Source organism: Budorcas taxicolor, chromosome 13, assembly GCF_023091745.1.
Source record: "Budorcas taxicolor isolate Tak-1 chromosome 13, Takin1.1, whole genome shotgun sequence".
Classification (NCBI taxonomy): domain Eukaryota; kingdom Metazoa; phylum Chordata; class Mammalia; order Artiodactyla; family Bovidae; genus Budorcas; species Budorcas taxicolor.
In genome coordinates, this window is record NC_068922.1 from 53753561 (window position 1) to 54025731 (window position 272171).

The 272171-nt window shown below is 57.5% G+C and overlaps 16 protein-coding genes across 29 annotated transcripts in view; 8 read left to right on the top strand and 8 right to left on the bottom strand.

The window, feature by feature from the left end:
* Window positions 1-4391: 4391 nt before the first annotated feature.
* TPD52L2 (TPD52 like 2) lies at window positions 4392-19266 on the bottom strand. Of its 6 annotated transcripts, XM_052651146.1 has the most exons (9): window positions 19103-19266; window positions 16379-16524; window positions 14506-14654; window positions 13611-13670; window positions 9816-9917; window positions 6997-7023; window positions 6197-6238; window positions 5139-5187; window positions 4392-4619 (listed from the first exon to the last, which is right to left on the bottom strand). In XM_052651146.1, the coding sequence occupies exons 1-9, from the start codon at window positions 19119-19121 to the stop codon at window positions 4524-4526; spliced, it is 690 nt and encodes a 229-aa protein (XP_052507106.1). In that variant the 5' UTR covers window positions 19122-19266; the 3' UTR covers window positions 4392-4523. The 6 variants fall into 6 exon arrangements, with proteins under 6 accessions (XP_052507106.1, XP_052507108.1, XP_052507107.1 ...); XM_052651148.1 differs by lacking the exon at window positions 13611-13670; XM_052651147.1 differs by lacking the exon at window positions 6997-7023.
* Window positions 19267-20981: 1715 nt separating this feature from the next.
* ABHD16B (abhydrolase domain containing 16B) lies at window positions 20982-22394 on the bottom strand. Its single transcript, XM_052651145.1, has one exon. The coding sequence runs from the start codon at window positions 22392-22394 to the stop codon at window positions 20982-20984; it is 1413 nt and encodes a 470-aa protein (XP_052507105.1).
* Window positions 22395-42279: 19885 nt separating this feature from the next.
* Window positions 42280-91137, top strand: ZBTB46 (zinc finger and BTB domain containing 46). Of its 3 annotated transcripts, none has more exons than XM_052650918.1 (5): window positions 42280-42388; window positions 62612-63580; window positions 75316-75600; window positions 88314-88489; window positions 90423-91137. In XM_052650918.1, the coding sequence occupies exons 2-5, from the start codon at window positions 62644-62646 to the stop codon at window positions 90792-90794; spliced, it is 1770 nt and encodes a 589-aa protein (XP_052506878.1). In that variant the 5' UTR covers window positions 42280-42388; window positions 62612-62643; the 3' UTR covers window positions 90795-91137. The 3 variants fall into 3 exon arrangements, with proteins under 3 accessions (XP_052506878.1, XP_052506880.1, XP_052506879.1); XM_052650919.1 differs by lacking the exon at window positions 42280-42388 and adding an exon at window positions 43143-43213; XM_052650920.1 differs by lacking the exon at window positions 75316-75600.
* Window positions 91138-93797: 2660 nt separating this feature from the next.
* SLC2A4RG (SLC2A4 regulator) lies at window positions 93798-97211 on the bottom strand. Its single transcript, XM_052650996.1, has 7 exons — window positions 97101-97211; window positions 96670-96794; window positions 95612-95721; window positions 95010-95173; window positions 94838-94938; window positions 94326-94742; window positions 93798-94237 (listed from the first exon to the last, which is right to left on the bottom strand). The coding sequence occupies exons 1-7, from the start codon at window positions 97209-97211 to the stop codon at window positions 94126-94128; spliced, it is 1140 nt and encodes a 379-aa protein (XP_052506956.1). The 3' UTR covers window positions 93798-94125.
* An 886-nt stretch (window positions 97212-98097) lies between these two features.
* Window positions 98098-100561, bottom strand: LIME1 (Lck interacting transmembrane adaptor 1). Its single transcript, XM_052650437.1, has 8 exons — window positions 100499-100561; window positions 100263-100345; window positions 99322-99419; window positions 99083-99165; window positions 98908-98995; window positions 98646-98824; window positions 98475-98582; window positions 98098-98376 (listed from the first exon to the last, which is right to left on the bottom strand). Exons 1-8 carry the CDS (start codon window positions 100559-100561, stop codon window positions 98098-98100), a joined length of 981 nt encoding a protein of 326 aa, XP_052506397.1.
* Window positions 100562-100874: 313 nt separating this feature from the next.
* ZGPAT (zinc finger CCCH-type and G-patch domain containing) lies at window positions 100875-110896 on the bottom strand. Its single transcript, XM_052650686.1, has 7 exons — window positions 110004-110896; window positions 109710-109910; window positions 102946-103079; window positions 102572-102727; window positions 101900-102019; window positions 101405-101810; window positions 100875-101276 (listed from the first exon to the last, which is right to left on the bottom strand). Exons 1-7 carry the CDS (start codon window positions 110378-110380, stop codon window positions 101138-101140), a joined length of 1533 nt encoding a protein of 510 aa, XP_052506646.1. The 5' UTR covers window positions 110381-110896; the 3' UTR covers window positions 100875-101137.
* Window positions 110897-111133: 237 nt separating this feature from the next.
* On the top strand, window positions 111134-117657 carry ARFRP1 (ADP ribosylation factor related protein 1). The gene is made up of 7 exons (XM_052650646.1): window positions 111134-111676; window positions 111920-112007; window positions 112208-112290; window positions 115485-115566; window positions 115781-115851; window positions 116455-116555; window positions 116624-117657. Exons 1-7 carry the CDS (start codon window positions 111584-111586, stop codon window positions 116709-116711), a joined length of 606 nt encoding a protein of 201 aa, XP_052506606.1. The 5' UTR covers window positions 111134-111583; the 3' UTR covers window positions 116712-117657.
* Window positions 117658-118387: 730 nt separating this feature from the next.
* RTEL1 (regulator of telomere elongation helicase 1) lies at window positions 118388-140470 on the bottom strand. Of its 6 annotated transcripts, none has more exons than XM_052650411.1 (38): window positions 140361-140470; window positions 139666-139926; window positions 138599-138794; window positions 138271-138364; window positions 137752-137833; window positions 137493-137553; window positions 136664-136739; window positions 136148-136232; window positions 135811-135876; window positions 135029-135171; window positions 132873-132922; window positions 132721-132799; window positions 131973-132070; window positions 131515-131570; window positions 128372-128443; window positions 128154-128235; window positions 127233-127365; window positions 126996-127109; window positions 126873-126913; window positions 126675-126760; window positions 126485-126562; window positions 126056-126133; window positions 125497-125643; window positions 125273-125388; window positions 125016-125139; window positions 124781-124928; window positions 124475-124635; window positions 124234-124329; window positions 122788-122986; window positions 122460-122600; window positions 121809-121925; window positions 121417-121650; window positions 121191-121337; window positions 120950-121066; window positions 120757-120860; window positions 119448-119694; window positions 119154-119360; window positions 118388-118751 (listed from the first exon to the last, which is right to left on the bottom strand). In XM_052650411.1, exons 2-38 carry the CDS (start codon window positions 139765-139767, stop codon window positions 118462-118464), a joined length of 4467 nt encoding a protein of 1488 aa, XP_052506371.1. In that variant the 5' UTR covers window positions 139768-139926; window positions 140361-140470; the 3' UTR covers window positions 118388-118461. The 6 variants fall into 6 exon arrangements, with proteins under 6 accessions (XP_052506371.1, XP_052506372.1, XP_052506370.1 ...); XM_052650412.1 differs by having other exon boundaries at window positions 125527-125643; window positions 132873-132911; window positions 135018-135171; XM_052650410.1 differs by having other exon boundaries at window positions 132873-132911; window positions 135018-135171.
* Window positions 140471-143427: 2957 nt separating this feature from the next.
* On the top strand, window positions 143428-151604 carry STMN3 (stathmin 3). The gene is made up of 5 exons (XM_052651019.1): window positions 143428-143446; window positions 148770-148865; window positions 149122-149297; window positions 150426-150617; window positions 151208-151604. The coding sequence occupies exons 1-5, from the start codon at window positions 143428-143430 to the stop codon at window positions 151265-151267; spliced, it is 543 nt and encodes a 180-aa protein (XP_052506979.1). The 3' UTR covers window positions 151268-151604.
* Window positions 151605-158962: 7358 nt separating this feature from the next.
* GMEB2 (glucocorticoid modulatory element binding protein 2) lies at window positions 158963-177515 on the top strand. Of its 2 annotated transcripts, XM_052650622.1 has the most exons (10): window positions 158963-159018; window positions 165414-165578; window positions 165871-165968; window positions 166520-166647; window positions 171361-171464; window positions 171765-171922; window positions 173663-173734; window positions 174001-174138; window positions 174443-174565; window positions 174986-177515. In XM_052650622.1, the coding sequence occupies exons 2-10, from the start codon at window positions 165448-165450 to the stop codon at window positions 175642-175644; spliced, it is 1611 nt and encodes a 536-aa protein (XP_052506582.1). In that variant the 5' UTR covers window positions 158963-159018; window positions 165414-165447; the 3' UTR covers window positions 175645-177515. The 2 variants fall into 2 exon arrangements, with proteins under 2 accessions (XP_052506582.1, XP_052506583.1); XM_052650623.1 differs by lacking the exon at window positions 158963-159018 and having other exon boundaries at window positions 165538-165578; window positions 166449-166647.
* Window positions 177516-180563: 3048 nt separating this feature from the next.
* FNDC11 (fibronectin type III domain containing 11) lies at window positions 180564-181565 on the bottom strand. Its single transcript, XM_052651375.1, has one exon. It carries the CDS (start codon window positions 181563-181565, stop codon window positions 180564-180566), a length of 1002 nt encoding a protein of 333 aa, XP_052507335.1.
* A 2825-nt stretch (window positions 181566-184390) lies between these two features.
* SRMS (src-related kinase lacking C-terminal regulatory tyrosine and N-terminal myristylation sites) lies at window positions 184391-190146 on the top strand. Its single transcript, XM_052651202.1, has 8 exons — window positions 184391-184752; window positions 187214-187335; window positions 187490-187656; window positions 188477-188618; window positions 188702-188860; window positions 189282-189463; window positions 189561-189717; window positions 189953-190146. Exons 1-8 carry the CDS (start codon window positions 184391-184393, stop codon window positions 190144-190146), a joined length of 1485 nt encoding a protein of 494 aa, XP_052507162.1.
* A 2700-nt stretch (window positions 190147-192846) lies between these two features.
* Window positions 192847-199154, top strand: PTK6 (protein tyrosine kinase 6). Its single transcript, XM_052651261.1, has 8 exons — window positions 192847-193076; window positions 194750-194871; window positions 195152-195312; window positions 195799-195952; window positions 196553-196714; window positions 197728-197909; window positions 198628-198781; window positions 198967-199154. The coding sequence occupies exons 1-8, from the start codon at window positions 192847-192849 to the stop codon at window positions 199152-199154; spliced, it is 1353 nt and encodes a 450-aa protein (XP_052507221.1).
* Window positions 199155-200881: 1727 nt separating this feature from the next.
* On the bottom strand, window positions 200882-202372 carry PPDPF (pancreatic progenitor cell differentiation and proliferation factor). The gene is given in 6 exon segments (XM_052650728.1): window positions 200882-201181; window positions 201183-201279; window positions 201363-201459; window positions 201541-201618; window positions 201833-201913; window positions 202062-202372. Coding segments are annotated over 5 exon segments (582 nt in total). The 5' UTR covers window positions 201888-201913; window positions 202062-202372; the 3' UTR covers window positions 200882-200926.
* Window positions 202373-216903: 14531 nt separating this feature from the next.
* EEF1A2 (eukaryotic translation elongation factor 1 alpha 2) lies at window positions 216904-224775 on the top strand. The gene is made up of 8 exons (XM_052651373.1): window positions 216904-217038; window positions 218347-218567; window positions 220138-220317; window positions 220768-221064; window positions 221436-221586; window positions 222620-222876; window positions 223475-223709; window positions 224367-224775. Exons 2-8 carry the CDS (start codon window positions 218424-218426, stop codon window positions 224492-224494), a joined length of 1392 nt encoding a protein of 463 aa, XP_052507333.1. The 5' UTR covers window positions 216904-217038; window positions 218347-218423; the 3' UTR covers window positions 224495-224775.
* An 11716-nt stretch (window positions 224776-236491) lies between these two features.
* The window catches only part of KCNQ2 (potassium voltage-gated channel subfamily Q member 2), a 42870-nt gene continuing 7190 nt past the window's right edge, over window positions 236492-272171 (top strand). Inside the window, exons 1-13 of the mRNA XM_052650699.1 lie at window positions 236492-236787; window positions 251848-251938; window positions 252927-253053; window positions 253343-253518; window positions 254352-254477; window positions 256187-256297; window positions 256830-256925; window positions 259525-259619; window positions 260644-260673; window positions 263595-263663; window positions 264577-264606; window positions 268672-268725; window positions 272007-272171. The exon at window positions 272007-272171 is cut by the window's right edge and continues 59 nt beyond it. Coding sequence (XP_052506659.1) covers window positions 236492-236787; window positions 251848-251938; window positions 252927-253053; window positions 253343-253518; window positions 254352-254477; window positions 256187-256297; window positions 256830-256925; window positions 259525-259619; window positions 260644-260673; window positions 263595-263663; window positions 264577-264606; window positions 268672-268725; window positions 272007-272171 — 1466 coding nt within the window. The remainder of the gene's footprint in view (window positions 236788-251847; window positions 251939-252926; window positions 253054-253342; window positions 253519-254351; window positions 254478-256186; window positions 256298-256829; window positions 256926-259524; window positions 259620-260643; window positions 260674-263594; window positions 263664-264576; window positions 264607-268671; window positions 268726-272006) is intronic.

The window sequence follows — 272171 nt, forward strand, 5'->3', positions numbered from 1 at the left end:
CTGGTCAGTACTCCTCTACCTCCTCACTCCCACACTTGCCCATTGGCCATTTTCCACTCAGCAGAGTCATATTCTTAACACAGAAATTTTACGATATCCAAGGCTCCCTGTGACACATTGTGTGTTAGTTGCTCAGTCTTGTCCGACTCTTGTGACCCCGTGAACTGTAGCCCACCAGGCTCCTCTGATGACACATTGAGTAAAATCCAGACTCAGAGCCAACAAGCTCCAGCCCCCTCTACCTCTGTCCTCTTACATCTCTGCCATCATGCCGGCTTTAAACTGCCCAGTCTGTCCCAGGTTTGGGCCCTGTAAGTGGCAGAGAGCTCAGGAAGTCGCCTGGCAGTTGTTAAATTGTGCAACATCAAACAGGCAGAAAGAAAAGGCCTATGAAAACCGAGAAGCAGAAGGGCCAGATTCATATCTATGTCCTTTGATTCAAGAGGATGAAAGATTCTGAGCAGAATCACAGGAGGAATGAGAATCAAATGGACCCAGTACCAATTTCAGAGTGAGGTTTCTTGGGCACTCAAAGAATGAATGAAGCAATACACCTGGTACCAATTTCAGAGTGAAGCTGAGTTGGACACTGCACAGATGAATGAAGCAGGCCTTAGTGAGTCTTTCCTTGACCTACTAGTTCCTCTTTAGGAATATTCTAAGAAAATATTCCCAAATACAGAAAAAAGTATATCACTAAGCTGTTCTTATAATAGTAAAAATGGAAACCTAAAAGACATTCAAATGAAACAATTATAAAATGTATACAAAGTTACTTAATAGCACTGAAAATTCTTTTAAGAGCTCCTGAAAGTAAAAAGAGCAAAATGCATATGTTAAAGTTCAGTTCAGTCGCTCAGTCGTGTCCGACTCTTTGCGACCCCATGAATCACAGCACGCCAGGCCTCCCTGTCCATCACCAACTCCCGGAGTTCACTGAAACTCACGTCCATCGAGTCGGTGATGCCATCCAGCCATCTCATCCTCGGTCGTCCCCTTCTCCTCCTGCCCCCGATCCCTCCCAGCATCAAAGTCTTCTCCAATGAGTCAAATCTTCGCATGAGGTGGCCAAAGTACTGGAGTTTCAGCTTTAGCATCATTCCTTCCAAAGAAATCCTAGGGCTGATCTCCTTCAGAATGGACTGGTTGGATCTCCTTGCAGGCCAAGGGACTCTCAAGAGTCTTCTCCAACACCACACTTCAAAAGCATCAATTCTTCGGCGCTCAGCTTTCTTCACAGTCCAACTCTCACATCCATACATGACAACTGGAAAAACCGTAGCCTTGACTAGACAGACCTTAGTCAGCAATGTCTCTGCTTTTGAATATGCTATCTAGGTTGCTCATAACTTTTCTTCCAAGGAGTAAGCATCTTTTAATTTCATGGCTGCAATCACCATCTGCAGTGACCCTGGAGCCCAAAAAAATAGTCTGACACTGCTTCCACTGTTTCCCCATCTATTTCCCATGAAGTGATGGGACCAGATGCCATGATCTTCATTTTCTGAATGTTGAGCTTTAAGCCAACTTTTTCACTCTCCTCTTTCACTTTCATCAAGAGGCTTTTTAGTTCCTCTTCACTTTCTGCCATAAGGGTGGTGTCATCTGCATATCTGAGGTTATTGATATTTCTCCCGGCAATCTTGATTCCACCTTGTGTTTCTTCCAGTCCAGCGTTTCTCATGATGTACTCTGCATATAAGTTAAATAAGCAGGGTGACAATATACAGCCTTGACGTACACCTTTTCCTACTTGGAACCAGTCTGTTGTTCCATGTCCAAAAGTACATTACAAATATGTTTATAAGTCAACCTGTTTGGAGATAGTAAGACAGGAATACTGTCAACTGTGGACAGTGGCTGCAGTCCAGTCCTGCCCTTCACAGGCCCTTTAGTGAGGTCAGGTGGGCACCCTTATCCTCACCTTGAGGAAACTGGCACTTTATGGAAGCAACTGCCACAGCTGCCCTCCAATGCCAGCCCCACCACTTGCTACAGCCCTTCAAGCTCTCAAAGTTCATCTCATGGGTCAGTTACTTAGGGGAGCCACCTGAGGGCTAGGTCCATGTCAGGGTCATCCTTGTTCCCCACAAGGCCTAGCAAACTCTTACCCACAAGACATTTAAATACTAAATAAATGAAGACCACTTGGAACCCATTTCATCATCAGCGAGGGTAAATGCTGACCATAGGCAATGGAGGAAGGTGTTTCCCCCACTTAGCACAGCCTCACACCTCATGCTGTGTGGTGTGGACTGCCATGCTGTCACATACAATTCACATACGATTTGAAGTCAATCACTTTCCCTGCCTTTGCATCTGGGGCAAGTCATGCTCTCTGACCCAAAGGAGGTCCAGTGCTCTCAGTATAAGGATTTCCCACTGGGCACATCCAAGACAAAAGGAGCACTGCACGGTGCACAAGGGCAGTGCAGACGGAGGCTCTCCCACAAGTTTTGGGGAGGTGCAGCCAGCACTCCAGGGCACAGCATTAAGAAGGAAAAGCAGAGCACAAGAAGTGTTAAGAATGGCAAGAGAATGAGAATACACATTCACATGTGCTTGTTTCTGCATGAAGAAAGCACTAGGAGGGTGAAGAGTTATTGGGAGATGTGTGGGGTCTGGGCAGTGAATGGGTTTGACCCAGCCTGGTATCCAACCTGTCGAGGATGCATGTGCCCTTCCTGAACCACCATGGCGGTTACAGCTGCAAGTGGACAACCTCAGGAGTTCAGGCCCAAGCCCTTCAGTGTGTGAATGCTGGCTGCCCTGCCACCCTCTTGCTGCAGTGCCCACCTGCATGGCTCTGGAAGCTTGGCCTGGACTCACTGTAGCTTGGCTGGCTCCTCCCCATCCTTCATACCCCTTCCCCAGAGACCCCCCAGCTTTGTCAACACACTCTCTCATGGCACTGAAGATATGAAATTTGCATTTGAGATCCTCTGTCTCCCGCCTGCCTCTCCCCAAAGTGCAGGCTCCTGACAACAGGGATCCGGTTGGTTACCTTGCCACTCTTTCGCCACCTTCCTGAATGAAGTAAGAAACATCACATGAGCTGAAGTCCGTTTTCCCCCAAAAAAATGCTTTATTGACAAATCACCATTGTTTACTTTAGGGAAAAGAGAAACCCAGGATGCAATCACTATCCCTGCATCCTGCCTTCCCAACACACCCCATCTGAGACTCCAACACCAGGGAAAGAGCATGGAGCAGCGTTCCTCCCAAGGCACAGCGTGGACTGCAGCTCCCCCGCCCCCCAAGTGTCTGAAGTGACCAGCACATGCAGGAACCAGGCAGCACACCACAGTCCAGCAGAGAGGACACTAAGCTGATGGCTCCTCCCCCTCGAAAGCACACACAGGTGGTCGAGGTCTCTGCCCACCAAGAGCCTGTAAGGCACAGAGCTGCCCCTCCAGATGCACCAGACATGGGGCCAGGGGTGAGGCTGCTAGGCTGTGGCAGCATCAGAGGAGAAAGAGATCTTTGTAGCTCCTGAGAAAAGGCAACAGCAGAGTCCCAGCTGACCTGAAGCCCCAGCCCTGACCTACCTGCAGGGTCTGCCTGCTGCTTGCCGGCCCCGCCATGTGGCATACCCGCAGGCTGCAGCCGCTGACCAAGGAGAAGCCAGCCAGGGCTGGTTTGCGCAAGGGCAACGCCGGCCCTCCATGGAGGGGCTGGTCTTTCTCCTCCCTCCATCCCCACTGGCCAGCAGATGCTGCTGTGGTCACCAAGAGGAGAGAAGCCAATTTCTACATAGGAATGGAGTGCACTCATGAAATAAAACAGCACTGGCACAGCCATGCTGCCCCTTGGCTGGATGCAGGGTTTTACATAATGCTCAAAACCCACTGAAGAATCCTCGTTTGTATATAAAAACATTATAAACAAAGCATAAGGTGATGTAAGGCGTGCATTTCAGCTTGAGTCCAAAGAAATACTTTCTAACTATGAGGCTAAAGCTGCTTGGCTTAGTTTTACTTTTTGAAAAATCCACTGCATTTATAGAAAATAAAGAATTTGCTTTTGTTAAAGCTAGATTGTTAGTGTAACAATTAGGCAGCTGCTGATCATCAACTTTTTTCTAGGTCTCAGAAAATGGATAGTTTTCCTGTTTAGCATTTTGAAATTAAACTGCAGATCAGGCAGGGCTTTCTGGATGACTCGTCCTTCTGTGACTTACGGAAAGACTTTGGAAAACACACCGCATTTTACGTTTACCACATTCCCCCCCTTTAAACATGCTGACCAACTAAGAGATTCCCAACAGAAGCCTGGCTTTGGCTCAGTCACCCTGGGACCCACCACCCTGCCCACTCCCTGCCCTAAGGCAGGATGGTGAAATGATCTGCTGATCTGACAGAGGGGGAGGCATCTGTGGACAAGGCGTGTTCTTTGACCCATGCGAGCGCGGCGACCACGTCTCCATGGGGATGGCGTAACTGTCCTCCACACCCACCACTCGAAGTTGCAGTTGTGGCGATGAGGGTGTGCTTATTCCGTGGCCGGGCAAAGTCGCTACAGTCTTAGAAAGGTATGTGATCGGGCAACGGTCTGTCACCACTCCCCGTTGGGGAGGGAAGGTTGTCACCACCATTCTCTCTGCCACCGACAACTTTAGACTACAGATAGGGAAAGACCAAGAGAGAAAAGCATGAGACAGGGCACATACATGACAGATCCTCCCTATGGCCCTCCTAGGAATCCAAAGAGTCAATCTCTATGTATGTAATGTGAACGCCACTCAGCAACAAAAGGCACAAACCCCTGCCAAGAGGCAATAGATTGGATATCACTCTGAGGAATCAGAGTAGAAACAGCCAGGCCCCAAAGTCTGCACACTGATGCATGCAGTCACGTACTGTAGGACTTTCTCAAGACGACAGAAATGGAGAGCAGATTAGGGGTTGCCCAGGGTAGGGCGGGGGAAGGCAGGCTGTGGTCTCCGTGGGGATGAACTGTGCTCTGTCATGACTGCAACAGCGTTCTCTCCTGGTTGTGACGCTGCTGGATGTCACCACGGGAGACTGCACAGGGTACAGGGGCTCTCAGTATTAGTTCCTGTGACTGCACGTGAACCCATGTGACTTGTGACAGGCCCTGAGCCAGCATACTGGGTAGCCCAGGTCCAGGCCAGTTACCTTGATGGTCCCAACTCGGTCCTCAAACGACTTGAAGGTAGCAGAATTCCTTTAAAGAGAGAAAAAGATGTCAGTACTGTAAGGAACATGTGGTTGTGTGCCCTCCTAAATGTGAAGGGCCTTGGGGTTAGGGTCATCCTTTGGAAAGACCCTAGAGAGATCCCCAGGTCTCACTGTAAAAACGTGACAAGCCAAAAGAAGGTGAGGGGGCACACACATTCCTGAGACTCCCCTAGGACAGAACTGAGATCAGCCACACCCACCAACTGCAGGACAGAGGATCTGCATGCCAGCAGCTGGTGAGACCCAGACTTCGTGTGGGCGAACCGCAGAACCCTCGACTGGACGGAGGGGGATGGTGGGCACGTGATTCCACTGCACCCTAAATGCACACATCCTGGGGTTACTGAAAGTCCCACGTGTTCTTCACAAAGATCTCTCACAGAAGTTGAGCAAGAGGAAAACTAAGGCCCATTCTAAGAGCAGAGAGCGATGAGGAGGCAGAGAAGAAGGCAGGACAGGCCCAGGTTCCCCACCCTAGCCCTTCCCTGTGCCCAGGCCACCAGAGGCAGCCTGTTAGTGACCCCCAGGCATGCTCAAGGAGGGGAGGTAGCAGCTGGAGCAGATTCTTCTGGGATGACGACAGCTCTGTGGGGACTCAGGCTGCACTCCAGAGCAGGAGCATGGGTGGGGGCTTTGAGGAGGAACAGGCCTTGGCTCTGGCTGTTCTCAAGATAAACAGTCTCCGTAAAAAGCTTGGAGACCCCTGGCAACCTCCTGGGTGCTGGTGTGTGCAAGCCTCCCTGCCCCTTCCAGCCCAACCTGAGGGCAGCCCTGGAGAATCCCAGGTAGAGCCCACTTTGGGCCTCACCCCCACCAGCTCTGCAGCCTAGAAGGGGTGTCTCCCAAATCTGAGCCAGAGACTGATAGGGGAAGGTGGTTCCTGGTTGGGGGTGTGGGGGATGTGCAATGAACCAGCCAGAGCCACCCCCCTCCCACCAGCCTCCCAGTGGGGTCCCGGCAGGCTCGGGCAGCTATGGGGCACAGGAGCACATTACCTCATGGCCGGCATACTTATGGAGTGGCGGATGGAGTGGCTGCTGCTTGGAAGCGTGGGAGGAGCAGAGAAGGAAGAGTTAAGGCAAGGATAGGACTGGCTCCCCGTGCAGGAAGCTGAGCCCCACCCCCTGTACCAGGGAAGAATAGAGAAGCCTCACAAGCGACCCCCTCCAACCAGGAAAACTGGCCCTGGTGCCCCTTGCATGGCCCCAGAAGTATGGCACTGTAGGGGGAAGGCACCAGGGATACTAAGATGCCCTCAGCCTAGGCATTAAAAACATTTCTGGTACAAAGAGCCACCAAGCATCCCATGTGATTTCACAGCAAGTCCCTCAAAAAACAAGCAGGACAAGTATGAATATCAAAAGTCACGACTGTTCTGGAGTTCCTGGCCTCCAAGCAGGAGGAGCGGTTTGATCAACATGAGCTAAAGGACACTCAGAAGGCTGTCTGATCGGGGCCCAGGCACCCAAGGGTGGAAAGGAGACCAGCTCCCTGTCAAAGGCAGGACCATTCCTGGGGGAAGAGGACACAGGGGCATGATGGCTCAAGGGCCAGCGTAGCCCCTCCCAGGAAGAGTCAGGGTGGGCCAATGGCTACTCTGTGACAACAAGTTAGGGCAGGCAGCGACAGTGCCCAGCCAGCCACACAACCAGAGGAGGAGCCCTGCACCCGTCTCGCCACTGGTGACCACCTTGCTGTGCTGCCCCCACCATCCATACAGCCCCTAGGGCTGGCCAGAGCCTCCCAGCCCTGAAGCAAAGACAGCCCAGCAGGGTGCATCCAGTGTCAGTCTTACCTAAAGGAGTGTGAGAAGGGCCGAGCCCTGAGGGGGAGCAGCAGGAAGAGAGAAGAGAAGCAGCATTAGGAGGGGCATCCAGTCCCACCCTGGCCCTGTGTTGGAGACCATCCCACCGGGGGAGACATGTGCCCCTGTCCAGCCTCTACCCCACTCTCCCTCACACAGTCACATATGAGGGACCTTTGCGTCTGACTCCGCCACAGGCTGGAGAGAAGGAACCTGGAGAAACAAGCAGAGCAAGGGCATGAGGTGCTCCTCTGCCCCCAGGGTCCTTACCTCACCCAGGACCCGGGACTCCATCAGCCTATACTCCAGCTGGGCCAGTGTGCCCTCCGGCACCTCGACAGGGCCTGCAACACCCCCAAGAACTTCACGCTTTGGCTCCATCACCACGGAAAACAGAAGATGACCAAAAAACCAGAACATATTCAAGGGCATCTGCTAGGGTTGGGGGCGGAGGGGCCACAGCTCACCCCTCCACCCTGGTGGCCACCCCAACATGAAGATCATTTCAGAAGTGACGGTCACATGGCCTGAGGCATCTGTTTTGCTCTGCTGGGCAGCAGGACCTACTCCGCTCGGCAGGAGAACAAGCCTCATAGTGAGAAGAGGTGCATGTCCCATCAAAGGTCACCCAGCTGGATGGAGGCCTGACCCCACTCTTAACTGGGCCTCTGACGCTAATCCATTTCCCTGCCCCTGGGGATGCAGCAAGTCCATAGACTGGGCTGCTCCTGGACGGGCCCCTCTAGACACCCGGGGGACTGCTGTCCTGAAGGACAGAGCAGCGCCTGACCCTCAACTTGCCAGGGAAACCCCCTGGGCCACAGGCAGGTTCTGTGTGTCAAGAAGTGGAGCTCTGTCAGCTTCAAGCTCGAAACCACAGAGGTTAATGGGCCTCAAGCCACCCGAGACCACATGGTGAGGCAACGGGGACACACGACGGATAGGCTCCTCAGACTCAGTTCACAGCAGCACTGGGATCACAAGAGCAAAGCCAGCAGCAGGCACATGGGGCCTCAGGATGAGACCCCAGCCAACAGGAACCGTGACCAGGGGCCAGTTTCTCCACTAGCAGGGCTCACACACGGCAGGAACAGCACCAGTCACAACGTGGCCACCCTGGGTTCTGAGCAGAATGGGGCACACTGAGCTCTGTCCTCCCAGAGTGAAGCCACGTGTGTGAGAACTGCCCAACTGGCTCACCTGCACCAGCGGTTCTATCCTCTCGCCTGACTTCCACCTAAGATGCCCTGAACACGTGCGACAGTGAGAATACTGAACACAAAGGCATGACACCGAAAGTCAAAGAGAACATTCCTAGAAGAGCACGAAGCAGACCTGTCACGTGCTTCAGATGCTCTATCATCAGCCTGGCCTCTGGAGGAAAGAACAGGCATAAGCAGGCGCGCCCCCCACCCTGTGACAGGCCCTGGGAGTGAGGCCAGGCCACGAGGGGCATGGGACCAGCTCACTGCCAGGCATTCCTCCTCCCAGCTCAGGTGGCCACAACGGGCATCCCACCCACCACCAACTGAGACTCGTCCAGGAGGACATGTTGAGCAGTGCGAAGGCTGGGGGGAATGATGGCCACAGGCCCTCCTGGCCGCTGTGCAGAGCCCCACTTGGTGGTCCCTCGTGTCCGAGTCACAGTCACCATGGGCCAGACTTGCATCTGAGGGCACTCTGCAAGGACCCCTAGTGCAGGGGAGCACCCCTGAGGCATGGACTGCCTACTGACTGTTCAGCTTCTCCAAAGATTTAAATTTTTTCAAAATAAAACGCTAAGGGTGAGGGAGCAAAAAGGTATAATGATATCAAACAGTCAAGAACAAAAGGTAATCATGGCTCTGGGCACCAGCTGTCCTCTGCACAACTGGGTGGGTCCTGGGGTGGTGAGTGCCTGTGGCCCAGTGGTCAGGGCAGGGCTCCCACCTTGAGGCCCAGGAGGCAACCTCAGGCCATGAGGTGGGGAAATGCCTACTCTAAGCAGGCAGGAAGGGTGAGAAGTGAAGAGTCAGGGCTGGGTGGACCCTCAACACCAAGTTCAGCAGGCTAGGCCCACAGCAACCCCATAGGATTATCAGCTATGAGGGGACAGGGGAGGGCTGGCAGCAGAATCTAGGGCTAAGTCCAGGGTTCTGGCGAGGGGGCTGACCCGTGCTGCCCGCTGCTGTCACTGATTTACCCCAACAACCCAGAGGAAGGCCTGAGGGGCAGCAGCAGAGCCCAGAGCAGGAAACTCAGGGTAGAGTCTGGTGTGGGAGTGTCATGGCCATCAGGCTGGGGCAGGCACTGCTGCGTGCTGGCCCCCAGTTCCCCTGGCCTGCTTCAGAGGCACTCAGGCAGCCCCCCATGGTCTTATCCACTTCCAAGACAGACTGCTTGGTTGGGGGTCCTAGTGTGCAGCCACATGCTCTCAAGAGCAAGCCAGGCAAACACACCACGCTTGCCCTTGATTTGTCCAGGCTGCCACTGCCCCCAGGCCAGAATCACCTGTCCTCCATGGAACGTCAACAAGAACCATAGCCTACACCAACCCCAAGTACAGTCACTTGTGGGCACAGGGACCCCCCACACCTCACCACGAGAAAAAGGAATACCAAAGAGGCAACCAGTAGAGGCAGGTTTGTGAACCAACCGGTCTGGGGCTGGTGTGGCCACACCTGCAGGTGCTGAGAAGCACCTGAGGTAAGTGCATCTGCCCACTCCAGCAGGCTTCCTGCCCACCAGACCTCCAATGGATCTAAACACCCTAAAACCCCACCTGCTCGGCCCAGGTCTCAGGGCAGAGGTGTCGGACCAGGGAGTCTCACCTCATATCCCCAAGCTTCCGGCTGATGGCAGAGCCCATGGTGGACAGGGCCGCCGAGGTCTTCTGTCCCGCCTGAGACAGGGTTTCCTGGGTTTTCTTGTAGCTGGAAGGAGAAAGAGTGGTTAAATGAACCACATAGAAGGTGCAGCCACAGCCTATATGCCAGGGACAAGGCGACCAGAGAAGAGGGGGTGGCTGGGCCAGTAACCCGGGCCCCCAGGGAGGGGACTTGCATACGGACAGAGCAGCACTGCCAGGTCATGACTGCCCCCACCCTGCAATAACCCTGTCTTCCGTTCTTCCTATAATGCAGGCTTTCCTCCTCCCCCTGTGGAAACTCACTTCCCTACCTCCCTGATTTGCACAGCAAACAAGCCCACAGAGCCAGGCACACAAGCCCCTAGGGGCCTCACATGGCTTCTCTTTTCTCTTCTTATCCAAGGCAGTCCTCTGAGGACATAACAGCTCGACTGCACCCACAGGGTTTGAGCCTGGCAGCTCAAACGGGCGGTGCCTGGCCGGCCTTCAGACCCCGAGCAGCCCCTCCAGCCCTTCTGTTCTGTGTCTACCATGTCCTTTGAGAACGGGGAGACCTATCTCCACCTCATGCCACTGTTCTGGCTCAAGGAGGTGGTCTTGGCACCCCATGGAGATCTCCTGCCCCACCCACCCACAAGATAGCTTGTGACCTCAATAGCAGTGGGACAGGCACCAGTGAGGTACCTGGGCCACAAGGACGGCAAGGACACCCCTGGGCCCACTCTGAGCCGCCAGCCCCCACCACAAACAGAAGACACAACAGCCTAAGAGGTTCCTGCCGAGCCAACTTGGCACTCCAAGGAAAAGAGAGCTCAACATGGCAGAGATGCCCACCAACTCTAGCCTTCCTGGCATCCCAGCTCACAGGGGTGGGCTTGGATGGCACTGGCTGGGGGCTCTTGGCCCCCTTCCACATCTGCCCCCAACTGTTGCCTGTAAGAGCCCCTGTGTGAGCACCTGCTGCTCGCATCCCTCAGGCCTGCCTTGTGCCTCAACCCCTGCACTCCTCACCCTGTGGGGACGGGCTGGTCTGAGCACCCTGGAGGGCCTCCTCCTCTGGGCAGCGGCCCCTCACAGCATAGCTGGGCCTGGGCCTCAAAGCATGAGCTGCTTCCTAGCAAGTCTGGAAATACCTTGAAGTCACTAAGGCATAGAGTTTATCTTAATTTCCAGGAAGATCAGTAATTCTTGAACATACCGTTAACAGCGGGTAGAAAACAAGTTCCAAAATCCTTGCTGAAGACTGTGCTTCTGGGTTTTTTTAATTCAATAATAATAAGATGTCTAATTCTCACTCTAGGCCTAAAAAATCTGACAACCAAAAATTCCTCCCCCAGTGACAGTCTGACACCATCTCAGAATTAAAATGAACAGGAACTCAACATCCAACCAACCTGCCCAGTGACCCAAGGATCTGGACAAGCTCCCCTCAGTGGAGGAACAGGTCTGTTCTAGGCTGCAGCTGATTCACACTAAAACCCACAGTCCACACCCTCCTCTCAGAGAGTTTCCAGATGGACTGTCCTACAGTTCCCTCCGGTGCCCTCCAACCTGATGGTGCCTTCACCCGGAGCTGCCCCCTAAACCGTGGCCTGTCTTGGCATCTTGCAAGACATGGCAACAGAAGTAGAATGTCCAGAGGGCGACTCAGAAAGGTGCTCAGGCACTAGGGCCACTCCAGGCTACTCCGCAGGGCAGCACCCTGCTGGGACGGATGTGGTGCAGAGGCCAGGATGTGTCTGCGTCCAATAACTCAGCCCAACCTGTGCTTGAGAGCACCAGGCTATGCCATGCTGCTTGACTGTCGGTGAGAGGGAGGTGCCAGCGGGATGTTCCTTCTCTGGTATCCTCCCTTGGCGGGGGGGGGGGGGGGGGTTTGTTGTCCCCACCTCCCACTAGTGGGGGAACGTGATCCCAGATTGGCCAGAGGTGAGCTCCCTGACCCCAGTGAAAGCCCAATGACTCCCATACTGGGACACCTTGTTGTTGGGCTGCAAGGATGGGAAGATACGGTCCTGCCTCACCAGGCCCCCTTGACCACAGAGGAGCTGCTTGAGAACGAATTTGCTGTGGGGAGGGTAGAAGGGTGACACAGGCTGGGAGTGCTGGTCAGAGCCTCAGGCGGGCTGCCCTGCCTAGAGTGGGGGTTTCTCACCAGATGAGGCCTACCCCTCCTAAGCTGACACTATCTTTAGCCGTACCTTCTGTCACCTGTGACCAAATAGGTTAATATGCCAATGAATGACTACAATTCATTGATGTTCACTCTAAGCACGATTTTAATTTGATCTACCTAAGAAAGGATCCCATGAGGTAATGGCTTCATGACCAATAAAGCACGGCTGCTGAATCAACAGCTGGGTTGAAACCCCGAGTGGCATCAACCTACTCACTACTGCATCGCTGCGCCAGAGCCGAGGACTCAGGCTGCAAACACCTCACTTCCTCTCTTCCGGGCCACGCTCCATTCACTGAAAGGGATCCACAACCACAAGAATTAGGGAAGACAGGGCGCTGGCTCCAGCCACACCATGCCCTCCAGAGGCTGGGGGCAAGGAACCCCGGTAATGGCCTCCTGCAGCCACAAGCCAGGCACCCCGAGACTGCAGAAGAGCTGTCTCATGCTGTCCACCTCCTGCGCTGTCACTGCAGAGACTTCTCCAGGCCTGACAACTCTCCCAGCAGATCTGGGGCTGAGACCTCATGGCCACGGCCACTGCCTGATGAAGCATGTGAAAAGAGCCAATCTTGCCGGCCACACTTACAGGCCCAGAGCCATGGAGTCCATTCAGAGGAGTCAGAACTGTGATCTGAGGAAGCAGTGCCCCAGCAGCTCCCCGGCAGCTGGCTTTCCAGAACAGCACCAAGACCTCCCAAGACGATTCTCAGCCTCGGTCAGCACTATGAGCCTGCCTCCAGCCAGGGGCCACCCTACCAAGCCATACCGACAGCATAGAAACTCCAACTGCTAGACCCACTTGGTGCCCGGCTGCCCTCACGAGCCTAGGCTGCAAAGGCTCCATGGGCAGCCAGCCAAGCTGGGCTTCTAGGCACCTCCAAGACAAGCTGGGTTGCAACAGTTTCTCTTCAGTCCAACACGGAAGGGCTTTCTGCCCATGCCTTCTGGCAACCACAGTTCTTCCTTCTAAGCAAGACATCCCAGAAAATGATTTTAAAACACTGCACCACCCAGTTAAAAGGATATAATCAGACTAGAGTACAGATGAAGTGCCATTATCTAGTTCACAGGTCTCAAGTAAAATGCCAGGAGTCCTCCTGAGCCTCAGCTCTGACAGACAGAGCCACCGTGAAGGTTCGATGCCCCACTTCTTTGTGTTTCTGTGCTCGCCTCTCAGGCCAAAGGAGCTGCTTAAAGATCTGACCCGCATAGCCCATGCTGCGCTGACTCCAGAGCCACCCCTCAGTGCAGGTGAAGCCCCAGAGCACCACAGCTGGACCCCGGTCTGCAGGAGGGGAGCACCACCAGTCCGTCACCAGACTGACCCCTGCTCTGGCCTCTTATCCGAGGGACACATGTCAGGAGGGGGTTCCCAGTGTCATCTCGGAGCTGAGTGAACTTGCTTCTGCACCTGCACTCTTCTCCAGTAGAGTTTAAAAGGATGTTTTGTGTTTGAGGAGAATAAAATTATATGAAAAAAAAAAAATAGCCAAGACACACCATAGCTAATAAGCTGAACTGAGTGTGCTCGGCCTTCCTATCCCTGAAAGCCGTGTCGGGAGGGGAGGAGGCACTCACAGGTCTGACTGGGTCACTTTCTCATTCCACTCTCCGAGTTTCTCAGAAGTTTTCATGTAGCTAAAAACACAAAGTCTGTGGTAAATTATTTAGAAAAACTACTTCAATGCAGGTTTCAAACTGCAGATGAAATTCCAAGGAAAACAGAGGGACCAGCTGGCAGGAAGACTGGCTCTACAGCCTGATTCTGCTCAGGACCTGGTCAGCGGGCCGGGTGAGGCCAGGGAGGCATGGACAGGCCTGGCTAGCTCTCCTCATGCCGAAGGCAAGCCTGCCCACTCAGCAGAAGTTGTCTCTCAGGAAACAGCTGTGAGGAGCATGAAGGGCACTGCCACGGCCCCAAACACAACTCCTGACAGCCACCTTTTGGGTTTAAAGCCTACAAGTTTCTAAGACAGAGAACTGGTTTTTCATAAGTGATATTTATGAAATTCGATTTGGTTTTTCAGTGAGACACAGCTTCTAAGACAATATGAAACATTTCCCACCCACCCCACCCCGCCTCCTTGGAGAATATGTTTCAGAGGAGCCACACATCTGCACTCCCCAAATCCAGAGCTGGGTCAGAGATTCTGGGGCCGTGACCGTGTCACGCTCACAAGAAGGACCCACTTCAGCAGACACTGACCTATGGGGACCACTGGAAAGCCAGTCTCATTAAGCACCTAATTGGTATTCTCTCCAATTTAGACCCTGAAACATACTCTTGTCAATTTCTGCTGGGACAACTAGCATGTTCACCACCTTTTAAAACCATACGTGCAGGCTCTAAACTCTGAGTAAACCAAATTCAGATTTGTTTGCTGGCAAGGATTCAGGGCCCTGAGAAGGCAGCTTCCGGGGGGCACACCTCACCCCCAGGACTCAAGGGCCCCTCAAGCAGGCGGACACTCACGCGTTGGAGACCTGCATGTCATGCCAACTCCTGGACAGGTTTTGCTTCAGGCCCTCCAAGGTGGAAAGGCCCAGCTTCCTCTTCAGTTCGCCACAGTGCCTCTCCTTGGCTGCCAGCACCTGGCGCAGAGTGACAATTTCCTCTTCCACCTGCAAAAGCATGCAGTTACCAGGCTTCAACCACCACTAGGGCAGGAAGTGACTGACATCCTTATACATGCTACAAAGAGGGTTTCTCAGAATCACATGAGAATTCTCCATTTACAGAAACATAACTTGTTTTAGGAATAGTCTACAGCAGCCATCGCTTCTGTTTGTATTTGGTACCAGCACCTCAGCTTTCTCTGGAGAACTGTCCTGCTCCCCTCAGCTGAGTGTCTACCCACAAATGGCAAGCCAGGCCTGTCGGAGTTCTGGACTGGGTGTGTGAAGACAGCAGCCCCTTTCTGTCTGGGCTCCAGGTCTGGACATGGGTAACAAAAGGTGGAAAGGTGGGCAGGCAAGCAGCATCTGCACCCAGGGGGAATTCCATCCAGAGGGAAGGAAGCAGAGCGACAGATGGATGGCCAGAGACCCACGTGACAAAGAAACAACCTTTAGGACATCTGTGTTCCCAAGGTCAGCTGCAAGCCTTGGCAAAAGCCACTTACACAAGTCCAAAGAAAATTCTTTTTTGCCTAGTGTAGTTTGAGTTGGACAACAGGAAAAATCTTGACAAAAAAGACAAGAACTTTCTCATGTCTTAAAGAGTGGACGAGAAAAAGCAGCATCCTTTAGAGCCATTCTGCTTTAGATTCTCAATAGTTTCAGCTTCTACGTGAACAGCTACTCTAAAAAACCATCCTTTCTTTAAAAAGTGACTGTTTGGATTAAGGCATTAACAGTCGCTTAGAGCCCTATCTGGCTAATCACTAGATTTTGCCTTAGAATATACTGAAGAAAGAAACAATTCAAAATCAAGGATCACCCAAGGCCAAACTATTACCAGTCACTCCAGCAGTGACACTTGGTGATATTAACTTTCCGTTTATGGTGTCATGGGCACATGGATTTAACAGCCTGTGGACACACAGGCTGACATTTTAACATGAGAGCGTTTCCACTTTACAATTCACCTCTGAAAAAGACATTGGTTTTATTCTCTAAACCAGTATGTCCTGAAATAAAGGGCAAAACACAGGCTTCCTGGGACTTCTTGCTGCTGCTCCTTTAACCTCTGCTCAACTCAGAAAGGAAGGCTTCCTCTACATTCTAAAACCTGGTCCTGGGGCCAGGTTCATTCACACAACCAGTTCTGCTCAGACCCAAGCCTGGATCCAGGATGTTATCAGGATTGGCTTGTCTCCCAAAATGAAGCAGAGAACTGTGACAAGTGTGCTCCAGCCCCTGCCTGACTGATGCTGACAAGTGCACTTCCCCAGATTCTGGAATCTCAAGTGAATCACTATCAGGCTCTGCTACCACATCATAAAAAAGAAACACTCTTGGCAGTTGGTTTGAATAAAAATTATATGCAGAGACTTTTATTCTAAATTCCTATTTCTTCTTAAATAACTCTCACTTTGAAAAGATCACATGAAAAAAGAAGGAAAATGAAGATCCAGGAGTAGATACATCTGTGGGATCTTGAAAATGTCATGTTTATTCCAAAAGGGAAACCCACAGCAGATGGAGTACTCAGAGCAGCCACCCATGTGGACACTCCCCTCACAGAGAGCCTGCAAAGTGCCAGACACAGACAAGCCAAGGCTGCAGAGGACAGATTCTGTGGGGTTCCCAGGGCAATTTCCCTGGAGCACAGCCAGCACTCCAGCTCATTTTTTAGGCATCAAGGACCGCACAGCACCCCCGAGCATACAGCCAAGACACAGCACCTTTGCAAGCTCTGCCCTGAGCTCCTCGGCCTCAGTCTCCGTCAGACCCTCGACAGCAGGAGCCTGGGCAGCCACCGCTGTGTCCACAGGGACATCCGTCATGGAGTCGGAGAGCAGACCTTTGTTAGGAGAATTCAGGTTGATATCTGCCAGAGACAAAATGTGGTTAGAGTGCATCAAGTAAGAAGTCATAGACGAATAAAGTGGGCAGAGATTCCACCTCACCCTGGGGAGGGAGACAAGACAGGATATGGAGAAAATGCCTTTTCTCTGAAAGGTTCTACAATGATGGTTGTGGCCACCAAACAAATAGCAGCCACATCTCAGACCATGTAAGTTGCTTCTTCAGGTTCCAGAAATGCTGGCACAAGGCAGCCATTCCCTAAATCTGGCTCTTCCTGTAGAATACTCTCTTCACAAGCAGGAAATCTTTGCTACAAACAAAGCAGCTGGAGCTAACAGATCTTCCTTTTTTTTTTTCCCAAGGAGAAGGAACTTTATACAGCTGTAAACACAGTCAGCATCATTTTCTAATCAGCTGTTCTGCCAAGGCACACGCTAAGATGACACACAGGAATACAGTCATCCAGGCCCCGTGGGGAGTCACCAAAACAAAACCAGTTTAATTCATCCTCAACTCGCATCCCACAGCACGGAGGCTGCAGCAAGGCACAGGGGGATCACTACCTCACATACCTCACTACATCCAGATCAGGTTCAATCCCTGTATCAAATGTTTTTTTCATATTAATGCATTTTCCTGTATGAACTAGAAGTCTACAAGAACAATAGGTCAGTTCAGTTCAGTCGCTCAGTCGTGTCCGACTCTTTGCGACCCCATGAATCGCAGCATGTCAGGCCTCCCTGTCCATCACCAACTCCCGGAGTTCACTCACATATCAATTCTTCTGAAGTCAAACACATGACCATCGTTTAGTATGTTGTACAGTCAACACTGAAAACATCTTCCTTTTTGGTCAGCATGTTCTGTGAACAAACAAGCTCTGTATGGTATTCGGCACACTTAAAAGTAAACTAAAGGGAATTCTCTGGGGGTCCAGTGGTTAGGACTCTGCGCTTTCACTGCAGAGGACCTGAGTTCAGTTCCTGGTTGGTGAACTAAGATACAAGGCAATTGGCTTGGCCACGTAAATATATAAATAAAAAGGCATAAAGGTTGCAAAGAAATAAAAATAAAATACAAGTCAATTGGCTTGGCCACATAAATATATAAATAAAAAGGCATAAAGGTTGCCAAGAAATAAAATAAATAAATTTTATTTATTTTATCTGCAGTTTATCTTAAACTGCAGATATGACTATCTACTTTAGAAATCCTAGAGTCTGCTAAAAATAAAATGCACTTAAAAGCAAACAAGCTCTATTTAGCTGGCTGTGTCATTCCCTTCACATGTCCACACAGCTGGAGTCAGGCACTGCTATGGTGCTCTAGAGATGTTCACTAAATGAAGCGTGTTTTGTTTTCTTTTAAATCAATTGACCCAAATTTTTAACTCAGATCAACCAATGTGGTTTTACTTACATCGCTTGTATCTGCTATGTTGAACCTACTTAACACTTAAATCCATTAAATACTTTAAAGTCTTTACAACTTTTCTATTTTTAAAAACCAACACTCACAGACAGGTAGTGTCTACCTATAAATCTAAAATTGGATCCCACGGAAATCACCCCCAGATGAAACTGTACACTCACCAATCATACTGGGCACTGCCCAGTCACTGGGGAAGACCCCCTGACTTACAGAAGACCAAGGCAGGTAAGTGTCTTACCAAAGGACCTACAGAGAACAAGCACTGGCTGGTGTAGTAGGCAACCCTGGGGGCTAGCCCCTCACCTGAGTGAGTCGCAGTTCAGCCTGTATAATCATCTGCAAAATGGGGGTAATACAAGGACCAATCTAAAGAGGTTATTCTGAAAATGGAAAAATATCTCACAAACAGACTTGGTATGGTGTCTGGCACATAGCAGGTGCTCAGTAAGTGTTTTCTGTCGTTCTTATGACCAGAACCCAGTGCATGTGACGAATTCTAATGTTTAATTAGTATGCTCATACAGGTCAAACAGTAGAAGAACATCCTGAAATTATCCAGTAAAGTTACATCAACGTAGTTTTAATCACCACACCCTCTAGAGCTCCAGGATGGAAGACAGACTTGTATCACGTCCTCAAAATCTCAAGCTTCTGGGCCCGCTCCACACCCGCCGCGGCCACCTCAAACTGGTCTGGGATGTCTGTTCCGGAAAGAGGCCTGGTATGCTGGGTGTGCCCCTGACTCACTGCACCCGTCCTCCTCGAAACAACTCCGAGGTAGGCTGGGGTCCGAGCAGTGTTGCCACCCAAGGGGCGCTGCGCCCAACGCGGCGTTGCCTCCCCTCCCCCTCCTCCTCCGCACCTCCCCGGCGCCGCTCGGCACCTCGGCCCGCGTCCAGGACCGGATGGAGTGTTCCCAAGAGCCCTGCGCAGGATCTGAGGGCGGCCTGCCGGGCAAGCGTTGGGCGGGGGTGTCGTGACGAAACCCAAGACTCAGGGGCGACGGAAGGGCGCCGGGTAACCAGTGCTCGGAGCAGTCCCAGCCGGGGGCGGAAAGCCTGCCTGCAGCTTCTAGGCCAGGCGCCTGGGAGCCGAAGAGCGACAGCGGGGTAGTAAGGCGCAGGCGGAGAGGCTCAGAGCCCACCACGCGACGCGAGGCCCACAGGTACCTTGGCCGGCGGAGTCCATGTTTAGATGGCTACCCGGCCGCAGCTGGCGTCGAGACCCAGTTCGCGGGCGCAGTGGGAGCCAAGTGGGCCGCACCAGGTGTAACTCGCCGCGTACACAGCAGCCAGCGGAACCTCCTCAGCAGCCGCGGCTTACGAAATCAGCAGCGCGACGACCCACTTCCGCTTTGACGTGCGCTCCGCCCTCGCCCCGCCCCCTACGAGCAGTGTCCAACGAGAGAGTGTTTTGGCCCCGTCCCGCTTCAACCTGATTGGCTGAGGCTGCGGACGCAGTCGGAAACAGAGCCCGATCCACCAGCGAGACACACAGGTAGAACGGTCTTGAGGAGCTCGAGGAAGGTGGGAAGTGGGAGGACAGTGCTTCATCGAGCTGGGCATGTTGGAGGTCCCCAGCCTGTTTGCCACTGCCAGCTCACTTACTTTGGCGGGTTAGACTGAGGCCGCTCTGAGACCTGACCCCCTGACTTTGGGATTCTTTTTGAATCCTTCCTTTCTGTAGAGATTTTTAAGCATATGTGGATTGCGCGGGAAAAGGCATGACCACCTGTTCCCTCTCCGGGTTGGAAGCGCCCACCCTCGGCACTGTGCTCTTTTACTTCCTTTTGACAGCAACCTGGTGAGCCAGGTGGGGCCTTCACCCTTACAGATGAAGAAACTGAGGCCAGTTACTTGCCATCACTCAGCTAGTTGCGTTGCTTCCAGATGACTCTGGAGAAGAGTTTCCTAGATTTGTCAAAGGAGAGGTATATAGCCATTAGGCAACCTGGTCCCACTAAAACAAGTCCCACAACTAGCCTTCTTTGGCTACCTAGTTGCCTCTGCAAGCAACCATTTAGTGGTATTCAAACCGTCAAGGATCTGACCTTTCTGGATAGCATTCCACTTAACAGCCAAGTCACTCTGCATGTACTGATCCCTAGGAAGGAAGCCCCTGCCTTTACCTGGGTAACTCTGATTGTCTCAGTTCAAAGCTCACCTCCCCACAGGTCTTCCTGGTACTGTAGGTCACCCTAGTTACCTGCCTCTGCCTGCACTGGCCCAGGTGCATACAGGCCACGTCCTGCTCTGCTGCTATCAAGTATATGCCTGCCCCACTTATCTTCTTTCAGTTTTTCCAGTTTCTAGTTGAACCCACCCTGGCCAGCTCCTATCCCCAGCGGTTGGGAACAGCCTAGTCCCTGCTTCATGCAATTTAGGGGAGGTGGTAAGGAAGCAACTGTATTACAGATGGTGGCGGGCAGAGGGCCTGTCTTTTATTCTGTATGGCATCCCTGAGCCAGGAACAAAGCAATGAGTGGTCAGTCAGGTGTGTCTGTAGTCCCACCAGGACATGCCACTTACTCTGAATCTGTGGTTCCAAGGTGAACCCCATCCTGTAGAAGCCAGGAGTGGGCTGGAGGAACCCTATAAAGCAGCAGCATTGCACTTGTACTCCTGAGGAAGAGTGCCTTCCAAAGCCAATGTCCTTTCAGCACAGTTACGAGCAACTTTCACAGACCCTTCAACATGCATCTTTCCCAATCATCCTGTAACCCAGGCCAGGTGAAGGATGCCTCCTGGCGTCCCACAGCCTGTGTTCCCACCATCCTCTCCAGGTGTCAAGGCATCCATCACACAGGGTTGCCATAAACTGGGTCAGGTTAATCTTTGCATTCCCTTTACCAGCTGGGAGCAGATTGGAACGGTTCACAAGTGTTGGAAAGAAAAAGGGACAGGAGAGAGGGGACACCCCAGTGAGCGAGAGAGTGCAAGATCCCTTTGCACTCCCCCACCCTCCACCAGACACCAGGTCGGGATCCAGGGCAGGGCCAGCTTTACTGGTTTGGGGTGGGGATGGGGAAGGGACCTGCAGAAGCACCGTCTATAGCCTCCAGGGCAACTGAAAGTCCTCGGGTTCCAGCGGACTGCAATGGGTCGCCTCCACGTTTTTGAGGTGCTTGCGCGCCAGGAATAGCGCGAGCTGCCGCCGCCGCCGCGGGCTCAGACCCTGGCCCACTAGCCAGGGGAAGGCTAGCCCATGCGACCCCCAGGTCTCCTCGTCCTCCTGCTGGTCCTCGCAGCGCGTGAGGTAGGAGCGCAGCAGGGATAGGCACCACTCGTCGTCCACGCGGTAGCGCGCATAGAAGGCGGCCTCTTGCGCCAGGCTGCCGGCGCGCAGCCAGCGGGTCACGATAGCGAGGCCCTCGCGCGCCATCACAGCGGGGTAGCGGTGCTGCAGCAGGCGCAGGAGCAGCTCGTTGCCGCGGTTGCCCTCCACGACGCCCGACGGCAGGGGGCGCAGGTGGCCCGAGGTGCTAACCACCTCGTCCTGTGTGCGCCGGAGCAGCAGCACCGGCCCAGGGTAGCGACACAGCTGCTCCGCCACGTTGAGATTGAAGTGCTCACGCACCGTGCGCACCACCAGCCCTTTCCAGCTGTGGGGCATGACCTTCAGCGCCAGCGGCACGAGATCGTCGAAGGTGGCATCAAGCACAAGTGCGCCCAGCTCCGGGTACGTCATGGTGGCCCACGTGGCCGTGAAGCCGCCAATAGACCAGCCATAGACCACCACGTGTGTGGGCGGGAAGTGCAGGCGGTGCAGCGCGTACTTGACAACCACGTCCATGGCATTGGCATCATGCTGAGGGAACGGCGCGCCCGTGCTGCCCCCGAAGCCCGGGTGGTTCCAGCCCAGCACCGAGTAGCCGGCCTCCAGCGGCGCCGATAGGCAGCCCATTTCGTAGAAGCCGGCGTTGCCCTCGCAGCAGATGACCAGGCGCAGGCCTCGGCCGTGGCTGCCCGGGTGCTGGCGGCGGTCCATGAACATGGTGTCGATCTCGTTGCCGTCACAGGCCACCAGCTTGGCGCGCCGGCCGCGGTAGCGCTCCACCAGGCGCTCCTGGCCTTGCTGCAGCAGCGGCAGCAGCGCACGCGTCATCAGGAACATGGAGCCGGGGTACACAAGCCAACGGCCCAGCGAGTGGGCCAGCGCGTAGCTGGCGAGCTGGCTGGGCAGCTCGCGGATCTGCTGCAGGAGGCACTGCGCCTGGCTGCGCGCCGCGCGCGGCGGCCGAACCAGCGAGTCCTCGCCCAGCGCTGCGCCCCTCAGTAGCCACACGCCCGCAGCGGCCGCAGCGCACGTCAGCGCGCGGTGACTGCTGCCGCTCCCGGCGGCGGCGCGCACGTCATCCCAGCGGAAGTCCACCGGCCAGCCGCGGAAGTTGTAGGTGTAGTTGGCTGTCAGATAGATCTTGAACACGTGCACCAGCGCTTTCACGAAGCAGACCACGCACATGGACACGAGGCCTTGAGTGCTGACCGAGCCCTAAGACCCAGTCGCCGGCCCGGGGTCGCGGTGGCGGTGGGAGGCCCAGGCCCGGCCCAGCGGGCGGCGGCAGGGGTGGGGGCGCCCTAGGCCGCCTCAGGACATGTCTTTTTGGGGCTTGGCCCTCGTGGCTTCTGTGACCTGGGCCTGCCGGGGCCCAGGGGAGTCGGCCTCTGCCTGCCTTGGGCCAGCTTTGTGAGTCACCGTTGCCTGGGGAGAGACCCGTGATGGGCGCACAAAGGGTTCGAAGGCGTGGTGGACCCCTGCCCCCCGCCCCCTGGGACACAGCCTCAGGACCTCGGCGTGGCCACACCCTCAACAGGCCTTCTCTGACCCGAATCCCGAATCCCGAGGTTTCATTAGCCTCTCACCTAAGGGCAAGCACACCTCCACCCAAGCCTGAACAGCGCCCCTCCCCTTCCTCCCTGACTGTAGGTGGACATGGGTCTCACTGAGAAAAATGCAGGGCCGCCCACCACCTTGAACCAGCTTGCGGTGGGAACCACCCGCTCACCTTCGAAGGTACCCAACCCTGCTGGGAGAGGGACCAGAGGCAGGAGGAAGCAGCCCTGGGGATCAGGCTGTCAGTCTGAAAAGGCTGCATGGGCCCCAGCTGCCCCATAAGCAGGGTGAGGGAGAGGGGAGTGGTTTGGGGGAGCAGTTCTCTGCCCAGCACTCCAGGGGCAGGGGCAAAGCTCAGGAAGTCCCTGGGGGAGCAGTGGAGGCTGGCTGTTGGGGCTCTTTGCTCACTGCCTGCACCCCAGCCCTCCGCACCTTCTTTCCCAGGAAGGGGTGAGTGCAGGCTGGAAACCCCCGCCTGTTCTGCATCCTCTTTCCACTGGAGCCTGCAGAGGCAATGACCTTCTCCAGGTGGGTCCTTCCTGGCCAGTGTTCCTCATTTTGAGCCCCCGGTTGAGCCTTCCTCCCCCAGAAACCACCCCACAAGCTGTCCCTTCCTCTTTTCTGGAGGGCTTTATTGGGTTCTCCTTTCTGTCCTGCACTAGTGAGAGCTGGCCCACCTGAAGGGGACGAGACAGAGTCCCTGTGGGCAGGGAGGCAGGGAAGAGCCAGGCTCCAGGGGTCCCTTCAACAGTTGCATGGACCTAAAACCCAGCCCACTCCTTGGAACCCAGGAGGCCCAGAGCCCAGACCTCTGGGGAGGGGCTCCAGGCCCAAGTTCGCTCTGCTTTAATGCTCTGTGCAGCTGAGTTGGAGGCATTGCTGGCCCAGTGAGCCCCCACCTGGCTTGGAAGCAGAGCTGAGGATCACTGCTGTCCTTTGGGGTTTGTGGGCAGGAGGGGTCAATGGGCAGTGAGTGAGCTGAGAGGGTTGAATGTCCATCCTCCACCCCCATTGCCAGGTAAAATACAGAAAACCCAGTTAAAGTTCAATTTCAAGCAAACAACCAAAGCTTTCTGAGTATAAGTATGTCCTAAACATTGCATGGAACATATTCATATGAAAATATTGCTTATCTGAAGTTCAACTCTAACTGGATATCCTGTTTTTTTGCTAAATCTGGAAACTCTACCCCCAGGACGCCTCCCCCCAGGCTCTGAGGTCCAGATCTTCCTGATCATCCAGCTCCTATCCCACTCTGGGGTATTTCACTCATCAGTTAGGTCCTGAGACCTGAGAGGGTGGCCCAGGGTCCATTGTCCCCCTGGGCAAGGGCTCCACTCCTATTCCTTCTGCCCCGTAACCACCTCGCCTCTCTCCTGCGTCTTGGGTGGCAGCAGGGGCAGTGGGGGAACCTGGGTCAGGTGATGGGCAGAGCTGTCTAGGGGGGTGGGTGATCCTGGCCGTCCTGAGCTGTCTACCCGGCCCTGAGGTCAGAGGTAGAGATGGGACCTTGAGGAGGATGTGGGCATTTCCTCTCCTAGGAACCTCTTTCATAAACTCATATCATAGCATGGTGGGTGGGGGGACAGTGCAGACTCAGAGGCTCCAGATTCATCTTGTGAGCCCTCAGGAGCGACCCCAGCAGCAGACCAGAGGCCCTGTGGCGTCCTCAGTCCGAGTCCCGGCAGACACAGAGGATGCAGTGGGGTGTACTGCAGGATGGTCCTGCAAAGACAGGTGGGGTGTGGAGGAGCAGCGCCCTTCTGGGGGCAGCCTCCCATCTTGGTTGGAAATAGAGGCTTTCCTTTGGCCAGGCCCACCTGCCTGCCCTTGGCTCCCCTGGAGGAGCAGGAAGCTCAGAGGAGAGGGAGCAGCCAGAGACTGGATTCTAGGGGGCAGAGGTGAGCAGGCTGGAGCTGCTGACCCTGCCCCCAGAGCCCTTAACCTGTGTCTGGCCTGAGCCCTGACCCCCAGCCCAGCCCCAGCCCACGGGAGCCCAAATGCCCCAGAACCACCAGCTCTGTTGAGACAGGAAGGCACATGACAAGAAAGGAGCCCTCCTCCAGCTGTCTCCTCTCCAGGAGACCCCACTGGACTGGACCAGCTGTAGCCACAGTGGCCTCTTGTGTCCCGGTTGCTCAGGGAAGGTGGAGTTGTGAACCCAGCAGTGTTCACCCAGCAGTGGCCCAGAGGCCACCCAGCAGTGTCCACCAGATGACATCTGAGCATGCACTCTCCCCCACCCCCTCAGCCTGGGTTGGCTGGGCTCTCTGACCTCTGGCCTCCGCCGTGCAGGGCTCCCGCCCTCCCCCGCTGAGCAGGGCTCCCTCCTGGCCAGTTCTGCTCAGCTTCCCCAGAGGCCCTGATATAGGCTGCCAACCTCAGGGAAGGAAGGAAGGAGAGAGAGAAAACCAGTCCCAGAGGCTGGAGCGGCGAGGGTGGAATCAGCCCTCACAGGGGCATCCAGGCTCTGAGGCAGCACTGTCCTTGGGAAAGCTGCCGCTGCCCCGCAGGAGGGGAGCTGAGTCTGCACAAACGCCTCTGCTCAGGAAATGGGGTGCAGGGAAGGTGGGGGGTGGCTGGGAGCCTGAGGCCAGGAGGGGACGCTTCCTGGCGGATGCGGGGTCAGAGGAGGGCGGAAATGGCCAAGACAGCTGCTGAACATCTGGAGTCACAGAGTTACCGGCGCCCTCACGGATGGCGGGGTTTGTGGGGAGCCATGCACGCCCACACCCTCTCCTGCCTTCCTGCAGGTCTCAGCCTCCCTTCCCACTGCCCCCCTGTCAGGGTAAAGAAGCCACCCCTGGGGGCTGCACTGTGCACAGGCCACACATAGCCTGGCTCCCGAGATGGTCCCCAGGGTCCCCTGCACAACTAGGAATGTCACCTCACATTCCAGGTACAGTATCACTGCTGGCTGGGAGCCCCTGGAGGTGGGCCCATCCTTCCCAATGCTGCAGCCTGCCCACAGGCTTTGATGTAAGGTGCCGGCTACACGATGTTATTCAGTGTCTCATGGGCTCGCTGCCATGAGTCATGCAGGGCACAGGAAAGGTAACAGTCCTTACCAGTCTCCTCTCTGGTACCCAGAGACCATAACCTTCTCTTCTTGCCCACAGACATGCCCACCCACAGGCCCGGCTAGTGGGGTATTTTATCATGTGCCCGTTCCTGGGCAGTTGGCCTTCCTCATGAGCATCACTGCATGCCTGCAAATGCCAGCAGCCACTCCTCCCCACATGAGACACTAATGCCCCAGTGCCCCCTCTGCTGGTGGGGACCCAGGTTTCCAGATCTTTCCCTTCAGACGTGGCTGCCAGCAGCACCCTTGCCCAGGACCCTGCCTCTCAGGGCTTTTTCACCACACCAGAATCCTAACAGTGTGCCTCGGGGTGGCCCATGCCTTGGGGGATGCCAGATTGCTTTTCCAAAAGCTTGTGCTGGCCTGAGTCATGTAGGGAGCTCCCCAGCATGGCCAGGAGTGTGGTGGTTCAGTATTTGCCAGTCTGTGTATCTATAAGTTTTATTAATGTTGACTGATCCTGACCAGCTGACCAGGCACCAGGAGCCATTCCATCAGTCAGGCAATCCAGCCCTGCTTTTTGCCTGCTGTCCCTGGGAGGCTCCTCACCTGTGGGACCAGCCCCCAGACTGGCCAGCCTCTCTCATGGTGGCCAGATGGAAACCATGGCCTGGATCTCAGCCAGCCGTGGCTCTGGCAAGGGGAGATTATGCAGGTTGGGGGTGATGGAAAGAATGGGGTACAAGGCAGGTTTTGGGGGTTGGGGTGGTACGTTTTCAGCATGGGCCCCTGAAAACCAGTGGTGGTGGTGGGAAAGGGGAGTGGAGGGCCTGAGATGGCGCCTCATCCACTTGCCCCAGGCGCCTCCCCAGCTGGAGCCCTGGTCCCCACACGTAGAGTCCCTCCTGAGGACTCAGACTCTGTGGTGGGGCGGGCCCAGATCCCCAGAGGGCACAGAAGTTGCCTCTCCTTCCTGGTTCCTCCACACAGAACTATCAACATTTTTCTCCTGGTGGTGAGACAGAATGGGGGCGGTGTCTCCAAAGGGGTGGCCCAGGCAGAGGTCCTTGAGAACTGGAGGGAGCTGGAGTCTCCACCCCAGCACTGGTCACCTCTTCCTGCTGCCCCAGGGGTGTGGCAGTTCCTCTTTGGAAACTGTTACTGGGAAGCCCCCATTCCACCCCCAGCAGCATCCTGGGTCTCAGCAGTCACCCCAAGAGTAAAGAAGCTGGAAGGGTGGTGGGAGGGGTGGGGTCTCAGGAGCTGAGCCCTCAGCTCTCCTCTGAAGAGCAGGAAACAGCCTGGGCATGGAGAGGGTAGGGGTAGCCATCCTTAGGCCTAAGGGTGGCCTTAGGCCATCCTTCCTGGGGTGGGGTCTCCCACCTGCCTGAATGGGTGGGCTGAAGCAGACTTCTGCTTAGGCCAGGTGTCAGGGCTGGGGGCTCACTAGTGGGGCTCCTTCATGAGCCCTCCACTACAGCCCAGATGGAGGAGGAGGGGAAGAGTCTGGAGACTGGGGGAGGGGCACAAATCCAGTCCAGAGTGGGCAGGACCCTGCAAGGCCCCCGAGGACGCTGGATGGGGTCTCCGCAAGGGTCCGCTCAGTCTGTCTGGGCACACGGCAGGGGGAGGGGGCTGTTCTTGGGCTGCACTGCTGGGAGCGGCTGGAGCGGATCTAGGTTACAGCCCTCTCGGCTCCTTCTAAGTCTCTTGTGCAGATTAAAAATGGCAACTGTCCTGGAGCTGACCCCAGGGGACCCTGGAAGTTTCCTCCCCCACTTGCGCACAGGCACTCTCTGTTCTCAAAGTCTGCTGCTCCCGGCTGTGGCTCCCCCACCCCTCTCACTTCTCGGGTCCCTGGGGAGCTGGCTCGAGGTCAAGCCCACCGCAGCCCAGCCAGCCCACCTCCGTGGAGGGTGGGGGCAGGGCTGCTCCAGGGCCCAGACAGGCAAGCCCTTCTTCCCTCTGTCCCCTCCCCTCCCAGCTGCCCCCGCTTCAGGCAGGAAAGTGGGGCGAGAAGGGAGGGGTGACTGGGGAGAAAGGAAAGGCTGTCCACCGCAACCCCTCAGCTCAGCCAGGGCCCTGAGGAGTCCAGGAGAGGTGCCCCCGACTTTGGTTCCTGAGGTTTCTCTGGGGGGGGGCTGCACTCCAGGGTGAGCCCACTTGGACCCCACACACAACATACACCACCAGGGCATCTCCACCCCAGGCATCCAGGCCCCAGGACAGGATCTGGGGCCAGGAGAGTGTCTGGGCCTTTACCCCGAGCCCACCCAGGAAGGCAGTGGGGTGGGGAGGACACAGAAGCAGAGGGGCCCCTTATTCCCCCTTCCTGTCCCCCGCCCCCCCCCCACACACTGCCTGTCCTGGGGATATAACCGCAGGGCTGCCCACCCAGCGCTTTGAAGCTGCTGGAGCAGGACTCGGCTGCTCCTGCGCCCGGCCCGCCCCTCCGGCTGGGCTGCGTGGGAGCCGGGAGTGACCACAGGGCCGCCAGTGGCCTTTGAAGTGCTGGGGCGAGGCTGCAGGAAGTGGGCGGTAGCCCACCCAGGTCCTAGGCGCCCCCCACCAGAGGACTGTAGCCCCTGCCTATGGGGCCCATGCACTAGCCACCTGGGTTGCCAAGATGTACGCTGGTGACTTGGGGAATTGGGGGCCAAGGAAGGGAGGGGCTGCCAAGCTGCCACCTCCCCAGCCTCTGGCGCCCAGCCCCCATTTTGCCCAGGCTCCCTGGGGGAAGTGATGGGGCCAGGATTGGTCCTGCTCCCTGAGCTAAAAATAGTGGGGCTTGGGCTGGGTGGAAACCCCCCTGGCGGGGGAGGAAGGAGCAGGGCCACAGGGCTGGGGCCTCAGGGAGTGAGACTGGGCAGGAAATGCCCGGGCACCCTCCATGGCAAAGCCCCCTGGAAAGTCCGAGGCAGTGCCTGGGACCCGCGCGGGCTGGAGTCTCTCAAATCCCTTGGGCTGTGATGACCGCTGTCTGGGCCTTGCCTGGTGTCCTGCCTTGGATTCCAGGAGGCCCAGAGGAAGCTAGTTCACCTCCTGTGTGCCTGATGATGAACTGAATCACTGGCCTCCAATCCCCCCTTCACTTTCTCAACAGGGACTATTCACAAAGGGTCTGCTACAAAGTGGCTGGGGACAGGGCAGTCTACCTCTGCCCCCAGCGTGCTTGCTGGGGAGAAGTAAGGGCTTAGTGTGAAGAAGGGCTTTTCAGCAGGGAACACCCAGTGGTCGCCCACCTGGAGTGGGAAGGGCAGGAGAGTGGGCAGGCGCTGAGACCAGGAAAGTGGCGAGTTCACTGTGAGTTAGACTGTGTGCGGGGGCCTGGCCTTGGGAGGGGCTTAGGGCTGAAGGGAACTTGGCATCTTGGAGGAATAAAAGTGAGACCAGTGTGGCTGGAACCCAGGAGCAAGGGCAGAAATGAGGACAGGAAAGGGGGAGGGAGATCATGTAGGGTGTGGTTGACTGTGGAGAGGGGTTTGAGAGGAAGCCACTACTCAGAAGCCAATGAGAGTGTCTAGGGGACACTCAGCAGGAATGTTCCAGACTCAGGAACATTTCTGAGTGGTCTCTGCTTTGCGGAGGAGGCCTGGAGGCAGGCTTGGGGCTCAAGCTGGAGGAAGGTTCCAGAAGGCAGGGAGGCCAGCAAGGAGGGTGGGGAGTAGGCAGGGCATAGTGGCCTGGGAGGAATGTAGGCAGACCAGGTGTGTCCAGGGTCTGCTGGTGGATTCTCTGGTAGAGAGCAGCCCCTTAGGTGAAAGCAAGGAGAGAGAGAAGCCAGGAGAGGATGGGGATGCTAACACTTGTGGTATTTTTGAGAGAAAATATGAAATCTAAATAGGATAAGACAGAAGCCAAAGAGAAGGGAGGCCGAGTGTTTGGGAGAAAAGAGGGTTGCTCCTAGGAGGTGAGATGTCACAGCTGTGGGCAGTCTGGGTGCGGCCATATTGGGAGCCAGTAGGAAGAGTCGCTTCAGGATGGGTGTGCATTTGCCTGACAGCCTGCTCCAAGGTGTGACTCTGGCATGGGGGACTGGTGGTCTTGGAGGTGAGGAGGAGGAGACATTCGAAGAGGGACATTGCATCTCCAAGGAGGGTAAAGGAAGCTATTCTAAGCATCACCACCTCCATCAGCGCCAGCAGTCTGTCACTCTCCCCAACTGGTCACCTCCATCCCCATCATCACCTCCACCACCTTCAACGCCATCATCACTTCCCATCAGCATCACCAAACCCACCATTCCAGGCACCACCATTACTGCTTCATTCACTCACATGGTGGACAAATACCCGTGGCGAATACAGTCTTGGCACAGAGTTGCACTGGGCTCTGATCATGGCAGTGAGCAACACAGGAGACATCTCTCCCCCTGGGGAGCTCACAGCCTGGTGGGGTAGAGCAAAAACAGACACATACAAAGACTTAGAAAACCAGCATCAGAAGGATCCTGCAATCCCACTCCTGGGCATTTACCCCAAAGCAATGCAACATGCTCACACTTAGGGCTGTCTTCAGATTCATAGCAGCATCGGTCACATGCCCCACACTGGAAAACCCCAAATGTCTGTCAGCTGGTGAATGGAAAGAGGAGTGGATGGCTGATGCACAGAATGAGAAAGGAGCCAGGTCCAGAAGACCCCTTCCTTCTTGGCTTTGTTTATGTGAAATCCCAGGAAAGACAAAACTACAGTGACAGCAGATCGGTGGTGGGCAGCGCTGGTGGGGGCAGAGTGAGCACCAAGAGGCTGAGCTGTTGCTGCTGATGGGAATGTTCTATACTGTAATAGTGTGGGTGGTTGGTTACATGATAAGTTTGTCAAAATTCATCAAATTGTACATTTCATATGGGGGAATATCATTGTATGTAAATTATACTCCAATAAAGCCTAATTTTTTACAAAGAGGTAAAGACTGAGTTGAATCAGAATCAAGGGAACCTAAGGCAGGTGATAGGGAAGGCGCCAAGGGCGGGGATGGTAAGAGCTGCTTTTGGTCTTGGCTCCTTGGCAGAGGGGTCGTTCCTCTTGGGTCCTGAGCAAAGTCCCATTGGTGATTTTATTTTATTTTCCCATTGGTGATTTTAATTCAGTGGAGCAGAAGCAGATCCAGACTCAAACTGTGTGTTGAGGGGACTCTTCTTCATAGACTGTTTTACCTGCTTCCCACCCAAGGAACCAGAACCAGCTGGCAGGTGCGTCAGGGAATGGCCAGCCGGCACTTATGTTGGACTCACCCTAGCCAGCCTGGATGTGGTGACTTCCTAGGACCCTCAGCTCCCAGACTAATGGACTGCCAGCCACGGGCTGATGGTGCCAGTTTGGGGGCCATACTCTGCTGCTTTGCTGTAGGAGGGGGAGGGGTGCAGGGGTCTCTGTGGCCTTCACCCCAGCTCAACTGTCTATGAGCTTCTTGTCCTGGGATGGGTCAGCGTGAAATCTGGCCTCTAGGGCAGTGGGCCCCAGATTCATCTGGAGGAGTCGGTTCCTCCATGGGGGTGGGCTCCCCACAGTGCAAGTAACAGTGCCCCCAGGCCTGCTCCTTTCTCCTGTGCTCTGTGGGGCTCCCTGAGAAGGGGCCCTGGGCCTGGAGCCACCGGGGGTGGGGGTGGGGGCAGGTCCACATCCTGCCTGGCCCAGAGGGCCCTGGGCGGGGGGCGGGGGGATCAGGGACCAGGGTGTTTCATTGGTGCTGCGTATGCTGTCTTCATTTATGAAGCAACTTGGACTGGCCATCAGGGCGCTGGCCCATCTTGGAACTGGTGAGACCCAGGCCCCAGTGACCTTTTCCCCCCGTGGCCTTGACTGGGGCTGGGAACCTCCGGCCTGGCGTCCTGTGTCCTGCCAAGAGGATGTCCTGTCCTCCAGGCTGGCTCTCCGCCCTCCTCCATCCCTCCGGGGCCTCCAGGGGTAGCAGTGGGGGTGCGGGGGTGGAGGGGACTTGGAAACCAGCCAGCTGCGCCCCCACTGGTGGGTCCCAAGCCCCATCTGTCCTCCTGGCTCCCTCCTCCCCTGGACCCGGATGCAGGGGACAGAGGCCCCCAGTTCAGCACCTGGGGTTTTCCAGGACACACTCCAGTTCCCCTGCGGGGTGGGGGGATGGCTGCTCCAGGGAACAAAGGCCCGGGGAGGAGAGGGGAAGTGGGGAGCAGGGCTAGGAAGAGGAGGCTCTGAGACCACAGCTCCGTGGGCTGCCGCCCCCTTCCCGCTCTCGGGTTTCCTGTCCTGAGCAGCACGAGGGCCAGAGTGTGGGGGAAGAGGGTGCAAGTCTGCTATGGCTTCAGTCACAGGGCTGCTCCCCATCCTGGGGGAGGATGAGGTGGAGTGAGGCCTCTTGGGTGGGAAGGTGACAAGAGGCCCCTGGAGCTCAGGCCCCGCCAGCTTCAGGAAAAGTGGCTGGTACATGGGGGCTGAGCACCCTTCCTGCAGGGCCCACCCCCCATCAGTCTAGAATGTGGCTTGCAGGTCCTCCTGCACCCCAGCATCTGTTCTGTGTCTGCCCGTGTTGTGCCTATATGTGTGTGTGTCTGCCTGTGTGTGTATCTGCACATGTGTATATCTGCATGTGTGTCTGCACGTGTGTGTCTGCCTGTGTGTGCCTGTGTGTGTGTGCACCCATGTTTGTGTGTCTGCCTGTGTGTCTGCCTGTCTGTGTGTCTGCCTGTGTGTGAGTCTGTCTGTGCGTGTCTGCCTGTGCGTGTGTAATGTGTGCCTATGTGTGTGTATGTCTGCCTGTGTCTCTGCACTTGTGTCTGCCTTTGTGTCTACACGTGTGTGTCTGCCTGTGTGTGTGTCTGCCTGTGTGTGTGTCCATCTGTGTGTATTTCCAGGTGTCTGGGGAGGCTGAGAGACCATCTATTTGTCCCTCGAGTCTCTGTGCATCTAGCATGTTTCTAAGGATGTCCCTGGGCTGCGGCATGTATTTGCACTCACATGTGTATGTGTGTGTTTGACTGTATTCCAGGCATATGTGTGAATCTTGGGGTATCTGTGTGGCCTTCCTGTATGTCTGTATTTCTGGGGCAGAGTGCCGTTTCTCCTCTAAGGTCAAGAATGACCAGTTCCCCCAGGAAGCCTGGATCCCAGAAAGGGTGGGGGCAGGAAGGTAGCTGTTGGGTCTTCTCTCCCACCCCCCAGGTTCTGTCCACCTTCAGCAGCTCAGGCAAGTTAAAAATAGCCTTGGGGCCTCTGGAAGCGGAAGGGGTAGAGGCACCCGCAGGGGGAGGGTGCAGGGTGGGAGGCACCCCCGGCCCCTGCCAGCACGCCAAGGCCAGTCAGCCTGGCTCCAGCAGGGTGGGCCCCACATCTGTCCTCCCCACCTGCGAGGCTTTGGGACCCCCAACCTGGGGCTTCTCGGGTCCCTTGAGAAAGGCTGAGGAGGCCTGGGACAGTCAGCCTGGCCAGCCTCAGTCCCCACAGGCAGGAAGGGCCCCCGGGACCTGCCCAGCACCTGCCAGGGCTGCTTTCTCTGCCCTCGTACCCTCTCCTGGCCCCCACTTCCCTGGAGGCCCAGGTGGGAGGCTGGGGCAGGGAGGAATGAAGACCAACAGCCCCAGGGAAACATCTTCCGCTCAGAGAGAGGTCAGTGAGGATTTGGGGGGTTTCATATAACTTTTTATTGATGTACCGTATACATACCAAAAAGAACACATACCTTGAGTAAATATTTAATGCATGTTGTCACCAGCACCTGTAGCAAGACAGGACTCTGCCAGCCCAGGAGGTATGCTTGGACCCACTTTGCAGAAACCATCTCTCTTTAATACTATTGGCTCCACCTGTCCCGCCCATTTCGGAAGGTGTTTTCTTTTGGAAGTGAGGCTACAGTGGCTCTGGGAGTCACAGGTGGCCGTCCAGTGTCCCCTGTGTGACACCCTACATTTTGCATATATACTCTGTCACTGGTGGGCAGTGGGTTGTCCAGTTTGGGGCTGTTGAAAGAGGACGGCTTTGAACACTCTGGTAAATCTTTTTTGTGAACCTGAGCATGTATTTCCTTGGGCCCCCAGGACTGGAGTTGTGGTTTTGATGGCTGTAGTTCTGTCTGAGGGTCTGACAGGAGCCCTGTGGACACTCCCAGAAATGCTAGAATTTGCCCCTGATTTCAGAGAGTGTGCCCCCAGGGCTCCTGAGACTTGAGCCCTGGCTTAGGACCTCTCCATCTTGGGGTCTCTTTGTCCTTGACTGGGCTGGGCCTTAGGCTGGGGTCTCCTGGGCTGAAGTTGTCCTCCCCCCAGGAGGGCAGCGCCCGCGCACCCTCCACTTGGCCAGGCACGCCCAGAGGAGGCGCCCCATCCCGGAGGCCCACACCCACCCTTCCTTCCTCAGGAAAGCCTGTGGTCTGATAAGGCCTCCAAGCTCTGGTTTTCAAACCACCCCGGCACCAGGACCCCCAGGGGAGGAGAGAGCAGAGCTCCACGCAGCCCATGATGGCTGGGGGCCGGGGAACCGGGCTGTCACATTCCAAGACAGCTCCTGAAACAGACACCTGTGTGGCCACAGGGACAGGCTCTGAGGGTCCTGGCCGGGTGTGGGGGCTGTGAGGCAGGGGTGGTCAGACCAGGGGGAACACAAGCTCCTCCTGTTTCCTCCAGCAGCTCCAACCAGCCAGGGGCAGCCCCTTTCTCCAAAGCCCCAGGCCCCCTCCAGGCCCCTCCCCGGGCTTTCCCCTACCCTTCCCCTATCCTGGGTGTGTGGGGCTGAGGGCCCAGAGGAGGAAAACCACCCCGCAGTTCTCACATCCCAACCCAGGCAAATTCAGCAGCATCCCCGGGTGATGTTAGCCCAAATCTTGTCAGGAAGAAGATGCCCACAGGACACTCAAGACTGGAAACCACGACAGAAAGCCAGGAGCCCACTCTCAGCGCCCAGCTGGCACTGGCAACAGTCAAATGCCTGTGGTAACAGTGCCAAAAAGAAAGGCCTCACCTTCTGGGCCTCTCTGTGTCCCACCATCTTGCTCAGTCCACTTAGCAATGTCAGGTGGGTTCCTGAGGTGTGGACTGACTGCCCAGAGAATTAAGAGATTTACCCCAAATCACTCTGCGGGTACAGATTCTGGCCAGGCTGGCCCCTTAGGACCGAGGACATACAAGGAAATCAGACATGGCCATACCCTCAACAAGCACAGGGAGGGGGCAAAGGACAATCAGAAAGCGCAGGTGTTAGGGCCAAAGTGGGGCCCCGTCATGGCGGATCCTCTCCCTAAGCAAGGGTGGACAGTGGGGGGCAGGGTTGGAAGTGGGTCTTCAGGACAGCCGAGGGCCATCAGGTGGGTAGGAACAGGAGGGGCATTCCAGGCTGAGGGAACAGCAGGTGCAAAGGTGCAAAGGCCTGGGGGAGAAAAGCCATCATGTCTGGGTACTGGTGAGTGCAGCTGGCATTGGGCAAGACCAGAGAATGGACCCTGGTGTCCCATCCCTCAGCTGAGATGGGGAGAGAGTCCTGGGTGGGCTCTCAGAGTCTGAGATTGAGGCTGGTAGGAGAAGGGGGTCCCAGCCAGGGTGGCTCTCCAGGCACAGCTGTGGGAAGCCCCCACCACCAGGTGTCCTGAGGGTGTGGCTCTGCCCAGGCCCCTGCCCAAGTGACCTCTGAAACTCCAGTGAGCAGGAAAGAGGAGTGCCCTGCAGTCACCCTTCTGCCACATGGCCTCCCCTAATCCCAGTGCAGATGTGTCAGGCACCCTAGCCAGCTTCTGTCCTTCAAGGCCTCCCCGCCTCCATGGGGCACCTGCAGCCCTGGCCTCGCTCCGCAAACCTGCCGTGTCCACATCTGCTCTCGTGTCTGCCGTGAGCACGACACGTCTGCCGTGTCCACATCTGCTCTCGGCCTCCTGTCCTAAACAGGGACCCAACACTCGGCTGCCAGTCGGAGAGGCAGCAACCCCGCCCCCCACACCGCTCATCTACCATGTCTGTTCTACCCAGGGCTCAGCAGCTCTCATCCTAACCTCTCTGGATTCAGCCCGTCTCCTCTTCAAAAGTCTGTGACAGCACCTGATAGCCCATGGGAAACAACAGAAGCCCTCACCTGGTGGTCACCACGTGGCCCCAGGTGGCCTTGGAGGTCATCTCCCCAAAGGAGCACCTGGGCTCAGTCCAGCGAAGATTTCCCCTGCCTGACTCAGTCCGCACTCTGTCCATCTCTGCAGCTGCCTCTCCCACCCTCCCCATCCAGAGTGTGTTTCTATTCCATTTTTCTGTATTTATTTGTTTGTTTGGCTGTGTTAGGTCTTAGTTGTGGCATGTGGGCTTAGCTGCCCTGCAGCATGTGGGATCTTAGTTTCTCGACCAGGGATTGAACCCTCATCCCCTGCACTGGAAGGTGGACTCTCAACCACTGGACTACCAGGGAAGTCCCCAAGACTTGAGCAGGATCAGCTCTTCCCCAGTGTTCAGATTTGGCCCTGGTTCCCTCTGCAGAGAGCAAAGCAGGACACACACTCCCAGACGCTTCTGTACAAGCCTGAGCAGCCACCTAGGAATGAGCAAACACACAACCCAGACACACACGGACACTTGTGCACCAACATACACACATGGAGGAGCCCACAGACGTGTGCAAGCACACAGATGTGACAAAAGTTCATGGCAGCTGTCCAGAGAATAGCACTGGGCAGGCTTCAAGGCAGCGAGCTGGATTTCATGTAACTACTGCGGAGGGGGCTCCCCTCCAGCTGAGACAAGGTGCAGAAGGCTGGGTCTTGGGAGAATGGGCAGAAGGAGGAAAGTCACACAGGGCTGAGTGGAACAGCAAAACACTTGCTGGGACACAGCACGCTCAGCAATTTGACAGCACTGGGGTTTTCTGGGGGGGTCACACTGCACTGTATGCAGGCATCTTCGTTCCATAATGAGGGATCAGACCTGGGCCCCCTGCAGTGGAAGCAGTGTCTTGACCACTGGACAGCCAGGAAGTTCCCTACATTGGGACTTTTTGAGCAAAGACAGTGTAGGGGTTGGGGTCACCTTTGGGGACGTGGGGGGTGCAGGCAGAGGCTGGGCTGAGGTGGGCTGAGACTCTCAGTGGGGCAGCAGGGCCAGTCCTTCATGAGTCCAGGGTTTAAACCCCTCGGTCCCTGTACGCTGAGGGTAGGCCAAGCTGGGAATCTGTGGAGCTTTCAGATCCAGTGAAAACGAGCCCCAGACCTGAAGGAGGAAGTTTTGTCTGATGATTGGTCGGGTCTTTATATTTTGGAACGATTTCAGGTCTATGGAAGAGCAGGGGCATTCGGAAGTCCCGGAGCTCCTGTATGGACCACCCCCCTGACTCAGCTTCCCCCAAAGTTACCACCAAAAGTCACTGGGGCTGCTTCTCTCAGCACAGCTCAGACCCTACCTGGATTTTATCCACACGTTTTTCCATCGCGCTCCTCTTCTGATCCAGGACCCCATCCAGGGCACACGTGCAGGGTCTGCATGACTCCCGGGCTCCTCTGGGCTGGGACCACTTCTCCATAGCCCTTGACGACCAGGACCATCCTGAGGTGGCTGCTCAGTGTTTTGTAGCACATCCCTCAGTTAGGGTTGATCTGATGTGTCTTCTCATGAGGACACCAAGGTTATTGAGTCGGACACGATGGAATACCAGGGAGGCTGATGAGCTGGGGGAGATGGCAGCAGAGGTGAGGTACCCTTCTCGCCACCTCGGGTCAGAAGCCTGATGTCCCTTGATGTCCCTGATCACCTGGTCGGGGGGCTGCATGCTGGGTCTCCCCGGTAAAGCCCCTCACGTTCCCTTTTGCACCTTCTTCTTCAGATGGCGACCGCAGTCAAAGTATGTGGGAGTCAACTTCCATCTCAGGGAGGGTGCCAGACCCTTCCCCCCCGGTTGTTTGTCAGCCGGGTCACGTCGCGCTTTGTGTTGTATCCAGCAGGATGTTATTTGATGCTCAGGTGGCCCTTGCTCTGGCCACCTTTCCCATCGGCTCCATGTCCCCCTGTCCTTTGCTTTCTGAGCCCTTCTGTCCTGCCAGCACTGCCACACGCTTCCATGTTTTCCCCACCATCCTCGCACCAGCCGTTTCTCCAAAGAACCCCTTTTCCAGGTCTGCTGTAGCCAGCCTCTCAGCTGACCTGCTTGCCTGGCTCTTTCCTAGAAGACAAGGCATCCTGTCTTGCTCTCCAATCTTGGGATGTCCCCGGCATGCGGCAGGATCGATGTACTCCATGAATGCTGCTGAATAAGCTCATAAATGAGTGGATGGAGGAGGCTGGCACTGCATGGGGTTGGGGCCTTTCTGAGTCTACCAACGGGACACAGAACCCCCTCCTCTGATGGGAAGGTTGGGGCAGGGCCCCTCATCATCTCCTTTTCCTCCTCACCCCCAGCCCCTAGCATGGGAGCTGGGCCAGGTGACCCATATGGGGAGATTCCTGGCTCAGAAAATGCACCCCGTCTCAGCCTCTGCCCCCCATCCTGCCCTGTCGCTATCTGCAGCCATCACCAGCTTTTGCAACTCGAGCCTCAGTGGCTGTGGCCCCCAGGGAGCAGCTGCGTTCCTCCAGCCGGCCTGAGGCCCCCAGCCCCCTCACCCTGCTCCAGTGCTGACTGGCTGCTCCCCCAGGCCTCCCAGTTTCCAGAGCCCGCCTGAGATGGAATTACAGCCCCAGGTCTGCACCTGCGGCGCAGCGGTGCCTCCCAGCTCCCAGGGCCCTGTCTGCCCCTCTCTTCCCTCCAGGGGCCGAGTGAGGTCCCAGTCGGGTAGGGTGCCTGCTGTGTGCCCAGAGGAAGCAGGGGCTGTGGAGATCCCTGTGGGGTGGGGCCGTGGAAGCAACCTCATGGAAAAATGCCACCACAGGGACCACAGGATGAACAGGGAGAGTGGGGCTCAGGGTGGGGGTGGGCAGCAAGGAGAAGGGCGATGGGGTCAGATTGTAAAGGGATCGGGGCTGGTCCAGGGAGCAGGGGGAGTGACACAGGAGGGAGCCCAGTGCCACCCTCCACACTTAAGCTGGCCTCAGGGCCCACCTGGGACTGGGGAGGGCTGGTGGGGCAGGAGGCAAAGTGGCTTCCTAACCAGGAGAGGCCAAGGTCGATGGTCAGACCCGCAGGGACAGACCCCTGCTCATCCATAGCCCACAGCTTGGACGGGAGTGGCCCTGGCTGCCTCCCACCCTGTGCCAGCCTGGCTGTGCAGCTGACACTGGGACAGTGCTCTGCCCTTGCCTCCCTGCAACTGTGCTGCCCCGTTCTCAACTCCAGCCCTGTTAGCCCCCACCTCCACCCCAGCTCTCTGCCCCTGCCCTGACACCAGCCCCTCCCGGGCACACAGCAGGTGTGGCTCAGCTTCTGTCTAGAGGGAAGGTCTGGAATGCAGGGCCCTGGTGCCCAGCCTGGGGGTGAGGGGGCGGGGGCTCAGGAAGGAAGGGGCTGGCATTTGGCAGTGGCGTTTTGGAAGGACGGTTGGGGGTGAGTGCTTGGAATGGAACGGGGCGACAGTTGGTGGTGGCAGCTGGAGCGGCAGTGGGGCTTGGCAGGGGCGCGGGCCTGGAGGACAGTTGGGGTGGGGCAGCCATGGGGTTGGCAGGTAGCCTTTGGCTCTAGAGGGAGGTCTCGGGGAGGCCCAGCAGGAGGGCAGGGCCAGCTGGCAGCAGACTTGGCCGAGCCAGGCCTGGGAGCAAGCTGCAGCCTCAGCCAGGCGGCCCCCAGACCAGGGTGGGGCTGCTGCAGTCCAGGGCCGGCCTCCGGTCCACCCTCAGGGCCCGGGATGACGCGCACAGGGCGGTTCCTGCTGCAAAGCCCAGCACCCTCAGGCCCACCAGCTGCGCATCTCCCACCCTGTTCTCGGCCTCCCCCCCTCCCCATTTGGCCATTCGTATCCAGCAGGGGCTTGGAGAGGGCAGGGACAGGTTCTGGGCAGTTTCCCTGAGAGGGGCAGGACTCCCGGGGCTGTTGCCATAGGGACGGCCGAGCAACACCACTGGCTGGAGGATAAACAGGCAGGTTTCCTGACCAGTGACTGCTGTGAAGACAGCCTAGAAGACCTGGCTGGGGTGGATGGGGAGGCGCTACCTGGGGGTTGCAGGCTTTGGCGAGGGGACTTGTCCAGGGGGGTGCTGGGAAGTCAGACGAGAACGGATATTCATTGTCCCTCTGTCTTCTTCCCAAAGCACCTCTTGGGCTCTGCTTCACAGGAGCCGACCTGGAGTGGGGCTGGATCTCCTCCCAACCATCTTGCCCCCTGAAGCCACATGGTGGGGGTGGGGGCAGGTGGAGGGAGGGCTGAGCACATGGTGCAGAGGCCCTGCCAGCCAGGCAGCTCTCGAAACTGAAGTGCCCTTCAGGGTCCCAAGATCTGCTGGTGGGAATGGGGGCAGTGTGCTCTGAGGGACGGCCATCGCCAAGTATACCTGTGGGCCTGGCCGGCTTCTGTACTTTGGACCCTGGGTCCCCAGCCCTGGCCTCAGGGCTGCTCATTCTCTCCCAGCCCCCAGATCCTCACTGCCTCAAGGTGTCTCTTGGGCGAGCTTCAAATGCACTCACACATGTGGCTGGTGGTGAACTACCAGAAGGACCAGTGTTTGGCCAGGACCAGTGCAGAGTGCTGACCACCCATTTATCCATCTTGTCCTCCAGCCAAGTGAGGGCAGGAACCATGTCTGGGTCTCATGGTGGCATCTCAGGCCCCTTATTCCCAGGGCCCTTCCACCTGCTGACCTCCCTGCCTCTGGACGCTGGGTTCCAAGGCTGAAGAGTGCCACTGAGGCCAACCCCACACCCTCAGCCGTCACCTGTTCCCAGCGCCATCCCTGGGTAGAGCTGCCTCACGGAGACCGCCCTTCTACCAACGTTGAAGGACACATTGGTGGTCAAAGCAGATCCCTCCAGGGTCAGTGCCAGCATCAGGGGAGAGGTGCAGTGCATGGCATCTGCACCAGGGCTCAGGGTACCCCAGCAAGAGTGGAGGCTTTCTGACCGAGCCGGCATCTGCCTACTGTGAGTTGGAGCCTGGGCATTGATTAACGTGGGGCCCCTGGGGGTGCTGCCACCTCTCCCCATCAGAGCAGATGCACCAAAGTGGCCCCAGGGAGTCCAGCCACACAACCCTTGTGCTCCCAGCTTGGCTGAGAGGCCACCACTGCTGCTATTGGCTCTTTCCCTCTTTGTTTTATTTTCCCTTTGTTTCTTCTTTATTTCTTTCCTTCTTTCCTTCCTATAATAGGGGTTTATTAACTCCCAGAAGCATCACTGTCTCCGGTCACAGGCATGGCTTGATCAGAGCTCTCTGGAACACTCCTTGGTGCTGCCTTTTTGGTCTACCAGCTTCATTCAGGCTGCTCAACCTTCTGTTGGTTCTTGGAACAGAAAGGATGGGCGTCTCAGTCCCCAGTCACTGGCAGGGATGCTGGGGAGGGGGCACTGATTCATCATCATGCAGGGGAGGGGAGTGTGGAGAGAGAGTTCCAGGGCCCCAAGGATGCATTCCAGGACTCAGTGAGACTTTCTACCAAGACCAGAAGACCTGGGCTAGTACGTGGGGTGCACCCTGGTGCTGATGAGAGAGGCTCAGTTCTCCTGGGCAGGCCTCCTGAGCAGCGGCTGAGCACTACTGCGTGCCCCAGCCGGGCAGCCTCCGCAGCATTCCAGCAATGCTGATCTCCTCGGAGAGTGTCTGGGGAGGGGCAGCCATCAGGCAAGTGGTCCTCCCGTCTGGCAGACGCACTTCTCCATCTCCCCCACATCATTTGCTCCATGGGCTACAACTGCACTCCAGGCAGACAGGCAGGTGAGAGGGGAGGACCCCGAGACAGTGCCCTCCATCCCCTCAAAGGGAGGACAGAATGACCAGCCAGACCCTCCTGGAGGCCTAGAAGAGACACTTCTAAGGTTGACTGTGCCCAGTCCCCACCTGAGAGGGCCCAGGAAATTGGGGCTGCTGTTCCAGGCCTGGGTCCTCCAGGAGTAAGTCTTGCGGGAAAGGGGGTTGCTCCTGCGCAGGCAGCGGGAAGGGAGTGGGGTGCGGGTGTCTGCAGCCATTTTCAGGCGCCGGCTGCAGCGAGGGAGTGTCCCAGCCTTTTCATCGCTGGCTGCCAGACCGCGGCCGGCCTTGTTCACTCAAGAATTCCCGCCTCCCCCCCCACCAACCCCAGGCTGCCCTCCCCCAGCAGCCCAGTGAATGCCTCCTTACACATCCTGAGAAAGCATCCATAATGGCCCGCCGCCTCCCACCTCCCGAGGAATTCCGCGGCGCTGGGCCCGCAGGGAGGTAGGGCGCAGACGGCCCGCGGCGCCTTCCCATTGGATGGCCAGGTCGTGCTCAACTCCCCTGCGCGACTGGCCAGCCACAGGCTCACCTCCCTTCCCACCGTCGCGGCCGGGAGAGGAAGCGAGGTGGCCTTTGCCCCCGCACAGGCCAGCCAGGAATGCGGGGCCACGCTTCCCATTCCGTCTGCCGGAGGACTCAAGGACAGCGGGGGCGAGAAGGGACGCATGGGGCTGCTCTCGGGCAGCGGGACTCGAGATCGGTTGCGGGGGAATCGCGGCAAAGCCCTGGGGATACCACGCGGCTGGAAGGACCGACGCGCGCGCGGCCGCCGATGCCTCCATTGGCCAAATCCAATCTCCTGTGGCACGCACTGTCCCGTGGCCCCCGCCCTGAGGTGCGCTTCTCCCGGGGGAAGCCGAGGTCCCCGACGGCGCGGCCCCGAGCCCCTGGGCGCTGTGGGAGCGCTGTTTCGCTCCACCGCGCGCGGCCGCACAAACCGCCGGGAAGGCGCGAAGTTTGCGAGACCTGTGCGGCGCGACTGCGCGTCGGGGGACGCGGACAGCCTGTGGCCCGGGGGATAGGCGCGTGGGCAGCGCCAGGTGCGCGGTTGGGCAAGAGTTGGGGTGCTCTCGTCCAGACCCACGTGTCCGACCGGATGGTCTGCCGGGTGCTGGGTCTCCGTGGGAAGGGGCGCGGGCACCCGGAGACCCCACGCCGCGCCACCCCCGCCCCCCGCCAGCCCTGCGGAGGGGGCTTCCCACAATGCCCAGCGAGCTCCAGCCCGCACTTCCGCTGTCCAGCCGCCCACGGGGGGGCGGAGGCGCACCGACCCTCGCCGCGGCCCCCTCCGCCCCGCTAGCGGAGCCGGCCGACCGAGGGGCGGGGCAGCGGCCGGGCCGGCGGGGCGGGGCCCGGGGCGGTGGCCGGGGCCGGGACCGGGGCGTGGGCCAATCAGCAGCGGCCGGGCGCGCGCCGGGGGGCGGGGTCAGGGTCCGCAGGCGGGGCGCGCGCGCGGGCGGCGGGGGCCGCGGGGTTGGAGCGGCGCGGGGGCGCGCGCCGGCCTGACGGACAGACGGACGGACAGACGGACACAGCGGCCAAGGCGAGCGCGCAGCTCGGACCCGCCCGGACGCAGCGCTCGCCCGGCGGCCGCGGCGATCACCGGCGCTGGTCCGGCGGCCGCGGCGCCCGCCCTCGCCCGCGCCCCATGGGGTCACAGGTAAGCGGCGCCGGCTCATTGTCCGCGGCCGGGCGGGCGCATCTTGGCGGGGCCGGGGCTCAGGCCGGCCGGACCGCTCCGGGCTGGAGCCGCTCCGAGTCGGGGCGCGCCCCCGCCGCCTGCCCCTCGCGCCCCGCCGCGCCCCGCCCCGCGGGGGCGCCCTCCCGGCGGCGATCGGCGCGCCCGGCTGCAGCTCTGGGGGCGGCGGTAGAGACCCCCGCCCGGTCCCCGCTGGTTCCTGAGCTCAGGTGGCGCGGGCGGGGCGGGGCGGGCGAGGGCGACGCGGGGTCCCCGCGGGGCTGCGCGCTGAGGCGGAGGCGGCGACGGGGTTGCCCCGCGCCCCTAGTCCTCGGCGCCTCCTGCCGCCGCCGCCGCGGTCCCTCCCCCGTTACCTCCGAAAGGGGAATTTTCCAGCTGGTAATTTCTGCTGCGTCAACGCCCGGCCCCAGGAGGCAGCCCGGGGGCGTCCTGGCGCCCCCCGCCCGCGCCGCCCCGCGCGCCCCCCGCCCGCGCCTCCGAGCCGCACCCGGACCCGCCCGCGCCGAGTTTGCCAAGAGTCGGAACTGCGGGAGGTGGGCGCGGCGGGTCCCCGCTCTCCGCCGGGCCTTGGGGGTCATTGTCTCCCCCTGAAGCCCAGCACTGGCCTCGTCTCCATTTTAATTATTGGCTGATTCAGGGCGCAGGGGCCTCGAGGCCGGGCAACTAGAGGAGCGCGGAGGGGACGGGGCGCGCGGAGCGGACGGGGCGCGCGGAGGGAGCGGGGTCCGCCGAGAGCCGCGTCTTTGTTTCTCTGTAAATAGACATGTCAGTTTCGCAGGGTAGCACGAGTCAATGTCTGACAACTCAATCTGGATGGCAAATGGGCGATTTTCTGCACCAGGAGGAGGGCTCAGACTAGTTGGGGTTCCTCTCGCCTTGCTGACAAATTCATTATTTGTAGGTTTAACGGACCACGCACAATAGGGCTGGACCGAGGAGCTTGGGTACAACCCAAAGGGGCGAAGAACTGGTATTTTCTGACACCGAGGAAATACAAACAAAAGAAAGTTTGACTGAGATTCTCAGCGAATTTTCTTACGCTTTCCTTGCTCCAATCTCAGCGAAGCATTTGTCGTGGATTTCGGAGGCAAGATTGTTATCAGCATTGTTTAAAGAAATGCTAATTAGCAACACATTGGCGAGCCGCTGGGCTCAGACACCTGTGCGGAGTCCTTGAGTGCGCTTTAATTGTATCAGTTGTAGAATCTTTCATACTGGATTTATCATCAAAGCTAACTTCCCTTTGGGTAGCAGGCTGTAGATTCGGTCTATCGCTGGCCTGCGTGTAGCCTGTGAAGGCAGTGTTTTCACTCATCGGGAGGGGGAAATAGTTTGTTCCCCAAAGGGAAACTTATGGAAGGGTTTTTCACATGAATGATGAAGTAAACAATAGAATTTTACTATAGTGCACTCCTTCTAGTTGGTGTGTTTCCTGATAAATACTCTGAACTGAAAACTTTGAGACTCCTTGCTATTTCAGAAAGGACTAAGTGAGAGGTTGTTGAGGCAGAAGTTACTAGATGTAAGTCTGACTTAGACAGTATGTTCCCCTAGAAAACTAGTAATTATTTTTATATCTTTTACTGAAGGGAAGGAGGTGTATGTGGGTGTTTATGGGAGAGTTCTGTTTAGGGGGTATGGAATGGATACCTCTAGGCTAAACCCCAAGATCAACCTTTCTGGGAGGCCAGCCTCACCTCTAGGCTAAACCCCAAGGTCAGCCTTTCTTGGAGGCCAGCCTCAGGACAGGATCTCATTAGGCCTCATTGACATTACCCTGGATGAAAGAATTTTGTTTGGATGAGATGAGTTTTGTTCAGATCTAGCTGTTTAAGATTTGAAAATGAGCTCTTTTTCCACGTCCAGTTTCTGGTGTTCAGAACTGGTGGAGTGTCAGCTGCAGGGGCTCCAGTCCTCTTGGGTGCTCTGTATCCCCACTCGATCATCCAGGGGGAGGGTGCTGCCCCCCTCCTTGGTCACACATAAGCACTTGGAAGGTGAGGTCGACACTGAAGATGGGTGAGACTCCACTGGGGGCCTGGAAGGACACTCTTTTACAGTCAGACGATGTGTTATTTGCAAACATGTTAAACCAAATATTACAAACTTTTCAACATTGTCCTTATGTGGGGTTTTTCAAATTAAGCGAAATTGGGCCACTGCGTCCCTGTGGTCTGTGTTTCTGGGGCAGCTGTGCGCTTGCTCTGCTCTATCAGAGGTCTCGGACCAGCAGTGAAGGCCCCGCAAAACATCTTCCGAGAGCCTGGAGCTGTGAACTTGAACTTGAACTCGTGCCTCGCTTTGCTGGTGCTTCCTGTGCCCTATTGACTGCTGTGTTAATATGGGCGGAGGGTTCTTGTGCCCTATTCTGGGGGTGTCGTGTCCTCATAAAAACAGAGGCTTTTCCTTCTCTGTGAAAGAACATATTCTGCTTAAAATCTGTTGAGTGATTATAGGCTATCAAGAATTCCCTTGTGAACCTGCCCGCTCCCCTGAACAAAAAAGATTCTTCTTTTTGCTACAAGTGTGCTTGAATGGCCCAACTCCTGAGAATAAACAATGCTTGAAAATCTCTGTTGAGACCACATGACTCATTTCAGTCTTTGCAACACAGTTGTCCTGTCCTACTCCGGCCCCTGTGTCCTCTGCCATTGGCTCTGACTTTGGAATGGCCAGTACAGCTGGGGTCTTCAGCCCCAGGTTCACCAGCATTTTCCCTCTTTTCTGCCTTACGAGCTTCAGTATGGTATGTGCCTGACGCATGTGTACTTGGGCTCTGGGTTCTGGTTTTCTGGTGATGACAGATGCTTGTAGATGGAGAAGTCATGGAAAAGAAAAATAACTTTTTCTAACAAGCTGAAAAGTTGTTCTAGTGAAGGATAAGGACAAACTCAACCAGTCAGGTCTGACCTTAGGGTGATTGATGCAAAGTTTTCCGTTCAGTGTCTCTCAACACTGCCGTTTAACTCTTATTTAGATTTTGAAATGACTAAACCTTTTAAAATGTCATTATTTGGATTTAAAAAATTAGCAACTTAGGCACTTTAGAAAGTTGAGGAACAGTGTTAGCGTGTTTTTCAACAGCATTTATAGAGGTTCTGTGTTTAGACAGGTGTGTTTTTTGAGTCACATTAGAGAGACATTCCCAGAGTTTCTTATTCATGATGATTTTTGGCTGTATTGAGAGCTTGCTGTGGGCCAGATTGGAGACAGAATTCCTGCAGTGGGACTGTTGACCTGTTGGGATGGCTCAGAGTGGGGGCCCTATAGGAACCACCGATGTGAATGACAGATGCTAGTGAGAGCTCAGAGAAGGATGGGTGTGGCCCACCTGGTGGGCTTTCTGAAGACTATTGGAGGAAAGAGTGTCCATGCAGACTCCTCCCCTGGCCCAGGTTGGGCCTATGGTGCTAGCCCCTGGTTCCAGTACCTATTGGCAAATTATTTTCTAACTTCCGCTTCACAGAGAGTGGGTAGCCAAGGAGAGGGCAGAAACCTTGGGGCCAGGCAGCTTTAGGGGCTGATTGGCTGTGGGGTTGGGGGCGAGAGGCGACGTAGTTTCAAATGATGCCTTCCAAAGCCCGTGTTTCAGCACATGAATCCCTTACTAAATGTCACGCTCACGGGGAAAGTCTCAGGGAAGCTGTCCTTTTCCTGGCCCCCAAGCGGCAGCCTAGCCCTGCTTGTCTGAGTGGACCTGGGGTGGGACCCCTTCTTTGTGGAGCAGAAGGAAGATGCCTCTGTCTTCGAGAGAGGGTTTGAAAACCTGAAGCAACCAGAGCTGCCGTGAAGATGGACACATGGCGGGTGGGGCCTGGGCAGATTGCCCTCTCAGTGTGTCACCTGGCATGCAGAGGGTCTGACCCAGGTTTTTTTGGCCACTCTGAACACTGTCCCTCGGCTGAACCTGGGGCCGGAGAGCCTAGCAGGGACTCAGCTTGGGGAGCAAGGACCCTCAGGCTGGCCACTCACTACTCACCCGTCTAAAGGTTGGGTTCGCTGTTCTCCAGGCTGACATCCAGGTGGTGATTTGCCCTCAGTTCAAGGTGGCCGTGCCGAGGTGCACAGGCCCTGTGTCAGGATGCACAGAAATGAGCTTCATGAGACCCACTCAGGGACTCCCGGCTGGGCTCACTGGTCAGAGGGGCAGCACCAGTACACTGGGTTGTTGATTTCAGTGAGAGGGTGGATGGGGTGATGGAAAACACCATCAGGAGGGTGGCCCAGAAGCCCAGGGTGGGGCGGGCAGGATGACGTCTGGGTGTCGGGTTCGGCTGTGTTTTAGACCCAGGGGAGGGGCCATGTCTCTGGAGGAGCTCAGGGCTGTGGGCAAATGGGCTGCCCATGTGAGCAGGTCAGGCGGGTGCCTCAAATGGGCCTTCGTGTCCAGAACAGGTGTGTTTTCTCATCCCATCCCATTCTAAGCAGTGCAGCTTCAGGGCCGGAGTTTCCTCTTCTTTAGGAAGTTTAAAGATGGCTCAGACACTACTGTTTCCTTCAGGGGCAGGAGAGGGCTGACTCTGTGGGGATCAGTCTCAGAATCGCAGAGCCAGCTGACTGCTCAGGTCCTCTACGTTCAGTTCCTGGACCAGCGACGTCCGCTGTGCTTCAGGCGAGGTTGACTCAGAGATGCCCGATGCTCAGAGTCTCGCACACAGGTGGCTATCGCCTTTTCCAGGGTATCGGTCCCCTTGGCCTAGGCCCCACTCTGACCCCTGGTCTCTGAAGAAGCTGTCCATCTGCATTTGAAGCCCAGTCCTTCCTGCCAGCCCTGTGGCAGCCAGCTCCGTGGCCCACATCCTCTCTTACACGAAAAGTGGAGCAGGCTGGCGGGCCGCACATCCCAGGTCCCCAGGGGAAAGGTCACGTGGAGAAGCGGGACACAGAGAGAAATGCTTGTTCTGGGGTGAAAGTGGAGCAGCCTCAGGTGGCAGAGCTTCGGGACTGTGACCTGGAGTCTGTGAGCCCTCCCCCAGCTGTTCCCCCACCGTCTCACACTTCTCAGCAGGGGGCCACGCCCGGCTTGTGTGCACCCTGAGGTCCCTGCCACTCTGGCTCTTCATAAACAGCAGCCCTTGACTTTCCAGTGGGTCTTTGCATCTAGACCAGGGTTGGGGGGCTGCCGGTCCAATGGGACGGGGCCCCATGTCGGTGGCTGGTCTAGGAACTCCTGTGATCAAAGCGCAGGAAGACTTCTGCATTCTCCTCTCCAAGGCCAAGAACCCTGGGACCCCAGGACACTGGGGAGGGCTCATCAGCCCTTGCGGGGGAGGGTCCCAGAGCTTCCAACATGGTCTCATTTGGGGCCTGTCAATCAGACAAGGTGAGGCCCCACTGGCAGGGCCCGGGGGTTGTTTAAGAAGAGTGGACAGAGCTATTCTTTTTGTTCCTGCCCTGTCCCATGAAAACTGCCTTAGCATGACTTCTGTGGCTAGTGGTCTGAGTGCAGCCTCCACTGCCGGTCTCAGACCCCTCTCCACTGACCAGCGTTCTCCAGCTGCCTCTAAAGTGTTAGTAGTAAGAACTGGCAATGAGGGGAAAGTTAAAAGTGGCAATTTCCCTTACAAAGCTCCTCAGGTAAGAGAAAGCTGAGGGCATGTGTCCCTGCTGTTGAGGAAGAGACCCGAGCTTCCGCCTACGGTCGCCTTCCCTTCTGAATAGTCTCAGCAATGTCCCACAGGGGCTCATTCCTCTGATGAGAGGCGATTGCTGCTGATGCTGTGTCCATGCGTATTGTTTAATTTCCAACTGGAGACTAAAGGAGGCAGGACATTCAACACCACTTGGGCACTAACTGGCCAAGAGCTGAGCATCTCATCTGGGGTGAGTAGAACCTCTCCAGTCAGCGTCCTCCTGGCACTTTCAGAGTTCTGTTCAGGATTATACTATTAAAGTGTGTGTGTTACCATGTATTTCACTTTTGCTTTCGTTTTTGGTTATACATGGATAACTCCATAAGCAGGAAGTTTCCAGGTTTTTCCATGAAGGCATGGTGTTTTTTCATTGCCTCTGGTGATATAGAGACCTTGTTATTTCATTGCTATTATTTTATATGAAGACTTAACCCCTCAACTTCAGAGTGTTGTGAAGAACTTTTCATAAGTTAGTAGCAGACACACCCTTCACGGGGACAGTGACCATGTATCATGACAGGCCTGCTGGGCACCTGAGAAAAGTGGTCTTTAATATTGGGTACGTTGACTTTTCCTATTTTTCTTTTTTTTTCTGGCTGCACCATGTGGCTTGCAGGATCTTAGTTCCCCAACCAGGATTGAACGTGTGCCCTCGACAATGAAAGCAGAGTCCTAACTACTGGACAACTGGGGAAGTCCCCCTATTCTTTCTTACATTGTTGGCAGAATGAGATCAGAACAGGGAGTGATAAGGTAACACTGTCCTTGGACTGCCTTACCATTAAAGTCACTGAGCTCCACTGGATGACGTGAAAAACACTGGGGTGTGGGTGGGGCGTCTTTTAAACCTCTTCCCTTCTGGCTTCTCTGTCGTCTGCTGCTTTTGATGCTGCTATGGGGTGGAAATCCCAACACCCGGACTTGGAAGCAGAGAGAAGACAGAGGTTTCAGTCAGCAGGTGTACCGCGTGGCTGCAGTGACCGTGGTTCCTCTATGGTGAGCAGGGCCCTCAGGAGGCCAGGGAGCTGGGAGCACTTCCAGGTGTACATGTGCCCTTGAAAGCCTGAGAAGAGGGTCAGAAGGGTCAGTGCCAGGGGACCCACCTGCACTGCATCCAGCAGACCCGCTTCACTGAGGCTCAGGTGGTCCCTCAAAGACAGAGTGTTTGAGCTCAGCAAATGCACTGAACCTTGAAGGAGCATGCAGGGCAGGCACAGCTCAGTGCTGCCCATGCTACTGCCTGAGGGTCACACCAATCTCATATCTACTTACCTTTGTTTTGCCTCATCTTAAGAAGCAAGAATATCCATGAAGTCGTGAGTCAGGCATCTCAGTTATGTTTTTCTTGATACACACTGAAGCGGACATGTGACTATTCGGGCAGACAATGATTCTCCCTTTGTCTCGAGGGCACTCCCCACATACCCCTGGCTGAGCTGCTGTGAAACCTGTCCGTGTTCCAGACTCTGGATATGAGTGGCTTTGCCATATGGCTTCCTTGAAGGAAGGGGTGGGCTGTGTTTCTGGCTTGATGGGGTGAGCTTCATCTGGATACAACTTCCAGCCCTGCCACAAGCTGCTGAGTCAGGTACGGGGGAGCTTGGTAGACTGGACTGTGTGGATCCTGGTTGGGAACCCTTCATGGCCCATCTCAGAGAGCCTTCCTACCATGTGACCAGGGAGCAATCTGTGTAAGTTAGTCTCCTGTTTGTATGAGTTCTCTGGGGCTGTCAGGCAAAGGACCACTAATCTGGGAGCTTAAAACAACAGAGATTTATTCTCTCACAGCCTGGAGGCCAGAAGTCCTAAGTCAAGGTGTGTGCAGGGCCACCCTCTCTCCAGAGGCTCCAGGGAAGGACACGCCTCCTGCCTCTTTGAGTCTCTGGTGGCCACTGGCAGTCCTGGGTGCTCACAGCCAAGACATGTCCCTCATGCCTCCCATCCTGCCCTTATGGCTGTCACCCTGGTGTCAGATTTGCCTCAACTTATTAGGATGCCAGTCACCTTGAATTAGTGTCCACCATGATGATCTAATCTTAACTCGATTACACCTGCAGAGGCCCTGTTTCTAAGTGAGGTTATATTCTCCTGTGGTTAAGACGTGAGCAGATCATTTTGGGGGAAAGGACTCAGCCCTCTCCACCGTTACAACTTGTGTTCTCCTGACACGTTGCCACATTTATTTTTCAATGCCAGGGTTTCCTGAGGCCTCCCCATTCATCTCCAGCAATCACCGCTCATACCTGCCCTTCCCTTGATGGTTGAGCGAATGAGGCCAGTGACCATGGTGTTAGGGAGTTTGCCCCACAGATCTGCACTCAGCCCCACGCTCTCAGCAAGGAGGGGCTCTCAGTCCAAGGACGCAGGTGCCAACAAGGTCCTGGCTGTGTTGGGTCGTATGTCCCCAGAGGGGATGTGACAGAGCAGATAGATGTCGATGCCTACAGATCAAAGAAGATGCAGCTGGGCCTGGAGGGAGGGTGTGGTGGGGGCAGAGGCAGAGCCCAGGGTGTCCGGTGGGGTCGTTGGGGTGGGTGTTTAGTGCCATTGCTCTATAGCAGGGCACGGCCCCTCCTTTGACCCCCCTGCAGGACTGGGTACCCATGTGCCCATCTGCCCCCCAGATGGACCCAGGCCTTTCTTGCCCCTGGGAAGCTGAAGGGGCCCCTTTTCTAGACAGCGTTTTTATTGCTTCTTATAGAAGATGAGGAAAATAAAATGTAGTCTTCAAAATTTAGAAAACCTTTCATGCAAGAGTAACATGAGGAGCCTCAGATAACATCACATAGATTCACTGAGTGACTGGTCTGAAAGTCATAATTCTTACAGTGACCAGCATGGGAGTGTCCCATGGTGGTCGTAAAGGCTGTGGGTATAGACAGGGCTGTTGTATGCCTGGCATGTCCTCCACGTTCACAAGTGAAGTTCCCCCTCTTGTTGATCCTTGGGACCCGAACCCTCTGGAGGCCAAGGTCACGGCTGTCACTTTGATTCCCCCGCCATGGTCACCTCCTGGATAAGGACCCTCCCCTGCTGGGATGGGAGGGGCCAGGTCCCTATGCACACCCTTGTGACTCTTGTAGCAGACAGGCTGTGCCACACACACCCCACCCCCACCACTGTGTTGGCATGCATAGTCCTGGACTCAGGTCTGCAGGCCAGGCACCAGCCTTGTCTCTCAGCACATACGTGTGTGTGTGTGTGTGTGTGTGTGTGTGTGTGTGTGTGTGTGTGTGCTAAGTTGCTTCAGTCATGTCTGACTCTGTGACCCCATGGACTGTAGCCTGCCAGGCTTCTCTGTCCTTGGCATTCTCCAGGCAAGAATCCTGGAGTGGGTTGCCATGCCCTCCCCCAGGAGATCTCCCCAACCCAGCAATCGAACTCCCATCTCCTGCACTGGCAGGTGGGTTCTTTACCACTAGCGCCACCTGAGAAGCATCGTCTCTTAGCACCCAACTTCCTTAATCACAAACTCCCTTGATTCTGTAAAAGTGATCTTGTTCTTTCGTAACCTCATTGTATTTTCAGTTTGGAAATTTTGGAAGTTTTCAAACACACACAGAATTAGCAAGTGTGTTTCCTTCACCAGCTTCAGTAATTCCTTTTTCTTCTCACATTTGAGTTCCTCTGTTTTTGCTCTGAACTATTTTAAAGAAAATCACAGACGTTTTGTCTCACTGTCCCATGCTTTCCTTCATGTGGGTGGTTCTGTGAGTACCTCCTGGGGCCCCCAATTGGGGCTCAGGCTTGGGGATGGCATCCTCCAAGTTTTTACTACTGGTTGATATGAGCTGCGGTCGGGACAGACCCAGGAGTTGCATTTGAAGAAGTTACACTTGGGGTGGTGGCTCTGAAATCTGCTTTATTCTGTTTTGGGGTGTTTGTTGAAAAGTCAGACCTGTTGGTCCCACACGGTGGTCTGGCTGGTGGCATCCTCTGACCGTTAGGAGCCCCACCCTGTTTTGAGGACCAGGCAACCGGGACCACGTGTCTGGTACTCAGTGTCCGAAGTGTGACGGTGACGTCTGCATCGGAATTTCTGACTTAAATGAATCGTTTTTATATTTTATGCCTGCTTTTAAAGATACTTGTACCTTTTATTAAGGATCTGTACATAAACTGTTCAAAATGATTATCACCTATGTAAGTTTTGTTTGAAAATTCTAGATTTAATAAAATGTAGTATCATCTTAGAATTTTTTAAGCATAATTTTTTGGCAATATTGTTTCTTTCAAATATTTCAGTGTTTGTTTGGAGCCATGAGCCATTTTTGCCTTAGTCCTTTACTAGGTAAATTGTTTTCATCTACAGCCAACCCTGGGTCTGGAGCGTGTGCCCCTCTGTTTGAATGGCAGCTGATGAAATAGCTGCATGGCTGAGGGACAAGGGGGCTTGATTCTCGTGAGGAGAACACTGGCTGAGCTGGTGAGGGAAGTGGGATTCACGCCTCACTGTCACCTGGTTTCTGCGTCCTGAGGTGAGAGTCTCTCTCAGGTGTGTGCCTGTCTGCTACTGCAGACACACACTCTTCATTCACTCGGCAACCGTCCACCCAGCCTTCATTTATTGAGCATCTAATGAGTGTTTACCGTCTGCAAGGCCTATGCAGAATGACAGTGGGGACTTGGAAATGTCCGATTAGCAGCTAAAATTGTGTCAGATGCCAGAACAAATGTTTGTTCTGGTCCGAGCCTGCATGCGGGCTCTCCTGCCACCAGCCGAGGAGTCGTGCATTTCATTTCTCTGCCCCAGTCCAAAGCCAGTGACCTGTACGATGTGGGGTTTCCTAGGTAGCACCTTAGACTATTGGCTGGATCCTCTTGTTTTCAAGAAATGCAACTTTAAATAGAAAAGACCAGGATTGAGGATTCCAGCATTTGCTTGATGTAAACAAATGTTGCAAAATATTAAAGAACTAGTGTATCTGGTTACGGGTTAGGAGGGAGTTCTCTCAAGAATCATTCTTGCAACTTTTCCTTCTGTTGGAAAGTGTTTCAAAGACAAAAGTTGAAAGACTACAGAGGATTTCATCCTGTTGCTTGAGAACTAGGTGCTGCCTTTTTTTTTTTTCCTTTCCTGTTTAGATTTGATGTTTTTCCTTGGCAGAGGGAGTACAAGTGTTAGAGTTAACATTTCAAGTCACAGTATAGCTCAGATTAAAAACCCTTGGATATAATTTTTCTGCCTTCTTAGGCCGATCAGTTTTCAAGAAAAACTTAAAAATTTTAAGTGGATGTGTGGTTTTTTCTGTGGCTTTTGTAACAAAGTGCCACAGACTGGTGGCAAACACAGCAGAAACACAACAGAAACATGTTCCCCCAGCAGGGGTCGTGGGGCTGTGCTCCCTCCAGGGGCTCTGGGAGAGGGTCCTGCCCTCGTCTTCAGCTCTTGTGGCCCAGGCACCTCTGGGCTGTAGCCACCCCACCTCTGCCTCCATCCCCCTCTATATGTCTGTGTTCAGATTTCCCCTTTTTGTGACACATCCGTCCCACTGGGTTATGACCTCATCTTAAGCTGGTTAAATCTACCAGGATCCTGTTTCCAAATAAGGTTGCATTCACAGGTACTGTCTTCTGGGGACACGATTCACCCCACAAAAGCAAGTAACTCTGTATCCATCCTCCACCTTTGCTGTGAGCTGTGACTGATGCAGAACATCAGAGCCCACCTCTTAGCCACACCTGTGGTGTCATTTCTGAATTGTGGTCCTGGGATGTCATGGCGCTGGTCAGATGCCCTTTGTCCATGGCCTCACTGTCATGTCCTTCAGTGAGGTGAAGGTGGGACCTTCAGGCCCACCCAGGATCAAGAAGGTGCTGTCCACTGCTACTTCTACCAGGAGCTAAGCTGGGACATTTAAACAGTATCTCTTGATTGACAGAGGCACCACGAGTGCTGTCATAGGAGGAGCCCCTGGAGGCTTCCAGGAGGAGGCGGCTTGTCAGCAGCTGGGGGGATTGCATCCATGGCAGGATATGCCTTTTGATCCACCTGTTAAAAAGAGCGTGTTTGTATTGTCCAGTGACTCATCACAGCCTAAGGGGGCTGGTCATGGAACAACAGACTGGTTCCAAATAGGAAAAGGAATATGGCAAGGCTGTATATTGTCACCCTGCTCATTTAACTTACATGCAGAGTACATCATGAGAAACGCTGGGCTGGAAGAAGCACAAGCTGGAATCAAGATTGCCGGGAGAAATATCAATAACCTCAGATACGCAGATGGCAGAAAGTGAAGAGGAACTAAAAAGCCTCTTGATGAAAGTGAAAGAGGAGAGTGAAAAAGTTGGCTTAAAGCTCAACATTCAGAAAACAAAGATCATGGCATCTGGTCCCATCACTTTGTGGGAAATAGATGGGGAAACAGTGGAAACAGTGTCAGACTTTATTTTTTTGGGCTCCAGGGTCACTGCAGATGGTGATTGCAGCCATGAAATTAAAAGACACTTACTCCTTGGAAGAAAAGTTATGAGCAACCTAGATAACATATTCAAAAGCAGAGACATTACTTTGCCGACTAAGGTCCGTCTAGTCAAGGCTATCGTTTTTCCAGTTGTCATGTATGGATGTGAGAGTTGGACTGTGAAGAAAGCTGAGCGCCGAAGAATTGATGCTTTTGAAGTGTGGTGTTGGAGAAGACTCTTGAGAGTCCCTTGGACTGCAAGGAGATCCAGCCAGTGCATCCTAAAGGAGATCAGTCCTGGGTGTTCTTTGGAAGGACTGATGCTAAAGCTGAAACTCCAATACTTTGGCCACTTCATGCGAAGAGTTGACTCATTGGAAAAGACTCTGATACTGGGAGGGATTGGGGGCAGGAGGAAAAGGGGACGACAGAGGATGAGATGGCTGGATAGCATCACCGACTTGATGGACATGAGTTTGAGCGAACTCCGGGAGTTAGTGATGGACAGGGAGGCCTGGCGTGCTGCAATTCATAGGGTTGCAAAGAGTCGGATACGACTGAGCGACTGAACTGAACTGAACTGAAGGGAGCTGGTAGCTGTCCATTACAGTCGTGCGTGGTTTAGAGAGGAAAGGGCCACAGTGAGGGTCGAGTGTAGCAGGAGGTGCCTGGGGGCATGGGTAAAGCCGTAACCTCTTCCCCTTTCTCTCCCCAACCCCGCAAAGCAAATTTGTGGATTGGCTTCCCACCAGCAGAAGCAACAGAGCTCTTGGGTGGATGCCTGGCTGGGGCCGTGATTCTGCTTCGGCTTTGTAGGAGGTCTCCCTCCCTGGTCTCTTCTTTTATCTCCCTGCCCCTGCAATTGTTTCTGGGGCCCCAGGCACCCTACCAATCAGGACATCTGGGACCCCTGGGGGGCTGCTCTCCCTTGGGAGCCTGTATCTCCCCTTGATATACTAGCCCCTGGCTTCCCCATCTTGGTGGCTGGTGCCCTAACCACCCTGAGGTCCGAGCTGGCACCACCCCGGGCTCCTTGTGGTTCTCTCAGTGGCCCCGCCCCGTCTGTGTCCTACAAGCTCTCTCGTCAGATGCTGAGGTGCTGTGTCTTCCCTGGGCTGCCTGTGTGCTGACCATAGCTTGATGCCCTCGACCGTCCTGAAACACAGGCCTCTTGTGTCCCAAGGTGCTGGGCCGACTTCTGTGGTTCTTCTGTCCACGTGATGCCAGTTGGGCTGCAGTCCTCCAGGCTGGGCTGGGATGTCAGCACGGGTGGCTCCTTGCCTTGGAACCTTGAGAGTCAGCCTCAGCCAGGTCTCTGGGGTGGCCATACCCAGGCCCCACTCACTCAGTCTTGCTGCTTGTGCCCCTACCTCAGACCCTCCCTGAGAGCCCTCATAGCACCTCTGTGCTGCTCTGGCTCTGGCCTGGGGGGGCGGGCCCGGTACTCAGCTTGAGCCCAGTGCCCAGCACACCTCCAGGCTCCTGGACACCCTCAGGGGCTGATATGGAATCGCATTGGGACTAAGTCTGGGCCACAGCTAAGACCTTGGAATTCTGTGGGTCATTCCACCCTGAGAGCCAGAGCAGGCGGGTGGGGACAGGGTGCATCTGGCCCTGTGTGGTCAGGGTGTGTGCATCCTGAGAGGAAGTGACGTCTAGACAGGTAGGAGAGTCCAGGGAGGGGCGCGGAGGAGGCTTTTGGTCCCACTGAGGTGAGGGAACTGAAAGAGGCCGTGACAGGGAAGAGGGTGGTGGTGGGGTGGGGCTGGGCAGGGGCCGGGGGCGGGGACCCACCCTGGCCCACAAGGGTTTGCATTCTGAGATCACCCTGGTCAACAGCACCCAAGGTTCAGGCTGTGAGTCACTGGAGAAACTTCAGGCAGAGCTGACCCCGCCGGGCACCTAAAGATGATTTCTGTTACTGAATGTGGCATATTTCTTCCTAGTCAGGAGCTTAGTTTTAAATTTTAAAAGGCAACAAGGAACCCTGAGAAAACAATGTGTATAAAGTGTGGGTTATAAAATGGTTTCCTGTTCTTAGTGTCTTGGATCTTGGGTTTTTCAGAACCTTGGGATGTGGGACATGGTGTCCACACAGGGAAGGGCCCGGGGCTGGCTGGGTTCTGCCCATGGGCAGAGGCCTTGGTGGGAAGAAGCCGAGCACTTCCCATATGAACTGTTATCACCCACTGGTGTTGGTGGGTTCTTTGGTAGATAAGAGACATGTGTGTCCCGGGCTCCTAGCAGAACCCTGGGCTGAGTGTCTTAAATGACAGAGATTTATCCCATCGAAGCCCTGGAGGGCAGAGGTCAGAGAACAAGGGCCACACCTCCTCTGAAGGTGCTGGGCGGGATGGAGGACCTGTCCCAGGCGTCCCTCCAGCTTCTGGTGCTTCCTTAGCCATGGCCTCATCTCTTCTGTCACACAGCTGTCTCCCCATGAAGGTCTGTGTCCCAAGGTCCCCTTCCCTAAGGACACCAGTCACGTTGGAGCAGGGCTCACCCTAGCGACCTTGTCTTAACCAGTTCCATCTACAGGGACCCCATTTCCAAATAAGGTCACATGCAACAAGTGAGTCTGGGATGTAGTTCAACCCACGGCAAATGGTGATGGGTACGCACTGGTTTGTAGTCGAGCAAGGATATTTCCATAAAAGTAGTTTTGTAGTCGACATTGTCATAATTCGCGTACAACAAGCTACTCATTGGAAGAGGGTAAATGGGTGGGTTTGCACACAATGGTGTCTCTGTCTCTCGCTGTTCCCAGGCCAGGCAGCCCCTGTCCCTGCCCGTGTAGGTCTCTTTGCAAATTCCAGTTTCATGGAAGGTATTCCTGCACCGTCTCCTTTGTCCGGTTGCTTTCACGCAGTGTGATTATCTAGAGACTCACCTGTGTCCACCTGGAAGGGCCTTTTAGATGTGCTCAGCCGGCCGGGCAAGGGCAGAGATGGGGCTTCATGGGGCCTCCAGACAGCAGCTTGGCTTCTGCAGACCAGGAGTGGGTGTTCTGGTTCTAGCACTAAAGGTACGTTGCTTCCACCTTAAAACAATATTCACCTGTTAGGTCATGTTTCCAGGAAAATTTCAAGAAAGTGTAAATGGAGCACAGTGGAAACACAGAGTGAGAAGAGCTGAAGCCGGGTTGGTGAGAAGCTTCCATGGGTGTTTGAGGTGCTCACCTCTTAGCGTTGGGCTTTTCTGTACTGGAACTCGGTGACCGACCCTGGGGAGGGACCAGTCGGCCAGGGCTCCCAATCCTTGCCCACACCTGGAGTTTCTTTGAGTGCAGCTGGATACAAAGTCCAAATGCATTCACTATTCTGTGTCCTTATTATTAGAACCAATTGTCTTCAAGGTGGAGCTCTTTAGGGACCAGAGAAAAAGCATATGAATACCCCCTTCTGCTCCCAGAATTACTAATCTGAACCTACAGTGCAGCAAATGAAATAAACTCAGAGCAGTCTGCATGTTTCATGTTTGTTGTGATTTTCGAGACTTGGCTTTTACCACCGGAGTATCCGTGGTCTCATGGGCAAGCTGGATGAATAAGAGATGGGCCTCCTGCTGGTAGTTTTTGAAGATGGTTCTTGGTTGCAGCCTCCTTACCTTCAGATGCTGTGGGGAGAAGGTTCGTGAGGTGCCCTGGGGTTGGAGTGCTGCGGGCTCTGTACCCTGGAAGTGACAGACGGGAGTGCCCCTGACATCACGTCTGCCCCTGACGCTCAGAGAGGAGGTTGGCACAGCAGGTCCGTGCTCATGTCTGAGTGCAACTTGTTTAGGGGAGACCTCAACTCCCCCGCCTTGACCCCAGGTCACTATACTGAAGAGTCGAGACTTGGGTCTCTTGGGTCATGGGAGCCGCCTCGGGACTGTGAGACTTGGGGCAGGGCAGGTCTGTGGCACCCAATATAAGCTTGGTGGCTCCAAATGGCTAGACTCAGGTTCCCTGCCAGGCAGCTTGGAGACCACCTCCACCTTTCCCAGAGGCATCAGTATTAGAAATGGCTCTGGCAGCATCAGGCAAGATTCCCACCAGGCAGGATGAGGCCTCGGCTGCCCCTTCCATCACTCGCCGTGCCATCACCTGCATGGTCCCTGTGTCCTGGGTTATGTCTGTTGAGGGTGGCTCCGAAATCTGGATGGTGCAGATCGGCACACTTTTGGAGTCTAGTCTGGAACTTGGATTCAACTTGTATTTGCACCAAGGTGCTCATAAGTGATTCTGTCTGAGGCTGAAGTGTCTTGAGATTAGCGAGCTATAAATAAAACAGGGAGTAGGGACCCCAGGAGGCATGAAACCTGTGTAGAGATGGAGTGGCTTCCAGGTGGCACATGGGTCACTTTAACAAAGTTGCAGGTGCTGGTGTGGCAACAGATAACCCGTCTGCCCCCTTGTTCTCACCAGCTTGAGCTTCTCTTGACAGAGCGGCATCTGGGACCCTTCAGGGCCACAGGCTCTTCTTTGAGGGTCCCTTCCTCACAGGACTGCCCCTGTGGACCTTGAAATGCATGACAGTGCCCTGTGGTCCATGCAGCAGCACAGGTAATTCAGAATGACAGTCAGGTTATCTGTCCACAGGTGTGTGTGCTATGGGGCTTCCTAGCGGCACTAGTGGTAAAGAACATGCCTGCCAATGCAGGGGACATAAGAGACACAGTTTCAGTCCTGGCTCAGGAAGATCCCCTGGAGGAGGGCATGGCAACCCTCTCCAGTATTCTTGACTGGAGAATCTGGACAGAGGAGCCTGGTGGGCTACAGTCCATAGCGGAGCAAAGAGTCGGACAGGGCTGAAGCAACTTAGCATGTGTGTCCTATGAACAAGTGTGAATCCACTGGTGTGTGCTTCCTGAGCAGGTGTGTGTCCCATGGCCAGGTGCGTCTCCACTAGGCAGTACCCTCCTTTGGGGCAGGGCAGATGCTCTGCTGTCCTAGCCCTCAAAGAAAAACCTCTGTGAGCATGCTTTAGTGTGAGGCCTGCGTCTTTCTGGCCAGACTGCTGTGTGATGTGCCTACTAGGATGCTTCTGGTTTTAGGGTCATGCCCATTGGGCAGCAGCTCTTCTGCTGCGGTCAGGTGGGCAGGACCCCATGAACGTCTCACTGATGTTCAGACATGAGCAACTTTGTAATGCAAATTCAGTCATTCCCCTAAAGTTTCAGTAGGCTTGGATAAGTTATGGGTATGCTTAATGTTTCCATAGCAGACTAATCTGTTGTTTGTTTTCATCTGTACCACGAGGCCCTGACCCGGGATTGAACCCATGCTCCCTGCAGTGGGAGGGTGGAGTCCTAACCACTGGCCCCTCCAGGGAAGACCCTGACTAATCTATTTTTGATTATCATTCCTTTAGATTCCTCTTCTTTTTAGCATACAGGTAGTTTTTTTCCCTAATGAAAATTGTATTTTCTTACAACAGATTCTCTGTGAAATACATATCTGATTTTTAAGCTGCTCTGATTGAATAATAATTTATTTTAGAACTTCCCATATGAGTTGAAATTATTTTAGAAATGCAAACCCTGTGAGGTAGTTGCTTCTGTAAACGGCTCTGGCGTTTCCCCCTTTTTGGTTTTCTTCCTGATTCTTAAGAGGATCTGCTTCACTGGTGAATAAAGAGGTTTATTATTCATACAGGAAGTCAGGTAATGAAACCTGCATCTTCCTAATTTGAATACAGGGTCCTTAGGTGCCTGAGTACCTTCTTCCAACCCCCCCTCCATCCCTTGTACATGCCCAGGAGCTCCTCGTGGACTCAGGCATGAAGCCGATGTTTTGCACTCGGTCGGTTGATTTCCTGACTTGACACGTGTTCCAGTTCCTCCCTCAGTGTCTGGTCAACCTGAGTGTGATGCCAGCTGTGGGGTAAAGCCAACCTGGATGGCCTGTTTGTTGTCCTCCCCTCCTTGCATGCCCTGGAAGAAGAGCAGACTGGGGGATGACTGCCCTCGGGGGCCCCCATGCACCCAGGGTCGAACACCCCAGTATCAGCTGTGAGTTTGGGGGCTCCCCCATGGCCAGTTCTGACCACTCCCCCTCCTCCTCAGGGTCCATCCTTGGGGTCAGGTCCAGCTGGTCTCACAATCGAAGTAGCCTGTTTACTTCTGGTCTTAGGGTGGGGTGGGGGCTGGCAGGGACAGTGCCCAGGGGACGGTCGAGAGATATGAGGGAGCGAAAGACTTGGACTCTCCCTGGCCTCGTTCTCCTGGCATGAGGACTGCAGCCATCTGCAGGTGAGCCCAGGTGACATTGGGAAATGTGTTGGAAGTCCAGGGAAAGCTGTTCCACCACGAGGTGTCCCGCACCCTCCCTCCCTTGCCTGCCCTCTGTCTGCTCCCCGTGGGAAAGGTGGACGATGTCCCCACCTCTGACCAGCTGCGAAAGGGTGAGTTTAAAAGGAAGATCTGTCTTCCTCGGGGGGTTTCACGTGGTGATGATGGCCCCAGAATTCGTGTATTGAGGTCCTCGCCCCCAGCACCTCAGAACCTGACCTGGTTGGGCTGGGACTTGTACTGAAGCGGGAGGGGCTTCGTCCAATATGACCATGTCCTTGTGGGGGATGTCAGGACCAACATGCGCAGTGACGCTATACAGATTGGGGCATGGCGCTGCACGGGCCAAGGATACCGAGGGCTGCTGGTCAGCAGCAAAGGCCAGGACACATCCCTGCACGGTTTTCAGAGGGAGCCCCGCCCACGTGGCCTCCTGACAGGGCAGCACTGAAGTGCCTTTATCTCGGCCACACAGTCCGGTGGCCCCAGAAACTTTGGGGGCAGCAGAGAGCTGGGAAACAGAACCAAGGGGAGCAGCACGGTGGAGCCCAACTTGAGAAACGATTCGGGTGCTCGGGATAACAAAGGGGGTTCTTGTCACCTTGGGTCCCTCCTCCACTGGACACCTTCCTGGGGAGCTGAGGTAGTCAGGGGCCTCCTCCCTCTGCAGCTGGGTTGGACTGGACTGTGGGCACCCAGCCTCGGCCCTTCCTGCCCCGCGGGCTGGACTGTGTAGGACGTTGCTGTCGTTTTGCCGTTAAAGACGCTTCTTCAAGGGTGGGGGTGAAGGCGCACCTGATGCTCTTCACCTAGACTTTCTGTTTTGGTAAAAAAAAAGTCTCTTCAACTGCGGATGGGCCTTCACTTCCTTTCTGGAATATTTGCTTGGTTGGAGGGTCAGCTGCAGCATGTACAGCGCTGTGTGCAGGAGGACGGAGCTGGCTCAGGTGCCGTCCTCAGGTGCTCTGTGCCCAGCTGCCTCCCTCTGCGCATTCTTCAGCCCTTGGTGCATGTGTGACTGTGCGGGTAACCCTTCCGTTCTCACCCCACAGAGTCCATAGAGGAGGCCACCCCAGGATCCCAGATGAACAACCGGAAGGAAGATATGGAAATCGCGTCCCACTACCGACACCTGCTGCGCGAGCTGAATGAGCAGAGGCAGCACGGAGTGCTGTGTGACGTGTGTGTGGTGGTGGAGGGCAAGGTTTTCAAGGCCCACAAGAACGTCCTGCTCGGCAGCAGCCGCTACTTCAAGACGCTCTACTGCCAGGTGCAGAAGACTTCTGAGCAGGCCACGGTCACGCACCTGGACATCGTCACCGCCCAGGGCTTCAAGGCCATCATCGACTTCATGTACTCTGCCCACCTGGCCCTCACCAGCAGGAACGTCATTGAGGTGATGTCTGCGGCTAGCTTCCTGCAGATGACGGACATCGTGCAGGCCTGCCATGACTTCATCAAGGCCGCGCTGGACATCAGCATCAAGCCAGATGCCTCGGATGAGCTCGAAGCATTTGAAGTGGGTGCCCCGCCTGGTGGTGGTGCGGACGCCCTCATCTCCGCTGTGATGGCTGGGAGGAGCATCTCCCCTTGGCTGGCCCGGCGCACGAGCCCCGCCAACTCCTCCGGGGACTCAGCCATTGCCAGCTGTCATGAGGGCGGGAGCAGCTATGGGAAGGAGGATCAGGAGCCCAAGGCCGAGGGCCCTGACGACCTTGCCTCACAGCCACTGTGGCCTGGCGACGTGGGCTGCGGGCCCCTGCACGTCAAGGAGGAGCCGCTCTCACCGGCCCACTTCGGGGGCAGCGAGCCGCCTTCTGCCATGGATGGCACCATTCAGAACTCTTTCTCAGAGCAGACCGCCGGGGATGGCTGGCAGCCCACGGGCCGGAGGAAGAATCGGAAAAACAAAGACACAGTCCGACACATCACACAGCAGGTAGAGGAGGACAGCCGGGCCGGCTCCCCACTGCCATCTTTCCTCCCAACGTCCGGGTGGCCATTCAGCAGCCGTGACTCAAGTAAGCCTTTCCTTTGTTACAGGCGGGGCTCAGGCACCCTGGGGCCATGGCAGCACAAAGACATGGCTTGTCGGTGACCCTGAGGCCACTCGTTTTGTCCACAAAGTGTCACCTTTCCAGGCTCACACAAGCGGCTTCCCTGATTATTGCAATAAATAGGTGTGAGAGCAAGAATGCAGCCGTGGTGACCTCCTGGTGTCGCCATCAGTGCTGCGCCTGGGCCACCTACACACAGAGGGAACTGGAGTGGGGCTTCTCTGAAGCAGGAGGTCTGGAGCTGGAGAAGTGGGGTGACGCCTAGGAGCCCAGTGTGGGGTATGGGGCCACTTCCCTCACACGGGGAGCCTCATAAGTAGTGGCTGGGATACCTTAATTTTTAAAGATGGAAATATTACAGCATTAAAGAGATGAAAAATTCCTTGAAGTGAAGTGGCCTAGGTGGAAGGAAAGGCCAGGCCAAGCTTGTGGGCTGTAACCCACGTGCAGGAGTTTTATGCTGGAGGATGTGACAGCTTGAGGCCACCAGCTCCCATCCCAACGAGGGGTATTTCCTCTTTGCTAACAAGTGTGGGCTTGGTGGTCCTCACTCAGAGCAGTGTGTGTGGGGGGGTCGGTACCACACTGGGGGTGGGGCTCTCCTGAACCCCAGTCCATCAGTGGTGAGGGCTCATAGCTTAGCTCCCTCACATTGTCCTCACCCTCTGGAGGGCAGTTTTATCTGTCTTCCAGGCTAGGTGTCTCCCACCTGCTTCCCAGGTGGTACTAGTGGTAAAGACCCTTCCTGCCAACGCAGGAGGCTTAAGAGACGTGGGTTCAATTCCTGGGTCATGAAGACCCACTGGAGGAGGGCATGGCAACCCACTCCAGTATTCTTGCCTGGAGAATCCCATGGACAAAGGAGCCTGGCAGGATAGAGTCCATGGGGTCACAAAGAATCAGACACGATTGAAGTGACTTAGCATGGACAGGCTAGTAAACAAATTAAATGTTTACTAGATGCCCGATGCTCTTCCTGGTGTGGAGCTCGTGATAACTATGGCTGCACCGAGCTTTCCCGAATGGTGCATTTGGCCGTGAGGGCTGTGTTCAGGGTGCGGAGAGGCCCTGGTGGGGCAGGGCAGGATGGAGGCTTCTCAACTGGGGAGGCCTCTCCAGGAAGGGGCCTCATGACTGGACAGAGGTGGACTGAAGGCAGCAAAATGTGAACATAAGCCCTGAAAGATGTCACCGATGCTAGACCTATGCTGGGTGGGGTGGGCGTCCTGGGGGAACCAGCTGCTGCCACCCCAGCAGAAGGGCAACCCTTGGAGCTCCTGATACACTGGCTTTGTTATTGTGGTAAAACACATGTATCATAGATGTTACCCGTTTAACACTTTTGAGTGAATTGGCATTAAATACTAGTATCGTCTCCAGAACTTTCTCATCGCCCCTGGACACAGTGGCCTGTTTCCCTGGTTCTCATTCTCTTACAGCCCTGAGTGCTGGGCCAGGCATCTGCAGGTTCAGTCCGTTGCCACCTTGGAGGGATGGCTCCGTGAGAGGTGGGGTCCTGGGGTCTGTCGGATGCCAGCAGTCCCCACCCCCTGGTTGTGTCCATGATGGGCAGCCCTCCAGAACCACGGGAGTTTAACTGAACTAAATCAGAAGAAGGTTAAGTTTCTGAGCTGCTGGAAAGGCCACCTATCTCCCTGCTGGTGGTTGTGTCGGCTCCTTCAGTAACGAGTAAATGTCCCTTAGCCTTGAGAAGAGTGTCCATGGGGACTGACTTAAGGAACCTTGTTGGGGTCAGAGCTGAAGAGCCTTCCCCTCCTGTCCTACACCGGTGGGCAGCAGGGATGGAGGCCTCTAGATCAAAGAGTCACTCAACAAGTTAAGAATGAGGGCACTCCATGAGCCTGTGGGTTTGATGTTTTAAAAGCAGTTGTCGAGCAGAAGGTGTTTTTGGAATCCAACAAGTGATTTCGGCTCATGTACTGTTGCTGCTGTCTGAAATCCCTCGGGTTACCAAGGCAACTGCCAGATTTCCCCCGAGTTGCTAAGACGAGGACCTGAGGTGTGGGCTGCGTGGGATGGTTCTGCCCATCACGGTGGCCATTTATTCCTCCACCCGCCCTGGGCTGGGGCTTGGAAGTATAAATCACGATCCCCGATGGAGGAGGGTTTGCTTTCATTAAAGATTTATTACATCTTAGAAGAGAATATTTTTGTTTATTCTCACCCCGTTTATAGGAGAACAGGCCTTTTCCAAGGAACATGTCAGGAGGTTCCTGCTGATCACTCAAGGCCCTTGGTGAAGATGCTCGGATGCCCAGCCCTGCAGCAGGGCCACCGCCTTGTCCTCTGTGTGTCCCCCTCAGCTTTGGGGACCCTGAGGCCTGTTAGCGTTTAAGAGTGATTTTCCTCAGCAGGCTTTGTAACCCAGCAGCTTCCAAGAAAACATCCATTGAAATGTGCCTCCGGGTCACAGCCTGTCTGTGTGATGGCTCGTGGGGAACAACATTTAAACGTGCCAGTACCATGTGTACAGGCCAGGCTCCTGCCTCATCCCTTTGTCCGCTATCCCCAGGCTGTAAGCCTTCAGCATGGTGGGTTTATAGCTGCTAGTTCAAAGGTTGTGCCAGGAGAGCCTGGCCAGGCCATCCCAACATCCCACACTGGTTCCCAAGAGGATCTACAGATGCAAAGTTCTGAGCTGAAGTAAAGTGTGTGGGTCTTGTGAGGGACTCCTTCATGTCTGGACCTCGGTAAGGGTGGACCTGGCATCCCAGGATTGTGACGGGAGCGTCAGAACTGCAGAGCAGGTTCAGGGGTACAGGTGGCCTCCTAAGGTTGTCGTGGCTGCTCTGAGCCCAGGGCTGCTGTCCAGCTCAGGGTGGGAGCAGACACTTGGGACCAGGGCCCGGCCTGCCCTGACCAGGTCAGAGGGGTCGCTTCTTAGCCCCTTAGAACTCCAAGCCAGTGGCTTCTCCCTTGGCTGGGCCCCCAGACGTTTTCCCTGCAGGAATGAGCAAAATTGCTTGGAATCCGTCTGCTCGACCTCACAGCCGTGGTTGGGGGCTGCCAGTGCCTGGACACCTCAGGAGTGGGCTTCGTCAGGTCATTCGGTTGGGAACGTGGGGGAAGATGTGCTGCTGAGAAGGGAGGAGGGGACCCAGTGCTGACCCAACAGAGCGGGGGCACTGTGAAGGGGGCCTGAGGGGGGCAGGGCTCGGCCCTGAGACCCCTGGCCTGTGCCCCACTAGCTGGCTCACCCTGGCCCGAGGCCACACTTCTGAGTTACTACCTGGACTTAAGCCTTCATCACCATGGGCATGGTTTTACTGAGAGGCCAGCAGAGCTTTGTTTCTGCCAAAACGGTAGTTCCTGGACTTTGTAGAAGATTCAGTTCATGAAGACGGAGGCCCTGAGGCTTCTCATCTTTCCAAATGTGGAAGTAGAGGCTGGTCACCCTGGGGCCACTGCCCTTGTGAAGAGCTGAGCTGCAGGGTCTGGATCTGGGTGGTCAGGACATGGCAGGGCCCCTGGGGGTGACAGGTGAGCAAGGCCAGTGGTCCCTCTCGGGACCCACAAGGTTCCACTCAGGACGGATGTGCGGGGGCTGGGCTGGGGACCACGGCCAGCGCTGGCTGGGAGCTTCCCAGGGCGTGTTTCCGCTCTCCCTTCTCTGAGGTCACCTCACCTTCGGGCAGCACCACTGCTGACCTGACCGGAAGGCCACCTGCCTTTTCTGCCACCTTGATGAGTCCTGTTTTGATTTGAACTTGAGGCGTTTTGTCCTCTTAACCACGTGTGTGTTTTCTTCTGGTATTTGGACACTATGATGGGGATGCCCCTAGGTGCCAACAAGGGTGGGGACTGAGCTCACTGCCTTCGCCCCGCCCCTGCCTGGAGACAAAGGGTTGTGTTGAAATACCCAGTGGTGTATATGTGCATTTATATATATGCACTTAAAAGCGCAGCTTGGAAGCTTACATTTAAATGAAGATTTTAAAAGGAGTTGTGTTATTTTTTTAACTGTTCATTTGAAAACTTTTCTGCTACTGCTTTTTTCAAATTTTTTTAAAAACAGAAGCAGAACATAGACATCAGAAAGGCCATATCACAGCTGTTCAGCTGGCAGAGGCCTGACTGCCCTCCAGACACCCCCACCCCCAGACACCCCCATACCCACCCCCAGAGACCCCCACACCTCTGCAGACAGTCCATACCACCCCCAGACACTCCTATACCACCCTGCAGACACCCCCCCACAGCCCTAGACAGGCTCACACCCAGCCCGCAGACACCTCCACACTCACACCGAGACACTTCCACACCCCCTTAGACACCCTTACACCACCCCCCAGCTGCCAGTTTCCAAAGGCTTCTCGACCCTTGGCTCGGGGCCCCACATCCCTCAGATCTCAGCTCTGGTGCGGTGTCCCCTTCGCTAGCTCTGGCCCTCCCGCCTCCCCCTTCCTCTGAGATGGACACTTGTGTGGACAGGGAGGTTCAGGATGATCTCCCATCTCAAGGACCTGAAAAGTCCCTTTTGCCATATGAGGTGGCACATTCATGGTCTCGGAGGTGAGGCCCTGGTCACCACCCCTTTCCTACTGTTTCAGTGATGGTGTACATTCAGTGAGCTGCGCAGCTTCTAACTGTAAGGTTTGAGTAATTTATTGTCTCTCTCATGGCCATTTCACTGGGGAGACATTCACACTCAGAGAAAAGTTGAAAAAACGGACTGTGAGCCCACCTGCCACCTGAGATTCTCTGCCTGCTAATGTTTTGCTGTGTTTACATGTTTGTCTGTCTGATCATCCAGTCTCACCTCGTTTGCGCATTTCAGAGGGAGTGCTCTCGGCCAGCTTCTCACCAGAGCCTGCATTTCTGAGGCTGGGACCCACACTTTTCATGTGCCTTTTGATGACAAAACATCACCTCAGCCTCTGGACCCTTCCACCCATCTCATGTCAGCCTGGGAGCTCCAAGTGAGCATGTCACACAGTGACATGTTCACCGACCTGGTCCTGCTCAGTCACTGCCAGAGGACCCTGGGCGGCTTCCCTCCGCAGCCTAGGGAACCTCTGGTCTGTCCAGGTGGTTGCCAAGCTGCTCTCAGAGTTTGCTCCAGCCTCCATCAGAGTCCTCAGATCATTCTTTCACTGCCAAGCGGTGTTCTGTTCTCAGCTGTAACACAATTGCCAATGGACATGTAGTTGTTTGTGTGGTTTCCGGCTATAATGGTCAAGCTGCCTCGAACGTCCTAGGACGAGTCTTGGTGTGATTTGCCTTGATGCCTCCCGGACTGGGCTGTCAGGTGGTGTGTGTGCAAGGAACCAGGTGGTGGTATGAGGCACACTTGTGCCAGTGTCACGCAGACAGTGGTTTGGGTTCGTGTTTAAATCTTAGCCATTCTGGAGGGTGTGGGGGCGACTCCTCATGGTTTCATCTTCTCAGGGTGAGAAGTCTTCTCAGGGTTTACTAGCCTCTCCATCTGCCTTTGAGTGGTATCTGCTCAGGGCTGTGCCTGGTGGCAGGTCTGAGCGCTGGGCCATCCAGCACCCTGCACTCCAGGGATCCTGCTGGCTGCAGTCCCACCCCAAAGGTGAGCATCCAAGTTGACATCAGCCCCCCTCCTGGGGAAGCATTTTGGCTGAGCGGACTGTCCTCCAGGTGTCTGTTTGCTTGTTAGGCATGTGTTCTGAAAACATTCTCTCAGTCTCCGACTCGTGTTTCCCGGTAACAGTGTCTTTTGAAAATCGTACATATTTGAAGAGGGGCTTCCGAGGTGGCGCTGGTGGTAAAGAACCTGCCTGCAAGGCAGGAGAACATAAGACTTGGGTTCGACCCCTGGGTCAGGAAGATCCCCTGGAGAAGGGAATGGCTACCCACTCTAGTATTCTTGCCTGGAGAATCCCGTGGACGGAGGAGCCTAGAAGGCCACAAGGTTTCAAGGTAGAACGTGACTTAGCAACTGAGCACACACGCACACGTTTTAAATTTTGATGAAGTCTGGTGTGTGAATTTTTTTGGTCATTTTTTTGTGGTTCATGCTATTTGGGTCTAATCCAAGGAACCTCTGCCTCAGGTTGCAAAGATTTCTCCTGTGGTTTTCCCGGAGGATTGAGTGTGACCACTGGCCTGGGGCGTGTTGGGTTAGCCTTCATGGTCACCTTCTCCATGTGGTGTCCAGCTGTTCTGATATCATCTGCCCGTGGAACTACCTTGATGACTATATAGGGTTTTTCTTTTAATTAAAGAGTTTCTTTTATGAAGTGAAAACTTTTGGATAGTGATAGAAAATGAAGTAACTTGATTTTAACATGGATAAAAAGCATGATACTTAAGAAATAATACACCTTAGACACATAAAGTAAGAATGTAAATTTTGGACAAGGTGCATAATTAGTTTTTTGAACTTGATTTTTGCATTGTTTGTGAGATCTAGTGAGTGTTAGGACTGAGGTCTGGTTTGAGCTATAAGTCGGGGGTGGAGTCTCCCAGGGCCTGGTCTCCACTCCGCGGTTTTCACTTGTCCTGAAGTTTCTGCCGCGTTGCTGTGTGCAGAGCCGCGGATGCAGGCGGCTGTTCCCTGGACAAGAGGTGGCAGGTTGGGCTGGGTGGGGCTGGGCATCTGCAGAAGGGCTGTGACAGGCAGCTGGGGAGCAGCTCTGAGAATCATGAAGCATGCTGCTGCTGCTGCTAAGTCACGTCAGTCATGTCTGACTCTGTGCGACCCCATAGATGGCAGCCCACCAGGCTCCTTCGTCCCTGGGATTCTCCAGGCAAGAACACTGGAGTGGGTTGCCATTTCCTTCTCCAGTGCACGAAAGTGAAAAGTGAAAGTGAAAGTGAAGTCGCTCAGTCGGGTCCGACTCTTCGCGACCCCATGGACTGCAGCCTACCAGGCTCTGCTGCACACCGGCTGTGCAGCCTGGCCCCAGTGGCAGGGCGGCCCTGCCCCCACCCCAGGCCCTGGACACGTGCCCTCTGGTTCGTCATTTTTTTTTTTCTGAGAGGTATCTTTATTGCTATTATGTCCATACAATTTCAGCACTGTCTTTCAAAAGATGTTTCTTATTTTTTAATTTAATGGAGTGATTCAAAAACCAAAAAGTATAAAAATGTATATCATGAGTATCTTCCTTGACATTCATCTGCCTGGATGCCAACCTATCAGATCAGAAATCACTGTTAGTTATTCTTGGGTTTTTCAAGAATTTGTGAATGAAAAAGAAATGAATATATTATTTTTTCCTGTTTATATTGGAAGTAGCATATTGTACACACATTGTACTTATTTTATTATTGCTAGATTTGTAGCATCAATGCACACAGACCTTCCTTATCTTTTTTTAAACAGGATACAGTATTCCATTATGTGGGAAGTTAAACCACACACCAATGAGAGGTAGTTGGTAGTGACAACACTTTACACATATGTACGTATATGTTTATATGTGTCTGTGTGTATAGATATATACGTAGAGGTCCTTTGCAGTTCATATTGCATCATCTAGTTGAATTGTCTAGCAATTCTGCTTCTTTTAATTATGATCTCTTTTCTGTTTCAGCTAAAAGTTGAGTGAAAATTTTCAACTCTTACAGTGTATCACTTATAGGAAGAAGGAACAACCCTGCCCCTGTCTTCTGCTCTTGAATCCATCTTTACTTTTAACACTTGGCCTTTTACAGTTAAATGTTCATATTTTCTGTCCTGGTTGCCTTGTTTATCAGAGAGAGCTTGGCTGGAGAAGAAGCCCTGAGTGGCTTGGCCTGAGGGTTGGCATGGGGACGTTTCCTGCCGTCACAGCTGTGTGAAAAGGCTGGACACATGCTGTCCCTCATCTGGGCGGCTGGTCTCCCTGTCCAGCTCCGGGCAGTGCTGCTGTGGGCTGCTGTGTCCGAGAACGGTGCTGCAGTGTCACCAGGCGGCCTGGACGGGCTCCACCGCCCACCACTAACAACCAAGCCCAGACGGCCATTACGCACCTGGCTCCTGGCTTGTCAGTTTTTTAACGTCACCATTTAAGGCTTTTTTTCTGAGTCACCAAGTCTAAGTTTGCCACAAAAGGCTCTTCAGAGGAGAAATGTGAGGTGAGGAGTTTCCAGGGTCATCACTTGGTGGATGAGCTTCAGCAGCTGAAGGAAGGACCCCCAGGGTCCTCAGGTCCTCCCTCAGTTGTCCCTGCACGGAGGGCACTTGGGGACAGTTCTGTCATGCATGGTGCCTGGTGGCTTGGGCTGGAGGCCTTCCCTGAAGCTCGGGTCCAAGCCTTGCACCCCAGCTCTCCCGGCTCCAGCTGGGATCCTCTCAGAGCAGCATGCAACGTGTTCTGAGTCTACCGGTGAATATCAAGTTACCACAGAAGCCGTGTTCCTCACAGGCCCCTGGCCTCCACCGCAGGGCACTGGGGATGATTTTAGCTTTTTGATAACAGTAAGAACCTGCTTCAAGGGTTTAAGTGACATCAGACTCTTTATCTACGAAAGGATTTGTTGCAATGTAAACAATGCTTTCAACTTCCTGTTCTGTTTGTAGAATTTCATTTTGACCTCATCTTAAATCCCTTTTTTTGAAATCCAGCTATGGTCTAGAAGGGCCTGGAAGGGGCTCTCCTCTCCCTCCTGGTGTCTGGCTCAGCCCTGCAGGCATAAGTGCGTTTCTTGGGCCTGAGCCTCCACCTCCGTCCCCCTGTCCCCTTGCCAGGCTCCTGGCCCATCTGCCCAGCAGAAGGCTCAGGACCTGGACCCAGGGTAGGCTTCACGTGCTGCCTCCTGGGCACTTGGCTCTGCTTTCTCAATTGAACAGTACATCCTAGGCCGTGGTGTCTGTGAGCCTCGACCGTCGAGGTGATTTTGGTCAGTCAGGGACACTTAGTCCTCCCTGGTCTCTTTCATGACTCCTGTCTTCAAAATAGACAGACCCATTCCTTCTATGTTTCACTGAATGGTTCTTGCATGCATGCTAAGTTGCTCAGTCTTGTCCAATTCTTTATGACCCCATGGACTATAGCCCACGAGGCTCCTCTCTCCATGGGATTCTCCAGGCAAGAATACTGGAGTGGGTTGCCATGCCCTCCACCAGGGGATCTTCCCAAACCAGGGATCAAACCCATGTCTCTTAAGTCTAACCTGCATTGACAGGAGAGTTCTTTACCGCTAGCGCCACCTGGTCCTTATATTAGGAGATGTCCCGGGTAGGTGCCCGGCAGAAAGACTGGAGGACTTGGGAGGTAGGCATTTCTGCTCAACCTGTCACACTGCTGGGGGCTGTGGGCTCTTCAGTGTTCCTGCGAGGACTCTAGGTGAGGTCATCGAGCTGCCACAGGTGAGCTGACTACGTTCCTGGGCCGGTGGTGCCTCTTCTGAGTCTTTAGCATTCATGAGAGAAATCCTCCATTGACGACTGTAATCTCCGTCGCTGTGGCCCTACACCCTGTGGACCCTCACCACTTACCATCAAGCATCCTAGGGTGGTCGCCCTGGGGGTGTGTCTGGCTAGAGCTCGCCAGCCTCGCCCACCCTCCTGCCCCCCAACCACTGCACTGCAGCTGGAAGCCAGTTCACTGTTTGATTGCAGGTCTCACTTGCCAGACATCCTTCCCTGAAATCCAGACTTTAGCTTTTCACATGTGGCAGGAGTCTCTCAGCTTATCTTGATTTCTTTTACAAGCTTTTGAACTTAAATTGTTAATATAATTTCAATAAATTTTGTTTTTGAAATCTGGTGTTTTTTTAGTTTTCAGCTTGTTGTGGGCTGAATGTTTCTGTCCCCAGAATCCATATCTTGAATCCTTATGTTTGGAGGTGGGACCAGCAAGCAAGTCCTTGGGGTAATCAGAGGCCCTCCACACACCGGCCGGGACAAGAAGAGTGGGGAGGTGGCTGTCTGCAAGCTGGAAGCGGGCTCCCACCACCCTGTCAGTCCTGGATCCTGGCCCTTCCAGCCCCAGGAACAAGAACCACCTAAGTCTCTTCCAGGAGCCAGGCTAAGAGAGGCAAAGCCTTCATTTCAATTTATTTAATCTCTACAGTTAGTGGCTACCAGTGCAAAGTCAGTGCTGATATAAAATTAAAGAACTGGCAAAAAAATATAAAAAAGATTTATAGTTTGAAAAAAACAAAATATCCTTCAGAAATCTCTGTTGGCAGTAGCTGGAAGGGTCCCTGGACGGTGGCTCCAAGCATCTGGATCCCCAGGCTAGACCCGTCCAGGTGGAGGTCCCCTGTGGTGCAACCTGGTGCCTGCTGCCCCCACTTTCCAAGTGCGTGAGGCCATGTCCATATCAGGGGCATGATGCTCAAGTTGGTCCAAGTCTCTGATTTCCACTTGGCCCCTGCTTCCCGGGTCTGAGGAGGGACCTGTCATTTCAGGGACCAGCTTGCGTGTCTGCCCCATGGCTTCACATTTGAGATGACCCAGTCTTCCTCCAGCGCCACCCCCCAGGACAGTTCACGGGTGGGAAAAGCTGGCCCATCCCTCCTCCCCTACTTACCTCTGTCTCAGGAAGGAGCTTGCTTTCCTGTTTCTGATTTCTCGAGTAGCCACTTGTTCCTGGGGAGCTCTGGCCAGGCAGCAGCTTCCCTGGGGTCCCTCTGGCACTGGCCTGTCTGTGGGCATCTCCAGTCACCCCAAGATCCCCCCATCTCTGCCATCCCCTGGCAGCTCCCAGTCTCCTTCATTCTCCGTGGGTTTGCCTCTCTGAGTATTTCACGTGAGCAGAATCAGAGGACAGTGTTTGTTTCACTTTCACTGAATGTAACCTGTTGAGATTCATCCCCCTTGTAACCTGTGCCAGGGCGTCATTCCTGTTTATGCTCAATCACGTTCCACTGCATGGATGGACCACGCCTGTTTATTCTTCACCTTTAGGCAGGCACTTGGGCTGCTCTGCCTCTGACTCTGACGGGTGCTGTCACTCTGGGCATGGACGTCCTCCTACCAATGGGAATGCTGGCCGTGAGGCCACTCCTTTTTGAGGACCTGAGCTTCTGCACTGAGGCTACATCACTTTATATTCTTACAGCAGCCTGGGACCCCGTGCCCTGTGGGTACTGGTAGGAGTGAGGGGCCTCCAGGTGCCGAGCTGTGTTTCCCTGATGACAAATGACATTGAGCTCCCCCATTGGCCATTTATGCATTTTCTCTGGACAAGTATCTGTTCAAATATCTTTGAAACTGGGATGTCTGCCTTCTTACTGAACTCTGAGGTTCCTGTGCAGAGTCTGGGTGGAATCTCATGTCAGGGCACAGTTTGCAGGGATTTGCACCTGATCTGTCCTCACGCTATGCTGGCGGTGTCCTTGGAGGCCTCCGAAGGTTTGGTTTTGACAAAGTCCAGTTTAATCTGTTTCAGTGCTCACCTTGGTGTCACCACTGAGACTGTGGCCCAGTCTGAGGCTGGAGCTTTCCTCAGGGTTGTGTCCTTTGGGCTCTTTGATCCATTTTGATGGTCGCCCCTTCTCTGAGAGATGAAATTACACAGATACTCAGAGCACACCCCTTATCCTGGGTGGGCTCCCCACTCCCCCACCGGCCCTGTTCTGGGTTGAACCCCATCCGAAGTCTTGGCTGTGACATCACTGCTGTCCTGAGACCTCATAGCAGGACGGGATCAGGCTTGATGACAAGCAGGTGGCGGCTGGGAAGCTCCTGGCTCCAGCTTCTCCTACGTTTGCCTGCTGGCTGTTCGGAAGGTCCTCGAGTAGCCTGCAAGGTCTCTAACGTGTGTTTTCCTCCCCAGACGCGGACTTGACCATCGCTGAAGCCAGCAGCTCGGACAGCCGAGGGGAGAGGCCAGAGTTCCTCCCGCATGTGGATGAGGGGCTTCTGGGAGGAGAGGGCAGCTACCTAGGCGCGCCCCTCACCCCCGAGAAGGACGACGCGTTGCATCAGGCTACCGCCGTGGCCAACCTGCGGGCGGCGCTCATGAGTAAGAACAGCCTGCTGGCCCTGAAGGCGGACGTGCTTGGGGAAGACAGCTCCCTGCTGCTGGAGTACCTGCCCAAGGGCGCCCATTCCCTGTCCCGTAAGTGCCGCGGCGCCCAGAGTCGGCGGGAGTGACAAGCCTCAGTTCATGATGCGGTGCTGAGGGTGCTGTGCGAACGTGCGTGTCGCGATGGGTCGCGGGGCCAGCGATGGGGGGCTCTCGGGGGCACTGGGAGGGAAGCAGCCGTGTGCTTATCCGAATGTTTCATACTTGAAGTCGAGGCATGCGTGCGTGCTTGCTAAGTTGCTTCAGTCGTCTCCGACTCTTTGCGACCCCGTGGACCGTAGCCTTCCAGGCTCCTCTGTCCATGGGATTCTCCAGGCAAGGATACCGGAGTGAGTTGCCATGCCAGGGATTGAACCCGCGTCTCTTATGTCTCCTGAATTGGCAAGCGGGTTTTTTACCACTTGCGCCGCCTGGGAAGCCCTGAAATCAGGCATCTAACCCTAAACCCTGATCAGCTGACAAGTGCACTGCTGTGCTGGCCTACGACTGGGCCAGGGCGGCCTCCGGACTGCCGAACTCGGGCTCCCTCTGCTGGCCACGCCCCGCTGGCGTCGCCTCGTTCTGCCTGGGGCGTGGCCCCATGCAGATCCGCCCCCGCCTCAGATGTGGAAAGGATTTGGTGTTGTGCTTATACCTTAAATGTCTCCTGCTGAATTCCAGTTGCTCGGAAGCAAATGACGGAGTGACCTAAGAAGCCCATAAGGTACAGCGGTGCTGGCTGAGCCCCCGAGGGGGAGGCCAACCTGGGCGGGAGCAGCTCTCCCTAGGCTCAGGTGCTCTGAACATCCCCTGTCCTGGGTGCACAGGGGACCGTGACTATGTCTCCAGCCACCCTGGCAGGTTGGTGTCCGTGAGAAAGAGCCAGGTGTGGCCCTGTTTCCCTTTTCGGGGCAGGACGACACACCCCAGAAAGGGCAGTGCTGAGTGCAGAAGGTGTGGGGAAGGGGCCGGTCCAGGGTCCTACAGTCCAAGTATATGTGGCTGGCGGGGCCATGCGTGGTCCCTGAGCACCGCTGAAGGAAGCAAAGGAAAAGCTACAGCTGGTTTTGGGCATCTGTGAAGAGTGTCTTTAATTTTCACTCTAATTTTAAAAACAATATCTTCACAACTTTGCTTTCACGGGCACTAAAATATCGTGAGTGTCTGTGATGGAAATTGCTTGTGGCTAATTAAGACCGACGTGGAGAGCAGCGTGCCCGTTCTCATTGCTTCTCCTGCCAGAGTCCGAGGAAGGTTGCCGCTGGGGCTGTCGAAGAACCTGGCTGTGAAGTCAGACCCAGGGCTGAATCCCCCAAGGCTGATGAACACACTTTTGAAAACATGTTTAGGTCTCACTTCTTTGCATCTGAGAAATGGGAATAGTGTTGCTTATACAGCTGTTGTGAATATAAAACATGGACACATAAACCAAGTCAGTCTGACAAACGCTCCCCAATATCAGTCCGTTTCCCCACTCAGATCAAACCCTGAATGTGTTGGCAAAAACCAGTAGCTGAGGAAGTGGTCCCAGGGCGTCTGCAGCATCTGGGGTGTAGAGTTGGCAAGTCCACAGGAGCTGAAGGGACAGCTGGCAGCTTTGTGGGTGTCGTGGCAGGAGCAGCTTGGGGTAGGGTGTGGGGAGGTGGGGGCATCCCCTGCAGGGCAGAACGGTTGTTCTGGCTTTTTGGGGGTTCTCCTAGTTGGTGCATGAACCTTGCGTGTCAGAGGCCCCAGGAGGTGGGGGCAGCCCCTCTGTGCTGAACCATGTACTCACAGGAAGGATGGGCCTATCCCCTGTCCAGATGGGAAGTCCCTCCAGGGTGCCACCCAGCACGGGCCTGAGCCCCCGGAGACCACCACCCTGGGCAGCATGGGATGGCGTGTGCACTGTGGACCTAAAAACACACTGGAAGGGAAGCATGGCTTCACATTGGGCACCACTGATAGCAATGTAGAGACACACAGAGGCCACCACGCTTCTTCCAGGGAGGCCCAGAAGGAAGGTAGGGCCCTGTGTCAAACGGTGCTGGGAGTCCCTCATTCCTGGTCTGGTATGAGGGAGCCGTAGGGTCTCTTTTCCGCCTCTAACCCGCAGGCTCCTCGAGGTACTTGTTAACGAGATTTTTCTGGGCCTAAGCCTTCTGTGATGTTGGGAGATTTATTGGGCTGACATCCCAGCAGCCATAGCTCATGGCTGGAGCAGCCGGGGGAGGGCACGTCTTCATCATGGTGTCTGATGAGGGTGGCTCCATGGTGTGCGGTGTGCTGAGTGGGACTCCTGGGCCAGTCTCCAGAGGGAAGCCCTGTGGTCAGTATGGCCTGCTGGGCACGCAGTGTTGCAGAAGGAAGGGGTGGTATCGGTACATGTTTAAATAAGAGAAACATCAGATCTGCAGGTGGTGCCTAGCAGTGACTGAAGGTCCTTTCTGGACAGTTCTGGAGCCTCCAAGAAAACCGAGTTCAGTTGTTCTCCCAGATCTGATCACATCTAGCTTGGCAGTTAAGCTCCACAGATGGTTTCGTTGGTGATTCTCCACTGGTTAACTAGTTTCTCCGCGAGAGGACTTGTGTACTTTTCGTTTTGCTTCAGTTTAAATTGATTTTTTTTCCCGTTTATTACATTTGCAGTAGGAGGCTGACATCCCATTGGTTAAAAGTCTCTGTTCACTGAATAGGAACCATGGCAAGCACCTCTGTGGTGCCAAACGTGCTGTTTCCCAAGCCGTTTGTGGGTGTGTGTTGATCCGGGAGGGACTTTGAAAAATGCCATGAGAACACAAGTAACCTTTATTTCTCTGGAATGAACTGGAGATGAAGCAGCTGCTCTGGTCACTGGAGGCCGAGGCCTGAGGGCGATGCGCCCCCAACCTCCTAGAAACCCCGACGTCCTGTGCATGTCGCCGTCGTGGCTCCTGGGAATGCACAAGGATCTATCTCCTTACAGCAGTGGCGGTGCTGTCCTGTCTCTATGGAAGGATTTGCTCCTACAGGAGAGAAAGCAGACCTGCGTTGGCAGCAGGCGGGGTCTGCCCTGGATGGGGCCACCAGCCACAGGCGCCCCGCCCACATTTCTCCGTGCACTGCCCCCAGTGTCTGTCAGGGAAGCAGCTGGGTTTTGTTCTGACTGTGGTTTAAAGACTATTTCCTTCTGGTGTTTACATGAATTAAGGATCTTCACTTGAGTCTGGCTTAATATGGGACCTTAAACACTCTCCTATGTATGAAAGGACATTTGACTTAGGTATTACCACGCTTACAGGTAAATAGCTAGGTTGACACATCTAGAAGGACTTTCTAGACAAGCCTCCCTCCAGGCACGGTTGGGCATGTGCTGTATCCTTGCTGTGGGTTCTGACTTTCTGGATAGAATACCCCGTCGTAGCCAGACCACCCCCCAGGCAAGGCACCTGCGGAGAGCCAGATGCTTGGGAGTGGTGAGCAGATAGAAACCTCGTCCAGCGAGACCCAGGCCTCATGACATGGCAGCGTGCGGCTCACTGCAAGATGGCCAAGGACAACGCTCCCCGAACTTTCCACGGCCCACCAGCTGGTGTCCGTTCACGTGGATGAGACTCGTTTCCTGTGTCCCCAGGACCTGGCACCAGCCCAAGTCACCTCCCTCCGGCCCCTTCGCCCTCCTGCACTCAGAGCCCCGGATGCCCGCTCTGGTGACCGGCCAGACGGAGCCCAGGGAGCCGGCCGCCTCCCCAGCCCAGGTAAGACGCGAGGGCTGCCGGCCAGATGCCTGTCCACTGGGCACATCCCCATGGGCCCAGTGCCCAGAACCCACATGCTCAGCATGTCCTGGGTGAGCCTGTGTGGTCGTGGCTGCTTTCCATCCACCCTCTGCCCCACAGTCCCCTCGGCCCCGTGTCGCTCAGGGTGATGCAGATGTCGTCTTTGCAGTAACAGTTGCAACATCCGTGACATTATATCAGCTTTGATATTTAAATTACAATGCTTCTAAGGGGTAATTCTCCCCAGTGTACAGACTCCTACAGCAGTGGGTTAAAAGCCCTGAGTGGTGCTGATCGGTCTCAAGCGGGTTTTGCTGCGGCGCTGGCTGCTGTGTGTTTGTTACCATGCATCTGAGACCCACTTCCTACGTCTCAGGTAGTTATTTAAAAATAGGTCTGTTAGGTTCCATTATTTCCCTGAAGAAAAAATCTTCAAGGAGGGAGAGTTTGAGCACATGTTTTGTAATTTGAAATAAATCAAATGCTATTTCCGTGTGTTTGAAACCAGGATGTTTCAGTGGGAGGAGCTGGTGTGTGCTGATGTGGATTTTTCGCATGTCCGCTCAGGCTTCCTTTCTGGAAGTGTGACGGTCATCCTGTGGTGGCTGGTTGGGGACCCAGTGAGCAGGTACCTGCCTCTGTGCCACTGTCTCCCCAAGTCGGCCACGTCCTCATGGCCCATAACTCATCTGTCTCTCCTAGGTCAACACCCCCGGACCTAGAGGCCTGGGCTGAGGGACTGGTCCCTCCGGAGGTGACTCCAGCTGGGGCCTGAGGTTTCCACGGGCTCTACCGGCCTGGCCAGGGTGACCGGGGTGTCCTTTTGGCTCGTTGTATGGCCAGGAGCACTTTCACGACCTGGGTGGACTTGCCTAGGGCTCCACCCCGAAGTCAGATAAGGAGCCCCAAGAGATGGACACCTATGGACGATGGGTTTTGAGGCTGCCAGACTGGAACGGGCATTTGGTACATGGGGGTGGACCTGGGTATGGGCCTCTCTGATGCAGGCAGCCTGGCATTGGGTCCAGGTGGCCAGCGGTGATGGCAGAGCCACACATAGACACACATTCACACACACACACACAAACACACACATCCTGGGGAGTCATCAGGGCAGGTGGGACTTGAAGGCTGCAGTCCTTGAGGGACAGAAAAATCTGTAGAAAAGAATCCAGTGAATCTGCTGGAACTGAAAATACAAAGTGTAAGGTTGAGGATGCACTGAGTAGTGTAGAGCAGTCTAGGTACCACCTGAGACAGGGCACAGGGACTGGAAGATAGTGATGGAGAGGATCCAGCTGAAACTTGGGGAAAAAGCCTGGGGAAAAGCAAAGACACACTGAGGAACAGTGAGAATGCCCACTGGGGTCCAGAGGAGAGAAACTAGAGTGGAGCAGTGTCAGGAGAGACAACAACAGAGAATGTTCTCAAACTGATGGAAGACATCCTTCCACAGATTCAGGAAGCTCAGTGAACGAAAGCAGAATGGCACCAAAATAAAACAACCACCAAACACCCAAACTGGGCACACTGCTGTCAAACTATTGAAAACCAAAGACAAAAATAGAAACCTTGGAAGCAACCCAGAGAAAAGAGACATTAAAAGGAACAACATCAAGATGGATGTCTGACTTTGCAACAGAAACAGTGCCACTAGTCTCTAGGGCGCTGCAGAAACTCCAAGGCCAGAATCCTATAGCCAGCAGATGTACCCCTCACAGACCAGGGCCACATGAAGACAACGTCTGCCAGAGAAATAGAAAGGAGGGGCTGCACTGTCACCCAACAGGAAAGACTGGAAAACAGCCTCGGTAGAAAGACTGTGAGCATCTAAAGCAAAGTTCATGGCTCTTTATGGGGTTTTTGACTCAAGTAGCAGAGTAACACGTGGCACAAACAGCTCAAAGGGTGGGAGGGTGGGCAACTGTGGGCACTGAATGAGTCTCGCCTTCTCTACGAAGTCACAACAAACAGTGACAAAAATCATCGTGTACGGCTCTAAGACTTATGGAGAGAAAAGTGGAATGGTACTTGATTAATTTCAAAAAAAGGCAAGCAGGGAAGGCTAAAGGAACAAAAAGCATAAAAGGACAAATAGAACATACGTAGCAAGATGCAGAGAGCACCCAGATATACCAATAGTCCTGTTATTACCAACATATTGAACACTATGGGAAAAAGAAAGGATTATCAGCCTGCTTTTCAAAGAAAATCTGTTGTTTGTAGAAAACATGTGTTATAGATAAGAACGCAGAAAGATTTAAAGCAAAGAATTTAAAGAAGGCTGAGCACCGAAGAATTGATGCTTTCAAATTGTGATGCTGGATGAGACTCCTGAGGGTCCCTTGGACTGCAAGGAGATCAAACCAGTCAATCCTAAAGGAAATTAGTCTGAATATTCATTGGAAGAACTGATACTGAAGCTGAAGCTCCAATACGTAGGCCATCTGATGTGAAGAGCTGATTCATTGGAAAAGACCCTGATGCTGGAAAAGACTGAGGGCAGGAGGAGAAGAGGGAGACAGGATGAGGTGGTTGAATGGCATCACCAACTCAATGGACATAAGTTTGAGCAAACTCCAGGAGATAGAGAGGACAGAGGAGCCTAGCTTGCTGCAGTCCCTGGCATCGCAGAGTGGAACACAACTGAGTGACTGAACGACAACAAAAAGATAAAAAAGAGAAACCAAGGAAACACCAGCCTAAAAAGGCTCATCGGTATCAGACAAAGTGAAATGTGGAAGGGTGTTGCTCCAGAGGCCGCTACACAGGACAAGAGAGTCAGTTCAGAGGGAAATGCGAATACTGGATGCACAGGTTGGGGTTTTAGATATATGGAGTGAAAGCTGACAGCATTGAAAGAAGGAAGAAAGAAGTCCACAGTTAGAGTTAGGGATTTTTAACAGATTTCCTCGGTTATTGATAGATCAGCAGACAGAATATCAGCAAGGATGGAGAAGATTTGAACACAATTTTCAAACATTAACCTGGAATAAACCCACTGAGTCACAAGATGCTGCTCTTTTCCTGTATGTTGGACTCAGCTTGCTATTTTGTTCAGGAGTTTTGTATTTTTGTTCAGAGAAGTATTGGCTTGTAACAACATGGTCAACCAAGTCATACATCACACCAAACAAGTGCATAAACTTTCCAAGTGCACAGGAAACATTTACAAATAGACCAAGCAGGAATGTAACGGAGATCTAAGCAAATGTTAAACAGTGAACTCATACAGAGTGTGTGCTCTAATCTCAGTGAAGTTAAATTTTAAAAATCAGCAACAGAAAGATATTAGAGTAAGTCACAATGGAAATTACAAAATATTTTGAACTGAATGATAATGAAAATATGACACATCGAAACTTGTAAGTTACATCTAAAGTCCTATTTAAGGGAAATTTATAGCTCTTGCACTTATTATAAAAGAAAGTAAGTTTAATTTGAGAAGTCAAGAAGGGAGAAAAGAATAGCAAATTAAACCCACAGAAAGCAGGGGGAGTGAAACAGAGAGCAGATGTCAATGAAATAAAAAGCAGATGGACAACAGAAAAATGAACAAAGCCAAACACCGATACATTGAAAGATTAGTAAAACAAACTCCTATCACAGTGATCAGTAAGAAGAGAGGAGAGGAAAGCTGATTGTCAATAATAGGTATAAAAAAATCATTACTAAGATACTATAGATGTTAGAATGATAATAAGGGAACATCATGAACAATTTTGTGCTAATACATTTGACAAGTTGGAGGAAATGGGCAAATTTTCTGAAAAAAAAAAAAAAAAAAAAAAAAAAACAACACAGTATATCAAACGGAGCATTTTAGGATACCCCAGGGCTGTCAGTGGGTGGAGGGAGCAGGCTTAGACTGGCTGCTCTGAACCGAGTCGGCAATGCTGGGACACAGGGCCAACCCTGGAGGGGCTGGAGGGGAACATGGAGGGGACCATGACCCAGAGGTGAGAGCTGGTAGAAGAGAACCGGGTGGCTCTGGGGTGGTCGGTATGGAAGCTGTGCTCACGGGCAGGTTATTTACCTTCTCTTGAAATCCCTCCCTCACGAGGAGGGCAGCCCCGGCCAAGTCACAGGGCCCCAGATGCTGCAGAATACAGAAACTGGGGGAGGGATTAACACAGACAGTGGAGATCAGAAGAGGAGAGAGCAGATGCCCAGCCTGGCAGCAGCCAAGAGGGCTAGGCAAGGAGGCTGTGGACGAGGGTCTGAGCAGACTGTGATGGTGAAGCTGAGGTGGGTGGAGTTCTCAATATGTGGTACTGGGCACTTCCCTGGTGGTCCAGTGGTTAAGACTCTGCACTTCCAATGCAGGGGGCATGAGTTCGATATCTGAAATGGTTCTGGAATGTTCCCTGGTCAGTGAGTTACCGCAAGTCTGATTCTCTGCAGAGCTGGGTGGAGACCTGGCTTCCTCTAACACTGCTTCACTGAGAGGTACTCTTGTAGATACATTTCTGCAAAACTGTAGCCCCGTGTTATTGAACTTCATACTTTCGATAATCTGGTGCCAAATTCTGACCTCGCTTCCCCATTTTCAAGCTTGCCATTCGTCTTGTCCACTTAATTCCAGGCAAAAGGGCTCTGTTTTCAGGGTGGATTGGTAGATAGAGTGTCTGTTTCTATTTGATGCTATCTGTGTTTTTTCATTTATTTCAATTACTTTTTCACTGTTTGCATTTTTAAGACTTTATTGATATTTATGAGAATCGAACTCCATGATGTATAAAGGTGTTCTAAGATATATAGACTGTAAACCACAAGTTATGGAAGTGTTAGTGTCTTTCCCGTACAAAGTTATTTTAATTACAGCAGTCAATGAAAATTTTTCTCAGCACTGTTCATGAAAGCAGTGGGTTGCATGGTGCCCCCAACAAAGACACATGCATGTCCTAATTCCTGGGATCTGTGAATGTGACCCTATTTGGGAAAAGGTCTTCAAGACCTAATTAAGGATCTTAAGATAAGCTCTCCGTGGAATATCCAGTTGGTCCTAAATCCAGTGACCAGTGTCCTTATAAGAGACAGATGAGACAGATACAGAGGAGCTGCTACAAGAAGATGGAGGCAGAGATGGGAGGGAGGTGCTGCAAGCCCAGGGAACTCCTGGAACCCCAGAAGCTGGAAGAGGTAGGAAGGACCCTTCCCTGAAGCCTTGGGAAGGAGTGCAGCCCAGCGACACATTGACCTCAGGCGTCTGTCCTCCAAGATAGAGACAACAGGTGTCTGATGCTTTAAGATGCCCAAATTGTTGACATTTATATTATCAGGAAACTAATAGGTTCGGAGAAGGCAATGGCAACCCACTCCGGTACTCTTGCCTGGAAAATCCCATGGATGGAGGAGCCTGGTGGGCTGCAGTCCATGGGGTCGCTAAGAGTCGGACACGACTGAAGCGTATTAGCGGCAATAGGTTAAGAAAACACAAAATGCATCATCGTGGGTAGGTTCAGTGTGCCTGGGGATGGGGGTCACACTTGCGTTTGTGCAGCTAAATTGTTTTTCTAGGGGAAAAATACAGCACTTGTGTACAGAGATTAGTATTTTTTCTAACATGTAGGTCTGGATTGTTAAATGCAAGCCAGAATAAATAACTGAAGTTTTAATTTTTATGTTTATAGAAGCAGAATAGAAAGTCTAAAATAACTCAGAAAGGTTATTTGAAATAAACCAACCTGAAAGCTGTCTCCTCAAACTCCTTTTCCATCTCAGAGCAGGTAGCACACTTGCTGTGTTCCGTGCGTTGTGAAAACTGGGTTGGTGCTGGGGGAATAGCCCGGAGGCCTGTGTGGGTGGCTGTGTTGCTACTGCCTCATCGAGGGGCAGATTAGGCTGGGCCTGGTGCTCAGATGGGAAAAGAGACATGGAGTGGGAGGTTTTCCTCCTTGGGAGCTGCCAGGTGTGGCCTGTCCAGATGTGCCAAGCTGGGTGCCCTCCCCTCTGTCCTGTCTTGGACCCTCACCTGGACCCACCTGTCCAATGGCCCTCCGTGAGGGGCTGGAGCCCTGCTCAAGAAGGGCTGCTTCCTCAAGGGTCCAAGAGCTGCCGAATGCTCTGGTTGTGCCTGCGTCTGAGACTCAGGCCTACAGCTTTGCAGGGAGCAGTACTGCTAACAGTGGTAACCACGGTCTGTGTCCCACTTACAGAGAGTAGCCTTGGCCCTGTGAGCCAGTATAGACCATGGCCTTGGCCCCTGGTGCACGCAGGGCCTGACAGCCGGCGCGGCCGCTTCTTAGGATTTCTCTCCAGGGGCAAAGGTTCTCTAGTAGGCATCTTATTGAGGCACTGTTTGCAAGGGTAAAAAAAATAGAAACAACTTCCATGTTTGTTGAATAAACAGTGATGTAGCCACACACTTAAGAACCTACAGTTAAGAATCATACCGTGAAAATGTAGTTCACAGATATTATTGTGGCCTCTTGTGTGAAGGGACAGTGAATGGTGACTGTTCACGCCCCTCACTGCCTGGTCTCACCTACTTCCCTCCCGGTGCCGTCCCACCCACCCTGGCTCCCAGCCAGACGCATGTCGGAAGTTTCTAGATGTGAGAAAATGGCTTACTTCTTAGCATGGGCTTGGATGCTGAGAGAGGCCTGGTGGCCATGCCCAGGTTTGGTGGGGACGTGGAGCCCCTCTGCGTGTACAGACATGGGCAGGCGGCAGGCCCAGGGGTGGCATGGATTCTGAGCTGTGATGACGTCCACACAGCCCATCTTGGGGCTGTGATGGCCTCCCCTGGTGAAGCTGTCGGCCTGTGTGTGGACAGGGGTCATCCTGGGCAGTGTGTCCCTGGTGTCTGACTCCATGGGGTGCGGGAGATGACAGAGGGAGAGTGCGGGTCCATGAGGTCAGCCAGGCTCCCGGCAGGCCCTGTGGACAGTCTCACCGACCATGTTCTGGGAAATAAAGGGATCTGGCCGCTTGATTATTTAGATGCCCTTTAAGATGTCTCAGGAGAAAACCTATGGCTTGATTTTTGTTATTGTTCAGTTGCTCAGTCGTGTCCGACTCTTTGCAACCCCATGGACTGCAGCACACCAGGCTTCCCTGTGCTTCACCATCTCCCAGAGCTTGTTCAAACTCACGTCCATTGAATCGGCAATGCCATCCAACCATCTCATTCTCTGTCGTCCTCTTCTCCTCCTGCCTTCAACCTTTCCCTGCTACTGCTGCTAAGTCACTTTAGTCGTGTCCGACTCTGTGCTACCCCATAGATGGCAGCCTACCAGGCTCCCCTGTCCCTGGGATTCTCCAGGCAAGAACACTGGAGTGGGTTGCCATTTCCTTCTCCAGTGCATGAAAGTGAAAAGTGAAAGTGAAGGCGCTCAGTCGTGTCAACTCTGTGCGACCCCATAGACGGCAGCCCACCAGGCTCCCCCGTGCATGGGATTTTCTAGGCAAGAGTACTGGAGTGGGGTGCCATTGCCTTCTCCAACCTTTCCCAGCATCAGGGTCTTTTCCGGTGAGTTGGCTCTTCACATCAGGTGGCCAAAGTATTGGAGCTTCAGCTTCAGCATCAGTCCTTCTAATGAGTATTCAGGATTGATTTCCTTCAGGATTGACTGGTTTGGTCTCCTTGCTGTCCAAGGAACTCTCAAGAGTCTTCTCCAACACTACAGTTTGAAAGCATCAGTTCTTCTGTGCTCGGCCTTCTTTATGGTCCATCTCTCACATCCATACATGACTACTTGAAAAACCATAGCTTTGACTATACAGACCTTTGTCAGCAAAGTAACAGTTTGTTTAAGAAGCAAAATAAAATGTCCTGCTCCCTGTTGCCTGCTGTGTTTCAGGGCCAGAGGTGCAAAGTGAATACCCACTTCCCTATGCTCATGGAGACATAGGCATGTCCAGGGCCTCTGGACTTGGTGTTGCCATACTGCACTATCCCCTGGGCGTCATTTCTGTGGTGATTCACCTGGGGCTGGGGCCTGAGAAGCAGAATGGATGGGTGGCTTGGGGCAGCCCTCATGGAGATGGCAGCAAGGGCTCTGATCCGTGTGATGTGCTAGGTGGCCTGGGGTTGGGGAAACTGGGCTGGACAGAGCCGTCTGGTCACATGTCCAGCAGCCTGGCAGGCTCTCTTGGGCGAGAGAGGCCAGCTTCAGTCACGGTAGTTTCCCCAGCTTCTCCTCGCCCTGCTAGCTGTGTCATGCTGTGGCCACTGGTTTCTTGTCTGCTTCCCTCTGGTGCCTCTAGGGGCAGCCATGACCATGACTGGGCCCTGCTGGGTGCAGGTATTTGGCAGGGTCTGACAAGGGGTCCTGCTGCTGCTGGTATTCGTTCCACCTGCCTGCCTTTGGCCTGATGGTCAGGACCCTCGGTCTGTCCCTGGGTGCTGGTGCTGGGGTGCAGTGGGCGAGTGTTGTGGGTGGCCTGAGGGCCAGGGGGCTGATTCCAGACGCCTGATACTGATGTCCATCCTGGGCTCCCCTCCTGGGAGGAAGTGCCACCAAGCACTTGGGAGGGCCTCCCAGCAAGCCTGGTGAGCTCGCATGATCAACCCAGGAGCCATGGGTCTGGGTACAGGGTGCCCCTTGGCTCAGGGAGGTGACTGTGGTGTCTGCGACTGCCCAGCACAGGGGGTGTCACTCAGGATGAGCTGCCCTAGTGCCCGGTGGGCCTCACACAGCGGGACTATCCCCCATGAGCTGCCCAGAAAGTGGCCCCAGCCTGGGGCCCACAGTGTCACTCCCTGAGGCGTGGGGAGGGGCAGTGGGGCCGGCTGGTCACTGCGTGTCGGGGGCTGGAGGCCTCTCACTAGGCTGCGTCCACCAGGCAGCACCCATATACCCTGTTTCGGCCATGTGGAGGTGTGGACCGTGTGGAAATGAGCCTGTTGATGCCGCGCGTGTGGACTCGTGTGTTTCAGGGCTGATGTAGGAGGTACTGGCTGATCTGAGAAGCGCACTTTCTCAGAGCATGGGCACAGCCCGCTCTGGCCCGGGCCCAGGCCTGGCGGGTGGGCTGGGCGGGGCTTGGGGCTGACGGCAGCCGTCTGTCTTGTCTGTCTTGCAGTGAACGAGTTCACGGTCATCAGGAAGAAGTTCCGCTGCCCCTACTGCAGCTTCTCGGCCATGCACCAGTGCATCCTCAAGCGGCACATGCGCTCACACACTGGCGAGCGGCCCTACCCCTGCGAGATCTGCGGGAAGAAGTTCACTAGGCGGGAGCACATGAAGCGGCACACGCTGGTGAGCGGCGCTGGGGGCGGGGCCACGCCAGGGAGGCATGGGGTCATCACGGGGTCAGTGTGGGGTCAGCAGGGGTCGGTCCAGGACACGCTTTGTCCAGGCAGGATGGGGATGTGGGGTGTCAGGGTGCCAAGGGAAGCCCTGAAGTGGGGTCCACTCTGCGGTGGGAAAGACCAGGACAGCAGGGACCCCCACATCCCTCCTGACCGGCTCTGCCCCCAGCCTCAGATGCAGAAGGCAGATGGGCACATCGCCCCGGCCCCACCCCTCAGGTTTCCCCTGAGACCGCCTGTGCTCTAGCCCGGCTTCTGCAGGCGCCTCCTTCCCTGCCAGGACCCTGCCCCCGCCCAGGGCTCCTGCCACGCAGCCACTTCCTCCATGCCCCTCCCACTCCCGCCCTGCAGTCGCCATGCGACTCTACGGCCCCTGGAAGGTCTAGCGGTCTGGCTGGTAGCTCAGGAGCAGGTGCTGTGTGGATGTATTTGCTTGGCCAGGAAGTGATAGAGAAGGTCATGCTTGAAACCGCGAGGCAGAGTCACCAAAAAGCAGGCGAGGAACCCTTGGGTGTGTGAGAAAACAGGGAGGTCAGGCGGCTGGGGGCAGGGGGGAGGAGAGAACGTTGGGTGGTGTGAGTGAAGGCACCTCAGGGCTGCATGGGCTGGCCAGCAGAGCAAGCCCCCAGGAGGCATAAAGGGGCCACATCTCTGCGGTGAGGGGCCCTGGTGCATCCTGGCACAGGGCTGACCATCCAGGGAGGCCAAGGTGAGATCTCAGGCATGACGAAGTAAGCCAAGTGAGGGAGTGAGTCCAAGCCCACCGCCATAGCACCCGCATCCTTCCTTGCCCATCCATGCATCCATTCAGACAAGTGCCTGGCCATCTGGTGCTGGTGGACAGGCTCCCACAACTCCCCAGGAGCTGCCCCCACTGCCCAACCCTGTTGTGACCAGACTGAAGTCTTAGCTCTCTGGTTGGGAGAGGGTTGCATAAATCCTGGATTTAAAATGTAGCAAATGATAAGAAGCAGGAAGAGCCCCTGGACCTAATGATCTGAGGCTCTGTGCTGAAATCAGATTCTGTGAGGAGGCCCAGTTCCTCCTGACATCCATCTCAGGCCGCATCCGGCCTCCCGCCTGCCCAGGCTAGCTGGCAGCAGTCCTCGGTCCTCGTGGTTGAGGTTTAGTGTAAGGGCACAGCAGGGCAGATCTTCAAGGTGGTCTGGGGGACCCCTGAGCTGAGAAGTCCAGGGCACTCGGCCAGGCACATGAACTGGTCCCTCCATAGGCCTGTCGGTCGGAGAATTCAGAAAGGCTTCACTGTTCCCCTCGGAGCCCCCAGCCCTGCCTGCCCTGTGGGTCGGCACCCAGCCCAGCTCTGGGCTATCCTGACGGCTTCCCAGAAGTCAGGTGGTCGAGTCACCCCTGGTCACTGCTGTCCCGAGACTTCCATCAACCATACCCCCATGCCCCAGCCACTGGGGGCCACCAGAGTCCCATCTGTCCCCTTGTGGGGCAAAAGCTGGGGTGTGGCGGAGGTGACTCCTTTGCCATTTTTGTTGGAAGGTGTGGGGAGCAGCACGACCTCCAGTGAGATCTGAGCCTGGGGCCAGTCCTGCTGGGGGACATGACCAGCCTGGTGCCCAGCACACCTCTGAATGAGAACAAGTTTTGGTGACACCTGCAACTCTGTATGTCCTGGCTTTGTGCCTCAACCCCTGGCCAGGGTTAGGGGTGTGAGCAGCCTAGAGGATTGAGCCTCCACCCCCCACCCAGACCTTACCCTCTGGGCCCCCCAGTCATCCTGTCTCCCCCTGCACTGACTGCCAGCCCCCCACAACTGACCACCATCCCCCCTCACTGACCTCTGTCCTCCCACACTGATTGTCATCCCCCGGCACTGACTGGCCCCCACACTGACAGCCGTGCCCCCGCAGGTGCACAGCAAGGACAAGAAGTACGTGTGCAAGCTGTGCAGCCGTGTGTTCATGTCGGCCGCCAGCGTGGGCATCAAGCATGGCTCGCGGCGCCATGGCGTGTGTGCCGACTGCGCAGGTGGCGGCAGGGCCGGCTCCCTGGATGGTGGCGGTGCAGAGGGCTCCCCCGAGCTGTTCGCGGGTGACGGGCCATACCTGGAGGACCCCGAGGACCCACGCGGTGAGGGCGAGGAGGAGCTGGGCGAGGACGAGGATGACGTGGGCCTAGCCCCCGAGGACACGCTGCTGGGGGACAAGGAGGATGACGACTCGCCACGGGGGCCCCACAGCCCCACCGGGGGCGTGGACAAGGACTTTGCCTGGATTTCCTAGGCCAGGCGAGCAATGGGCTGCGGCCGCCCTCACCTGTGTGTGCCCCAGGTCCCTTCCCCTGCTGCCCCCAACCCCTTGTGGACAGCAACCTGGGGCTCTGAGGCGGCCACCGCCCCAGCTAGCGGGCTGGGGACACACACAGGGTGGAGGCGCAGAGTGGGTTGGAGCCTTGAGAGAGCCCGCAGCATCTCCCCCAGCTGGGGCACGTGGCAGGCCTCAGGGGAGCCCAGGAGGCCGGCGGCCAGGAAGGGGCAGTGCTGGCCAGGGCCTCCTCTGTGGCCCTGAGGCCCGGGTCTGGGGGCTGTTAGAGAGTTCCATCGAGCCCGGGCATCCAGGGCTGAGTACCCACCCCCCGCCCCGCCCCTTGTCAGCAGCAGAGGGACTGCTGGCGGCTTGAGGGCTGTGCCTGCAATGGCAGCCTGTGGGATCCAGGTTGGGCGTCCACAAAGGCCTGCGGCCCTCCCACCTCTGGGCTTTGGTGCTCAACACACAGCAGCTGCCGACCTCGGCCAGGGCGCCCAGGTGCTATCTCCCCACGGAGGCAGCCGGGTGGGCAGGCCCAGGTGCTCCCACTGCAGGCGCCTCCTCTTTCTCCGTGTGCACTTCTCTGAGGGCCGGGCTGGCCTGCCCCTCAGCCCCGCCGTCCTGCTGCGCCTAGGCCACTCCTGCTGACCCTCCCGGGCGGCTTGCCTTCCTTGCTGCTAACGCCGGAGGGTGTCCCTGACGCCCATGCTGCTCACGCCGCCCGCGGGGGCCACCCCACTCCCCAGGTGCTCTGGGCCCCAGTTCCGTGAGTCGCTAAGGGAACTGAGGCCGGCACGTGAAATGGTTTTGTTCGGCATTATCTTCAGAGTTGTCTTTCCTTTGGCTTCTTCCCGAGACTCACTGTCTTGTAAATGAACTCATCCACCCTTCTCTCTCTTTTCTGAGGGCCCGGGGTCCGTGAGGACGCTGCCTGCTGCCCGTCCTCATCAGGCTGCCGGTCCAGCGCCAGCCTGTCTTCCTTAAGGCTCATGACACATGCATTCTGTCCCCTGCACCTGCCTCTCTTGGGAGCCCCCGCGGGACGCCGAGTCAGGGCCCTGAGGTGCTGAGCTGGGGCTGGGGGAGAGCTGGACTGCGTTTTCTCTCTTCCCTTAGCCTGCATCGAATGGCTTCCCTGTGTTCCTGCCGGGTTCCCGCTCCTCTTTCTAGATGGAGAAAGGCAAATTCCACCAACCCCTCCCAGGTGGCTGCTGTAGGGGTGGCGGGGGCAGTCAGGGCTGGCTGCAGGCACCTGGATGGTGCTGTCTTTGAATCCCTGCCCAGGGGAGAAGTCACAGCTTCATGTTTTGCTTTGTTTTAAACACCATCAGCCATGTTTTTCTCAGAAGAGGACTGTGCTCCCATCCTCAGCTGTCGGCATCCTTGAGGGAAGGGCTGGCCGACGGGGGCAGGTGCCCAGGGTGAGGGGGCTCCAGGGCCCGCGCCCCCTTCTGCCTTTCATAGTGGGGCCTGTCTGAGCCACTCAGCGGGGTTCCCCATTGTGTACCTTTCCCCCACTTTCTAACCCCTTTTATAAACAAGACTTACTTTCTTATCAGATGCATTTGGAAACCAGACCTTTGCTACCAAGCATCTCTGGGTTTTGTACAGGGCCACCTCTGCGCCACTCTCAGGGCCTGCCCACTCCCGCTCTGGACCACCCTGGCTGACCCCTCCAGGGCCCTCGGTGCCACAGGGGCGTCTTCTCCCTCAAAACGATACTTCACTGGGAAATTCACCTCCCGCCCCTAAGCCCCCGTGTTAATTCTCGTATGAGCTGGATTTCAGAGATGGAGGCAAACATGAAGGGAAAGACATGTAATGATTTTTTTTTTTTTAATCGTGGTCTTTTTTTCTTTTTCCAAAGCAATGTTTAAACTAATAAATATTTTTTTATGAAGTGGAAAGCGTGTAGATCACATCTCACATTTTTGTACCTTCCCATGTATGCGTCTGTGTTCGGCGTCTGCATCACCAACGTGGAAGGTGGGCCATCAGGCGGCTCGTTCTTTGGGGTAGGGGAGGGGAGGGGAACTAAGATTTTGTATCAAGCTCTGGATCCTGACGGGGTTGTATGTTTGGACCCTGGGTTTGGGAATAGTCACAACACTGCCAGGACTGGATAGGGACCTCGATTGAAAGGACACAGCTACTGCTTCCAACTTTGCACATCTTCCTTTTTAGAAAAGAGAACTCTTGAGAAAATGCAAAAACTGGAACTTTTTGCAATATTATATGAAAGATAATCTTATTTTCGCTCATTCTGTGACATGTGCAACTCTTAAGAAAGCCATACTTAATGGTGTTTTTATTTTTAGATCCTATATTGTGTTTTGTACCCAGCCCTTTTTAGAACTTGTAGTGAGGGCGCTGTGTGTGTGCTTTTCTTAAATATTTATTTTTTCAACATGCTTTCAACCTGTCAACAAAAACAAAACAGACAAAAAAGGGCAGTGTTTGAAGATTGTTGATTTTTTTTCTGGGGATAATCTATATTATATCAACTTTATATTAACGACTATAAACCTGTGTTTGTATTGGAAATGTGTTTCACATTTGTGGGGGGTCTTTTGTAATCCGTCGGTGGAACATCAGGGCTGTTGCCTGTTTCCCTGGAGCCATCGATGCCAACAACACCTCCTCCCTAGTGGTCTTGAGATTCCTTACCTGCTGGGTGTGCTCTGGGACCCCTGTGGGTCTCATCTCTGTGACGGGATTAGTTAGATATTCTTGCAAAGCGATCACTTTCAATAAATTGGGAAATTGCTGCTTGAGCCATCGCCTTGTGTGTGTTACAGACAGCATCCCCTCCTTCGGCCTTGCCCTGGGTAGAGGTAGCCAGAGGACACCCCCCCGCCCCCACAGCCCTTTGTGGCCTGGCTACTGGCCTCCTCTCTGCCCATCTGCTACCCCTGCCTGTGGCAGGGTCCCAGTGCCATGTCCCTTCCCTCCCAGGAGACAGACACAGCTTTTGGAAAAGTCCCGAGTCTTTAATTTTACTCCTCGCCTGGCTCAGCCCAGGCGTGAGACACCTGAGCAAACACGGCAGACGCGCGCCTGGGCCCTCAGTCAGGTGAAGTGCGGGCGGGGCGCCCCTCCCTGACACCCCTCAAAGTGCATCGAGGACGCCCTGTGTGGCCCTATCACACTCCTGACGAGGCCATGGCCGACTGGGGGCTGAGGGGACAGCGGTGAGGTTTGGCTTTAGTGCAAAAGGCCAAAGGCTGGTTTCTTCAGAGGCACTTCTGAGTGGTGGGGACCTCCCCTCTTAAAAAGACCCTGCAGCTCGGAGAGGCCCTGGGCAGGCTCAGTCCAGGAAACGCTGGCAGGCCTTCTTCCAGCGGCAGGCCGTGCACCACAGGTCCCGGTGGTCCATGCCATACACTTTCCGGCACTTCTTGGCATCACCCCGGGGCTTCCTGGGGGAACACACAGATACATGGGGTGCTATCGGGGCTGGGCCCCTCCCTGCCTGGCGCCCACCCTGGCCCCTCTACACACACGTACCTTGGGTTGGCACTGGGTTTGGCTGGCAGGGCTGGCACACAGGCCCTGACAGGGGTGGTCTGTGGCTCCAGGCGGACGGGTGCCAGGCAGCCCTGAGAGGAGGCACTGCTATGGCCTCGTGCTCCTTGGGAGCCGCCCGTGACCTCACCCACCTGGTGGGCATGGTCACTGGGGCACACCTGGGAGGGGGATGTGGTGCTCAGCACCGGGGGTAGGGGCAGGGCAGGCAGGCGCAGAAGGCTGGGCAAGGCTAGGGGCTCCGGTGGCTCCAAGCGGGGAAAGGCGGGTGGCACCAAGGCCGTGGGGGACCCTGGGGTCAGGCCAGACAGCCCATCGGTCAGCGAGTCCATGCCACTATCCAGCTCTGTGTAGTAGAAGTCCTCCTCGCCATCACTCTGCTCCAGTTCAGCCTGCCTCCTGCAGGGTCGGGGGAGCAACGGGGTATGGAGGTGGGGTTGAAGCAGAAGCCTGCCTGGCACCCCTGCCCCTCCCCCTTCCAGCCCCCGCCGCACCCCAGGTGCACCAGGCGGATGTGTCTCTGCATCCCCGACGCGGAGCTCAGCACCTTCCCGCAGCGCTTCCACAGGCACTGGAACAGCCCCTGCAGCGAGCTCTGGGCAACAGGGGGCGGTCAGGCTGGGTGCCCCCCACGTCTACCCCACCCCAAGGGCCACACCGGCTCACCTTCCTCTTCCTCAGCGTGGACTCCCCGAACAGGAAGTGGGCTGCCTCAGGGGGCAGTGGCGGTGACGGTGTAGACGGAGAGGACTGATCACTGGCAGGGTCCCAGCTCCTGCCACTGCCCGGTGGCTGCACCAGGGCCTCCCTCCAGGGCTCCAGGCACGGTTCTGTGGACACACATGGGCTCCCGTGTCAGGATTTTGGGGCCTGGGCTATGCTGCAGGTGCTGTTGCCTACAAGTCCCTGAATGCAGAGCCTATGCCTGTTCACCTGTCCCCAGGTGAGCTTGAGGACAAAGAACCTCTTGAGGCAGCAGTGGCAGGGAGAAGGTAGCCAATACCGCCTGGTGACAGGGCTTTCCAGCACAGAGAAGGAAACGTGGAAGAGTCTGGGGTGGGGAGATGCCTGGCCTGCCGGGTGGAGGCAGACAGGTCCCAGGGCTGCAGGGAGGGGCAATGGGTGTCTTGATGTCCATTTCAGGACTCAGGAGATGCACTTGGAAGATGGTATTCCAGCTGGAGTCTGCCTGCCCCACCAGGCTTGACAGCTCGTAGGATCCTGAGCCCCACAACCATCCCCAGCCCAAGACAGGTCTCTCAGCTCACCTGTGCTGAAGGTCACACCTGGGGCCCCCAGCAGGAGGGGGCTGGTGGACAGGCTTGTGAGGGCTGTGGCAGCCATGACCTCGTCCAGTCGGGCTTTTCCTGGGGGGGTTCTGGAGGAGATGGGGGTAGGGGGCGAGTGGGGCCCAAGAAGTACTCCAGGCCTGCCCCCTGGCCCAACACACGTGCAGGCCTGGGCACGTGTGTGCACCCGGCTCCCTCACTCCAGGAGCCGGCTGGGCAAGATGCCCAGCCCCACCCCCAGCTAGAGTTGCTAAGTTCCAAATCCCCGGGAACCACCAGGAACAGGCTTGGGCTGGGGTCTTCCTCCCAAAGCCTGACTTCTCTGCAGCCTGGCCTTTGTTCTACTGTGGCTTCTTCAGACCCTGGTGCTGGACAGGGGTCTGAGGCCCCAGACCGGTGCCGCCAGGCCCGGTGAGGCCTGGCCAGGCCCAGCCCTCCCCCCAATCACACATTAACCAGGGTTGTGCAACAGCAGCTGTGGGCCTAGAGCCAGGCCTGGGAGGGCGGGAGCAGCCAGCAGCCAGCAGAAGCCAGCAGCCAGCAGCAGCCAAGGGAGACTGGGCTGTAAGAACAAGCGGGTCCTGAGGCCCCAGGGGGCCAGGCCAGAGCAGGCCCTTGCCTCCACGGCCAGACCAGGCTATCAGGCATCGGGGAGGGCTTCTCTGCGGACAGGGATGGGGAGATGGTCATTTGGGCCCAGGATTCCTGGACAGTCAATTCCACGCTGTTCTCACTGTCTCTTCTGCACAGACAGGGACATGCACCCCTCCACAGTCTGCGTTTTGAATCCCAGGGGTTTGGGGAGGGGGTGAAGAAAGCATGCTAATACATTGGTCATTTCTAATCAACTCCTCCAGGACAGGGGAGCCAGGAGGTGGTGACAGAAACCCAGTTCAGGACGCTGACCTGCCCTCCATTGAGGCCCCCCTGCGGGGGTGAGGTCGAGAAGGCTCCTACCTGCGCCCATCCACTACCCCTGCACACAGGCGCACGTGTGCACACGGCCCTACTGGCCTGGCAATCGGGCCCTGTCTCACCTATGCGCTGGCACTGGGATGTGAGCTGACAGCGTCGGGGGCCCGGCCGCCCCCGCCCCTGGGGCTCCGAGGTCCGCGGCTCGCGGCTCCGGCTCCTGGGGCAGCGCGAACTCAACAGCAGGGCCCTGCGGACGCGGCCGGCTCAGAGCGGGGAGCGGCCAGGTCCCCACCCCCACCGCCACCGCCACCGCCACCGCCACCCAAATCCACTGGTGCCCGCCCCCAAACCGGCTGCGGCCGGTGTGGCCCCGCCCCGGCCCCGCCTCCGGCCGTCGCGGCGGGAAGCACTCCGGGCGCCAGCCCAGCCCCGCGGACCCACGGACACGCGCGGCGACGCGCCGCCCCCGCCCGCCCCACCCCGGGGCCCAAAGTTCGTGCAGCCCGACGCCATCTTCGCAGCGGGAACTTTGTCGGCGCCCCACGCCCGGTACCTGCGGCGGCGCGGGTACCGACACGGGCGCGGTCGCGGGGTCCCGGCCGGCGGTGCGGAGTGGGGGACGCCCGCAGCCCGAGCCAGACGCCGGAGGGCGCTCGGCCTCCATGGCCGGCCGGCCGGACACCGAGGCTGCAGCGGCTAGGGCGGACGCTCGGGACGCGGCCCCGGGCCGGGCCGGGCCGGGCTGGCCGGGGCGCCGACCCCCGCCCTGGATCGGCCGCCGCCCGCGCCGCGCCGCCCGGAGGCTGCCGACCGGCCCCGCCCCCTCCCCGCGGCCCAAGGTCCCGCCCCCACCCCGAGCCCATTGGCCCGCCCTGCAGTCACGCCCAGCCCCAGGCCGGCTGCTCCCGCGCTGGCTGCCTCCCGCGCCGGTCTAGGAGGGGTCCGGGCTAGCACCGCCCGCCCGCCGGGCTCCCGCCCCCGCGTCCGTGCGCCCGGGTCCCAGGGCTGGCCGGCTTCCTCGAGGGGAGCCTCTGCTCGTCTCTTTGGCGGGCCTCCCTGGAGCAGGTTATTCTTTAACGTACGACTGCCCACCTCCCCCTTCCCTTATGTAACTCCAGGGACTGTGGCGGAGCCTTCCCTGGCGATCAGCGGCCACCGTGCGGCCCAGCTCACTTCTCCGAGGAACTCTTCAGCCTGAGGACCGCCCCCCAGGGCTTGGTCCCCTTCCCACTAGCCCGACCAGAGGCAGCCCCAGCTGACCTGGCCCAAGTACCTGGCACGCCCAGCGGAACCAACCCCCACCCCCAAGGCTCTCAGGGTGAGGAAGAGCAGGCTGACGTATAGGGATCTGGGGCTTTATTGAGACCCTGCCCTGCAGAGGACATGGCAGCCAGAATCCGGGGGACCCCACATGCTGGCAGCGCTGCTGTCTGGAATTTGTGTTGTCAGTTGCGTGTGGGGGAAAGGAGGGTTCGCAGCCCACTCTGGAGGAAGGATCATCTGTAATTGGGTGTTCAGGGTAGGGAGGCGATGAAGACCCCTCCCCAGGCTTAGACAGGAAGCAAAGTGTCTCTGTGCTCTGCACACGTCCTTTCCTGATAGGAGCTGGAGCTCGGATATTCCAGAGGTGCTCCCATCTCCTGGATGCTCTCATACACGTTTTCCAGGAGGCTCTTGTCCATAGCCAGGCCCCCAAGAGGGAGGACCTCGTAGGCTGGGTCACTCCCCAGAGCCAAAATTGCTCCCCCACCTTTGGGGTCTGGCTGGTCTGTGGCAGGTCCTGGGTCCCTCCTTTTAGGTTTGTTGACCCTGGAATACAGGATGTCCACCTGGAGAAAGGAAGCCAGCCCAGGGAGGAGTCAGTGCCATCCACTCAGTGAAGGATCTGCCCAGTCCCACCCACCCTATCTGACATCCTTTGGGTTACCTGAGTGGGTGGGGTTGCCTCGACCTTCCCCTGCCCCAGGCCTTGGGGGCCCTGATCTGTTCCCCTGAACTTCTGGACACAAGCATACTCAGCTACCACAGGTCTGGCCTCAGGCCCAGGCCTGGCATAGCTGCTGGTCAGCCGTGCCCCTGCCCACACCCCAGAGCTAACTGCCAGCCTGGCCCTGGGGATTGTTGCCAGCCCCACGTTGGAATAGGTGGCCTCTGGGCCAGTGGAGGGCACAGCCAGGGGCAGCTCCTGGTGTGAGAAGGGTGCCGGGGGCCTGGTCATGCCTCTGGATGCCTCCAGCCACTGTGGACATAGGAGATCCATGCTGGCAGGCCGTGGGGCTGTGGGTGGAGAGAGGGTAGAGGTTACTAGGGGTCTGGGGATGCCTGCCCACCTCCAGGCCCCAGCCCTCCCACCAGCTCACCTCTGCTACAGGGCCGGCTGCGGTGCAGTTCATGCAGCCTGGTGTCTGACTTGCTGAGGGAGCAGTGGTGGGGTCGTCTTAGCAGTGACTGGGGGCAAGGAAGGCTGGTCAGCCTCCAGATGGCCCCACCCTGGCCCCAGGAACAGTCTGGCCCCAGGGACACTCTGGCACTCACCACTTCTGCTGGCATTGCACTGCCCTGCAGCCTGGACAGCTGCCTCCGTGCCTGCTTCCTGGGTGCCAGAGGATCATCAGCCCAGGGAGGCAGAGACATGGGTCAGAGATGTCAGCCTCCAGTCCAAGGCCCATCAGGAAGTATGTGTACAGAGCCATGCTGGGCCTGCCTGAGTCCCGCCCCCTCTGGCTGGAGAGCTGAGCCAGGCCCCACCCAGGCCAGGCAGAGATGGACATACCTGTTGCAGGCTGTGCACAACACCCACAGCCAGAGGAGCAGCGTGAGGCACCCTAGGACCCAGAGAGCAGGAGGGACTGAGGACCCCTGTAGCCTCATCCTGTGAAGATGTGGACGAGCCTGCAATCTGAAGACTGGTGCTGGAGGCTGAGGGACTGGGAACCCACCTGATAGCCCCACTTCTGTGTCTCATGCTGCCAGGAGGTCCCTTTCCCGCTGTGCGCTGACTCAGCACACAGGAAACCCCTGTCTCCGTAGCTCCTCCCTCCTACGGAGGCCGAGGGGGCATGCCTTGGCGCCCACCTTCCCATCTCTGCCTGGGGGGTGCTGGTGTGAGGTGTGCTCTGCCTGGCCCCCACAAGGACCTGAGCTGGCAAGGATGACCCAACTGATGGCTAAGCATGGGGCCTGACCAAGGCCCTGCTGTGGTCACAGGCTGAACCTGAGACCCAAGTCACACCCCAGGAAGGCAAGCCAGAGGCCACAGACTCACCTACAGCCACGTCCTGCCCAGGAATGGCTCCTATCCAGATGGTGCCTCCTGGCCGTCAACTAGACTGGCCCCCCAGGGGCTGGGAAGCTGGGGGGTCAAGCAGGCTGGAGGGGCTACTCTGAACATGGACTCCCCTTCTCCCCTGGGCTCGCCACCCCTCCCCTCCCACTGCCGCTGCCATTGGATGTCCACTTCCTGGAGTCTTGGCAGAGCTGCTCGGGGGCAGAGCGGAGCAAGTGTCCAGTCGCACAGAGCTATGGGGTGGGGAGTCTCTGGAGGTGAGGGCCAGTCCGCCCAGGCCCAGCAAGTCGGCTTTCCTCAACAGAGGGCCCAAGTCCCAATGCCCTGACCTAGTAGGGCCCAGTCCTCCCAGACTCCAGCGGTCAGCTGTCCTAGGAAGGCACTAAGGAGCTTGGGGCCCTGGCAGGCCGGAAGCGAGTGGGCACTCACCGAGGCCAGGACATGGTGTGGGTCCTCCGTCTGGAGGCCAGAGTAGCACTCACCGAGACCGGAGTGTAGTGCAGCTCCACCGTCTGGGGTGGCAGGCAGCTTGGGCACCTTGAAGCACAGTGCCTTTGTCGCCTGCAGCCCAGCTCCCCACTTCACTTCCTGTGTGCCTCATCTCATCTCCCCGCCACGGCAGCCACCCCCACCTGCTGTGGCCCCGCCTGGGGTCTAGACGGTACTTGGTGGTACGAGTTGGCACTGCCTCCACCCATGAAGTGGCAGGTGCGCGGGTGAGGAGACATGCACAACACCCCCAGCTCGCTGGGTCCTCCTGCCCCCTTAACAGTGCTATCCCAGGCCCGGCATGGCCAAGGTCTCCTCCCACCACTGCAGCACCAGCTCCACTCATTTGTGGGTGTCAGGCACTATCGGGGGGGGGGGCATCTGAGGCTGTGAGCCACATCTGGGAGAGCAGCAAGGAGGCTCCTGGCTCTGGGTTTGGGCAGGGGCAGCAGGCTCACTCAGGACCCCTCCAGCCCAGCCCTGTGACCTGGCGCAAAGACCCCGACTCCCCAAGGACCCCACAGCCAGTCAAGCCTCCAATGAAATCAGACACTATGACAAAGTCACTTTAATGTCTTTGCTCACAAGACGCCCCAGGACACTGGCAGGTGGACTCAGTGGGCAGGGAAGCATCAGGAAGGGGCCCCTGCAGCCTGTTTCTGCTCAGCAGTGTCCACGTGCCGGAGGCCAGCAAGAAGGCCCTTTGTGGAGTGTAGCCACAGAGCAGGCTGGCCCTTCTGGTGGCATCCCCGCTGTCTGCCCGAGGGCAGCAGGAGCCGAGGCTCCTCAGTTCCATCCACAACACGTGCAGGGCTCTAGAACTCAGTCATCTTCTTGTGAGTGTCGGCCTTCCTCTGTTCCCGCTGCAAGCCTGCCTCCTGGGCCCGGAGCTGCCCCAGCTGCCGCTGGGCTCCTGCCAGCTTCTCCTGCAGCTGGGCCGTTGTCACACTGTGCCTGGAGAGGGGCCCACATTCAGCACTGCCGTCCACCTCCAGCCCCTCCTCAGACCTGGCCCGCCGCCCCCAAACTCTCTCAGGGGAAGCTGGGCAGGGGTGAGGTGCCTGGGGCAGGGCCACACATACCGGCCAGCGTTGCGGGCAAGGGCCTCCTGGATGCCCCGGATGGCTCGCTGGGTCTGCTCAATCTTCTCCTCGGTCTGGAGGAGCCTCAGGCTCAGGGCCCGTTTGGTACTCCTGCTGGCATGGTATACCTCCTTGCCACTCCTCCCGGGGGGCGCCACCCCCACCTCTGGGGCCCCTGGAGCCCCGCCTTTCAGCTTCTCATTCAGGAAGTCGAACACATTGCGAGGAGGTGGGCGGCCCCCAGGTCCACTCCCTCTGCTCCGGCACTTTGGGGGCTTGCTGACACCAGCCTGGCCAGCCCGGGTTCTCTTCTGCAGGATTTCTGCACACTGGTCTAGTGACTTCCCACGTGGCAGCACCACAGCATGGACGGGCTCCACCCGGCCGTCTGCACGACGGCCCAGACCTAGGGGAACACCAGGCTGGCACTGCCACTGGACCCCTGGGCCATGATGTGGAGTCCCTCCTGTCCCCAGGCAGCACAAGTGCACTCACCCTTGCCAAACTCATAGCCCATCTTGGCGAGGAGTCTGGAGCCAATGCCCCGCGTGTGCACCTCCCAGCCGGCAAAAGCGGAGCTGCAGGTCCCGGGGTTGGCAGCACCAGGTTCCACCACTGCAGGTATCAGAGGGCAGTGGCTTAACCCAGCTAGATGCAGAGGATCCTGGGCTCCAGCCAAGGCTAACCCAAGAGCTCAGCTCTGCACAGCTCTGCACAACCAGCCCCCAGCATCCCCAGAACCCTGCCCAGGGCATGTGGCACAAGCAGAAGGCAGAGCCTAGCCGTTTCCACGACCTGGTCACAGGATGGCCCCCTTCCACGCTCCCTGTTCCCTTGTGGAGAGCAGTCCTCCCCTCCATCAGTATGGACAATGCGGCTAACAGACCCCATGTGGGCACCCCCACCCCTGGGGGGAGGCCAGACACTGACAGCTGATCCTTCATCCAGCCAACAGGTCCCCGTGCCCTGCAGGAAGCTGTCCCTTCCTATGCATCCCATCCCCTCCCCTCCCGCGGCTTGCGTGGGACTATGGTTTCTGCGTCTGTGGGTCTCTGGACGTGCCCCAGGTCCATCACACACCCTCGTCTCCCCGGGAGTGTGTCCTTGTACTGACCACAGTGTGGGCCCTGCCAGCCGGGAGCCTCTTGGGGGTGGCAGCAGCCATACCTCGAGCATAGCTGGGGTCATCTGCATCGCTGCCGTCTGAGTCAGAGGACCCTGCAGGATCTGTGCGCAGTGGGGGCAGGATGCTGTCCCCTTCTACCACAGCCTCTTTCAACAGCAGAGAGTCAAACTTGACTGTGTAGTAGCCGCTGTCTACATCTGGAGGGGCACAGAGGCAGCAGGGCAGCACACGGAAGTAGCCGCTCTGGAAGGTGGGAGCAGGGTGGGGCCAAAACCAAGGGGGCCTTGCTCTTCTCATGTGTGGGGTGGGACTGCAACACCCACCCAGAGGAGGAGTCACGTAGGACTAACACATGTGACACATGAAGAGGGCTTCCTGGGAAGGGCCTGTCAGGGAGGCCCCGGGGCAGCCTCACCAGTGATCCGTGCTGGGTACCACAGACCATCCTGCCGCTTGGCCAGACACGCAGAGCCAGCCTGCAGGGAGCTCAGGTCCGGGTCCTGGAAGGGGCGCAGCTCGTCCACTGAGACTACCTGCCCGTGCGAGAACCTGCAGAGAGGGCCGCATAACTCAGGTATGGCCACCAGGGTCCCACAAGCCCAGATAATCCAGTCTACCTGCCTGGACACCGTCCAATGGAGAGATGAGTGGAGAGGGACACACAGGTCCACACAGACATCCACAGACACGCATATAATACACAATTATGCACATCTACACTGAACACATGTATACACATGCAACATCCACACACACACACCCACACATATACACTCAACATGTATACACACACACCACACCCACACACACATGTACACACACCTACACACATATACACTGAACACATGTATTCACATGCAATATACTCATGCACATATGTAAACACACCCAGATGTATACACTGAACATGTGTATAAATATGTATGCACACCCATACCTATACATGCATACATATATACACAGGCACACATATAAGTGCACTCATGCACACATGTATGTACACACATGCATGGACACAGAGGCACATACATTCACACATGCACCACACACAGGCATACACACACTGACTACACACAAGCACACAAATACGTGTATGCACATGTGTGTACACATGCACATGTATGGACACACACACTGTGCTTGTGCTCTCTCAGATGGACCTGGGTGCCCCAAGGACTAGAGGCTTCTGGTTACTCTCCAGCCTCCTGGGCTAGAGTCATGCACACACAGGCACACATGTGGCTGGGAGACACACTTCTGATAACAGTTCCCTGGCACCTCTCCGCTGGACACAACAGGTCATCAAGACAGGGGGTCTGCTTGCGTCACTCACAGGACTGAGGCCTCCCCAGCCAACTAGGAGGACCTGGTTGTAATGGTGCTGCCTTGTCTTTGTCACTGAAACAGTGACACCAAAACGAAAACCAGGAGAGAGGAGGTGGGACAGGAAGTGTGGGAACAGAGGGCTGCAACTTTGAACTTGGCCAAATAAAGACATGAAGCCACCAGGCACACATCTCTTGCAGTGCCCCCATTTCAGGGAGGAAGCGTTCTAACCCACAAAAGCAAGCAAAGATAGGCCCTGGCTCCGACACACAACCAGCCTCGCGTGAAGAGACTGTGGAGAGAAAGGAGAGGCGAGAAGGCATTTCAGTCACCTTCCTGGGTGGAGTTCTGGGAGGTTCCTTCTCACCCCTGCCCGTCCTCGGGCACCCAGGGTACTGCCACTGACCAGTGGCACCAGCAGATGCAAGACCAGTCCATGTGTCTTTTGGCGGGCATGGTGGTTGAAAAGTCCTGTTCAACCGAGGAAAGAGACCCAGACCCAAGGGGAATTTGGCCAAACTCCTCAACACACCCAGACACCACCAATAAACCTCCCTGCAAGAATCTTCAGTACTCTTAGAAGCCTTAAATTTGGTTGTCCTCCTTAAGCCAGCAAGTGCGTCTATGAAATGACCCTAGAAAAGTATGGTGGACTTTGCATATGGTGGACATATGCAAAGATTGAGCCAGAAGGGTATGAACCAAACATGTAAGACTCAGAAATAACGGAAGTTCCCAATTGTGGGAGTAGTTAACCGCATGTGCATGAAATCAACGTCAACTAAGAGCACAGGCAGCCTGACCAATGGAATGAAGGGGACCCAGGAAAAGCCTCTCACAGGACAAAATCCATGCAGGACAGAGGTGTTACTAAAGAGGCAGGAAAAGACAGACTACAATTTTCATAAGGAAAAAATTTTAAATGTTTCCCAAACTCAAACCCCCCGCAACACCCCTACTTAATCATCTACCTCACAACATTTATGAATAGTGCTTATGATTTATGAGTAATTATAATTATTTGTGAATAATTATAATTATTTATGAATAACACCATCTAGAATAATAAGTAAACACATGAACGAGAAAACAAGCATTTAGAATAAGTACACATCATAACTGTGGTTTATCCCAGGAATGCAAGGGTGGTTCAACAGGTGAAAGCCATTCAATGAAACGGCACATCAACAGAACACAAGCATATCAACTGATACAGAAAAGACACCTGGAAAAAACCCAACGACCTCGCTTGTTAAAAACACTCAACCTGATAAACAGCATCTACGGAAAATCCACAGTTCAGATCACACTCAAGGAGGGGAGGAGGGGTACTTTCCCCTAAGATCAGGAACCAGACAGGAAGTGCTCCTGCCACTTGCATTCAGTACTGTGCTGGAAGTTCTAGGCGGGGCAGTTAAACAAGAGAAAGAAATAAAAGCCAGCCGAATTGGAAGAGAATAGGCAAAAGTATCTGTTTGTCAATGACGTAACTGTATATACGTGCTGTGCTCAGTCGTGTCTGATTCTTTGTGCCCCCAAGCACTGCAGACTGCCATGCTCCTCTGTCTATGGCATTTCCCAGGCAAGAATACTGGAGTGGGTTACCATTTCCTCCTCAAGGGGATCTTCCCAATGCAGAGATCGAACTCGCATCTCCTGTGGCTCCTGCATTGGCAAGTAGATTCTATACCACTGAGCCGCCTGGGAAGCCCCAGGAAATTGGATACCCACATGCAAACGAATGAAGTTGGATACTTACATCATACCATTAGAGCAGGTAATTTACAAGGGAAAAAAGAACTTTTTAACAATATTTTATGTCAAAATTGAGTAAGTTATATCAAATATTCAAGGAAAGCAACATGAACCAAGAATCATATACATGTTCATCAAAACTGCTGAATTGTGTCTTCATGAAAGACACAACCAGAGCCTAACAGACATGCTGCTGCTAAGTCGCTTCAGTTGTGTCCGACTCTGTGTGACCCCACAGACGGCAGCCCACCAGGCTCCCCCATCCCTGGGATTCTCCAGGCAAGAACACTAGAGTGGATTGCCATTTCCTTCTCCAATGCATGAAAGTGAAAAGTGAAAGTGAAGTCACTCAGTCGTGTCCAACTCTTAGCGACTCCATGGACTGCAGCCCACCAGGCTCCTCCATCCATGGGATTTTACAGGGAAGAGCACTGGAGTGGGGTGCCATTGCCTTCTCTGAACAGACATGCTAGGTCTCTACATATGTTATTCCTGTGAGCCCTTCCTAAAGAACCTACCAGAAAATGAGTCTCAGACAACCAACACGACTAAGAAGACCCTGACAGACGGGCAGATGGGAGCAGGAGACGCTAAGTTCCTTCCAGAACTAGCGCTGAGAGTGAAGGGAGACAATGGGCTGCGACAGCCATGAGAGCCAGCTGTGCAGGTCTAGTGCAGTCAGATGGCAGGGAGAGTGGGAGGTGCGCGTCAGAACACTAAACAGTCTTCAGTCGTCATGACTAAAGAATGAATGCTGTTCTGAGAGCGTCCTGTGTATGCAGAATGGGATAAAACAAGTTAATTACGGGATGTTGGTCCTTGAAGACCAGAATCCTGAGGGAGAGAAGGATATACAGATGCAATCCAGAAAAGATTAAGAAATCAGTATGAACTCACTAGGCACTCGTCCTTGAACATACAGATGCACTAACACAGACATCAGCGTGTGTCCACCTGCACTTCTAGCTCTGTCTGCTGAAGAGACCTAGCATTGAGCCCCCCTGCAGCAAAGTGCATCCCAGGGCCTCCCTGTGAGCCTTGAAAATAGCTTTTGCCACTAAAAGAAACCAGGGTCTCTCAGAGACTTGGCTGCTTTCAGGTCTGTGGCAGGAAGAGCACAGGTGAGGGTGGGGAATCCTGATTTCCGGGACCGTGTCAAGAGGGCGAGGAGCCAACATGAAAAGGCTCCACCTGGCAAGGGTGGGACAGCTTGAGTTTCAGTAAAAATCAGCATTTCAGTGGACTGAAATTCATCAAATGCATTTAAGTCCATCACTCCACAAGGATATTAAATATTTTTAAAAATGAATTTATCACCTCAGGATCAAAGAGAACCAATTTGTTATCTTGGAAACCAAGCAAACGAAAGAGAAACATCAGGCATTATCCTGCCTTTTCTATACAATCTGTCCTACTACCTAGCCGGCTTCTACAGGAGGAGAGGTGACTCTGAAACACCCTAGCTGGTAGATGAGCTGGTGGAGCTGAAAGCTCCTTGTTGCAGCACGCACCACACCAGCAGATCCAGGCACTGAGCACCACGTGCTGCGAGAGGCAGCAGAGCACTGAGCTGTGCCCAGGCGGGGCCCTGAGAGTGAGCAGGTCCCAGGATCCAGCTGCCAGCCTTCTGGTCACTGCAAGAACGTACTGGGCTGCACCAGGGCGGTGGGTGATGGTCAGCGTTAGAGGGTCTGCCCCTTCAACAGTGAAACTGGGAGGCCAGGAAAGGCAGGGGTGGGGGTACACAGTCAGATTCAGACAGCAGCCTTTAGACGTGAGCAAGATTAAACTGCAACATTTATACCTTAGCCATATCTGAGTGATATGCCACAAGGAACACAAGGAGGCGATTATCATAAAGGTCGGGGTGGTGATTCTTTTTGGAAGAGGGAGAAGGCTGTGTTTGGGCTGAGGCACAGAGGACCCCAGAGTAACCGGCAGCTTTGTAGTTTTCAGCTGAGTACTCCAGTGTTACAGTGATCCCTTGTGCTGTCTTTACTTTCTGGATTTGACCTTTTCACAAGATAAAAATTTTAAGTCCACTGTGTCCTTATTCCATGTTAGGTACTGTTTTTTTATGCATATTAATGCATTCCAGCCTCTCAACAACTGCAAAAGACATGCTCCTCTCCTTTTTATGGATAAGGATACTGAAACACAGAGCGATAAAGTTAGAACAACATATGAAAAAATGTGCAATCTTCCTAATAATCGAGGAAATACAAGTTCAATCAAGACCACCTCTTCACTTCAGTGGGTACGAATCCCCAAGTTAGAGAACGTGACCAAGAGTGACTAGGGTGACCACGACAGAGCAGACCAGGGGCTTAGAAGCAGACAGCGCGCAAGGAAAGAAAATGCTCACGCCATCCACACTGGGGACATTCCCAACAGAGACAAAAGATGTGTACTAGGATTTTCAGTGTGTTCTTTTTAGTAAATAAAAACTGGGAAACACCAGGAGACAAAATAAAATATGGCATATGAATGAGGAAAAATAATAGCAGTTAAAATGCACAAAACAGTCCTATAAATATCAATGTAAACTTCTCTCCCAGACACGCTCAGTGAGAAGAGCAAGCTGCAAAACAAAGCAGGCTGTACAACATAGTTTAATTAGAAAATAAAGCCCAAGAATATTCTGTTCACAGACACACGTGCCTGTAAAGGATTCACACGCTAGAGAGATGCTCATCATAGTTGTGGCAAGCCTCCCAGGAGGGGAGGATAGAAAGGCAGGTCCCAGGGTGCTTCAACACTACTTTATCTTTACAATAAAATTTTAAATAAGTAAATTTTAAACTAAAAATCCAAAGTAAAAGCAACAAAATAACTGTTACACCTGGGTGGTGGTGGGGTGGGTGGGCTGCATGGGTCAGGCCTGAAGCCCACAGCAGGCAGCAGCATTTCAGAGCCGGACTGCCCCTCGGGGGTCCAGCAACCACAGCAGCTGTAGGGCCTACCTGGCAGGCTTGAGTGAATACACGTGAAACCCCTGGAACAGTGCTGCCCAGAGGAAGCAGCACATGAATACGTCAGTTCTCATCCCCACATGGGACGTCGCACAGGGACGGGGAGGAACCCTCCAGAGGGACCATGGCAGGAAGGATGGAGGGCTCCCTGCTCTGCTCCTTAACTCTCTGCTGGGGGACAAGGCAGCACACACCCTGTGGAAGCTCAAGGAGGCTTATGATTGATTCATGCACTTTCCTGTATGTACACTACACTTTTCACAAAACTCATGAGGAAAAACGAAAAAAAGGGGAACTGCACCAAATAAGACTCTGGGCCCAGCAAAAATCTGTAAAGAAATAAGATAACCAAACAACTGAAGATATTGAATAGTTACCCTGGACTACTGATTAAAGAAGAAAATCATCTACTAGAAATCTCAGGAAATATTCCTTGGAAAGGAAAAAGAAGCAAAATTAAACATAATGTACACAAGGAAAACACAACATCATTACATTTGTGATTAAATACGAACAAGGTCTTGCTGTTAAGTTGGTGAGGTGTGAGAGCGACACGGAGGTAATTTTTAACTTAACATCCTTGTCACTTAGGTTAAGCCGGCATCCTGAAGTACTTACAGGCAAAATGCCCAGTAAGTCCTACAACCTGCTTTAAAATACTCCAGGGGCGGGAACAGAGAATACAAGAGCAGCAAAACACTGCCCTACCATGACAGTGTGAGCAGTCTCTACGCTACTCTCCCTAGTTACCTGGGTGTTTGACCACTTCTCTAATAAAATATCTAAAATATAAGTAAATTTTAGAAGTTTCACTTTGAAGCATAGGACAGGTCACGGTGAGGCGGCGGCGGTGGGGGGGGGGCTCCATTCTTTTCAACATAAACCCTTCTGTACTCCTGACATACCTGGGGAAAAGTCAAGAAGACCCCTAATGAAGGATACTGCTAGAAGAACCCCCTGCCCCTATAAAGTTCTCTTCTTCTCAGCATTTCGCTCGGCCAAGAAAAACAAAACTGCAAAGGTTCTGTCCGCAAGTCCCCGCGCCCCCACCCCCACCCCACCCCCACCCCCCACCCCCCCCCCCCCCCCCCCCCCCGGCTAGGGGCCTAGAGAACTCAAGCCTTACCTGCAGTTTTCCTGGAAGCGGCACTTCCCCTCCAGGAAGAACGGGCAGGGCTTCAGGGACTTGTGAGTGGGGTAGAGATAGAGCACGCGCACGCCCGGGGAGCCGTCGTCCGCCTCCTCGGTGCCCACTACCATGGCATTGTGATACTCCAGGGTGCCCCAGGCACTGTAGTAGGGGGCGTTCACCTTTCTCCCACTCAGTGCTGCCCCGCCCTCCTCGTCCTCCCCGTCGCCCTCCTCGTCCTCCCCGTCGCCCTCCTCGTCCTCCCCGTCGCCCTCCTCGTCCTCCCTGTCGTCCTCCTCGTCCTCCCCGTCGTCCTCCTCCTGCCCAGGCTCCGTGGGTCCTGGCCCAGTCTCTCTAGAAGGAACAGTCTCCAGTTCTGCCCCGGGGGCTACTGGCACCTCCGCCGTCTCCACGATGGCATTTTGGAAAGCCAAAGGCTCAGCATCCTCCTGGACTGGGCGCTCTCCATCCAGCGCCGCCAGCAGCTTGCTCTTCCTGACCGATACCAGGCTGGCCTCAGTGAGCTCGATCAGCTCCTTCAGGTCCCCCTGCAGCTGGCGCAGGTCGGCCAGCTCCGAGGGATCCAGGCCAGCGCCCAGGGCCAGCTCCACCTGCTGCAGCTGCGCGTCGTAGGTCCGGAGGGCGGTCTGCAGGCTCTCCTCGTCCATCCTGGCGGGAGGGGCCGATTTCCCGCGCCTGCGGGGCTGGGTCCCTGGGTCCTCAGAGGGGAGGCGTGGGAGCCAGAGCTGCGGAGAAGAGAAGCCAGATGAGTCTGGGACAGACGGCCCCCGCAACGCCGGCACTAAGCGTTGGCCGACTGCAACCTTCGGTGGTCAGCCTGCGGAACCGTGAACAGCAGTCTCTTCGTTTGGACGTGGAGATATTTCAAGCTCCGAGAGGAGGAGCCAAAGCTGGCCCTTGGCCACTAGCCCCAACGGCCTCGATTCCCTTCCCGGGAGCTGCCTTCAAGCTCTTCCGGGGTCTATGCGTCCAAGTCTTGTGTCCCCCGCCGGGCCCACCTCTGCGGCCTCGCGCCGCCCGTCTCCGCTCGGCCAGCAACCTCGGGCCAAGGCCCCGTTGCCCAGACCCCCTCGCCCCGGCCAGGCCCTCCTCCGCGCGGTTTCCCGGCCGCCGCCACAGACGGCCAGCCGGCCTCACCGGCCAAAGCCGTCCGGCGCCCGACTTCCGCCCTTGCAGCCCACAGGCGCTTCCGCCCGAGCGCCTGCGGCGGCGGAAGTGTCTGGCGCGGGGGCTGCCGGGAAGGCCCCGCCCCCTTCTCGGCCGACCAGCGCCCGTCCCGTCAGGCGCCGCGCGGGTTTAGCGCCGGGTCGGTGGGTCAGGCGCGAGGCGGTTCCCCTCCTCTGCGGCTCGGCGGTCCGGCCGGACGGTCGCAGGTACATCGAGGCGGGTGGGCGGAGCTGGGCCCAGGCTCGGCGACCGGTCCGCAGTCTGTCCGCGCCGCCCGCCCGCCTCACGACTGCTCTGGGCAGTCACCAGCCCTCAGACGCCCCGCCTCTGAGAGGCGTTCGCGGCGGGCCGCGAGCGAAGCGGGCGTTGGTTAAGGAGACCCGAGGGGAGCAAAGCCTGAAGGGAGCCCGGGCGGGGGAGCAGCGAGAAGCGGGGCGGGGCAGGCTGCCCTCAGCCTGCGAACAGAGCGCCCTGGCCGGGCCGGAGAGGGCGTGTGGGCACCTGGAGCGCCGGGGCGATTCTGTAGCAGTTGCGGAGGCGAAGGCGGGCGGAGGGGAAGGGAGGGGAGGCAGAGCCAGGAGGGCCCTGGGCTCCAGCTGTGAGCGGCCGTGCGGCCAGCGGGACCCTCTGTTCACGGTGTGGGCCGTTCTCGTCCGTGACCGATCTCGGGTGCCCAGGGCAGGATGTACACGCTGCTGTCGGGCCTATACAAGTACATGTTCCAGAAGGACGAGTACTGCGTCCTGATCCTGGGTCTGGACAACGCCGGGAAGACGGTGAGTGTGGCTCCGTGTCGGCGCCATCCCCCACCACCACGGTCCTTTCGGTGTTTTTTTTAGCTGCGTGTTCTCCACCCCGGCAGGCTCTGAACCCTGCTTAAGGTCATAAGATAGTTACCACCAGCCGCTTTAAAAGGCAAACGTTGTTCTCTTTTGCCTTGTTGTAAAGGAATAAGCCCCAGGAGGGGTGTTTGAAAACTATTGCAATTCTATCTCACGCCTCTTTCTCTCTGCCCTTAGACCTTCTTGGAGCAGTCAAAGACCCGATTCAACAAGAACTACAAGGGGATGAGTCTGTCCAAAATCACTACCACCGTGGGCCTAAACAGTAAGGGTCCTTTGGGCGTGTGGGTTGGGGGCAGAACGCTGAGGATGCTGCAGTGTGCAAAGGCCACAGGTGAGGCCTCTGTTCCGGCTACCGTTGGTTCCAGCATCGTGCAGCGCAGGTTCAGCCTGCTTCTCCCAGGAGAGCTGGGAGCTGGTGGGTCAGGGGTCAAAACTGCAGCCACACCTGTCTCTTCTCTGCAGTCGGCACTGTGGACGTGGGAAAGGCCCGCCTGATGTTCTGGGACTTGGGGGGGCAGGAGGAGCTGCAGTCTCTGTGGGACAAGGTAAGATGGGTGGGTGCCACGTTGGCTCCCTGGCACCACCTCTATCTGGGTGGTACCTTAGTCTCATCCTTCCTTTTCTCAGAGGTGAAGTCGCTCAGTCGTGTCCGACTCTTTGCGACCCCATGGACTGTAGCCTACCAGGCTCCTCCCTCCATGAGATTCTCCAGGCAAGAGTACTGGAGTGGGTTGCCATTGCCTTCTCCAGGGGATCTTCCCAACCCAGGGATCGAACCCGGGTCTCCCGCATTCCAGGTGGATGCTTTAACCCCTAAGCCACCAGGGAAGCCTAGGATTCTTCTTTCCTTACTCTTGGCAGCTTCTGTGACCCGTTTGGTTCCTGAGGCTCACTCCCATCCCAGTTCCTCAGTCACACCCCCAAGAGCAGGGACACACTGGTTCCTTTAGGTTTAGAGATTTTGTTGCTAATCAGCACAAGATGAGACAAAGGATGCCTGAGGAGCAGGGAAGACACAGTGCTTCTTTGGCTCTCAGTTTCAGCCCCGGGGCCTGAGTCTCCCCCATGGGGTCCCTCCTACTGAGGGGAGGATGTCCTCTAAGGCTCACAGTAGCTGTCTCTTCTTTTGACCTTTTGAAGCATTTCTGAGACCTCAGAATCATAGTCTTTCACTCAGCCTCTGCCAGGCACAGGGTCCAGCAGAGAGCAGGGTGGAATGAGCCTCTTCCCCTCCCCCACCCAGTGGATGCCGGAGGCACAGACAGGCTCACCCAGCTCTAGGGGCACAGATCACCCCAGTACTTGCTGATGTCTAATGCCCTAGTTTTGGTTTCTGGCTTGACCCCAGCAGGAGGTCTTTGGTCATTTTCCCCTCCTCCCCAAAGTGTCCTCCCTGTCCTGATCTCCAGCCAAGAAGACCCTGTCCATTCCATGGCCAGAAGGTCATTGACAGGCTCTCTGTGACCATTTAAGTTGGACCAAGCCAGGGGCTGTTTGTTCAAACCTCAGATCCACACGGGGATCTGACATTCTTTACAGGCCAGAGTCTCAGAGTAGCAGGGGCAGTGTGTGTCAGAGTTTAGCAGCTGGCAAGTGTTGTGGGGGATGAAGATCTGGTCAGGGGCAGGGTCATCTTGGGCGCTGCCCCATGTCAGGCCGAGCTGGCTGGGATCCCATCCCCTTGGCAGGTCACCATGGCGGGCAGCTATGACATGCTCGGGTAGCTCTGGTGGGTCAGAGTGGGTCCTGCAGGAGCTGACAAGGGGCCCTGTGCTGGACGCACTGCCCACCATGGCAGCCAGGACATAGCCAGTGAAGGTGCTCTGCTGCCCTTGCGCCTCTGGCTGGGGTCTGGCTCCTCCTGAGGGCAAGCCAGCTTGGTGGTTGGTGGTCGCCCCCAGCTTCCACTTCTGGTCATGCCATGGCCTTGCCACTGCCTCCTCACGAGGACTGAGCCTGCCGTCTCGGCAGGATGGGCCCTGGGTTTCTCACATGCTCCCCGACTCTTGAGACGGAGTGGGTGCCCTACCTCCTGCTGATGGCATCAGATGCCCCTGCCAGGCCAGGGCTTTGCTGGCCTCTGGTGACTGGGTTGCACAGGGGTGCCATGTCCCCAGCCGTGTGAGTCACCAGGAGGGGTGTAAAGTGGGCCTCCTGCTCTCCCCTTGTTCTGAGACTATGTCCCGGGGCCTGTCCTTGCCCCCTTGTAGTCCGACAGCATCTGGTGGACCTTCACTCCCACCTTTACGGCCTTACCTCCACCCAGCACCTCTGCTCGTTCCGTGAGCTGGTACCAGCTGGTGCACGTGCCAGCTGCAGACCATGGCTGTGGGCCCAGTGGACCCTCTGGCACCCTGCCACAGGGAGGGCTTGTGGCCTCTGTCTCTCCAGGCCACACCTGAGAGCCTCCAGAGTGTGGGCATTGGTGGCAGCTGTGCTCAGGATCTGGGTCTAGTGGGCACCATAGGTTCACAGCTACCGCTGCTTCCTGGTCATCCCCCGCTGGTGGACCCAGCCCTCATCTGCCAGGGCCCAGTCACACACCAGTTGAAGTTCTCTGCCACCACAGGGGTCCGGAGCCCAAGTAGTGATTCCCTTACTGACTTGCTGCAAACCCCACAGTGGCCCTGTCTGCCTAGGAGGCCTGCACTGTTGGGCTGCAGCTCCTGGGTCCCGTATCACCCAAGCACACCAGCCAGAGAGGCCTCAGGTTTGGGGTTCATGGTTGGTCTGTGGACCAGGAGGCCACCCATGTTGAGGGATGTGCGGGTGTTCCCAGTTCCTGAGTTCTTGCTGGGCAGGAGCTGGGGTGGAGACAAGGGGTAAGGATGTAGTCACCTGCTCCTGCGACATGGGTGTTTCTGTCCTTCTAACATCAGGACAGAAGGTGGATTCACCAGGCCTTGCTTCATGTGTCTGTTTCCCCAGGGATGCTGCTCTTCACTCCCCATAGCTTTCCCTGTACCCTGTGCTCTGGTGCTTGTGTGTGTGTAGGGAGGCTCTCTTGTGTGGCTGCTGCTGCAGGAACCCAGGGCTGGCTGGCCTGCTGGTGCCAGCCTGCTGTGAAGTCACTTCAGTCGTGTCCTACTCTGTGCGACCCCAGAGACAGGGCTCCCCCGTTCCTGGGATTCTCCAGGCAAGAACACTGGAGTGGGTTGCCATTTCCTTCTCCAATGCATGAAAGTGAAAAGTGAAAGTGAAGTTGCTCAGTCGTGTCTGACTCCTAGCGACCCCATGGACTGCAGCCTACCAGGCTCCTCCGCCCATGGGATTTTCCAGGCAAGAGTATTGGAGTGGGTTGCCATTGCCTTCCTACAGAGCTCCAAACTCCCTGGGATGGCTCTGTCATTGGCCGTGTTGTCCCATGTGGGGGTCAGAGCTGCCTTGAACGTGTAGGAGGCCTTCCCTGGCTCCCTATTGGTATACCTACTGCCTTGCTGTCTGCACTGGGTCCCCCTACCCAGGTGTACAGAGACCCGGAGCCCCATCCTTTGTCCTCTGGCCACTCTCCTCAGGCCAGGGGGTGTGGGTGGGTCTCAGCAGTGGATCCTGAAGTGGGGTTCAGAGCACAGCACCTGGGAAGTGGCTGAGGAAGGTGGCCACCCTGTCCCAGCAGGTCTGGGGTGTATCTGCACTCTGCCCCACCTCCAGGAAGCACCCTAGCAGGGTCTCCCAGCTAGGGGCTGCCCTGAGGTGGCTGAGTGCCCGAGGCTCAGCACCTGGTTTTCCTCCTGCCCAGTACTACGCAGAGTGTCATGGCGTCATCTATGTCATCGACTCCACAGACGAGGAGCGGCTGTCTGAGTCCAAACAGGCGTTTGGTGGGTACAGCCAGCTAGGCTGGGGATGCAGGGAGTAGAGTGGGAGGGTTCTGTCTGCAGAGTCCCCATTCCAGAGCTGGGCTGGGGGTTGGTTGGGCCACGCCGGGACAGGAGGGTGCCAGCCAAGTGCATCCATGTGGGGTCGGCAGGGATGTTGGGGACCTGTGTGGAGGCGGATGAAGGGCGCTCACTGCCGCCTCTCTGCCCGCCCCAGAGAAGATGGTCACAAGCGAGGCGCTGGACGGTGTCCCCATCCTGGTGCTGGCCAATAAGCAGGATGTTGAGGTGAGCCCCTAGGCCAAGTGGGCTCCTGCTCCCGCCAGATGGGGACCTCTCCCAGGGGAGGGCCACTGCCTTCCTCAGTTACCCTGAGTGTGGCTGCCCCAGGCGAACAGAGCACCCCCAGCCCCTAGTTACTTCCTGCTGTGCTGGCACCTCTGCACCAGAGGTAGCAGTCCCCCATTCCTCTGCAGCCAGGGGCCTCCTGCTGGGCAGACCCAGGTGAAGGTCTGGAAAGAGGGCAGAAGCACCTCAGGGTGGGAGTCATTGCTGACATCAACCTGTCTGCTGCCCTTGAGCACAGTAGCTGTGCTGGCCCCACTCCATGAACCACTGGTGAGAGGTGGCATCATGGCAGCCATTCGCATGGAGGGGGCCCTGAACAGACGGGTGGCATGTTCCTGTAGCATCTGGGTCGTGCTGCCAGGGTGTGTCTTCGTGAGGCTGCTAACCAGGCAGGTACCCTCCTGGACAGTAGCCAGGAGGCACCTCCTGGAAGGTGCCATGAAGCTTCCCACCTGCCCTCTACCCCCACAGCTCTGGAACTGCTCTGGGGGTAGAGGGTGGGCAGGGTGGCAGGCCTACCCCTTATGGCCTCACCTCCCCCAGACTTGCCTCTCCATCCCTGACATCAAGACTGCGTTCAGCGACTGTGCCTCCAAGATCGGCAGGCGGGACTGCCTGACCCAGGCCTGCTCGGCCCTCACAGGGTGAGTGGGGTTCACCCTGGGCATCGGGGGTCACAGCCAGCCCTGCCTCATGCCCATTGTCTCCACAGCAAGGGGGTGCGTGAGGGCATCGAGTGGATGGTGAAGTGCGTCGTGCGGAATGTGCACCGGCCGCCACGGCAACGGGACATCACGTAGGCACACCTGCCTTTGTGCCCACCTCTTGTCCTGAAGAGTTCCTGCCCGCTCCACACCACCAATCCTGGGGGCTGGGTCGGCTTTGCCTTTTGGTTGTCCCATTTGCTTTGTTTCTTCTCTAAGACAAATTTTTCTGTGTCCAGAAAAGCGGAGGCTTCTGCTAGGGGTGCTGGGGCCTTAGGGATGCCAGCTGACCGCCAGCAGAACTTATGGCCATAGCAGGCCTAGACCTGCCCGAGTCCCAGTCTGGGGCCCCCGCGGGCCACCTCTCCTTTCGGAGCTGCTGCCCCAGCAGGCCTGCCGGTTTGGCCCTGCATGGGGCCTTGATGGGGAGCTGCTTGGAAATAGGTGTTTCAGAGCTGTGGGGCCCTCCATAGTGCTCAAGGCTGCTCTGTGCGTTATGCCCATGGAGGCAGCTATGACTGTCCTTGGCCTCTGTCCCCTCTGATCTTGGACTCAGGTGGGGGGGTTGGTGTCACCTGAAGGAGACCTGGGCTTGTTGCTGTCCCTGTCGTGAGCAGCTTCAGGAGGAGGCAGGGAGACCTGCCTGGGAGGCTGTGAGCCCTACCCACTGATCCAGCCACCTTGTTTTGATCTCCAGGGAAAATGGGAAAGCTAGGTGGTTGTGCTGGGAGTGGGCATCTGTTCCCCCCCACCCCCAGCCTGCCTGCCACCCACCCAGAATAACCTAGAGATGAGCTTGGGGTGTGAGGAAGGCCAGCAGGGTCCCAAGGAGCCCAGGCTAGTAGTGTGCTGGGCCTGTGCTAGCTGGGGGTGAAGGCCGGGGTTGCTGTCAGGTCTGGGCCCTTTCCAGTCCTGTGTCCAGGAGCAGAGGCCCTCCAGGCAACGCTGGTCCTCAGGACCCTCCCACATGGCCCTTGTGGAAGCCGGTGACACCCCATGAGCCTAGCCATGGGCAAAATAAAGAGTCGGAGTGGCTCCCATCCATCATTCTCCAGAGGCCTGGTGGCTTTGTCTGAGGGTCAGGTTCCCCAGGCAGCTGGGGAGGAGATGCTGGGAAAACGATGAGTCAGGGCTGGGGGTGGGCGCCAGCTGCAGGTGAGGTGACTCATTGAGGGGGTGCTTTGATCCTGCCTCTCCCTGGGGCCCTTCCTGGAGGTCAGGCAGGAGCCTCCAGGGCTGGTGAGGGCTGCCGGGACTGGGAGTCCTAGGTTGATGAGTCAAGGCCTCATCTGAACCTGCCCCAGAACGGAAAAGCATCGTTTCCCGGAAAACGAGTGGGACACACTATCCTACCCAGAGGTCTTGGCTAGTCCCTTGCTGGGAAATCCCCTGCCACTTTGAGGAGGGTGGAGCCTCAAAGAGGGGCAGCTTGAAGGTGGCACTTCAGGGCACAGACTGGCACTGACCACTCTGACTTGCCTATTCCACAATGGAGCCCTTGAATTCAGTGACTCTCCCTCCCTCCCTCCCTCCCTCCCTCCACACTTCCCTAACCGCTCAGCGAAACTTTGAGAGAGGGGTGTAACCCGCTGTCCTCTCCCATGACCTACCACCTGAGAGGGTCAGTCCCAGTAGGAGGGAAGGCAGCGGACAGGGCACTGATGCTAGGCAGCACGCCCAAGTGTGTCCCTCCCTGGGGTGCAGAGCACGCACTGGCAGACTGGACAGTCGTTTACCAATCTGCTTTATGAAAAATAACCTTAGCGCCGAAGGGGCCGGTTCCGAGGCCTCCTTTGGTGCAGCACGAGGAGCTCGGACTGGAGTGAATAAATAGCAGGAAGGGTGCTCACTTCGCCGGAAGGAAGTGTTCGCGGATGCTGCGCTCCAGCCCAGGCAGTCTGGCCGCGCGCAGTGCCTGCAGCAGCCGTACCCCCAGCGCCCCAGGCCGCGCTTCGCGGAGCTCCATGAGCTGCTGCCACAGCCTCCGCTGCAGCGCCGCGCGGCCCTCCCTCAGCGGCGGCGGCGGTCTCTGCGTCCCGGGATCCACAAGCGCCTGCTGCAGCCGCTGCAGTCTCTTGAGGGAGATGTCCTGGAAAGCCACGAAGTCGACCACGGCGTGCTCACACTCCTCGGTCCCTGCGGGAAGGCGGTGTGAGGGGGTGCCCAGTCAGGTGCCAGCGCCCCGGGAGGACAGGACAGTGGAGGGGGTCTCTGCACGCTCATGAAGGCCAAGGCGAGAGCCGTGCCGGAGGGTCTGGGGCGACCGCGGGAAACGGCGAGCAAGGAGTGCGGCTCGTGGGCTGACGCTGAGAATGGGATGCGACGCGAAGGAGGCTCGCCACTCTCGCTGCTGTGCCCTCCCGCAAACCGTTAAGCCCTCGAAGCCTGTTTCCCAATGCCGGCGGGAAATGGCATCACCCACCAGTGCTGAAACCCTCAGCCAAATAGTCTCCTGGTCCGCCCCCACCGCGCTTCCGGAAGCCTTTCCCAGGAACCAGCTAATAAGCCCTGAGCACCCCCACCCCACCCCCTGCTCACCCGGCGCCCCTGGCTGCGCCAGCAGGCCGAGCTGGAAGCTCGTGCAGTTGGTGCACAGGGCGTCGTGGAACGGGGAGCCAGGCACATTGACGGCCAGGCCCAGGGCCGTGCAGTTGCGGTGTGGCTGGCACCGCTCCGAGCTCGAGCTGCTGGCGGAGAAGGTGCCCGGGGGGCACGGCTGGCACTGCGTGTTCTGGCTGGGGGTACCTAGGGATGAGACGGGGAGGCCGCGGTCAGGAGAGTCGAGTGGTCCCTGTTCGGCGGAGGGTCCTCCCCGCCCCTCGCCTCACCCACCGGGAGCGGCCACGCCGGCGCCGGGCGGGCAGGACGCGTGCTCCAGGCAGAAGCCGGCGTGCTCGAAGAAACCGGACCGACAGCGGCAGGCGCGGTTGTGGGTGGCCCCGCACGGCCGCGCCTCCTCCTCGCGCTCCCCGCAGATGACGTTGCAGTAGCGGCAGCGCTCCAGGTAGTTCCAAAATTGTGTGTAGTGGCGCGGCGGGCAGGCACCGCACGTCGTGGGGCTGTCCTGGCCGCAAGGCCGCTGCACAAAGGTGCCCGGGGGGCACTGGTCACACACCAGCCACTCCCCCGTCTCTGCGTCCCTCCACGGGTAGGTGGGCACGCTTGCTGCCGCCCCGCGCGCCGCGAGCGCCAGCAGCAGGGCAGTCACCGGCCACGGCGGAGCTCTCATGGTCTCTATGGAGCTGCAGCGGCCTCTGGCCGCGTCCTATAAGGGTCGGTCTGGCCCCGCCCCGTGGAGCCCCGCCCGCCGAGGAGGAGGGGTCGGCGACCTAGGGACCTAGGCTTTGACTCCTCCCTCCAGATCCAGTGCCAGGGTGGTCCTGTGACGGCCCCCAGCACAAACGGCAAAGGGCAGGGCCTGACGCCGTTACCAGGCCTGGCAACTGCGGGGTGGAAGGGGCAACGGCTTCCCCTTTGGACAAAACATGTGAAAGGGAGACTGTCTAGATACCCCCATCCTCCCTGGCACCCTCACCCCTCCAATCAGCCCAGGACATGCAGACACGTCCAGCAGTACCAGCAGCTTTATTACATTTCTGTCCCTTAGTGAACAGCGGGTCCGCCGAGGGCAGCCCCCAGGAGGGCAGGGCTCCCTTCCTTCCTATGGGGGCTCTGACCAGAGGCTGGCAGCCATTCAAGTTCTGGGCAAGCACCTTCCAGTGGACCCACCCCAGACCCCAAGGTGACCTCAAGGCCTCTCACAGGGACCAGGATCCCACTGCCATCTCAGGGGCATCACACAGACACTGGACTGGCCTCCCTGTCAGGCAGGCTCTTTGGCCCACCCCCAGCCAACAGGCAAGTGTCCAGGCAGTGCCCCAGGAGGGGCAGCCTCAGTGTCCGCAGAGTGCCCAGAGGGGCTCCATGTTCACTGGGGCTCTGGCCAGAAGACCTGTGCAAGGGTCTGCTTTCTGGTGGCAGCACGGCAGCCAGGGCACTTCCTAGAGACCTGTGGAGATGAAGGGCTGGACACACTGCCAGGAAACCCCTACCACCCACCCTTCAGCCCCACAATGGGGGGCAACCCCTGCTGGCCGTGTCCACAGGGTCACCACCGTGCCTATGGGGACTGGCTACCAACCTGGAGGTGCTGTCGCCAGCAGGCCTGGCAGCGGAGGAAGTCACAGGAGGGGCACTTGAAGAAGACCACATCCTCCACCCTGCAGCCTGCACACGCCACTCCTGCTGCAAGGGGTCTGATGTGAATGCCATGGGCCTGCTGCATCCCGGCCCCCACTCCCAACAGTCCCTGTAGCTCCTCCCAGGAGACCTACCCCACTCCAACTGCGCCTGCCCGCGGGGAAAACTGAGGGGCGAACCAGGAGCCCCTGTGTCCTCAGCCGTCCTCTGCATAAGGAAGGACGAAATCTTGCTCTGGGTCTTCCTGGGGCCTAGAGACAGGATGAGGCAGGTCTGAGGGTGCCTGGCGCTTCCCTGCTGCCCACCTGCCCACCCTGCAAGGGTTGAGGGGGACTGGATGACAGGGCAGCAGGAGCACCAGACAGGTGGCCCTACCTGGACTGGGAGCCTCGCGGACAGGGTCAGAAGGCATGGCAGGGCCCCCCTCCTGGGGTCCTGGAGCCTCGGTGCCTGGGCCACTTAGGTCCACACACATCTGTCGGAAGCGCTGTTTGTGGTGTGGCCGCACGAACATGCCAAACCCTGCAGAGACCATGGCTCAGGCTGGTTCCGCTGCCAGCCCTGCTGCCTGCCCCTTCCCACCCCTACTCTAGGCACTTGCTCTGTAGCAGGGGCAGGTCCTCAGGCTTCTCGGTGGTGAGTGCAGCCACCACAGCCACCACCTTCTCAAAGTCATCATCCTGCTTATACGTGGTCAGTGCTGTCAGAAGCTGGCTGTAACCAGCAGCCCCCAGGGTGCGGCGGGCATCAGCAAGGTAGGCACTCACAGCAGACGGGTGCTGCTTCTTAGCTCCAGGGGCTCTAGATCCCTTGTGCAGTGGGCAGCTGGGGTCTCCTGATGGGACAGTGACGTGTTTCAGTCCAGCAGTTTCCTAGGAACTCACACCAACCTGCCCTGCTCTGGAGATCAGAGCCATAGTGGCCCCTGGCAACTCCTCCCCAGGGTCTTCCTGCTGCTCCTGACTCTAACCTGAGACCTCTTCAGATCAGTACCTGCGGGTAGTGGCCCAGAGGCCAGGTGGGGCCGGCCCTGGTTCAGCTGCTCGCTAGAGTCCAGTTGCCTGGTTGCACCCTGGGACACAGTCAGCTTGGGGTCAGACTCCTTCCTTCCTGAAGAAACGAGAGGGACAAGCAGCCATCCCATTGGTCCCTGAGGGTTCAGGGGTGCCCCAGGATGGACAAGGTCTTTTCAAGGGGAGACCTGGTCTCAAACTCTTCTCAGGTCACTAGAACAGCCGGGAAGGGTGGGGCTTCTTTCTTGGGGGGCAGGCACAGGGCGGGGTGTGCAGAAGGTGACTCAGGCTGGAATCTTCGATCCCAGGGCCCCGTGATGACTATCCTGGGGGAAATCTTTCCAGAGGTGGGCACTTCCTTACATGGGGAGAGCAGCTCCCAGGCTCTGGATGTGCAGGGCCCCTCCAGGTAGAGACAGGGAAGGCAGGTCTCCAGGACTCCCCAGACCCAGGCTCCATGAGGCCTGTGCCATGTGTGCTCCAAGGGCCCATGGCCCCTGAAGTGGAGTCACTTGTCTGGACTTCAGGAACAGGGAGGCTGGGCCACGTGAGGACCCAGCTCAAGAGCCAGGCACCAACTCTCCTCTAGGACCTGAGTCTGAGGGTCCCACCCAGGCAGAGGACAGCTCACCACTGGAGTCCAGGGCCGGTTGTGCCCCCTGCCTCTGAGAATGGCCGTGCTTGTGCGGGGAGCTGCAGCCTTGACCCGTCAATTGGAGGCAGACCTCCTCAAACTGCTGCTTGTGGTGGGGCCGCACGAACTGATAGAAGCCTGTGGGGAGGGGAGGGGTGGGGCTCTGGGCCTGCGGGTCCCCGGAGCTGCAGCCACCACTGGGGGGGCCACCTGCATCTCTTCCAGGGAGCAGGTCAACCGCAGACCCTGGTGGCCCCCACCCCATAGCTTCAGCACAACCTCCAGGGCAGGACCCTCAGTGGGCAGCCTGTGCAGGCCAAGGCACCTTGGAGCAGGCTGTGCTTCTTGGGGTCCTCAGCAAAGAGGGGGCTGAGGCGAGCAACCAGGGCCTCAAGGTCATCGGAGCTCTTGTAGTCCCGCAGAGCCTGGGTGAAGGTGTCGAAGCTGGCCTGGCTCAGTGCCTGCTTCACAGCCACCATGAACAGCTTGGCCCTGCCCGTGTCCGTGCTGGCTGCCGGGACCTCCTGCGCACAAATGCCCAGCACCTGTCAGGTGGTGCGGACCCTTCCCATCCACAGGGACAGCGAGCTGCTGTTGGGGCTGCCAGGGAGGATGCCTGGCTGGCCTGGCCCAGCTGGGATCACCAAAGGTAGCCAGGAGGGGCCAGCAAGTAAGGTTGGCTTCAGCCGAGGTGGTCAGGCCTGCCGAGCACAGTGGAGGGACAGCACAGGCTCGCCCTCTTGGCTGGCAGTCCCTGCTCCTCTGCCGAGCTCCCAGCACCCACAGCAGGGGCTGCTGCAGTGGGCACTCCTGGCTTGGACCATCCGCTCACAGCAAGGGACACTTCTCGATGTGCCAGACGTCCAACATTCCTGTGCCCCACTTCCGCCACACACCCCAGTGCTGACCCCAGACCCTCGACCAGGACCATCTAGGCTCCCAGGCTGTCCCCTAGCTCTGCCTGCAGAGTCCCAGGCTCCTGGCACCCAGGCCACCCCCTCAGTGTCAGTCCCCTGGGCACCGCCCGGCTCTTCCCAGAATCAAGGAAAATGGACAGAGGCAGTGGCATCTGGGGCTTTCCGGAGCTTCTGGGACTTAACTCAGCTGCTCTTAACCGCTTTTATCCGAGGCTGGGAACACCACACTCCTCACGCAGGCACGTCAGCCTGCACGCTCGTGCCCAGCCCAGCCCAGCCCAGGGGAGACAGCCCAATTATAGGTGCCACCTGAAACCTGCCAAAGGGCCAGGCCTGGCTCCTGCCCAGCGGGTAAGACGGAACCTTCTAGGAAGAAAGGAGCCCATGGGCCTGTGTGGACTTCACCACACTACCCAAAACAAATGCAAAATGAAAAGCCTGAATCTGACAAGTCTGCAGGACTCCAAAGTGTGGTGGGAGTGCCCTGAGTGGAGGGGGGGGGGTTGCCCAGGGACCCTGGGAGGAGACATGAAACTGGCAGTGAAGGGCACACAGGCCTCTGAGCTGCTTCAGAGAGCTGAGTGGAGATCGAGATGTTCTCACAGGAGAATTGGGATGGGGTCAGAGCAGGTGGGATAGGAGGTGAGTGCAGTGCACGCCACGGGTCTGTCGCCCCCATGCACCCCTGCACCCAACCTCAGGCCTGCCCAGCTTCCTTCCCTGGGCCCCAGCCATTCCAGAGCCCACCCCCCAGCAAGGACAGACAAGTCAGGCCAGTGCACCATTTGCACCATTCAGAGCCACACAGCCAGAGGCTCCCTCCAGAACCCCACGTCTGCCAAAGGGTCACATACCGGACTGCCGACAAGCCTGACTTTCCTCCTCCTGCCACGCTGCTCCTCCGCTGGCCTCTTCTCACGAGGGCCCAACAGGGTGGAGCAGCCACAGGCCTGAGGGCGACACAGCTGTGTCCGACCCAGGTCTCAGGGCCCCAGAGCACTGACATTGCTCTGAGCAGCAGGGCACCCTCAGCTCCCCTGCACAGAACCAGGGGCCAAGCCATCCACGTCCTCTCCAGAGCGCCCAGCCCCTCACCTCCTCCTTTGCAGGGAGGGCCTCGTTGCTAGGCCCCTCAGCCAGCTGCTCATTGTGTTCCAGGGCAGCCAGCAGCCCCGCAGGCCTCCGCTGGGCACGGACGGGCTCCTGCTCGTACTCCACACACAGGCTGCCCTCAGTATCCTTGGTGACTGGCGAGCCTGCAGGATCGCACGTGGGCAGCCAAGTCCACCAATGCCCACCAGGCACTCGGGTCATCAGTCCCAGCATGTCACCCGCCTGCTGAAGGCGGCCCGCCCTCCACCCTGTGGGCCCCACCCTGCTGTGCCACCCCGTTACACACACCCATGTGTCGCTGCCTCAGACTGGGGACATGCACGTCCAGACTTGTGGCCTTCCTGGTGGGGAGGGGGCCTGGTGACACGGACACTGAGACAATGCCTTCTCCTTCGCCCAGACCTGGGGCAGCAGCCCGAGAGGCCGGCTCAGGCATCTAGACAGTCACAGGTGGTCAGGGGTCACACCCGGCCCATCCCCCAGGTGGGCATGAGGGCACATCCAACTGGTGCTGGGGACTCACAGTCTTCTGGGCCACACGGAAGAACTGGGCCACGTCTCGGATGACATGGCCAAAGCTATCATACACCTTGACGTGGGGGCGCACCCAGGAGGGCAGCTGGGCTCTGGTGTCTGCATGGGCAAACCTGCAGGGTGGTGGGGCCTCAGTCTAGGAACCCCACATCCCCACCACCCACCCCTCTGGCAGACTCGCCAGAGGGAAGAGCCGGTGTCGGGGGTGGGGGCTCTGGCCCCAAAGCTTGGTGGGAGGGGCTGCACCTGTGGTCACAGAGAAAGACGGCCCCATAGTCGTGGCGATGCCGGATCACCCGCCCAATGGCCTGGTTCACAGCCCTGGATGCCTGCTGCCGGTACCAGTCGTGCCCAGAGAGGAACTGAGGAGGGGCGGGGAGGGGCTCCGTCATGTCAGCTGGAGCACTACCAGCCCACTCCCAGCCCCGCCCCTCACATGGTCCCCAGCCCCACCCAGCTCCACCTCTCACCTGGCCCCCAGCCCCGCTCTGGGCCTTCACCTCATCCAGGAACTGCATCTTAAGGAGAACCCTGGGGTCCATGCGGGGTGGGTACGGGAGGCCTGTGACGATCACTCCACGGCCATTCATGTCTGCGAAGTCCAGTCCCTCACTAGCCTGGAGGGTAGCAGGTACTTTTTGCCCCTGTCTGTCTCCATCAAGCCCAGGACCTTCCCTAAGAGTCCCCCTGTGCCTGAACCCTCATGGCCACAGGCCTCCGGCATGAGCAGGGTGAAGAACCCTCCAACCTTGAACCAGGCTGGATCTGGAGTCCCAGGACCCCATGACCATGTCCTCATTCCCAGAACCTCCTATGTCCTTCCTGCCCACTCTAGGACCCCAGGGCCCACCCCCTAGGACCAAAAGGACCACAGCTTCCCATATCTGCTGGACCTGGGGCTTGAGGGAAGTGACCAGCCTTTCCTGCCCATGGTGCAGCCCCAGGTCACGAGCTCTCAGTCCCCTTGGGCACAGGGTTAAGGTGGGGAGGAAGGGCAGGAGTGTGGGACCCAGTCCTCTGAGGCCTCACCTTCCCCCGGCACACAGCCAGGAAGATGGCCCCACTGGACTCGGGGGCAGCAACTCTGGCATAGAAAGCCTCCATCACCTGGAAGGGGAGACTGGTCAGCCCAGCCCGGCCCCTGACCCCTCCACCTCCTTGAGCAAGCCCCAGGAATCACCCTCTGAGACAAAGCACCCAAGCCTGGAGGCAGGCCAGCAGGCCCAAGCAGCTCCTTCACGGCACAGCTTCCAGGCCAACCTGGACTGGAACCCAGCACCTGCTCACCGTTCCTAGAAAATACACGGTCTGGGGCTAGAGCAAGAGGGGTGGGGTGGGGTCTGCTGCTGTCATCCCTGAGCCCAAACTTCCTAAAAGGCCAGCAGGACCTCAGCCACACAGGGCCTGAGGGTGGCCTGAGCCCAGGGCAGCCGGGGGTGGGAGGCCTGGGACCCGGACCTCCGAGAAGCCTCCTTTGCTCCTTGGTTCCACGAACAGGGGCTTCCGGACCTCCAGCTTCCTGGTGAAGTCATGGGCCTACGGGAGGAGACTTCTCAGATAAGGTGTGCACCTGGCCCTCCTACAGACTCTTGGCCGTTTGGGCTTTCCCTCCACACCCGTCCCAGAGAACACTGGAGGGGGGACGCACCCGCCAGAACTCCAGGCTTTTCTCCATGACCGGGTAGGAAGGGAAGAAGACCAGGAGCCCGTGCGGGACCACGCGGGAGATGTTGCCTGCAAGTGCCATGGCCTGGGTCAGCGGGACAGGTGTCGAGAGAGCCCCTCCACCCACCACCCCCAGAAGACCAGGCAGGACAAGGAGTTGGGGAGGCACCCATGCACTCACTCAGCACCTTCCCCAGGGACGACAGGCACTCATCAGAAAACCTGCAGAGAACCAGGGGGCTGCTGCCATGAGGGGCCGGTACTCACTGCCCCCCTTGCCCAGCTGGTCCACCAGGTCCCCTACCGTCTGTCGAAGGCAGAGCTCAGCTGGGCTCCATCAGGGCCTTTGGGGATGACCCCCACCCAGATCTGGTGCTGGTTGATGACGTGGGGGTTCTCCAGGCAGACTGGGAAAGGGCTGGAGGGAGGCAGGGGGTGGCCCCTGTGAAATCCTGAACCCCAGCACCCTGCAGCCCAGGGCAGGGGACTGGCTTCAGGATGGCCACCCCCACCCCTGGGGGACACAAGGACCTGCCCTTACATCTGCATCTCCAGGCTGAAGGAGGCCATGGGGGCCAGCGTGCCACTGGTGAGGATGAGGGTGCGGACACCCTGGCGGACCAGCTCACGCATGCTGTGCCCGGGGCTGAAGCACCAGTAGCTCAGCACCTTCCCTGCAGGGGACGCACATGAGGCCCGGCTGCCAGCCACACAGTGACCAGCCTCCCCAACACGTGGCGCTGGGCCCTGAGACCCGGGTGTGCAAGTCTGCCCAGGGGCCTGCCTGAGTCAGGAGCTGGGCCTGGGGCTGAGTGCTTCCTCGGGAGCCCAGGAACAGCAAGCACACTGGAGAAGCTCCTCAGCACCCCGGGGTCAGAGGAGGGCGCTGAGGTCACTTCCAAAGAGATCAGCCCACTCCAACCCCAGAGGTCCCTGTGGCTCGGGGCATGAAGAGCCAGTCCCCTCCTTACACCAGGTGGGACTGCAGAAGAAGGAGGGGCTTGGGCCCACAGCCCCCAGAGGCAGGAAGACAGTACAGACGCCTGTGGGACAGACATGCCTGCCTGCCCTCCGTGCTCCACAGACCGAGATGGGAACAGCAAACGCGGATGCTGGCACTGCGACTCTGGGATCACAGCCACATCACAGGCCAGCAGTGACACTTCCAGAAGTGAACCAGAGAAGGCTCTTCCAACCTTTAGGATGGGACCTGCCCTCAGTGGAGAGGGTGGAAGCGGACCAGGGCCCATACTGTCCCAGGCCAGCCCGCCCCAGCTATGACAGGAGTGACCACGGAGGATGCTGGGGACCAGGAGCCCAGCCTTGGGGCACCCTGGCTTCTCTATTCAGACTCTCAGAAGACAGGTGGGTGGCTGGACTGACAGGCGGCCGGGAGCCCACAGCTGGACAAGGCGCCACCCCAGTTCAGGGGGAGCATGTCCCTGCCCACGAGGAGCCGTACCTGGCTTTCTGGCTGCTGTGGTGTTCCAGACATCTGACCGCTGAGCTGTCCTCCGGTGACCCGCATCCAGGTGGATGTGCACCTGGAGGGGTGGAGTGGACAGGTGTCCCAGGAGTGCATGTGTGTCCCCGGTCCCGCTCAGGAGCCCATCCTGGAGGCAGCCCCACCTGGTAGGACTGAGACCCCACCCAGGAGCCCCACCCTGGAGGCAGCCCCACCTTGTAGGACTGAGACGCCAGCCCCACCATGGGAACAGGGTCACCTTCGGCAGAGTCCACGTTGAACACAATCTGGAAGGCAGAGATGAGGGATGAGGTGAGCAGGACACACCTGAGACTGCCTCTCCTGACATGCTGCTCCCACGCAGGACAGACAGGCACTCAGGGCATGGTCGTCACCTGCCACTGCCTCCAAGCCAAGAGGCTGAGGGGAAAGAGCTGCCCCGTGCGATACAGCAGTCCTGCTGGCCTCTCCTCGGCTGCCAGTCCACAGCTCTCATGGGCACCAGGCCCAGGTCAGCAGCTCGCCTCCCCCTCCCCACCAGGGCTGGCTCAGGGCCAGGGCAAAGGACCTCAGTTTACTCAAGAACTAAAAGGATGAAATTAATCCCTAAGTAAAACAAGCGGAATTATACTCTTGGTGAACGCAACAAGCCAAGAAAAAACAACAGCAGGGATAAATACTGGGGCAAAAAGTACAGAACACTAAACATTACAAACAACATGACTGTCCACTTAGAAAACCCAGGAAACAGAATAACAAACATTTTGAATGAAAAGAAAACTTAGTGAGACAGCTTCACACAAGACCAACAGATACAAGTCAATAGGTTTCCACACACAAGCACCGGTGCATTAAAACGATCCCTTTCTCAACAGCAACAAAAGTATTTAACATTGGAAATATGTAAGACACAGATGTCACTTTCTCCAGAACAGACGGTACAGCCGCCCTGGAGAGCAGAGACTGAGCCTCAGGCAGCCCTCTGGACATCACAGAGCCCCGGCTTGCCCCCAGACAGCCCAAAGGTCCAAGAGTCATGGCCAAGGCTCAAGAGGCTCTTACAGAAAAGGAAGAAGCCGACAGACACTTGGCCAGTAGAGACAAGGCCAAGACACATGTAGAAGGGATAGTGTGTTCCACAGCCTCGCACCCCCAGGGGCCTCATGCTGGGCTGGACACTGACCACAGAACCTCGACTTCTACCCGGTACCTATGAGAACAGGAGGCCAGCACCACCAGCGGCTGGAGGCAGAAGCTTTATCCACCACATCTTCCTACAAATGGGTCAGCACCCTGTTTGTGGCAAACTCCTGCAGGGCCCAGGAGACGTGGGCACAGGGCCAGGAGGAGCAGCAGGCACCCTGGGGCCCTGTGTGAGACCCCAGGAGCACGGCTCGTGGGCACAGTGCAGCCTATGAGGAGTAAGCACCAAGGGCAAGAGGAGCTTTAAGAAGCTTTTCCATCGTCCAGATGGCAAAACACCTGGCCTAGTAATTTACCCAAGTATCTCCCTGCAAGGACAGGTCCACACACATGACTCCATCCCAGAGCGGAGGCCACGGTGGCAGGTAAGGCCATTTTGGGGCCATGGCTTCCTTTGCAAACCCATACCGTGGCCCCAGAGCAGCTCCCACACTTCAAGGGATGGGAGAAGTTTCAGACCCCATTGCGGTCGCCCTGTGCTGAGTGACGTAGACACGGGTCGGGGGGAGGGCCAAGTGTGGCTCCCCCATGGCTGGGCTCCAGCACCAGCCTGCTGGCAGCTCGGCACTCCACCCTGGGGGCTCTGTCCTGTCTGTGAGGCAAGAATGGGGCTGGAAAGGCAGCCAGGCTCACAGAGAAGGACACTCTAGAGTGTGGTCCTTCAGGCCTGGGCTCTGCCTGCTTCCTCGTGGCACTTCCGTGCCAGGGTAGCGGGCGTCCAAGGCCTCCACCATCTGTGTGGTGACCCATCACGCCTGCTGGGTCTCCAGGAGTCCCAAGTCCTGACTGCAGGGCCGTGGCCCTGCCCTTCCAAGCAGATCCTCCTTCGTGGCACGCTCTGCCCATCCCTCCTGCCCCTCCTCACAGGGCCCTGGGTTCCAGGCCTGTGCAGCCCCACCCCTCCCCGGATACCCTTTTATGGAGTGGGTTCCTCCCTGCCCCAGACTCTCTGGAGCCCAAACACCACTAAGCCCATGGCTTTGGAATCTCCTTTGGCAGCTGCTCTAAGTGGCCCCCGCGCGTGACTCAGCGTCCTCCGCTGCCTGAACTGCCTGTAGGCCATTCTCTTTCGCTGGCATGTCCTGTCCCCTCCAGCTGGAGGAAGTGTGACCCAGCAGTTACTCATCTCACATCCCAATATGACGAGCACCTGTGGGTGCGGCCAGGAGCCCCACGGATGCCACCCATGCAGTAGAGTGGAAGAGGGCATGTGGCCTTGGAAACACAGCAAGGGCTGGGGAGAGGGACAAGGTGGGGTGACAGTGACAGGTGCTGCCGGGCAGGTGACCCAGGGCCTCAAGCCCACTGAGCCCATTCGCAGCTAGGGACGCCCCCACCGTGAGCCCTTGCGGCATGGGCAGCCACACACAGGCCACACAGGGCCTCTGGTGCCCATGTCCCAAGGAGCAGTGGCCATGGAGGGGCCTCTGCTGAAAGGCCCAGAGAGGAGGAACAAAGGCCCTGAGCCACCTAGCTAACAGAAGACAGGCCCTAGCTTGCCCACTTGAGTGGAGGAAGTGCCTCAGCTGAGCCTGAGGAGGATGGCACGTCAGGGGCAGGAGGTGGGGACACCAGCGGCCCTGAAGCATGTGATAGCCTAGGGAAGGTGGGGTCTCCACGGGGCCAAGAGGGCCTCGGCTGCCCCACCTCCAAGAAGATCCCAAAGCCCAGCCCAGGGATGGCCCAGGGATGTGCAACCCACCACTGATCCCAACACCAGCCCTAAGCCCCACCAATGTTCACAGGCGTCACCTGGACACACTCACCCCATCCATGACTGGACATCCTCTGGGTGAGGCTGGCCCAGCAATAACAGGGCACAGGGCACAGAGTGCCCCTCATCCCCCCCTACTCTGGGATCCACTTATCATTAACTTTCCCCTGAAGAGCTGTGTCAGCAAGAAACGAGAAGAGCCGACAGCTGGCCAGGCCTGTCCGAAAATCCGGGGGACCCACTGCCCGCCTGGTCCCATCCTCAAGGCCTGAAGCAGGTGCCCAGAGTGAGAGGAACCCCACATTGTGGGGCTGACCTGAAGCATGTGCTGGGGCAGCTGGCCCTGCCGCCAGTCTAGCACCACCAGCAGCCCACAGATGGAAGCCCCCACCTTCCATCAGGGAGAAGAGGCGCCACCTGCTGGCGGGAGTCAGTCCCTACCTGGATGATGTCCGCCAGCTTCTGCAGGCCCGCCGTGTTGGTGAACAGCCCGGCACCTGTGGGGGCAGCGGAGTCGGTGAGGGGCGTACCCTCAGAAGACAGTTCTCCCCTCTTCCCAGGGGGTCTCCTTTGGGTCAGCAGGACAAGCACAGAGGCTGCTGGGGTTGCCCAGGGCCCAAGAGCATGGCAAGGCTGGGTGCCCCCAGGGAGACCAATGGGGAGTGGTCCTGGGGAACCCTCTGGGTGGAAACAGCACAGAGGTTTGGAGAAGAGAGTGGTGGGGCCCACAGTTCATTGGCCACCCAGCCCCTCAATGCTCCTTCCTAAAAGGGGCTGACCAGGAAGACTGATCTTTATGGGACACATGCCATCAGACACGCTACGGACTCAGCCTCCCAATCAGAAAGCAGTCAGTGGGCCAGAGGAAGGGGTGGCCCCAGTGTGTGGCCGGGACTCACGTCCTGCCAGGTGTTGGATGAGCTGGTCCAGGGAGTCAAGGATGCAGCCCTTGGTCTGAAACGTGATCTGGGCCTCAGCAAACAGCTCAAAGATGTAGCTACAAGAAAGAGACGGCTTGGCTGCACTTTGGGAACCTGACAGCCATTAAGGCATTTTAAGTTTCCTTCACCTGCAAACAAGCTCTGAGCCTCCAGGGAGGCCCAAAGCTGGAGGGGAGTGGCCTCTCCCCTCAAAAGCCCCCAAGGGGAGGAAAGCAGTCTGCTTGAGACCTGCATACCCAGAGAAAGACCTGGGCTTGGGGCTCATGTCTCAGATGGAGGCCTCTCTGGAGTGGAGGCTCTGGGCAGGGGATCCAGGGAACAGTTCTGGAAAAAGAGTCGGGAGGAGGTGGATAGTGGAAACTGCTGAGGAAACCTGTGAATGTGCGAGCCTAGGAGACACCTGGGCCATGTGGGGAGCAACTGGGCCCTTAGAGGGTCTGAGCAGGTGGGGCTCAGGGCCCGCATCCTGAGCTGGCACAGCTGGCAGCATGCCAGGAGTTACACCTGCTCTTCCTCACAACAGAAGGCGGCGCTTCATTCTAAAAGGCAACTGCAGACAGAGGGCTGGACCAGAGGAGCGAGTGGTCCCAACTTTCTCAAGGACCAAACGAGATGCTGGCAGCCACTCCAGGGCTTCCAGGATGGTGAGACTCCCTGCATTGTGACCCAAGACATTCCCCGCACACCTGCCTACTCCGGCCCTCACCTCCCAGGCTTGGTGACACCGCTGTTGCCTCCAGGCAGCTCCACAGCATCGATGGCCCCCTCCAGGCGAAGCAGAATCACTGTGGCAGGAAGGGGCTATCAGGTTGGGGCTGTGGGGGTCCAGGGCACAGGCAGGAGAAGAGGGGCACTTACTCTTCAGCTTGGCGAGGTCTTCCAGCTCCAAGTTCAGCCCTGGGGAGGGAAAAGTGCACATCCACAAATCTACCTACCTCCAGTTCCACCGGCTGCCCTCAGGAGCCAGGATGCTGGCGTGGAGGGCAGAATGCCACAGAAGAGAGCTGGCCCTGAAGCCCGCGCTCTCCCAGTTGGACAAGAAGCAGCAGCCTGAGCTGCGTGGGGGCAGGGGGCCACCTTCGGAGGGACCCAGAGACACACAACAATCATGGTTCTGATCTGCATTTCCCTGACGACCAATGGGCTCCATTTTTCGTGAGCATATGGACCATCTGTGTCTGTTTATATCTTCTGCCCATTTTAAAACTGGGTTGGGTGGTCTTTTTGTTAAGAGTTTCTTCTATACTTTAGATACAAACACCTCATCAGATATATTATTTGCAAAAAATTCCTCCTGTTCATGAAATATCTTTGGTTGCTTTTTTATTTATTTTTGTGCTGTGCTGTGTCTCTGTTGCTTGTGGGTTTTTTCTAGTTGTCGCGAGCAGGGGCTACTCTTCATTGACTAAGTCAGCTCTGTGGCAAAGGGACTTGGAGGCGCCATGATGCTGAGACCTGGAGATGGGGAGATCACCCTGGATTGTCTGGGGACCCTAAGCAGGATGGAAGGTCGTCAAAGGGTCAGAGAAGATGGGGCACTGCCCTGAGAAGCTGGGAAAGGCCAGGAGACAGAGCTTCCTCCACAGCCTCCAGTGGAGCCGGTGCTGAAGACCTTCCCCGGCTTCTGGGGGCCATGAAAGAACACATGTGCTGCTTCAAGCCACATCTGGGTATTTCCTTTAGCAGCACTGGGAAATGAACACAGCTGTGACGTGTGCTATCACGTTACAAGATTCAATTACCTTATATTAAAAAAGGCTATTTAAGTTAACATGTTCTGGATTGAACTGTGCCCTCCAGAAAGTTATGTTCAAATCCTAAACCCTGATCCCTGTGAACGTGACCTTATCTGCTGACACAGTCAGTTAAGATGAGGTCCTAGTGGACTGGGCTGGGCCTTCACCTGGTGACTGATGTCCCAAGGAGGGAGGACACGGTGTGAAGATGGAGCCAGACTGTAGTGATGCGTCTACAAGCCCAGGTCTGCCAGCAGCTACCAGAGCCGGGGCGCATGCTCCAGGAATCGCAGAAGGAGCCGCCCAGCTGACACCTGACCCCAGCACTGCCTGGGTATAGCACTTAGTTAGGGCAGGCCTGGGAAACTGACACAAAACATGGAGTAACACAGAATAGTTTGTTATTTAGTTTCTTAGTTTCCACCTCTAACACAATTAACTATCTGTAGATGTAACTTATGAAAACAAAGCTTAGTAAATTTCCAGAACTGAAAGTTTAAGAACCTAAAGGGTCCTGAAGCTGACATGTCTGAGAACTTCTGTGTTAAACACACAAAGCCGTTTACAAACCCACTATCCCCCCAACACAACCTGTGAGCACAACAAGAGAGAATCCGAGACCCTCACGGGCAGAAGCAGGCAGCCTGGTGGGAGAAGGGGCCTCTGCTCCCTCTGGAGTCTGTCCACATGTCCCAGTCCCTGCAAGGGACTGGGAAGCGAGGGCTATTAATACCCTGCTGCAGCTTGTGTGAGGACACAGTGGGATGTGGAAGATGCCCACAGGGCAGGTGTGAATGCCACAAACCCACCACAACTCAACAGTGAAACCCTTGCTACCAAGTGGTCCGGGTGAGCAAAACGTGGATTACTACCAAAGGTTGTGCAGAATCCATGCACACACTAACCACACACACGCTAACCGCGTCCACCAAGACCTCTACGCACACCCTGATCAGACAGAAAAAGGGGATGAGGACTCCAAGAAGAGAACATTTCACGCACACAATGCTCGCAGGTTGTTACTGAACATCCCTACAGCTAACACCCCTGGTTTTCATGTCTACCCAGAAGTAGACCCACGCCCCAGGAAGATGGTAGAAAGGACTTGAGAAAGTGCTGACTCGTTGGGCTACCCAGCCCCCTAGTCTGTGAGGCTGAGAAACTACTTACACAGACTGACAAACTGATGTTTCCAGAAGCCGAATGGAAAGAAGGGTGCTGGGCAGACTGGCCCCCATCCCGCCTGTGGTCCCCACTGTGAGCTCACCTGACCCGGCGGAGTCTGCACTGAACTCCGGGTGGAGCTCGGCCTGCTGCGCCACCTTGGTCTGCTCCTTCAACACCTGGTCAATCACGTCCAGCCCCGAGGCCACGTCGTGGGGCGTCAAGTCGAAGGACGCGGCCTCCTCACACATCTTCTCCTGTGAGCCCAAGTCCACCTGTCATGGGGCTCCAGGAGGCAGACGTGGGACGGGGGGCAAAAGGAAGAGGAAGTGAGAGCCCCCCAAGCCCCACCCTGTGATCTCAAGGCCAGCTCTCAAACTGGCCCAGAGGTGACGTCTGGTCCAGACAGTGTTGAAAACCTATTTTGTTTGAGTTGCCATTATTAATAAATTTCCCATTAAACTCTGGCTTCTAGCTACTCTAGAGTCAAAACCAGCCCACTGGGCCCATTGTCCCCATGGCAACAACTGCCTGGAATCAAGTGGGACTGAGGGTGACCACCTCTGTCCCAGGATGCCAGGCTCCCCAAGTGGTCTTCCTCCAGCACCCCGGTCAGGGCCCGCCACTCCTGGAGACACGGTCCCTGGGCCCTGGCAGAGGCCGCAGAACAGGTGGGGTGGAGCAAGTAGGTGACGGAGGCAGCCAACAGGGACAAAGGGAAGAGAAGGATAAGATGGCAGGAGGAGTCTGGGGTCTTGTGTGGAAATAGCGGGCACAGGCTGGAAGCCCGCCTTGCTCGTTTGCTTGGTCCTGATAGTGGGGCACAGGGGTCTGGACAGGACGGCCCAGCTGTTCTGTGTGAGGAAGGGGATGTTGGGAGGCCTGCAGACACTTACCACATTGTGAGCTTCATCGAAGATCACGACCGTCCCCTTCAGGTCGATGCTGTGTGCACGACGACTCTATAGCAAGAGTGGGACGGTGGGCTGGGGCTGATATGCCCGGGCTGCCCTGTGGTGTCCAGCGGGAGGACACCAATCCCGGGCAGCCCCTCACTCCCGCCACCCCCCAAGCTGTGCTGATGAGGGAGGCTGGTCCCCTGGTGCCAGCCTACAGCTCCCAGCAAGGGTCTAATACTGGAACCAAGACCAGTAAGGACTCCTTCGCCGGCACCTCTGAGCCTGGGACCTTCTTGCCATCAGGCACTGTCAGCTGCACAGGCTGAGGCCTCACCTTGGCATCCAACAGGTAGTTGTAGGGCATGAAGATTATGTCTGCCTGCTGCTTCAGGTTCCGAGACAGGTAGTAGGGGCACAGCCTGGAGGGAAGGAGGTGCTGGGGCACTGCACGGGCAGCGAGGCTTGCCACCCCTCATACATCCGTCCTCAACCGTGTGAGTGGACCACTCACTTGTGTAAAATCTACAAAAGCCCCAGGCCCACTCCTGGGCAGGTGGATGAGGCGGGAGGAAAGGGGACAGCCAGGCCTGTGCCCCTACAACCAGAGCCCTGAATCCATGAAGTTGCAGCAGATGTTGGGGCTGGGGGCACACCAAGTGGAAGATAAGCTCAATGCCTGGGGAGTAGAGAGGGGCTGGGGGCCAGGAAGAAGGGTCTCACTTCTTACTTCACAGTCTCACAACTGCCACATAACTAACAACGTTAGTTTCATGATTTCAAAAGGAAAGAAATGGGTGTGCCTCTGCACGTGGAGGGAGCCCAGCCTGGGGCGGCCGAGAGGGGAGCTTACTTGTGCTTGGTCCCGCTCCTAACCAAGTCCTCGATGTCCAGGATGGGGGTGGCCAGCTCCTGCTCCAGGCTCTTCTCTGGGGACACGGTGGGAGTGAACACAGGCTCTCAGGTCCACTGAGTCCCCCTGGACCACAGGGGTCACCCGAGATGGAATGACTCCAGGCAGCCCCCGGGGAGGGCACCAAGCTTCAAGCAAGTCCTGAGGGAGCCCTGCTCTGTGCTTTAGAAGGCAGCCACAGGCTGAGGCTGAGCACCAATGGGAGACCCAGGGGAGGAGGCTGAGGGCAGTGGAGGGTCTGCAGCCCAGGGACCAGCAGGCACCAGCTCCGAGGGTACCTCCTCTGTAGGCCAAAAGCTCCCCCCAGCTCCCCACCCCACCCTGGCCTCCTGGCCCCTCCCTCCTCAAGGTCCCTCCAGATGAGGTGAGGGACGCTGCAAGTGAGGGCTGGTCCAGCAGAGGGAGCAAGCTGACCCACAAGCTGCTGTGGAAGGTGGCTGAGACCCCAAGAGAAATGCTCTCGAGACCCAGTACCTAAACTGTCCTGGGGGCTGCTCACACTGGCATGCCTACCTGACAGGCACCTCAATTCCAGACTCCTAGAAGGGACAGTTCAGGCCCAGGGAACCTCCCCTACTGGGCATGGCAGGGACCCTCCCGAAAACCCCAGTCCCTCAGCCTGTGTGAGCGCCTTCGCCAATGTCATGAAACAGAGCCCAGGCGCCCCCGCATATTGGAGGCCGCTGAGCTCGACCCTCGGAGGCACCCATATTCCATGCCCCGCAGCATGCTCACTGAGGGGCGGAGGGGCCGCCATGAGCCCCCTCACCTTCCACGTTGTTGTAGAAGTGACAGGAACGACTTGCTACCTTCCTGCGGCACAAGTGGACCTGGGGGGACACGAGGTCTGGGCTCGTGTGACAACTGCACCCTGCCCTCCCCTTGCCACCAGTCAGGCACCCCACCAGTTCTTCACCCTGCTCCCCCACCCCATCTCCCAGGGGCACAGCTGAGGCCCTAAAGCCTAGGCAGCTCTCACAAAGCAGCAGCAACAGAACCCCAGCAGACAGGCAGGGACGGGAACGCACCTGCATGTGGTTACTCTCCTGCCTCTTCACCTCAGGGTGGATACACAGCTGCTCCCGGGAGCCCAGCACACACACGCGGGGCCTGGCAGAAGAGGGGGTGGGGGCCCCGGTGCCATCCAGCGACAAGAGCCATGAGTTATACTGGGAAGCTGGGCTCACTCACCCAGACAACCAGAGAGGGCAGGCAGGGCGGAAATCTGGCCCGGGACTGAGAGGGGCTTTCCCTGCAGCTTAGCCCAGCCTGAGTCAGGGTCCAGGGCGAGTGAGGAGGCGAGGCTGAGAAATGACGGCAGGCCTCTGGAAGGCCCCTCCACCTCCACGCTCCTCTCATGGGAGACTGGAAGAAGGGGACACAGCCCTCTTGCAGAAGCACTGGGAGCTCCGACATAGGGCAGAGCCCCACCTCTGCTGCCCCACCCACACCTACAGCTGACATCCTGATGGCCACAAGGAGCTCAGGGTTCTAGCCCAGTAAGGGTGTCCCAGGGTGGAGTCCTGGCAGACTACCCCCCGACCCACCGGTAGGAAGTGTTTCGGAGCTCGCTGATGACCTGCGTGAGCTGTGAGTGAGTTCTGGAAGCATAGATGATCTTCGGGATGTCCGTGTAGCAGGCTGCCCAGCACAAGGAAGGACAAGTCACGGCTACAGGCACTCAGCTAAGTCTACCCACAGACAGCTAAGCATCAGGTGCCTGAACTCGTGACCAGGAAGCAGAGCAGTGGGTCTCTGCAGAGTCCTCATTTGTTTGTAAGGCTATGACCCTAGGTTTACAGCTAGGACAATGAGAAACGGCGTGGCAGCTACACACCCCCCAGGAGGCCAGAAGTGGGGCAGAGGGAGCATCACCTGGGACATCTCCTTCCGGGATGGCGTTCCCCCAGGACGACAAGGTGCGGTCGGGGAAGAGCTCCCCTGACGCCCTCTCAGCGATCCTGCGGGCAGAGACCGCGTCTCGGAGGTGCTCTCGCCAGGCCAGTGTGCTGCAGAGAAGGCACAGTGTCTTCCCTGTGCCTGTGGGGCTCTCCAGAATGCCGTTCACTTTCTGAATGGGGTGGGGAACAAGGGTCAGGGAGGAGCAGGAGGCAGGCACCGCAGGCCACACAGCCCACCTGAGACCAGCCCAGCAGCCAGCAGAGGGCATAAAATTCCACAGGACCTTTCCACTCCCAAACCAAAAGCTGGAGGTTAGGTCAGTACACGTTAGCAAACAATTTGCAGAGCATTACCCAAAACACCACAGTATCTTCTAACATGCTATAAATAGGAAGATGACTAATTAGGTATCAAGCCTCAAAACAGGAGTTCCATTCTACAATTGTGGATCCAAGCATTTACACAATCTTGATGAGATCTGATGGCCTACATAGCTCTCAGCTGGGAGCCTGAGTGGGGAGCCTGGGCAGACACAACGTGCCCAGCTGCAGATGCAGCCCTTGGGGGCTGGGGGCTTGGGCAGAGACAAGAGGGCATGCCCAGAAACCCAGCAAGACACTAGCTGCACCCCACGAGGTTTAATGATCTCCCCAGATGAGGGCTGGGTACCAGCTGCCCCTCTGTGTGGAAATACGTCCTTCAGATCCTCAGATGGCTGGCTGCTTCTCATCGCTGGGCCTCAGCTCACACACCACCTTCTCAGTGAGGTTCCCCCAGGTGCTCTTAAGCCTACCACCTTATGCCTTTCTTTATAGCACTCATCACCATCTAGAATTACCTTTTTTTGACTTATTTGTTCAGCATCTCTCCTACCCCACCTAAAACATGAGCCCTATTTATGGCTAAGGCCCACATCCATAAGGGCAGCATTACCAGTAGGACCTGGCCGGAGTTAACAGGAAGGTGTAGGTACTGATACGTTAGGTCTTTGCAGAGGCTGACCCATCCCCAGGTACAAGCCCCTCAGTCTGCAGCCTCACCTTCTGCAGACACTCCAAAACTTTGCTCATGTACTCCTCTTGGCATTTGTACGGCTGGAAAGGGAAGTCCACTGTCACACCTTTCAGGGTTATCTTGGGCATACTGGTCTACTCTTGGGGTCACACAGAGGTTGGCTGAAGTGCAGGCTGTGTGAGTCTGCGAGACAAAACCTCCTCTGAACATCTCAGAGTCTCAGCGGCTTCAGGCAAGTGATGCCAGCCTGCACTGCGGGGACATGAAGCCTCTCTCCACGCGAGATCCTACAGCAGAGACGGAAATGACAAGCCTGTGTCTAGTGAGCTTTTCCCGAGTGCCAGGCCACTTCATCAGTTCCCGCAGGCAGTGCCTCCCGCGGACAGGAAGGGGAGCCTGTGACATCCCATCACAAGGGGCTCACAGAGGTGTCCTCCCTGCCCTGCTCTCCCGCCCCACACAGCTCCACCGAGCTCCTGGAGAAGCAACAGAAGAGATGGAGGTGCAGTTCCACGTGCTCCACCCGCAGCAACACTGCACTGACCTCCGCCACAGCAGAAGAGCCAGTTCCCAGCAGCGCCACCTCCGCACCAACCCCCCTCCTCCACCCCCAGCCCGCGCGGCTCGGAACCTCCCACCCCTGAGGCTCCCACCCTCGGCTCTCTGGGCCATCTCCATCCCGCCCAGGCGGGCAGCGAAAGAACACGTGTGCTGCTCTGACCTGGGACGCGAATCCGTGCGGCGCCCCGCAAACCAACCCGCCTCCCGAGGCCTGGTTTCGCCTAGACACTGGAACTAACTGCCCGCGCTCCAAAACCCCGCCCGTCCGCCCTTCCCGCTGGCCCGGCCCACTCCGCGAGCCGAGAGCTGGGCACTACGCGCCCCACAATGCAGCGCGGCAGAATCGCCTGCGCGCGACCTGAGGGTGGCGCGGGGCCTGCCGGGAGTTGCAGTGACGGAAGGCGCTGCTGGAGTACAGGTTCCAGTGCCCGGGTCTCTGAGGGGAGCCGTACACGAGCGGGGTCCCCAGGACTTCGCCTCAGTCCGGCCCACACACCACCATCGTGTCCGCAGCCGGCAGCCAGTCTGAGTATGCGGGCTTAGGCGCGCCGTCTTTCCGGAACTCTCTGCACTTCCGCCGCCATTCCCAGTCCCTTGCTCAATGCTCCGGCCGGAAACTGCTCCCCTGAGGGTGCACGCGCTAGTCGCGCGCTGCGGTCCAGGTCCCACCAGGCCCTTCCGTTGACCCTGAGCCCAGGGCCCGCCCCTTCTCGCCCCGGGGCACGAACCTAGGATCCCGACCGGCTCCCTCCTCAAAGTCATCCCCACCGGGGTCTCCGTTCCACTTCCCGCCTGGCCTGGGCCAAGTCCTCTCAGACAACTGCCCAGACAACTGTACAAACGTTCTGACAGGTTTCCTGTGGTTTCCACCTTTTCTTGAAACGCCCAGAGGTCTTTTAAAGACTTGACTGAGCTGATCACTCTCAGATTTCGCAGACGGCTGCCCCTTGCCCGTGACTTGGCTCCTGAGAACCTCATCTGTTCCTCTGCTTACTGTCCTCTGGGTCCAGCCGCTTTTTCGGTCAATGTCTCCAACTAGTCAGGGCAGGCCCTCTGAATCCCCAGCTCCCAGCACCAGCTGGCAGTCAACAAGGAAGTTTCAGGGGTCTACACAGCTTTCCGTGGTTAGAAATGTTTTTCTAGGTGACCCCAGTATGCCCCAGAAAGCGCCAGGAAGAAACTGACGGTGCGGTGGCAGCCGCAGTCCTCTGGCCAGGCTGATTTTAGAGGGTCCCGTAGGCCGATTAATGTCCAGAGGTTTTCCTGCTGGTAGCACGTTAATGCCACATATGTGTTTAGGCTCTTGGTCTGAAGTCATGCTTGGGAAGCCCTTGGCACACGCTGGTATCCACCCATGCCCACCTGTTCCAGTAAGGGAATGGCAGAGTGTCTATCTCCGCAGGGAGTTTGGAGAAGAGGAGAAGTTTGGAGATGTGTTGGCACACACTTGCTGGATGTTTACCTGGCACACTTTGCAGTGCCATCTATGCAGGCATTAACATGTTTGTCCATCCAGCAAACCATCCCTGAGATAAGTGCATCTATGACCCACTCCTTACAGGTGAGGAAAAGAAGCACATTGTTGGCAGCAGTTAGTAGATTTCCCAAAGTGAAAGTGTTAGTCACTCAGTCGTGTCCAACTCTTTGTGACCCCATGGACTGTAGCCTGCCAGGTTCCTCTGTCCAGGCAAGAATACTGGAGTGGGTAGCCATTCTCTTCTCCAGGAGATCTTCCCAACTCAGGAATCAAACCCAGGTCTCCTGCATTGCTGGCAGATTCTTTACTGTCTAAGCCACCAGGTGAAAAGATGGCAGCAAGTCCCAGAGCCGGGAGTCCTACCCTTACCCTCCACACCCCACACTTTCTAAGAGTAGTGGCATTTTCTCCCACAGAAGTCCAAGGAAGGGAAGCCCAGGACCCAGAGATTCAGCAAACCCTGGGCCAGAACTGGAGCTGAGGACCCTGGTCACACATTGTGCATCAGGACCTCCTGCCCAAGCCTCCTAAAATTATAACATGTAAGTGCTGTGGTCCTACACCCTGAGAGATGAGCAGAAAGGGACATGGCCACATAGCAAGCCCCAGAAGGCCGGCACAGAGATCTCAATCAAGTCAGTGAACTTGAACTTGCACTGAGTGTCTGCTCTGGTAGGCTTTGTGGGACTCCCATGGTAGACCAGCCCCAGTGTGGACCCATTATGCTCATTGAGTGTGCACATTGAGGTTCTTGGCTCTCCTCGTCTCTGCATGTTCCAGGTTTCCCCACTGTTCTAATTCTGGCTCCAGGACTCCGTTTCTTGTGGAGTCAGCCCTTCTCCTGGCCTAGTGGCTCTGTCCCTAAAATGGGAACATCACTCCATCTGCCTGACTTCCCATCCCCAAAGAGGTGATGCTTACTCTGGGAAAGGCCCTCCCTTTGAGGGTATCAACCAGAACTCTGAGTCTGGGGAGGAAGCAGGCAGGACACTCACCAAGTGTGCACACTTCTCCTACACCACTGGGGATTAACATCATTATCTCATCTCACAACTGAGAAATGGAGGCCCAGAGAGGTCAGAAACTTGCCCTCAATCACACAGCAAGTAGATGTCAGAGCGGGGATTGGATCCTGTCTCTGTCTTCGTCCAAAGCTTTGTTCTGGGCCTTTGCACATTGATTTACCCTCTTCTCTGCCTCGAGTTGCTCATCCTCTGGGAGGCCCCTGGAGGCCTTCCAGACCAGCCCCCACCCACACCATCTATGATTTGCTTTCCCTCAGCACAAGCCTGGGCACAAAAAAGGCACCTCCCAGCCTTCACGGGCCTCAGAGAAGCTCTGCAACCCCACCCTGACGTTGAGGCCTGCCCCCTGCTCGTGCACAGCCCCTGGGGAATTGGGTGCTGTCTCCACCAGCCCCCTGAGACTGTACAAAGCCAAGCTGGGGCAGCGGGTCCTAACAGTGAGCGGTGGGAGGATGGGCCTCTGGCTGCAGCGCAGGGCTCTGCATCCCAGGCAGATCTCAGCCCCTCCCATTGTCCGCTCCCCTCACCCCCTCCCTCCGTCGGCTGCAGCCCAAGCCACAGCCAGGCGCTTTCTCTCTCTCTCTCTCTCCCTCTCCCCTGCGCTCCCGCCTCCCGCCCTCCCTAGCTCCCTCCCCTCCCCGACACTGCAGCATTCGCCGACTGCAGCTCCAGCCGCCGCCCGCGCCTCTCCCGCCTCCCGCAACCCCGCCGCCGCCGCCAGCACCATGGCCAGCACCATCTCCGGTAGGCACCCGGGCCTCCGGTGTCCTGGGGCAGCGGGTCTGAGCACAGACTATTGTCTGGCCTCGCCTACTGCTGGGCGGGATGTGGAGTGTTTTCCCATCTCGGATCCTGCGCCCTGAAAGGCGGGCAAGCTCCGGGTGGAACCCCCAGGAGACATGGTTGAGGGCTAGGGGATTGGGAGACCCGATGCCCATAGAGCAGGGATTGCGGTGCCAGCCTAGCAGGCTTGGGCCGCGGGGTAGGGACCATGCTCGGGGTGGGGGCGTCGGCCTGGGGGTGCCCGTTGCCCCTTCGTGCGCCGCTGTGCCAGGCCGGGCGTGACTGCCGTGCCACAGGGTGGCTCCGAGAATCTGGGTGGGCGCGCTCGAGGGGTGCAGGCATGGTCCTGGGAGGCGTCCGGCCACCGCAGACCCTGGTGGAACTACGCCTTCACGGGGGTCGGAGGGAGGAGCACAGGACCCTTTGCGGGAGTCCCAGCCCGGGGCCGGCGTGGCCTGGACCCTCCCTGCGCCAATGGAGCGGCCGAGGGACTGGAGAGGGCGCTGGGAGAAGACGGGGGAAGGAAACCTGAGCAAAGCTGCGCCCGCATTTCGCCTCGCCGTCCCCTCCCCTCGCCGCTGCGGGTTCGGGACCACCCTCTGTGACAAGGTGCCACCCACCCCGGTCGAAAAAGCCACCGCCCTTTACACTGCGGGTTCCGGTGAGGATGGACGTCTGCCCCTCCTTCCCTCCCCTGCCGCCCCGCCTCCCCAGCTGCAGACCCACCGCCCTCAAGGGCAACGACCCCCCTCCTCCCCCGCCTGCAGCAGGCCCGAGGATCTCGCGGAGGAGCGGGCACCGGACAAGGCTGGAAAGGCGTAGCAAATACTGGACGCGAGGGTGCTGCCCGGCAACCCCCGGCGCAAGGACGCGAGGGTCGCTTTCCCTAGAAACGTTCTGCCCAGTCTAGTCTCCCCAAAACCAGTTTAATCTTTGCACGCGGTGCCGGAGATGGCTGGGTGGGCGGCCTCCCACTTCCACCCGGTCACCCTGCCCATTCTTCCCTCTCCCCTGGGGACCAGTCTCTGCAATCTCCCCCTCCCCAGCTAACTAGACTCTCGGGAGCACCCACTTAGGCCGGAAGCGCCAGACCTCCGCCCACCCACGTGTGCACCGCGCTGACCCCGCCCCTCAGGGCAGGTGGTTCTGGCCCCTGGTGACTTCGGCAGGGGCGTGGGAGGGGACCACGGGCGTCATTGACTACACCCCTCCCCAACCTCCTTGGTCTTGTCCATCTGGACTTCATCCACCTCCTGCCCTCTCCCTGTCATCCCCAGAGACACTGGGCAAATGAAGGTGGCCAGTGTTGCCCCAGTCCCACCCTAGGGTGGAGCTGAGTGGCCTCACTCACCACCTGTGCTGAGCTGGGGGACATGGGCAACCATTCCTGGGGAGCATTTATCAGCTTTTCACCCTGTTGGTAAAAACACTGCTCAACAGGCCTCCTTCTCATCCTTTGGACTTGAGCAGAGTTAGGTTAGGTGGGGGAGGGACGAAGAGGAAGCCTAACCCTCGATGGCCATCAGGGCTGGGTCCAGACCCTCCAACCTCAGACCCTATGGCACCACATCCTCTTCTTGGCCAGTCTTTGGGGCACTGCTCACCCACACTCGTTCCCAGGATTTTTCTGGGTGTCCAAGTTATCACTGGTGTCCAGGAGACCATGGGTACAATTGGTCAGTTTTGTCCAGCTTGGCCATCGCTTCAAAGATGTGGTGCAGTGCCCACTTGAGAAGTGCCCCTGGCTAACATCACACAGGGCCGGGCCTTTCCTGTCATCAGCTCTGCCCTCTGTAGAGTGTGGGCCACGTGTACAGGTGCCTGTGCTCACCACAGCTTCTCCCAGCAAAGTTTGGTAGGAGGGAGGTCTGGCCCAGAAGTGGCTATATGACACTACCAATAACTGTGGCCAGAGTAAACCAGGTATGGAGTCTTTCTGAAAACATATCTCTGACTAGAGCAGGCTTCGATGCCTCAGTGGCCTTGCAGGGTCACCTTCACCCTGGCCTGTGCTTCCTGGGGGCTGCACTCTGAGGACGCCACCTCTTGGTATCCTTCCCTAGTGCTCAGCTCTTCAGGCATATTTGCAGAGTCGTTCATATTCATCCCCTTATGCAACTCTGGCAAGCTATGAGGCTTTGCACCTGCTACCTAGCCTTTCAGAGGCTCAATTTCCCCATCTGGCTGGCAGTAATAGTGCCAGCACCTCCCCTAGGCTTGTTCTGAGGGTTGAATGAGCTATTTTGGGAAACAGTGCTTGGGCTTGGGCCTGCCAGGAGGTGAGTGCCCAGTCCATGCCAGGCAATGTGACTGTTGTAGCCACATTTCCCAGAAAAAGGTGAATGCTGCTGGCAATTCCTGCCATATTGGACTCCCAACTCTGACTAGTAAGAGAGGGACAGACTGGGTACAACCTGCCATGTTGGGCTCCCAATTCTGACTAGCAAGAGAGGGACAGTCGGAGTGGCAACAAGCTCCATCTGTCAAGAGTTAGCAAGCAGCAGCCTCCAAGGCCCTTCTAGGGGTGAGTGAGAATATATGATGGGCTCACTTCCCTCCTAGTTCTGGAAGACCTTCCTACCCACCATGAGGCTCCCAACAAGAAAGTTCAGAGGCTTGGGCTCCTGACAGGCTTCCATCTTGGAGTGCTGTGTGACTCTGGGAGGGCCACTTGCCCCCTCTGAGCCTTCTTCACCTCTGTAGAAATGAGGTTGATGAGGGTGTCTGCCTGTGGTGGCTGGTCTTGAGAGTCAGTTGGGAGGAAGGGTGTGGCATGCCCACCCCTGGCCCCTTGGACGACTATTACTGTTATCACGCTGCTGCTATATGCTGACCCAGTGCCTTCTAACTCTTGCTTGTCTGGGATATCGTTATCCAAAAGGCCAATATGCATTTTTGCATGTTTAACATTTAATATGGGTGGTGGGGGGGGGGGGGCGGCTGAAAGCAATCCAGTTCATAGTAGAGACTTTTTTAATGACCTTCTGAAGTCAATGATAGGGAAGGAAGAGAGGGTCTTGTGAAGAGAGAAAAGGAAGAGTGTTCCTGCTGCAGGGGTTTCCTGGTTGGAGCTACATCTGTGGAGAGGCCTGGCCCTCCATCCACTCTCCCCTCCGTAGTGAGAGGAACTTGAAACCTCTCTCCCATCTTGCACATGACTAGGCTCAGTCCTGATCTCCAGCTTGGGCGCAGGCTTCCCCCTGCTGGTATTCTCTCCAAATTTACCCGTTCCCCAACTGCCATGCAGTCCCCACCACCACCAGCAGCCAAACACACAAGTCCTCTCCTGGGGAGCATCCCTCCCACTGGGATGTTACTTTTCAACTTTTAATTTGTTTATTTATGGCTTTCTGGGTCTCTGTTGCTGTGTGCAGGCTTTCTCTAGTTGCAGCGGGTGGGGGCTACTCTCTAGCTGCAGTGCACAGACTTCTCACTGTGGTGGCCTCTCTTGTTGCAGAGCACATGCTCAAGGCGCACAGGCTTACTTGCTCTGAGGCATGTGGACTCATCCCAGACCAGGGATCAAACCAGCGTTCCCCGCACTGGCAGGCAGATTCATATTCACTGTACCACCAGGGAAGTCTTAAAGTTAACTTTTAATGACATAAGTAATACACAACTAGATTCTGTTTCTGAAAAAGTAAAATTGATAAGTCAGGCCAAAATCCCCTTTGAGGTCTGCCTCTACCTGGCCCTCCTTCTCAGCCTCCTGAGCCAATGACCAACTCACGTGTCTCTGCCATTTCCCTTCTGAGACCCCAAAGGCCCTCCTTGCTGCTTGCCCAGGATTCCTTTGTGCTCCTTTCAAGGCTCCCTGGGCTCTCTCCAGAAGGGTCTGGGTCATCAGGATGTTTCGATCCAATTACCATCATTCTGTGCACTGGCTGGTGGAAAACCCTGGTCACAGCATACTGTTCCCTGAGACAGGGGTGGGTCACTTCTGTCCTGAGTCCTATTTCTATGCCAACGCTTTCCTAAATTTTGTTAATTCAATTTTAAAATACTATCTTGTATGAAATTTGATCAGAAAGTTTTCTGTCCAAACTGTTTGCTGCATGGAAGGATGCTGTGGGTAAAAATGCATGCTCTTTCTCTCTTGTGAGCCAGAGTACTTCTCCTTGGAATGTCTCTTTAGAGACCCCTAATGGCTTCTCCAGCCAGGGAGGAAAGCCTGGGGGGTCTGAGGCCCCTAGTCTTTGGGACCTAGTGTGGAGGTGGAAAGAACACAGACTATCTGGGTTGACATGGAGGAGCTCTGAACAAATCACCCCAGCTACCTGGGCCCACTTTTGACTGAGTGGAGGCGGGGTGACAGTATGGCTTACAGGATTGTTGAGAACCAGTGGGTGAGGCATCAAACCCATGTGTCTACTTTGGGGCCTGGTTTGTGTGAAGAGACCACGAACAGCAGAGTTATTTTCACTCTGAGAGTGGGCATCTCCCCTTCCCTGACAGGGCCCAGGGCCTGAGCAGGCTTACCTCCTTTTCTGGTTGGGTACTGTGGACATTGGCTGGGGGCATTCACCCTGCAAGGGTAGAGGGAGGGGTGTGGTGCTGAACGGACAGCTCCCTTCACTCTGGCTTTTGAGAGGTACTGGTGCATGTCTAGTGAGAACCAGGTTTCATCCCATGGTGGCGGCACTACAGGGCAGGTGCGGGGACAGCAGGGTCTGAGGGCCTCACCTAAATGCATAGCCCAAGAAAATGCTGCCTGCAGAAGCTCTACATCTGTGCTGGCCCAGTCATGAGTGTGGTGGTCAACCTCTCTACCGACTGGGCAAGTATTCATGAGAGGGAAAGGGGAGGAAGGAGGAAGTCCAGGGAGGGGCAGAAGGAGGTGAGAGTCAGGAAGATACACAATGACAAAGAATCAACGAGATGCAAAGATACAGCGAGAGGTGGGGACAGATGGACAGCCAAAAAGACAGAAGGAAGCAGAGATACAGATAGACAGAGGCAGGGGAGACAGACAGAAATGCCAAGAAAGAGAAAAGGAGGGAGAGGGAGACAAAGACATGGGGGTCGAGGTGCAGAGGCTCAGAGAGAGAACAATGCAGGGCACCCATAAGGAGGCGTGCAGAGGGGAAGACAACTAACATCCAGGAGGGAGGAAGGGATTCACAGTCAGAGATGTGGGACACAAAAGAGCACTATCCATCGGTTCCCAGAGAGGAACCTTAAGGGAGTGATGGGGGCAGAGCCGGGGGGAGGCCTGGGCTGCCAGGGAGGTGGGGCCAGAGGAGCGATGGGCTGGCACCTGCTCAGCCTGGCCTCATGTCCACAGCATACAAGGAGAAGATGAAGGAGCTGTCGGTGCTGTCGCTCATCTGTTCCTGCTTCTACTCACAGCCACACCCCAAAACCGTCTACCAGTATGGGGGTGAGTGCCTGGCCCTTGACCTCACACTGCCTGCTGCCAGCTGACCTCACTGACCCCATCCCATGACGTCTGTGAACCCTTCTGGTTGATTGGCTTCTGAAGAAGGGTCCCTGGGGGAGGGGCCAGTCCTGGGGGCCCAGTCCTGGAGTCCTCTTCACCTCTTGACTTGGATGTCTCACCTCTTAGCTTGGATGTGCTCAGCCTCCCCCCTCCTCGCCCAGCCCTCCTGAAGCCCCCACCTGCTCTTGCCCTGCAGACATGGAAGTGAAACAGCTGGACAAGAGGGCCTCCGGCCAGAGCTTTGAGGTCATCCTCAAGTCCCCTTCCGACCTGTCCCCGGAGAGTCCCGTGCTCTCCTCCCCGCCCAAGAGGAAGGACACCTCCCTGGAAGAGCTGCAGAAGCGGCTGGAGGCAGCTGAGGAGCGGAGGAAGGTCAGGAGCCACCCCTCTGGGTCCTGATGAAGATGGTCAGTAGGACTTGTAGCCACAGACAGAGTCCCCAAGGTGCAGGGTTCTCCAAGCATCTGCTGGGCTTTGGGCCTGTAGCAGAGAGAGTCTCACATCCCTGGACTACCCTCTGAGCCATCAGAATGAGACAGGGGAGGGAGGAAGGATTCCTGGGTGGCAGCCACCGGAGGAGGGGTGCCATTGTTGGGAGGGGTGCCCTTGGCCATACTGGCCAGATGGGAAGATCAGGAGGTAGCCCCAGGCGGGGTGCTGTGAGAGGAGGCTGGGTAGGCAGACTCCTGAGCGGGGGAGCTCAGGGTGCCCCTGGTAGAAGCAGGCCCCTCCTCTCCTTCTCACACCAGACTCTCTCAGACTGAAACACACAGAAAACCCTATGCTCTCAGGAGTACTGTCCTGATGCTCAAGCCCGCTGGGCAGGGGCAGCAGCTCTATCCACCCCCTTACAGCAGGGCCGGTGAGACCTGGGGGCCCAGGCTTCTCAGGGTTACCCAGTAGTGACCAGCTCCTGGGTGGCGCCCGGCAGCCTTCTGAAAGAGGCTGAGGGAGGCTGTTACCTCTGGGGCTCTTGGGTCTCCCCCTGGGACCGCCAGCAGCATCACTCTTCTCATTCTGACTCTTCCCTTCCCCAGCAGCCCTGAGGGCCCCTCCACCGCCCTCAGCCCCTCAGGGAGCTCAGAACCTGGTGTGTATTAAGCACCTACTTTGTGCTCAGCGGGCAGACCTTTGAAGAAGAGACAGGGAAAAGCTCAGTAACAGCCCACAAACTTAGCGCTTCTTCCGCTCCTCCAATATTCCTTAGGGCAGCCCGGACTCTGGAGTGGGATGGAGAGGGGGCGCCCGGAGTCCAGCGGGGAAGGGGCAGCTCTGCAGCCGAGGGTGGACAGGAAGGGCTTGTCTGGGGATGAGATGGCCACCCTAGCCGACGGCAGGACAGTGTAGGCCTGAGCTCTCATTGAGGACGAGTCCGGTGGGCTCGGGCTGGGCGGCGGGTCCCTGACAGCAGCGCGGAGGGCTGGGGGGTGTGCCTGGAGGGGTGGGCCCGGCCGCCCAGCACGCTCGCCCGCCCGGCACCACCCCCTCCTTGCCGCGCAGACGCAGGAGGCGCAGGTGCTGAAGCAGCTGGCGGAGCGGCGCGAGCACGAACGTGAGGTGTTGCACAAGGCGCTGGAGGAGAACAACAACTTCAGTCGTCTGGCCGAGGAGAAGCTCAACTACAAGATGGAGCTCAGCAAGGAGATCCGCGAAGCGCACTTGGCGGCGCTGCGTGAGCGGCTGCGCGAGAAGGTGCGCGCCCGGGCCAGGCCCGAGCAGGGGGCGGGGCGAAAGGCGGGTGGATCCGAGTAGGGGGCGGGGCCCGAAGCAGGGGTCCCCAGATGCTCCTTCTTTTGGCGGTGCGTACCCACTGCACCACCAGCACTCCCACAGTCCGGCCTCTCCATGACTCCAGGTCCTGCTGGAGCCGGCTAGGGTCGGGGAACCCCTGCCCAGGCCGGAGCCCCCTCCCTGAGAGTGGGACTGGGTTAGTGCCAGGGAGCTCCGCAGCCTGCACACCCGGGAAATCCCTTGAGCCACAACCCCCTGGTCTGGACACAAGCCCAGACTCACTGAGGGCCAGCCCCCACCCTCAAGCCACACTTTCAGTCGGTTTTTCAGGCCTCTCCCTGCCCTCTGTTGCTCCTGGTCGCTAAAGCGTGTCCTCATCGGTCGCATCGGCAGCACCTCGAACCGAACCAATCTAGGGAGGAAAGGACCCTAGGGTCCCCAAGCCGGGAGCGGGGTGGAGGGCAGGACACGCAGAGCCCAGGAGGACTGGGAGGGGCAAGACCCAGTCCCTCCCGGCTGCAGAGCCCCGCCCACCCCGCCTGTCCTGGCAGGAGCTGCACGCGGCCGAGGTGCGCAGGAACAAGGAGCAGCGCGAGGAGATGTCCGGCTAAGGGGCCTTCTGGACTCCGCGACGCCTGGATCCCGAGATGAGGCAGAAACACATCTGGGTTTCGGTTTTGTTTTGTTCGACTTTGTCTAGATGCAACTTTTGCTCCCGCTCCTCCCTCCTCTCCTGCCCTCCCAGCTTCAGCTTCTCTTTCCGCGCTCCGAGCTGTCTGGTCCTTGTGGCAAGGCTTTGACCACAGGCTCTCTCTGGAGGAGCCCCCAGGGAGTGGCACACGATCCCTCAGTTCAGGCCCAAGCTGGGCGGTGGCTGGGTCCCCTCTTGGCAACCCTCTTAGCAGACGTGGTGTCGACCTCAATAAAGCCAGCGATGGTGGCAGGAACACTCGGGTCCTTATGAGCACCTTATCACTTAGGGCACGTCCTCTGAGCCAGCTCCGCCGGCAGGTAGAGGCACCACAACCTGCACGTCCTCCTCCCCTGGAAGAGGGGCTGGGCACGCGGGAGGGGGCAAAGGAAGAAAGACTTGAACAGAGAAGGACTCTGGGCAGTGAGGGCCAGGTATCCAGTCACTGGCCAGCCTTGGGAGCTGCATGTGCGGCGGTGCTTTCTGGAACTGGTGGGTAGGAGCTGCAGCGTGCCATAATGTGGTGGCACAGGGGTCCCCAGAGACCCCTTGGCCTGAGGTTGGCACCCTCGGCTGTCCTGGGAGCCTTCAGTCATTGCGCTTGGCTGGAGAGGTCATGGGGTGTGATTTGGCCAGTGTCTTTAGGAGAGTGGGCCATCTCCACCGGGACGGTGAACAAACTGCTGTGGTCTAGAGGGCTGTGGGCAGCATGGCCATCCCCGCCAGCCCCTCCTCCCAGAAGGGCCTTCTCTCTGGCACAGCACCTCTGTGGGGACAGCCGGCTTCCCGCTGTCCCTCCTCTCCTTCTCCAAGCTTTGTAGGCAGCCTTGGAGGACCTGTCTGTAGAGCCCTTTGGAGTCCTGGCTCCCTCCTGTGTGCCCTCTTCGTTTAAAAGATGCCCCTATCTGTTTCTAGCCATGGGGCTTTCAGGTGGCCAGGTGTGGGAGGGTGGCAGCCCCAAGTGCCCCTCTGGGAGCCCTAAGTAGATATTAGGGGATAGAGGACCAGTGCCTGAATGTTCAGATGTTGGACGGCAAGGGTCAGGGTTCCTCAAGCTGCCTCCCCACCTGCCCCATCCTTCCATTTCTGGCTGGTGGCCCCCTCTGGCTAGCCTGCAGATTGGAGGCCTGACTCTAGGCCTCTCCTGCCAAGACCCGCCTTGGCTGGGTTCCTCCCCCTCCCTCAGCCTGGGGGGAACTCCAGACCCCCCGGTGCTGGCCTTTGACGACATGGCAGCAGCCTCCCCTTCTCCATGCAGCCCCAGCCCCACGGTTGGATGCTTGAGGGCCAAGTCCCTGCTGGCCAACCACTTGGTGGAAAGTATGAGGGGTTTCTCACAGGAAGGGCCCAGAGCTGGTGCCACAGAGACCAGATGGCAGCCCTCAGTGCCCCTGGCTTTCATTCCACAGAAACCTACAGTGTCACTGCTGGTGGCCTCCCAGAGCCAAGCCAGAGAGCACAGGCAGGTAGTGACCCCTGCAGTGGGCTTTAGGGAAGTTGGGACCTGTGCTCACCTCTCCGTCCACACCAAGACAGCCCTGGAGGGAGTGACAAGCAGGGTTGGAATCCGCCAGGTTGGGACCCACTGCTGCCCACAGGCGGCTTTTGTGGACTCAGAAAGGGGAGCGGAAAGAGGACCGAGGGTGGGATTTCTCTGAGCCACAGCAGCTCTCTGGTAGCAGAAGCCCTAGTGTCATACCCATTTCATCCACATAGTGAAAGTAAACTTAAAAATGAACAATTAAAAAAAAACCTGTATGTTTAAGAAATGGATGCGCTGTCCCAGTGTGTCCTGCAGCTGTGGAGTTGCTCGCTGCCTGTGCATCAGTGAGAAAGCCAGCTCTCCTCCTGGAAACCCCAGCCTTGAGTATTATCACAACTGTGAGTCGTTCTTCTGACAATGGCAATTTTAAGAAAGAAGCACAGAAACAGCACACAAGCCCACTTTCATCTCTGGAGACCCAGGAGTTGGTGGAGGCAGAGGGAGGAGGCTGCCCTGGCTCCCCCAGGGCTGAGTCTTCCTGCGGGCCAGGCTCTCAAGTTGCCGGTGTGGGGTCTGAGTTGTCTTCTCACCATGGCTGTGGGTCTTGCTCGGGTGGGGAGGGTGCTCCTGGAATCCCAGGGTGTGCCCCGTGGCTCTGTGGGCCCTGCTGGGCAACTTATGGTTCAGACACGTATCCGGCCCTCACGTGGGGACTTGGAGTGGCACAAAGGGACCAAGTAGACATCCTCACACTGGTTGATATGACTGTCTTCCGGAACCTGAACTGCCACACGGGGTGCCTGGCAGGGACCCTTCAGAATTCTGAGGCGATGGCATGTTTGGTAGATGTCCACACTGGACCAAAGACACAGACTCTGGAGAGAGGGCTGCTCCCTGGAACCCAGAGAAACCATTCACCTCCCCCCACACCCACGGCCCTCTCCTGGGGCAGTCCTGGCTACTTCCCCAGGCTCCAAGGAACTTGCACCATTTCCCCTCCATCCCCTGCCCAGGGAGAGGTGGGGAAGTCGGAATCCAGGACACACAGCCTCCAGCAAAGTGGAGACATCAGGAATCTTCAGGAGCGGAAAGAAATATGTTGAAAATACCTTTAGAAGGCATGAGTTGTGCGTGCCTGTCATCTGGGTTCACAGGCACATGCTTGCCACACAGAAGCACACAGCCCTGGAATTCTCAGAGAAGTAGCTGATCACAGGTCAGGGCTTCTTACCCCTTTGGGGGCTCTGGTAAGGCATTGAGGGGCAGTCACCACATGGAACCTCTGACATGAGGATATGATGGGAAAGCCTTCCCAGAAGAGCGATCACACTTTTTAAATTTTTAATTGGAGGGTAGTCACTTCACAGTATTATGTTGGTTTCTGCCACACATCAACAGCAATCAGCTATAGGTATGCATATATCCCCTCCCTCTTGAACCTCCCTCCCACTTCCCACCACACCCCACCCTTCTAGATTGTCACAGAGCTCAAGTTTGAGTTCCCTGAGCGATAACACTTCTTAACAGAGAAGCATAGGTGGGACTCATTCTGGGGAGGAGTTAGAGCTGTACTCAGTACCTACTGCTGTGAAACAAATGAGTCCGAGCAGTGGCAGAGGACAAGAAACCTCGCCTCAGTTTCTGTTGAGTCAGGAATTCAGGAGCTGGGTCATTCTGATGTGGTGCCTCTCAGGAGGCTGTAGTCAGGACAATGGTGGAGGCCCTGGCTGTCTGGAGGCTGCCTGCAGCAGGAAGCCACCCACTTCCGTGTTGGCTGGCTCACATGGGTGTTGGCGGGAGGCTGCCTCACCTCACCAAGACTGTCCACCGGCTTGCCTGAGCATCCTCACGACTTGGCAGCGGGTCCCTGGGGCAGCTGCATGAACTAGCTGTGGAAGCTGAAGTGAGTCACTAAGAACAGCCCACCCTGAGGTGGGGGTTGGGGTTAGGCTCCCCTTTGGGAAGTGGGACAGGTTCTAAACCACCTGACACTCTGCCTCCAGGACCCTGTGCGTTCTGGACACAGCGGGGGCTGTCTGGTGCCTGGGGGCGGTAATGGAACAGGGTGTGCAGCAGGCCACGTGGGCTGGAAGTACAGAGGCCGTCCCCAGTGGGCCTCCCTCCAGCCCCCGACACATCCTACCAGCCCAGCAAGCTGCGTGGGACAGAGTGCGGGGTCGGCACCTACCCGCTGCTTCTCTTCCTGCTGAGGAGAAGTGACTGTGCTCTTTGGCAGCTGCATTAGTTTTCTAGGATGCTGTTCAGTGTGCCACAACCAGAGCCTTGAAGCCTCAGAAGTGTCTTTCAGTAGGTAGTCAGGTGTTGCCCAGCAGGGAGGGGAGGGAAAGCGAGGACAGGGCCAGCCTCCAGCTCCCAGACTTGGCTGTTGGGAAAGGCAGTCTCTCCAACCCGCGCAGGGCTACTGAAGAACAGGCGTGGGCCTGGACCACTTGTCATCAGATGGGGGCCCACAGAGCCTGTGTGGGGGCCCCTCCTGCTGTGAGATGGTTGTGTCCCCAGCACTCAGCATGTTGGGAAGGGGACAGGTCCATGAGGGGTGCATGCAGGCCAGTGGGTGGGCAGGACCCAGCTTGCGGATGACCCCCCCGGCACAGCTGGTCTGGTCTCTTCTTTGCTAAGTGAAGCCCAGCTGCCTTGAGCTCTCCTTGGTGACTTGGACTCTGGGAAGGAAGTGTTTGGATTTCCACTCCCAGGGAGCGGCTGGCGCTCTGATGAGCCCGGGATTCCCTAGGGATAGGGAGCCTGAGCTAGGGCTCTGCTGGACCCCACGTCCTCGGCTTGTGGATACTTCACTCGGGTCTTTGCCTCTCCCTGGTGTCTGTCTGTCAGGACATCACTGTCTGAATTAGGGGCCCCCACTCCAAGACGGGGGCTTGCCTGGTGGCTCAGATGGTAAAGAATCTGCCTGCTAATGCAGGAGACCCGGGCTTGATCCCTGGGTCATGAAGATCCCCTGGATAAGGGCATGGCAACCCACTCCAGTATTCTTGCCTAGAGAATCCCATGGATGGAGGAGCCTGGCAGGCTACAGTCCATGGAGTCACAGAGTCAAACACAACTAAGATACGAACACACACACAAACTTCAACATGACCTCATTATTTAACTAATTACACTTGCAACAACCCTAGTTTCAAATGAGGTCACATTCTGAGGGCCTGAGACCTGGGATGTCAACACATCTGTAGAGGACACAATTCAACTGGACAGCAGTTGTAATTATGTAACTGGTAACTTTAAAACATCCATGCACTTATTTGTATATTCAACAGGAGTTAAGTGCATGTTTATTACATGTATCTGACTCCAGAACAGTGATGGATTTGAAGACCCAGCCCCTGCCCTGTGACAACCTACATGTTATTCAATAAAACCTTACATACAGGTGGTAATTTATGATTTTGCAAAGCATGTTTTTAGTCTTCACAAAGTCCACTTTGGGGAAAATAAGAGTAGACATTATCTTATGACAATGTTTTTTTCTGGTTACAAACATAATGTTCCCTGTATCACTGCAAAGTATAAAGACAAAAATCTTGATCCCCTAAACTCCTTACCCTGGAGAGGACTCCCCCCAGCGGTGCTGAAGGGAGTCCCAGCTCAGACCTCTGAGACATGCCCACAGTGACGTTTGCACTTTTCCTGTCCTCATAAGCATCACTTCAAGTGCCAGACAATCATCTATTTCATGGATGTACTAGGAATTTTGAGAAAACTTCCTCAACTTTTTTGCTTCAGGGAACTCTTATAACCTTACAAATTTAGAGGACCCCTCCACCACAAAGAGCTGTTTACGTGGGCTTTATGAGTCAATGGGGACCACACTGAGAATTAAAACCGAGAAATTTAAAAAACAGTAATTAATTTAGAAACTATACAGATGAGGTGGTTGGATGGCATCACCAACTCAATGGACATGGGTTTGGGTAGACTCTGGCAGTTAGTGATAGATAGGGAGGCCTGGCGTGCTGTGGTTCATGGGGTTGCAAAGAGTCGGACGTGACTGAGCAACTGAACTGAACTAATACACCTGTCACACATTAACATCTTAAAATGAAAAACAAAAAAATAAAATGAAAAACAATGACAGTTTCCTAAAACAAAGAAGAATCAGTGAGAATGGTTGAAGCACATGATAAAATCTAGCCTCACAGACACACGGTTGGAAAAAGAAAGTACATTTTAATATCTTGGTCTTTAATACTAAGTGAGGGATAGTTTCTTAAAAGTTGGCTGCAGAGTGAATCTGAAACCATATCAATAAACTTCATACTCTTGCATTGGATAGAGGAGTGTGTAATGAGCTTGAATACAACTTCCACCCACGCACAGTTCTGTAACACCCAGTGCATGTGCTCCCTACCCTAGGCAGGAGGTGTTGGACCCTGGGGCTGGCAGAGTGGAGGAGGGAGGGGACAGGCCTTGGTGGGTTAGCTGGCCCGTCATGTCCTGCTTTCCATGGTCAAGGGCTGTGTGTGGTGGAGCTGAAGTAAAGCACAGGGCTTGGCAACCCCACAGCATTCTTGGGCCTACTGATCACTCTTTCATAGGTTTATTCTCCTCTGCAGGCAACCAAGAGTGGAAGCTCCCATCCCCATGGGAGCCCAGGGGAGAAAGCACCACCTCAGCCCCTAGCCAGGAGGAACTAATCCACCCCTCCAGCCAAGCGGAGCCCAGCACTTCCGTTCAAATGTCAGACGTCAGGTTCGGTAGCAGACATACACCAAGGCCCTGCAAACTCAGACTGGAGAGTTTAGGGCGCCCACAGACTCCAGGGCTCACCTGGCCATGCAGCAGCAGGACCTGGCCTGGTCCCTGCCCTCTGCATCTTCTGAACCCCTCCCTCTGATTTAACTAGCAGCCACTTCAGAAACGTGAGGACAGGGAAACTCAAATTATGAACACAGGTTCAGAGCTCAGTCCTAAAGAAGGCGTTTGTTTTCAGACTTCTAGGCCTTCTGAGAGGGAGCACCCAGGGACCCAGCAGGCTTCCATCTAGGGTTTGAGTCACGGGCAGCTGTCAGCGAGCAGAGCAGGGACACAAGACGAGAGGAGAGTTGGGACCTGCCTGCACTTGTCTGAGAACAGCCAGCCTCGGCCACCCTCTGGGTCCCACAACTGCCGGGCACACAGGCAGGTGTGGGAACAGCCAATCCCACCGCTGCCCTGCTTCCTCCAGGAGTCCTGTGGCAGGAGCTGACCGGGATGCCTCACACGTGCCTCGGCCCTGTGGCACGGCAGGGCAGGTGAACCCCACTTGCCATCCCCTGGGCCCCCACTGCACCTTTCAAGCAAACATTAAGACCTGGTTGTGCTGGCTCCCAAGTCAAAGGAACCCATGAAAGCTGAGTGTTGAGTGCTGCTAACCGTCTCATGTTCTGGAAAATCTAGGGTCTTTATACTCCGGCCAGTTACTGTAATTTTAAGTTTTCACAGCGATCCTAACCCTACTTCAGGGTGTCCTTCGTGGCTCTGTGATAGCGGAGGAACTGGATTTTAACTTCAGTTAACGCAAATTAAGATGAGCAAACACGGTCAGTGATTACAGCATAGGACAGACAGCGCGGTTGGGGGTCGACACAGGAACACTGGGGGCTGTCTTTATGGCTTACTATAATACAAAAATAAAACATGATAATCGCAGGATTCGGACTGCACGACCGCCACGGCAGCCCTCTCACCTGCCTGCCTCTGGGGAGACCCTTTCACACACGGGCAGGTCACTCACATTTCTCGCCAACCCTAAACGAGTCTTCCTACGCATCCTTTCCCGGGTCTTGTTTCCTCCGTGCCAGGCAGGTGAGCCAGCGGGCGGAGGGGGCGGGGGGACAGCGTGACCCGCAGCCCTGGGAAAGGGCAGGACATCCACCTCCGGCCCAACCCACACCCACGCGCACGCGCGCCCGGCCTCGCCGGGCCTTATTTCTCTGCACCGCCCGCTTCCACGCCGAGCGCCAAATAAATCCCCGGGCTCGCCCTTGCCCGTGCGTGCGCGGCCCCGCCGTCTGCGTCACTAGGAAGCGCGCGCCCGGGCCGCCGCCGCCGCCGCCGCCGCCGAATCCCCAACAAGGAGCGGAGCCCGAGGCCGCCGCCGCCGCCCGCCTGCCGCCGCCGCCCGCTACCCCCGCCCGCCCATCGGCACCCGCGCAGGCCCGGCCGCGGCTCAGGTAAGCGCCCGCCGCCCCCCCGCGGCGAGGCCTCTCGCTCCGCCGCGCGCCGCCGTCCAGTCAGGGGTCCCTGCGGAGCGTCAGGACGTTACGGCGGGGGGAGGGGAGCGGGGGAGGGGCGGCGGCGCGCGGCGGGCGTCACGGGCGTCACGGGTCCGCGTCAGGCGCGTCGGCGGCGGCGCGGCCTCCATCTTGCCGGAAGGCGGCGGGCGGCGGGCGCTAGGGAGGGCTTTGGGTGGGGGCCGTGTGGATCGCCCCGTTTCCGTGGGAGCCTCGTGGATACTCCCCTTGCTGTGGGGCTCGCGGGGATGCCCTCTCATCCCGTGGGGGGCCGCGGGGATATCCCTCTCTCTCCTGGGGGCCGCGGGGATAATCCCCGCTTCCCATGAGGGCCTCATGGTAACCCTCTACCCTTAGGGCCACGTTGGTACGCCCCTTTCTGTGGGGGCCTTATGCCTGCAGAACCCTTGGTGAGAACCAGAGCCACGTGAACCTCTTCGTAGGGGTCCATTGCCAGTAATGACCTGTTACATACTTGCCTAACTTTGTGATTTACTTAGTTTTCTTCCAGACAGCCAAGGTTATCTTTCTTTGCTAACACTTCAAATACAAATTTCAGTTACATCAGCCTTTTTTTCATTAAAAAAAAAAACTGCATAACAACTATACAACTTTATGAGTTTCATGTACGCCTGTGAAACTACGATCTGTGCCATTAAATTGTCAATCAGCAAAAATTTCCTGCTTTCATTATTACTTTGTGGTAGGAATGCTTACCTAGCAAAAATTTAAGTATACAGTGTTGTTAACTAGGCACTATGCAGTATCTCAGGACTTCCCTCACCGCTCAGACGATAAAGCGTCTGCCTACAATGTGGGAGACCCGGGTTCAATCCCTGGGTGGGGAAGATCTCCTGGAGAAGGAAACGGCAACCCACTCCAGCATTCTTGCCTGGAAAATCCCATGGACGGAGGAGTCTGGTAGGTTACAGTCCATTGGGTCGCAAAGAGTTGGACACGACTGAGCGACTTCACTTCATGCAGTATCTCAGACCTCCAGGATTTACTCATTCTGCATATCTGAAGCTTTGTACTCTGTCCTGGTCCCTCTTCGCCAAATGCTTGCAACCATCATTCCACACTCTGCTTCTCTAAGTTTGACTGTTTAGACTCCTCATGTAAGTGGTGATTGTTTAGTTACTAAGTTGTGTTGGATTCTTTTGTGACCCCATGGACTGTAGCACTCCAGGCTCCTCTGTCTATGGGATTTTCCAGGAAGTGGTATCATGCAGTATTTTGTCCTGTGTCTGGCTTATTTCACATAGAATAATGTCCTCCACATTCATCCATGTCACAAATGGCAGAATTTCTTTTTTTTTTAAAGGCTAAGTTATATTCCATTGTGTGTGTATATCAAACTTTTATCCATTCATCTGTCAATGGACATTGAGGTTACTCCTGTATCTTGACTGCTGTAAATAATGCTTTAGTGAACAAGGGGTGCAGGTGTCTCTTGGAGATCCTGATTTCTGTTCTTTCATATATACACCCAGAAGTGGGGTTGCTGATCATATGACAGTTCTATTTTTAGTCTTTTGAGGAACCTGGTACTGTTTTCATAATGGCTGCACAATTTACATTCCTACCAACCATGCACAACCGAGTACAACAGTGTGCACCAGTCTGTTTAGGATAAAACCAAGTGGATTAAATAAATCCCCAGTGTAACAAACATTAAGCAGACTGGTCAGAAGTTACTTCTTTGTAGGAAGTATCTTAAGACTTTGGGAAGACATACTGGACAGGGGAGAAACACATACAGGTTGCTCACTTAAGAGCCTGATGCGGTCTGGCCAGGGTAACGAAGGGTGTGGTCAAGACTGGACAGCTAGTGCTTGTGCCCCCCTCACCCCCTAGGAAGGCAGGGCGAGGAAGCCCAGATTCTCAAGGAAAAGCAGGGCTAGAGGGCCACCTCCAGGAATGGCTACTTCTGACATTCTTCAAGAGACACTGGAAATCTGGATTTCTAAAATGTGAAGCCTGTAATCTTTGAAAAAGTTGCAACTAATTAAATACTTTGAAACAAGGTGAGGATCAAAGAAACTGTGTCTGTGGGCCATTGCTGTGTGACCTAGGCCCTCTGCTGTTTCTGGTCATATTTTTATCAAAGGAAAATATTTGATTTTTTTGAAGACATGGAAAGCTAGATCTGAATTTGATGTACTAACTGTGCACTCACATTTTTAATCTGTTTTTATATATTTATGCCCCCAAATGCTGTTTTAGAAATATTTTGTCGTGTTTTCTTTACTTCAAAATTAATTGGGAAAGAGGAATTTTGAGAACTTAATATAGTTGCCATTGGAGAGGCAGAAGTTCCACTTTGTGGGTTTTCACTGTTTAGTGCTCCATACAGTTTTGAGGTGTGGGTGTGGACAGCTGCTCGTTGAGGGTGGGCTCTTGCCTTTCTGCAGCTTTGGGGTCAAGTGTGGCTTTTTGGGCTTCTCAGAGCCTACCTGGTGAAAGCAGAGGTGCCTCCATGAAAGCCAAGTACCACAGAACATTACTTTCAGGGCAATTTTTTAAAAAACTTTATTGGGCTATAGCCGATTAACAAACAAGGTTGTGTTAGTTTCAGGTGATAAGGGCGATTTTACAGTGATTTTTTTTTTTTTTTCTTTTAAACCTCATGACATGAGGATCTTAATTCTCTGACCAGGGATTAAGACCAGGGATCAAATTCATGTTGCCTGCAGTGGAAGTGTAGAGTCCTAACCAGTGGACCGCCAAGGAAGTCCCTGTACGTGTGACTTCCTGAGGAACTACCAGGCTGCTTTCCACAAGGGCGTCACCATTTTGTTGGTCTGCCACCAGTGCAGGATGGTTCCAGTCTCTCCATATCCTGACCACACTTACTTTCCGTTTGTTTTAATAACCATCCTGATGGGTATGAAGTGGTATCTCCTTGTGGTTTTCGTGTGCATTTCCCCAATGATTAAGGGTGTTGAGCATCTGTTCCATGGCTGACAGGCTGTTTGCAGATTTCCTTTAGAGAAATGTCTCCTTCAAATGATACTTGGCCCATGGTTCCGGTTGTTTTGTTGTCGTTGAGTTGCATCCTGGGTGTGAATCCCTTGGTGGACATGTGCTGCGCAGACACTGCCTTCCAGTGTGTGGGTCGCCTTTTCAGTCTCCCAGGAGTGTCCTTTGGTGCACAATAGTTTTTAATTTCAGTGGAGGCTAATTAACCTGTTTTTTGTTCCTTGTGCTTTTGGTGTCATATTGCTAGGGAATCCCCTGGCAGTCCAGTGGGCAGGACTCTGCTGTCACTGCCGAGTGCCTGGGTTCAGTCTCTGGGAAGTAAAATCCCACAAACTGTACCACTGTAACCAGAAAGTAAAAACAAAGAAAAAGATGTCATTACAAAGTTTTGTCAGGAGGACTTTCCCCTCTGCTTTCTTCTGAGGGTTTTACAGTATAAGCTCTTATGTTTGGATCTTTGATCCGTCTTGTGTTAATTTTTGTCTGTGGTGTAAGTGAAGGTCCAGCCTCATTTTGTTGCCTGCAGAGGTCTGGTTTTCCCAGCTCCGTGCTTCAAAGAGACCATCCCTGTTCCCCATGGAACGTCTTCCTATGTCCATGTATTGAAGGTCATTTGAGTTCTTTCCAGTTTCTGACAGTCATGAATAAAGCTGTCGTAACATTGTGTGTACAAGTTTTCGTTTCTCTGGAGCAGATACTTAGGAGTGGGTTTGCTGGGTCATGTAGGAAGAATGTATTTAACTTTATGGAAATGTCCAGACCCTTCTTAGTGTGGCTGCACCACACAGCTGTGTGTGAGAATTCCGGTTGCTTCACATCCTCCCAGTCTTTGTATCATCAGCTTTTCGTTGGTGCTTTTTAAGCTGTTCTAATAGGTGTGCAATAGTATTCTTGTGGTTTTAGTTTGCATTTTCCTATGGGTTAATGATGTCGAGCAGCTTTCTGTGTGCTCATTTGGACTTCTCTTTTGCTGAAGTGTCTGTTCACATATTCTGCCTACTTTTAAATTGTGATGTTGTTGAGTTCTTTCGGTATTCTGCAGGCAAGTTCTTTGTCGGATGTGATTTTCAAGTATTTTCTTCCACCTATAGCTTGTTATTTTCATTTTCTACTGTCCTCTCTATTCATTCTGTTGTAATGTACATACCTCATTTTGGGGCAGGTTTATGTTCACAGCACAATTGAACAGGAACCTCCGGAGTTCCCATATACCCACTCCCCAGCCTCCGTCCCTGCCAGCATCCTCACCAGAGCGGTATGTTTGTTGCAGTCCACAAAGCCCAGGTGACTCATCATCAAGCAGAGTCTGTAGTTTACATTGGGGTCACTTTTGGTGTTGTGTTTTATATTTTTAAACTAAGACTTAATTTTGGGGACTCCCCTGGTGGTCTAGTAGTTAAGAATCCATCTTGCAATGCAAGCAACAGATTCAGTCCCTGGTTGGGGAACTAAGATCCCACCTGCCTCCGGGCAACTAAACCTGCATGCTGCAACTAGAGAGTCTGTGCGTGGCAATGAAAGATCGTGCATGCCACAGCTGAGACCTGACACAGCTAAATACATAAGTAAAAAGAACTGAAGGGGAAAACTGTTTATTGAGTTTTACCAGATATTTACCACACGGGTTGCCTTCCTCCATTCCTGAAGCTTCAGGCCTCCCTCTGCTGTGATCTCCATCTGTCTGAAGGACCCTGTTAACACTGCTTTTAGAGCAGATCTGCTTGTGGCCAGTTGTCTTAAGTTTCCTTAATCTGAAAGTGTCTCTATTGTGCCTTCGTTTCTGAAGGATCGTCTCCCTGCCACAGAATGCGGGCCTGAGGCTCTTTCCTTTCAGCATGTTAAGGAAGTCCCTGCCTCTGGTTCTGTGGTTCTGGGGAGAGTCCCGAAGGCCTTCAGGTTGCTGTTCTCATGTGGGAAATACGTACCTTTTTATCTGCTGTTTTTGTAACATTCTTACTTTGTCATCCATTTTCAGCAATTTGATTATGCTCTCGGCATAGATTTCTTTGAGTTTATTCTGCTTGAAGTTTGTTGGACTTCTTGAGCGTGTAAGTTTATATTTTTCACTACCCTTGGGAAGTGTTCAGCTGTTATTTCTTCCGAGTTGTTTTTCAGCTCGGCACGGTCTTCTTTCCTCTGGGACTCTGGTGATACAGATGGCCACCTTCTTTTGTTCTGCATTCCCAGAAGCTCCGTTCATTTTGTTTTCCATCTTCTTTCTGTTGTTCACAGTAGATCTTTTGTATTGCTCTATATTTTCATTGCTGTGTCTCTTTCCTCTCTCACTTCCATTCTGATATTGAGCCCACAAGGTGGGTTTTCTATTTGTTACTATATTTTTTTATTTTCAAATTTCCACTTGGCTGTGACCTTGGTTCCTGTGCTGACCCGGTCAGGACAGCAGGCTCCACTCATGGAGTAGGAGTGCTCGCAGCTCAGGCCACTGGGGGTTCCGGTGGTCACCTCGGACTGGGCGTCTTCGTATTATTTTTGCCCTAATTTTGGTCAGACTTTCCTGCTTCTTTGTGTGGTAGATAATTCTGGGTCGTCGTCTGGATCCTTTGAGTATTGTGAGATCCTGTGGAGAATGGAGCATTTTGTTCTAGCAAGAAGCAGACCTACGCTGCAGGTCTGAGCCCCTCCTGTGGGCAGACGCTGTCTTGGGTCAGCTAAGCCTTCAGCCTGTGCCAGGGCCTCTGTCGCTCAGGTGCCATCCGAGGCTGGCCTGAGACCTGGGCAGTGGGTGACCCTGGAGGTCAGTCCTCGAAAGCTTTGGCTGACCATTTCGGGCCAGGTCTGCACACAGACAGGTGAGGAGTGACCGGAGCCTTCACACATGGCTGGGGTCAGGCCCTCTCCCCCTCTCCACTCTCCGCAGTCTCTTGCACACTCCAACCCCCAGAGCTGCCTTTCTTCCCCTATTCTGTGACACCTCAGGACCTGGCCTGCCCTGAGCCAAGCATCAGAGGGTAGAGAGCAGTGGAGCGGTGAGTTGCCTCCAGGCCCCCGGAGTTTTCAGTGCCTGCCTGACCGCGACCATCACAGAGATTAGAGGGCTGAGGCTCACTGGAGGGCAAAGAGGCAAAGACAAAGTAACACCAGGGAGGGTCTCCCAGACCAGAGACGGGGGTTCCCAAGGGCCTTCTGTGCGAAGCCCTGGATTCCGACAGGACCCGCCTCCAGAGACATCCACATGCATCCTGGCTCCTCCCCAGCGCCCAAGTGTAACCGTGGGGCTTTTGGGCCTGGTGCAGCTCCACAGTTCTGCCAGGGCTTCCGCCCTGTGCTCACTCCACCGTCAGAAGGTGGCAAGGTCCCCATGCAGACCCTGTGCCTGCTCTGTTGGCCTGCAGGCCCGGGGCCCTGGCGTCTCCTGTCCGCTGAGCCATGGCCACCCCCGATGTGAGTGTCCACATGGAGGAGGTGGTGGTGGTGACGACGCCTGACACAGCGGCGGATGGCAGTGGTGTGGAAGAGGTGAAGACTGTGCTGGTCACCACCAACCTTGCCCCGCACGGGTGAGGATAGGCTTGGGGGGGCGGTGGCGGAGGGGCTCAGGTGAGCTGAGGGCTGTGTCTCTTCTCCCGCTGCCAAGGCTTCGTGTCCCCAAATGCATGGTAACTTCTTCTCTTAAGGGTCAGGCCAGTTGGGAACCAGGTTTTCTGGGTGAAGTAAGGAGAGACGTGTGGGGTCAGCGGTGCCATGACCTCTGGCTAGACTGGAAAGCGAGGCAGAAATGGTAGTGGAGCAAGGGGCTGGCTGTTGCAGAGGTGCTGATGTCCCCTCTATCTCCTTCCCTTTTGTCCCCAGCGGTGACCTGACGGAGGACAACATGGAGACGGAAAATGCCGCGGCGGCTGCTGCAGCCGCGTTCACGGCATCCTCGCAACTCAAGGAGGCCGTGTTAGGTAGGGAGCCTGCCTTCTGGCAGTGGCGCCCGCAGGCTGCTCCAGAAGTGGTTTTGCCTGAGGGGACTGTCCTCCCTTGAGTAAGGGAGCAAAGGTTCCCGAGGCCCTCCTGGGGCATCTCTCCAGAGGTGGGCCTGAGGCGTCATGGAGGCCCTGGCTCCAGGGTCCCCTGGTGTGGTGCTGGCCTGTGGCTAGCAGGGAGAGCTCGGTTTGCAGTCCTGGTTAGTGTAGCTGTCTGTGATCAGCAATGCAGACTCTTACCGCCTTTGGCCTTTTTCTGTAGCCTAACGTTAAAGGCCTCACAGCTCTTCCAAATATTACAAATAGGTTTCTCTGTAAGTGTTTGGGTGAAGTTTTATTTCCATCAGTTGGTCTTTACTTTGGGCTGAGGAGAAATGCCCTCTGCCCACCTTTGTCTTGTCTCAGTCTCTCCTGGATTCTGATTTCTCTTTCAAGGTAGTTAACCTTGTACTTTTGCAGGAAATGCTTTGGAGAAGTTGTAACTGATTTTCTGTGTTGCCCCTTTCCCTGTCAACACACCTGGTGAGAAGTGAAGATGGCTGAAGAGGAGGAGAGCCTGGAGGCAGAGATCGTTTACCCCATCACCTGCGGGGACAGCAGGGCCAACCTGATCTGGAGGAAGTTTGTGTGCCCCGGCATCAATGTGAAGTGTGTGCAGGTGAGAGTTCCCATGCAGCCAGGTTTCAGGGAGGGGCTCCCAGGGCTGCAGCTACGAAGCAGACAAAAGGAGACCCCAATGGCAGGGGTGTGGCCTTGGTGGGGAGTTCAGGAGGCAGAAATCCCATGTTTGGGAGAACAGAGGACAAGGAGGCTTCAGGGACAAACAGGCTATCACCAGGGTATGAGAAAGCCTCAGGGCAGTGAGTTCCGTTCCTGGAGTGACTCTGTTGGGCAGTTAAACAAGGGAGCTGCTTTGCAGAGACTCATTAGCACTCGTAGGTAAGGTGGACAGGAGAGAGGTCTGCTTTCCCTGCAGCATGGTACCTTAGGTACCCACTCACCTTGTGCTGAAAAGAGCTAAAAATGCCACTTAAGGCATCTAGAAGATGCCTCCTTAAGCTGGCAAAAGAGGAGGAAGTAGGCCCGGGGCCTGAGTAAAGGTGGATTGTAGAGGGCAGCTAACTTTTGCCTGACACTGGTTTCTCAGCCTTGTGGTCAGGAGATGAGGAGCCAAAGCTCAGGGCTCCCAGTTGGGGTGTGTTGTTGGGGTAGGGATTGTCCCTGTGATGCTGCTACTTCCAGAGGTCTCCACCTTCAATTTTGAGGGCTAGAAAACATGCTGATCACATCCTCCCAGCCCCCCTACCTCTAGGACAAGGAAAACGCCCCTCCCACATCAGCACTAGGTGGAGTAGGGACCCTCCTGAGGAGTCACATGTGGCCTGTACAGTGTGAATACCTTTAGCTAAGAGTTTAGTTGTCGAATGGTTCCTGGCTCAGAGCTCCCCCAGGAATCTGACAAAAACAAATGAGAAATCCTTTTTCAAAGAACTCACCTTTATCTCAGGTTTCAAGTAACTTGGGTAGACAAAGTTCCAAAAAAAGGAGCAGCTCACAGTAATGCAGAACCTAACCCTGAGCACACAAGGAAACAAAGCACCTGAGTGAGTGCACACAGAAATCACAGACAGCAAAGTAAGGCCCACAAATGCTACAGGTTGGAATTCTGAGACACAAAATAGAAAATAATTATGTTTAGTTACTTCAAGAAATAAAAAAGAGACTCAAACGTGAATAAAGCATAAGCAGATATGAAAAAAACTAGAAAAACGATTAAAATCGAACACTAAGTGGGTGGATTTACAGCTGATTAGACACAGTTGAAAAGGACATCTTTTTTGGGTGTTAGTTTAAAAGGTCTTGTAGGTCTTCATAGAACCGTTCAGCTTCTTCAACATTACTGGTTGGGGCATAAACTTGGATTACTGTGATATTGAATGGTTTGCCTTGGAAACAAACAGAGATCATTCTTTTGTTTTGAGATTGCATCCAAGTACTGCATTTCGGACTCTTTTGTTGACCATGATGGCTACTCCATTTCTTCTGAGGGATTCCTGCCCGCAGTAGTAGATATAATGGTCATCTGAGTTAAATTCACCCATTCCAGTCCATTTTAGTTCGCTGATTCCTAGAATGTTGGCGTTCACTCTTGCCATCTCTTGTTTGACCACTGCCAATTTGCCTTGATTCATGGACCTGACATTCCAGGTTCCTATGCAATATTGCTCTTTATAGCATCGGACCTTGCTTCTATCACCAGTCACATCCACAACTGGGTATTGTTTTTGCTTTGGCTCCATCCCTTCATTCTTTCTGGAGTTATTTCTCCACTGATCTCCAGTAGCGTGTATGCAGGTCAGGAAGCAACAGTTAGAACTGGACATAGAACAACAGACTTGTTTCAGATAGGAAAAGAAGTACGTCAAGGCTGTATATTGTCACCCTGCTTATTTAACTTATATGCAGAGTACATCATGAGAAACGCTGGGCTGGAAGAAACACAAGCTGGAATCAAGATTGCCGGGAGAAATATCAATCACCTCAGATATGCAGATGACACCACCCTTATGGCAGAAAGTGAAGAGGAACTAAAAAGCCTCTTGATGAAAGTGAAAGTGGAGAGTGAAAAAGTTGGCTTAAAGCTCAACATTCAGAAAATGAAGATCATGGCATCCGGTCCCATCACTTCATGGGAAATAGATGGGGAAACAGTGGAAACAGTGTCAGACTTTATTTTTTTGGGCTCCAAAATCACTGCAGATGGTGACTGCAGCCATGAAATTAAAAGACGCTTACTCCTTGGAAGAAAAGTTATGACCAACCTAGATAGCATATTCAAAAGCAGAGACATTACTTTGCCAACTAAGGTCCGTCTAGTCAAGGCTATGATTTTTCCTATGGTCATGTATGGATGTGAGAGTTGGACTGTGAAGAAGGCTGAGCGCCGAAGAATGGATGCTTTTCAACTGTGGTGTTGGAGAAGACTCTTGAGAGTCCCTTGGACTGCAAGGAGATCCAACCAATCCATTCTGAAGGAGATCAGCCCTGGGATTTCTTTGGAAGGAATGATGCTAAAGCTGAAACTCCAGTACTTTGGCCTCCTCATGCGAAGAGTTGACTCATTGGAAAAGACTCTGATGTTGGGAGGGATTGGGGGCAAGAGGAGAAGGGGACGACAGAGGATGAGATGGCTGGATGGCATCACTGACTCGATGGACGTGAGTCTTGAGTGAACTCCGGGAGCTGGTGATGGACAGGGAGGCCTGGCGTGCTGCGATTCATGGGGTCGCAAAGAGTCGGACACGACTGAGCGACTGAGCTGAACTGAACTGAGATACAGTTGAAGAGATAATTAGTGAACTAGAAGACAGAAGAAGTTATCGAGACAACTACCTAGCGAAATGTCTCAAGGGAAAATGGAAGCACAGGAAAGTCTAACCTATCTATGTGACTTCTGAGAGGAGAGAGGGTCTGAGAACTTTCATAACCCAGGAAAGAAAGCCACCCGCAGTTTAAGAAACTTAATACATCCCAAACTGAACAAATACATTCAAAATTTCACATTTTAAAATCACTAGGTGCCGGGGCAAAGGACCTTCCACTGGCTCTGGGACCTTTTAGCATCAAAATAATGAATGATGGTCATGGATTATAATTCAAGTAAAAATAAGAATCTATCTGCCCATATTTGTTGCAGTATATTTCATGTCATTTATTTACATCAAACAAGAAAGAGCTAAAACTCTTACGCCAACTAGCAAACATAGATGGGGTGCCGGAGCCAGAGCGCCGTGAGGAGGTGTTGCATCTAGTCAGGGGAAGCTGGTCTCCAAGTACCCCCATCACTAAGGTGCTGCTTACAGAGGGTGAAGCCTGCCGATCACCTGCTAAATGAGTGGTGATGTTTGGGTGTCAGTGTTGGGCCAGTCTCTGCCACAGCCTCCTGATGGAATGGGCAGGGGTTCTGTGGCATTTCCTGACACAAACGCACAACCTGGTTCCGCTCAGGAAGATATCAGACAGACACAAACTGAGGGACGCTTTCTTTGTCTGCAGAAACACAGACCTGCATGCTTCACGAATGTTGAGGTCAGGAAGGCATGGTCAATCTGAGATGCTCCTCTAGGTTAGGGAGAGGAGAGACAGGACAGTCAGTACAGTCAGACGGGTGGGAGTGGGACCAGTTAGCCCACCGTGAGTGTGGAGCACACCTGCCCCACCAGTAGAGGAGAACCTGGTTCCTCAGAGGGAGGCGGGACAGAAAGGGGTGGCAGGATGTAAGGGAGAGGCAGGCCATCAGGTGGTGCTACAATGTCAGGTGGGGGCAGGGTCAGAGAAGGCATCACATAGTTGGGGGGCACTTTGGGTCCACCATGGACTTCTGTGCCTGGGGACTGGCCAGAGAGGGTGCTGACTATCCCTGCCTTCCTGGGCCCAGAGGCAGCTCCCAACCAACCAAGGCAAGGGATAGAATGGCTTCCTGGCTTGGAGGGACAGTGTTTAGGCTCAGGGAATCAGGACAGTTGCTTCCATCAAGAGGGCTTCCCAGGCTGGTCGCAGGCAGCCTTGGAGAAGGCCACCTTGCAATAGAGAGTCACACACATTTTTTGTTTTCCCTGCACATATAAAAAGTATATTTACACTGAATCATGCTCTGTTAGTGGTGTCATAACATTATGTCTAAAACCAATGTACATGCCTTTAGCTTTATTGCTAAAAATGGTAACCATCATCTGAGCTCTCAGAGTCGTGGTAGTAGCACTGAAGATCACTGACCACAGATCACTGTAACTAATGAAAAAGTTTGGAATATTAGGATAATTACCAGAATGTGACACAGAGACCTGAATTGAGCAACTGCTATTGAAAAACAGCACCAGTAGCCTTGCTTGAAACGGTGTTTGCGAGCCTTCAATTTGTAGAGTATGTACACTTTGTGGAGCGTGACAGAGAAGGTGTGGCTTGTACGTGAGCTGAGGCAGTTTTGCTCCAGTGGCAGGGTAACCTGGACCCGACCCGACACAGACTGCAGGGCCCCTCAGGGCAGCTGCCCTGGGAGGGGAGGCCCTGGGGAGGGGAGGCCCCGGGGCATCCAGCACCCTGGTCAGGTCCAGCCATGTGTCCAGGCCACGTTGGAGCTTTTGTTTCTGCCTCTGCTGCTGCTGTGACATGTCCATCCCCCCTGCTTGTGCACTAAGTAAATGCAGTTGTGTGTTGGTTCTTTGGTTTCAGGGCATGCTTGAATGTGCCTCCACAGTGGCTGCCCTGCCATCCATCCTCTTTCCTAGGCTGGCCCTGGACAGAGGGTCAGGCAAGAGAGAGGGCATCGGGGAGGCTCCATCTTGACCCTGCTCTGCTCTTCTGTCCACAGTACGATGAACATGTCATCAGCCCCAAGGAGTTTGTGCACCTGGCTGGCAAGTCCACCCTGAAGGACTGGAAGCGAGCCATCCGAATGAACGGCATCATGCTTAGGTGGACGGGGCAGGGTTAGGGTGGGGCGGAGGGAGTGGGGCCTACACAGGACTGGCCAGGGACCCTCCATCAGGGAGTACTGTGGCCACTCTCTCAAAGAGGGCCAGCCCTCAGTGCTGACTGAAGTCTCCGGGATAGCTGCCTCCCTCTGGGTACCAGCCGCTGTGGTCGCACTCCTCATGGACAGAGCTACACACAGGCATCCCCATGCTGCTGAGAGAATGGTGCTGGGGTGGAGCACAGGCAAGCCCTGAGCCTCCGCAGCCTTGTCACCCTGTGTGACATCCGTCCTCCGTGCAGGAAGATCATGGACTCCGGGGAGCTGGACTTCTACCAGCATGACAGGGTCTGCTCCAACACCTGCCGCAGCACCAAGATTGACCTCTCTGGGGCGCGCGCATCCCTGGGCAGCCCCACGCCTACTGAGTACATCCCGCTCACGCCAGCCACCGCTGACGGTAGGTACCACGTGTTGGGCTCCCTCCGCTGCTGGTTGCTTGCATGGGGCCTCCAGTCAACTTGGCTGTCCCTTCTGGGCCCCAGTGGTTTGCGCCCACCTCCTCCTTCCTCACCGAGGAAATCTAGCTGCATTGCTGTTCTACCCACAGGGAAGACTGAAGGACTTTATTTTCTTAAGCCATTCTTATTATAAAATACAATGATTCATAGGTGGAGAAGAGCATGAAGATTAACGGGGCCAGTGTCCAGTGCCCACCTGCAGCTTTGCCCGTTTGGGGAGCATCCTCTGCCCTTGCCCTGGAGCCTCTCCCCTCAGCACTGGTCTGGGCTTGTGTGTGCTCCCTGCCACTTGAGTTGCTGATGTGTTTATAGTAGATAAGCTGATGTGTTTAACTGGTAGAAGGCCTTCGTGTTCCCTGGGATTATTTCCAGATGTTTGAGCACAGAGATTCTATTTAAAACAAGTTGGAATGAAATCAGGTCCCAGTTTCCCTGTTCATGTTGCCCACTGATGACTTGGTGGTGCCACCTTTCCCAAGATGGGAATTGGATTGCCCCTCAGCTGTTCCTCCACTGGTCACTCTGGGCCTGCTGCCATGTGGCCAGGGACTGTCCTCACGGCTGACCAGACAGTGGTTGGTCGAGGGGCCTTGTCCTGTACTTGGGAAGCTGGAGGGGAGGCTCGGGGGCAAAGAGAGCTCCTGGAGTTCACCCTGAATAAGTCGCTGCACCCTACCTGCCCAGACTGGCAGCCAGCTCAGTTGGGGAGTCCTCTGGGAGATCCAGGAACGTGCAGGCTGGCAGCAGTTGGGGCTGGCCCTTGTCGACTCTTTCCTCATCCCGTGGTCACTGTTTGCAGTTACTGGGTGGTGGCCTGGCCCTGGGACAGCACTTCTCTGCCTTGTAAAAGGCAGCCGCAGTGGCTGGTCTCCAAGAAGCCTCTGAACACTTGAGTCTCCAGTCAGTGCCATGCCCGGTAAAGGCCACGTGGGGTTTGGGGTTCAGCTCTGAGAATTCTGTTGTCTCTAGATGGTTTGGACAGTCTGTCGCTTTACTTAAACTTACCTCCGTGGTGGTTTCTTCAGTCAGAGTCCTCAGACCACCAGAGTCACCTATTGTGTAGTTAAAGGTTCTGTGTCAGTCCAGACTATGAAAAAGCTATTTCAAACATCTGACATTCCCCAGCTGATGTCTTTGTTGGATGTGGAAAAGGCCGGCATGAAGTCAGAAAACTCACCCAGAAGTTAGGATGCTGGTCTTGTTCCTAAGCCCCAAATGGCCAGATCCATACCGTGTCCAGGACTCTGAAGATACTGGAGACAGAGGTGAACCAGCCTGGGTGGCTTACACCTCTCAAAGTTCCACCTCTTCTGATTTACAAGAAGGAAACGTGGTAGCTGTTGAGACAGACGATAGTGTCAATGAGACAGAGACTTGAGGGGCTGCTGAGAACAGGCCAGGCGGGAAGGCTGGCCTGTGGCCCCTGGCCGGCAGGCATGAAGGCTCATCATAACTGACAGAGACAGCAGAGTATTGAGGACTTGGGGACAGCTCTGAGGAGACGTTTTCTAGCTCCTTCTTTGTCCATATTTAGCAGTGGGTGTGTAATGTGTGGATCCTCTGTTGTGCTTATACACGTTAATTAATTTTTTGAAAACGGGGGGTATGAGGGGGGTACTGTGGTGGGTGGAATGCTGGCCTATTGCCAGCAAGGCTCACCAGGCTCATCTTGGTTGCAGTGAATGGGGCTCCTGCGACCATCACCATCGAGACCTGTGAGGACCCAGGGGACTGGACCACAGCCGTTGGAGGTGCGGGCCTCCCTGGGCTTCTTGCTGGGGGGTGGGGCTCCCACCTGCTGCTGGCTTTGCCCGGGGGACTTGTGGGCTGCTGGGCATTATCTTGGTGGATGCACAGGGCTGACCCACTGGACTCCCACTTGTGGTTGGGCGGGGGACACTCAGACGGCTCCCCCAGAGCTGTGTCCTCCTGGCAGTTCTTTACTCCTCCCTGTGATAGAACCAGAGGGGCTGTCTGTGCAGGACTCCCCATCTCTGAGCCCCTCCTTCCGTCTCAGATGATACGTTCGCCTTCTGGCGGGGGCTGAAGGACGCAGGCCTGCTGGACGAGGTCATACAGGAGTTCCACCAGGAGCTGGTGGAGACCATGAAGGGCCTACAGCAGCGGGTGCAGGACCCGCCCCTGCAGCTCCGAGGTGAGCCGTCCGTTTGCCCTGGTCCATGGGCCCCAAGGCCTCTTCTGGTTCGGCGTGGTGGGGGTGGCCTCAGGATGCCGGTGAGTGTAGCCTGCTTCTTTCAGCTCCGAGCTGGCCCAGCAGCATCGGCAGGGGTGGGCAGTTAGCTTGCTCCCTCTGGATCCCTCCTTGGTGCTGGGAGGAAGCCAAGCCCTAGGATCAGGACCTGCTGCGCCTGGTCCCATACCTCAGCAGGTGGCATGGAGTGCCCCAGACCTGCTATGGGCCGGCCCATTCTTATTGTTTGCCTGCCCTGCCCGTGTAGATGCCGTCCTCCTCAATAACATCGTCCAAAACTTCGGCATGCTGGACCTGGTGAAGAAGGTGCTGGCCAGCCACAAGTGTCAGATGGACCGTTCTCGGGAGCAGTATGCCCGCGACCTGGCAGGTACACTGGCCTCGGCTGTGCCCACAGGTGCTTGGGTGTGCAGAGGCAGGCATGGGGTGCGTGACACTGGGACAGCCCCAGCTAGACCTCCCCGCAATTCACCAATTCACCCTCCCCACCCACCTGTGAGGTGGCGCCTTCCTGGGAGGTGCCTGTGGGTGTATGTGAGGCAGGCTGGTTCTGTAACCAGGCAGTTTGCCTGCAAACGTTAGCGTGAGCAGAGCATGTGACAGAACAGGGAAGGCTGACCCAGTCAGGCAGCTCGAGCCAGCTGCTCTCTGCTGCTTCCTCAGAGCAGCGAGTGCCCTGCAGAGAAGGCCCTGCAGACAGCGTCTCCACGCGCGTGCAAGGTCAGGCCCCAGGCCAGTGCAGGTCCTTGTCTGGTGGCGGGTGGTCTGATGCCCTGTGCCTGCCCCACAGCCCTGGAGCAGCAGTGTGACGAGCACCGCCGGCGGGCCAAGGAGCTCAAGCACAAGTCACAACACCTCAGCAACGTGCTCATGACTCTCACTCCGGTCTCCCTGCCGCCCCCTGTGAAGCGACCGCGGCTCGCAAGGGCCACATCTGGGCCAGCCGCCATCGCCTCACAGGTGCTCGCCCAATCTGCCCAGATCGCCCTGACCCCCGGCGTGCCCGTCTCCCAGCTTACCAGTGTGCCGCTGGGCAAAGTGGTGTCCACCCTGCCCTCCCCCGTGCTGGGCAAGGCTGCGCCCCAGGTCGCTCCGGCCAGCTCCCCCGCCTCGCCACTGCTTGGCGGCTACACGGTGCTGGCTTCCTCTGGCACCACCTTCCCCAACACGGTGGAAATCCACCCGGACGCGTCCAGCCTCACGGTCCTGAGCACAGCCGCCATGCAGGACGGCAGCACTGTGGTCAAGGTGGTGAGCCCACTGCAGCTGCTCACCCTGCCCGGCCTGGGCCCCACCCTGCAGAACGTGGCCCAGGTATCGCCCGGGGGCAGCACCATCGTGACGGTGCCCACGGGGACTGTCGAGAGTGCCGTGGCTGCCCCGGGACCTGAGGAGCACACGGCCACCATCGAGGTGGCCGCCATGGCGGAAGGCCATGAGCACAAGTAGCAGCCAATGGAAGGTGAGGCCCCACGTGGGCACTGGGCTGGCCACTTCTCCTCAGGCTGTGGGGGCACAGCGCCGGTGCCCGTGGGCCACGTGGGGCTGCTGAACCAAAGAGAGGAAACGCCAAAACAGACGGAGAAGAGAGGAGAGGTGAGGGATGTGGCAGCAGCCTGGGATGTGGGGCTCTGAGCTCTGAGCCTCCTCCCCTGTTTTCTTGGGAAATATATTTTTCCATCTGTTGCTTATTAATACTGTTTACACGTGGGGCCTTGGTGAGGAGCCAGGTTGGGGGCCAGGGGCCCAGTGCAGCTGGCGGCAGAGGCAGGGCAGGGGCAGGGCCTCGGCCCGTAGCTGGGGAGCCCGTTACTAACACGTGTCTTGGGAACTGTCCCCAAGTGTGGAAACCCATGGATCCTATGGATTTGGTTTCTTCCCACAGTTTTCTGTAGGTTTAGTGTGGCCAGCACTCTGCTCTTCCATCTCTGGCATAAGCATCAGTGGTGCTTCAGGCCTGCACGTGGCTCAGGGGCCTCCAGGGCACCCGGGGGTCAGGGTTCAGGCCCTGGGACACCTGCCTGGCCAGAAGGACCCAGGGGCCCAAGCAGCACAGGCCAGAACGCCTCCCACCCGTGCCCGCAGATGTTCAGGGGCCGTTGCACATGCTCTGTGGGTGTTCCTAAGTGAACCCCTTAGTAGGCTCCAACAAAGAGTCAGGTTTATCGTGTTTTCAACCTAAACGAGGCAGAGTGCCTGGGGTCCCTGATCTGCTCTGGGTTCAAGAGTGTCTTGTACACAGGGACAGTTGGGACAGCCCTGGGGGCAAGAGGCGGGCGTGACCTGTGGCTTTTCCTGGGGAGGACACAGAGAGAGAACGACCAGGGCCTGTAGAGGGGTCACTCCATGTCCAGTGGGGACACGCCTTGGGTTGGGGCTCATGGTCTGGTGTTCAACTCCGGACTCAGCTCCATGCTAGTGGGGCCCCCCTAGAGGTGGGCTGCGCTCCACTGGCTGACACTGGTGCCGCAAGGCGTCTGGGACCAGCATGGGTGAGGTGGCACCCAGGTGCTCGTGGGGAGGGTGCCTGTGGGCTGGCCGGCCCTCTGCTTTTCTGGTCTTGGACTTGGAAAGACCAGGGAGGGGCTGCTCTGCAGGCCTTGAGCCACTGCAGTGGGGGATACCACGGCCACCCTCGGCCTCCTGTCCATCTGACACCTGCGGAGACCCAGAGAGAAGCCTCTGCCTGCCTCGCGCTTCGAAGGGAACTGGGCTCCGTCCATCCGTCCTTCCGTCCGTCAGGTCCCCTGGACCCACCTCGGCGCCCTCACTGAGGCTCTGTTACTGTCGTGTCTGGTCGGCTGCCGTTTCGGGCGCGCTGCTTTCAGCACGGTGTCACTTGCTTGTTAGACGCTCCTCTTCCAGGCGCATCTCTGATGCACACAGTTGAGCCTGTGGACGGGACACCCCAGCCAGTCCTGCGTCCAGCTCAGATCATATCAGAACATGTTGCTAGTGAAACTGGGCATCTTGTGCTTGGAACCTTGACCATTCAGACCTGCTACGCCCTGGAAAGCTGCCTCTGCCTGCCGGTCACGGAGCACTGGGTGGAAAGTTCGTTTCAGAGCCATATAGACAGAACCGTGACGCCTGCTTCCAGACACGGTGCCTGGGGGCCTAGCTCCAGGTGGGGGAAGGGGCCCACTGTCCTCCAGGAACCCTCAGCCCGGTGTGGGGATCGGGCCATCTCGCTGTCAGCGCCCCACCCTTCCCCCCACCAGGCATGCGGGGCCTGTCCCAGGCTCGGGCTCCAGGAGGCAGAATTGGATCTGGGGGGCTCGGAGGCAGCCTGGGCAGGGGACACCTCTGAGTTCTACTTTGTACGGTGTTTTGCAAGTATCTGCTTGGTACTTTGATTTCAAATAAAAAACATTTTTTGTAACCTGTGTCTGTGTCTTCTGGTGAAGGGCTGTGAGTGGATGGATTTCCAGCAGGGACTCCTGCACCCAGCACCGGGACCAGGTGAGGACCCTGACTCGGCGCCTACGGCTTCTTTCTTTACAGTTCCAAACTGATAGTGGATCTCAATTCCCCAACCAGGGGCGAAGTCAGTGCCCACTGCAGGGGAAGCACGGAGTCAACCACTGGGCTGCCAGAGAGGTCCCAAGTTACTGAATTTTAAGATTAAGAAACTACAATTCCTCAGATTTGTGTACTTCGAATATTTTCTTTCAGTCAACACCTTGCCTTTTCTTTATTTTCACTGACATCTGTTGAAGAGCAGGCATTTTGGATATTTATGAAATCCAGTTTATTGACTTTTTTAGGGCTTTTCATGTTCTTAAAGAAACATTTGCCTACCCCAAGGCTGTGAAGATTTCATGTGTTTTGTAGAAAATATAGTTTAGCTTTGACATTGAGATGATCCTCTTGAGTTAATTTTTGAGAGGGTGAGTCAGGGACTTTGTTTATCTGTCCGAGGACCCTCAGTTGGGAAGGTTGCCCTTTCTGTGTCTTGGCGCCCTTTTAAGACGAGTTGACTGCAGGTGCAGGGGTGGTCATCCTGGGACCCCTGTCATCCACCCAGCACCTCTCCTGATGCTGGCAGTGGCTGTGTCCAGTGCTCTATATGTTCTTTAGACAGGGACATCTCCCCAGCAGCCCAGCATCCACCACGCGGGAAACGTTCTGTCAGAGACCAATCCCCTCCTAACGCTGTAGGTCCTGCGGACACCTATTGAGCCACGTGGCCAGGAGTGGACCTCCCCTGGTAGGTGGCAGGCAAGTTGCAGGCAGAGATTCGAGGCCCAGAGGCCAGGAGTGTGGACATGAACCTCTGGTCTCAGGAGTGAGCCTCCCTGTGTGTCCAGGAAGGACATGGGCTCTGGCCATGAAGCCCCAACTGGAACCCCAGTCTCGGCAGACGGTGTGCAGGGGCTTTGGTCTCCAGTCTGCATGGTCAGGAGGGATGTGCAGCTGGATTGAGGCACAGCCCATCTGACAGGGTCCACGGGCATCAAGCCTGGCGTGGTAGGGCTCGGTCAATTGAGGCTGCAGCCCCTCCAGATCACTGAGGCATGGAGCCAAGCCCTCCTCAGCCTGGAATCAGGGAGGGCTTCCAGTAGGAAGAGGCATTGCATCCCCGAGGACCGCAGTTCCGCAGTCAGGCAACTGCTTGCAGAGGTGGTGTGAGACAGGGTCATGGGCAGAGAGTGGACAGTAGGCCTCACCATGGTGAGGGCTGTGGTTTCACCCAGGCTCAGTTTGAAGCCTGGGGTTGTGAGTGCAGGGCAGCGAACGGATCTAGAGGAGAGAGAAGCTGGTGAGGCAGAAAGCCACAGGCACGAGGGGCGGGGCAGGCACAGACCTGTGCCCTGACCTCCAGGGTTGCACTGGGAGGGTGCTGTGGATCACTTACAACCTGGCACCTGCACTGGCACCATGAGGAAGGTGCTAGGAGGGGCCATGGGAAGGAGGCATGGACCCCGGAAGGCCCCCAGATGTGCCAGGACTCAGAACCCATGCATTCCTCCCTTGGTGAGCTCTCACCCCAGTGTGCTGGGCTCTGGATCAGTATGACCAGCATAAACCCCCATCTCTGGTCCCCTGGCTGGCCCCTGCTCCTCTCCCCTCTAGGCTTCTCGTCCCCATGCCCCACCCTCCACTGCTCTGGATCCCTGGAAGCCTTGGGGTGACTCCATCAGCAGGGCACCCAGGAAGGAGTTCCCCTCCCCCTGACATAGCCACATGATGCCACAGACCACGTGACAGTCTAGCTGAACCCTTGGCTGGCACGTGGCAGCAAGCAGGCACCTGGAGAGATCTGGGAGGGGAGCCCTAGGTGAAGACACCCCAACCCTGCAGAAGACACTGTCCATACCTGGGAAGGGAGGGTGGTGCTGGGCCCTCTTACCCAGTTGAGGTCCCCTCTCTCACCAAACTGCTTTTCAGTGGGGCAGGGGCTCTGTTTCTGACCCCCTTGCCCTGGCTACACCATATCCTTCCAGAGGCCTGAAGTCCTAGTGGCTGCTCTGGTGTGAACGGTGGGCAACAGAAGGCTAGTTGGCCATGTACTGGGGGCAGCTCTGGGCCTTTTGCTGTGAACAGTCTTCTTCAGCCATAGCCAGGGTACACGATGCCGTCCCTCCTGGACCTGAGCAGGGCCAAGTTGCCAGAGCAGGTAGCCGCCGGCATCCTCCTCACCTTCCCGAAGTGGGTATGTGCACAGGCAGCAAGCAAGCTGCTGGCCGAGCGGACCACTGGCAGGCAAGGGCAGACTCTCTCAGTTGCCCACTGGCCTGGATCTGGGCAGGGTACCCTGCCAGTCTCCCTTGTTAGGATCCTCATCCACCTAAGGATGGGGCCGCTGATGAACTTCAGCTTCTTTTGGGGAGAATACAATACTTTTCATTAAAAACAAAATAAAATGTGCTCTTGTTGGGCCCCCTGGCCTTGACAGGTGAGATAGTAATGGGGCCATGACTGCCTCCAATGAGGTTTGGGCAGGACTTGGGGGTATCCACCCACCTTGGGAAACCCCAGCCTAGGAGGCAAGAAAGGTGGCCAGAGCCTGTTCCCAGGTCACATGGCTGCTCACTGTGATAGGAAGGAGCTGGGGGCACATGGGAGGGGCTGGGGCGGAGGTGCCAGAGCCTTGGAGCCATTCTCACCGCTGATGGTGGCAGCCATGTGCCAGGCAAGCTGAGGCTTCTTGTTACAGGGGTCAGTGTCCTGCAAAGGCCAGCCTGGGGCTCCCCGCCGGAAAAGAGAGCAGAAACTGGAGGGGGCAGGACTCATGGGTGGGCTGTGCTGAGTCAGGAAAAAAGACTCATGTGGCTGCCACCACCTCTAAAACGTAAGTAAGTCTGTTTCTTTAATTGTGTATGTGTATTTATACTCCTCTTTATTAGTGGATAAATACTAGAAAATCATCTCTCAGAAGGTGCGATCAGGGATGGGCCCAGCTTGCCCAGCCTACTGGGGGCGGGCCCTTCAGGGGTCCCTGGTCGGGTGTGCAGGGTGAGGCTGTCCCTCCAGGGCTCATACACCAGCGTGTAGCTCTCCGCCCTCTTGACAGTGAACTTGTAGGCACGGTTGGGCAACAGGTTTCGGATGTCAAAGGCGCAGGCGGCCACGGGGATAATGCCACACTGCATGCACTCCTGCTGTGTCCGTGGGTCCAGCAGCTTGTAGCGCAGCTCAAACTGCTCTGGCATAGCCTGCTGGATGGTGACAAACCAGCGCAGGCTGACCCAGTCCTGGTGGGCCACCGACTCCTTGCGGTCAAACATGACGGGCATCTTGGTGCTCAGCATGAGCCGGATGTGGGGAATCTTGGTGGCGCCAATGTCAGACACTAGGCGGTGTTTGACGTGTAGGCGCCCCGGCACCATCATGGCCAGGAAGCTGTCCATGACAGCTGACAGGTCCGCCAGGCGCTGCTCCACGAGCCCCCAGCCTGCCAGGAAGGGCCGAGGGTCTGGCGACTCGAGCAGGGCATCCAGCTCGGAGCGGCCATGGTCCAGCTGCTCCAGCAGGTCCCCAAGCAGCAGGAGCTGGATCTTGGTCTGGGCGGCGCCCACCTTCTTCATGCGCTGGAACTTCCATGGGTCAATGAGCTGGAACATGGTGGTGGGCAGCACCAGTGGGTTCTGGTCGCCCAGAGCCAGGTGCTTGGGGAGGATCTCAATGTAGTAGGAGCACTTCTTCAGGAGCTCCATGCGGGCATGGTGGCGCTTGAGCAAGTGGGGGCTCAGGTCTGAGGTCAGGAACTCTTGCAGAGTGTTGCGGCGCTCCACATAGGTTCGCCAAGCCTCGGGCTCCAGCAGCTGCCCATCCTCGGCCTCCTCTACCTCCTCCTGGTCCAGGAAGGACTGGGGACTGTCCAGCTTCATTTTGTCCAGGCCCAGGCCTGTCACCTGGAAGTTCATGGTCTAGGAGCAGGGGGCGGAGGGCAGGGCGTGAACAGAATGCTCAGACTGGCCTCTGCCGCCCACCCGGGGCCCACTCAGGGCAGTGTTTGTGTGTGACTTCAGTCCCACTGGCCCCCATGCTGGGCTCGCTGGCCTCCGGGGGTGGGGGTGGGAGTGGGAGGAGGCTTGTGAGGAGGGCTCATCTCTCTGGACAGAGGCTGCTTGGAGGGCCAGGTGGGCAGGCTGCAGATCTGGATAAAAGTGGACATTGTAGGGCCGACACTCTACTGATGGTCTTTTGTGATGACACAGGGATGGGCTGAGACAGGGGCACTGGGCCTGTGCTTTGGAAAATCCAGCCACTGCCTAGCTGTGTAGCCCCATCTGGAATGGGGTTACACCGCTCCTCTGGAGCTGTCGACAGGATTCAGAGTGATCCTGTCTGAGCATCACCAGACCCCAGCTGGGGACCCCACTGTCCTGCAGACTGTCCACACCCCACTGCAGGTGCAGGGCAGAGGCCCAGGGCCAGCCCAGAAGGCAAGGTGGCCGCAGCTCTGAGGAGTAATCATGCCAGTTCCTCATTACGGAGCCCTGCTGTATCTTGGGGCCTCAGGATGTTCCTGAGCCCATAAGAAAAGCCCCTGAATGGTGCCCCTGCTCACAGATGGGGTGCCTGAGCCCAGAACACTTGGTAGCTTGCTCTCAATCCAGGCTTTGAGCCCAGTGTAGACCCCAGAGTCTATCTCCTTCTGTACCCCTCCTCCACCCAGGTTCCCCTCTGTAGGAGGGTCCAGAGCGCCCCAGAGCTGGGCATAGCTGTGCTCCCAAGCCTGGCAGGTCCTGACCACAAGGCCGGGGCTCCTTGGAGAAAGGGGGTCAGCATTCCTGGCTGCTGCCCCAGGTCCCAGCCACCCCCAAGGACAGTGAGACAGACCCCGTGGTTTCACTGGGAGGTCTGAGGTTGTCCAGCACCCAGAAAGTTGGATGAGTTACAAACGGGAGCTGAGAGGCTGAGTGAGAGGCCCAAGAGGCAGAGTGAGGTTGGGACCCAAGTCGGTCTCCCTCCCCAGATGCCAGGACCTTCCTGGGACAGAGGCGGCAGACCCAACCCTGGGCACAGCAGCACCAGTGTCTGGGCTGAGGTGCAACAGACCAGGACTAGGATTGCTGGCCTGCGTCCTTCAGTGGCCCAGTAGCCCAAGGTTGGGACAGATTCAAGCCACCTCTGGAGGGAGCTTTAGCTCCAGGTAGGACTACAGGTCAGAGGTGCTTCCAGACGGCCCCAGTTTCCCCATTGAAAAAGCCAGGAGAGGTTGCTGTTAAACTCAGGAAAAGAAGCTGCCTGCCCTGGCCCTCTACCCAGACCTACACCCTCCTCCGCCTCCGGGACCCCCTACAGTCCCCTGACCCTGGGCCCACTTCCCCTCAACCGACCCCCACCAGACCCCGCCTGCCCACCTCCGCCACACTGCCCTCGCCCTTCACCCCCCAGCCCGCCTCCCGGCGCGCCCACTTGCCCTGCCTCCCGGAGCAGCGCCGCCTACTGTGCACGGAACCAGGCGCGCCTAGCCTCGCACCGCGGAGCCCCGCGGGTTGCCATGGGGACCGCAGGTCTTTGTGACGCTCTGCCCAGAGGGCGGGGTGGGCGGAGAGCCCATAGTGTGGGGATCGGGCCCCCTCGACTTGGGAAGATTGCCAGGGCGCGTTCCCCGGTCACGACCTGGAAGCCTCCTGAAGTCAAGGGAGGGCCCTTACCTCCACCCCCTTGTAGGTCAATGGTGGGTACCTTCCAGCATAGGATGTCTGTCTCTGAATTCCCCTCCCCTGGCAGAGCCTCCCTTTCCACGGTGCCCCTCCCCCGCCCCTCCTAGTGACCTTTCTCATGGGAGGAGGGTTTGCCGGGCTAAGCGCCCATCACCGTGTTGGGGGTGGGGGTGCCCTGGGCGCTTAGTCTGTAAGTTGTAGCTGTTGTTATGTCGTTATTTAGGGGTCTGAGAAGCAAGAGTTGAATTATTTGGAAAGGGGATGCTGTCTCAAAGTTGAGGGAGAGGCGGGGAGCTGGAAAGTGGGGAAGGGAATGAAAAGCAGTGAGAGAAAGACCGTCCACCCGTGCGGCCCACTCACAGAGAGAATGTGGGGGACAGGGCAGTCTACCCTCCTCTTCTGGGTCAGGCAGGTCCTCACCTCTGCCATCTCTGACTTCATCTTTTTTTTTTAAATTTCTCGTTCTCAGCTATTTTCTTAAAATTAAACTTTCAATTTTGAGATTCAGCAGCAAGAAATAACACAGAGTTCCCAAGTATCCTCTGCCCGTTTCCTGAGGGGACCAGCTTGCAGAACTGTCCTACAAGATCACACTATGAGAGTGACCTTGACCGTCAAAATGCAGACTGCCCCTTCCCCACAGGGACCTCCCCAAGCTACACCATTCACAGCCCATGAGACCCCGCCCACCTTGCCCCACCGAGACCCCGCCCACCATGGCCCCATCCCTGAGGCCCCGCCCACCACGGCCCTAGGGACCCCGCCCCATAGTCCCTCCCTGACGTCTGTCCCGGGACTGAGCCCGCCCCACCTTCACGAGAGTTGGAGCAGTTGGGGACCAGTCCTGCCGGCGAGACAACCTAGAGGTCGAGGAGAGCAACGGCTGTCGTGTGGCCGGCGCTGGAGGGCCACCCAGCGCTGCTCTGAGCACCGCAGGGAGCTGGCGGGGGCCTCTGGAGCGTCTGTCCCCCCCAACCCCGCCCCAGCGCTCGCCGTCCCACAGCCCCTCCAGTGTCTCCCCGTCGGGGTCCCAGAGCTCCGCCACTGCGCCCCCTCCGCCCCGTGCAGAACCAGGCATGGAGACCTTCCTCAGGAAGAGGCTGGCCTTCTTGTCCTTTTTCTGGGACAAGATCTGGCCGGCCGGCGCACCGCGGTTCCCAGACCCCGACGCTGACCTGGAGCTGGAGCCCGCCGCAGAGGAGCCCAGTACCGCGGAGCCTTGCAGCCCCCCGGCGCCCGCGCAGCTCTTCAGGGCGCTGTGCGACTTCACGGCGCGGCGCGCGGAGGAGCTGAGCGTCAGCCGCGGGGACAGGCTCCACGCCCTCAGGGAGGAGGGCGGCTGCATTCTGGCCCGCAAGCTCTCGGGCTGGCCCTGCACTGGCCTGGTGCCCATCACCTACGTGGCCAAGGTGGCCCCTGAGACGCTCTCAGACCAGCCGTGAGTACCACCTGCTCTAGGGAGTTAGTAATAAGTGCAGGATAGTTTGAGGCCTGCACATCCAGCATCACTCCTCAGCCCCCGTCATCCAGAGGTGAGCAAGTTCCGCAGGTGTGGTGCCGGGATGGTGTGCAAGACGGGCGCCTGATTCCGCTAGGAGAGGCACAGGCAGGGACTCTGGCGGGAGTGGTTAGGTGGGGCCGCGAGCCGGCTGGACGGTGCGTGCATACTGGACTCGCCACGCCTGCCTGCTGGCACACGGGAATTCAGACCTGGTATCCAGCAGTGTTTGCTCAGTGGTCATTGCTTGGGGGCAGGGGGCTGAGGACTAGGATGCAGTGAGGTGGTGAGGACATGGGTGAGCAGAGAGGCCATTCTTGTGCAGTGAGGGGTGAGATAGTGACCTCAGTGTGGAAGGGGTGATAAGCTGGGTCAGAGCTGTGCCTTTGTCCACCCCCTCACCTGTCCACATTCACCTGGCCTCCTCCCTCCTGCTCTGGGCCAGGCATGGGGCAGACACGGCCCTGGTCTTTGGGATTGCTCCCAAAGAGGCTCGTTTGGGGGGTGGGTACAGATGGGAGAGCCCACCCATTCCCCTGAGTGCCTGAGGCCCCTAGGGCCAGGGCAGTCCACAGGTGGAGAGTGGCTGGCATGGACCCTTGGCTGTTTGCATGCCAGTTGTGTGGTCATGGCAGGGAGCAGAGGCTGGGTACTCTCCCAGAAGGCTCCTCAGAGCAAACACTGCTGGACACCAGGTCTGAATCCCCGTGTGCCAGCAGGCAGGTGTGGTGGGTCCAGTATGCACACACCGTCCAGCCGGCTTGCGGCCCCACCTAACCACTCCTGCCAGAGTCCGTGCCCGTTCCTCTCCCTGACCTCTTGGCCCAGGCTCAGGGTCCACAGGACACAGTGTGTGCCGGTGCCGGGCAGGTCCCCACCATATGGCTATGGACAGAGTACACGGGCCTTTGACCCAAACCCTGGGCATGGCCCCTACCTGTCTTTCCTCTGAATGTCTTGGCCATTGTCATCCCTACCTTCTAGAAGGAGGGGGCACCTGGGGAACCCTTGGGGCAGAGGCACCTCTTCCCAGTCCTGGTGCCGCAGAGGTGACATGCCGGCTGAGAAAGGCCAGAAACTGGCTGGTGAACAGGGCTAGCAAAGGAAGGGTGCGCAGACCGTGCCCTGACATGGGCCGCAGGTCCTGCAGCCAGCTGGGTCTCTGCAGACCAGCAGCAGGTCTCGTGTCACTCAGGCTACCTTCGGCATCCTGGGGCCCCCTGGGCACCCACCGTCTCCTGGAGATGTAGATCTGGGGGAAAGCCTGAGTCACAGGAAGGTGCCTTCGGAGGGGACTCCAGCCCCACCCCAAGCCATTCTGATGGGAAGGGGGCCCACAGTCCCTCCAGGTGGAGGACAGACTGGGTCAGCAGCTCCTGGAGGTGGGCAGGGTCCGGAGGAGGGGAAGGGCTCCTTGGAGGACTAGCTAATGACTGTTTGTCTGGGCTGCAGATGAAAGGGCTGCCACACTTGCTGTGTCATTACCCTTGGACACCTGGCTGCCTGTCCCCCGGGCCAGCCAGGCAGGAGGAGACCCCTCAACTTTACAAGATGCTAGGATATCCCAGGCTTATCTCGCCTACTGCTCCGCAACCAGGGCCTAGAGTCCAAGAACATATCAGAAGTCTGGGTGTACATGGGGGTTCAGCCCTGCCCCCCAGGCCCTGATGTGGGTACAGGGGCAGGGGAGATGGAAGCACTGCTGACCTGGGACTGTCCTCTATAGCCCCTCCCCACATAAGAGTCTCTCCTGGGTAAAGGGTTCCCGAGGCAGGGGCTGGCTGCAGGAGTCCCTCAGTGGATGGAGCCCGCAGATGCCTGGGGCTGGGCCTCCTGGTTCCAAATCAGTGTGTCTCTGGCTTGCCATCCACCCAGGGCCTGTCTGGGTGAACCACGTCCACAGGTCCCTGACCCTTCCCCAGATGTCCGCTGATTTTACCTCCTAACAAACCTCTGCCCCTCCCACCATCACCCTACCCCACCCTGTCCTGCCTCAGCCTCAGCCCAGCCCCACTGCTCACTCTGGCCATGTTGTTTGCTGGCCCCCTCCCCATAGGGCCCCAGAGTGGGCTCAGATGTCTATCTGTGCCAGGGTAGGCCTATCTCTGCCCCTGTTCTTCCAGGCCCCATTCTCACCCCAGGTTCCAGCAGCAGCCCCTCCCAGGTTGTCTATCCGGTCCTTTCTTTGGGTGCCCCCACCTTGTGCCCAGTCCCCAAGGACTCCAGAGACTGGGCCCTGGGGCTGGGGCATGTGCAGACCCTGGACTGGGTCCCCAGTACCAGGCACCAGGTTCCTCTCTTTACCTCCTGCATGGAGTGGGCATCTGGGGCCTGACCCATGGGAGTCATGGGTGTCTCAGGGCTGAGCCAGTATGGGGACTGCTGTGTCCGCCCTTTGCAGCTGGTACTTCAGTGGCATCAGCCGAACCCAGGCCCAGCAGCTGCTGCTGTCCCCCCCCAATGCGCCAGGGGCCTTCCTCGTCCGGCCCAGTGAGAGCAGCCGTGGGGACTTCTCACTGTCAGGTACCAGGGAGCCCTTGACCTTGGGGTGGTGGCTTCCCCAGGCAGTGCCAGCCCCCAGCCCACTTTGGGGCCAATGGTATGGGTCGCCTGGTTGAGATGGTGGGAGGGTCAGGGCTGCAGCCAAGATGGGGTCTCCATCTCTGCGCCCTCCCAGTCCGGTCCCAGACCAAAGTCTGCCACTACCGCATCTCCACGGCGGTCGACGGCAGCCTCTACCTGCAGAAGGACCAGCTCTTCCCCAGTCTGGATGAGCTGCTGGCATATTACAAGGCCAACTGGAAGCTGATCCAGAGCCCACTGCTGCAGCCCTGCGCACCCCAGGTGGGCCCACCCCTTCCCCTGCTATGCATGCCCCAGGTGGGCCCGTCCCCCTCCTGCCCTGCCCGCCCCAGCTGCTCCTGTCCCCCTCTGCCCTGCCCACCCCAGGTGGGCCCATCCCCACCCCTTCCGCCAGGCTGCCCCTCGCCAGGCCCGTGACACTCTGCAGCACGTGTCCAGCTGGCTTAGCCCAACCCTGGGTGAAGCTCCTGTGACTCCTCTGCACTCTGGCTGCGACCCTGCCCTGGTCGCAGGGTAGGGTCTGCTCTCACAGGTTCATCCCTATGGGATTCTCTTATCTGAGCAGGGAGGGGAATGAGGCCTGTGAGATGCCCTCCTTCCCTGCCCAGCTCTGCCATGGAGCAACCAGGAGGGTGGTGGGGCGGGGGAGGCAAGTTGGGGAAGGCGTCCAGGGATGGCACCCACAGCCGCCCCAGGCCAGCGTGGAGGCCGTGGGAAGAGATGCCTGTCGGGACGGCCACACCTGTGCTGGAGCCATGGTATCTGTGATGGTCCCAGTCAAGCAGTCCTGCCAGGGGCCGAGCAGCCATCTGGTTCTTCTGGTCTCTTAATGACAGCCTGGATGGGACAGTAATGAGTGTGGATGGATGCCTGCATGGGCAAAGGTGCCACTTAGGTCCGGAAGCAATTAGGGCCAGGCCTCCAGAGGTCAGCACCTAGGCCCCTGGCCCTGAGCAGGGTCGGAGGCAAGTGTATGCCAGGGCACAGGGGCAGAGAGCTGGAGGCCCAGGGCCCCAGGAGAAGCCGTGCACTCTGCCCAAGGAGCCACAGGCAGAGGCCCTGAGTGCTCCCACCCCTGCAGAAGTCCCTTGAGCAGGACGAGTGGGAGCGGCCCCACTCGGAGTTCACCCTGCGGAGGAAGCTGGGCGAAGGCTACTTCGGGGAGGTGTGGGAAGGCCTGTGGCTGGGCTCCATGCCCGTGGCAGTCAAGGTCATCAGACCAGGTGGGTGGGACCCCAGAGCCCAGGGCGGTAGCAGTGGGTGGCGGTGGTTATGGCAGATCCTGAAACGCTGCCCTGTCCTGCAGGCGACGTGAAGCTCGCCGACCTGGCCCAGGAGATCCAAACGCTCAAGAGCCTGCGGCATGAGCGCCTCATCCGGCTTCATGCGGTGTGCTCGGCGGGTGAGCCCGTGTACATCGTCACAGAGCTCATGCGCAAGGGCAGCCTGCAGGCCTTCCTGGGCAGTGAGTGTCACAGTGGGGATGGGGATGCCCTCGCCCTTCCTGATGGTCCTCCAGGCCTTTTTATTGAATGCTGATTGTTCAAGGCCCATATGGCCGGGGTTGGCTCTGGACACGAGTGAGGCTGGGCGGGGTCTGGACACTGCAGTTCCAGGTGGGGCCCCTCTGGGTCACTAATCCTACACTAGGTCACTAGTTCTGGCATGGACCCCATCAGACCCCGGGTGCGGCCCTCCCCCACTTTGGTCTATTTCTGTTTCTGGTTGGGAACCAGGGTCAGGCTGACACAGAACCACAACACAGTGCCCCCTCCAGCCTTGGCAGGCAGTGCTGTCCTCACCTGACTTAGAGCTGGGGACCCCAAAGTGCGGAGGGCAGTGACTAGGGCAGACGCCTGCCGCCTGACTGTCGGCCCTGCCTGCAGGCCCCGAAGGCCAGGCCCTGAGCCCACCCTTCCTGCTGACCTTTGCCTGTCAGGTGGCCGAGGGCATGAGCTACCTGGAGGAGCAGCGCATCGTGCATAGGGACCTGGCTGCCAGGAACGTGCTCGTGGGTGATGACCTGGCCTGCAAGGTGGCCGACTTTGGCCTGGCCCGGCTGCTCAAGGTCAGCGTGGGCTCCGGCCATGGGCTGCTAGGCGACTCAGGGGCTAGGGGGGAGGCTGCCTCTCCACCCATTGCGCCACTGCTCTCCCCTTGCCCAGGATGACGTCTACTCCCTGCGCAGCGGCTCCAAGATCCCCGTCAAGTGGACGGCGCCTGAGGCAGCCAGCTATTGCGTGTACTCGCCCAAGTCCGATGTCTGGTCCTTCGGGGTACTGCTCTACGAGGTCTTCACGTATGGCCGGTGTCCCTACGAAGGTGGGCCTCCTGGCAGCACAAGGCAGGAGGCAAGGGTAGTCCAAGGAAGGAAGCGTGGGAGCCAGCTTGGAGGAGGAGTCACCCCCTGCCCGGGGATTGCTGAGCCTGGAAGGGGTACCAAGCCTGGAGGCTGCCTGCTTGGCAGGGTCTGCCCAGGGCTGGAGGTGGGCTCCAGGGTGACTCCCAGGCCAAGGGAGGAAGCACCTGCCCAGCCTCTTTTCCTGCCTCTCCCCAGGGATGAGCAACCACGAGACTCTACAGCAGATCTCACGGGGGTACCGGCTCCCGCGCCCGGCCGCCTGCCCGGCTGAGGTCTATGCGCTCATGCTGGGGTGCTGGAGGCGCTGCCCGGAAGAGCGGCCAGACTTCATCACACTGCGGGAGAAGCTGGGCACCACGAGCAGGCGCCACTGCCCCACCCTCACATGACCCGGGCTCCTGCCCAGGGACCCCTCTCACAGGACAGTGTTTGCCAGCAATACCTGCTGCCCAGAACTGGTGCCAGTCCACAGAGCCTCTGGCTGTGGGCCTCACACCCTGACATGCTGACACACAAAGCTTGTGCACACGAGGCAGACACAACGCGGACACCTGCTCAGACAGGAGAGGGACCGGTGTCCTTCACCAGGGTGACCAGTATTCCCCAGAGAGGGAGGGTCTCAGCAGAGAAGCCCAGACAGAGCCCACATTCGCCCTGACCTCAGGGAGACACTGGGCAGAGAGGCCTCCTGCCCGTGCCTGCCTCATCGAGCCCCCTCCCACAGTCAGGAGCCTTGACGGGTTGCTGTGGCCTTCTTGCAGCTGCCAGTGCTAGGGCTTTGGCAGGCCCAGGGCGCTGGCCCCACGTGGCACACAGACTGGCATAGCTGCTCCCTCTTGTGGGCCACCTGGGCCTGACGGCTCAGCCCACCATCTGGTGGATCGTGTCCGAGAAAGAGCTGGACCTCACGTGCCCACCTCCACCCCAGGGCATCTTGGCATCCACATCCGGGGATTCAGAGGCAGCACACCCCCTGGGCTGTGGGCAGGAACAGGATGGTGGGGGAGGCTGCAGAGGCCAGGTAAAGAGCCTTTCCCATGCCCCTGGGGCTGGAGCAGAGAGAGAGGGAGGGAGGGGGTTGTCAGACCACAGGAAGCTCAGACTGGTGACTAGGTGACTGGGTGACACTCTGGGCGGTTCTCTGTGGGTGGGGCAAAGGTCAGGGAGGCATCATGCCTCAGAGCTGGGGTCCTGGGTGCTGGCTGACTGTGCAGGGTCGGGGTGGGGCAGACACGGATGCTCTGGCGTCTGGGCACCTGGTGACCACTGGCCCTCCTGTGACAGGAAGCAGCCAGTTTCCAGGTGCAACTGCTGCCCTGGGGCTGATCTCAAGCATGGCTTCATCACAGGACGTGCGCTGTTGGCTTCACCTCACCCTGCCGGCTCCAGTCCCATGAAATGGACATGGACAGGGATTGGGCAGGTGGGGTCCACCCTAAGGGTTCCCGACTCTCATCCTGGGAGCCCCAGGCTGGCAGCTGTGCTCCAGAGGCCTGTGGGACAGAAGGGGCAGAGGCATCATGGGAAGCTGGGACCCTAGGGTGCAGATAAGTGACCCTCCCCCCCCAGGGGCTTCTCAGATGCTCAGAGAAACAGTCTGTGCAGGGTTAGAGAAATTGGGGCAGGGGACTTCCCAGAGGGGAGGGGAGGGGCCCCTGGAGGGTGAGGGGTCCCTTGAGCAGAGAGGGGAAGTGAGAACACGCCACTTCAGGGCCCCAATCACTTTGGTTGTGGGTCAGAGCCTGAGACATGGTCCCCAGCATCACCACCCCCAACCAGGCAGATGGGGGAGGGGGCAAGAGGGTTTGGCCCGAGCCTTTCGGGACACCAGGCAGCTGGGCCTCAGCTCTGCCCTGGCCTTCAGCCCCTGACCCCTCTCTACCCTGTCCTGGGAGAGCTGGGGTGCCCGAGGGTGAGGTCTGGGCTCCTCTGGCTCAGGTGGTTCCCAGACCAAGAAGCCTGTGGGGCTCGGGCTCCAGCCGTGTTGAAGGACTCACCTTCTTCGTTTCCTGGGGTGTGTGGGAACTGGGGCTGGCAGGCATCCTGGGCAGGGAGGAGCATGCTGGGTGGGGTGACAGGAGAGGCAGGTGTGCGTGGGGGTCACCGGCATTTCCTAGGGGCATGTCATCAGCACAAGCTAAACAGGTTTGATGCTGATGCCCTAGTGAGGGCCCAGGCCTCAGCCTCAGATCCCTCCCATTTGCTGGTGTGTTGGGCAGAACCGGAGGCCCTCTGGACAGAGCTCAGGGGCGGGGCCCAAGGGCAAGGGGGTCAGAGAGTTCTGGCCAATGGTGAGGGGGTAGGTGTGCAGGGGTGGGGGCTTCAGAACTTCTCACCGCCCAGCCATCTGTCTGTCCCCTCTGGGTCCTCCTTGGTTAGAACCAAGCAGGCTTGTTCTTGATCTCAGAGAGGCGGATGGTGCCTAGTCTCTTCTCAATAAAAGGGAAAACGCCCACAAGCAGGATGAGTGTGTAAGTCCCTGCTCATTGTCCTCACAGCCCTCCCATCGGGCAGAGTCCCTTGCACCCCAGCCTCTGGCCGGGGAGGAGGTGCCTGGGCCTCGGGGGAGCTCCTCCAGGGGCAGGCAGAGAAGCAGCCCTGGGGTTCTGGTGGGGACGCTGCTGGGAACTGGCCATCCTGGGATCCAGGCTCAGCCACAACAGTCCGGGGGGTTTGGGGGAGGGCGTGCCTTGTCCCACCCCGCCAGCTCCAAGTCCCACACCTCCTGCCTGATCAGTGACTCCCCTCTCCCCTCTCCTGGCGCTTAGGTCTGGCCATGTGGCCAGTGGCACCTGTGACCACTTGGTGGGCAGCTTTCTCGGCAGGTGTTAACTGGTCAGTTAGTGCCCAGACTGACCTGGCCCGGGGGTGGCCCTCAGGGTGGAGCCTAGGGTGCCTGAGAAGGCCCGAGAGGGGCTGTCCCTGGTGGCATAGGTGTGGCTGGCATGGCTGCCTCATCACAGGGATATGGGTGGTGGCTCAGTGGGGCAGGGACAGACTGCTGGGAACAGCCCTGCCCACATGCTGCTCCCAGCTGGACCGGAGAAGGTGGCAAGGCCGGACAGCCCAGTTTTGCTGCTGCACCAGCCATGGGATCCGAGGGCCAGGCTCCCCTGGGCTCCCAGTACGTGGGCCTCTGGGACTTTGAGGCTCGGACTGCTGAGGAGCTGAGCTTCCGGGCAGGGGACCTCTTCCACGTGGCCAGAAAGGAGGAGGAGTGGTGGTGGGCCGTGCGGCTGGATGGGGCAGGCCGGGCCCTGGCTGAAGGCTACGTGCCCCACAACTACCTGGCTGAGAAGGAGACGGTGGAGTTGGAGCCGTGAGTGTCCCTGTGGCCCTGGTGGGTCACTCCAAGGCACCCCCATCCCTGGGCTATGCAGCCCCTCTTGAGCTTGGGAAAGGAGTCTGTGGGGACAGAGCTCTGTGCCTCTGTGGCTGGGCTCTGGGTGCGGGCCGGCGCCTTGGGCAGCCACAGATTGGGAACCCATGGCTCCATATCCCTACCCCTGTCCCCCCGAGAGGCTGGGCCTACCATCCTGGTCTTGGGATCCCTGGCTGGGTGTCTGTGTGTGACTTCCGGGGAGGGGGTCCTGAGGCTGTGGCCCCTCCCCTGGGCTTCCCCATGGTCACTGCACGGTGTGGGACCCAGAGAGGGCAAAGTCTGGGCCTTCTGGGGAGTGAAGCTTTGCTCCCCTTCCCAATACCCGAAATCAGACATGTGGTCTCATCAGAGGGAGTGGGAAGGCTGTTGAGACAGGCCAGCCGGAGTGTGGGCCACAGACATGCTTCCTGTGCCAGCATGACTGCCTGTCACTGGCGAGATAGCTCCGGGAGGTGACTACAGTCCTGAGGGGCTGCCCAGGAATCTTGGGCCACAGGAGTGGCCTGGCCTGGGCTGCTTACGACCCGAGGAGGTTCTATGGACTCTGGGTAGGCAGTCCCTGTGTGCCATGCGCCCCACCGATGGAGTGCCTACTGTGTCTTCCTGGAGGGACACAGCACACACTGGATGGCCTCAGGCAGGATCAGCATGGCCAGGGCAAAGGCCCCGAGTCCCTGGGAACACAGCACATTTGAGAAGTGGAAGGAGGCAAGGAGGTGGGGTTGGGAGCAAAGGGGAGAGACTCCAGAGGTGCTGGGCAGGTGGGTGGGAGTGGGCTGTGAACCCCACAGGGCTCAGTGCTGGGCAGTGGTCCTCTGTGCGGGTGCTCACATTTCAACAGGGCCAGGAGTTGAGGGTACAAAGGGCAGAGCGGCTGGCAGCAGAGGTTCCCTGGGGAGTCCCACTGGCCCCACCTTGCCCTCCAGAGTCCAGGCTGGTCCCTGCCCTGGTGCTGGGAGTCGGGGTGTGAGAATGGGTGTGTGCTGGTATGTGTGAATCCTCAGATCCCAGGGCTTTTGAGCACCATGTGTCTGTGGCCCCAGGGGGAGAAGGTACCACAGGGTCACAGGACAGTGTAGCCCAGGAACTTCCCTGGTGGTCCAGTGTTTCAGATGCCGCGCTGCCATTGCAGGGGTGTGGGTTCCATCCCTGGTTGGGGAACTAAGATCCCATACCCTGCATGTTGTCTGGCAAGGCCAAAACGAAAAAAAAAACCCACAAAAAACCCAAACAAGATGGGTCCAAGTGCATGGCTGCTGAGTCATATCTGAAGTTGGGGATGGGTCGCTGCACCCATAGGATGGGGGGCTCTATCCCCACAGACAGGGGATGCCCCAGGCAGAGTGGTGGAGGGCCTTTCCCACTTCTGGATCTCCAGGCCTTTCCTGGTATCCAGAATTGACCACTTGGGACATTTGGGGTTGGCAATGGGCAAAGAAGGGTGCTCTGGGTCAGTGAGTGTCAGAGGGCATCTGTGGGTTTGGGCTGGGACACAACACAAGGAGGCAGAGGGTCAGGTCAGGTGGGGGCTGGGACTCAAGGTAGGGGCCGAGACTTGAGGCGGGGGCACTGGGGAGATCTGCTCTGCTCAGGGTGCCCCCATCCTGCAGGTGGTTCTTCGGCCAAATCTCTCGCTCGGAAGCTCTGCACCGACTGCAGGCCACGGGCAACGAGCCGGGGTCCTTCCTGATCCGCGTCAGTGAGAAGCCAGGCGCCGATTACGTCCTCTCGGGTACCCACTTCCTGCTCTCCCCGCTCCACAGCCGCCTCCCCACCCCTGGGCCTGACTTCCAGACTTCTGGTCCCTAAACCCTTCGTGCATGTAGAGCTCAGCTCCTCTGGCCTATCCTCTCCCCTGCCCTGGGACGTCTAGACCTTGCCCTGGGAGCTCTGACCCTTGGTGGGCGAGGGCCCCAAGGTCTGGGCTCCTGTCCCGAGGTCCTGTTGGGTCCTTACTTTCTCCACTGGGGGCCCCTCTTGGCACCTGCTCATGAGTGCCCCACTCTGTGCAGTGCGGGACCAGCAGACTGTGCGCCACTACAAGATCTGGTGGCGGGCCGGCCGGCTGCACCTCAACGAGGCTGTGTCCTTCCCTGGCCTGTCTGAGCTCGTGGACCACCACAAGGTCCAGAGCCTGTCCCACGGCCTGTGGCTGACCTCGCCCTGCAGGAAGGTAGGGGCCCCTGACCCCCATGCCAGACCCTGGCCTCCCCACTGCCCCTTACAGGGGTACGAACCCTCCAGTGGAGATGGGTGTGGGTCTTTGCCTCAACTGCCTGGGGACCCTTGGGGACACTCTCTGGGGACTCTGGCAGCCAGCCAGCTGTGTTTGTACAGAGCCGGGCATGGGGGGAGGGTGGGCACTCTCACCCCCGGGTCAGCAAGAGGTCAGCTGTGTTCCTGCCATGTCCTGAGTCTCTCTGGCCATATGCCCTGGCCGGCAGCTAGACAGGACTTTTGTCTGAATGGCAATCAGGCCAGTGTCACTGGTTCAGAGTAGGTGGAGGGTGCTTTTTGTCTGCTGGACACAGAAGGGGTCAGCTTGGCTGGGGGCAGCCTTTGTGAGCCCGGCTACATGCTGGACACCAGGACCCTCCCCAGCAGGAGGTGGCTGAGGCTGACTTCATGTGGACGGGTGCCCCCGCCCATGTCCCTGCAGCACGAGCCAGAGCCCCTGCCCCACTGTGATGACTGGGAGAGGCCACGGGAGGAGTTCACGCTCTGCAGGAAGCTGGGCTCCGGCTACTTTGGGGAGGTCTTTGAAGGGCTCTGGAAGGACAAGGTCCGAGTGGCCATCAAGGTGATCGCCCGAGGTCAGTGGGCCAGTGGGGGTCGGGTGGCGCAGCAGCCTTGGGCCCTGATGGCCCGCCCACCACTCAGCACCCTGATCTGGACCATGTGTGGCACCCAGCTCAGTGTCTGGGTGGCTTTCTGCTTTCATGCTGCTGCCCAAGTGCACTTATCCTGACAGGAAATTTTAAATTCTTAATGTAAATGGAAGAAAAGCCCTTAGAATAAGTAATCACCAGAGATCTGAAAAGGTTCATCTAGACTCTTCTTAGATGAACCACCAGAGGTTCAGATCACCCACTTCAGGAACCGGGGACCCAGGGCTGCAAGCGAGCACATCTAGGGGGAGTTCTAGCTCCACATCAAGCTGGGCAGGGGTAAACCCCACGGGGGTGTCTGTGGTGCCTGGAGTGTGGGGAGAGCTGCTGGTGGGCATAGTGGACCCCCATGTGAACAGTGGGGATGAGGCTGGGTCTGACCTGGCATCCTGGCCTGGGAGATGGGGTATCTGGAAGGGTGCCCACATTTCCTGAGCTGCTGCTGGTGTGGCTGGGTGCAGGGGCAGGCTGAGGGCCCCCAGCTTCTCCAGGGGCCACACCCAGCGAGGCCGCCCACCCCCACAGCCGACCTTCTGCACCAGCACACGTTCCAGTCGGAGATCCAGGCCATGAAGAAGCTGCGGCACAAGCACATCCTGGCTCTGTACGCAGTGGCATCCGTGGGGGACCCGGTGTACATTGTCACGGAGCTCATGCCGAAGGGGAGCCTGCTGGAGCTGCTGAGGGGTGAGTGGGGGCACCAGAGTGACTGTGCCCACTGGAGGGAACTGGAGACGTGCACAGATGTGTACCCCACACCACGCACAGGACAGCCTGGGGTTCTGGGGGGTTCCTCAGCACTTTTCTGCTTACAAAAGGATTTAAAATATCTTGTGATGAATGTACCACTCATTGACAAAATACAGATAAGATCAAAGACAAGAAAAGCCTCCCATCACTCCTGCACCCACAGTGAACTGAGGCCTCTTTAGTCAAAGCCTTGGTGTAGCTGCCCACCCCTCCTGCTACTGGGACACACAGCCTAGTCTCACTGCTGTTCTCTCTTCCTAGAAGACCCTGTCCCTTCTTCTGGTGTTTGTGAACATGCTTACACAGCCACACACCCACACACACTCGCACGCCGTGTGTCTCATTGACACACATACCTCATCATCTATAACAAGAGCCATCACTTAACACCCAGACCAGACAACCGCAGCCAGTGAGCAGAGGCGCCACTGTGTGCAGACGTGGCCTGACTGCAGAGTTGCTGCAAAAGGAAGTGTACATGCAGGATAAACTACACCCAATATGCATGTGTGCACATCAGGGGGTCTATTTTAATACAGCAACATTGGGAATACTTTCCACGTGATAATTGCAAGCAGTTTCCCATATCATTAAATGTTCATCAGAAATGAAATCCTGGTAGTCTGTGAGCCACCACGTGGATGTGCCATGTCCACTTAGGTGCCTGTTGTTGAAACCTTCTAAGGTTTTCATGTAAATAATGCTGGGCTGAACATCTGTGTACATATGTTTGAGTTCTTACTGCTTCAGTGTGGATTCCCAGAAGGAAATTCCAAAGGGTTATGTGCTGACTGTATCAGCCTCTACAAGGCCTGCAGTGGCTCCACAGTTCCAATTTGAAATCAGGCCATCTGCCCTTTGCCCCAACCCCTCCCCTGAGCACGCGAGTCTGCAGAGAGGACTTGGCCCTGGCTGGTCCTGTTCACCCTGGCCTCCCCTGGCCTCTGCAGACTCTGATGAGAAAGCCCTGCCCATTTCGGAGCTGATGGACGTTGCAGCACAGGTGGCCGAGGGCATGTGCTACCTGGAATCGCAGAACTACATCCACCGGGACCTGGCTGCCAGGAACATCCTCGTGGGGGAAAACAATATCTGCAAAGTTGGGGACTTCGGGCTGGCCAGGCTCATCAAGGTAGGGGTGGGGCAGGGTAGAGAGCTGAGGGGGCGGGGCATGGGCAGTGAGGGCACGAGCCACCGGAAGTTCCTGTGGCCTTCCCGTTCTCAGGTGAGATATGGGCTATGGAGCCCAAGCTGTCCCTTGACAGGGTTAGGAGGCTTCTGGGAGGGCAGTGCAGGCGCTTGGACGAGTCTAGGACAGCTCTGTGCCCAGAAGCTGCGAACACGGAAGTCCCTGCTGAGCGGGTGGGTGGCAACAGCAGGGCAGGGCGCACAGGCAAGCGGGGTGTGGGGGAGGCACCTGGCCCAGCAGGCTGGCAACACAAACACTTCCAGGACTCCCATTAACACTAAGTTGAGAGGGTTCCTTCAGTCATGACACCCAGAGCTAAGTGTCAGCCATTCCTGACTGCTCCTCAAGCAGACCTTGCATCCCCCTAGCTTGGCTGTTAATCTGTTGCCCCTGCCAAAGTCTTTTTGAAGCTCACTGGAAGCTCACTTTCAGGGATTCTCTGCCCCTTGTTCTGGGAGGCTTTCCACTCGGTTCTGCGACTGTGGTTTTCCAGGGCATGGCCTGTGGGTATCTAGGCACGGTCTGCCAGCTCAGCTCCCAGGAAGCCATGACATGGTGTGGGTCCTGACTGCACAGTTGCCCACCACATGCCAGGCTCCTCTGGCCTATCCCTGCTGCAGGGGCGGCCCCAGGCCCACCCCCAGCATGTGTCTGATTGCAGGAGGACATCTATCTCTCCTATGACCACAACATCCCTTATAAGTGGACTGCCCCAGAGGCACTCTCCCGAGGGCATTACTCCATCAAGTCTGACGTCTGGTCCTTCGGGGTTCTCCTCCATGAGATTTTCAGCAGGGGTCAGACGCCCTATCCAGGTACTGGGCCCCAGCATTGCAGACTGTCATTAGGGCAGTAGGGGGCTGCCTCCTTGTCACACCACCCTGCACCACTCACTGGGTATTTTCCAGGGCCACCAGCCAAAAGAGGGCGGTAGGAGTGCCAGGTGTGCAGAGGGTACTGGCCTCCTGCCTCCAGAGCCTCTTTGTACCATCCACCGCAGGCATGTCCAACCACGAGGCCTTCCTGAGGGTGGAGAGCGGCTACCGCATGCCCCGCCCCCCAGAGTGCCCGCCCACCACACACAAGCTGATGCTCTCCTGCTGGCACAAGGACCCTGAGCAGAGACCCTACTTCAAAGGGCTGTGGGAGAAGCTCTCCAGCTTAACAAGGTACGAGAACCCGCTCTGAGCTCACAGCCTCCCTGCAGATGCCCAGGGGACAGGCCAGCCCTCATGTCAGGCAAGGCCTGAGGGACCTCAGATCATGGCTGTGGGCCACCCTGATTCACTGAGGATTTGCTGAAGGTATGGACCACTCCCAGAACCAGCCGGACACTCCTGGGAAGGGGCTCTGGCAGGCCTGGGCCTACCCCTTCCCCAATGCAGCCTGGAGCTGGGGCTGTCCTTCTCCGATGCCAGCACCTGCAAAATGCCAGGCACCCCACAGCCAACGTCTGCCCTGGAGGCTCCAGGAGCCAGATCACCCCTTTCCTCAGAATGGACCTGTCCCTGGTCCTGACTTGAAGCCCACCAACTAGCAGGACCAGGGTCAAGCCTCCCTGGCCATGTGGTGGGGACCTAGGCTTTGGCTGCACCCCCTCTGGCCCCTGGCCCTGCCTGAACCTCGGACTTGAGGGTGCATGATTTCCCAGTCCTCTGCAGAGATAGGCACTGACACCTGCTCCCCGGGGCCAGTGCTGTTCCTGTCCACCTGCCCTGGCAACACCTGCCCTGGGGTGTCTCGGGGTTTCATCTGGACAATGTGGCCAGGACTGGGTGGGGGTCATGCTAATCCTTGAGGTGGACCCCCCACTCAGCCTTAGCACTGACCACCAGCCTTCCCTGCGACCACAGGAGAGCCTGCCCCCCAAGCCTGCAACCTGCCTGGACACACAGAGGACAGGCAGGACAGATGGTGTAGGCTTTAGGGGCTATTAGCCACCCAAATGCCTCAGGATGGACTCATGTGACTTAGAATAGAGTTGGGGAGGGGTGGCCAGAGGAGGATGGGCCCCTCCAGCAGAGCCCGGCCCTTGAAGCAGGGGAGGCCACCCCTCTAAGCTTCTGACTTCACACCAAAGCTCTGTCCACTGCCTCACTGAACTGCCCTCTCCTGACCCCACACCCCAGTCAAACTCTGCTGGCCCTGAATGTGGACACCACCAGCCCAACCCCCTCAGGCCTATCCCAGGAGGCTGGCAGAGGATGAGGACCCCTCCCCCGCAACACCACACAGACCTGCAGTCAGACTCTGCCCAAAGCTGGGATTCCCTGGTGAGAGGGACCCACAGGAGCCTCCCACACTTGCTTCCCCTCTGCCTCAGTGGGGTGCCAGGGGCCTCAGATCCACTCTGGGGATTGGGGGCCCTGTCCAGAGTGTGTCCTACAAGAGAAAAGGGGAGGCAACACCCATAACAGAAGACATGTGGGAGAAAAGTTTGAGGACTGCCTCCTCAAGGTCCTCCAGGGGGCACCGGCATCCCTCTGACCCCAGGGTAGAGACCCCACCGGCCTCCTATAGCAGCAGCAGGAGGGGCCAGGGGTGGAATCACACAGAGGGCTCTGACCTCAGCAGCTGCCTTGGACGCTTCTGCTCCAATTCTTGGACTGCCTGCTCTCCCTGATTTCCCAAAATAGCCAGGCAACCCACCCCTTCTCAGATGCAAGGCTCCACACTCACTGGAGCTGTCTGCCCACATGACCCTGGGCCAGACCTCAGAGGACGCCCCCTAGGAGGGGTTCCAGGAAGGCCCAGGGAGCATGGCCAGCTCTCTCACACCTGGGAATGAGAAGGTTGAGGGGTTAGTGACTTCTCCCTCGGGGGTGGGGGAGCACGCACACACGCACACACACACACACACACACCCACACACACCCACACACACACACACACACACACACACCCACACACCAGGCTGCTCACTCCTGGAGTTTATTGTCCACTTGGTGCAAGGCACAGGGTCATGGGGTGTGAGGAAGGCGCGTTCGTGTGGCTCGGATAGCAGAGAGTGGTATTCTCTCAACTTCCTTTTTGGTGTTTTGCTGTTTTGATATTAAAAACCGAACTGCTTCCCCTGACTGCAGCCTGCTTGGTCTTGGGGAAAGGAGGGGAAGGGAGGGTACAAGGCAGGGGGAGGAAGAGGGCTCTGATGAGCCTAGCGCCTTGGAAGGAAGCCTGGCAGCTGGTGGTGGTGACTCAGGACGGGGGCCTGCAGTTGGTTTTGCCAGGCTGGCCGCTGGGCTGCTGCTTCCCCACAGCTTCCCGAGCCAGGTCACAGGTGATCGTGCTGGTGGAGGCCTGGGCAGACTCCGAGCTGGGGGAGAGCAGGAAGTCAGAAGCTGTTTCCACTTGTCCCCGCCCCTCCCCCCACAATGGTCCCCAGAAAGGCACACTCACTGCTCTGGAGACTCCAGCACTGTGGCCATGAACGGGAGAGTGGACTTCCCGAAGAAGAAGCTAGCCCACCAGTGTCCGGGGTCTGCTTTGGGGAGACCTAAGGGGAGCAGGGCAAAGTCAGGGTGCTGCTGTCACTCCCTGGGCACAGACCTGGGAACAGAGGAGTCAATGCACTCACCTGGGTGGTGGGGGATGGCTTCCCCAGGGTACTCGGCACTTCCGCAGGAGCTGTTACTGGAAGTGGAGCCCAGGCGGCCTGGAGAGAAGAGGCCCGCTCAGCTCCACGGGGCACCGGGCCTCAAGTCCACCCGGCCAAGCACTGGCTTCACCGGCAGCGCAGGCCGGTGTCAAGGGTCCTTAGCAGCTCACTCCCCACCGGGATACAGGTTCTCAAGCAACTGGAGCTGACCCCACAAGCTCTAGGCGGGGGAGCTCAAGACGCCTGGGGCGCAGGCAAGGGGCTGACTTACGCCGGTAGTAGTCGTGGGTGGCCACGAGCGAGCCGCTGGAGGGGATGGCTGCCATGCTCTTGCTTGCGGGCTGGTGGAAACCTGCGCACGCGGGGGTCGGAGAGCCCCTTCGGTCACTGCTGCCTCCGCAGAAGGGCGCTCCCCACCCGGGCTGAGTCGACCCACTCGGACCCCAGGGTCAGGTCAGCCCCTTGGGCTCCCGGGAGGGGCGGAGGCCGGGTTTGTTTACCAAGTCGAGGAGGGGATCCGGAACTCTCGGCCCGCCCTCTCCGCGCGGGCGGCTCCAACCAGCCCGAACCGGCCGCGAGGAACAACAAAGGCGCTTTGTGCGCTGGGCCGCAGGCCTGGGGCTCCGGAAAGCGGCCCTACCTGTGGCCGGCGCGCCCCTAGCTCCGTGCCCCGGGTCCTATCCGTCGCCCCCTGCCCACCCGCGCCCTTCCGACTTCCCGGTCGCCGGTGGTCAGCCCCGCCAGCCGTCGCGCACCGGCCGCCCCCTGCCGCCCATTCGGGCCGCTCGACTTCATCCACGCGCCGCCCGGGCCCCACCTCGGCGGCGACCCCTCGAGGGCCTCGGCGTGAGATCACGGACGGTGGGCACGGGGGCGCTAGGCCACAGAGCCCATCTGCATAAGAAAAAGCGGGCTGCCACTCCGCAAACCAGACGTGAGGGCGCGCACGCGCGGACGCGTCCCCCTTATAAGGTGGTACAGCCCCGCTCTCGGCCCCGCCCCAGCCCCGACGAGACCCGCCCGATGTCGGCCCCGCCCCAGCCCGGTGAGACTCCGCCCCGATATCGCCCCGCCCCAGGTAGGCTTCGGTCCCTCCCTTGCTAGGCTCCGGTCCCGCCCCGCCTAATTGGCTGCGAGGCCAACTAGGCCCCGCCCCAAGCTCAGCTTGGCCCCGCCCCTCCCCGCCCCAGTGGCGTGGCCCTCGCTGGTCCGCCCTGGAGGAAGTTCAGCGCCGTTGTCTGTCTAACTTGGATTGCCGGGCAGCGCATCCTAGCTTTGTGTTGGCTTGAGGTGGTTAAATAACCGCCGCCCCAGCCTGAAAACAGGCCCTGTCTCTCTCCCACCTCCCATCCCCGCTTCCTGGGCCCCATCATTTGGGACCCAGGCTCCCTGCTAGTCCAGCCTGTTTGCACCTTTCTGGCTTATCGGAGGCGGCAGGTGTGCTGGACGGTGGCCCCTGCACTTCCAGTCTGTTTTTGCTGCTGTCCACAGCCCAGGGCTGAGCCCCAGTCGTGCCCCCGCAATGCCCGTCTGCTCTGGCCTTGGCTCATAATGGGGTCCTCCCCACTCTCACCCTGGACAGATAACAGGGTGTTGGCTAGTGCGTGCCCAGCCCTCAACCAGATGTGGGCCCCCACTGGTGCATGCCCTCCCCCAGCTGTTGGCCTGGTGGTACCCAGAATGAGCTGTGTGCCAGGGGCCTTCCAGCTCTTCAGCGACTTCATTGTGGGTGGGAAGCTGGGGAGCCCACCCATGTTCACTGCACGGTGCCAGGGGCTCCAGAACCAATTCTGCGTTCCCAGCTCCAGCCTGTGTCCAGCTGGTTGGCAAGCCTAGGTTGGCGAGGAGAGTGGAAAGTAGGGCAGACAGATGGGGCAGGGTGCTTATGTCAGTGGGGGTGAGTAGAGAGCTCTGTTTGGGGACGTCTCCAGTAGCTGTGAGATCCCTAGTTTGGGCAGCCCCAGCATGTTCCCTGTGGAGACTGGGCCACACCCTGGCTCTGCAACCAGGAAGGAGGATTTTCTTTCCGGTGTGGAAAGTAGCCTTCTCCCCCACCCTCAGCCTCCTCCAGGCCCCAGGCCCCAACTGCCCTTGAAGGGGAAGCCTCCCTGTTCTCCTCCTGGGTCTTTGGTGCTAGCCCTGGCTGGACAGTTTGGTCCTATGGGCTGGGAAAGAGACAGGTGCCCTGACTGGACCTTGGGCCATTCTGTCTACCAGGCACTCTGGTGGGCTGAGCACCTGCTGTGAGTACATGGGCTTGCTTGGACACAAGGATTGGTGGTGAATCAGGTAGGTGCCCCTTCCAGCAGAGGGGCTAGTTAAGAGAGAGTAGCCACACTTGGTGGTGGTGGGGAACAGGAGAGGGGGTGTCAGGCTTAAGCTGAGGGCTGAGCAAGAAGGAGGTGAGGTGGAGCCCAGTGCTCAGAGCTGCTGGGCAAGAGCAGGGGCTCCTCTGGGCCTGGACAGGGGTCCATGGAAGACCTGTGGTGGGAGTGGCAGCCAGGCATGCCTACTGCTCACTGAAGGATCATTGATAAGGTCAGTGCAGTTGGCACCAAGAGGGTGGAATGTTCAGGCAAGACCCAGGCTTGTCTCGCTCTCGCTCACCTTCCCAGGCCACCTTTCAGCAGCCCACTGGCTAGCCTGCTCCCATCCACCCCAGTCTCAAACTCACCAATGATTTTAAGAGTGGATAATCCAAAAAAAGGGTGGGTTTTTTTTTTTTTTAAGTGATAGTGTAAAGGCTGCATTTACTAAGCCAGAAAGGTAGAGGTTCTGCCAGTCACTCCCCATAGCTGGCCTCAGGGCCCCTGAGTGGATGGTGGCATGTCCTGTTTAGAGCGGAGAAAGGGGTAGGGCTTTTGGCCTCCATCTGGTCTAGCCCCTCCATCTGGTATGAAGGACCCTCACCACTGGGCCCTGTCCCTTCCCTGGACTCCCACATCCCCGTAGTCAGTGTCCAAGTGTGTGGGCATCTCGTGGGTGCCCGTCGCTTGTGCCTCCAACAGAACCGGGGTTCCTGGGACCAAAGCTGGAGAGGCCAGCATGAGGGGCCCGCCCAGGACCATGGACAGCTCATATGATCAGAAAGTGGGGCTAGGATTTGGCAAGGTGCCTGCTCTGGATCCTGGGCCTGCTCAGGACGGGGCACAGCTAGGAAACTGAGAGCTGCTGCCATTCCTGGGGGCCCGGGAGGCACACAGAGTACCCCTGGGGGAGAGGGGCAGCAGTGTGAGGAGTGGAACCCCTGAGGCAGACCCATTCCATGATGGGGTCTGAGCAGAGAGAGCTTAGGGGCAGGGGGCCACCAGGCTTCTGCTGGGAGGTGCTCAGAGCTGGAGGCTGGTGCTGACCTTGCTGCTGTGGCTTCTACCACCCAAAGCTCGTGGATAACCCACGTGTGCGCCGGGGGTGGTGAGTGGGAGACCCTGCCCTCTCCAGGCTCAGTCCTCTGAAGCTGAGACAGTGCTGCCTTAGCACCAGCACAGAGATGCAGAGGCCCTGGGGCCAGAGGGAGCCCTGGTGCACTGGGCTGTGGGTGTGTGTGCGTGCTAAGTTGCTACAGTCATGTCTGACTCTTTGCGACCCTATGAACTGGTAGTCCACCAGGCTCCTCTGTCCATGGGATTCTTGAGGAAGAATGCTAGAGTGGGTTGACATGATCCAGGGGATCTTCCCCACGTGGGATTGAACCTGCATTTCTTATGTCTCCAGCATTGGCAGGCAGGTATTTTTTTTTTACCACTAGTGCCACCTGGGAAGCCCAGACTTGTGGGGGTGGGGAGGTTGAAGTTAAGTCCTGCCTCCTGGTGGGGAGTAGAGGATGAGATGTCCCAGCAAGTCCACAGGGGTGCGTGAGCATGTGGCACTTTAGTCACTCCAGGCAGGCCTCACAGCCTTCCAGTCCTGCCCCTGGGGCCTCGGCAGCCTCTCCTCCTCGGGGATCCCAAACAGTGCCAGGCCCCTGGGATGGCCCTGATGCAGCCATATCCCCATCTGTTCCCTGAGAGACCCAGACCCCTGCGTCCCTGGGGCTCCCTGGGCCTGGCTCAGGCCTGGGCAGCTGGGTAGGAGGGCTAGGGGAGAAGGGAAGATGTGCAGGGTTGGTGGGTCCTGAAACCCCTTTTCCTGGCCTCAAGAAACCATGGGGTCCCCACCACCAAGCAGAGCTCAGCTCCCAGGGTGACAGGAAGCTTCAGACCCTCAAGGGAGAGACTGGGAGGAATTCTCAGGCTGCCCTCTTTCCAGGTCAGGGCTGAGACCCCCCCCCCCCCCCCGCCCCACCAAGAGGCTGTTGCTCATCTCCCACATCCAGAGCTCAGTGGTCCTCAACTCGGCTCCATTCTCTCCACCCCCGGACCCTGGCTCTAGCCAACAGGGCTCTGCTCAGTCTGATCAGGCCATATGACACCCCTCACTGGTCAGAGCCTTAGAGCCTGTACCTGGGGGGCTGAGGTCAAGGCCAGCAATGCGCTGGGGTCACCTTTGGCAGCCCAGATCTAGGAACCTGGGCTGGCAGGGCACTTGGATGTGACTTGCTGTGGCCGGTTCCTGTTTGGGACTCCCTCCTGTAGGAGTGTCTTGGGAGTAGCTGCTGAGACAGAGGGTGGGGTCAGGATGTGTGTTGGTGACCAGCACCCTGGGAGGGAGCTGAGGGATGCAGGACTGGGTGAGGGGTGGTGTCAACTCAGGTGGTTGGCCCAGAGGGGCTGCAGTGGGGCCCATCAGGAGTCCTGGAGTGAGGAGAGATCATTACTGTTGAACTGCATTGAGGCCCAGGCAGCCAACCAGGAAATTGAGCCCTTGGGCATGATAGCTTTGCAGCCCAGGCCAGCCCTAGAGGAGGGGGTAGTGGGGGCTGCTCCCAGCTAGGCACTGAGGCCTTCCCTGAAGGAACTCTGGTGGGGGCTTCCCCCAGCTTCCCAAGCTACCTTTCAGCGGCCCACTGTCCAGCCTGCCCCCATCCACCCCAGTCTCAATCTCACCAATGATTGCAAGAGTGGGATAATCCAAAAAAAGGGTAGTTTTTTTTTCTTTTTTTTTTTAAGCAATAATGTAAAGGCTGCATTTACTAAGCCAGGAAGGTAGGGGTTCTGCCAGTCACTCCCCATAGCTGGCCTCAGGCCCCCTGAGTGGATGGTGACATGTCCTGGTTAGAGCGGGGACAGGGGTAGGGATCTTGGCCTCCATCTAGTCTTGCCCCAGCCTGTGGACAGCATGGCCTGATCCCCAGATGGGTGACACCTCTGTCTGGGATTCCCAGAGGTGCCGAGTGGACCTCAAGGTCCTTGTGTTGCTGACATCCCTGGGTGCGGCTCCAGCACTGGGGGAACACAGGCTCTGGGCCTTGAGGCCTGGGCTGGGGCTGCTCTAACTTTAGAGTGGGTGTGACAGGGGCTAGGCTTAGGAGAGGCTGGCCCGGGTCTTCCACCATCCCTTAGGGGGATGGCCCGAGTGCTCGGGGGCTCGTCCGGTGCTCAGAGTGGGCAGGCTGAGTGTGGGGTCAGGACGCAGTGCCTGAGCCTCCAGCCACCTGGGGAAGCAGTGGCGTGAAAGCCGTAGGGAGGCCAGAGACAGTAACATGCAGGACATCCTCACTGTAGAGGGAACAGGACAGCTGATGGCCATGGCTCCCTGGGTTTGGGGCAAGACTTGGGCCTGGGGTTGGGGTCCCGGCTGAGCAGCAGGGACTCATGGGGTTCCTGAGCCCCATCCCTTCCTGCGCAGACTGATAGGAGCAGCACCTTCCTGACAGGTGTTCTGTGAAGACCAGACAGGGTGGCAATGGGCTGGCTCAAACCCCAGGCTGCTGCTGTCATGGGCCCTGTGTTGTCGCTCTTGCCACAGGTGTTTGGGTGTGAGGTGAGCGCTCTGTCAAAGGCTGAGCAGAGCTGGGGCCCTCAGGGCTTCTCCTTCTGCCCCTGGAGAACGGGCTCCCCAGTAGGACTCCAGCCCAGGCCCTGCCCCTGCCCTTCAGGTCAGAACGCCCTCTTCCCTGGGGCCCAGCTATGCCAGGTTTCAGCACTAGCTGGAGCTCCTGTAAGTGACGTCACCACTTGCAGAAGAAATAAAACTACTGACTAATATGTAATGAATGCCTACTATGTGGGGGGCACTTTGTGTGGCCAGATGATCACTCATCCACTTGTCCTTAGTGTCCTTGTTGGTAAAACAGGAAAGCACCAGGACCTAGCACATAGCAGGTGCTTATTAAAAGTCACTATTTATAGCACTTTTTGCTACTGAAAACAACCTAATTGGTTTTTTTTTTTTTTTTTGCTGGTTAAGTTAAATCTGGGAGGGCTGAGCTTGAACCTGTTCTGTCCCCAGTAACTAAGAAAGACTTGGCCCTGTTGTAGGCATTTAAGAAATATATCTGATGACAGGGTGAATTGCGTAAAGACATGACAGATTTCCAGCATGAAGGAGTGAGGAGGTCAAGAAGATTTTCTCTTAAGAAGCAAATAAAAAACTAGGAACAAGCATTGCAATGCCCTGGAATTCCATCCAAGACAAACAACCCACAAAGTGTTTATTCATCAAGAATACTGAGCTTTGGGACAAGATCTAAAATTCCTCAGTGAAGAAGCACCAGGAGACCCCCAGTTGGCATGAGAAATGACACCCGGCAAACAGGTTTACTGGGATGGCAGATGCTATCGTGACCAACGAAGGCTTTAAAGCAACTGATGTAAAAATGCACCAACACACAACTGTGAGCATTTGTGTCAAGTGATGGAGAATGAGGTTGACAAACCCAGTTATGATCGAAACCATACAAGAAATAGAAAAGGAGGTCCTTGGGAGTTCCCTGGTCCAGTGGTTAAGAATTCCCCTGCCAATGCAGGGGACACAGGTTCCATCCCTGGTCTGGAAAGATCCCACATGCCTCAGGGCAACTAAGCTTGTGCATCACAACTACTGAGCCCACGCCCCCAGAGCCCCTGCTCTGCAATAAGTTACTGCAAAGAGAAGCCCATTTACTGCAACTACAGTGTAGCCCCCGCTCTCCTCTCTGCAACTAGAGAAAAGCCCAGGGGCAGCAATGAAGATCCAGTGCAGCCAAAAGTAACTCATAAATAATTTTTTAAAAAGAAAGAAAGAAAATGTCTTCAGTCTTGTAAAGAGCATCACTTACAGCCAACCAACTCCTGGGAAGTAGGCCAATGTGGTCCTTGATGGAGAAAGACAGGGTCTTTTCCCAGCACCAGGCAGGCAGCAAAGATGTCCACTCTCACTACAATTATTCGATGTCTACCAGAAGTCTTAGCGGGTGCAATGAGGCAAGAGAAAGAAAAGGCATCCAGATTGAAAGTGAGAAATAAAACTGTCCCTCTCCAAGATACCATGGTGGTTGTCATCAAGGAATATACAAAAAAACCTAATGAGCGAAAGAGATTTAGCCAGACACAGTCAACACACAAAAACCAGTTGTACTCCTGATTTACTAATGATTTACAACTAGAAGCAGAAAGTTAAAAAACACCATATATAATAGCCACACTCGGCCATGAAACACTTAGGTATAAACCTGACAAGATTTGTATGCCAAAAATTAAATGCTAATGACAGAAACCAGTGAAGGCCTGAATAATGGAGACTCAACACAGTAGAGATGTCTGTTCCCTCCAAACTGATGTACATATTTAATGCAATTCCAGTAAAAATCTCAGCAAGGTCTTTGAAGATGTAGGTCCTAAACCTAACACAGATGAACTATGATAACTAAAATATGTTTGAAAAATAATATAGAGAAATAGCAATACCCAAATCTTTTTATTGAGGTAAAATTCCCATAAACTAACCACTTTAGAGTGGGCAGCTCAGCAGCAACCATTTAATACATTGACAGTTGTGTAACCATCCCTCCACATTTCATCACCCCAAAAGGAAACCCATTTTATCCATTAAGCAACTCCCTCCCTTTGCCCATCCCCTAGTCCCTGGTGACCACTGATCCATTTTCCGTCTCTATGATTTTACTCGTTCTGGACATTTCATGTGAATGGAATCATACAGTCTTTGCCTGGCCTTTTACTGATGACTTTTTTCACTCAGCATACTGTTTTCAAGGGTTATCCGCATTGTAGCATGCATCAGCACGTTTTTCCCCCCCACCCAAAATTGTTTTACTGCTGTAAAATAGACATAACAATTTACCATCTTAACCATTCCCCCCACCCCCACCCCCACCCCTGCTTTGGCTGCAGCACACAGCTTTTGAGATCTTTTTTCCCTGACCAGGGATTGAACCTGTGCCCCCTGCAGTGGAAGCACAGAGTCCTAACCACTGGACCAGGGAAGTCCCCAAGCCCAGGTGGAAATAGTGGGTGTGCCTTCATTGGGTCTTCTGCTCAGGATTTCAAAAGGGCAGGGAGAGGGTGGGATGATTTGGGAGAATGGCATTGAAACATGTAGAATATCATATGAAACAAATCGCCAGTCCAGGTTCGATGCAGGATACTGGATGCTTGGGGCTGGTGCACTGGGACGACCCAGAGGGATCGTCCCAGTGCGGGGAGGGAGGAGGGAGGAGGGTTCAGGATGGGGAACACGTGTATACCTGTGGCGGATTCCTGTTGATGTATGGCAAAACCAATACAATATTGTAAAGTAATTAACCTCCAATTAAAATAAATAAGTTTATATTTTTAAAAAAGGGTACAATCAAGGTGCCTGTGTTTCCTTCAGGGGCTTGGGGGAATGTATTTGAAGGTCACGTGGTGGTTGGCAGAATCGTCTGGGGCTGTAGTACTGGAGTTCCTGCTTTCTCGGTGGCGGAAACAGGAGCCATGCTCAGCTTTGAGAGGCAACCCACAGTTCCTGACACATGGCCCCTGGCCTCTCACAACCTGGAAGCTCACTTCTTCAAGACCAAGTCTTAAACACTGTAGACCAATCAGGAGCATGGCAGTGCATTACCTTTGTCATGTGCTGCTGGCTACACGTGGCCACAGGTTCCTTCTGCCCTCAAGGGGAAAGGTTATTCCAGGGTATGACTCCTTGAAGGACTCCTCAGACTGTGTCCACCAGGAGCTGAGATTGAAACAAAAACACCGGAAGACCAGCCTTGCCAGGTGGCATTGGCACTTGGGCCTGGCCAGAGTGAAGAGATTGCTCACTTATGTTTTAGGAGAAAAGATTATACTGAGAGCAATGCCTACTCTAGGCTCCATCTAAGAAGAGATAAAAGTGAGCTCCATAAAGAGCTCTGGGGGAACAAAACTGGAAGCTGAATCTTATCGAGTGTAGGGTCTTGGGAGGCACTGTGGGGTTCCCAGATTGACACAAACAAAGCATGAAAACAAGCCACCAAAACCCAGTAATGGAATGGCTGCTAAAATGAGAACCAACAGTATTCCAAGGAAGGTAACAGAATCCAGAGTCTTTACAGAATGTTCATTATTCAGCCAAAAATCACTCAGTTCAGTTCACTCAGTTGTGTCTGACTCTTTTGTGATGCCAAGGACTGCAGCATGCCAGGCTTCCCTGTCCATCACCTGGACAAATTCATGTCCACCTCAAATTCATGTCCATCAAGTTGGTGATGCCATCCAACCATCTCATCCTCTGTCATCCCCTTCTCCTCCCGCCTTCAATCTTTCTCAGCATCAGAATCTTTTCCACTGAGTCGGTTCTTCACATCAGGTGGCCAAAGTATTGGAGCTTCAGCTTCAGCATCAGTCCATCCAATGAATATTCAGGACTGATTTCCTTTAGGATTGACTGCTTTGATTACCTTGCAGTCCAAGGGACTCTAAGAGTCTTCTCCAACACTATGGTTCAAAAGCATCAATTCTTCAGCACTCAGCCTTCTTTATGGTCCAATTCTCATATCCATACATGACTACTGGAAAAACCATAGCTTTGACTAGATGGACCTTTGTCAGCAAAGTAATGTCTCTGCTTTTTAATATGTTTTCTAGGTTGGCCATAGCTTTTCTTCCAAGGAGCAAGCGTCTTTTCATTTCACAGCTGCAGTCACCATCTTCAGTGATTTTGGAGCCCAAGAACATAAAGTCTACCACTGTTTCCACTGGTTCCCCATCTATTTGTCATGAAGTGATGGGACCGGATGCCATGATCTTAGTTTTTTGAATGCTGAATTTTAAGCCAACTTTTTCACCCTCCTCTTTCATTTTCATCAAGAGGCTCTTTAGTTCCTCTTCGCTTTCTCCCATAAGGATTGTATCATCTGCATATCTGAGGTTATTGATATTTCTCCAGGAAATCTTGATTCCTGCCTGTGTTTCATCCAGCCCAGCATTTTGCATGATGTATTCTGCATATAGATTAATTGAGCAGGGTGACAATATACAGCCTTGACGTACTACTTTCCCAATTTGAAACCAGTCTGTTGTTCCATGTCTGGTTATAACTGTTGCTTCTTGACCTGCATACAGATTTCTCAGGAGGCAGTTAAGGTGGTCTGGTAAAAGTCGCTAGACATGCAAAAAAATAGTAAAATTTCCGCCCTGTCAAGGGAGAACACTAGCTGTCATTTAGTTTTTTCGTGGAGGTAAATTCACCCTGCACTGCCTGCTTTGTAAAAGTGGATCTGCTCACTGAGGAGGAGAAATGCTTACGGTACTTTTATCCACTGTCCCAGAGCAAGTATCAAAGGATGAATTTACCAGCCAGGAGGCAGTACACAAATGACTGGAATAATGTACACACATACACACGGCTCAAAACCCTACCCATGTGGCCTATAGAAGACAGGAATGCTCACACAAATGGCTCGCAGGATCATTTTTGGCAGCTCAGAACTGGAAATGGAATACTACACAGCAGTGAAAATGGAATGCTACACAGCAGTGAAGAAACAAACACCTCCCAGATGCAGGAGCACAGGTGCAAGTCACACATGTGGTGGCTGGTGAAAGACGCCAGAAAAAAGAACAGAAGCTACATGGACCATTCACCCAAAGCTTAAGAGCCGGCAAACTGATGTCTGGCAGGAGAAGCCCAAGTAGGGGTGCTTTTGAGGGTACAACAGAGAGCTCTATTTCTTGACCTGGTGGTCAAACACAACTGTGCTTCGTGAAGTTTCTCTAAGTGGTTCAAGGACAGGCTGGAGCCCTGTCTCCCTCAGTGCCCAGTCCTTCCCCTGCCCTCCTGCATCAGTCATTCTAACATCTCCTGAGGCCCCCAGCTCCCTAAGCAGGTTATTCCCAACTGTGCAATTGAGGGGAGCTCTATTCAAAAGCAGAAAACGAGGGCTCCAGGGTTGCTAAGGAGCTTCCTGTTCCCCAGGGAAATTTCTGAACTTGGGATTGGGAGGCTGGCTTAGGGCTGAGACCTCTCTCTCCCCCACACCAGGGCAGGGGTCCAGGGTAACCCATCCAGGTGTGAGAGGAGTCCATGACACAGCACATGCCCACCTGGGCCCAGAGAACACTGACCATGAGGGGTCGTTGGGCCTGCAGACCCTCCCCTGGTTCTCCCTGTGTCCCTGGCCCACGGCAGGGCTGCGTCTTCTTAACCCAAGATCTCTGGATTAAGATCTGGCTGATCTCTCCATCTCTCTGTTGGCCTCTCAACCTGCAGTGAACTGAATGGGCGGACCTGGCCACTCCCTTTTCCTAGCACCAAGCTGGATCGCCGCCCCTTCGCAGTGGCCCAGAGCCAGGGGCCCAGCCCACAGGAACCCCCTCTTCTGTTTCCCCGAAGCAGGGGTGCTGCTCTAGTGCAGGCGGGGCCGCCCAGGTTCCTGGGGAGTGAGGGCTTGGGGGGAGGAGTCTGAGGGCCTGGGGGGGAGGAGTCTGAAGACTCCATCACCATGGTTACAGCTTCCTGCTGCTGCTGTTGTACGGGTGGGCGGGCGGACAGCTCCCTTAGCCCCAGTGTGGGTGGGGGCGGGGCGGGCTGGCTGCCCTCCCCCTCTCTAAGGGGTGGTGTCTCCCTCTCTAAGCTGTTCTGGCTGACTCAGCTCAGTCCCATCCTCCCGGACACGCTCGGTTTGGCAGGTGATGTGTTTGGGTTCTGCATTGTCCAACAAGTCACCCCGACCCCCCTCCAACCCGCCGCCCCCTTTCTTTCGCTAGGCCCGGAGACCCAGCCCAGGGCTGGCAGGCTGGTGGGGCCTCGGCTGTCTTGGGGTCTTGCTGGGGTACACGAGCCCTGGCCCCGCCCCGGCCCCGCCCCTTCTCTGATTAGGGGCCGTGACTTTGCTCTTCTGCGGGGAGCTGGTTGCAGAGAACGCCTCCTCACCATGGAGACACTTAATTTGCGGCCTCGAGGGCATCTCGGTCCCCTGAGTGCCCGGCCTGAAGAGCTGGGGGCGGGGAACGTGTCCCCGAGGCCGTCCAGGGTCCCACTGCCCAGCTAGACCGGGAGACAGGTGCGACTGACCCCGCACGTGAGGATGCTCACCGATGCCCAGGGGTCAGAGGGCAGCCAGTGTAGCCCAAGGGCAGGGGGTGAAGTCGTTCTGAGACACCGCGCGGCCCACCCTCTCCCCGCCCCACCCAGGCCGCTATTCGCGACCATCACCCGGGTGGCCGTCCCCACCTGTTGCGGCCGCGGCCCCCCAGGAAGGCGCACCGCACAGGTGGAATGCTCTGCATTTGCAGGTTATTATTAACCCGGCGGTGACATCACCCGCAGCCAATGGGAGGCGGGTTTATTTCCAGGGCTGACAGCTTGATAACGGTTAATTTTAGCTGGATCTTCTTTCCCTAGGCTGGTGAAAACCCCGCCTGCCAAAGAGGGGGCTGCGTGTGTCGCCCCAAACAGCTCACTGGGCCTGGGAGCTGGGGGGGTTGAAGAGGCAGGGCCTGTACCCCTCTTTCTATCTGCTCCCCAGAAGCTGCCTTGGGAGGCAGCACCAACCTCCTTAGCTGGAGCCCCTTCCTTGCTATCCCCCACCCATAACCTTGGCTGCTACTGGGGGCACCAATGGCTCAGATGTGGGAAAGGGAGGCTACGGGGGCGGAGCCTGACTTGGGAGGAGCAGAGCACAGGTGGGACCTGGATGGGCTTGTCCAGAAGCAGCACTGACCTGGCTCAGGTCTTCCAAGCTATCTGCAAGCTCTGCTCTCCTTGCTGTGTGACCTCAGGCACTGTGCTTTGCCTCTCTGTGCCCAGTTGATTCTTGATCCATGGACCCTCAGGCTGCCTGGGAGCCCCACCATGCAAGGCTGGGTGACTGTGGCTGTCTAGTACATCATGTAGTGTTTAGTACTGCTTAGTATTTTGTGGTTATTCAGTACTAGTCAGTGATTAGTTTTTCAGTACTATTTCGTGGTTATTAAGTATGAATCAGTAGTTAGTAGGCATTAAACACTATGCAATAGTTAGCAGCTGTTTGCCAGTGAGTTGTACCATGCAGTGGTTAGTGCTCCACTCTGCCGCTGGGTGTTATTTAGCATCATACCTCCCTGTGTCTCACTACTGTGTGAGCCCAGTGTCTCCAGACACTGAATCTCTGGGGACGCCCAGGGCTCTGCAGGTGGTACAGCTGAGGACACAGAGGCCTCTTGGAGAAGCCACTGGAGACTCCTCCCCAGGGTCAGCCAGCAGACCCTTGGGAAGGATGCTGCCTTCCAGCAGTGGTGGCCGCTGCTCCTAGCAGGACGGGGTTCCAACACTGGCTGGCCCCTGGCACGGGCACCCCAGTGCGGTTTGGTGCCTGCCAGCTGACAGCTGTGGGTGAGCCTGAAGCAGAGAGGCACGGACCTGTGTGGGGGATGTCTGATAAACACCCTCTGAGGTTGCAGGCAGTTGGAGGTCCCCTGGAGGAAGTTGGGGGTGGTATTCACAGGGACCCTGGCCTCCTGCCCTGCCTGTCCCATCTCAGCCTTGGCCAGTCACAGTCTCCCAGATGCCACCTAACCTTCAGCAGGACGGGACACCTTAAGCCTAGAGACCAGCTCAGCTGGGCGGGCTGGGCTGCGCTTTCCCTGCAGGCGTTTATTTTTAATTCCTGGCTCCTGTTTGATGGAATCAGCAGCGCGAGGAAGTGCCGGGTCACTTGCCAACCATTGCCTACTCGAGGACACAGGGACAGCATGACAGAAGGGCCCCTTCCCCCGCCTGAGAAACCCTTACTGCGGGCAAAGGAGACTTGCTTGGCCCCCAGCCCATCTCTACTTCCTGGTCTGCTGGGGGTCCCATTGCTGGGGGCTCCTCATAGGCACTGCCCCATCCTAAGGTGCTGAGCCCTGGGCCTCTGCTCCCACCACACGTTTCTGAGACCCTGCCTGACCTTCTCCCAGACCCAACCCTAACCTGAGTGTCCTCAGGATGTGAGGGAGATGGGAGAGATGGCCATGGGGAAATGTGATCATGGGTGAGCTGACAAGGTCGGGGGTCCCTAGAAGGGGCCGTGACTGTGGTCTTCACTACCCCTCCCCCTCCCTGAAACCCATTTTTGTCATTGCCCTGGTTTGTGACCACCCCACTTCCCTGAGGCCTGGCACTCTGACCCCGCCAGGGCCACGGCCCGGGACTCTCTTTGGGAGCCTTGTTTTCATGTCAGCTGTGTGTCCTTAGGAGCCCTGCCCATGTATGCAGACCAGGGCAGCCCTTGAAGGTCTCAGTGGGCTCTGGGGGGCAGACTTCAAGTGTACCCTCCACACAGAGGGGTCCAGGGTGGAGAACAGTTCTTTCCAGGGGCCTCAGAACCTGGTGGTGGAGCCTTAGGCCACTTGGCCAAGCTGAGGGGACCCTGGAGGCCACAGTTCCAAGGTCACGGGGAACCATGGGGCCCAATAGGGAAAAGTCTGGCTTTGGGGGCCTGCTGGGGCATGCCTCTGTGGCAAGCATGTGGGGACAGGGGGCTAGATTCTAGAGTCCCACCAGGGGGGGCCTGCACCCCTTAGGCCACCCTGGGGAGACACCTCAGAACACAGGTCCATTGTAAACCAGGGGCGGACGCTACAGCCGCCCAGACCCCGGCCTCAGCACCCACCCTCGACCTGGTGTGCTCCCACCCTGCCCCCGCCTGCCGGGTCCCTGAGGACTGGGCCCGTCCCTGGGACCTCCTCTTATGATCCGAATGTCTTCCTGTCTTGTGCTTGGCACACCCATCCTCTCTCCCTGCGGGCCTGAGCCTGGCGTTTCAGTCTGGCTTTATCTGTCCTCTGCCTCCAGCTCTCTCTCTCCTGGTCCCTCTCTCCATCTCGCCCTCCCTCTTTTCTGCCTCCTTCTCCCCTTCTCGTGGCGGTTCTCTGCCGCCTCCGCCTCTTTTTCTCTCGCTGCTTGCGCTCCCTCCGGGTGCGTCTCGTCTCCGCCTTTGTAGCTCGCTTCCTCGCCGCATCCTCCTCTCGCGTCCCTGTCGCGCTCGCGCGCGCCCGCGGACCCTGCATCCCTCGCGTCCCCGCCCCCGGCCCCGCCCGCGCCGGTACCGCATTGCCGTACTGCAGGGGCGCGGTGCACTGCGCCTGCTCGGGCGATAGGTGGACCCCCCTCCTGGAGAGATAAAACCGCCGGCGCCGGCGCCGCCAGTCCCTCTGGCTGAGACCTCGGCTCTGGGTAAGGACGCTGGGCCTCCGGGTCCCCATCCCCGCCCCCAGCTTTCCGCAGAGGGTCCCTTCCCCGGGGACCAGTCCTGGGGGCATAGACGGGCCCGTCCCGGCTGCTGGCGAGGCTGCGCTCCTCCCTGCGGAGATCTGCCGCCCTCCCAGCGCGCTAGCACCGGCACCGGGGTCAGTCCCCGGGGCGGCGTTGGGTGGGGTGGGGGCACCGTGGTATCGCTTGTTTACGCGGCGGCTGAGGCGTGGACGAGTCTCCTGGACAGTGGCGATCGACCTGCAGCCGTGACCTTGGGACTGCCTAGGGCCCTGCCGCGTTGAGGAAGGGTCGTCAGTGCTGGGGGCTGGTGAGGGTGGGTGCTGCGGGTACCCGCCATGTAGCGGGAGAGCGGCAGCAGGTCAGACCTGAGGGGTCCTTGCCACCCCGCCCCCACCAGCGCTGGCGATGTCCACTTGGTATCCGCACCCTAGGGTGCACCTTTTTCTCCAGCTTTCCCTCCCCCAGCTACCTGTCACCTCCTGGGCTACCTAGGTTTCCCCATTGACCTCCAAGATGGAGCAGGGGCTGCGACTCTGTGATGAGGGGAGGGGGAGGGGATAGCCCCCTGCCCCCATCAGGCTGAGGGCATCTGTCTGTCATTTGCTGAGCTTGGCTGCTAGGGCCAAATTCACCCTTTGGACAGAGCAGGGACCCGCACCTCCCTGTTCTACTGTCTGCCCCCTGTCCAGATCTGGGGAGGGCCTGAGCTATTCTGGGCCCCTGATCTGGGCACTGCATCACCCTGCCTGAGGTCTCGGCCAGCCTGTCTCCCCGTGCCAGCCTGCCGGGCAGGGATGAGAGGAAGATGGCGCCATCGCTGCTCGAGGAGGGGAGTGGGAAGCCCTGACCATCTCTCCACTGTGACAGCTCGGCGGGGGGTGGGGGGGTGCTGGGATTGGGTGCAGTGTCCCAGCCCAAGACCGTGGGTGGGGGAGCAAACACCCGGGACAGGGCATTGGAGAGCTGGGCAGGGTGACTCATCAACAGGCTCCTGACTGGTCATGGGGCTCACCAGCCTGGTGTCTCTCCAGAGGGGGGATAACCTCTCTCAGGGGTGGGGGTGGTTTGTAGCCACGACACTCAGACATTTCCAGCTGTTGGGCTCTTTGGGCTTGCCCCCGGGCTCTGCTCGGCTAAATGCAGAGACTTGGCTCTAGCCTTAGGATCTTGTTCTGTGGGGCAGGGTGTGCTCCCAACCTGGGCAGGGCAGTGTCTGCTGGGCTACTCCCGGAGGTCCCCCATCACCTGTGCCCCTGCCTCAACCCACAGACTCACTGCTCAGCGTCCCCTCACCCTGAGCCAGAGCACCCCAGGTCGTGCCAGCCCCTCCCCACGCCCCAGGCAGAATGGGCAAGGAGAAGACCCACATCAACATAGTGGTCATCGGCCATGTGGACTCGGGCAAGTCCACCACGACTGGCCACCTCATCTACAAATGCGGGGGCATCGACAAGAGGACCATCGAGAAGTTTGAGAAGGAGGCGGCTGAGGTGAGCCCTGGGGGAGCTTTCTCCACTTTGCCTCCACCGTGAGGCTGGGGTCCCATGTGGCAGCCCGCTGGCACTTCCCTGACCCTGGAGCACGAAGCTTGGATGGTCTCCTCCAGGGCAAGAGGACATGTATGTCAGAGCATCCAGATGGTAGAGGCGGGGGGTAGGGGAGCAGGGGCGCCTCTCTCTGAGGAGGTGCCTGTGGAGGAGGTGGACCAACCTGCTGGACCTGCCCTGGGCCAGGGGGAGGCGCACTTCTCCCAGTACTGGTCACTGTCTCTGAGCCCCATGGTTGGGTTTCTGTAGCCCCAGGGCTGAGTCTGGGGCTGTGGGTGGCGCTGTCCTCGCTTGTCCCAGGGCAGGGCCAGGACTCAGAGTGGCTATTAATAGCCAATTGATGGGCACTCAGCCCATCAGCTCCATTTTCTCGTGCTGGGCTAGGGCAGGCCACTCATCCAGGGTGGCACCCTTTTTTAGGGGGGTCTTTGTCACCTAGTGAGGATGGGAGGGGCCCTGATGGCTGAACCCCCATTTCTGGAGGCTGATCCTCTCGAGTTTTGAGACCCATGTGTGGGAGGTGTCTATGAAGTAGAGGTCTGCTCTCTGTGCCCCCTACCTTCACCCCTGAGCTCTGGGAGAAGCCCCCTGTCCAGGGAAGCTCCCTGTCCAGGGAAGCTGTGAAGGGTCTCACCTGGATGACTGGTGCCAGGGCTCAGGAGGGGGCGGTTGCTGGCCTGGGCTGAACCCTGTTCTCCGAGGGGGTGGGGGTGCTCTTGGGCCCCAAAGCTGTGTCTTTCCCTCCCTGCCCGGTTGGTATTGGGGGGGCCATGCTGAGGGTGTTTGCAGCGTGTCTGTCTGGGTAGCTTTCCTGGAGGGCAAAGCTCAGTCATTGCGCAGCCCCGGCAGGGGGTCTTGCCCAGCTGGACAGTGAACACACAGTCCTGACCTCAGCCCTGGCCCTGAGCGTGGGGGTCTTGCTGTGCACGCGGCGCAGGTGTTGGCAGAGGGTGGCCCGGCTTTGCTTCCCCTGCTCAGGTGAGGCGGGGGTTGGGGGAGGAGCCTCAGAGCCACTGGGGAGCTTTATCTGTAGAAAGAGCTGGAAAGCCAGGCCCTTCCTTGCGACCTCATCTGATTTCTTTCTTTCTTAAAAAAAAAAAAAAATCACAGAGGGGTTTTTTGGTTGGACAGTGTGAAACCCAGTGGTGTCGTCGGCTGACACAGAAATCTATCTGGGGGAGGGGAGACTCTGGCTTCAGATAAAGGGGAGCCCTCAGCCAGGGGAGGGCTTGAAACCGCCCGCGGCTTCTCTCCCAGGGCGGCTCCCAGGCCCTTGCGCCCCCTACTGGTGGATGCTCAGATGGCGCCCGTTGTGACTGCAGGAGGCTGGTCTGGGCAGGCAGGGATGAGGTCTGGGTGTCCCCCGCCCCGTTCCAGAGCTGGGTCCAGAGTCCCCGGTCTCGGCAGGAGCAAGGGCCCTCTCCGCTGTGACATGCTGCTCCTACGGCCCAGGGGGACCCGTGACCAGGCCGTTGGGTCCGGGTCGTCCTGAGCCACGCCCCCGCCCCTCCAGATGGGGAAGGGCTCCTTCAAGTATGCCTGGGTACTGGACAAGCTGAAGGCAGAGCGGGAACGCGGCATCACCATCGACATCTCCCTCTGGAAATTTGAGACCACCAAATACTACATCACCATCATCGACGCCCCAGGCCACCGCGACTTCATCAAGAACATGATCACAGGCACATCCCAGGTGGGCAGGGCTTCAGGGGTCTGGGGGATCTGGAGGTGGGGCAAGGACACCATTTAGGAGACCCTGGGGGCCCTAGAATGAGCGGTGGTTGGATTTCCTCTGCTTCCTCGCCAGGGCATGAGACCCCTCACCTTTGTCACCACTCACCCCTCAAAGAATTGAGTAAGCGCCCCAGCATCTCAGCCAGACAAGAGTGCCTATAAGGTCAGCTGGCCACTGTCAAGGCCGACTTCACAGACAAGCGGACACAGAGGCCAGGATGGGGACACTGAATGTAGGCAGAAATGCACCACCTCCCCGCCCCAGACAATTCAACATCGCCAGGGCATTCACACAGACACACATTGCCTCTAAGGGTGAGACCCCCAGGTTCTATCCCCAGGTGACTTCCCAGGCCCATGTCTACTGCCCTGAGGGGCCCAAGCTCACCCTGCCTGACCTTCCGGACAGGCGGACTGCGCCGTGCTGATCGTGGCCGCAGGAGTGGGTGAGTTCGAGGCAGGCATCTCTAAGAATGGGCAGACCCGGGAACACGCGCTGCTGGCCTACACGCTGGGCGTGAAGCAGCTCATCGTGGGGGTGAACAAGATGGACTCCACGGAGCCCGCCTACAGCGAGAAGCGCTATGATGAAATTGTCAAGGAGGTCAGCGCCTACATCAAGAAGATCGGCTACAACCCAGCCACCGTGCCCTTCGTGCCCATCTCAGGCTGGCACGGCGACAACATGCTGGAGCCCTCACCCAACGTGAGTGCCCGGCAGTGGCAGGGCTGCTCTCCAAGGGCCCTGGGTCAGGACGAGCACAGATGGCCAGTGGGGGGTCAGGGAGCTGTCCCCAGGCTGCCCTCAGCCCTATGACTGTTGTACTAGCCGTCTGTGGGTGTTGGGCTGGTGGGAACCACAGCCTCCTTGGGTACAGGCACTCTGCCCTCAGCTCAGTTTCCCCAGGAGGCTGGCCCCTTCTGCTGCAGCTCCTTCTCTGGCCAGGCACAGCCCCAGATTGACACTGTGGGGGCAGTGGCCACAGGGGCCCAGGCTAATCTGCCCACTTCTGGCTGTGGGGTGCATGGGGTTGGGGGAGGTGGGCGCTATGAAGGTGCCTTCTTCTTCCTGCCCAGATGCCCTGGTTCAAGGGCTGGAAAGTGGAGAGGAAGGAAGGGAATGCCAGTGGCGTGTCCCTCCTGGAGGCCCTGGACACCATCCTGCCCCCCACACGCCCCACAGACAAGCCCCTGCGTCTGCCACTGCAGGATGTGTACAAGATTGGCGGTGAGTGAGGGCCACATGGCCACTGCCCGCTGCAGTGCCCCTGCCCACCTGGCCAGCTCTGCCCTCAGACCCCCTCCTGAGAACCGGCCCCAGACCAGGAGCATCCAGGGCCCAGTTATTTCTGCCCCTCCCACCATGCTGCACACTTTCTGGGGGACCATTCATCCACCTGTCTCCATCCATCCATCCATCCATTCATCCATCTGTTCATCCATCTATCCCAAGACTGCCGGGGTCTTCCTCTCTCTAGATAAGTGCCAGCCCTATGCCAGCACCAGTGGCACAGGGAAAGTCATTTATCACCCTCCACCTGGAAGTCTCCGTCTTGCAGGAGACACCATCCACTCTAGGAATGAGAAGAGCTGGTCACACAATGATGCAAACACATAAACAAGTGTGAGGCCCACAGGGGGCCACAGTGGGGGACTCCCAGCCAGGAGGCTGTGGCCAGAGATGCTGAGGACCTGGGTGCAGGTGGAGTATCACACTCACCCAGCACAGAGCACAGCCATCAGCCTCCTTAATGCCGCAGGAGCCTCTGCCACAGCCAGGGAAGCCAGGCTCGAGCCCCCTGCCCCCTGTCTTGGGGGGGCATCACACCCCCACTGTTTGGCCACACGGTGTAAGCAGATCCTGAGAAGTGTGGGGGCACCATGCCCCCCTGGGACTCACCCCTGAGATGGCAGCACCAGTGCCAGGTGGGCCATCCCGGGGGGGCTGGTCCACAGCCCGCTTAGTGATGCTGTCTCATAAGGAGGGCCCCATGCTGCCTTCTGTTGGGACACTTGCCCCTAGGGGTAGAGATGGGGCCTCTCCTGCCTGTGTTCCCTGTGTTCTGGGAACTTGCTTCCTCAGGCCCTTTTACTCCAGATGAGGCAGGAGAAAGATCTCCACCTCTGTCTGTAGGTCCCAGGGTCCGCCTTGCCCAGGGCCTCCCATCCCCTCCCTCCCACCACATGGCCACTCCCTGCCTGCTAGGGAGGACAGGGCACCCCTGGCCTCAGCCTGCCCTCACAGCCCCCTCTCGGCCTAGGCATTGGCACCGTGCCTGTGGGCCGAGTGGAGACAGGGATCCTGCGGCCTGGCATGGTGGTGACCTTTGCGCCCGTGAACATCACCACGGAGGTGAAGTCAGTGGAGATGCACCACGAGGCTCTGAGCGAGGCCCTGCCTGGGGACAATGTCGGCTTCAACGTGAAGAACGTGTCAGTCAAGGACATCCGCCGGGGCAATGTGTGTGGGGACAGCAAGTCTGACCCACCCCAGGAAGCTGCCCAGTTCACGTCCCAGGTGGGCAGCCCGGTGGCCAGCAGGGCCTACCCCAGGCAGTACCAGGGCTATCCTCAGCAAGGGGGCTGCTGGGTGCCAGGGAGGACTGAGATCCTCGCTTTGCAGAGCAGGTCCCCAAGGACAGGCAACCTTCCTTTGCAGGCAGGAAGAGCGGGCAGGGTGCTCCTAGCCTCACTGAGTCCCCGCTCTGGTCCTGAAAAGGCTGTTCTCAGTTTACTGCTGGAACAGGCCTGTGGTACTTTGTTCTCTACATGCTTACTGTGCCCTCTTTGGTCACCTCTGTACATGAGTAGGATTTTTAAATTGGCTTTACTGAGATATAACTGAATTGTAATAATTGAGGTGTAGTTTTGTCATGCCCCTGCCTCTGCTCTGGTGCTGCCCTTTCAAACTATGCCCTTGTCATTATTTATCTCTTGTGGCCTTTCAGATGCTCAAAGAGGACCTTAGGGTTCAGGTCTGGGAGCCTGGATTTTCCCTATTCTGACCTTCCTTCATGGACAGCATCTGGGCCCCAGGGACCTGGGGTGGGCAGAGCCTTCTCCAGCTCAGGGCCCACCTGGGCATGCTTGATGGCCTCATGTACCTCTGCCCACAGGTCATCATTCTGAACCACCCTGGGCAGATCAGCGCTGGCTACTCACCAGTCATTGACTGCCACACAGCCCACATTGCCTGCAAGTTTGCTGAGCTGAAGGAGAAGATTGACCGGCGCTCTGGCAAGAAGTTGGAGGACAACCCCAAGTCCCTGAAGTCCGGTGATGCAGCCATTGTGGAGATGGTCCCGGGGAAGCCTATGTGTGTGGAGAGCTTCTCCCAGTACCCCCCTCTTGGTGAGCTGGTTGATGGGGAAGGGGCAGCCATCAGGTGGCGGCCAGTCCAGGCCAAGGGCAGAGGACTGCTGTGGGGGTGGGGTGGACGGAGGGTCCTGGACTTTCCTGCTGCGGCTTAGAGCTTAGAGGAGACCCAGCCTTGGTCTTTGTCTCATGGAGCATAGGTGGCCCCACTGGGTGGGCAGGGGATGGTATCCTCCTTTGCAGATGAAGTCCCCTAGGGGACCCACTCAAGGCCCACAGCTTGGCAGAATGAGGACTGACTGCTGGCCTCCAGCTGGCCTGCCCCACCGATACCCCAGGGATGACCCACAGATCTATATCAGAGAGCTGCCTGTGCAAGGTTGCTGGCCATCGTCAGAATACCTTAAACGGTGAACTGTATTCTGCACCAGGCTGCTCTAAGGACTGTTTACATGCCATTTAATTCCCACAACGGCGCTTTGGCGGATTCCCTTATGTGCTATTTCTGCCATCTAAGGAGAAGGGAGCCTAGCACCTCACTGCCCCCTGCCTCCACCCGGGGAACAGTCAAACAGGCTCAGAGAGCTCCGTGCCAGGGTCCCGCCCTAGGGCCGGGGCTCGGGGAGGATGCTGCGGGCGCGAGTGCGCCTGCGCGCTGCATCCGGGCCTGCGCCTCACGCTTCCTCCCCGCAGGCCGCTTCGCCGTGCGCGACATGCGGCAGACAGTGGCCGTGGGCGTCATCAAGAACGTGGAGAAGAAGAGCGGCGGCGCCGGCAAAGTCACCAAGTCGGCGCAGAAGGCGCAGAAGGCGGGCAAGTGAAGCGCGGGCGCCCGCGGCGCGGCCCTCCCCGGCGGCGCCGCGCCCCGCCCCCGCCCCCACCCCCGGCTCCGTCCCCGGCGCGGTCCCGGCGCCCCTCCCCCACGCCAGGCGCATGTCTGCACCTCCGCTTGTAAGAGGCTCTCCGTCAGCGACTGGATGCTCGCCATCAAGGTCCAGTGGAAGTTCTTTAAGAGGAAAAGCGTCCCCGCCGCCCCGGCTTCCGCGTCCAGCCTTTGTCACGCTCAGTGCCCGTTTTACCAATAAACTGAGCGACCCCAGAACCGTGTGCGTCTGCTGCTGGGGGGTGGGCGATCTGCTCTGCGCGAGGGCGCTCCTTAGGACCCTTCCTGACCCCCCACCAAGCTGCCACCGCGTCCAGCCCGGCACCCATCACCCCTGCTGGCTACGTGCCCAGGTGTCCACCCACGCTAACCAGGTGGGCGGTGGGTCGCTGAATTCGGAGTCCAGCTGGTGAGGAGGCTTTGGCATTCCCCTAGTAGGGGCATCCAGGACAAAGAATGGGTCACTTCGGATCCGCAGAAGGGGGTTGAATGTTTATTTTGGGGGGGTCTCTCTGACAAAGGGATGAGCAGAAGACTCCTCCTGCACGAGTGATTGTCACACACACCTTGTTCTCCTGGGTTTTCAAGCTCTTATAAGTCTGCTCTTATACCCCATCCCCGCAAGCCAGTCACTTGTGCCACATCCACCCTGCTCCTCAGTGGGGCTCATAAAACAGCCAGGAACTGTGGCCCCAGAAACCCCAGAGGAAGCCCTGACCGTGGTCAGTGAGGGGGGGAGGGGGGAGGAACGGCAGGATCACTCCCTGCCCAGCGAGCCCTGCCCCAGAAAGCAGCCCCCAGCCCCAGGGGGTGTTGGCACTGCCTACGGAGCTCAGGAGGGGCTGAGCCAATCACCACGGGCGCAGTGCACACTTGCATGTCTGCACTGGAACTGGGCTTCGGGTTGTCCCTTCCAGGGTGAGCAGCCACCAGCCTTGGGGTCCCCCAGTGTAGGAGTCCCCTGGGGCTGCAGCAACAAATGGGCCCCAAGCTAGCAGCTTAAAATCACAGAAGTGGACTCTCTCACAGTCCAGTACCCCTGGGACGAGACCCAGCATGGGCCGGCCTGCTTGCTCCAGAGGATCGAGGGGAGGGTCCCACCTCTAGAAGCCTGTGGGGGCTGCTGAAGTCCCTTGGCATATGGCCACATCCCCCCAGTCTCTGTGACCATAATCACATGGCCTCCTCTTCTCTGAGTCAAACCTCCTGTGCCTCCCACTTACAAGGAAGTGCACTGAAGACCCTCCCCACTACCGAATAATCCATGATCATCTCAGCTCAATATCCTTAATTTAGTCACCTCTGCAAAATGCTTTCTTCTCACTTGTCATGTCACAGGTTCCAGGGCCTAAGGCCTGAGGCTCCTGAACTTTGGGAGCATATCCAGCCCACCATCTCGGCTGGGGATGGGAATTATGCAGCCCAGTGAGGGGCCAGTGGGAGTCTACAGAGGGGCTGTGGTGTCTCCACGCCAAGTCCCAAAGTAGGGGCTCGGTCCCCAGAGGCCGCATGAAGGGAGAGTAGGACCAGATAAAGGATGACCAGATTAGTCAGGCTGCATGGGGACACACTTTCCTGTCCTGGTGGCATGCTGACCTCCCAGGAACCATCTGGGCTGACCCCCAGAGGCCTCCAAGGAAGGCAGCCTGAGTAGGCAAATTCAAACACAGAGTGAGAGAGAGAGTTAGTTGCTTAGTTGTGTTCAACTCTGTGACCCCATGGACTGTAGCCCACCAGGCTCCTCTGTCCATGGGATTCTCCAGGCAAGAATACTGAAGTGGGTAGCCACTTCCTCCTGCAGGGGATCTTCCCAACCCAGGGATCAAACCTGGGTCTCCTGCATTGCAGGCAGATTCTTTACCGTCTCAGCCACTAGGGAAACCCACAGACACAGCTTCCCTAGTCAAATATGGGTTTCAGAGAAACAGTGGATAATTTTTTACATGAATATGTCCCATACACTATTTACACCGAAAAAGTATTTGTTGCTCACCTGAGATTCAAACTTGGTGCATTTTACCTGGCAGCCCTACCAGAGGAAAGTGGACTCCTCCTGCTGCTCTCCTGAGATGTGGCCCGTCCCTCAGGCCAGCCTGGGCTGACCCCACAGGCTGTCTGTCCCAGGAAGTGTCCTGACACACTTGGCCCAGTTAGAATTGGGGTCAAGCAGGAAAAACCTGTCAGCTTGAGACAGGCTAAGAATGAAACCAGCCCCTGGCTGGGGTCAAAGGAAGCCCCCGAGCGTGGTCCCTGTGGGGACCCTCTGGTCCCAGTGGCTGTTACAAACTCTGGTCATCCAGATGCCAAGGCTGGGGGCTATAAGCCTGTCCTGCTCCCCAGACAGCTGTCCTTGGGCCACATTGCTTGCCCCCCAGGTGAGTGTTTCTGGAATGGGGACACAGATCGTTCTAGGCTGGTGGGCTCTCAGGATAGTTTGAGGACAGAGGTGGAAGCAGTATCCCATTCCCACAGCCTGAGCCAGTTGGGGATCCCTGCCATGGTGGAGGGTGGGGTTTCTTGGAGGGTCTCAGTGCCTTGGGCTCCCTTGGGGATGCAGAGATTAAGGCAGGCCCAGGAAGGTGCCAGCTCTTCATATGATTCCTGGCAGGGCCCTGTGCCTCGCTGCAGCCCTGGTGCCCTGCTCCAGGTTAGGGGCCGAGATGCAGACCTCGCTGATCCGGAGGTGCAGTACCTCCAAGTGTCCACGTGGGGGCAGCACATGCAGCGCATCTCCCAGGACTTCCCAGCTGACCTTGGGGGTGGGTCAGCACCCTGCAGAGCTAGGGTAGGCAGGGGCCTGAGTCTCCGGGCTATTCCACTTAGCGGAAGGGGCTTCAGGGGGAGGCACTGGCCACACTCGGGGACCGGCAGCGAGGAGGGGTGGCTGGGTGAGACGGCTGACCCCTGCATTACCCTGGGCGTCAGTTCTCAGACCTTCACAGGGTTGGATGCTGCTGAGGTCGCAGCCAGGGACTCAGTGCACCAGAGATGACAGCAGGAATATTTAAAACTCAGGGTCACACAGCGCAGTCCTCACACAGGATGTGGCTCTGAAAACCCCACTCACTGCAGGAGGGGGGCCTGAGGGACAAAGACAAGCAGTGGTGTTACTGAGTAAATAGTTTAACCCTGAGGGCCTTCTGGAGGGTTCTTGGGCCCCGGGGTGTCTGGATGGAATTTTGAGAACCTTTGATCTGGGCAGCAGTGCAGCTGGCAAGGGTCAGGTTGCTGCCCTCTCCACCTGACGGGAACTGGGTGAAAGCAGGCAGTGGGTGGACGACCCCCTAAGGTCAGGCGCTTGCGGGCATCATGCAGCCGCCTCCACACCTGCCTCCTCTGCTGTCCAGTTCCTGGTGTGGTCATCTGAGTTTGGACTGAGGCGGCAGGGTGAGATGGAGGGCCCTCCCTTTTTTTTGATGGTAGGTGGGCCCTTTCCCTCCGCAGTTTGGGGCAGGGGAGCAGAGGAGGGGACGGAGTCCACTGGGTCGGTGGGGCGGTGTGTCAGCTTCAGAGGCGGTGGGTGGTTGGACAGGGGGTGGGTGGACGGGGTGGGCACCACAGCCCAGACAGTGCACCCTGGGATGGGGATGATGGTACAGCCTCTGGGCTGGGGCCCAAGGACGGGACAGAGACCAGCACTTACACCAAGCCTAGATACCCAGGCTTCCCTGGACAATGTGGGGACTCAGACAGCAGCCTTCCTGCTGGCCATGGAGCTGGTGCCTGCAGCCTGGGTTTGGTGAGTGGTCCCTGAAACTGGAACCTGGGGCTGGTCTCCCACCCTCTGCTGGGCTGGTGAATAATTGAAAGCAGGAACCACCAGGACCTGACTGGCAGCTTCAGTCTGCACTTTGGATGCCTCTGAAAAATTCATGAGTCCTTGGGGCAGCAGGGTCCTGCTGAGCTGGCCAAATCTGATCTATCTCCTGCCCTAGTCTCCCCAGGGTTCCCAACGCCTCCCCTTAAGGCAGGAAGCACCTTCCCTCTCTCCCCCAGGGACCTGAGTGACCCAGGTGGTGACAGTCCTGGGAGCAGCCTCAGACTGTCCCCGGGGATGGCTGTGGGTGTGTCTCCTCCTGGGTGCCCTGATATGTCTCTGAATGGGGCCGTGGTTGTGCCAGACTGCATGAATGTCCCTGGTATGTATACCCAGCTGTGCACACGTGTGTGAGTGTGACCTGGATGTGAAGCTTGCGGGCCTGTGTGTAGCTGTGTGGGGTGTGAGGGGAATGTGGTGGGCTGTCCTGGAGCCCATGGGAGCCGGCGTGTATGCAGGCGTGCATCTTGTGCATGCTTGAGGGAGCACGCATGTGCGTGCACACATGTGTACATGACTGTGTGTGTACACCTACACAGGCTATGTTGGCTCTACCTGCACTCCTGGCTGGCTGCCTACAATCAGATCTGAGCTCCTGGGGGCGCCGTGGGTGGCTGGACGGCGGCAGTGCTGGGCAATTTTCCCGGCCCTGCAGCCATGCAGGGAGAAACCAGCCAAGTGGCTGGGCTGGCTGCTCCCAACTCTGCTGGGGTGGGTATGGGTGGGTCATGGAGGAATGGAGCTTTGTGTCTGGAGGAGCTGCTGCTTTCTGTAGAAGTCAGCTGGGGAGGAGGTAGAGGAAGGCCGGGGGCCAACTCAGATGTGGACTTGTGGCTGGGAACCCGCGCAGCATGGAGGTCCAGTCAGCTCACACCAAGATCTGGCCCTGGACTGTGTGCAGAGCGGGGCCTGAGGCAGGGCTGGGGGAGGTGACAGTGTCCAGGCTTTGCCTCTCTGGGGTCTGCCCTGGCAGAGTGGGTGGGCTTGGAAGGGTCAGAGGGGCAGAGACCAGATCACAGTCTCTGGAGGTGATGGCGTCCAGGCTCTGCCTGTCTGGGATCTACCGTGGCAGGGTGGGTGGGCCTAGAAGGGTCAGCGGGGCAGAGACCAGATCACAGTCTCTGGATTGTCTCTCTAAAGAGGCTGGCCAAGTGGTCCCAGCTTCTTAAAACCATCTCCTCAGGGATGCTGGCAACTCTGGGGGCATAGTGCTGTGGCTGGGCTCGCGCCAGCCCTGAGTGCCTGAAGGGCCAGCTCTCTGAGCCAGAGAGCCCACCCAGGGCTCTGGTGGCAAGAATGGTGCCAGCTGCTGTTTGAAGCTAGGTCTGTCTAGCTGGCTGACTGGGTCCTGGGCTCAGCTGCTTAGAAGGTGGGGGGATGGGGCGGTAAAGTTGAGCCAGATGGGGAGGGTTGGGGAGGGGGCACGGCCATGTTTCTGCATTCTGTGTTGAGTTCATGAGTCTCCTCGTCCATCTCTGGCCTCTGAGCAGACCTCTTGTTTCACAGAGTAGGCAAGGCCTGGAAGGGTGCTCTACACACCAGAAGGGCTGGGGTCTGGGCTGGATGGTGCTCCTGCAGACCTCAGCTCTCTTGGAAGGCTGCGGCTGCCCCTGCTGGGGTGGGGGTGGGGCTCCTGGGACGCTCTGTGCCTCCTGTATCCTCTCATGTTGTTCTTTCCAGTGTGTTTCCAAACACCCAGGGTCCTCGTCCCCGTGTTGAGGAAGGTGGCACACACTGGAAAGGCGAGTTTGCAGAGCCAGCCCTGGAATCGACTCACTTAGTTTTACTTTAAAGCTTATATAACGCTTACTCATGGCAGGCATTGTTCTAGTGCTTTGCAAATCTTAACTCTGTGCATGGTCATAACAATCCTGTGGTGTGTTTACTCTGATTACTCGCCATGCACAGGCTGGGAAACTGAGGGGCAGAGAGGTCCAGGACTGTGCCCAGCTACCGACAAGAGCCGTGAAACAGAACCAAAGACTGCAGTGCTCTGTGATGGTGTGAAGGTAGAGACTGTCGTTAGGTAGAAAACCCAAGGTTACTTTGTGGAACTCCCACGATGACTGTTCTGTGGCCACTTGGCCAGTGTGCCCCCCAAAGATGCTTGCCCTGTCCAAAGCCCTTCCTGGGGGAGAGCAGCTCTCCTCCCCAATACCCCAGACTCCTGCCTTTTTGCCATGAGCATTCTCATTCCTTGGCTTAGGTATTATTAGGAGCTTTAAGGAGAGAATTCATTTGTTGGCACTATTTCATACTAAGGAGTGAATGGCTAGCTTCCCAGAAATATTTGCAACTTAAGAGGAAATCTTGTTAAACTGAATCATGGTATCTTTTTAAAATATATTTATTTATTTATTTTTGGCTGTCCTGGGTCTTTGTTGCTGCATACAGGCTTTCTCTAGTTGTAGTGCGTGGGCTTATGGTGGTGGCTTCTCTTATTGCAGAGTACTGGTTCTAGCGTGGATGGCCTTTGGTAGTTGCAGCTCGCGGCCTCATTTGCCCTGCAGCATGTGGGATCTTCCTGGACCAGGGATCAAACCCGTGTACCGTGCATTGCAGGGTGGACTCCTAGCCACCAGATCACTAGGAAGTCCCTAAATCAAGGTGTCTTAACCTCAGTGCTAGCAACATCAGGGGGTAGGGAATTCTCTGTTGTGGGGGTGGGGAGCCTGTCCTATCCTCTGCCCCCACTAGATACCAGTAGCACCTGCCCTAGGCAAGAGTGACTGGCCTAACTGGATCTTGTCTCTGTGAGTGGACACCAGGAGGGGACAGGATCAGTGTATCTGAGCTGGGAGACCCTCCACAGGGGAGGGTCTATAAGAAACCAAGAAAGAGAGTGCTTGTAAGCCAGGACTGGGGTTGCCATGCATCTCCCTGCTATTTCCTGGAGGCTGCTCTGTGCTGGGTGATGCTTTACAAGGTCATCTCTGTTCAGAGTCCCCAGCAGCCCTGTAAGGTGGGAGCCATGGCTCTTCACTTGATCAGTGAGAACTCCTGCAAAGATCCTTTCGTCTGCCCAAGGTCACACAGTTGAGAGAAGCCCGTGAGGTCGCCTCTGGCAGTGCCATGGGGTGGACTGTATTTCTGGTGGAGTAATTCATCAAGGGCCACCCCGCCAGAGCTCTCAGTGTGGGCTGAAGGCGCCAGCTCTGTCTAGGCAGGTGTGTCCTTGTTTGCTGGTCCAGGAATCCAGCCTTTCTGTCCCATCTCCCTGGCTTACAGTGTGGTGACCTTGTCCTGGGTGAGGGGGCTGTAGGAAGGGACTCTGACAGCCCACAGGCCCTGCCCCAGGCTGGACAGCTCTGTCCAAAGCCTACTGGACATCTGGCCAATCAAGCCAGGCACTCAAGCGAGCCAGGGCTGGCAGTGGGCAGGCAGCCAGGACCCAGATGCCGACGCCTGTGTGCGGGCAGGGTGGCTGACCACTCTGCTGGTAGGGAGCCTGTCTCCACGGCATTGCACTCCAGTGCACATCCACCCACAGTCTACGGGCTGCCCCCCAGCCACAGAAGCCCCAGGCCAGTCATCAAGGGCGCATCCTGGCTGGAGGCTCCAAGCAACTTCCAGTTCTAGAGAAAAGTGACTGTTCACTCATCCATCACCTCCTGTGGGCGGGGCCAGAGGCTGTGATGTGTGTGCACTAAGATGTGAGTGTGTGTGGGAGGATGTGAGTGTGTGCACTGGGCTATGTGTATGCAGAGGGCTGTGTGTGTGTGCGGGGCTCTGTGTGTGTGTGGGAGGATGTGCGTGTGTGCACAGAGCTGTGTGTGTGTACAGAGCTGTGTGTGTGTTTGTGTGTGTGCACACGCACACAGGGATGTGAGTGTGGCACTGCCCTCTTCTTGAGCTCCCTGTCTGGGTGGGCGGGGGATGAACAGGAGGCGAGCTAATAAGTGGCACAGTTTCCGATTGTGACTGTGAACCAGAGCTGAGTGGGGGCTGGGGTCACACCTCAGGGGAGACCCACAAGCAGGGACCTTCTGGTGCTAATGGAGGGAACAGCATTCCTGGCAGCGGGAACAGTATACTGAAGCCCGCTTCACCTGCTTGAGCATCCTTGGAGCATCGTGTGCCCAGGGTGAGGAGCTGGAAGGGTGGGGAGTAAGTTGATCACCCAGATGAAAAGGCTGTGGCGAGGAAAGTGGGGATCAACTTGCCACGGGAGCATTGACACGCAGAGAACCCAGGGGGCCTGGATCACACTTCCAAACAAGAACACATGAACTTGAATGGGGACGGGGGTTACAGACTCCTCATTTGCCTGGAGGCGTGAGAAGGGGAATGTGGGATGCCTTCTAAGGAAGCTATGGGCTGGCGATGACAAAGTGCACAGCCTACCAGCCCCTCCCAGAATCTCCGTGTTGATTTCTGTCCATCTGTACGTGTCCAGGGCCAACTCTGCTGCCTGATTTTTTCCCGCTGTCACAGGTGACTGTGGACTCCTGGCATCAAGGTGTTATTGGTGGCTGAAGAACACAAGTCAGCTCCTGCATGCAATTAGCTGGGTTGCCAGGGGCCAGGGAAGCTTGTTGAGAGATCTGACCCTTCAAAAAGAACCTATAAATTAAATTTATATTGACTTTAGTGCATAAGATGTTTAAAAAAAAATCAATTCTTCCATGTCTTGAATCTTTCCCTCACTTCCTTGTTCCTTCCATGAGCTGGAGAAATAACACAGCCCTTCCTCTAAATAACGGAAAATTCCTTGCAAGTAGTGGGGGTGGGGGTGGGGGACTGGACTCTGTCTGGGCAGGCACTTCCTGTTGCCCCAGATCAAGGCGCTGAGACGACAGCAGCTCAGGCCCAGGTTGTATGATTGAGAACCTGTCTCTCCTCGTTTTCCCAAATTAAGTCTTGCTTCTTGGCCTGGTGGAGCTCGGAGGAACCATCTGTTTTTCTGAAGGCATTGTGGTTGGGAGGGAACTTGCTCCTTTTCTCCTGGAGGAAAAGGGGCGGTGGTGAAGTAGGAAACGCTGCTTTTCAGTGTCTACCCCCCACATCCATGTGGTTGCTGGCCATGGACCCAGGGGCTGAATGCAAGAACCATTAGGGCATGCATTTTTTGTGACCACAGGGTGTCAACAAAGCAAGATGGGGCTCAACCAAAAGGGCTCCCACAGCAGGGTACCGCAGCCACCTCCCCTGGGGACGGCCTGCAGGACCTCGATGCTTATGGCCCTTGGCCAGGATGGACAGCCAGGGGAAACCCGGCTTCCTCTCCACTCGCTCCCCTATGCTCTGATGTCTTCAGGCCCCACTGTCTGATGTTAAGTCTGTGAAGCTAGAGTCACTACCCCAAGTCTAGTGGAGAAGTGGGTTCCTGGGAAATGCTGAGGCCGTGATCTGAGCCATGGGAAGGGTCACCATGAAGGTTCCCAAAGAGAGGATGATCCAGACCTGCTTCTAGATGGCCTCTGCCACTGGCAGCTGTGATGTCCCCACTCCCAATGCAGGCCTCACATGTGCCAGGCTCTGAGGGACACAATGGTGGATGAGACGCACCCAAAGGCAGGGGAGCCTGGCCAGGAAACAGGGTCATAGCCCTGTGTGCTGAGCTCCCCGATGGGACCATGACAGCTCAGTGTAACCAGTGATGTGGGGGATGGGAGGAGGAAGCCAAGAGAGAGGGCAAAAATGTGCGTTGGTCTCAGGAAGGCTCTGAGGTGGTGCTGAAAGGACAGCGCCTGGCTCAAGAGTGCAGGAGAAAGCTTTCTCCCCAAACTGGAGCTGGGCATCGTGTGCATCTGAATTTTTCCACTCTTCTCTGGATCCTGTCAGTGCAGTCTTGGCAAAGATGGCTTGAGCCTGAAAGCTTTTCCCATCTATTTTTAAATAAATGGAATTCTTGTCGCCTGCATGAAATTCACCCCAACTGACTGTTTCCAATGACCTGTTTTGTCTGGGTGGCAGGGCTGGGAGCACTGGACAGCGTGCAGTCTACTTGTGCAAGACTCAAAACTGAAAGCACAAATGATTACAGGAAGGAGCCCTGAACAGCAGAAGCAGAGGCTTTCAAACCTCAACACAGGGTTCACCTTCCAGAGCTCCGAGAGATGCGGTGAAGTGGTTGGTACCAACACCACTGGGCCTGCACTTGAGCAGCACGGGCCTACACTTGAGCCTGGTCCCCTTTCAGCTGGGAGGGTGGTGCTCCCGCTCAGCACCCCAGGAGGTGGTGAAGGCAGCTGGGCCCCTCTGGCCTCTGTTCCTGCCCAGGGTCTCGGACGCAGAGCCCAAGCTTGCTTCTGTCTCGATGCACCTGCACCTCTGTGAACCCCCCAACCATGAGCCCACTCTGCTCTCCCATCCAACCTCAGGAGGAACTGTGCCTAGCTCAGGTGGAACCTCAGGGTCTGGGAGGCCTCCCCTCAACAGGATGGGCTGGGTCAGCCCTCATGGAGCATGCAGATTTGAGTCACAGGCGCTTCGTCCGGTTTCTGAGCACTGAGCATGGGTGTCCCCCAGGTGAGAAGACCCAGTGCATGCATGATGCAATGGTCCCTTCCTCCCTTTTGTAATCCAGGTCCTCCTCCTCTTCCCTCATCCTGGGCTCAGTGGGGGTGAACCCACCTAATGCTGGCAGTCAGAGCCAGTGACCAGGCACAGAGGCAGGGAGGTAGGGGTCAGGAATGTGGCCCCTGGCATGCACTTGTGTGCACGGATGTGTGCGTGGCATGTGCTGCAGTCCCCCCTTCCACATTCTAGATGACTTAGCACTGTGCCTGCACTGTCCATTTTGTTTTCTGCCCAAGTGAAAAAATCCCCAAAATCAAGCCACTGGTTTTGGAACCCAAAGGGCAAACAACACGGGTGACTTGGCCCCAGGGGTCCTGCTGTTTTAGGAGCCCCAAGTTACTGTTGAAGACGCACCAGCTATTAAACAGGCTGTTCACTTGGTGGATCCCACACTGCCCAGTGAATGTAGGAGAAGTCTGAACGTGGTCAGGAGGCCCACGTGCAGCCATCAACATCCCAGGTGTGCAGAGTGGGCTCCCAGGGGGCTGGTGAGAAGCTGGCAGCACTGAGCGTGCAGGGGACCCTCGGGGGCTGAGGAGTGAGCCCGTTGGTCTTCCAGCAACACTGCCCCACTCCCTGGGACATCCAAGGCTAGGGGAAGCCAACTCTGCTAACTCCTCCCAAGGGACACCCTGCTGTCTGTGTCCCAAGCCTGCCCTCCTTTGTCCTGGATTGTGGCGTCAATGTCCCCAGTGGCCTGAGGCCTAGGTCTTGCCCTGGGGCTGACTCTCCAACTGCTGATCCTGCCGCAGGCCCCTCTGGAATCTACAGAACAAAGCCCAGGCCCCTTGGGGGGCTTCCAGGCCCCCCGGGGTGTCTCAGGCCTCACTTTCCTGACCGTCAACGCCCCTTTTCCTGCCCTGAGGTCTCTGCAAACCCAGCCTTTCCCATGCTGTGTGCCTTCCTGGATCTGCTCTCCAAGGCCCAGTTCAGGCCACCTCTAAGGCAGTCCTAGATGCCTCCCAGCTCACCCAAGGGCCTGGAGTCTACAGCTTCCGTTGGAATGCCTGGTTCATCTAGAGGCCAGGAGCACAAGGTCCTTGGGGACTGGGCTTTATAACAGAGAGCCTGGCAAGAGCTCCTGTCTCCGCAGCTCCGAGGTGTCCAGTCCAGGTCAGCTGGTTAAAATTCAGCTGGGGCCAGGGAGAGCTGGGGGCTCTGGTCAGGCGGTGTGATTGCCTGGTTCCGCCCTCCCAGAGGGGACCAGGGGTCCAGATTCCCTCGTCAGGGCACACGTGGCCGCAGGAGCGGGAAGGGCTGGTCTCAGCGGCCCAGGCCGGTCCTCCCTCGTCTCTTTGCCCCCTCCTCCCCTCCCCTCCCTTCCCGGCGGTGCAGGAGTTAACGGGGGGCGGGGCGAGGCGGCGGGCGGAGCCGGCGCGGCCTCGGGCCAGGCGCCCAGGCGCGCGCGGAGCTAGGTGGCCGCAACGTCCCCGCGCGCGGCCCGGGCCCGGCAGGAGCGCGGAACCGCCGCCACCGCCGCCGCCACCGCCACCTCGGCCATGCGGCTCCCGGGCCGGGGACCTGGGCTCGGGCCCGCGCCGCCCCCCGCGCGCCGCCCTCGCTGAACCCGCGCCCGCCCGGGCGCCGCCCGGCACCATGGTGCAGAAGTCGCGTAACGGCGGCGTGTACCCTGGCCCGAGCGGGGAGAAGAAGCTCAAGGTGGGCTTCGTGGGGCTGGACCCAGGCGCGCCCGACTCCACCCGGGACGGCGCGTTGCTCATCGCCGGCTCCGAGGCCCCCAAGCGCGGCAGCATCCTGAGCAAGCCGCGTGCGGGTGGCGCGGGCGCTGGGAAGCCCCCCAAGCGCAACGCCTTCTACCGCAAGCTGCAAAATTTCCTCTACAACGTGCTGGAGCGGCCGCGCGGCTGGGCGTTCATCTACCACGCCTACGTGTGAGTGCCCACCCGGGCGGGGGCGCGGGTCGCGGGGCAACGGGCCAATCGGCCGCTGGTGGCCCGCGGGCGCGCAGCTGCAGGGGACAAGGGCCTCCGTCTGTGTCCGGGCGCCCGCGTCGGTCACACCGTGTGCCTGGGGTCCCTTGGTTCAAGCGGGGGACGCAGGTCGGAGAGCGATTTTGGAGACATACGGTTGAAAGGAGTTCTAAGATCCGGCGTTCAGGTCCGGGCGGGGGCGTCTGTCCCCCTCCCCCGCCCGCCCGCCCGCCCGCGGCCTGGTTGGGTTGCATCAGCCCCTCCCCCGCAGGATGGGGAGCCTTGCTTCCCCTCCTCAGCCCCAGAGGCCCCTCCCCACGGTCGCTGTACGGAACAAAGGGCCGGTCTGGGAGGAAAAGCAGCGCTGCCCGTCCTGCCACTGGATCTCGACTCCTGAGGGGCCCCCTCTAGATGGGTTTGCCCAAAGAAAGGGAAATGGGGGAGGGGCTGGCTTACCGTTCCCCATCCCCCCAAGCCGCTTGCTCTTGGTCCAGGCTGAGCGCCTGGATCGCGGAAATGGGGAGGGGTCCAAATCTTACTCTCCTCCCCAGCCCTAGGCCCAGGGCAGCTAGCTGGCTGTCCTGTCCTGTGGACCTGCACCCATCCCTGAGCTGTCCTGCACCTCCACTCTCCCTCCGCGCAGCGCGGCCCTGACCCCTCTCAGCAGCAGGAGGGGCAGGTGTATGCCTGAGGCCCCTGTGCACATTCTGGTCTTTGGACCCCCTCATTGGCAGAGCGGACCCCCAGAAGAAGGGGTGCCACCATCCTGGGGCCACCCGCCCTGGCTGTGGAGGGGCTGCCGGTGTCCCCAGGCCCACTGTTTAGGGAGCTCCTGGCTCCTGAGGCAGGGCTGGTGGCCAGGGGCCAGCGTGTGCACATGGGTGTTTGCCTGTGTGTGGCGTTTGTGCCTGTGTGTGTGTGTGTGTGTACCCATGCCGGTGGCGTGCACGGCTTCTGAGCCTGCAGGCTCTCTCTCCCATCCCAGCCAGCCTGGGGCCGGGACTCGGCCATTTTGTGAGAAGAGGCATTTTGGGATGGGAGTGAGGGGTGGATTCTGGGAAACCATCTCCGACCAACTGAGGGCCCACCTAGAACAGGTGCAGTGTGCTGTGCCTGTGAGTGTGTGCTCTGTATGGACCCTCCGTGGGAGGGAGAGAAGACCCTGGGAGGGAAGTGCCCAGCTGCTGAGGAGTGGGTGTCCTGGGGGTCACCACGGCCCTGGAGACCTCCTGGGCACTGTCCCCAGAGGCTTCCCTGGCACCGCATCAGCCCTGCCAACCCTGGGGAGGTGGCTCCACCCTGGTAATCCCCTTGGGCGGATGTGCCCAGGTGTGCTCCTCACCCTTGGAAGAGCCCCGTCTTCTCTCCTGCTGGGCTGGGGCTCAAGGGGTCCTGGGGGCCGGCTCTGGCCGGCAGGTCCTGGCCTGAGGTGACCTCTAATCCATGGACACAGCCCACGGTGCCCTCACTTCTGTTTGACCTACAGTGGGGCTACTGGAGGGTTTTCTGTGCTTTGACACTAAGGTCCCAGCTGGCAGGGCTTCCCAGGGCCCCTCTATTGGCCCCTCCATGCCCAGCCTGAAGCAGTCAGCCGTCTGTGCTTCCTGCTTCCAAAGCTGTAGGGATAGTGTGTGGGGCTGGGGTCCAGGCAGCCACTCCCAGGGTGGGGTCTCTGTTGCCTCCTTCTCAAGTGTCCCTAAGTCAGGACAAGTGGGCCTGCAGCGCATGGGGGCTCCGAGGCAGTAAAGGGGCCCAGCTGCCCCTGCCCCAAGGCACTGTGGAGGTGAACTGTGTGGGGCCTCCCCTCACCTGGTCCCAGGATACTCCCTGAACAGCGACATCTCTGTCCTCTCTTGTTCATCAGCCATCACCCAGTCCCTGAGCATGGAATCCACCACTGTCCCTAGGCCCCGCCCATCCTTGGGACCCAGGCCATCAGTCTCAGGAGAACTTTTCTGCCCTCATTCCGGTCCCTGAGGGTGTGGCCTCCCCTGTGCACACTGCCAGCCTCCCCCCACGCCCCCAGCAGGGACCGACACTCCTCAGTTTGGTTTGTTGATTCATTAATCAAGCCAGTTCAAGCCCCTCCTGTGCTGGGCCTGGGGGAGCCATGGGGGCAGGGAGCATTGTGGTGGGGTGGACAGCGTTGCCTTCCTAGGCCACCTTCCTCTGCCTTTTGCCACCAAAGCCTGGGTTCTGGAAGGCAGGGGTGTGCCGGACCCTCTGAGCATCAGAGGAGGGGAAGGAGGCGGCTGCCTTGTGGCCCCCCCGGCTTGGTGGGCATCAGGCCAGGTCCCATCCCCCTCTCTCCCACCCTTTGCAGAAGGGGCTGTCTCTTTGAACGTGCCTCTAGGCCCGGAGCTATGGCCATCACTGCCTCTGCCTGGGAGCGGCCCCAGAAACACTTCTGAAGGCAGGAGGCTTCCCTGAGTACGGAGGGATCTCAGACCAGGTGGAGGGCGGGCCGCCTCTCCCAGCACCGAGGTCCCTTCCTCTGCTTGGGCTGGAGGGAGACCGGTCCCTGGGCCGGCTGACCCCTCCCCACATGACTCCTTCCCCTGGGCGGGCAGGCTGGTGTTGTGGGGAACCTGCTTGAGGCCTGAGTTAGGAGGAGAGGGGAACCACACATCTTGTGGGCCTGCAGTCTGCCGGTCTCAGGTTTTTCTTATTTTGTGGCCCCATTTTCACTGGTGGGGAGACTGAGGCAAGGGGTAGAATTCCAGAGTTGCCCCACTCACGCCAGAAGAGGTCTCTGCCCAGAGCTGGGGTGCAGATTGGCTAACTTCCAACGTCCGAAAGCCACTAGGAGTTGCCAATGAAATGGTGTTTAAAATAGGCAGATGGAGAATGCTGGCGATGCAGGACAGGGACTGACCCCTGGAGACCAGGGCTTATCTGACTAGCTCACTGCTGTGAGTTGCCTTCTTTTGGGCTGGTACACCGAGCCCCCTCTATCCTCAGATGGCGTCAGCTAGACCTCCGGTGGCCTGCGACAGTTTGGGCCTGTGGCTGGGGGCAGTGGGATGAGGGTCTGGGACCTTGGGGCCATATACTCGTCTCCTGCATGGCCTTGGATAAACCAGTTGGCTCTATGTCTGGTCACGTGCAGGCTGCCTGCTGCCCCTTCTCATCCGTATGTCCTCAGTAGGCAAGGCTGGACCCCACGGGCCGGTCACTCTTCTCCTCGCCCTGACTGCCTTTGGGGATGAGTGTGGGCCCAGGGCAAGTGACCAGGGCTTTGCTTTGAGAGGAGGCTGGAGTCTGAATGGCCATGTCCTCAGCTCCTTCCAGCTCCCAGACTACCCCACCGTCCTGGGGAGGAAGTGACTATTGATTGGAGAGTTGGAGAATCTTATGGAAATTTCCCCAAAGGTGAGAAGGTGGGAGGATTGTGGTTTCCAGGGAGACCAGGGCTTGGCAGATTGTCTCTGGCCGCCCGTCTGGAGACCTCAGGCCTCCTTGTAGGATTTCCCTCCCACAACCATGAAATGTTTTTTAATCATGGTGTCTAATTACACTGGGCCGTGATGCCCCACAGACAGTCTGTGTCTTCAAGGTAACAGTTGAAAGCTCTGTTCTTGACAGTTTCACAGATCAGAACAAAGAAAGACCTCTATTTTGTTAGAAATCAGTACAAGTCAAACTTCACAACTTGGCTTTGTGGAGATTCTTGCGGCAGGAGGGGACCCTTGAATGGGTACCGCACCTGAAAACGCCTCACCCTGGAGTGTCTGTAGAAGGACCGGGTCATTTCTGAGAGCATAGACTGAGTTCAGTGGTGGAGGGAGTGTCTAAGGGGGTGTCTTCCCCCGTTTGTTTGAGTCAGTCAATGAATGTTCAGATTCTGTTAATCCCAGCGCTCCGGCTAAGCAGAGGCCACTTCTGCTCCTGGGTGTTGCTCACACTACCTTCTGAGTACCCCCCTAGTGAGCCCACCAGGCTGCCCCTACCCTTGGGAGCAGGGTTCTGAACCTACTGGAGAAGGAACAGTGTCCAGGGGACCAGGGGTACTCTGGGCCTTTCATGGGAGGTGCTGAGGGCCGGGGAGGTGGAGGAAACCATGGGGAGGGCTGAGCCTCCATACCAAGGCGTGTGAGGAGGACAGGGAGGGGGGCAGGGGGCGGGTCACTGGAAGCTTCTGCCCTTCCAGGGGTGAAGCGTGTAAGGGACATTGGTCTGTGTCCAATACCTCGTTACTACAATCCGTGCTGCTGGGTTAGCTGGTAGGTGGGTCACTGAAAACATTCTTGAGTATAAATGCAGGCTCTTTCCTGGGTGGGCACATGCATTAGTACCAGATGTCACCTCGTCGTCCCCACACCCCTCTTAGGCGCAGCTTGAGGTTATAACCAGTGATGGTTCAGAGGACATGTGTGGGTGAAGGTGGGTGGGCAGTGGGGATGGGGGCTCCAGGCGAGCCTGGTAGGGATTCTGCCCCTACAGCTGCTCCTGGAGCAGGGCCCTGCGTGTCTGTGTCTGTGACATGGGGACACGGTTCTGGGCTTGTCTCCTGTGAATCACTCAACACAGCGCCTGGCGTGTGTGATGGTCACGGGGTCCTGGCTGCATCATGAGTTGCTCTGCAGGAGGAATTCCGGGCAGATGGAGGTGGGCACGTCTGGGACAGCACTCTGGGCCGTCCGCCCTCAGCCGCCCTTAGCCCAGTCCAGCATGTTCTCGGTCCCGTTGGCCAGGAGCTGGTCTGGACAGGGGTTCAGGGCTGCTGTGAACATGGCTGCACGATTAGACCCAGGGCCCAGGCTGATGCTGCGTGTCTGTCCAGGCGAACTGGCCATTCCCTAGAGGAGCTCGCTTGTTCTGCCGCTGCCCAGGTGCTGGGGGAGGTCTTCCTTTCATCACTAAGTGGTCCTAGCACCTGGTACCTCCAAGCGAGGAAGCCACATGGTTTTGGTCTGAAAAGCACCACGGTGGACAGGTTGTAGCCACGGACCTCAGACCATAAAGGGGACTTCAGGTTTCCCTGTGGGCTATGTGGCGATGAGCTGCTGTATGGTAACTTAGAGCCCACCTTCAGCTGGCACTGCCCCAGGTGCCCAGCTGTGCTTTTTGACAGCTCTGTAGCCCCGGGAAACAGGCCTCACCTGTGCCCTCCCGGCTGCAGCCCACCCGGCCAGCAAGGCTGCGCCAGTTTGGTGAGAGCTGAGGTAGGAAGAAGAGGGGCCTGCAGTCCCACATTGTCCCCTGGGGACTCCGCCTTCCACGTTGGGGAGGGTTTGACAAAGCTGCCCCCCTCCCTCCACTTTTGTGGGGTGCCATTGCCCAGTGAATGTTCTCACTTCCCTGAGAGCTGGTGGGGTGATGGTGAGCCCCGAGACCTCTCTTGATGACGTGGGTGTGTGCGGGAGGGGTCTGGGGCAGAGAGATGACTATTTCTAAAGGCTGTCTGATCCTCGTGTGAGTCAGGGCAGCCTTGGGGAGAGTTGGAGGCAGGTGGTCCGGGGGCTGTTTTGCACATAAATGGTCTGGAGTTAGAGGCTGAAGTCTGTTGTTTGAAGTTGGGTGGCACCAAGCTTTCCATTTATCCAGGAGGAAGCCGGGTTGGGGACACATGGGTCTCCAGCCCCTGGATGGGTCGGCTGTGGGACCCTTGATCCTCCTGAGGGGTTGCTGCAGAGCCACAGCCCACATCCCCCAATTTGCTCTGAGTTTGGGTGGCTTCCTCCGCAGCCCAGTCAGAGCCTGTGGGGGTGGCAGGCCCCAGAGTTCCCGGTTGTGAAGGCCTGGGTGTGGGAAGTGTGTGTTCTATCATGGAAAGGGGTTCCCCTGGGAACAGGCAGGATGGTGCCCGTTGGAGGGAGAACAGGGCTTTTTCAGGTGTCATGACACTGGGGTGCAAGCCCAGGTGAGCCTGTCTCATGAACAGATCCAGGGCCATGTACTGGTGAGTGGGACCACCAGCACTCAGCCAGGCAGGTGATGGGCAGGGCCCTCGGCTTCTCTAGCAGGTCCAAGGACATGCTGAGACCCCTGGTCTGAGGAAAGTCTGCCTGTGAGGGGACTCTCACTTCTCCTTGGCCACCAGCTGCCCAGAGTCTTGGTCCCACTGCCCAGCACCTGGGATTGGCCAAAGGAAGGGGACACCAGACAGGCAGGCCTTTCCCAGCAGCTCCTTGTAGAGGCCATGGTGGCTTCACTCAGTTGAAATGGGAGGTTGGGTGTGTTCCAGCTTCCATCCCTGAGTCTGACCTTCACCCTCAGGATGTACTCAGATCTGAGTGTTCTTAGGCTCTGCCTGCTGTCTTGAATACAATTAGTTCTTTAATTTTTTTGGATTACCTGGAATAATTTTGTAACTGTGCAGAACATGTTTGCTCCAGAAAGTCCTATGAGGAGTTGTTGGAAACTGTCCTTAGCGACCCCTTGGCCATCCGCGGTGGTGGCAGATCTCAGCTCCCAGGCTGTTCGTGGCAGTCTGCTGCGTGCGGCCCCTACCCAGGCCCCTTCCTCCTCTAGGTCCTGTCTGGCCCCCTTCCCTCCTTGGAGCCTCAGTCTTGGCCCAGCTAGAGAGCTTAGAACTCTTGAGTTTGCTTTTCCATTTAACGCTTGGAAAAATACTTGAAGGGTTTGTCTGAGGAAAAAGGCCAGTTTCTCCTGGGATCCCAGGCTTTGGGGGAGGAAGTGGGGCCATGGGGGGTGTGGAAGTTGGGGGAGCCTGGGCAAGCACCTGGAGATCTGTTTCTGTTCCTGCAAGCAGGGCCCTGAAGGACTGGCAGTCCTGCTGGGCCATATCCACGGGGGAGACGGAGCCTTGATGTAGGATGTACTGGCAGTACTGGGATGGCCTTCCAGCCAGTCTGATGCAGGGTTTCCGACTTTCACTGGAGGAACAAGAAGTGGGAGCGTTTAGAGCTCAGCCTCTGGTTGTGGCGGGGGTGGGGGGGGGTAGGGTCGGGATGGGAGGCTGGGTCCTGTGTGACTGGAGGGCCGGACAGGGCGCTGGCCATGGTCCTGATCAGGAACCCTTCGCCGTTTCTCCCTGTGAACTCCGTGCAGGACCGTGGAGAGTGAGGGCTTTGTCCACGAGTGGTTGTCGCGGGGAAGGGGCTCCTGAGGCAGACGCATGGCCACCCTTTGTCTGGACCACTTGCTTCTGTCTCCAGATTCAGCTGTTTGTGCTTAGAGGGCTCTTTCCTCCTTGGTTAACGTTCTCCAAATGGTTCTCTCCAATCTGCAGTTTAATTAGCTGAGAGCTGAATTAATATCTTCTGGATGGAAACCCAGTGTTTCAGGCCATGCAGTGGGCAGACAGCACCGCGTGGTCTGAGAGAGGGGGCTGGTGGCCTCTTAGAGAAACACTTGGTTATGGTGCATTATCCTTTCTGATTCTGAATACTGCACACGTCTGCTGTAGGAGACGGAGAAGATGCAGAAAACCCGAGGAGGCGCGTTTGTCATTCCTGATCTGTTTCCGAGCATCTGTGTTTCTCAAAGGAGATCAGATTCAGACTCTGTCACCCTCCTCCACGCTGACCGTGCGCAGTGGGGATTTACCCGTGGAGTCAGACAAGCCTCAGTTGGGCAAATGTTGGACTTTGTCTCTGTCATCAAGGCTCCCCATCTCTCCGGAGCGGGGGAAAAGGTGGCCCTGTCCCCGATCCCTTACCCTGCGCCCTTGGTGGCTCTGGGTGCTGGCCTGGGGAGGGGCCCTGGGGTCAGGACCAGGACTGGCCCAGGAGGGGGCTTGTTAAAGTGAGGTCCTGCCCGAGGGTGAGCCCTCTGTTGCTGGAGGCATGAAGTGAAGGCTGAGAGGACACTGGGGGTGTCTGTAAAGGACCAGTGAGCTGGGAGCTGTAGGAGTGTGGTGGGGGGACCAGCCTGAGAGCTGCTTGGAGGGTCTCCAGGAAGAGTCTGGGGGAGCAAGCCTGGCCATCTCGTCAACCTGGGGGCAGTGGGCGGGGGTGACTCTGTGAGAGATCCTGAGTCAGGAGAACACCTGGTGGGGTGCCCTGAGCCCCGAGTGGCTCCTGTGCTCGCAAAGGGGATGTTGGACACCAGGGGTGTAGTCCAAACTGACCCCCTCATTGGGGGAGCCCCTCTCCCCCAAAAGCTGGTGTCTGCCCTGTGTTCTGAGCCCAGTAACCTGTCCACTGCAGTGTGCCCTTGGGGGACCCCTCCCCATCCCACTCCTGCCCAGGCTTCCACGTGGTGGGGCTGTGGGACCTGTAAGGGCCAGAGTCAGCCATGCTGACTGCCTGATCAGGGCAGTTCCCCAAAGGTGCCTGTGCTGGGGGAGTGTGTGTCAGGCCTGGGGGCACACCTCCAGATGGGGCCCGCAGAGTGAGCCGGGCCTAGGGGAGTCCGGGCCTTACGAGGACAGAACTCAGTGAAGACTATGGAAGAAAACACACCTGGAGGGGACCCTCTCCCACGACTGGGGAAATCAACCAGCTAGTGGCTGCCTGCTCCCTGCGAGTGGGTGCTGAGGCTTCTCTAGGGGAGGCTGGGGCCCTTCTTGCCCCCAGAGGCCTCAGAGCAGTGTCTTTCCTCTAAGGATGGGTCAGGTTCCCTGCTGGCAGGGGTGCGGGAAGCAATGTGTGGGAAGGGGTGGGCTGTCTGAGACTTTCTCAGAGGGAAGCTGAGGCCCAGGTGAGAAGGCTGGCTCGGGCACAAGCACGTGGATGGGGCTTCACCTGCTTCTTCAGAGCCTGACAACCTGCCCGTCTTTCTTCTGTAATCGAGGTGAAACTCACAGAATGTACAATTAGTCACTCCAAAGTGGCCAATTGGGGGTGTTTTTTGGGTTCACAGTGAGGGGCAGCCACCAGCTGTCTCTGGTCTTGGGACATGTTTGTCCCCATCTAAGACACCCGAGCCCATCCAGTCTGTCTCCCCACCTCCAGCCCCTGGGGCCGTAGCTCCTGTTCTGGACATTTCTTGGGAGCGGATCATATACTGTGTGACTTTTGCATCTGGCTTCCTTCACTGAGTGTCATGTATTAAGGTTCATCCAGGTTGTGACCTGGGTCAGTGCTTTGCGCCCCTTAAAGGTCAAGCATGTTCCACTGCAGAGGGGCCAGCCGCCCACTGTGCATCTGCTGATGACCTGTGGGGCGTCCCCCTCAGTTTGTAATGTCTGGAGCTGCTGTGAACACTTGAGTTCATGGCTCTGTGTGAACACACACAAACATTTCCTGTGTTTTTAATGAATGCGTTTGCCGCCTGTGAACTCATGTGTGGCCAGGCTCCGTGGGGTGTGCCGTACTCTCCTGGTCCCATGACCCCCACTCTCTGCCTTCAGAAGCCTCTGGGTCCATTGGGCCTCTGTCCGTGGCCCCTTCTTGCCTCCTTGCTCCCAAACTGGCGGGTCTGCACTGTCGAGCCTTGCCTGATGGAGGCTGTGGGCTAGAGCTGACCTTGCTCTTTGTCAGGATGTGGGCCCACCCCGTGTGTGGGTTCTGGCTGCACACTGATGGAACGGATGAGCAGAGCAGGTGAGGAGAGCCAGCACCAGGATGATCGGGGGCGCCAGGAGAGAAACTGGAGGGAGGTGGGAGCCTCTTACAGAAGGTGACGCTGAGCACGGCACCTGGGCATGAGGAGGGGGTAGCCCTGCACTGGGCATGCAGCAGAGAGTGCCAGGCAGTGGAGGAAAGCGTGCAAAGGCCCTGGAGCAGGGGAGCTGGCAGGAGGAGATGGGCACTCCTCCAGGTGTCTTGGTGGGGTGTCGGGTGCTGGGAATGGGGAACAGAGAGGTGGGTTGCAGTCAGGACACATTGGAGGAAGAGTCTGGTGGAGCAGGCCTGACATGAGGTCTTGGCAGGGAGGACCCCTGATGGGGGCTGTGAGCCTGGTGGGCACTGTTGTGTCTAAGGAGGCAGGGGATGATGAGGGGACCCATCCATGTGTGCAGGCTGGTGGCGGGTGAACTCTGATGGGGGATGGAGGGGAAATTCCAAGGCTGTCCAGTGGTTAGGATTGAAAGCTTCCACTGCAGGGGGCACGGGTTCAACCCCTACGCAGGGAACTAAGATCCTGCATGCTGTGTGGCTAAAATAAACACACAAACATAAAATACCCCAAAACCTGTTTGACGTGGGATGGAGGAGGGCACTCAGGTGGGCCTTTGTCTAGTGCTGGGTCTGGATGCGGACAGGTGACTAGTGGAGAGTAGTCCCGTGTGGAGCGGCCATTTTGGGGACGAGATGGGTGGGCTGGGGAAGTGGCCTCCATGGGTGCTGAGCCAGTGGGTTTCCTGCCAGGGCCCCAGGGGTCTTCCTGTCTGGCTTGGCCCCAGGGGACAGCCCTTCCTGTAGCTCCTGGAGCCCCTGGGGCTTCACCACAGATGTCTACTCTTTTGGGGGTACTGGGGGGGTCCCTTGGAATCTGGCGCTTCTGACTGGTATGTGGTCAGGGGACAATGCTTGGGAAGGGTAGGACCAGACGTTCACCAGATTCACCCTGTGGCTGAGGCTTTGGAGGACAAGGGCCATCCGAGGTACTGGCCAGTGGAGCATGAGGGGTCCCCCGAGCATGCCTTCCTGCGTGTTGGGAGAGAGAGGGCTGGATGTGGGGGTTGCTGTGGATGTGGAGAGACCTCTGGTCCAGCAGGGAGCAGGGGAAGGCGTTGGGGGCCAGGACAAGGGAGGCCAAGGTCATTTGTAGAGGCCTTGAAGGCTGAGTCTGAAGCCAGACCTTCCCAGGGTGAGATTCCTGGGTCGGGGCCTGTCAGCTGATTGAGCTCATGCTGTTTGCGAGGCTCCCAGTGCCCACCTCCTTCACCCCCATGGCCTTAGGCTCAGGTGGTGCTTCCAAGTGCCTTCTGTTCTCCTGGGCTGCAGTGGGCTGGGCGCTGCCCCATTGGTGGCCCGGGCTCCACGGAAGAGGTCTGCGTGGAACCTCCAGCTCCCTCCAACCCTGGCAGGATGACGAGTGGTTCCCTGCATCTGCTTTGCACCTTGAACAGCTGTCAGGAATCCAGGCTTCCTGTCGCTCCCAGAGATTGGACATGGCAGTGGATCCTGGAGGCAGAGCAGTTTATTAGGCAGTGAAATTAGATTCCAGGCTGCGGCGCCGGCTGCAGTCCTGAAGGACGAGGCAGCGGGAGGTTCCCCAGGGACCTCACACTGGTGGCTCCCCCTCCCCCGGCCTCTCCTGGCTCCTGGGTCACCCAGCCCCCAGGGAGGCACAGTCTTAACAGAATGGACGATTCTGGGGACCCCACCAGTGGAAGGGGAGCTCAGGCTTGGCCCCCACGGCTGCGGTGAGCAGCTTCACAGCCTTTGTGCTCCCTCTGTGCTCTCATCTGTAAAATGGACTCACACCTTCCTCATCTGTCAGTTGTTGAGTGCCTGGAGCATAGCAGACATGCTGTGGATTCCAGCCTGGGGGTGGGGCTCAATGTCAGTGACCCCTTCCCACTCTCCTCTCCCAGCTCTGGGGCCTGGGGGCGAGCAAATGAGCAATAGCAACACGACTATTTTTCCTCCCAACCCTGCTGCTTCCTCCCAACCCTGCCATCTGCTTATGAGAGGGTTATCTCATTAGGGGCTTCCCAGGGGGCGCTTGTGGTAAAGAACCTGCCTGCCAGTGCAGGAGACATAAGAGACGCAGGTTCGATCCCTGGGCCAGGAAGACCCCCTGGAGGAGGGCATGGCAACCCACTCCGGTATTCTTGCCTGGAGAATCCCATGGACAGAGGAGCCTGGCGAGCTGTAGTCCATGGGGTCACACAGGGTCAGACATGATTGAGCACGTACGCCTATCTCATTAAATATGTAGAAAGAGGTGAGTAATCCCAGCTACCTTTTGACTCAGTCTTTGGAGACGGGGGAGTCTGGGTTTCGGGGACAACCTTGGGGGGGGCCAACCTTGGGTCTCTTCTGCTGCTTCGGATCCTGCAGGGCTGGGGCCAGCCCCACCCCCAAGCCCCGCCGTGGCTGCCGGTAGACTGGGTGCTCTGGGTGGTGCAGGCCCGGCCGTGCACCTGGGCTGTGGTGGTTTTGGCTGATGCTCACTCTCCAGGTGGTGAGCGAGGTCCGCTGTGCCTGCCTGCCCCGCCCCCTTGCCTGACCCCCATCACAGCCTCTGGAGTCTGGGGCTGGGGACCAACTGCTCAAGATGCTTGTCTCCATGGCAACTCCTGCCAGGGAAGCATCCTGACATTGAATTCATTATCATAATTAGCCACCACGTACTGCCTTTGTGGACACCTCCTGCCACCGCTCCTTTCTTTCCCTCCAGCCTGGATAGTTCCTGGGCTGGAGGGCATGAGGACTCTCCTCCTCCAGGGCTTGGGGCCTTGGTCAGGTGGCAAGGAGAGGTGCAGGATGGTGCTGGGCATTAAGCTGAACCTTGCAGCAGACGGGCTGGTCTCCCAGTGTGCGGGGGGTGGGGTGGACCCGCTCACCAGTCTGTCTGGGAGGAAGCAGACTCTGGGGCCTGGGGGTCAATGCCCAGGACACAGCTGGCCTCCCAGGGCCCCGGTGTTGTTGGCGGTGTCTGCCCCACGCCTCTGCAACTCCTCTCCTGAGGAGCAGTGGGGCAGAGGGAGTTCTGAGACACAGCTGTCAGCTCTGAGGAGTCTGCTGGAGGCGAGAACCCAGGTCATGAAGGCCTCGCTCAGATTCCCCAGCATCTCCAGGATGCCCCGGTGCCCAGGGCCCCAGCATAACTGCAGTGGGCACCTTGCGATGGTCACAGGGCTAGGGGTAGTCACCCGTGTTGTCCTTTGGGAGGGTGGCACCTGCATCTGAGCTAGCCCCCGACCCCCACCAGCTCCAGTGGGGGGCCAGGCCCCATTGAAGTGCCCCTTGTCACCAAGGATGCAGTGTCTGAAACCAGGAGGCCAGAGGCAAAGCCCCCTCCTGGGCTTTTGGGGCTTCTGCCTCCCTGTCTCTAGATGGGCATGGGTGATGGAAGTCTCAGGTGCCAGGCTGCAGCTGGGTGCTGGGTGGGGATGACCACCAGTCACTGAGGTGCCCGCAGACAGGAGAGGCCTGGAGTAAGTGCTCCCATCAGCCAGCTGCCTGCGAGTGGCCGAGGACTGCGGGGGCATCATTGCACTTTGGAGGTGTCCCTCTAGATCTGTGGGGACCCCACCTGGACCTGGCAGCACTGTGTAAGGGGTGCTTGCTCCCTGGGGGCGTCTGCTGCCCTCCTCTGCTTCCTCCTTGTTGCCTAGTGGGCGTGCCAGCCTTTTTCCAAGCGTCCGTCCCGCTGCCTCCCCTGCACCCCCTGGCGGTGCCATCTGTGGCCATCTGTCCCAAAACATCAGAAACAAAACTGGGAGTGTGGCCGGCACTTTCTGGGGGAGGGGAGAAGAACTCTGTGAGGTTCCCACCTTGGGCTGCAGGTTTGTCTCCTGAGCTGCTGGTGGGGCTCCTGACAGCCTGGCCTCTGTCTGCTAGGAAGAGGGGGACATTCTGGAATGTTCTGAGGTGCTGGCAGAGCCACCTCTAGGAAGCCAGAGTGCTGGCCTTTTCTTTGTTCTCTAGAGGAGTGTTCTTTTGCAGCACAAGGAGCTGGCGTTCGTGGGTGCGGCCCTGGGCCCTGCCTCCCCGACAGACAAGGATGACGTCAGGCACCCTGGGGACCCTGATCTCTAGTCTGGTCAGACTCGCCCTCTGCCGGGTCCCAGACTCACTGTCCACCCCTTACCCCCTCCAGGGCCACCCCACTTACTCTTCCCTCTGTCAGGAACACCTTCCCTTCTCTGTTGGCCCCACCAGCTCTTCACCCTGCAGTGTGACGGACACCTCCCCAGGGAAGCCCACTGGGTTGTGTGTCCCCCAGCTCCCAAGTCCCAGTACTGAGCTGAACTGGGTTCCAGTGCCCCTTCTGAGGTGGGCGACCCACCTCAATCTCTCCTACCACCCCGGCCTTGCTCGGCATCCTGACCCACTGCCCTGGGATCTCATCCAACCCTGGCAGACCCTCTCTGGGCATGTGGGCGCCTTCTCACCAGCAGAGTTGAGGGCAGAGATTTGTGGATATAAGGCACATGAGACATCTGGACATTTTTGTCCCTGGGCTCAGCTAATTGAATAAATTGGCTAATGAGCAAAGGAAATTAATTGCGGTTTTGAAATGTGACCGTTTCCCCGCACGCTTTTGTCTGTGCCAGCGGCCTTCAGATAGAGCTGGGGGTGATGATGGAGCCAGGGACACGGATGGGGCCAGGGACGATGATGGAGCTGTCTTCAGGGGGCCATGGTCTGAGGAGGGGCTGGGTCAGCCCTGTGAGGGAGGTGGCCTATGTCTCTCTGGGCCTTGTTGCCAGACCTCTTCCGGGCACGTGGGCAGGACCACCAGAGGTGACCCTGGATCTGGCTGAGGCTCAGTAGGCCTTGGCGCTGAGCACCCCCCGGTGATTCTGGCCAGACTGGGCAGGCCGGGCCCACGTCACTGTCACCGTGGCCAGGCTGAGTTTGGACCACGTGGTGTTGGCTCTGAGGGTCTCATTCCCCACCCCACCTCTGCCACCAAGGAAGCCAGTGGTCTCGATGCCCAGGGAAGGTGGAGCTGGGTGCCTGCGGTTTCCCAGGTGGTGATAAAGTGGGAGAGCACCTCAGGAGCCCTAGACCCCCGTCAGCAGCCCTCAGGGGCTCTGCTCCCTGGGATCCCAGCCCCACCCTGTCCCCTTTGGCTGGACGCCTGCTGCCCAGCAGTTCCTGGTTCTGGAAACTGACCAGTTCTCTGTGCCCCCTCCCAACACTGCCTGCAGGTGTGTTCTGGTGGTCAAGGATGCTGGATGGCATGGGTGAAGCCGCTGTGAACTAGGGGACAGGCAGTGTTTGCCTGTGAGCCTAGCAAGGACAGTTGTGGGCAGGGATGGGGGACCGTGCCTAGGGTGCCTTGCTTGGGGGTGGGCTGTGGCACTTGCCCAGTGACCCAGGAGACAGTGCCCCTTGTCTGCCCCGAGAGCTTTGGGAGCAGACAAGGGACACGTGGTGGGTGTCCTGGAGAGCAGATGAGGCTGGTCATTGCCATGGAGCCCTGGGGGGCGGGTGTCCCCTGCTCTGGGCGCCTGGCCTGGCTGACCGCCTTCTGCTCGGTCCCCAGGTTCCTGCTGGTCTTCTCCTGCCTTGTGCTGTCCGTGTTCTCCACCATCAAGGAGTACGAGAAGAGCTCTGAGGGCGCACTCTACATCCTGGTGGGTCCTGCAGGATGGCACGGAGGGCCCGATGGCACTTGAGGCCACGGGCGGCAGCCTGTCCTTGATCCCGTTGGTCTGACCTTCCAGGTCCCCCATTGGCAGGGACCCCCACCCTCCTGGCACCCACTGTTCTTCTTGGTAGCCCTTTGGTTCCTCCCAGCCTCCCCTCCTGACGTTGGTGATACTGCAGCTTCCTCAGCTTCCACCGGCCCCTCCCCACACACCCCAGCACCCCGTTCCCGGCCTGTTTCCCACCCTGTGTCATCACAGCGCCTGACAGCCCCGCCCCCACTGGCCCTTTCCCCTTTCCCACCTTCCGTTCTCACTGGAGCCTGCAGGCTCGGGTGGCTCCCTCCACCTCAGGGTGTGGGGTGTTTCCCGGCAGATGTGGGCGTGGAGTGGGGGTTGTGAAGCTCACAGCACTCCTGTGATGGGTAGGGGTGGGCACCATGGCAACTGCAGGGTAATTTCTGTGTTGCTGTTGGTGATGGGAGGCAGGGCTGCAGGGAGGCTGATGCACCTCTGGGGGGGTTCTCCTCCCCCCTGCCCTGTGTCCTGGAGCTGCCCCAGGCCTGAGAGCACCTCCCCACTTGGCAGTTACCTGAGACCCTCCATCAGCTCTGCCCTCTGTGCCCTGCACGCATGCCAGCTACACAGGATGCCAGCTACACAGGATGGGGGCCCCACACCAGCTACACAGGATGGGGGCCCCACACTGGCTACACAGGACGGGGACCCCACACGCATGAGAGCTACACAGGATGGGACCCCGCACTCATACTGGCTACACAGAACGGGGCCCCACACCAGCTACACAGGACGGGACCCCGCATTTATGGTGGCTACGCAGGACGGGGACCCCACACCCACACCGGCTACACAGGTCCATGCACACATGCCACCTACACAGGATGGGGGCGCCACACCAGCTACACAAGACAGCCCTCCACCCACTATAGTGGCTCAGCTGCAGTGTTGCCCGTAGGAAATCGTGACCATCGTGGTGTTCGGTGTGGAGTACTTCGTGCGGATCTGGGCTGCGGGTTGCTGTTGTCGGTACCGTGGCTGGAGAGGGCGGCTCAAGTTTGCCCGGAAGCCCTTCTGCGTGATTGGTGAGGCCCAGTGGGGGTAGGTGGGCAGGCACAAATGTAGGACCAGCTCTTTCTGAAAGTTTCTTCCCACCTGCCCTCTTGGCATCAGAGCCCGTGGTTGATGCGGCCTGAGTGCAGGGCAATGAGGTGCTGGGCGGCCGTGCCTAGGGAAGGGTTGGGCTGGGTGGACTGTGGAACCAGGCCATGCTGGCACTTTGTGTGCGTCCATCTGTCCATCCTCCTGGAGCCCTGGTGGGGGCTGCCCTTCTGCAGCAGAGGGCCCACCCCCCAGCTCCGCCATCTCCCGCAGACATCATGGTGCTCATCGCGTCCATCGCCGTGCTGGCTGCCGGTTCCCAGGGCAATGTGTTCGCCACATCGGCGCTCCGGAGCCTGCGCTTCCTGCAGATCCTGCGCATGATCCGAATGGACCGGCGGGGCGGCACCTGGAAGCTGCTGGGCTCCGTGGTCTATGCGCACAGCAAGGTGAGGGCGCCAGGCCAGGGTGGGGAGGGCTGGCCAGGCATGACATAGCCCCTCGTTTCCTCTGGGCGTCTTCCCATGACTTGACCCTTGACCTTGTCTCCCCAGCTTTTCTGCCAGGCCTGGTCCACTTGGGTCCCACCCAGAACCAGCTGGCTCCGTGGTGGGGGGTGTACTGGATTAGTGCCCATCCCCCAGTCACCTGCCCATTAAGCTGAGGCTTGTGGTGGCCACTGGCTGTGGGACCTGCGAGGTGGCTGCAGTCCCAGGTCCTTCCCAATCCCCACCTGTGTTCCCAGGAGCTCCACAAGCCCAGATCCCACCCTGCCAGGCTGTGCGGAAAGGCCGTCCTGCTGGTGGGTGGGCTTATTGGCCCCCAGCCTCCTCCCCACTGTCTTTCCTGTCTGAGGCCCCGAGGCTGGGCCTTGGTTGATAAGACAAAGTGGGAGTCTCCCTCAGCCTCAGGGAAGTTTGGGTAGGGCCCCAGCAGGCCCAACATTCTCCAGCCTGCCTGCCTAACAGCCGTTCAGGACCACTCCCTTCCTGGGTGGATGCGGCTCTGGGCCATCCCTGCCTGCCATCCTCTAGGGGTGAGGATATACACAGGTGTGGGACCACCCAGGGCTGGGGCTGGGGCTGGAAAACCAGCTGCCTCTCCTGTCTGCCCAGGCTTGGGGCTCCCGGGGACTCTGCAGCCGGCTCTTGGGAGGCGTACCTGCCCCGGAAGCCCAGGGGACCCAGAGCTCAGTGAACCTCGAGCCAGATGGGGCCCCATGCTCCTGGGCAGATTGGGCTGGGCGCCAATTTGGTGGCTGTGACGTGGCCATCTCTTTCAGGAGTTGGTCACTGCCTGGTATATCGGCTTCCTCTGCCTCATCCTGGCCTCATTTCTGGTGTACTTGGCGGAGAAGGGGGAGAACGATCACTTTGATACCTATGCGGACGCACTCTGGTGGGGCCTGGTGAGTGTCTGGCCTCTGGGGCCAAGGAGAAGGGCCTTTAGCGAGGATGTGCTTGCCGGGCGTGCCCTGCCTGGGGTCCCTCCTGCCCATGGTCTGAGATCCCCCCACCCCTCCCCACGGTGTGCCCCTGACTGCCCAGGCCTGGGCAGCAGACCCTCAGTTCTCCTGCCTGACCTGGTTGGAGACATCTCTCTGCGGCCACCGGCTGGCTGCTTCTGACCAGAATGCCACATGGAGGTGGCGTCCCAGGTGGGCCATGATGGGGGATGCACTGGTCTATGTGGGGTGGCAAGAAGCCTGGCCCTTGGAGCCTGTGCCCAGTCATGGCCGGTCACTTTCCTTCTCTGCTGACCAACCTGTGTGATCTCTGTGACGGAGGGGAAGGGGCGGTGCTGCCTGTCATGTTGATGGAGGAGAGTTTGAAAAAGGGGAACTAGACCCCCTGACTCAACCTCCCAGGCTGCTCCTGATGAGAGGGACTCCATCCAGAGCTGGTGAACTTCTGGCCCATGCTCACGGCCACCTACCTCCTGGGCCCCTTGAGGGCCCCTCTCCTGTCACGGTGCAATGGCCTCTCCCAAGAAAAGGCTTCCTGGGCTGCCCTCCGGAGGGCCCCGAAGACCTTGACCCCAATTGCTCAAGCCAGGGCCTCTGTCTGGCTCCTCCTTGTCTGTTTCCATGGACGCCCCCAGGTGGGAGCCGGAGTGCCTCTCCATTGTGAGCTCTTCTGGGGGTGCTGGACACTCAGACAGGCAACCCCTTCTGTGTATTTCCCACCTACACCGGGGGTTTCCTCTGTGAACTTCATTTTTATTTTAGTGTTTCACTGTTGGCCGTGTTTCTTGGTGTGTGGGGGTCTTAGTTCCCAGACCAGAGACTGAACCCGGGCCTTCGGCACTTTCATTGCCGAGTCTTGACCAAGAGACCTCCAGGGAAGTCCCTTCTCTGTGAACTAAAGACTTTAAAGGTTCCCTCTGCTCTGTGATGGGATGAGATTGGCTCCACCCCATCATTCTTGGGAACCATTCCACCTGAGATTCCCCTTGTTCTTCTGTGTGGGCTGGTGGTCCTTGGAGGGGCTTCATGGGCACTGGGGGAGTCCCCCCACTGCCTCGCTGTCAAGCCGGTCTCCCAAATGCTGGCCGTGAACACTGGCCTTGAATGCTGGCCCCGAGGGCCGAGCCCCCAGCAATCCCCCCACAGCCCCAAATCTGCCCTTGTTTGGGGAATACATGACCTTCTGAGGGAGAAGTTCGTGAGACCCTGTGTGTGGAGGTGCCCCAATTCCATGCGCCACCTGGCAGCTGAGCCCCTCCCTCTCTGGCCTCAGCTCACAAGGCCCCCCTCCAAAGGCCCCCAGATGACCCCTGAGCGTCCTCAGAGGGTCCCTTGGCCCTATCATCTCTCAGGCTCCGGCTTTGTCGGAGCCTCCTGGCTGCCCGTCCGGCTGGAGGTCGGCCCTCCTGGGTGAACCTGCCCTGCCCAATTCAGGTGTAAAATGAGAGTGGAGGCTGAACACCCTGTCCCCCCACCCCCTGTTGGAGAGTTTCATTTTGCTTCTTGAGCGGGGAAGTGTGGCTGGGGGTGACCCCGGCCTCATGGGCCCCATGTGGGTAGCATGGGGCAGGGGTCTGTCCAGCTGCCCTGAGGCCTCGGAGGGGGCCCTGGCTCCTGCCAGGTCTGGCTGAGGATGGGCTGTCTGTTCACAGATCACCCTGACAACCATTGGCTACGGGGACAAGTACCCCCAGACCTGGAACGGGAGGCTCCTGGCAGCGACCTTCACCCTCATCGGTGTCTCCTTCTTCGCTCTTCCTGCCGTGAGTCCTGCCCTTCCTGCCTTTGCTGGGGACGGAGTCTGGCCTCCTCAGTGACCACTGCTCTCCTTGGGGTCACAAGGGGCAGGGCAGGGTCCCCCTCTTACTGCATCTGTGGGTCCCCAGCGCCTCCTAGCCCTGGGATTGACCAGTTGGGTGCCTGTGGCCAGGAGCAGTGCTGTGGGTGATACGTCTCTGGCAGGTCTCCTGCAGAAGGCATGGGGGCCCTGTTAGCCCTCCACCTGCAGCTGTGCAGGGCATGGGGGAGCTGGTGCTGCTGTCGGGTGGTCTTCTCTGAGACCCTGGGCCTCACACCCCACTCGTTGTAGTGTAGACAGAATGGGAAGGACGGTAACCTTTGTGCCCAGATGTGTTCAGAGTGGGCCCTGCCAGGCTCCTGTGAGGATGAAGCCCCTCAGTCTGTCTCCTGGTGACTAGGGGCTGGGGGTGGGGGCGAGAAGGCGGAGCCAGGAGTGTGCAGGCAAGGTGGGGGGGCTCTGGTCCCCGGGTGCTATCTGACTCTAGTGACTTGCAGGGCATTTTGGGGTCTGGCTTTGCCCTGAAAGTTCAAGAGCAGCACCGTCAGAAGCACTTTGAGAAGAGGCGGAACCCCGCAGCAGGTCTGATCCAGGTGCGTCCAGATAGCCCCCATGTGGGCCCCACATGGACCCATGGGACCCCTGGCCTGGGCCCGCGGTGTTGGAGCGAAGCCCCACTGCATGTGTGTCTCCTGTCGGGGAATTCAAGTCTGTGCTGAGAACTGCTTAGTTGCTTGCAGTGGCCCAGCACCTATGGCACAGGTAGCATCAAGGCCAGCAGTCTATAGGCCCTGGGCCAGGCTGTCACTGGTGCCCCCGAGCTGTCCCCTCACAGCTCTGACACTGCCTTGCACTTGTGGGATCGGGTTCAGTGACCCCCATGCAGGTAGGTGGCAGAGCCATGTCCATGCTGCCCAGCTTGCACCACCCACCCCATCACTGGCGTCACAGTGGCCGTGCAGCATCCAGCAGTGCTTCCTGAGCCATCCTGAAAGTGCGGGCCGGGCACAGGCTGCCCGAGGAGCTGAGGCTCCTGCAGCCCTTCCCAAGTACTGGGGATCCAATGGACCTTTGGCATTGACTGGCCTTTACTACAGGCTGGACACTGGCCTGGTCCCTCACATGGCTTTCTCTTTTAAAGATGTCTTGCCCAGGCTGCAGCCTACTTTTGTGTGTATATGTATACCTGTCTTTCACTGTGAGAACTGCAAATGACTGCTTCTTTTAAATGCAAAAGAGTGTAAAGAAGAACAAAAATGCCCACCCCCCACTGACAACAGTCCCACCCACTATTGACACCAAAGTCAGAGCACTCCCAGTGGTTACAATGTTAGGGAAGGAGCGCGGCCTGAACAGACAGCACTTCCCCGCAACCCCCTCCTCTCTGAGAAGCTCCGAGTTACTGGGGGAGGGCTGGAGATGGGGAGGAATTAGGGAAGGACCCCAAACACTGGGGGCTCCACGAGGCCACACACGCCCAGCACTGAACGCAGACTCAGAAGTGACTGGAGAAGACCGTAAGTGCTTACCTCACCTGACTTCATGCGGTAGGAAGTCAGCCTCTGAGACTTTGGTTTCTTAGATATGACACCAAAAGCACGAGAAATGAAAGAAAAACTTTTGTGCATCCAAGGGTGCTATTTGAACTGTCTCCTTAGAGAGTGAAAAGATAACCCACAGGATGGGAGAAAATATTTGCACATCAGATATCTGATAGCAATCTGGTATCCAGAATACATGAAGGACTCTCAGCTCAATGGCAAACAAACGACCCAACTAAGAAATGGGCAAAGGATTTAAGTAGACATCTCTCCAAAGAAGATATACCAGATGGCCTATAAGGATGTGAAAAGATGTTCAGTGTCGTTCTTCATGGGGGAAATGCAAATCAAAATTCCTTCATGTCCACCAGGATGGGTCACAATTTAAAAAAAGTGTTGATGAGGATGTGACGTCAGAACCCTCATACGTCGCTGTGGGAGTGGGTGTGAAATGGTGTGGCTGCTGTAGAAGACAGTTTAGTGGCTCCTCCAAAGGTTAAACCTGTCACACGACCCAGCAATCCCACTCGTAGGTGAACACCCAACAGAACTGGAAACAGGTGTTTAGCCAAAAACTTTCACGCAGGTGTTCACAATGGCACCATTCACAGGAGCCGAAGGTTGAAACACCGCCTTAGCCAGTGAAAGGGTGAGAAGATGTGGTCCGTCCACAAGCTTGAATCTTGTTGTTGTTTAGTCACTCAGTCGTGTCTGACTCTTTGTAACCCCATGGACTGTAGCCCATCAGGCTCCTCTGTCCATGTGGTTTCCCAGGCAACAATACTGGAGTCGGTTGCCATCTCCTTTTCCAGGGGACCTTCCTAGGGATTGCACCTGCATCTCCTGCATTGCAGCAGATTCTTTACCACTGAGCCCCCTGGGAAGCCCCATGCTTGAATATGTCTGGCCTTAAAAAGAACAAGCCTTGGACCTGGGCTCCACCAGGGACAGGCCTTGGGGATGTGCTAAACAGAGGGAGCCAGACCCAGGAGGCCTGGCACTGAAATTCTATTGCTACGAAGTGTCCAGAGTGGGGAACCACAGAGACTGGTGCAGATCAGGGATGGCAGGCCAGGGGTGGAGGGAGTCGGGAGTCATGCTGGTGGGTTGGGGGCCCTTGGTCTTGAGGTGGTGAAAGTGTGGTGTTTGTCAAGGGGATGTTTGCACAGCGTCAGGAACGAGCTTAGCGCCAATCAACTGTGCCCTTTTAAAAGGGTGAGTTTTACGTTATGTGTATTTTACTCTGATTAACAAGAGTTGGGAGCAGAGGCCAGGCCTGGCCAAGGCTGGTGTAAGGGGCAGGCCTGTGCCCTGAAGGGGTTCAGCCTTACAGTGGAGGATGTGGCCCATGTCCTTGGCTCTGGCCTTCACCTCCTGTCCCCCGAGGAGGGCAGGATGGTGACCAGGATGCCAAGTGATGGCTGCCAGGCATTTGGTGGGACGGGTGGAAAGGAAAGAACTGGAGTTCCGTGCAGACTCACTGCTGGGTCCCCCCTCCCAACTCCACTCTGCAGAGGTGACTGTGGCCCATGGGGGTGGGAGTGACACTGGGCTGCTGTCCAGAGGCCAGTGCACAGGGATGCGTGGGGGCGAAGCCCCAGGAGAGGCGGGAGGGCCCCTAGCGCCCGCCTGACCCCCGTCCTCTCCACAGTCCGCCTGGAGGTTCTATGCCACCAACTTGTCGCGCACGGACCTGCACTCCACGTGGCAGTACTACGAGCGCACGGTGACGGTCCCCATGTACAGGTGCCTCTGCCCCACCGCGCGGCCTGTGTGCCCCGTTTGTTCTGAACCCCCACTTTCAGTTGCTCATCATTTTGTTTGCTTTTTTTTTTCTTTAAAACATGTACTTTTCAAAAACGAACTGTGTGTGGTTTATTTTATTAACTTTGTTCTCTGTTTTATAGTTTGCGGCTTTTATTTTTCACCTTCATTCCGCCCCCTGCTTAGTGTCCTTGCTGTCAGGGCTGTAGTGTGTGAGTCTGGTGGACACGGCCCCCTGAGCTCACGGAGGTAAATGTGGCTGCTTCCACGGACCACGGCCTGGTGCAGCCTCGCTGGTGGGGGCCCCTGTGTTTAGAAGCAAAAGGATAACCTTGACCCTCTGACCCCCAGCAAGGGCCAGAGTCTCTGTTGAGGAAGGAGAGACCCCTGGACTACAGAGAGGCCCCAACAGGACAAGGTGCAGACACCCCCAGGATCCCTGCGGGGGAGAGAGGGTCCTGGGGGCCGCATGGACAGTGGGCACCTTTCCAGGCTTTGCCACTGGGGTGTGTTGGTGCCAGGCCCAGGGTCAGAATGAGGTCTGAGGTGAGAAGGGTCGGGGCCTGGCTGGAGTCCATGAAGGTCAGGTGCCCTCCGGTGAACGCTGAACTCTGGGTCCTCTCAGCCAAAAGAGTCCCCTTACCTGCCCCTGAGTGTCCACCCAACGGAGCCCTCACCGGGGCAGAGTCCTCCTGCAGGTCCCCACCAGCCTCTCCCGGGATCTGTCACCTGGGAGACAGGGCTGCCCACTCCCCTCTCCAGCATTTGACCCACCACACTTCCGGGGACACTCAGTCTTGGGGTGCCGGGGCCCAAGGGCACTCACTCTCACCCCAGGCCCCGTGTCCCCAGTTCTTGAGGCAGGACCGACCCTCGTGCTAATTTTCTTTGTTCTGTTGTTTCCCCCACTTTCCTTGACTATTTTTTTCATTTCCTTTTTCTTCTCCCGTTCTTTTACAATCTTTTGTTCCTTTCCCTTTGTGTGTGTGTGAAAAACACTTGAAAGCTCGCAAACTCAAACCTACGGGGCCTCCAGGTAGGACTGCATGGGTGGAAAGCGTGTGGTGTTATTCTGTTCTGTTGGGGACTGTCCCGGGACCCCTGAGCCAGCCCTGCCCGGCCTGTGGCCCCTACCTGGAGCCACACGCCCCCTCCTCGCTCCCCTGGCCCCCTCTCCTGACAGCCCCCCCAAGCTGCTTTCTTGTGCTGGATCTGTCTGTCCAGGTGTTTTCTGTCCCTTGTTCTGCTTCCTGCCTGTCTCAGTGGCTGGGGTCCTGCCCCTGCGCCTCCACCCTGCCCCCAGGGCCCCACTTATGCCCAGTGCAGAGGTAGTGGAGATGGGGTATTGGCCATCCCAGTTTGGGGCACCCCCAGTTAGCCCCCAGTCCTGGCAGATTGCTCTGGGCTTGGGATCTCTCTCTCTGCATCCACTCCCCCAACCCCAAGTCTTCCCACTGCAGTGAGAGTGAGACTCGAGGCCGTGAACAGAGGGTCCTGTGGCCCATCCATGTAGCCCCACTGACCATGTCTGCACCGGACAGCTCGCTTCCTGGGGTCCCCTGTCTAGACCGGGGTGCCGAGCTGCTCCAGGAAGGGTCCCCTGTGCCCTTTGTAGGCCCTGCCTTTCCCCTCAGAGTGGTGGCACCGTACTCTGCCCTGCAGAGCAGGGTGCTCTCTCATCCTCCCTTGATGCCCTCTGTGGGAACCTGTCAGAGTTAATCCTCTGCTCCCAGAAGGGAAGAGGGGGCCAGGCAGGGCCAGGCTCCGCAGGCAGGAGGGCCTGACCCTTCCCCCAGAGGTGGGGTGGAGCGGGAGCAGTGTCCTTCCCGGCTGCTGACCCGGGACTCCTGGGGCTCCAGGTAGGGGGACCCTGCTTCAGACCCTGACAGCCTCCTCCGAGACCAGCAGCCCCTTGGTTCACCTGCTCCAGCAGCACCACATCCACCGACATCTGGGGAGACACCCCTGCCCAGCCCCAGCCTTGGGGACTGGTGGTGTCCTCTGCAGCCGGCTGACCCCTAGACTAACACTGCTCGCTCCTGTGTGTCCCACCCCCGTCGCCCGCTGCACCCTCGTCCCCCACGACTGGACTGTGTGTGCGTGGCCCTCGAGTGCGTGGTGCCTGCACGTCCTTGCCCGTCTGTGTTCTGTCCCCTGCCGCTCTGTGTCCAAGGCATGGCGTCCTAACTGCGTGTCCCTGCCCTTGACCCACGTGTGGGGGCTGACTGGGTCCAGCTGCCCGGGGTCTCTGCTCCAGGCCATGGTGGGTGCTCTAGGTGGTGGGGAGACCAGCTCTGCCCCAGTGTCCTCTCCTGGGACTCTGCTGTACCCATGTCTTGAGCCGACTGAACTGCCCAGGCCTGCTGCTTGGTCTGGACCTAAGAGGACAGGGGACAGCCTTGGAGAGGAGTGGGGAGGGGAAAAAGGAGGGTGAGCGCTCCCAGGATCCAGGCCTGGCGGGGCTGGGGCTGCAGAGGGAACAGAGGTGGGGCCACACCTGCTGCCCTGGGATGGCAATGACCAGGGCAGGGCTGGGGAGGGGCATTCCTGTGGGTGCTAGGGGCATGGCTGGGCAGGGGAGGAGTTGGGAGAGAGCAGAGCAAAGTTGGAAACTGACTGGCGGGGGCAGGTCAGGGCTGCGGGTACAGGGGGGTCAGAGATCTTCCTGTTTTGGAGACAGTGGGGAGTCCGAGCAGAAGGACTAGAGTGAGTCAGAGGAGGATGGGCATCCGGGGAGCGGGGACATGGGGTACGTGGAAGGGTCAGGAGTGGGTAGGGGCTGGAGCCAGGGTGTGTGGGGAATGGTGGTACTGCGGGACCGACTGAGGATGCCGAGGGGAGGCTTGGACACAGTTGCCTGGAAGGGTCAGGGGTCCCCAGGGTCAAGAAGGCCTGAGGCTCAGGACGGGGTTTGGGGGCCTGGGGCTCAGTGGGGATGTCACAGACAGTGGGGGTGTCAGAGCAGGTGGGGTGTCAGAGCAGGTGGGCGTTCACAGACAGTGTGGGGTCACAGAGCAGGTGGGTATCAGAGCAGGTGGAGGCTGAGTTGGGAAGGAGAGACCAGTGCCTGGAAGCTGACAGGGTGACTGATGGACAAGATGGAAGCTGAGGGTTGAAAGTGTCCAGGAACCAGGTGGAGAGTGGGGAGTGGGGGAGGGGGAGGGACGAAAGTGTTCCCAGACAGCATGGGGACCCAAGTCTCTGGGTAAGGCTCCTGCAGCTGGAGGTGGGAGCATGGGCTTTCCTGGGAGCCTCCCATGTATACAGACCACTGCCTGGCATCCCAGAGGGACTTGATTCACCTCTGGCTTCCTTGCTGGTGGCCACAGCTCTGAATGCTGGATTGGCAGGCAGGCCAGGCATGCAACTGTCCTGGTGGGTGGGACTCCATCCGGGAAATGGGGGTCAGAGTAGGGCCAGGCCAGTCACCCAGGAGCCACCCAGTGGGCGCCGCCCAGTGGGCTCTGCCCAGCGGGCTCTGCCCAGCACAGTTCTTTCCTGGGACCTCCGCCTTGCTCAGCTTTGGCAGAGAGAGTAGCTCAGAGAGGGAAGGGTCTGGGAGTCCTAGGATGTCGGGGGCTGAGTTATCAACTGTGCTGCAAATCCAAGGGGTGTTCAGGGATTGGGAAGGGGGAGGGGCACCCCCCATTTTCTGGTGCCCTGTGGGACCTGCTCCACATAGGCGTCCCTTCTAGGGATGGCCTGGGCACCATCCACTCCCAGGGCCAACATGCCCAGGGAAAGTGAACCCAGAGGAATACAGAAAGTGCCTGGGCCGCAGAGGTGGAGGCATGGGCTCCCCGGGGGTCTGCTGCCGCCATGGACTCCTCCTGTTTCTGCCTGTGACAGGTCATGGCCTGTGTCCCCATGTGAGATGTGGACACCGGTGAGAGTTGGCATGGGGGTCCCTGGGGCTCTGGTGGGTTGGGGGCTCACTCACCTGTCCTCTTGCTGCAGACTGATCCCACCTCTCAACCAGCTGGAGCTGCTGCGGAACCTCAAGAGCAAGTCTGGACTTACCTTCAGGTGGGCAGGGGCATCCACACCGGCTCTAATCCCCTATGGCTCCGTGAGGGCCAGTAGGGGTGCCCAGGCTGGGCTAAGGCCCCGGATGGCTCGGGATGTTCACATCCTGTTGCCGCAGGCCCTGGTGCTGCTGGCAGTTTTTCCCTGTTGCTGACCAGTCTTGGCTCCCATCCTGAGGGCAGCTGGTTTGGGGGTGGGCACAGGGTGGAGGTGGTGCTCCACATGGGGCGGGGAGGCTGGTACTCTGGCCACAGGTCAGAGGAAGAGTTCAACCCTGGAGCATCGGGTGGAGACACGTGGGTAGCACCTGCTGGTTCCTTCACGACTACAAAACCTGCGACTCCCGGAGCACTTGACACAGACGGGCTTGCCGAGGACACGGACTGGCCAGTGGGAGAGGAGGGGAGGATGCCTGCTGGGCCCAGTGCCCAGGGCTGTTTGAAGAGCTCTCAGCAGTGGGTCGTCTGGAGAGGGTTGGATGATGCCCCCCTGAAAAGATTCATCTGTGTCCTGGGACCTGTGAACATGACCTTACCTGGAAGACTCCTCGTGGATGTGGTTGTGAAGGACCTTAGCTGTCCTGAGCATCGACTGTGGAATTCGACAGCTCCAGAGCTTTCTTCACACTTCCTCTTTCAAAGTTTGTTAATATTGGTGATGCTGATTAAACCAAGTGTCCATAAACATGGGGCCATAGCACCCTCAGTCTCAAAACTTCTCGTGACCCCCTCCAGATTTGCTGTCCCTCTAGGACCTGCCTCCTTGGGCCCCCAGGGAGCTCTTGGGGGTTTGTGGGCTGTTTCTGCACCCCTCACATGCAGCCCTGACCCATGGGAGCATTGTGCATCAGCTGGGCCCTGCGTGGGGTCCAACCGCTGGGCCGGCTTCTGACATCCTCTGCTTCTGTTTGCAGGAAGGAGCCCCAGCCGGAGCCATCTCCCAGGTCAGTGCCCGCCTGCCTTCTGCCGCCTCTGCTCTTTTCTGCGTGTCCCGTGGAGCTCGCGCTGCCGCGGGGCCTGTGCATGCTCCCCGATGCAACTGTGCAATGACCCCTGCCCGGTGGTGATGTGGGCACCTGGGTCTGTGCCTCCTTCCAGGCCCCCGAGCTCAGGGACAGCTCCTGTCTGCCCGCTTGTGATTGCAGCCCCTTGGGTGGGAGGTGGGGGGCTTCCAGGGAAGCGGTCCCACTGGCTCCAGGCACAGGGTCTGGGCTGCTCTGAGTCAAGGGTGGCCCAGGCGGACACTACCACGGGGTGCCCCAAACACCTGACCCTGCGGGTCAGGGTCAGGCAGTGCGGGGGGCACTGTTCTGAGGGGAGGTCTTCACACCACCCTGGCAGGTCTTGGTTTGTGGAGGTTTCTGGAGGATGGAGGAGTGGGAGAGGGTTCCTTTTGGGCAGGGTCTCCTGCCCCGCCTCACACCCCCTTGGTGGGCACCCGTACCCCACTACCCATGTCTGTCTAGGCCCCTGCAGTTCTGTTTGGTTCAGGTGAATTTGAGACTGGAACCCGAAATGAGGACTCCTGGGGGTGATCTCTGCTGGAGTTAGGGTGATAGCACCCTGCTGTTTTCCTAGTTTTGAAAAGAAAGCCAGATCAATTCACTGCTTTCGAGTCTGGTGACCTCCAACCTGCTCATGTACTGCTGTGTATCTCTGAACTCAGGGGTTCCCTGGTGCCCTGTCCACAGCTGCACAGGGAGTCCCGTCCCCCAGGCCATGGGCCAAAGATGCTGCCTGCTTGTTCATGCCCTCCTGGACTGAAGGCTGCTCAGCTGGGAAGGCACTGGGCTGAGCCCTCCTTCAGCATCCATCAGAGGGGGACATGTACCCCACCCCTGAGTCCCCGAAGCGGGTTGGCCACTGGAGCTGACCTGGAAACATCAGCAGCGCTTTGCCTCCAACCAGCCCAAAGAACAGCAGAGAGGACCCTTTAGATCCCAGACCAGAGTGGCTTTATCCTGGGCAGTGACCTCTGTTCTCATGGGCACAAACCAAGGGGCCTGGCACGGGGCTGTGGTCAGGTGGGCAGGGAGGGGGAGCAGCAAGCCTGGTGTCTGGGGAGCCCCGAGACTGCTCCACTTCATTGGTTCCCATTGGTGCTGCCATCAGCCCCTCCTGTGAGCCCCCAGGACCCTGAGGCCGAGGAGGTGGGCGCGGCTGCCCTCAGCTCTGCCCAGTGGGCGCTCTCTGGCCCTCGGCGTGGCCCCTCTGGCCTGTTGCGGCTCCCTGTGCTCGCCGCCTGCGTGCCTCTCCCCTCCAGACAACTTTCGTCTCAGCCTCTCTCTCTCTCTCTCTCCTCTCTTGCCCTCCCCTCCCCTAATCTGGAAAATCTTGCCTGCCCCCCCCAAGTGCCTTTAATCATGTCACTGCCCTTCTCGGGCCCCTTTCACGTCCGCTCTGTCTTTGGGGATGAGGTGGCTGACCCTGAAAGCAGGACTCCAGGTGAGGATTCACGGGAGCCCCCCGGCTCTCCAGCACGTTCTGTGGCTCCCCTCCTCGAACCCGCTTTTTGCTCCTCCCTCCCTCCCCGTGTGTCCGTGTGTCCCTGCCTGTGACCAGCGGCTTCCCCTGGGGGCCTGAGGCTGAGGCCCTGGGACAGAGGGCCGGCCTATCCTGGGTGCATACCTTTCAGCCAGGGCATTTCTGTGCCCCGACTGGAGCAGCCAGGAGCCCCTGTGCAGCACCCGGTGCACAGTAGGTCTGCAGGAAACGGTCCCGCCCTGGACACCTGTGGGTGGGCTGTTCCTGGGCTGCCCGGCGAGGGGACCTTAAGCAGGTGGACGGGGTGGGTGTGGGGGCCCTCCACTGCCAGGAGACCCCTTGGTCCTGGCTCATGGTGGGGACATGCCCTGTGGCTGTGTGGGCGTTAGACCAAGGTGTGGGGCTGGCGGGGGCAGGGGGGGTGCAGGCGGGGGTCTCGGGCTGTGCTGCTCCGGGTGTGGCTCTGACTTGCCCTTTGATCCACCCCATTTCTGACTGCCTACTCCTGTGCCTGGGGAAACCCCTGCGCCCCAGCTGCTTTGCTCCCGTCCGTGTGGCCCCCTCTTCATCATGGGGGGCCATGTGCAGTGTTTGGGTGCGTGTCTGTCCAGTCTGGTGTTGGTGACTGTTTGTGGGCACCTCTTCCACCCTCTTGAGCCCAGGCCCCCCCGGGCTGAATGTGGGCAGGAAACCCCAGGGCCAGCCTAGAGCCCAGAGGCGATGGGCTGGAGTCGGGACTCCTCACTGCCCACCCCAAGCAGAGGAGCAGTGTTCAGGGGGATGGCTGGGCCACCACCAGTCCCCCTCCCCCTGCTCTTGTCCTGCCCTCAGACTTCCTGGTTTCATGCAGGAGCCTCTGGCCACGTGAGGCTGTTTAAATTTTCATTAAAACTAAAGAAATCGCTGCAGTTGGAGAGCCGCTCCCCAAGCTCCTGTGTGTGGAAGCCAGGCTTGAGGTGTCACGTAGGAAATGGTGGGTGGGCAATGCGGGGCTGCTCATCTGTTCAAGGCTGAGGTCCTTCAAAAGAGCTGGGGGCAGACATCCCATCCTACCTCATGCTCTTTCCTGGGGGAAGAGCCCCCAGGCAGGGCAAGGCAGGGCTCTGTGTGCAGGCCTGGGGACCCCTGCAAGGAGCTGGCCATGTAGGTCCCATCTTTAGGGTCTTCATCTGTCTGGCAGGCCCTGGTGGAACTGTGGCTGCCTCAGGGGTGTGCTTGCGGAGAGCACGTTTGCCCTAAATTTGAGTTCTGTGAGCTGCTGGGCCAGGGTGGGGGTGGTCTGAATCCTGGGAAGATGTGCCCCTCTGCCCCGGGTGGCCCTCTAGTTAGTTTTTTCCTACAACCTGAAGTAACTGGGGAAGGTCCCACCAGGGAAGTGCACATGCTTGCAGGGCCCTCCACGGAGGGCGAGGCCGGGGAAGCCAAGGGAGAGCTCTTTGAGGAGCCTTGACCCTGGCTTGCTGGTGTTAATGTGGGGAGATCCTTGCTGGGGCAGTAGCAGGTGCCACCGGTGTTTAAGTGACTGTGAGTCAACACTGTTGGCTGTGTCCGGGTTTCCAGGCGCAGCAGTTTGAGAGCCGCTGTCTCAGAAGCAACAACTTCGAAGGTGGAGGCAGAGAGCAAGACCCCAGGGAAGTGAAGGGTTTCTTGACATTCTTGCTGGTTCTTTTCATTTCTGCTTAAAAGCTTTGTGGCTCAGACAGTAAAGAATCTGTCTGCAGAGCAGGAGACCTGGGTTCGATCTCTAGGTCGGGAACATCCCCTGGAGAAGGGAATGGCTATTCACTCCAGTATTTTTGCCTGGAGAATCCTATGGACAGAGAAGTCTGGCAGGCTATGGTCCATGGGGTCACAGGGAGTTGGACATGACTGATCAGCTAACACACGTGCAGGTTCTTATGCACAGCTCGCTCTGGCCTTTGTGGAGGGTCTTGGGCAGGCTGACCACCGGCAGCCTTTCCTGACCAGCTAGCCGCAGGTCAGGATAGCCTTCACCCAGGGTCTGGCCTTGGCCGGCCCTTTCATGTGCAGGGGCCCCAAGCCTCCTCCTCCTTGGCTCCCCTCTGGGTAGAGGTGGCCACTGCATTCTGGGTAAACGGGGGCCACTTCTGATCAGGCCGCTGTCTGGGTTGGTTTGTGAAGGCAAACTCGCACGTTTTTCCTCTGAAAACGTGAGCTTTCTGAAATCCTGTCCCCGTAGAACCAGCAAAGCCTTAGCCCATGTATTATTTTTTTGTTGGCATGAATATAGCAAAAAATAATACATCTTTTGAAAGAGATGGCCCCAAATAGATGCTGGAAGGAAAAGGTATTTTTGGAGAGAAAAAAAAGAATTTTTTTTCTCTCCAAAAATAGGGACTATTTTCTTTTCCAGGCTGACGGAGGACTTTGTGAGCGACCTCCGCACTCGCACTTCTTTCTCCCGTGCGAAATCTGTGGCGGGCGCACCCTACGCCCACGCGCCCGGCCGGGGTCCCTCCGGTCGCCAGCGCCCGCAGGACTAACTGTCCTCTCCTCATTTCCAGTAAAGGCAGACGGTGCGCAGAGTCCCTGTGTGGATGCTGCCCAGGACACGCTAGGTACCGCGGACACGCCGCTCGGACGACCATTGCTGCACGGCTCTTGTCCCCTTCCGCTCCAAACACTGCTTATTAGAGGTTCTAGATGCGCCAGGGAAAGGCTGGCGCCCGTCCGGCCCCCTAGGCCCCGATTCTGATTGGCAGCTCACCTCCCAGCCCTTCGTGGAGCCCCTGCCCGCCTCTGACCCCAGGCGCCCTCCTGGGCTACAGGGGCACGGTGCTAACGCCCTTCCTTACCCCCAAGCCAAACGATGCCCCAACGATGCTGTGCTCCAAGCAGGAGAGGGGCCGGCCAGGGGGTCTGAACCCGCAAAGCGCGCCTTCCGGGGTCTGATTGCTCTCCTGCGAGACTTCCCCATGGCTGGGCCATCTAGCACCTCTACTACGCAAGGGAGGGCGCTGCCCTCCACCCGCTGCCCGCCCGCGGGAGGCGGCTCTGTCCTGTGTGTGCCGGGCTCCCTGTGGTCCTGGCACACCAGATGCACCGGAAAGCCCGAGGTCCGCGGCTCCCTCCTCCCAAGTACAGGCCTGGTTTAGGGCAGACTGGAAACGGGACGGTGGAAGGGCTGACCTTTGCCCAGTGGGCTCCCTGACTGCCGGCACGTTTCCTCTCTCTGTGCCCTGTCTGCTCTCGGGGATGTGGAAGTGTCTGTCCTCCTGCTTGCTCTGGGCCCACTGCTGCCCGCCCCGCCCTGCCCTGTGCGGCCCGCAGGTGCTGGCAGCTGCACTCACCAGTCATCATGTGCATGTGGTCCGAGCTGGCCCCGGAAGCAGGGATGTTGAGCGGTGGGCGTGGGGAGGGGCTGGGCAGCAGGTCGGGGTTCCAGGGCGGCATGCCTGCACACCTGCATCCGTGCATGCTCCGAATCCTGCTCCCCCAGAGAGGGGCTCGGAGGGTAGACCCCCCTGCCCCTGCCGTGCTGCCTGTGTGTTCTGAAGAAGGCCTGCGGGGGTGGGGGGCTCTTGCAGCCCTTCAAGGGGAGATTTGGGGTCCCAGTAGAAGCTGTCCTGCTTGCCCAGAGCTTGTGTCCAGGGGGCTTCTGGCCACAGGTTGGCCTGTCAGGTCGGGGGCTGTGGTCAGGCTGCCTGGGAACCGGAAGGGCCAGAGGTGCCCACGGCCGGTCCAGGGGCCCAGGCCATGCTCGGCCCCGCTATGTGTGTTTCACAACTCTCCCCTCATCTTCCTCACCTTCCCTGGGCATCCAAGGTCCAGCCGTGGGCCAGATGGTTCTCTTGGTGGATGCTGGCTCTCCCCCTCCAAGCTGGGCCTTGGCCGCGCAGACTAGGGTATAGCGGCGCTCAGCCGGGGCACCCCCTCGCTTATCCTTGTTGATGGCTGGCTTCTCTTTTTGGGGATTTTGCCTTGGATGGGGGATGGGGGTGGTGGCAGGCAGGAGAGGAGAGGCTGGGCCTTGCTTTCTCCCCCAGACCTTCCTGAGCTTGCTGTCTGGCCCCATGTAAATGCCCTTCACTCGGAGGGTGGGCTAGCCTCCCGCCCCTTCCTTGGGGGCAGGCGGCCAGAGCCCCACCCTGCGTTTGCTTCCATCCTTGGCTTGTGAAGTGAGGGAGAGCCTCTCTTGACTCCTGCAGGACTGTTGGCACTCGAGCACCTGAAGTTGACGTAGGATCAGGGTGGTTGGGGGGCTGCGTGCCTGTGACTCTGAGTTGTGATAACTGAGAAAGTCCAGACCACCACCCATGGTTCCCCAGCAGGAGGCTTCTCCCCGGTCTGAGCAGTCTGAGAGTCAGGGACGGGATGGCGGGGCCAGGGCGAGGCCAGGGAAGGCTCCTTCCTGTGGCTTTGTCCTCACAGGCAGCTGCGTGGGGCCAAGTTCCAGGGACCCCTGGTATGTACAGGACAGCAAGTCCAGCTGGGGGTCCCCATCAAGGGCTTGGTGGGGCCCTTGCTTCTTGGTTCTCCTGGACCAGCTGGTGGTCTCCTTTGGGAATGACGAGGGTTATCTGCACAATGGCTCCCATGCCCTGGCTCCGGGGGCCCCTCGGCCCCCCACCCCTGTCTTGGCCTCGTGCCAGGCACAGCAGTTACAGGTTTGGGGCTAGTGTCCTGAGCAAGCAAATGCCCTGGCTCCTGTGCTCAAGGGGACCCTGGGCACCGAGAGTCTCTGGGGGAACCTCCCCTCCGGGTGGGCTCCATGCCTCAGGCCTGAGAACTAGCACAGAGGGTCTCAGCTGGCTGGGGGCAAGGTGGGGGCACCAGCTTGGACTGCAGTGTCTGGGCTGGGTGGACCAGGCCATGGGCCGTCTTTTGTCCATGGCCCATCATCTCTGCGCCGTCTGACACTGTGTCAGCTGTGGGTCCCCCTTAGGTCAGGGGAGGTGGCTGACCCGGGGCATCTGTGATGGGGCTGGCACTGTCTGAGGGATCAGCTGTGGTGGTTGCTTCCCAGGGGCAGCAGAGGCCCTGCCAGGTGCCTGTGTGGGCTGGCCCCAGGCCCCGGGCCCCAGGGCAGTGCAGAGGCCACTCCAGGAGGTCCGGTGGCCCCTCAGTGTGGTGGCATGAATGGGTTCACAGTTCACAGGGACTTCGCTCTCCTCCAGGCAGATGGTGGTCTGTGGGAGGAAGTGAGTGGCCGCCTGGCCCTGGGCCTGACCTGTGACTACCACGACCTGTGACTACCATGCTTCTGTCTCCTGCATGAGGCCTGGAGGATGTTAGAACCGACAAGCTCGGGGTGTCAGATCCATCTCCCTGGTTACCAAGAGATGAGGGAAGGGAGCCCATTATGGGGCTGTGGCTGGATGGCCATGGTTGCCGCCTCCCTGCGGCCTCTGGCCAGGGCTCGGCTGGCACCCCAAGTGTTCTCCAGAGCGTGAATGTTCTATTCCTGGATGGGTCTTGTTTGGGGGAACCTGTACCACCCTGGGTAGAAGGGGTGGGCAGACCCTTGCCCTCTGTGCTGCTTCCCCTCCCCCTCCCCTGCAACTCTTCCTCCAGGCAGCTCCCCAGGGTTGGGCAGAGGGGCCCAGGGGTCAGCTGCAGACCTCACCCTTCTGACCTTTGGCACCTTTGGGTGGCAATTGAAAGTGATTTCAGAGTCCACTGACCGGTCCCCGGCCAGGCTGAGCACCCAGTGGGCCCTGGGAGTCTGTGGTAGGGCTGACCCATCTCCACTCACCCGGGTGACCTTCCTTCCCCATCCCCATGGCCTCAGCGCCCCGTCCACCTGCCAGCAGCCAGTGGGCTGGAGTGTTCTTTGCAGGGTGACCTCTCTTGCTGTCTTTCTGTGTGTCTGTCCGTCTGTCGGTTCTCGCGGGAGCAGTCAGAAGGTCAGTTTGAAAGACCGTGTCTTCTCCAGCCCCCGCGGCGTGGCTGCCAAGGGCAAGGGGTCCCCTCAGGCCCAGACCGTCCGCCGGTCACCCAGCGCCGACCAGAGCCTGGAGGACAGTCCAAGCAAGGTGCCCAAGAGCTGGAGCTTCGGGGAACG

Bases quoted from the DNA above. Each gene is read 5' to 3' on its own strand.
- TPD52L2 (XM_052651146.1), bottom strand. The intron at 14,655-16,378 runs GTGCTGTGTCTT...ATGCTTTTGCAG, and splicing joins TCAGGGCAGAGCTTGCAAAG to GTGGAAGAGGAAATTGTCAC. The intron at 5,188-6,196 runs GTAATGTGCTCC...CTCTCTTTAAAG, and splicing joins ATAAGTATGCCGGCCATGAG to GAATTCTGCTACCTTCAAGT.
- ABHD16B (XM_052651145.1), bottom strand. From the start codon at position 22,394: ATGTGCGTGGTCTGCTTCGTGAAAGCGCTGGTGCACGTGTTCAAGATC.
- ZBTB46 (XM_052650918.1), top strand. From the start codon at position 62,644: ATGAACAACCGGAAGGAAGATATGGAAATCGCGTCCCACTACCGACAC. The intron at 63,581-75,315 runs GTAAGCCTTTCC...TTTCCTCCCCAG, and splicing joins ATTCAGCAGCCGTGACTCAA to ACGCGGACTTGACCATCGCT. The intron at 75,601-88,313 runs GTAAGTGCCGCG...TCTGTCTTGCAG, and splicing joins GGGCGCCCATTCCCTGTCCC to TGAACGAGTTCACGGTCATC.
- SLC2A4RG (XM_052650996.1), bottom strand. From the start codon at position 97,211: ATGGAGGCCGAGCGCCCTCCGGCGTCTGGCTCGGGCTGCGGGCGTCCC. The intron at 95,722-96,669 runs GTGAGACAGGGC...CATCTCCTCCAG, and splicing joins ATCCCAGTGCCAGCGCATAG to AACCCCCCCAGGAAAAGCCC. The intron at 94,238-94,325 runs GTACGTGTGTGT...GTGTTCCCCCAG, and splicing joins AAACCCAGTGCCAACCCAAG to GAAGCCCCGGGGTGATGCCA.
- LIME1 (XM_052650437.1), bottom strand. From the start codon at position 100,561: ATGTCTCCTCACCCGCGCACCTGCCACTTCATGGGTGGAGGCAGTGCC. The intron at 99,420-100,262 runs GTGAGTGCCCAC...ACATCTTCACAG, and splicing joins CACACCATGTCCTGGCCTCG to GATGAGGCTACAGGGGTCCT. The intron at 99,166-99,321 runs GGTATGTCCATC...CTCTGCCTCCCT, and splicing joins GTTGTGCACAGCCTGCAACA to GGGCTGATGATCCTCTGGCA.
- ZGPAT (XM_052650686.1), bottom strand. From the start codon at position 110,380: ATGGACGAGGAGAGCCTGCAGACCGCCCTCCGGACCTACGACGCGCAG. The intron at 102,728-102,945 runs GTGAGGCTGCCC...GTGCCCCTCCAG, and splicing joins GTACCCAGCACGGATCACTG to ATGTAGACAGCGGCTACTAC. The intron at 101,811-101,899 runs GTGAGTGCACTT...GTGTTCCCCTAG, and splicing joins GGGCTATGAGTTTGGCAAGG to GTCTGGGCCGTCGTGCAGAC.
- ARFRP1 (XM_052650646.1), top strand. From the start codon at position 111,584: ATGTACACGCTGCTGTCGGGCCTATACAAGTACATGTTCCAGAAGGAC. The intron at 111,677-111,919 runs GTGAGTGTGGCT...CTCTGCCCTTAG, and splicing joins TGGACAACGCCGGGAAGACG to ACCTTCTTGGAGCAGTCAAA. The intron at 112,291-115,484 runs GTAAGATGGGTG...CCTCCTGCCCAG, and splicing joins TGCAGTCTCTGTGGGACAAG to TACTACGCAGAGTGTCATGG.
- RTEL1 (XM_052650411.1), bottom strand. From the start codon at position 139,767: ATGCCCAAGATAACCCTGAAAGGTGTGACAGTGGACTTCCCTTTCCAG. The intron at 125,389-125,496 runs GTGAGAGGTGGA...GCCCCTCCTCAG, and splicing joins AGAGCGGGGCTGGGGGCCAG to TTCCTCTCTGGGCACGACTG. The intron at 119,695-120,756 runs GTTGGTAGCCAG...ACCTTTGTGCAG, and splicing joins GCTGGCGACAGCACCTCCAG to CGGCCTTGCGGCCAGGACAG.
- STMN3 (XM_052651019.1), top strand. The intron at 149,298-150,425 runs GTCAGGAGCCAC...CTTGCCGCGCAG, and splicing joins CAGCTGAGGAGCGGAGGAAG to ACGCAGGAGGCGCAGGTGCT. The intron at 150,618-151,207 runs GTGCGCGCCCGG...CTGTCCTGGCAG, and splicing joins GTGAGCGGCTGCGCGAGAAG to GAGCTGCACGCGGCCGAGGT.
- GMEB2 (XM_052650622.1), top strand. From the start codon at position 165,448: ATGGCCACCCCCGATGTGAGTGTCCACATGGAGGAGGTGGTGGTGGTG. The intron at 173,735-174,000 runs GTGCGGGCCTCC...CTTCCGTCTCAG, and splicing joins CTGGACCACAGCCGTTGGAG to ATGATACGTTCGCCTTCTGG. The intron at 174,139-174,442 runs GTGAGCCGTCCG...CTGCCCGTGTAG, and splicing joins CCCGCCCCTGCAGCTCCGAG to ATGCCGTCCTCCTCAATAAC.
- FNDC11 (XM_052651375.1), bottom strand. From the start codon at position 181,565: ATGAACTTCCAGGTGACAGGCCTGGGCCTGGACAAAATGAAGCTGGAC.
- SRMS (XM_052651202.1), top strand. From the start codon at position 184,391: ATGGAGACCTTCCTCAGGAAGAGGCTGGCCTTCTTGTCCTTTTTCTGG. The intron at 187,336-187,489 runs GTACCAGGGAGC...GCGCCCTCCCAG, and splicing joins TGGGGACTTCTCACTGTCAG to TCCGGTCCCAGACCAAAGTC. The intron at 188,619-188,701 runs GTGGGTGGGACC...CCTGTCCTGCAG, and splicing joins AGTCAAGGTCATCAGACCAG to GCGACGTGAAGCTCGCCGAC.
- PTK6 (XM_052651261.1), top strand. From the start codon at position 192,847: ATGGGATCCGAGGGCCAGGCTCCCCTGGGCTCCCAGTACGTGGGCCTC. The intron at 193,077-194,749 runs GTGAGTGTCCCT...CCCATCCTGCAG, and splicing joins GAGACGGTGGAGTTGGAGCC to GTGGTTCTTCGGCCAAATCT. The intron at 197,910-198,627 runs GTAGGGGTGGGG...GTCTGATTGCAG, and splicing joins GGCTGGCCAGGCTCATCAAG to GAGGACATCTATCTCTCCTA.
- EEF1A2 (XM_052651373.1), top strand. From the start codon at position 218,424: ATGGGCAAGGAGAAGACCCACATCAACATAGTGGTCATCGGCCATGTG. The intron at 218,568-220,137 runs GTGAGCCCTGGG...CCGCCCCTCCAG, and splicing joins TTGAGAAGGAGGCGGCTGAG to ATGGGGAAGGGCTCCTTCAA. The intron at 221,065-221,435 runs GTGAGTGCCCGG...CTTCCTGCCCAG, and splicing joins TGCTGGAGCCCTCACCCAAC to ATGCCCTGGTTCAAGGGCTG.